The sequence below is a fragment of the Pristis pectinata genome, chromosome 6 (genome assembly GCF_009764475.1).
Source record: "Pristis pectinata isolate sPriPec2 chromosome 6, sPriPec2.1.pri, whole genome shotgun sequence".
NCBI lineage: Eukaryota > Metazoa > Chordata > Chondrichthyes > Rhinopristiformes > Pristidae > Pristis > Pristis pectinata.
In genome coordinates, this window is record NC_067410.1 from 46805176 (window position 1) to 47093533 (window position 288358).

Sequence of the window (288358 nt, forward strand, 5' to 3'; positions counted from 1 at the left end):
AGGTCGTGCAGGTTGGTTCAAGAACAGAATGGTTGGAGGGAAGTAACTGTTCTTGAACCTGGAGGTGGGGGACTTCAAGCTTCTGTACCTCCTGCCCGATGGTAGCTGCGAGAAGATGTCATGGCCCAGATAGTGGGGATCTTTGATGATAGATGTTGCCTTCTTGAGGCAGCACCTCATGTAGATACTACCGATGGTGGGGAGGGATGTGCCCGTGATGTATTGGGCTGGGTCCTCTGCTCTCTGCAGTTTCTTACATTGCTGCACATTCAAGTTGCTGTTAAAAAAGAACACATGCACAATGAACTGTGTTTGAAGTCACAGGGAAAGTGGATGTTTCAACTTACAGTTGCAATGGAGCCCATTTGAGAGACAGCAGGGCTCAGACTGGTTTCACTGAAAATTCTCAGTGCTAAAACATCAGCTCAATAATCCACGGGCGGTGCTGGTATTGCTAATTTATATTCATTAAAGCAATGTATTCAGTACTAACACAGCAGCAGTGGGAGCTGTGCACTCAGCTCCACAGGAATCCCAATTGGCCGTTTTTCGATTTGGAGTAGAGCTGATTCTTTTTCCTTTCTATAAAAAATCACTTATCATTGGTCCTCAGAGATTTGTAGGTAAATCAGCCTATGGAAGTGTTAAAATACTTTCATTTCTCAGACTATGAAACAATTCCTTGGTCCGATAATCTAGTTCTGCACAAGTGATCTTGGTACCGATAGTAGAGGAACACGTTGGATACCAATCCAGAACCTGTGCTGTGTAGACAAGTCATTTCTCAGATGTTTCAACACACAGATTTCTCTGCACAGTGCCAGTAATGTTCCCAGGATAGACTTTATCTGTAAGCACCATGTGCTGGCTTGTTGTGAACTGGAGAGAATTTTAATGGGAAGTATATTAATATTGAACTTTCATGGGGGTTGTAACTATGGGGCAGTGTCAGAATAAAACTTAATGGAATCAAGGCTATTTATAATGTCAGAGACTGTTTCATACCCGTCTACCTTGCACCGACTGCTTCTCCACCTGTTCCCCTCAGATGGTGCAGTCCAGCTTTTCTGAAGATAGCAACCCTTTCACACTGCATTACAGGATTACAGGATCTCATCTTCCAGTTTAGCAAAGCTGATTCCATGCATTTTGGAACTTTGAACGCTTGATTGACCTACCAGACAGCCTGGTTCCAGGAGGCCAACCCTTATCATCAAACTTGCATGTGTTGCTGTGTCACTGTCTGAAGTACTTGGCCAAACAATTTAGGATTGCTGAGATATAAACGGAGGATTTTAGAGATACTTAATAGACTAGGCAGCAGCTGTGGAGAGAGAAACAGAGTTAATGGCCTTTCATCAGAACCACAACTCACTTCTACAGCTAGATCTCTTTCCTGAGCAAATGTCTCTGACTCCAATTCATTCACATGGATTTGAAGTGAATTGCAACTGAAACTTCACCCTTCACAGTCTGGACCCACCCAAGGTTTAACATTTTTGAATTCTAACATACTAACATTTTTACTTTTATTTTACGTATTATCATAAGTAGTGATTAATAAAATAGTTTTTAACACTGAATCATGCTCAGTGTGTTTCTTTTGTTGCTGGTTTGTGACAAAATTGTGACAAAATTGGGGGCTCGTCTGGGATCTGAACCCGGGACCTCTCGCATCAGCTGAACTGCACGTTGGGATCTGTACTCTTCATTTTGTTTGTGCTGCTTCATCTTGTCATTGTGGCTTTCAATACAGATTTCCTTCTTGTTTCTGAGGTAGGCTTTCTTGGCTGAAATGTTATTGACCTCTGCAACGTGCGTGTTATTGACCTCTGCAACAGCATCAACTCACTCAATCACAAGGCTTGTCTTGGTCTCCAGTTCCATCCTTCGCTGTGTATGATGTTTCAACAAAAGACTTTACTCGTTTATTTCAGACATCAAAGATCAGAAACTGCAACAATTCTTGAATTCAAATATTTACATAGTTTTTACTCTCCCTTAATTTTCCTCTGACTACATCTCTCTCCCCCAAATCCCACCCCTTGCCATGTTTTCAGTATCCCTTCTGATCTTCCCCTCTCTGATCAGTCTTCAGCAGAGGCCTCAGCTTCATCCTCTACGTACCAATCATAATGAACTCCAAGCTTTGTTTCTTTCTCCATAGATGCTGTCTGACCTCCTGAGCATACCCAGCATTTTCAGATTTTATTTCAAATTTCCAGCATCTGCAGTTTTCTTGCTTTCGGATTTTAGTTGGGGTTGTCTTTGGGTAAAAATTTAAACGGAATGTTACATGACAAGAGATGAACAGGAATTTCTTCACTTAGAGAGTCATGAACCTATGGAATTCTTGACCACAGAGGGTTACAGTTGCTGAGTGAATAGACACATTTATGGAGATCACTGGGTATGCTGAGAGATTGGCAACATTGAGACTGGGAATCAGCCATGATCATAATGAATAGCACAGGTACCTCAAAGGGCTGAATGATCTACTCCTGCTCCTGTTTACCATGTTTAACCTTGGTGGACAACTAAGGGAATTTTAGAGTTACTGTAGACTTCTAAAATATCTGGACACAAATCAAAATGTGCAAACAAAAATACCAACAATATCCTTGGGGGGGGGGGGGGAGAAGGGCTCTAGAAATACTGGACCTTCAGTGCTGACCACCCATACTAATTTCTCATTATACTTTTTATACTTTTTATAAAAGTATAATTATACTTTTAGTTTTCCCCCTGTAATACAACAGCTCACTCCACAACACTCACATTCCACTGCACCACTTTTTTGCATACTGTGCAAGAGATTTTGATTTTCATACAAAAATTGGAGACTGGGGTTAAAAGATAAATATTAAACACCTACATAGAATAATATATAAAAAAGATTTGACTTATTCACACATGTTAAAGCTGCAGATTTAGTCACAGTTTTCCATTCAGGAAACACTGCTATTTATTAGTTATTTTTTGAATTCTCAGTTGTGCAGAAGAAGTTGGGTAAGGAGTGGGGAATTTTACCTGTGCTAATGCTGTCATTGATAAATCAGTCAAAGATGGTTGGGCCTAGGACACTGCCCTGAGGAACTCCTACGTTAATGTTCTAGGGCTGACATAATTAACTCCCAACAACCGCTACATCTTCCTTTGTGTTAGGTTTGACTGCAACAATTAGAGTGCTTTCCCTTCAAAGTCCATTGACTTCACTTTTACCAAGGTCTCTTAATGCTACATATGGTCAAATGCTGTCTCATTGTCAAGGGTAGTCTCTCTCAGCTCTGCAATCCACATCTATAATGAGGTCTGGAGTGGAGTAGTTCAAATGAAACCCAAACTGAACATGGGTGAGCAAGTACAAGCTGCCTGATATCACTGTTGCTAAGGCCTTACAGTAGACTGTCAGAATGGGTAATTAACTAACTTCTATTTGATCTTCTTTTGTGGATGTGACATAACTGGGTAATTTCCCATATTGATGAGTATATGCCAGTGTTGTAACTGTACTAGAACAGCTCGTCAAGAGGCGCAGCTAGATCTGAAATATGAGTCTTCAGCACCTCAACCAGATATTGTCTAGTTCCTAGCACCCAGGCTGAACTGACTGGCCTGTGGTTCCTCTTTATCCTTGCAGTGTTTTTGAACAAAAGGTGCAACATTTGCAATTTTCCGGTCCTCAGGACCACCCCTGAATCTATAGGTGTTTAGAAGATTAGGGCCTGGGCCTCTTCAAATTGAGACACCTAGGATATACCCCATCTGGACCTGCTGATTTATCCCTTTGCACAGCAAGCCTTTCTGGCACCTCCTCTCTATCACTGTTTAGTCCATCCAGGATACTGACTGTAGGTCATCCCATGTTACCAGGGGGTTGCAGTCCGAGAAAACAGTCTGTATCATGATTTGGTCCTGTCATCTGCTCATGAATCAAGAAATGCGAGTTAAAATAAAACACATTTTGTGTTTATTTATTTACTTCCTTCACATAAATGCTGTGAGATTGAATTTTATTCTGTATCACAAAGTTTTGGGTAATGATTTGTGAATTCTGTAAGGATGAATTTCTGTTACCTGAATGGCCGTACCGCGGGTGTTGCCGGTGTATCTTCCTTTACTGAGACTCCAGCAGCATCTTCTTTCTTGATGAAGGTCAATGTTCAATACCCATTTACCTCATCCTCTAGATTTACTCTTTGGTCTCTGATCAGCCCCACATCTCCTCATATAACACTTCTCTTGTTTACATTTCTGTGGAATATTTTTGGATTCCCTTTTATATTTGTTCTCATGCAGTCTCTGCCTCTGTTGCTTCTCTTTTACTTCCTCTCTGGACTTTCTGTATTTAGCCTGGTTCTCAGGTGTTAACAACATGACACCTGTCACATGCATTTTTGATGCTCTGTTTTACTTTGTGCTCATCTAAGGAACTCTGGCTTTAACTTTTCTACCCTTCTCCCTCATGGGAATGTACCTAGACCAGAGCTGAAGGATCTCTGCTTCCTTTCATCGTTCATTTACTGCTTTGCCTGCCAAGCTTCAATTCCACTCAGGAACCATCCACAAACTCAGCACTGAGTCCAAGAGGGTGCTGTTGACTTCCAGGATCTTCTATACTCGTGCACTGCAGTGTACAGGAGCCCTGAACACATTGATTGGGGCTGCTGGTTCCCTACTGAACTGGCCATTGGCACAATTCAACCCCATATTATCTCCAGTGCAATCAAAAAGCAAAAAGACGTGATGCTGGAAATTGGAATTTAAACAGGAAACACTGGAAACACTCAGCAGCTAATAGATTCATATACAGCATGGAAACAGGCCCTTTTGCCCAACTCATCCATGCCAACCAAGATTTCTATCTGCACTAATCCCATTTGCCTACATTTGGCCCATATCTCTCTAAACCTTTCTTGTCCATGTACCTGTCCAAATGTCTTTTAAATATTGTAATTGTACTCACCTCTATCACTCCTTCTGGCAGCTCATTCCATGTACCCACCACCCTCTGTGTTAAAAAAGTAGCCCCTCAGGTCCCCTTTAAATCTTGCCATCTCTCATCTTAAAGCTGTGCCCTCTAGTTTTAGACTCCCCTACCCTGGGAAAAAGGCTGTGACTATCAGTGGCCAGGCAGCATCTGTGGAGAAAGAAACAGCATTAATGTTTGGGGTCAATGACTTATCATCAGAGTTACCAAAAATTAGAAAATGTGTTCTATATTGTGGGGAAGAGTGGCGAGAACAGCAGGAATGTCTGTGATAGGGTGCAGACGAAGACACAGATGCTGTTGGTACCATTGAAATGAGGGTGATCAATGCTTGTTAATCATTCTTGAGCTGTCTGGAGGAGATATAAATAGGGGGAAATGAAGGAGGGCTGCAGAGAGAAATAAAATGGACAATGCTGGAACTCTGATATACAGAACATAGAGCAAAGCTGAAATAAAAGTGAATGATGGAAATATCTAGCAGATTGGGCAACTCCTGTGGAGAGAAAAACTGAGTTAATATCATCAGGTGGATGTTTCAAGGAATCACCAATGCTGCCACAAACAGGCCGGCCATTGAAATTGTTGAATTCAATATTGAATTCCAAAAGTTGCAAAGTGCCGAAATAAAAGATGAGGTGCTGTTCTTCATGATTATTTTATTCTTCATTGAAATAGTAGGAGGCCAAGAAAGAGACTGTCAGTATGGGAGTGAGGTAGAGAATTAAAGTGATTGGACAGAGGGTTTCTGCAAGGGGATCACCCAAGCTGAGTTTGGTTTCCCACTCATTAGGATGTCAGGCACACTGTCTTCTTCCTCCAATCTGAATACTGACACAGGGTAGTCCTTCAATATGGAGACACAAGAGAATGCAGATGTTGGAATCTAGAGCAACAGACAACATGCTGGAGGAACTCAGCAGGTCAAGCAGCATCTATGGAGGGAAATGAACAGTCATTATTTCAGGTCAATATTCTTCATCTGGACTGACGGCCCAGATGAAGGGTCTCAACCCAAAATGTTGACTGTCCATTTCCCTCCATGGATGCTGCCTGACCCACTGAGTTCCTCCAACATCTTGTGTGTTAATCCATTCACATGTTCGACATTTCCACACTTACATTCACAATATCCCCACTGCTGGTTCTAAAGGCCGATGTTGCTCCTGATCACCCTCTCTTAGTGAACTGGTAGAATTAATATAGTGATTGACTTGCATCCAACAAACACTGGGGTGGTGGATGCATGGGAGCTGGTGTGAGTTAGAATGCAAGCAGCTTAAGGAGGAGGCTGGCCCCAACACCATTGGGACAGTTGAGTATGGAGGCAGCAAAGCCCAGAAAAGCATTTCAGCAGCAGATGCACAAAAATATTAAATTAAACTGGTCTCTAATACTGTGGTCCTAATCTCCTTCTCCATTGACAAAGACAAAGGCAGGGGGTGTTATTAACACTTTGTGGCTCGCTGACCACTTTTAGCCTTCTCTTTAATTGCTTACTTTTTGCAGAACCGGAGTCACCAAGCTTCCATCATGCCTCCATCTTCCTGCTCTCCGTTTCCTTATAATAACAGGCTTCAGCTTTCACTAATGGATGTAATGGCTGCACTCATCAGGCTGATAATGAGCCTGTGGCAGTCTGCTATGTAAATGCCCCTTTAATGAAAGCTAATGGCACAAAAGGGGCCCTCCACTCGATTGCTTACTATACATAACAGCCGGACAAGGTCACCTCCACTTGTCAGTGCGGGAGCCACTGACTACTCCCTCTCGTGCTCCCTCTGTCAGAGCTTGAACTCCAAAGCTTGGTTTATTGAGCAGGGCATCATGAATCATTTCCAAACACCACGCAGGGTGAGAGCAGGGGAGAAATCACTCGACTGTCGAAGAATTCAGTCAAAACCCTTCATTCTCCTTGCTGTTTCTCCCATTTACGGGCTGAACAGAGAGACATTTAAGGTTTTAAAGATTATCCTGATAGTGTACCCAGTCCCCCACATCCAGCCTTGCCTAGACTTCCTCTCCCTGCAGCGTTTACAGGGAGAACTCATGGCAGGCTGGAAATGATCGAAGCATCCAGCCAAACCCATAGTCGGGAAGGTGCTGCCTGGCTCCATGAGACAACCTTGTTGTCCATGTTTTGTTCATCTCCCCCTTAGCAGCTGGTCAAATGGCTGCGCCAGTTGGCAGAGAGGGAGGGTATCAGAGCAGGGACTTCTCCAGAATCGGGAGGGGAGAGGGGCACAATTGGGAGGGGAGAAAGAAAGCATGGCTGTCGGATGAGGAGGGAGACCCGTGATCAGGAGCAGGAAGAAGCCTGGCACTGGAAGACGGTAACAGGGACGGGTGGAGTGAGACTGGGCACATGGAGGAAGGGGGGCAGAGTGGCCAAAACAGGAGAAGGCAGGGTGGGAGGGAGGCCTGGCACTGAGGGGGGGTGGAGTGTTGGGAAAGAAGGTGGCAGTGAGATAGAGGAGTGGGAGAGGGTGGCAGTGGGATGGGGTGGGAGAGGGTGGCAGTGAGAGAGGGGGTGGGAGAGAGTGGCTGTGGGAGGGGGGTGGGAGAGGGTGGCAGTGATGGGGATGGGAGAGGGTGGCAGTGATGGGGGTGGGAGAGAGTGGCTGTGGGAGAGGGGGTGGGAGAGGGTGGCTGTGGGAGAGGGGGTGGGAGAGGGTGGCGGTGGGATAGAGGGGGAATGGGAGAAAGACTTGCCCAGAAGATGATGGCAAGCAATGTTTAGAACTGGCGGATGAGCAGAGAGGGAGGGGGTTGCGATTAGCAGCAGGAGATGGAGAGAGGGGTAATGGAAATGGGGAAAAGATGGGTCGGTACTGGGCAAGAGCCTGGCACTGAGGAAAGGGACCATGTCCCAGGAGGGATGCATTGCCCTTGTTGTGGATCAGTTCATCCAAATTGTACTGGGGTTGAAAGGATTCAGCTATTGCCCAGAGAGCTTTGGGGTTCCAAATCAAAGCTGTTGATGGGTTAGGGAGAGAGTGAATTCTCCAAGTAATCCCCACACCCCTTCCTGACCCCCACACCCAACCATGCTTCTTCTTTTCTCCCTTTTTCTAGCTCTCTCTCTTTTCTCTATCCCCCTTTTTTTCTCTCCTTACCTTTCACCCGTGGATCTGCTTTCCCCACCTCACCCGTACCTGCCTATCACCACCCTGTGCCCACCCCACCTCCCCTCTTTTGTCCACCTATCACTGCTCTGCTTTTCCCTCCTATATATTGGGCTTCCCCTTTTCCTATCTTCAGTCCTGAAGAAGGGTCCTGACCTGAAATGCTGACCGCCTGCTTTTGTCCATAGATGCTGCCTGGCCTGCTGAGTTCCTCCAGCATCATTGTGTTTTTCTTCAGAGAGAAAAATTATATCCTCTGTTGGGGAAATTGGAGCACTGTCTGAAAATTGGAGCTGGACAATTTAAGAGTAACGTCAGAGAGGTCTTCACACAAAGCCTGATGGAAACCTGGAGCTTCTGATGAAGAAAGGGTGTCGAGACTGATGGGGAGTTGGTTTGAGTGAACTCAAGTAAAGATTGCAAAATTGTGATTGATTTTTGTTGCTGTAGGGTATTAAGTGTTACAAGTGCTAGGGTTTTAGGGTAGCACTGTGGCGCAGCTGGTAGAACTGCTGCTCCACAGCACCAGAGACCCAGGTTCAATCCTGACCTCAGCTCCTGTCTGTGTGGAGTTTGCAAGTTCTTGTTAATACCTAGTGGGCTTCCTCTGGCTGCTCTCATTTCCTCCCACATCCCAAGAACCAGTGGGTTGGTCAGTTACTTAGCCACTGTAAATTGCTCCTAGTATGTAGGTGAGTAGTAAGATAGTAATCTGGGGGCTAGTTGATGAGAGTATGAGGGAAGTAATAATGGGATTAATGTAGGATTAGTGTAAAAGGGTTCTTGATGGCCGGTGTGGATGATGGGCCAAAGGGCCTGTTTCTGTGGTGTATCTCTCTATGACTCTAAAATCAGGGAATGAGAGCTGTGGTTCAACTCTCCATCTGCATAGTGGACATGGTCTTCGAGAGGTACAGCACAGAATCAGGCCCTTCAGCCCATCGAGTTCACACCGACCATCAACCACCCGTTTGCACTAATCCCATCTTATTCTCCCCACTTTTCCATCAACTCCCCACAGGTTCTACCACTCACCTACACACTAGCAGCCAATTAACTTACCAACCCACATGCCTTTGGGATGCGGAAGGAAACCGGAGCACCCAGAGGAAACTTACACGCAGCCGGGAGAACTTGCAAACTCCACACAGGTCAGAATTGAACCCGAGCTGCTGGATCTGTGAGACAGCAGCTCTGCTAGTTGTGCCACTGTGAGGGGCAGAGTGGCCTACAGGCTGTTCCTCACTGCATCGTACGTAAGGAAAAAGCGACGATGTCGACAGCCAGGGCTGTTTTACGCTCAAATGGGATTTGTCTGCTCCAGTGCAGAAGAAGAGCTCTATTAAATGAGCTGAGAAGTACTGCGGTTTGCTAATGCGATTTCTGGCTTTTAACATTATTTTGGCACTTGAATTTAGAAGTAGTCAAATAGAATGTGGAGTGATGACTCAGTGTGAGGTGGCAAATGCTGGGGACAGACTGAGAATAGAACTGCTATTTAAAAATTAGGAACAATGGACGGACACATCAGCCAAACATCAGCGAGGAGTAGCCCTTTTGATCAGGAATGCTGTTGCATTAAAGGACAAGGCCATTTCATAGGCAAGTACTTACTTCCAACTCACCCCTAAAGTGTGTGTGTGTTTGTGTGTATTTTACTTAGCCAATACATAATGTTACCTTTCTGATGGCAACTTATCATCACAAACCTTGTTAGGTCCGCAACCAAGCAACCAGGTTCTCCTTTATTCCCCAGTTGATATAAGGTAGGCCTGAAGCTGACTCGAATTAAGGAGCAGGGGCGAGCAAACCTCAAACGTTTGTGCGTTTTCAAAACAAAACTGTGCTTTTGAATTTGGGCATTTTAGTTTATACAGGTCTTCCAAGGTGGGGAGATGGGAGCTGAAGATGAGGGGTTATGTGATGAATCTTAGCCAATCCCATTGAGCTGGTAAAAAGTGCTATAGGTTTTCTATAGAATCTCTGGGCTGGTTAATTTTTATTTTAGATGCTATTGGTATTGGTTTATTATTGTCACTTGTACCAAGGTACAGTGAAAAACTTGTCTTGCATACCGATTGTACAGGTCAATTCATTACACAGTGCAGTTACGTTGGGTTAATACAGAGTGCATTGATGTAGTACAGGTAAAAACAATAACAGTACAGAGTAAATTGTCACAGCTACAGAGAAAGTGCAGTGCAATATGGTGCAAGGTCACAACAAGGTAGATGGTGAGGTCATAGTCCATCTCATCATATAAGGGAACCATTCAATAGTCTTATCACAGTGGGGTAGAAGCTGTCCTTAAGTCTGGTGGTATATGCCCTCAGGCTCCTGTATCTTCTACCTGATGGAAGAGGAGAGAAGAGAGAATGTCCCGGGTGGGTGGGGTCTTTGATTATGCTGGCTGCTTCACAGAATCATAAAGCACTTGGTGCAACACGTCCATGCCGACCAGTGGGCACCCTTCTGTATTAACCCCAACGCTCAGCACTTGGTCCTTAGCTCTCTATGCCTAGTGCTCATCTAGACACTTTTTAAATGCTGTCAGTGACCCAGTTGCCACCACCCTCTCAGGCAGAGCATTCCAGGTACTTATCACTCTCCCCACCATCCGGGTCATGCCCTCTTCTCGTTGCTACCATCAGGCAGGAGATACAGAGCCTGAAGTCCCACACCACCAGATTCAGGAACATCTACTTTCCTGCAACTATCAGGTTCTAGAACTGACCTGCACAACTTTAATCCTACCTCAGCAACACTACAGATCACGTCTTACTCTACCATGAACTTGTCTGTTATTTTTTCACACTAATGTCTTGTTTAGCACAGTCTTTTTATTCTTTAGTCTGTTATAATTTATGTATAATTTATATTCTGTATATTGTCTGTACCTACATTCCTGTGATGCTGCTGCAAGCAAGTTTTTCATTGTACCTGTACTTCACAGCACGTGCACATGACAATAAACTTGACTGGACTTGAAGAAGTTCCCCCTCATATCCACTCTGAATCTTTCCTCCCTTACCATAAATCAATGTCCTCTAATTTTATCTACCTCTGATATGGGGAAAAGTTTCCTGCAGTCTACACTATCTATATCCCTCAAAATTGTATATACCTCAATAATCTACCCTATCTATACTTCTCTTAACCTCCTCTGCTCCAGGGAGTAAAGACCTAGCTTCTCCTCATAACTGAACAGCACCATCCCAGGCAACATCCTGGTGAATCCCTTCTGCACCCTCTCTAGCACTATCATCAGGCTTGTAGTGCCACCAGGGCAATGGTACCATCTTTCACCTTGCGTAAGATTAGATAGAATGGAATATGATTATGAAACCTTGACATTTGGTTAATCTCCCTCTATTTTATGCAGTTGTTTACACCAATCATCTTGTCACTTACACTATTCATTATCATTCTGTCTCCATCTTTTTATAGACAAACAGTATTTTGCGCCATTAAATTAAAACAAAAATACACTGGAAATAACAAAAAAATGCTGGAGGAGCTCAACAGGTCAGGCAGCATCTATGGAGGGAAATGGACAGTTGAGGTTTCAGGTCAAGAACCTTCAACTGGACTGAAAGATAGAGGGGAGATAGTATAAAGAGCTGAGGAGAAGGTTAGAGCAAGAGCTGGCAAGCAATAGGTGGATCCAAGTGAGGAGGGGTGATAGGCAGATGGAGGAGGGAAGAGTGGAAATAGCGCCAGAGGTGGGGAGGTGATAGGTGGAGGCAACAAAGGGCTGCAGATGATGGAATCTGATAGAAGGGGAAGGTGGAGCATGGAACCAACTAAGGGAGGTGCGGAGGGCAGATGGGAACAGTGGGGGAGGGACCCAGTGGGAGGAGTGAGTAGGTGATGGGCAGATGGAGTGGGTGGAGGACGGGAATGAAGCAGGGTGATGGGGGGCTGGGGGTAGGTGGGTTTAGGAGGAACTGGGTAGATTGGGAGAAGAGAGAAAAGGGACAGAGGGGGAGCAGTTTACTGGAAGTTGGAGAATTCAATGTTCATGCCGTCATGTTGTAGAATGAGGTGCTGTTACTCATTTTGCCTCATCCTGGCAACGGAGGAGGCCGAGAGCAGTCAGGTCGGTGTGGGAATGGGGAGGGGAATTAAAATGGCTGGCAGCTGGGAGCTCCAAATTGCCACGATGGATGGAACGGAAATGCTCAGCAAGTCAGACACCATCTATGGATAGAGAATCGATGCTAACACCTCAAACCATTACATTTTGGGAAAGAAACAGATTCTGTTTGGCTCTTACTAAATGCTCCTCGATTCCAGTGAGAAGGTAATGAAGGGACAGAATGTTCACCCAGAGCATAGATACGTAAAATATCCCATGGGACTGTTTGGAAGAGAGCAGGGAAGTTTCCGCTGTGATCTACCTAATATTTACTTCAGAGGAGCTGGTCTTTTTCTCAGTGTTATTTGTGGGATCATGTTGTGTGCAGTTTAATTGTCACATTTGTTCCGTGATAACAATGGCTACACTTTAGGAAGTATTTATTTGTCTGCAAAGTGCTTTGTTAATTGTGAAACATGCTATATCTCTGTAAGTAATCAAACAGCAAGTCTGGAGTCTCTTGTTGGGTAAATAGTCGCCATACTGGAATATTGCCCAGATGTTGGCAAGTTTGAGAGAGCAAGGGAACAGATGTTTTGATTAGAAGATTATATTAATGTCCTAGTTGACTTGGAACGGATGTTGTGTTAGTTTATACAGAGCTGAAAGAGGCTAGTTTGGGACATCCTAACTTAATATGTTAGAAGCACAGGGAAAATTTACTGAGAAGTAGTCCTGATGCAGGCTTTCAACCCAAAACGTCGACAATTCCTTTCCTCGCACAGATGCTGCTCGACCCGCTGAGTCCCTCCAGCAGATTGTTTGTTGCTCCAGATTCCAGCATCTGCAGTATCTTGTGTCTCCTTATTAGATTATAGCTTGGATGGGGTGGGGGATGGGCATTACCTTATGAAGAGGCATTGGACTGGCTGGTCATGTGTCTGATTGAGGTTTGAAGAATATAAGGGGACGATTGAAACATGTAAGATCATGATGGGCCTTGACAAGAGGATGATTCCTCCTGTGGGAAAATCTAGAACTAGGGATCACTGATTTGCAGTAAGGGATCGCCTATTTAAGACAGAAATGAAGCATTTTCTTTTCTCTCTTAGGGGTTCATCAGTCTTTGAACCCTTACTTACTATGACAAAGAAGGAGGCCATTCAGTCCACTGGGTATCTTGTCAACTCCCAGCAGAGTAATCCCATCAGTCCCATTCCCCTGCAAAAAGAAATTGCCAGAGAAACTCAGTGGGTTGAGCAGCATCCTTGGGGGGAAAGGAATTGTCAATATTTCAGGTTGAAACCCTGCAGCTAGACTGAGAGTTCAGAGGGAAGATAGCCGGTGTAAAGAGAGTGGAAGGGGTGAGACAAGGGCCAGGAGGTGGTTGGTGGACTGAGGAGGGTTTACAGATGATGGGCAGATGGTTCCAGATGAGGGAGGGGGAAGGCTGGAGTTGGGAGACAGAGGCAGGTGGGTGATAGGTGGAAGCAGACAAGGAATAAAAAGAGGCAGGTGGAGGGAGGTGCGGGGAGGGGTGGGTGAAGGTGGAAACAGCTAGGACAGTGAGAAGTGGGAACACAAAGCTACCAGTGCTGGAATCTGATAAGTAAGGAAGGTGATAATGGGAATCATTAGGGGAGAGGTGAAGGGCAGGTGGAACCAGATGGGTGAGAGGACCAGGTGGTGTGTGGTAGTAGCTGGATGGAACCAGGAGGGGGAGGGAGACGCAGGATGATTGGGGTGCTGGAGAGGGGTATAGCAAAGGGGACAAAAACAGGAGGACCAGAGGTGGACCGGAAGGAGAGAGTGAGGGGAACATGGGAGGTACAGCTTACGTTAAATCAGAAAAATTCAATGTTCATACCACTGGGTTGTAGACGACCCAGGTGCAATATGAGTTGCTCTTTTAGTTTGTGTTGGGCCTCACCCTGGCAGTGGAGAAGGTCAAGGAAGGACAGGTCGGTGTGGGAATGGGAAGGGGAGTTGAAAAGGCATGCAACTGGGAGTTCGGAATGGCCATTGCAGACAGAGCGCAGGTGCTCTGCAAGTCGGCCGCCGAGTCAACACTTGGTCTCACTGATGTAGAGGAAGTCCATGTGAGTCCCATTCCCCCTCTCCTTATTTCGCCGTAGCCCTGTGACTTGTTCAGTCTGATATGGCCATCAACTTCCCTTTGAACCCTTCACCAGTTGCCTTTTCCCTAAAGGGGTAATTTACAGTAGATGGAGATGAGGCAAAACTTTATTCAGTCAGAGGCCCATGGATATTTGAAACTCTCTGTCTCAAGGGGCCGTGAAAGCAGAGTCTTTGAGTATTTTTTAAGGCAGATGAACATGGATTCTTGAGGTGTAAAAGGGATAAAAGGTTACTTGGGGATGCAGGAATGTCAAATCGAGGTTACAATCAGATTAGCCATGATCTCTCTAAGATTAGGGTGACGAAGTAATGCAGCTGGTAGAGGTCTGCCTCACAGCTGCAGGGACCCAGGTTCAATCCTGACCTTGGGTGCTGTCTGTGTGGAGTTTGCACGTTCTCCCTGTGACCACATGGGTTTTCCATAGGTGCTTTCATTTCCACCCACGTCCGAAGACATGTGGGTTGGTAGATCAATTGGGCACTGTGAATTGCTCCGAGTGTGTAGGTAAGTGGTAGAATCTGGGAGGAGTTGCTGGGAATGTGGGAAGAACTAAACATTGATTAATGAGGGATCAGTGTAAATGGATGCTTGATGGTTGGCATGGATTTGATTGGCTGAAGGGCTTGTTTCCATGTTGTATCTCTATACAACTCTATAACTAAACAATGGAGCTGCATCAAGGGTCTGACTCCTAATTCATGTGTTTATATCTCACTAGATGTATTATTAGACTTTGCTGCAATCCTTCCACTCAAACTTTGTTATAACTTTGCTTTAAAGGTGAACTACTGATAGTTGGTGAGCTCAACACCGGTATGATAGGTGGCACCTCGATATTATCTCCTTAACAAATGAGATTTAAAGACTGAGAAACAAACAGAGGATGAAAATATGCAGAAGGAGAGTCTTCTTAATGTCAGATTGGACATGGAATGAGAAATGGAGAGAGATGATGAGAGAGATAAGAGATGGAAGCAGAACCAAAACAGACATTCTTAGAAGTGTTTAACTACAATCTATTACTGGAAGGAATAAGATTCCACAGTTCAATTGGTTCCATTTCTGGGTTAGAAGGATTTGCAGAGTATTCAGCAGTTATCACAGGGTTGAGAAGGAACCTGCAGCTTTAATGACTAGACTTTTGCTGGTAAGCTCAGTGGGCAGTAAATGTGCAAACCCAGCAAGCTTTTCAGATTAGCAGGGAAGCTGAGGGTAAGATGCAGTTTGTGGAACAGTCTGGCAAGCATTGGAGACCTGTAACGCGCATGTTGCATCTCTTAACTCCTTGGAGACACAGGAGACTGCAGATGCCGGAATCTGGAGTAACACAAAGAGGGCTGGAGGAACTCAGCAGGTTGAGCAGCATCTGCGGAGGGAAATCGACAGTTGACATTTCGGATCAAGACCCAAAGACTGGATCTAATGTCTGAATCCAGATGAAGGGTCTCGACTTGAAACTGCAACTGTCCATTTCCCTCCACAGGTGCTGCCTGACCTGCTGAGTTCCTCCAGCCCTTTTTGTGTTACTCCTTGAATGGGTCAGATAATTCACACATTAATGACAGACTAATACTGTTTGTCCATTTCCAGGCTATTATCATGTTGCTAGGAAGCAGCTCAGAATCGATAGTAATGACCTTACAGAAACAGGCCACGTGGCCCAGTAACTCCTGTAGGGTTTCTCTTCCACATTTTCTGACACATGTTTCTCTTCCACATGAGGTTGCTCGCCATAATATCTCCTTACAAGGCTCACTCACACCTATAGAGTTAGACAGCATGGAAACAGGCCCCTCGCCCCAAATCATCCATCCCGACCAAGATGTCTATCCGAGCTACTCCTGTTAATTCTTTGTGAATTCACTGAAGGAAGCTTCATCAGTGAACCTTCCTTCCATCATCTGGTCTGACCCTGTGAAGCTCCCTAGGTTGTTTTTATCTAAAATAAGAAGCTGCCAGAGGAGGTGGTAGAGGCAGGTATGATCACAGCATTTGAAAAGCATTCGGATCTGTACTTGGATAGGAAAGGAATAGCGGGATATGGGCCAAGTGCAGGGAAATGGGACTAGCATAGATAGACATCTCAGTCAGCATGGGCAAGTTGGGCCGAAGGGCCTGTTTCCGTGCTCTAAGACCCTGATTCAAAGCACACTGCATAAACAGAGATAGTTGTCGGGGCTCTGTGAGTTCATTCCAAATTTCCTCAAACATCTGTGTAAAAATCTTTCCCCTGCTCCTTGCAACAAATATATACAGTTAATTCTGTATCCACGTTCCTTCCTTTTATACCACTTACTCTCTTAAAGCCCATCTGTTTCATGCTAAGCACCACTGTCAAGTCTCCCTTTCAATCTCTGTTACTCCAACAAAGACCTAATTTTATATTGTTCTTCCTGTGTTGCTGCTTCACACACTCAACAGCTGGTGTTTCAGCCTTGTACCCTTAGCGAAGCATCACAGTTTTTTTTTATTCATTTGTTTTTTTTAGGATCTGGGCATTTCTGGCAAGGCCAGCATTTATTGCCCATCCCCAATTGTCCTTGAGAAGATGGTGATGAGCCACCTTCTTGTCTGCTTGGTGCTTCTGGTGAAAAGTACTTCCACAGTGCTGTTGTGGAGGGAGTTCCAGCATTTAGACCTAGTCATGATGATAGACCAGTGAAAATGTCTTGTAAAAATTGTGTATATGTTTAATTTATGTTTTTCTTGTGAATGCTGCTTATATGATGCCATGTGCCTGTGATGCTGCTGCAAGTTTTTCATTGCACCTGTGTATACATGTACTTGTGTATATGACAACAAACTCGACTTTGACTTTGGTACATTTCCAACTCAGCACAGTGTACGACTCAGAGGGGAACGGTGATGTTCCCATGCATTTGCTGCCCTTGTCTTTCTCAATGGTAAAGGTCATGGGTTTGGGACATGCGTATGAAATAGCCTTGGTAAATAACTGCAGTCCATTTTGTAAATGGTACACACTATGACCAGTGTGTGTCAGTGATGGAGGGAATCAATGGTTAGGGTACCCATCAAGCAGGCTGCTTTGTCCTGAACATTACTGAGCTTTTTAATAATTGTTGGATCTGCACTCATCCAGGCAAGTGGAGAGTACTCTGTCACACTCCTGATTTGTGCTTTGTTGACAATGGCAAGGCTTTGGGATGTCCATCAGTTGCTCTAGGATACCCAACCTGTAGTCTGCTCTTGTTGCTATGGTATTTATGTAGCAGATGTCCAACTCCAGACCAGATGATGGAAGGAAGGTTCACTGATGAAGCTTCCTTCAGTGAATTCACAAAGAATTAACAGGAGTAGCTCGGATAGACATCTTGGTCGGGATGGATGATTTGGGGCGAGGGGCCTGTTTCCATGCTGTCTAACTCTATCTCTATACCTAAAGTGCTATTTTTGGACAAGATGGTTACATTACCAGATCTGTGTTGTTTCATAGTAGAAACAATGCACATTCCAACAATACCAAGAGCTAATCACATAGTGTTAATGTTGATGGTGGTTCTCAATCAGAGTCACTGGTACGTGAGCCAGTTGAACAGACGATGAAGCTGCCTCAGTTCCTGTACTGAGGGGAACAATGGGTTGGGCTTCAGAGGGAAGCTTCTTATTCAAAATGGCACTTGGATTGTCATCTTAGTGAGAGCTGAAGAGGTCTATAGACTTTAGAGGAGACTGTAGGTTTGACCAAGGGAACAGCAGGAGAATCTTAGGGTGTCACGAAGTGAGTCACTCACTTTAGGATATCTAGTCTCTGACTTGTTCTTCTAGCCGTGGTCTTGATTTTTGAAGTTAGTGTCTTGTAGTTATTGCAGTTTTGAGTTAGTGAGTTAGGCACATGTCCAAAAGGTAAAGTCAAACATGCCATGATGCAGATGAGGTGACTGCCTCTCGACAAGCATGTCGGTTGACACAGTGGTGTAACTGGTAGAGCTGCTGCCAGCAGAGATTCAGGTTCAATCCTGAACTCTGGTATTGTCTATGTGGAGTTTACACATTCTTCCTGTGACTGCGTACTCTGATTTCCTCTCACATCCCAAAGATATGAGGGTTGGTAGCTTAATTGTAAAATTACCCCTAATGTAGGTAAGTGGCAGGACATTTAGATGGAGTTGTTGGTCATGTGAGAGATAATAGGTTACACAGATTATAAATGGGTGATGGGATTGCCATGAGATTCAATATAGACTCAGTGGGCAGAATGGCCTCCTTCTGTGCTTAATATGTGAAAATTGCATTCTGTTCACCATATGTTAGATAATCTGCTTCACAAGTGATCTCGGCTAACTGGAGAATCTCAGTACTACCAGAGCACTTTAGGACATCTCAAAAGGCTTTACAGGCAATGGAGTAGTTTCAAAGTGTAGCACCATTGTGCAAACTAGTAGGAAGTGCAGTAGTTAATTTTCATAAAGCAAGATCCCACAAACTGCAAATTAATCTGTTTTACGGATGTTGGTTGGGAGATAAATATTGATGGAGAAGCTGGGGGACCCTGCCCTGTTGTCCTTTGAAGTAGTAAGATGGGGTCTTTTAATTGGTAATTGGTTTATTATTGTCACATGTACCAAGATACAGTGAAAAGCTTTTGTTTGCATGCCATCCATACAGATCATTCCATACATAAGTACATTGAAGTAGTACGAAAGGAAAAACAAAATAGAATACAGAATATAGTGTTACACTTACAGAGAAAGTAGTTTAGATAAACAAATAAAGTTCAATGGTCATGACAAGTTAGATTGAAAGGTCGACTTCATCTTTATCGTATAAGAAGTCTGTTCAAGAGTATTATAACAGTGAGATAGAAGCTGTCCTTGAGCCTGGTAGTACATGTTCTCAGGCTTTTCTATCTTCTGCTCAATGGGAGGAGGGAGAAGAGAGAATGACGGGAGTGAGAGGGGTCCTTGATTATGCTGGCTGATTTCCTGAGGCAGCAGGAAGTGTAGACAGAGTCAACAGAGGGGAGGCTGGTTTCCATGATAGACTGGGCTATGTTCACAGCTCTGTTCAATTTCTTGCTGTCTTGGGCAGAGCAGTTACTGTACCAAGTGGTGATGCATCTGGATAGGATGCTGTCTATGGTGCATCTGTAAACATTGCTGAGGGTCATCAGGGACATGCAAATTTCCTTAGCCTTCTGAGGAAGTAGAGGTGCTGGTGTGCTTTCTTGGCCATATCATCTATGTGTCTGGACCAGGTCAAATTGTTGGTGATGTTTACATCCGAGAAGGGAAACGGCAGACTGGGTTTAACAACTCACACAGAAGGTGGCACTTCTGACAGTACAGCACTCTCCCAGTCCTGCACTGCCAACCTTAATTCCATACTCTTGTTCTCTGGAGTGTGTCCACAGCATTATGTCTCAGAATCCAGGAAATGCATTGAGGGGTTTAATAATGCTGTAACAATTATGTAAACAGGTACCAGGTTATAAAGTTGCTCTTTGAATCAAACAAGGCCTCTACTTAGAGTGTCGGGTGGTGGTGATTACGCTGGAATTTCTTGTACAGACCCAAAATTGCATTTCTTCAGAGGCATTATGGATTGGGATGCAGGCTACAGAAAGGGCTCCCAGGTTGGATGTACTGGGAATTATGCCAATGAGAGGAATCCTCCACAAGAGATGCCATTCCCAGCATTCAGCCAATGAGAGTCCTGAGTTTTGCTCCATAATTTTTAAGATCCCACCAAAGTCTGCATTAAACTGCTCATGTTCAAATTGAACAAATTGTGCTATCCAATTTCCTTTAACATCATTGGAACAAACTCTAACTTTCAGCATGTTAAGCACATCATTAATTTTGAGCAATAACAGCTTCAGCAAGCAGGTTACACTTTGTTAAGATGCCACATGACATTATTAGCTCAATAATCATGTTCCAGCGGCTTAGAATTACAGTTTGCAAACTATTGATGGTTTTTATCACAAACTATCATTTTTAAATTTGCTTTAATTATGAACCTGTATAATGAAGAAGGAGGTTTATTAAAACCGTCAAACAGTCCAAAAAAAAACAAAGTGAAAGGAGGTTCCAAATTTCTCTTATTCTGTAACAGTGTAGAGAGAGACATTTGACCCCAGCATGGATTGGTGACACTCAGAGTGTCCCATCAATCCCATTCCCCCACTTATTTCCCTGTTACCTAGCCCTTCAGCTCCCTGTGATTATCCTACCACCCATCTACAATAAGGATAATTTACAGTGGCCAATTAACCTACCAACCAGCACATCTGTGGGATGTGGGTGGAAACAGAAGGTGGAAACCCACGTGGTAACAGGGAGAAACTCCACACAGATAGCATCCAACATTATGATTGAACTGGGTAGTTGGAGCTGTGAGGCAGCAGTACTACTTGCTGTGTCATTTGCTGCCCAACTTCATCAAGGCATTCAGCACAGAAACAGGCCCTTCAGCCCATCAACTTAATGCTACACAAATCCCATTTTATTCTCCCCACACTCCCATCAACTCCCTCCAGATTCCACCACCCACCTAAACACTAGGAGTAGTTTACAGTGGCCAATTAACCTACCAACCCGCATGTCTTTGGGATGTGGGAGGAAACTCACACAGTTACAGAGAGAAGGTGCAAACTCCACACAGACAGCACCATAGGTCAGGATTGAACCTGGGTCACTAGAGCTGAGAGAGAGCAACATTAACTGCTGCAATATTGTTTTCCCCCACTTGAGGCTGGACAAAATCAATCAGATTACAATAATGGAAAGGCAGGTGACACTATGGGAAAGGGATTACACGTCCATGAAAAGCATTGAAAAGTACTGTAGCTCCTGCACAGTCCCAGTGGGCATATCATGGTGGCATCACATATTTGCATGCGATGCAAGATATTGCAGTCCCTCTTCCAGTCCTTGAGTGATTGCCCCGCAGGTTATGGTTGGACTTCAGCCAGGTGCTTCTGATTTTTTGACACCCACTGTGGTAGAGGGTGGGGCAGTAATTCAATTCTCAATTGCCGACCTGGCTCCTATTTTTAGCACTGCATCCCCTTGTTTTTGAATACCCCCACTGGAAGGAATAGTTTCTCTGCGTCTACCCTGTCAAATCTTTTTACCATTCTAAATTCTCAATTAATCTTCAGGCCCTGTTTGTGCAATCTTGCCCCTTTGAATCTGCACCCTTCCAAAGCCGCTGTAGCCTTCCTGAATGATGCTGTTCAAAATTGGAAACAGTATTCCAGATGGTAACTGATCAAGGCTTTGTACAACTGAAGCAAGTTTCCTCCCTCTCTGTATTCCAGTACCCTTGAGATAAAGTCAAAGATCAATTAGCATTTTTGATTGCACTTTGCATGTGCTTACAGGCTTTTAATGATTCATGTACTTGGATTCCATAAATTCTCTGCAGTTACTAGCTTTTCGCCATTTAGAAGGTCTTTCAATTAACTCATTTTGTTTCAAACTGAGTTAAGTTGGAAGACTGCTTGTCCATTTTAATTCTACCTACCATATGGCCCACTCACTTAATCTGTCAATGTCTCTTGGAAACTTAGTGTTATCTTCAAGCTTGGATATGCAGTTCCAACCCTTCATATGAGTCATTCATAAATATGGTGAAAAGTTCAGACCCTTGGGGAACCTAATAGGAACCTTGGGGAACTATGCACCAATCAGCACACCTGCCCTTTATTCCTTCCCAAGGCTAATAGCTCCCTCCAATTCTGTACACTTCCATTTTTGATATTATCTCCAATGCTGAACCTCATTGAATGACTTCTAAATGTCCATTAGATAAAATGAAAAGCTACTTCTCTGTTTGCCTCAATAACTACCTCCTCAGAGTTTAACTAGATCGGTCAGATGTATTGCTCCTCAGAAATCCATGTTGTTGGTAGACACAAGAGATTCAAGATCCTGAAATCTGGAGCAAAAAAAGAACAAACTGCCAGAAGAATTCAGCGGGTCAAACAGCATCAGTGGAGGCAAGGGGTTGGTCGACGTTTTGGGTTGAGACCTTGTATCAGGATCTCATGACCCTCCTGATGCAGGGTCTCGATCTGAAATGCCAGCCATCCCTTTGACTCCACACTTGCTGTTTGACTCACTTGGTTCTTCCAGCAGTTTATTTTTTGCACCATATCATGTCTCTGGCCAACTCCTTTTTAATGAGATTCTCAGTCACTCTATCCTTAACCATTGAATTTCATAGCATCAAAACCCCAAACTGGCATTAAATTTAGTTCATTTAGTGTACAAGTAAATGCAGCATGTAGAAAGACTGTGAGGAAGGATAGGCAGTTGAAAGGGCAAAATTACAGTCAGTTGGATGGGTTGAAGTGTGTCTTTAATGCGAGAAGTATCAGGAACAAGGCTGATGAACTTAGAGCATGGGTAAGTACGTGGAACTATGATGTGTTGGCCATTACAGAGACTTGGTTGTCGCAAGGGCAGGAATGGCTGCTGGATATTCCGGGGTTTAGATGTTTCAAGAGGGACAGGGACAGAGGTAAGAGAGGTGGGGGAGTGGCTTTGCTGATCAGGGACAGTGTCACAGCTGTAGAAAGGGAGGATGTCCAGGAGTAATTGTCCACTGAGTCAGTGTGGGTGGAAGTCAGAAACAGAAAGGGAGTGATCAGTTCTGTTGGGAGTATTCCAGAAACCCCAATAGCGTAGTGTAAAGGGGATAGATGGGACGGAGTTTGTTCAGTGTGTACAGGAAGGATTCCTGACACATTATGTGGACAGGCCATACTGGACCTGGTACTAGGCAATGAGCCTGATCAGGTTTCAGATCGCTCGATGGGAGAGCATTTTGGAGACAGTGGCCATAACTCCTTGATCTTTGCCATAACCTTGGAGAGGGATAGGACCAGATGATATGGGAAAGTATTTAACTGGGGGAGGGGAAATTATGATGCTATTAGGCAGGAACTTGGGAGCGTAAATTGGGAACAGTTGTTCTTGGGGAAGTGCACAGCGAAAATGTGGAGGTTGTTTAAGGAATACTTACATGGGGCTCTGGAAAGGTGTCCCATTGAGGCAGGGCAAGGATGGTAGAGCAAAGGAACCGTGGTTGACACGAAATGTAGAATATCTTGTCAAGAGGAAGAAAGAAGCTTACCTGAGGTTTAGAAAGCATGGATCAAACAGGGCTCTGGAGAGTTACAAGGTAGCCAGGAGGGAGCTTAAGAATGGACAGGAGAGCTAGAAGGGGGCATGAGAGGTCCTTGGCGAGTAGGATCAAGGAAAACCCCAAGGCATTCTACATGTATGTGAAGAATAGGAGGATGACTAGAGTGAAGGTAGGACCGATCAGGGATAAAAGAGGAAGAGGTAAGAAGAGGTAGGGGAGGTCCTTAATGAATACTTTGCTTCAGTATTCACCAGTGAGAGAGACCTTGATGTTTGTGAGGATGGCGAACGACAGACTGATATGCTAGGGCATGTCATTGTGAGGAAAGAGGATATGCTGGAACTATTGAAAAACATTAGGATAGATAAGTCACCGGGGCTGGACGGGATATATCCAGGGTGGTTACAGGAAGCTGGGGAAGAGATTGCTGCACCTTTGGCGATGATCCTTGCGTCCTCACTGGCCACAGGAGTAGTGCCAGATGATTGGAAGGTGGCAAATGTTGTTCCTTTGTTTAAGAAAGGGAGTAGGGATAACCCTGGGAATTACAGACCAGTGAGTCTTACTTCAGTGGTGGGCAAATTACTGGAGAAGATTCTTAGAGACAGGATTTATGGGCATTTAGAGAAGCATAGGCTGATTAGGGACAGTCAGCATGGCTTTGTGAGGGGCAGGTCGTGCCTCATGAGCCTGATTGAATTCTTTGAGGATGTGACAAAGCACATTGATGAAGGTAGAGCAGTGGATATGGTGTACATGGATTTTAGTAAGGTGTTTGATAAGGTTCCTCATGGACAGCTTATTCAGAAAGTCAGGAGGCATGGGATCCAGGGAAACTTGGCTGTGTGGATTCAGAATTGGCTTGCCCATAGAGGGTGATGATAGATGGAGCGTATTCTGCCTGGAGGTTAGTGACCAGTGGTGTTCCGTAGGGAGCTGTTCTGGGACCCCTGCTCTTTGTGATTTTTATAAGTGACTTGGATGAGGATGTGGAAGGGTGGGTTAGTAAGTTTGCTGATGATACAAAGGTTGGTGGTGTTGTGGATAGTGTAGAACATTGCTGTAGATTACAACAGGATATTGATGGAATGCAGCACTGGGCTTAGAAGTGGCAGATGGAGTGCAACCCAGATAAGAGTGAAGTGATACACTTCGGGAGATCGAATTTGAAGGCAGAATACAAGGTTATTGGCAGGACTCTTAGCAGTGTGGAGTAACAGAGGGATCCTGGGGTCCATATCCATAGATCCCTCAAGGTTGCCACGCGGGTTGATAGGGTTGTTAAGGAGGCGTATGGAGTGTTAGCCTTCATTGGTCTGGGTATTGAGTTCAAGAGCTGCGAGATGATGTTGCAGCCCTATAGAACTCTGGTCAGACCACACTTGGAGTATTGTGTTCAGTTCTGGTCGCCTCATTATAGGAAGGATGTGGAAGTTTTAGAGGGGGTGCAGAGGAGATTTACCAGGATGTTGCCTGGATTGGAGAGCATGTCTTATGAGGATAGGTTGAGCGAGCTAGGCTTTTCTCTTTGGAGAGAAAGAGGATGAGAGGTGACTTGATAGATGTGTACAAGATGATAAGAGGCATAGATTGAGTGGACAGTCAGAGACTTTTTCCCAGTGCAACAATGGCTAACACGAGGGGACATAATTTTAAGGTGATTGGAGAAAGGTATAAGGGAGATGTCAGGGGTAAGTTTTTTTACACAGAGAGTGGTGGGTGCGTGGAACGCACTGCCTGCAGAGGTTGTAGCGGCAGATACATTAGGGACATATAAGAGACTCTTAGATAGACACATGAATGATAGAAAAATAGGGGGCTATGTGGGAGGGAAGGGTTAGATAGATCTTAGAGCAGGATAAAATGTCGGCAAAACATTGTGGGCCAAAGGGCCTGTACTGTGCTGTAGTGTTTTATTTTCTATGGTTGTTCCTTATCAAAGGATTTCCTGACCAAGGTCTTACTTTTAATGATGGCAGATATAAACCTGTGGATCCTGTCTATGTATGACGAGCCTGCCCCCTCGCGCACCAGATTCAAAATCTTCACCACAGCTGCAGCTCTCGGTCCAACTCATGACTTTAGGAAGATGTCCTGGATGTCAATCACAATGACATAAATGGAATTGAAACAAATGAAATGGCTTCATCAGTAGAAGATGTCCAGAATGATCTGTGAGATAGGTCCCCATTCAACAACAGTAATGTCAAGCCAGCTCTTGTGGTGTACATCAGCCAGTCTTGGATTTATTGCAAGCTGTGAGCAATAGGTGATTTTAACTCTCTATGTACTATGATCATCTTTGACTGAATCCAGTGAAAAGTCCATGGTAGTCAGAGAGATGAAATGTGGGTATTGTAGTTTCCACTTCTAAGGTAGTTCCTGTGATCTCTTTTAGTAAGCATTTCTCTCTCTTTGCAATATTTTTATTAATTCCACAAAGAAAATACAGAGTACATGAATCAAAAGGAAGATAAAATACTACTAAATACATCGTGTTAAATCATACTTGAAATCACAGTACTCTATATTAGTAATCAAAAATGATAATTCATTAATAACAAATAAATTGGAATAATTTTATTATAAAAAAAATCTAAACCCACTACCAAGACTGAAGCTGTTTAGTAAAAAAAAAGGACAAGGAAAAACCCTTGACGCATAATGATATCAGCCAATATCTGTACTTTAACCACCAGATCAAAGGTTTTGAAAATAGTTCAAAAAAGGTCCCCACAGTGTTTGAAAGTCTAAGTTAGATTCAGAAATTGAACAACAGATATTCTCTAAATTTAAGTATGACATAACATCCCGTAACCATTGAGCATGAGTAGGCGGAGTAACTTCCTTCCATTTGAGCAACACAGCCCTCCTGGCTATAAGAGAAATAAAGGCCAAAATGTGTAGATCAGAAGTCTCCAAAATTATATCTTTTTCTCCAACAATCCCAAATAATGCAGTCAAAGGATTAGGTTTAAAATTTATTTTAAAAAGCACAGAAAAAGTTTGAAACACCTCTATCCTGTATTTTTTAAGACCATTTTGGCTGAGCCATTTGCCGTTTGGCTTTCACCTCATTCTTTAAGCATAAGCTTTTGCCAATCACTGCTCATTTACTGGATCTTGTACCAAACTGAGACTCCTGAGCAGAATGCTGTCATTCAAAGTGCATGAGGTGGGACAAATGTGCAGCACAGTCAGGCAGTCTGACTAGCTGTTTGGGAATGAATGAAAATGTTGCCTACACCTGCTGAGAGCTGACACCCTGCGTTACTGCTTACACTGCGTAGGTTCAGCAGTCAGGATGGGTGGTTTGCCACTGGACTCTTCGTCTGTTTGTTACTGCCATTCAAATGTTCTTCTTCAGATAACCCGGCAGTGGTGCTCAGGGGTCATTCTGGAATTGGAGATGAGGAATGAGCACTGACCAGGAAAAGGCTGATTTCTGTGCCTATAGAAGTCCAGTTGGAGAGGTTGGAACAAGGAGCTCCAGGAAAGATGGAAAGGGGTTTTGGAAATCACAGCACACTCAATGGACTTCAGAGGCCAGAAGGTTGATGGTGGAGTTTTGAGGATCTGAGTGAGGAGAACATTTTTGAAAGGAAGGTAGCCCAGTGATGCAAGTAGTAGTACAGCCGCTGCCCCACAGCTGCAGAGACCCAGGTTCAATCCTGACCTCGGGTGCTGTCTGTATGGAGCTTCTTCTGGGTGCTCCGGTTTTCTCTCACATCCAAATACATGCTGGTTGGTAGGTTAATTGGTATTGGTATTGATTTATTATTGTCACTTGTACCGAGGTACAGTGAAAAACTTTTCTTGCACACTGATCGTACAGGTCAATTCATTATACAGTGCAGTTACATTGAAATTTAGAAGTGTAGAACGATTCTAGTAAGGGTAATGAGTAGATCTGTAGTGAGCAGCTTGCAACGAATCACCACGCTCCGGCGCCATCTTGCAATTGCCCCTAGTGTGTAGGTGAACGGTCAAATCAGGAGGAGGGGGTGTGGGCAGGGATGTGGGGAGAATAAAATCAGGTGGGAATAGTGTAAAAATGGTTGCTTGATGTTTCCAGGGGTTTTGTGGGCTGAAGGGCCTGTTTCTGTGCTGTATCACTCTGTGATTGTGCAGGAGCAGAGATGTTTCTGATGTCAGTTAACATAGGACAGAAATTCCACCATTCAGTACTTTGGTGGGAGTGGGTAGGTCTCATGGTGAAGGTGAGTTTGGAGATGGCACAGTAGTCAACAGAAGATAAATTGAAGAGTAAGGATTCTGGGTTAGGGTCCCAATGTTGAGCTTGATGGGGAAGAGTGAAGCTGGAAAAGTGGCTGAGTGGATGAAGACTTTCTACACTGCTGACCAGTTTATGAGCTACTTGTATTTCTGCTTGGAGATGAAGTTGGAAGGGACTTAGAATCTGCATGTTCTTTCTGACTCTGATACAAGATGTGTCCAAATCAAAAAAAAATTGCCGATGCCAGAAATCTAAAGTAAAAACAGAAAATGCTGGAAATACTCAGCAGGTCAGGCTGCAGTTGTGGGAAGAGAAACAGAGTCAATGTTTCCGATCAAAGACATCTCATGTTGTGCCCAATTCGATGTCCTTTCCTGAGCGCAGAGCTTGGGTGAGTTAACGGCCAAACTACTGTAAGGTTTCCGTTCTAGGGTAGAAATATGAAAGTATTTCAACTAATAATAAAGGAGAAATAAAATAAGTTACATTTGCAAAAGAGGCTAGCAGAAAACTCAGTAAGATCTTACAAGCAGCAATGTGCCAGTGACTAGTCTATTGTCATGATTGGCTGACATTAATGATTGGTTAGGTCTCCTGTGGGAATCCCCCATTTTCTTTTCATGTTGACTTAGAAATACTTACACTGACTTAGCAAGGCAGACTCCAGAGATGGCTACATAGTCTGCACTGAGACTGGGTGGAGTAGTCAGGGGGTGTGGCATGCTTTTCAGATACAACATTCAGCTGGGTGGCTGCAGAGGATCCCAGTGCCGAGTTACAAAGAATAGAAGAGATCTCCCAGTGTGTTGGTTGATGTTTCTCCCACATACAGCACCAAGGGAACTGATTATCTGCTCATTATTGCATTACTTTTTGTAGGAGGAAGCTGTTTGGAAATAGTGTTTCTCTACATTGCCAGGTTTATGAAAATTGCAATAAAATGCAGTCCAATCTTGCCTCTAATTAGAAATACAAGTGATAGACTTGTCACCAACTGAGAGACCATCCATCCATTCACCCGCCTTGCCTGCTTCCCTCTTTCCCATAAAGTCAAAATAAGTTCTTTCTTCCTTGTAACCCAATCTTGAGGAGGTTGATGGAAGTGTGGGGAGATGACAGAGAAATTAGTGTGGAGAAATGGGATGGGCTTTTCCAGCCAGTACAGACTTGATGGGCAGAAGTGGCCTCTTTCTAATATAGAAGGAAATATGGGAATATAGGAACACAAAAATAATTCATTTTAGTCATCATCCAGGGCACCAAAAATAACATTTCCAGCAGATTTGATTGGTTGGTTCTTATTTTCAAGTCCAACCATAGTCTTGGCTCATCTTTTCTAAAACCTCCTCCCACCCTATTATATTGAACTATCTGCCCTCTTCAGCCCCATTATCCTCTGCAGTCATATACCTCCATCCCTATTACCCCCTGGAATCACTACCTCCGGCCCTATTACCCTCTGCAGTCACTACCTCCGGCCCTATTACCATCTGCAATCTCTGTCTCTGGCCCAGTTACCTTCTCCAATCTCTGCTTCTCAGCCCCAAAGTAAAAGGAAATACAGGTAACCCTCAGCGGGTCGGGCGGCATCTGTGGAGGGAGTTGTCGAGTTAACGTCGCAGGTCCGAGACGCCTCACCCTGCCCAGTGGGTACGCGTGGATCATTGTATTGTCTGGAGGGTAAGAGAGGCCAGAGGCAAGTCCCGGACTAGTAAAAACGAAAACACCGAGGAGCCTCCACTGTGGCTGGGATTCCAGTGCTAAGGGAAAGTGGAAAGTGTTGGCCAAGTGCCTTTGAACTAGTGACCAGGGAGAATAGAGACCCCGCCTCCTCGCCGCTGATTAACCCTTTCAACCCTCCCTCCCCGCCTTTTGCAACTGCAGCGAAGGAGGCGACTTGAAGCAGCGTTGCAGGGAGAGAAAACCTTGGAACCGACTGCAATGAAGGAGAGAGAGCAGCCACGGCGCTGCCTCTTAGTTGGGACCCACTAGGTGGAGATGAGGGTGGGGTTCGCAAGGGAGGGGTGAAGGGACCCTCTCCGTGTGTTATTTCAACCCTCCCCGTGTCATGTGGCTTCGCTGTCGGCGTGGAAGCTGCCCGGATAACGTGGGGGGGTGTGAGAGCGTACAACGCTGGCGAGGAGTCGGTCCGCCCCTGCTGTTCACTCGCTCCCAGTGCCAGGACTCAGCATGCTGTGCGGGCTGAGGAAGGAGTTGCAGGCAGACTTTGGTGAGTTCTCGCAGGGAGCCGGTCAGTATTTACCAGCAAGACTTTCTGCTCCCACCACTCGACCTTTGTATCTCATAATGTGCAGGGAATTGCAGCATGACTTAGTTCCTTGTTATACCCAGAGTAAGTGGCTTTTATCTGTAATGACCGGTGGCTGATGTACTAAAAGGCGCAGGGACCCAGAAAACCTGCAGCAGTCAGAGCTCAGAAGCATCCTCACGGTTATATTAGAAACGGGTCTGACATTACAGCCAAGTAGTGGGGTTTGATGCTGGTTGGTTAAACGGAGGGATCCCAGGGTTTGGAACTGATTGGGATAAAGAGGGAGATCCCAGAAATGTGATCTGTAATGTTAAAGAAAGTATCGCCTGCGAAGGGGATAGGTGTCAGAGTTTGGTATTGATGGGTTCTGTCACTCTGTCCTGGTATATGTGCAACTGTTAAATGTAACCACTAGCCACTGTGAGATACAGTCTGAGAATTGCAGTAGTGGTTCCAATATTTGTCAACCGTGGTTCTGGGTGTGATGCTGTGCATATGTGATTTAGTGACAACTGACTTGTATGTAAATCCCCCCTCCCCTTGTGTCTTGTGTACAGTGTTCGGATTTTTGCTGTGACTGCTTTATTTGATTGTGTGCACTTGTTCAATAAAGAAGAATGTGCTTTTATATAATGCCTTGCATGGCTTCAGGAGAACTCAAAGTCATGGGTACTTTTCTGAAATGTAGTCATCATTGCACTGTGGAAGTCGAATGTGATGTCCATCAAATCATCTATTTTAGTGATAGTGGGGTTGGTAGTGTAATGAGATCTCTCCTTTTCTTCAGATAATGCCTTGGAATTTCTTACATGAGAGGGTACATGTAGCCTTTGTGTAATTACCTCCTCTGAGTGGAGTTTGCACCTTCTTCCTGTGGACATGTGGATTTCCTCTTGGTGCTCCAGTTTCCTCCCACATCCTAAAGACATGCAAGTTGGTAGGTTAGTTTTCCACTGTAAATTGACCCTAGTGTACAGGTGGGTGGTAGAATCTGGGGGGAGAATAGATTAGAGGGGAAATTAGTGGGGGAATGGGATTCGTTGAGCCAGATGGCCACCACCTATTCCATAAGGAAATATGGAAACACCTTGACAGTGCCACCTTCAACACTGCACTGGAGAGTACATCTGGACTTTGTGCTCAAGTTCCTGGAGAACTCATAACTGCCTGACTCAGAAGTGAGAGTGCACCCACTGAGACAGGTGCTACCCACTGAGACAGGTGCTACAGTTTATGTTGTGCCTGGTGAGCCCATGGTTGTGTATGCAAACACTTGCACATGCAACTCTCACCTGCGGTGTACCTACCTATATCCAAATGTACACCACTTATTCATGTACAGACCTGTACAATTTTTAGTCTGTCAGCTCGGACGTTACGTATTGAGACATCCTGGGGCTTGACCCAGGGCTGGGAGCAAAGAACCCCATGCTTAGTGCACCATTAATTTGGAATGGTAGAAGACTCTCCCCCCCCCCCCCCCCCCCCCCCCCCCCATAATCAGCTCCCAAGCATGTTTCCTCCATCTTCTGTTTTCAGGCCAGACTGGTTCATTTTAGTTTAGAAAGCTTATCATCATCACAGCATGGTCTCGCCAGCTGTGGCCATCAACACCTGGTCCTCAGCAGCTCCAGACTTCACTGAATGTTGGCATCTCCATTATTGTTCCGCTTTTCAGTCAAAATGAAAGGAGGACTCATATTTCAAAGTGCATTTCACAAGTGTTCCCAATGTGCTTTATAGCCGATGCTTACTTTTGAAGTTTAATCCTTGTCATAACAGTGAAGAATACAGCACCCAATATGCTTACAGCAAGGTTGTACAAGCAGCAAGGTGATAATCTGCTTTAGTGATTTTTTAAAATTCAAAAATATACTTTGTTCATAATATATACAGTAAATTCAATCAGTGTACATCTTTCTCTATGTTCATTGCACCATCAATTTAATACATTCTCTTACTATGCGTCAATGCTATTAATGTTTCCTCAGACATTGTACTTGTGAAGCAATTGAGAAGCCCCTCAGTATCCAATGGTAGCAGAACCCTGGACGGTTTTAGTGATATTGGTTGAGGGGTAATTTTTGACCTGGATACTGGGAGCAACCCCTGTTCCTCTCCTACGTAGTGCCACAGAATATTTTAACTCCACTGATAGTGAAGATGGATCTGTTGTCAGGACATCATGAGCATTATTTGCTTCTGTTTCAAGGCCTATCTTCAAGGAGTTTTCCCTGTATCTGAACCAACAAACCCCTCCCTTGAGCAATGCCAATGAAAATACACTTGACCCTTATGCAATTGTTTTCTTTGAGGTTGCTCTGTATTTAAACAATCATATTTTCCCCTACTGTAAAGTTAGAGTAATTCATTCTGCGGAAATCACTTTCCAAATGTTACAGTCTTTTCCGTGCTGCATCCTAATGTGTGCAGTTTTGGGAGGAGAGAGGCAGGCAAGATGGACTGTGAGCATCACCCTTCTCCCTGTGGGAAAACAGACAGGGATAACTGTACCTCCAAGTATTTCCTTTGGGATTTTAGTGCTTTGGTTCCATGTGCTGACTTTCACACCACCCAGCTCTAAGTGGTAGTACAACCTCAGGCGATTCATTTGCCTGTAGTTCCAAAATGTCAATTGAGTGGGATCTAAGTGAATCAATAAAAGTTAATACTGTAAGTGGAATGCAAGTACTTAGTATGAATTTGCTTTAAAATCACTCTTAATTTAATGTACATTTGAGGTGAAATAGATTAAAAGGAGATTGATTTGGATTGGGCACTGTTACTATTTTCTGCTTATTCCAGGTTACCCCTGAGCCAGTGGTGGTGTGTGTAGGTTCTCCCAGCCATTTCTGGGAGTAGTTCAAGTTGTTATAAGACTGGAGTCATACGCACTTTAAGATGCCAAGTTTCCTTAAAAGTGACTAGTTCACTCTTTTTGACGTCAGTTTCTTATTCACATTTTTTTAGCTGAGTTGAAATTCTCAAATGAACTTGCATTTTCTGAATTAATTAACACAGACAACTGAATTACTGGCCCAGTAACATGCCAGCTACCCACCGATAACTAATGATTCAGTTTTAATTTTATTATGGAGAAGCTCATTTGATTTGAGTGCTCAACAGGTTTCAGTCCAACTTGTATCCCTGTGGCTCAGTTCCCCACTCCCCAAGCTGCTTGAGACCACAGAGGAATGGCTAGTTCCTACCACATATAATACCTTGGACCCTATCCACTGCAGAATATCACAGCCTTCTGCTCAGTGGGCCAGGACACGAGCTGCCACATCCCTGATATCCAGCGTGTCCTGTGCTCAATTACCATTGGCAGATGTACAAGTAGTGTAGGTGTGTTAGTGTGATATTTATTTTATTGGACAAGAAATCCAGAGAATTTGTGCCCCAATAAAATTGTGGCAGTTTGAGAATATGAATTTATGTTTTAAAACAGCATGAATCAAATGTTGATATCAGGAAAAGCGTTTGGTTCCTTTGGAGGTAGGCAGCTGATGAATCAGCCTGTGTGACCCTAGTGGTTGGCTGTCTACTCTCCCCACTGGATTCAAAAACCTGCGCTGTGATTTGGGGAAAAAAAAACACACCAACATCTTCTCAAAGCAACGGAACCAACAAATGCCAATCTTGCCAGTGATGCCCACATTCCAAGAATGTGCACGTATTCCCTGTGACCATGTGGAATTCCCCCCAGGTGCTCTGGTTTTCTCCCACATCCTGAAGACGTGTGCGTTGGTAGGTTAGTTGGTCACTGTAAATTGCCCGTAGTGTGTATGTGAGTAGTAGAATTGGGGCGTGGGGGGGGGGGGGGGGGGGAGTCGATGGGAATATGCAGCAAACAAAATGGGATAGGTCAAAGTCAAGTTTATTGTCATGCACAAGTACATGTATGCACAGGTGCAATGAAAAATTTATTTGCAGCGGCATCACAGGCACATAGCATCAGGTAGACAACATTCACAAGAAAAACATAAATTATATAAGAAAGAACACAATTAGGAGAATTAAAAAATCCACTGTGGTGCAAAGTAGTCATAGTGTTGCTAGACTGAGGTAGCGATTAGGGTTGTGCAGGTTGTTTCAAGAACCAAATGGTTGAAGGGAAGTAGCTGTTCTTGAACCTGGTGGTGTGGCTTCTGACTTCTCTATCTCTTGTCCCATGGTAGCTGTGAGAAGATGGCATGGCCTGGATGGTGGGGATCTTTGATAGATGTTGCCTTCTTGAGGCAGCGCCTCCTGTAGATACTACCAATGGTGGGGAGGGATGTGCCCGTGATGTATTGGGCTGAGTCCACTCCTCTCTGCAGTTTTTTGCATTCCTACACATTCGAGTTGCCATACCAGACCGTGATGCAACCAGTCAGAACTTTTTTAACATAGGTTTGCTGCTTGTTGGTGGACCGAAGGGCTTGTTTCCATGCTGTTTGACTCTCTGTGAGGAAGCGGCTTGCGTGCTGTGAACTCTTGCTGTGCGCTACCATTGCTACCTTATTCTCAATTCAAATAGCATATCTTATTGTTTTATAATCTACAATGAAGAAAGATTTTATTAAATGCAAACAGTTTGTTGTCACCCACCGGTACAGCAAGAGAAATAATTTCCCTCATGGCTTCTTACTGCATATCTGAGTTAACCACAAGCCTAACAGGAGTATTTTCAGAACGATCGAACTTGGATTATTGTGCTTAACACAGTCTATAATCTCTAATATATGGGTGATTTAGGAGCACAGTGGGGATTTTAACATTTCTACTTGGCCGATCCATAATATGTGCTAAGCAGTGTTGAATATTGAGAGGGTTGGTGTTGAATGATGAACAGGGAGAACGAGATGGGGTGGAAGGGGTGAAAGATAAAAGGGGAAGGTTGATCTGGGGGTGGGAGAAGAGGATGTAAATTGAGTGCGGAGGACAAGCAGATGATGTCCAAATAATAGGTGTGTGCCTGCAGGATCCAAGACACATAAATTGGGAAAGAGCAACAAACAATCTGCTGGAAGAACTCAGTAGGTTGAGCAGCATCTGTTGGAGGAAAAGACATTTTGGGTCGAAACCCTGCATTAGGACAGAGGGAAACTTCTTCAAGGTTGGCACACCTTGAAGAGATGATGCAGGGTTTCATCATGAAACGTCGACAATTCCTTTCCTCTCGCAGACACTGCTCAACCTGCTGAGTTCCTCCAGCAGATTGCAGATGCTGGAATCTGGAGCAATAAACAATCTCTTGTGTCTGAATTGGGAAAGAGACCCAATCAACAGTACGGGGCAATTGGAATACAAGAAATATCAGCAAACTAAAAGAAGGGGGGCATAATTGAAGTGGAACAGATGACAGCTTCTCTTAAGGTTACAGGCCAGTTATGGATGTGATTCTTTTTGGTGGTGACCTGGTTGTTAATTTGAAATCCCAAGTTTCCTTTCCTCTCACAGATGCTGCTCAACTGCTGAATTCGTCCAGCAGATTGCCTATTTTTTTCTGAGTTTTTTTTTGTTCCTGGTTTTAATATGTTTTGCATGTGAAGTGAAAAAACACTCAAGATTTATGTTTTTACCCCAAGTAAGATTCTAAATTTTCCTGTGAAGCTGTGCCCAGACCCTTATTAAAATGCACTACTTGTGGCCAAGTGCAACATCTGGACAGAGAATGTGCAGGTCCCCACTTGCTTCCTGTATCACCAACTGTAAGAATCTCCACGCAGAGACACCACCCAATATCTCCTCTGCATTTTGGTATAGCTTTCAAAGGAAAATTGAAATATTTTCTCCAACTGCGTAACAGATTATCTGCTGCTTCTGGGAATAAGTTCTAAAAGGTGAAGGAAAATAATTAATTCCTGAAGGTTTTGAAAGCCAGTAACAGAGAAGTTGTGCAAAATTCTCTTGCATTTTAAGAGTAAAGAAATCTACAAAAAAGTTATTGACCAACTGACTGGAAACTTCCATTGCATTCACTCCTCGTTGCTCAGGGAGCAGCAGCAACTATGACTTGCATTTATATAGCACCTTTAACAAAGTAAAACATTCCAAAAGTATGCAGTTACTAGAAAAAAGATTTGCCACCAAACTATATGTTATGGCAGGTGACCAGAAACTTGGTCAAAGAGGTGTGTTTTAAGAGTGTCTAAAAGCAGGGATAGAGATTTGGAGAGGGTATCTCAGACCTTCGAGTTTGAGGGTACAGCAACGAATGGCAGAGCAACAGGAATGGAATGTGCACAAGACTCTGGACCCAGTCATAGAGAAATATAGCATGGAAACAGGCCCTTCAGCCTTCCGAGTCCATGTTGACTATTGACCACCTATTTTCACTAATCAAGCATTAATCCCATTTTTTATCCTCTCCTCAGACTCCACCACTCACCAACACACTAGGGGATAACCTACAATGGCCAATCAACCTACTAACCTGCATGTCTTTAGGATGTGGGAGGAAACCCATGTAGTCACACAGAGAACGTATAAACTCCACACAGATGATGCCCAAGGTCAGGATTGAACCCTGCCCTCTGACACTCCAGAGAAAACAATCCAAGTTTGTTCAACCTCTCCAATCTAATTCATTCCAATCCAGGCAACATCCTGGTGAACCTCTCCTGCACCCTCTCCAAAGCCTCCACATCCTTCCTATAAGGTGGCAACCAGAAATTTGCCTAACTGGTGATCAGTGGCTGGACAGGAATCTTTAGTTTTCTGTAACAAAAGTTAATTTATTATTAATGGACCAGCAAGTAGAGGCTTGGACTATTGATTGAGAGACATGAGTTTGAATATCACCATGGCAGCTTGAAATCTAAATTCAAGTAATTAAGTAAATCTGTAAGTTAATGAAAAGCCAGTCTCAGAAATGGTAACCATGAAACTACCAGATTATCAATAAACTCCACCTATTTCACTAATGAATTGCAAGAATGGAAACCCAAAATAGAGTCATAGAGCATGGAAACTTTGGCCCACAGAGTCCATACCGGCCATCAAGCACCCATTTACCCTAATCCTATTTTATTCTCTCGACGTTCCTATCAACTCTCCTGGATACTACTTACCTACACACTAGAGGCAATGCACAGTGGCTAATTAACCTACCAACACTCACATCTTTGGGATATGGGGGGAAACCTACGCAATCACAGGGAGAACATGCAAATTCCACACTGGCAGCACCAGAGGTCAGGATTGAACCTGGGTTACAAGCTGCACCACTGTGCTGCCCATCCTTACCCAGTCTGGCCTAAGTGTGACTCCAGTCCCACTAATGTGATTGACTCTTAAATGCCTCCTCATTTCAGAGGTAATTATGCACAATAACCGTTAGCATTTTAAATGACTTCACATCATTTAGCAATGCGCTGCCTGTGCCATTAATGTCCAAGTCTCTGCCATTTTGTACGGAGGTGTGTACTATCTTTATGTATTGGACTCAACCCAGATTTATCCCCAAAGAGATGCTGAAGGTTCTCAACACAGGAGCACGACAAACAGTTCCAAGTGATCAAGAAGGAATATTAATCCACCTTCCATATGTGCAACTGCTCCTTACAGTTGCTTAGCTCCCCCCTCCGCATGGTCCTTAACCTGATCAGGTTCTGCGGGACTGCATTAATATCCATACCGAATAAATAAATGAAAGTGCAGAACATCATCCTAATAAGATGCAGCACATTCTGCCCCTGTCCACCTGATGGAAACAACCAATCCATAACCAAGCATTAGAAGTCAGAACATTTATTACAGGTGCTGGACATTCCCACAGCCTATCCCATCCCTATCCCTGTAGGTAATTCACCTGCCTAAAACATTTGCATGTTCTGTCAGGTATTGTGGTCTCTTTCTTCCAGTACTGGGTTTAAGCCCCAAGTTTGTAAGCTGCTCATTACTTGTTTTCAGGTATCAGAGGCTTATACTTGGAGTCATTTTTGGGCTGTGTTCATTTTTCCGAAGACTCTGGTCAGCTTTTGTGAATTTCCTAAACTGATGTGAATATAATAAAAGATAACAAGAATAATGGAAAGAAGTATAATTCTGAAATCCTTGTTCTTCATCGGTCTGTAACCATGGAGACTAGTGCTCTGAATAGTGCTTGCTGCAATGTTGCTGTGATTGATATCATTCAGCAAGAATATCTCGAGGATTGGAATTTGGCAAACTTTGCAACATTTCACTTATCAATACCTTCCCAAAGCTATCCCAGTGTTTAATAATTTAATTTTGCAGACTTTGCAAACTCATCGACTTTACAAACTTGTATTCTCTCTGGACTGATGTGGCTCAAAGAAGGAATTGATCATTGGCAGCTGCATTTCAGAGGTAGTGCCAGGCAAAGTCATCAAAATGACAGAGTATTTAGACTGTTAAATTCTTAGGGCAGGTTGTCTAAACTCGCTTCTTATCTATATGACTATGGGAGATTGATGGCTGTTCTGATTGAGGAGTCATAGGAAGATACAACAGAGAAACAGGCCCTTCGGCCCACTGAGTCCGTACCAACCATCATGCACCCATTTTACTCTAATACCATTTTATTCTCCCCACAATCCCATCCATTTCCCCCCAGGTTCTACCACTAACCTACACATTAGGGGCAATTCACAGAGGCCAATTAACCTCCAAACCTGGATGTCTTTGGGAAGTGGGAGGAAACTGGAGCACCCAGAGGAAACCCACGTGGCCTCAGGGAGAACATGCAAACTCCACACAGACAGAACCAGAAGCCAGGATTGAACCTGGGTTGCTGAAGCTGTGAGGCAGCAGCTCCACCAGCTACACCACTGCCTCAGCCAAGGGAATTTGCACGATAAAGCACTTTGTAATGGATATACAGCAAACCATTTCTCCTTGTGGATGATCCAGATCTAAGGGGAAAAAATTAAAGATAGACCATTTAGAAATGAAATTTGGAATAACTCCTTCAGACAAAGGTTAGTGGAAATTTCTGCCCCCAGTAAGGCTGGGGTGTTGGGTCAATGGAGCATTCAAGAGTAAGATATACCAGTGGGGGTGTCAAAGGATATGAAGTCAAAGGATATGAAGTCAAAGTAGGAATGGGGGGAATACTGATCAGTCAAAGTCAAATCAGTATGTGAAAAGGATTGAACAATTGACTCCTGGTTCTGTGTTCATACTTTGTGCTCCTCCAGTTTTGATGGATAACCCCCTTTGCTTCACTTCTATGTTGGTAGATGCCGACACTTTCCATCCCCACCCAATTAACGCTGGGATCCTCCAAACTCTGTCAAGTAATACTGCAATTCACCTTCCTATTACACTCTTGCCCGGCCTACCCAGCTATGCACCCTACTCCCGAGCTAGTTAATGCTGCCCCACTGCAGGTCAAAAGCAAAGAATGGCAGCATGAACCAGAGGTAGAAATAGGAGACTGGGTGGCCTCCTTGGAGAGTTAGGAGGTAGTAGTGTCCTCTGAAACTGGACTTGTTGAAGGAGTAGATGTGAGATTGGACTGACTTAAGCACATAAGAAAATAGGAGCAGGATTAGGCCACCTCCCCCTCAAGCCTGTCCCGCCTTTCAATAGCTGATCTGCTACAGGCATTTATTCTATTCCTTTACTGTGCCAATCCACATAGCTCTCAATTCCCTATTATTTAAAAAATGTACCTGCCTCCTCTTTAAATAACTCTGGGATAGAGAATTCTGGAGATTCACTACTCACTGCATGAAGTTTTTACACACCTCAGTTTTAAATGACCTATCCCCAATCTTGTAACTACGTCCTCTCATTCAGATGCTTCCACTAATGGCAACGTCTCAGCATTTAGCCCATCATGTACCCTTAGGATCTTATATATTTCAATAAGGCCATGCCTCAATTTCTTCTAAATTCCAAAGAATGTGAATCTAATTTCCTTAGCTGCTCATTTTTGGACAACCACCTTGTTCCACAAATAAGCCTAGCGAATCTTTTTTGGACTGCCTCCAGTGCTAGTATTTTCTTTCATAAATAAAGGGACCAAAATTGTGCACACTACCCCAGGTGTGGCCTCACCAGTACCCTGAACAATTGTAACAATGCTTCCCTATTTCTAAACTCCGACCCCCTTACTGTAAGGAGTTATGTACAACCTATGCTGATGGCTTAGATGAAGGGACTGACTGTGAAGCTTGCTGTTGATAAAGAGATAGGCAGGAAAGCAAGTTGTGAGGTCATTACAGTATGGAGATTTGATTATAAGAAAAAGCTTCTACTTTTACGTGTAAATTATACATAACACGCATTGTGTGCATGCTTTGAAGTGTGTGTGTCCATTCACAGTCCTTAGGGAGCTGGACCAGGTGCACCCTGTGATGAATTACCTGAACACAGGTGTCAATTGTTCATTGAAGCTGGCAATGTGTGGATGTCCCAATTTTGGAATTTCTTTTTTGGAGAAAATAAATCCCTAAATTGGGACATCCCATCTTTAAGAAATTATGATCATGGCTTTCTCCCCTTGTAGTGTTAGAAGTGAATTTGTTAGGGTAATCTGTTCAAAAGTGGGTGAGATCCAATCTCAAGGCTGAAGTATTGGCCAGTTTGAATGGACATAAAGATAGTAGATGGGAGTATAATGGGGGGAAATGTGAGGTTATCCACTTAGGAAAGAAAAGGAGAAGCCTTATTTTAAAGGTGTGAGACTATCAAAGGCTGGTATTTAGAGAGATCCAGGTGCTGATGTACAAGAATACAGAAAGTTAGCATTCAGGTATAATGTGTAATGGCACAGAGACATTGCAGCTAAATCACAGCTCCAGCTTGGTAGGTTAATCAACCGCTATGAATTGCCCTTAGTAGAAGGGGAAGAAGGAATTTGATGGGAATATGGGGAAAATTGATGGGAATATGGGGAAAATTGATGGGGTTATGGGATTGCTCTGTAAGCCAGTGTAACCTCGATGGACTGAATGGCCTCCTTCTATGGAAGGTAGATGGAACATTGGCCTTTATTGCAGGGGGTTACAGTAATGAAAACTTTCTGCAACTCTATAGGACTGGTGAGAGCACATCTCGACTACTGCAACAAACAAGATGCTGGAAGAACTCAGCAGGTCAGGCAGCATTTGTAGAGGGAAATGGACAGTCAACGTTTTGAGTTGAGACCCTTCATCTGAACTGAGAGTAGAGGGGTGATAGCCAGTATAAAGAGGTGGGGGGGGAGAGGTGGAGCAAGAGCTTGCAACTGATAGGTGGATCCAGCTGAGGAGGGGTCGATTGGCAGATGGAGTCAAGTGGGGGAGGGAAGGGTGGAGAGGGTGACTGAGGCTGGGAGGTGATAGGTGGAGGTGACAAAGGGGCTGCAAGTGATGGAATCTGATAGGAAAGGAAGGTGGAGCATGGAACCAAATAAGGGAGGTGAGGAAGGCAGATGGGAACAGTAGGGGTAGGAGACCCAGTGGGAGGAGTGAGTAGGTGGTGGGCAGATTGAGTAGGTCAAGGAGGGGAAAGGAACAGGGTAGTAGGGGGGCTGGGTACTACTGCATACCATTTTGTGTCCTTGTACGAGGAAGGGTCTACTTTCCTCAGAGGCAGTGCAGTGCAGGTTAACTAGACTGATTCCTGAGATTAGGAAGTCATCATGTAAGGAAAAGTCGAGCTGAATGTGCCTACGGTATCTGGAGTTTAAGAAGATGTGAGGTGATTTCATTGAAATACATGGCAGTCTGAGCAGGCTTGGTCATGTAGGAGAAATAAGGGTGTTTCCCCTGCAGAGGGAGTCCAGAACTAGGGGACAGGGATGAGCAATTTCCACTTGCAAGAGATGAACGATGTCTTTACTCGGAGGCTTGGGAACCTTTGGAATTCTCTGCCGCAGAAAGCTGTGGATGCAGAATGAAGGGGGAACGAGGGTAATGGAGCTGAGGCAACCATCGGCACAGCCATTGTTATTGAATGATTGGCAAGATGGCCTGTTAATGCTCCTCTTTCTCATTTTCTTCCATTCTTATAGATTTTCTCTGTTAATGGTGAAAATCTCCAAATTCCTACTGTCTGTCAACACACTTTCCCTGAATTAAGTCTGTCACTCTCGCTAGTTCTGAGTTTCTCCATTTATGCAGTAACTCCCCTAAATGCAAACCAAGTTAATGTTGTCACCCACCTTACTTCTCCCCTGTTCATCCTTGCCATCTTTCTCCTTGGTTCTCTCTGATTAATGCTCTTTCCTCCTCTGGAGTTTATGACATCGTTCTGCTTCCTCCCTCCCCTATTTTGTTCTGGGCCCTTTCTCTCTACACCCAGTTAATTTTCATATGGCACAGAAGAAGGCCATTCTGTCCATTGAGTCTATGCCAGCACACAGATCAACCCCATTTCCCTATTTAACTTTCTCTGTAACCTTTGCTCCCCATGTTCCCATTAACTACACCCCCCCCAATCACCCTACCACTCACCTACACACTAGGGGCAATTTACACTGGCCAATTAACCTACTTATTAGCAGGTCTTTGGGATGTGGGAAGAAACCAGAGCACCCGGAGGAAACCCACGCGGTCATAGGGAGAACGTGCAAACTCCACACATCAGCACCCAAGATCAGGATCGAACCTAAGTCCCTGGAGTTGTAAGGCAGCAGCTCTACCAGCTGTGCCACTGTGCCGCCTCAAATATTGCGACTCCCTTAACCCCCCATCTCTTTCCCTGTCTCCTTCCTCCCTCCAGCGACGTTGTCCATCTCCTGTTTTTGCTGTTTCTTTTTTACAAAAATATACTTTATTTAAAATACACAGTCAATACAATTGGGACATGCCTCTATGTTCACTGTACCATCAATCCGATACATTCTCTCTCAATGTGTCAATACCACTTGAGTTTCCTCCTTTGACAACACATCAGTGAAGCATTTGAGAGGCTGTTACACAGGGCCCAGCCCCTCACTGTCCAGTGACAACAGGACCCTAGACTGCACTCCTTCCCCACAGAATCTTTGTGGTGGCTGCATCAAGCTTTGGTGCATCCCCCAGCATGTACTCCTGCACCTTGGCATGTGCCGGTCAGCAGCATTCACTTAGGAACAACTGCCTGCGCTGGAAGACCAAGAGGTTTCCAGAGTGGTGCATGGTTTCTTCACATTCATAGTGTTGTCTGGTCTGTATGTTCATCGCGTTGTTAAATCTATACATTCATGGCGTCATCAAGTTAATACATTCTATGTACAAAGCACAAATGCTCTTCATATGGCCTCTTTGAACTAACACCCTTCAAGTGTTTGGGAGGCTGTTACCGAGCCCCTCAGTGTCTGGTGGCAGCAGGACCTTAGACTGCAGTCTTTCCCCACAAAACTTTTGCAATAGCTGCACTGAGCTTCAGTGTGTCCCTCAGAACGTGCTCCTGCAGCCTGGAATGTGTCATTCGGCAGCATTCCTTTACAGACATCTCGTTGTACTGGGAGACCAACAAGTTTTGGGCAGACCAAACTGTGTCTTTCATCTCCTCTCCTCCCCTCCCCCTTTATTCCATGGTCCACTGCCCTCTCCTACAGGATTCCTCCTTCTTTAACCCTTGGCCTCTTCTACCTATCACCTCTCAGTTTACTACATCTTCTCCCCCTCCCCCACCCACTACCTTCCCCCTCTCACCTGGACTTGCCTATCACCTGAACTCACCTATCCCCTGCCCCTGTGTGCTCCTCCCCCTCCCCCCACCTTCTTATTCTGGCTTCTGCCCTCTTTCTTTCCAGTCCTGATGAAGGGTCTCAGCCTGAAATGTCGACTGTTTATTTCCCTCTATGGATGCTGCCTGACCTGCTGAGTTCCTCCAGCACTGTATTGCTCCAAATTCCAGTATCTGCAGAATTTCTTGTGTCTGTGTCTTTCACGAAGTTGATGATCTTCCAGCAGCACTTGGTATCTGTCTCGGTATGTGACCCTGGGAACAGCCCATACATCAGAGGGTCCTCTGTTACACAGCTGCTCGGGATGAACCTCAACAAGGAACCTTGCTTCCTTCTCCAGACATTATTTCCAAATGCATTGTCCACAGAGATGGACGGCTATCTCATCCTCATCGCAGATGTCTCAAGGGCAATGGGATTTGGATGTGAGACCAACTGTGCAGGAAGAATCTGAACGGGAGGGCCCTTCTCTCTGCCAGCCAAGCAAGGCCTTGGTGCTTGTTGGTGAGTTCCAGCGAGGAGGCATTCTGCCAGATGGTTTTGACAGTCTGCTTGTGAAACTCTCAGACAGAATCCATCATGATCTTCACCCACTTGGCCTGCAGGACATTCCGTGCTGATCACTGCCTGATGGACTTGTGGTGAAAGGTGATTTTCTGAAGGGACTTTGCCACAAAGGACATGTAGTTTGGCAACGTCCAACTGAATGGAACATTGCATGGCAACAAGGCCAGGCCCGTCCTTCACAACACCGGAGACAGGTAGAACCTCAGCACTTTGTGTTTGTGTATTTCAATTCTACACACAGCTTGATGCAACCACACACAAAGGTGGTCATTGGGATGAGGACAATGTTGTGTACACTTTTCCTCCTTTCTCTGTAGACTTGTGCATCACAACCCGTTGGACACGTTCCTGGCTAAAGCTGAAGATGGCTCAGGTGACTGCCATGGCACAGGAGCAGGGTATGGGCCACACCTGCACCATGTACAGCTGCACCCAGAGTACCTGGCACCTGATGACCAGGTTCTTGCCCATCATTGAGAGGAAGCACAACTCCCACAGCCCCAATGTTTGTTGAACCTTGCCTATACACTCCAGCCAACTTTTGTTGCACACCTCGGCTCCTCTGAACCCGATCCCCAGCATCTTCAGGTAGCCAAGATCACAGAGTGTTGCAAGACCTGTTTACATTGGTAGAGCTTCTTCCCTCTGGTTTTGTTACCCCTGCACCATTCCCCCGTGCAGTTAACGTGGAGATTACAGCAACAGGAGATGTTGCCATTTTCCACAGGAATCGCAACAGTAGTCCTGTCAGCAACTCTGCAGACAAATCACTAACCACACAGCGGTCTGTCTGGGGGCCTTCTGACATGACTAATTAGCTAGCATTGTTCTCTGGTCAGCACTAGATAGGCTGACAGAGGATCTATTAGTTGCATGCAGGGACCATCAGTGCAGCATAATGTTAGATCACTGAAGAGAGGTAAAGCAACACTGTGCATGTTACTAACCCAAGATATAGCTGAAATGTAGTCTTGCTATTTAACATGTTGTCTATATTGTGCATGAGGTACTCAGTTGAGACAAAGCATGAGCTTGCCCACTTCTACCCTTTCCCTTATTTCAAAAAAAACAGATGAAGCACGCTACAATGTGCTAATAATTCATGCTGTCCTGCCCCTTTCACTTCTGACCCCTGCTCTTTGCTCAGGGGGAAAATTTATCATTTCATTTATAGCAATATTTAGAGATCATTTTGTGCATTAGTAATTGCTTCCCACAGTGGTGCTGAACTGCCTGTGGCTAACATCTTTGAGTGTTTAAATGGTTGAGCACGCATAAAGTTGTCCTGGGTGCTGTTGTGACTGAAATTATAGGGAAAGATGTGGTCCATTTGTTTTGTCTCATAAATGGTTCATCGTAATGTTCCAGAAGTAAAAGATATTACAATACCCAAATCTCAAGCCTTGATATCCTGGCTAAGTAGTTTCTTGTTGAGAAGTCCAGTGTTCCATGACAAAAAAAATCTTAATCATTAAAATCCTGCAAAGAATAAAAAGGATTTGCAATTAATAGTGTACATCATAGTGTTAGGATGTCTCTAAGTAGTTCACAGCTTATATAATAATTTTAATGTGTAGTCGATATTGTAATGAAAGAAACGCAACTAACAATGTGCGCACAGCAAGTACCCAGAAACAGGAATGTAGTAATGAGTTGATCCGTTTTTCTGCTGATGATTTGGTGACAAATGGTAAACAGGACGTCAGTGACACTCCTATACTTTTAAAAAAAAATAATGTCATGGAATCTCTTCCATCCAGCGGAGAGAGTAGGCTTAATATCTCATATGCGTTTGGCATCTTGAGCAATGCAGCACTCTCTCGATACCATACAAAAGAGTCAACCTAGTCTTTTACGCTTGGGTCCCTGGAGTGGACTCAAAAGCCCACAATCTTAACTGGGCAGAATGTTACTAACCCAAGACATAGCTGACATGTAGTCCTGCTATGTCTTACTTTTAATGTGTAGTCCATATTGTAATGCAAGAAACAGTGTGTGCACAGCAAGTTTCCAGGAACAGGAATGTGGCAATGAGTCGATCTGTTTTGATGATCGACTCAAAATGATTGAGGATTCAGATTTAGATTTTTGCCAGTTTAAATTTGTCTGTCATCAAACACTGTCAGAATCATAGAGCAATACAGCACAGAAATAGGCCCTTCGGCCCAACTGGTCCATGCTGACCAAGATGCCCACCTAAGCTAGCCCCATTTACCCACATTTGGCCCATATTCCTCTCAACCTTTCATATTCTGAAGATAAGTCGAAGAAGGGTCAGGACCACAGAGGGATTTGGAAGCTTAGAATTTTCAACCTGAATATATGTTCTCTAGCCACAGACTTCGCCCCTCTCCCTGAAGCTGAATCAGATTATTTGCATCCTCCACTGTGCTGTACTTAACCCCGTTGAGTATTGGACCTCAGTTCCCTGCCATAATCCGGGCTGACTCTTTCCAACTCTGTGACTTTGCCCAGCTCTGCCCTTGCCCCATCTCATCTGCTGTTGAAATCCATACCCTTGTTACCTTTAGCTTTGACTATTCCCACTCCTAGATGGCCTCACTCATTCTACTACCTGTAAACGTCAGGTCACAAACAATCTGTTTGTATCATGTTCTGTCCACCCATCACCCATGTCCTCATTGGTTCACACTGGCTCCTTGTCAACCAATGCCTAAGTTTTAAAATTCCCTAAGTTTTAAAATTCTAAGCTTCCAAATCCCTCTGTGGTCCTGACCCTTCTTCGACATATCTTCCAGCTCCAAAATCCTCAGCGAACTCTACACTTCTCCAGTTCTGGCCTCTCATGCACTTTTGAAGTTAATCCATCCACCCAGAAATGAAAGTGTGTTGGTATAGGCTGATACAGTGGGCCTGTATGGCATACTAGAAAGGAATTGTCCAACATTATCTGTACATGTGGGTTAAGTTGCAAAGGTAATCAATGCAGTGAATCCAGTGCATATAGTAAACAAATAAGCATGAATCAATGCTGTAAGATGCAGCTGGACGCCTTGTAAACTGGTGAGAAATTTAACTTACCCTTACCCCTGCTTCCACCATTTGTTGTCATCCCTTCAGGTTCCAAACTCAAACCCCTTGATCTCTGCACCACTTTACTCCCTGGTTTGAGATGCTTCTCTAAATCTACGTCTTTGACCAAACTTTTAGTCATCTGTCCAAATATTTTTCACCCTGTGAGGCTCAGCACCAAATGTTGGTTTGCATCTTGTGAAATACCGTTGATTGCTTTTTCTACATTAAAGGTCTTGTCTCCATAGAAGGTCTTGTTGTAACATAGTTACCACCTGAATATCTCTTCAATTAACCAGTAAATAAAAAGAACAGATTAATGGAGATGCTTCAAGAATAATAATAAAAGAAAAGCAAAGACAGGTTGATCTGCAATACCTTCTCAGTCAGGCCTATATGTGACTCCAGTCCATCACAAAGGTAATTGACTTTGGAAGCTCTCTGAAGTGTCTAAGTAAGCCACTCAATTCCAATTATACCTGTAAAATTGATTTTTTACACTTTCAATGTGCCTTTTATCATTTTCATTGTTTTCAGGATCCAAGCACCATCTGCAAAGCCGGCATTTATTGCCCATCCCTAATAGCCCTTGAGGTGGTGTTGGTGTCATTGAACTATTGTAGTCCTTCTGGTGAAGGTGCTCCCTCATTGATATTGGGTGTGGAGTTCAAGGATTGATGAAGGAATGGCGAGATATTTCCAAGTCAGGGTGTTATGTGACACAGCGGAATCTGCAGGGGTGGTGTTCCCCTGCACCTGCTGCCCTTGGCGTTGGAGGTTGTAGGCATGGGAGGTGCTGTCGGAGTAGCCTTAGCAAATAACTGCAGTGCATTTTGTAGATGCGACACACCATGTGCACTGTGTAGCCACTGTGTGCAGGTGGTCGAGGGAGTGAATTTTAGGGCATTGGATGGGCTGCCAGTCAAGTGGGCTACTTTATTCTCGTCGGTGTTGAGCTTGCTAAGTGTTGTTAGAGCTGTAATCAACCAACAGTGGACTCAACCAGAGAGTTCCACCATACTCTTGAATGGATGCCTTGTAAATGGCAGAAAGGGATTGGGGTGTCAGGAGGTGAGTCACTTGCTTCAGGATACCCAGTCTCTGACCTCGTAGCCACAATATTTATGTGACTGATACAGTTGAGTTTCTGGCCAATAGATGTTGCTAGTGGGACACAGTAATGGAACTGCTGTGGAAGGTTGAGGACAGAGGGTTAGACACTCTCTTGTTTGTGATGGTCCTTGCTTGGATCTTTTGTGGCACAAATGCTCCTTGCCCCGCTTTACAGGCAGAGGCTGCTTCATTTGCTGAGAAGTTAAAATGCAATTAAATATGAAGTAGCAAATGGAATTGAAAATTGTGCCATCATCATCGAACATTCCTACTTCTGATTGTACGATAGAAGGAAGATCATTGATAAAACAGCTGAAGATTGGACCCAGAACATTGCCCTGAGGAACTCCTGTAGTGATGTTCTGGGACTGAGATGATTGACCTCCAACAGCCACAGCCATCTTCCCCTGTGTGAGGTATGACTCCAACCATTGGAATGTTTGCCCCTTGATGCCATTAACTTCAGTTTTACCCAGGCTCCATGAATCCACACTTGATCAAATTCTGCCTTGTTGCCAAGGACAGTAACTCTCATCCCACCTCTGATATTCAACTGTTGATCTATACTTTGATCACACCTGCGATAGTCTGGAGTTGAGTATTCCTTGCAAAACCTAAACAAGTCCTCGGTGAATAGGTTATTGGAGAGTGAGTGCAGTTTGATAGCACCGTGGATGACTCATTCTGGTAGACAGTTTGGGTGGTAATTAACCCAATTGGATTTGTCCTGCTATTTTGTGAACAAAAATCATCTGAGCAATTTTTCACATGCCCAGTTCACACCTTCCCATCTCTCTAAGGCCAGGGGAGAGTTGCTGTTCCTTCAGGATTGCCTTGTATTCTTCAGGAATGAAAGATTAATGCTATTGTGAGCAACTTGGGAGAAGAGCCTTTCATGTACCGTGAATCAAAACTGAAAATCGAAAAAACTGAAGAAGCTAGAAATCTGAAATAAAACAAAACAGAATATTGCTGAAAATAGCATTTCAGGCAGCATTGTAATGTTTCAGGTTAATGGCCCTTCACCAGAACCATTCATGCATTGTGTTTACTTTCATCTTTTATTCACAAAAACAGTGAGATGAACAAAGAAGACTGAGTGATTGTCAGCAATCATCTGTTGAGGTAGCAAAAAGCTTGTTTGATTTCCATCGGTCGGGGAAGTTGGGCCAATGTGAATGGGTAGGTTTGGTGACTAACACGAGGAGAGCAGGTCCAATTTGGGCAGTCCGCAATGGCCATCCCAAGCTCCCAGTTGCGTGCCATGTCAATGGAGACACAGGAGACTGCAGATGCTGGAATCTGGAACAGCAAACAATCCGCTGTAGGAAAGGGTCACGCAGAATCTGTGGGAGGAAAGGACCCAGGGTTTTGACCTGAAATGTCAACAATTCCATTCCCCACCACAGATGCTGCTCGACCTGCTGAGTTCCTCCAGCAGATTGTTGTATGCCATGTCAATTCCTCTTTCCATTCCCACACCAATCTGTCCATCCTCGGTCTTCTCCACTGTCAGGATGAGGCCCAACGCAAACTAGAGGAACAACACCTCATATTCTGCCTAAGTAGTCTACAACCCAATGGCATGAACATTGAGTTTTCCAGTTTAAGGTAACCCTTCCCTTTGGTATGTTTTGCACCGCTGATCCTCCTCCCATTTCTGTCCCGCTTCCTGTCCCTGTTCCCCTCCTACACACACAATTCACCCACAGGCAGCCCCCTCCTCCCTCCCCCATCTGGTTCTGGTTCCAGCTGCCATTCACCTCTTCCCTGATGGTTCCCATTATCATCTCCCTTATTACCAGATCCCAGTGCTGGTAAACCTTTGTGTTCTGCTCATAACCTTCTAGCAGCTGTCTCCACCTTCACTCTCCCCCAGCCTTGCTCCATCTGCCTCTCTCTTTTTTGTCTGCCTGCATCCATCATCCTCCACCTCCACACCACTCCCTACCTATCTTGACCTGCTCATCATCCTTCACCCCTCCTCAGTCTACCAATCACCTCAGACTCCTGCCTCACCACTCCCACCTCTCTTCTTTAGACTGGCCATCTCCCCTCTCCACTTTCAGTCCTGATGCAGAGTTACAACCTGATTCTTGGACAATTCCTTTCCCCCCACAGATGCTGCTGGACCAGCTGAGTTCCTCCAGCAGATTGTTAGTTGCTCACTTGGGAAGTCATTTACAGAAATCTCCAGATGTAGGTCCAAGCCAAGGGCCTGGGGACTTGAGTTGCTTCAGTTCCAAGCCCTGGGCCACTGGAGGGAGGAACTCAGTCTGCTTCTGACATGTTGGCAGTGTTTGGTGCAGCTGACGTTGTAGGAATGCAGGATTTGATTTCCTGCAACCAAATCCCAAATAAACACAGTGAAAGTGATAATAGGCTGTCTGATTGTTCGAAAATCTCCATGTTTGGACACCTGGCTCAATGGGTGCTGATTCCCGCGCTCCCTCTACCCCAGCGGGGGTTCCCGCGCTTCCTCAACCACTCCAGGACCCCGCGCTCCCTCTCGCATACCCGGACCCCGGTTCCCGCCCACGCTTTAAACTTGCAGAGTAAAATTTATTATACTATATTGCATGATATCTTAAAAAATGCGAATTAAGAATATGTTAGAATATTAATTAACTTCCTATAGTCCAGAAAATTTGCCAGTTCGGCAACCACCCCACCCCCCACCACAATGTCCCGAGTGTGCCGGGTTTTTGCAGTTGACGTTATTGGCAATTCATTGTGTGAAGCAGAAAAAAACAGGGAAATCTCTGAGGGGAAAAAAAAAGTTTCTGAGGTGGAAAGAGCTTGGTAACTGACATCTTCAGTTAGTTTTGTAACACTAAGTAAATTGAATGCAAATGGAATGAGGAGTTCTTAATTTTACAAAAGTGAATGATTTTGACTGTATGATCCACAATTTGCACTCTCGACAGGATTGCCTACCTCATCTCGTGCAGTCCGAGTTCCTGCTCTCCACACTGAGAACATATTTGAGTCAGATTGTCCTGCATTTATGAACAAATAGCCGAAGCCAAGGTTGAGTTTAGATAAAGTGTCAGATTTTCAGCCCGTTCTAGTTGTTCGAGATAGGGAAAAAGAACGTGCTTTTGACTTGGCTGGAGAGACCATGAAATTTGTCATCCTGGAGAATGGATGCTTTCTGAGACTTTCTTACTTTCCAGATGGGGTGAAGTTGATCAGCACTATTTCAGTTCATAGAAAGTAAATGCCTCAGTGGGATAATAAATGTTACCAATTTACCATTGGTCCAGTTCACATTATGCCAAAGACTAGTTTCACCCTACCTTGTTTCCAGTCTTGAAGGCAAAGTCTAATGCAAAATATACTACTGAGCATTAAAATTCAGATATTATATTTGATGCTGTGAAATTAATCTTTGTTAAATCTCCCTTAAAAACACTCGTTGAGACTTTAACTTGGTTCAACCATTATCAGGTGTCCATAAAGGTGGCTGCATATACTGGAAGTGAAACTAGTTCATGCTGCATTGATGGAGCAGTTATGGATATTGTGGGAGTAATAGAGTTTGTGTGTTCAAATACTGTCAAAGTAACTTAGGAAATAGAGTTTAAGGAAACGTTGGTGGGACTGCACTTGGAATATTGTGTGTAGTTCTGGTCGCCTGGTTATTGGAAGGCTGTCATTAAGCTGAAAAGGGTGCAGAAAAGGTTCATAGAACATAGAACGGTACAGTGTTACCGGGATTCACAAGGATGTTACCAGGACTGCAGGGCTTGAGTTATAAGGAAAGACTGGACAGGCTGAGGCTTTTTTCCCTGGAGCAGGGAGGGCTGAGGTGGTGACCTTATAACATCATGAGGGCCATTGATATGGGAATTGGTAGGGGAGTCTAGGACAAGAGGGCTTGGGGTTAGAGGAGGAAGATTTAAAGGGAACCCAAGGGGTAGTCTTTTCCACACGTAGAGGAGGGTGGTGGGTATATGGAACAAGCTGCCGGAGGAAGTGCTAGATGTGGTTACAATTACAATGTTTAAAAGACATTTGGACAGGTAAATGGATGGGAAAGGTTTAGAGGGATATGGGCCAAATGCAGGCAAATAGAACTAGCTCAGGTAGACACCTTGGTTGGCATGGATATGTTGTGCCAAAGGGCCTGTTTCCATGCTGTATAACTCTGTGACTCTATGAATCAAACCATTTGCAGATGTACCAGAAAAAAATGATGGGGAAAGTGCTGAAATTGTTGAAAACCCAACTGCCTCATTAATATCATTCATGGAAAGAGGGGTGGTGACAAATGGGTATTTATTGCTGATCCCCAACTCACTTTGAGAAGATGCTAACGGGCATTCTTCATGAATTTTATATGATTTAACAATTCTTTGTGTGATTTAATACAACACGGAGAGTTGTCTGGCCCACTCCACATAGTGAAGAGTCGATGACCCGGTGCATCCATTTACTTGCAGGCCTTGAGTTCTGTGGTCCAGTGATGGAGATGGATTGCAGTGACAGAGTGTACCCACAACGCTTCCTGTCTCAGTTTCTTCATAATGGTACCTATTTTTAGCGGGGAATGGACTGACCAGCGATTGAAAATCTGCCTTCTCTTTCTTTGTCCAAAAGCAAAACTTTAATATTGCAAGAATGAAGCGCAGGTTGGTTATTTCCATCGGCACTTTATAGCATTGATTCTTGCTTGTTCATTCACTGAATGCTCGGTCAGTATTTATTGTACATTACAGATTACTCTTGGAAAGCTGGTGGTAAACTGGTGCTTCCTTTGTTGGTGGAATTATCCCACGGCGATGTAGAAACTTCCAGAATTTTTGATCTAGCGAAGAAAAAGAGTAATATGTTTCTGGTGTGTGAGTTGGAAGGGGGAGGTGCAGATAGCGGTATTCTCATCTCTCCTGTGGTAGCGGCCCTTGACCTTCTGGGTAGTAGATGTTGCAGTTTTGGTGAGTTGCTACCGTGAACTTGCGGTGGATGGTGCGAAGTGCAGCCACAGTGTGCTGGCGATGGAGGGCGGCAACGTTGGAGTGCATTTATCCGGCTAAGGAGAGAGCATTCAGTCACACTCTGCACTTGGGCTTTGAAGGTGGTGGAAAGATTTTGGGAGGGTCCAGAGGTGAATTACTCACCGCAGGATACTCAGCCTCTGACCTTTACCCGCGGAGGATGAGATGGTTTGAGGATTGGGCCAATGTTCTGACAGTTGGTCTCTCCTGCACTGGTGCCTCATTTTCTACCCGTGTGTTTATTGCTTGAATACAGACGACAGAGTGTGTGTGTATCCACTCCATGTCAGACACAGAATAGTCTCTCTCTCTCTCTCTGGGACAGCAGAGGAAGATTCGCTCCTCCAAGACTGGCTCAAACGTTTGATGTATCCTGTCGGAAACCCAGGACGGCTCCATATGTCAGTGCTCCCAATCCGCCCTCCGCGGGGAGGGGCGGGGAGCAGATGTTCTTGGACGGTTTGCTCCCGATGTGAACAGGTTCCCAGTCCTGGCTTGGCCGAGCGGCGGCGGGCCGGGGGTTGTGCGGAGGGTGGGTGGTGGGGTGGAGGTGTGTGGAGAACGGTTTATCAGATTTAATTAGCCCGAATTGTGAGCACGGATTGAGCGAGCCCACCATCTCTTAATGAGATCTGGGCTGCATTGTGTGCGGATACTGCAGAGCGCCGAGGGGAACGCAGTTTGCAATCATTCGCCAAGCCCCGTCAGATAAGCTGGCAGCAATCTCAAAATCACAGGAGGGAAACAAATATTATCTGGACTAGATATTGTCGGTCTGGGAGCCTGTCCAAAAAGCAATGTGCGGTGCAGCCTGGCCCGTCCGCTGTCCCGGGCCACTGAGGGCGGGGTCCCGGGCACCTCACCTCACTCTCTCCCCACCCTTCCCCCCCCCCCTCCCATTTAACGCACTCCGCTCGCTCGTATACCCCCAATAAGTTTTGTTCTCCATTGGACCGACCAGTCACATCACCAGCTCTTCTTGCTTATGTGGGAACTGGCCAGCTCTGTGGCGTGTAACACTAACTCTGTTCTCTCTCCACAGATACTGCCTGGCTTGCTGAGTATTTCCTGCCTTCTCTGTCGTTTTAGAACACAGCACTTAATGCCAGATATCCAAATCTTACATTCTAGAATTTAAAAAAAATATTCTCTTTCTATTGCCCTCATTCCTGTAGGGACAACTCACCTCTGAAAGCAGTGTGTCATCTGGACAAACCTACCATAGACATCCCCACCTCTCCCCATCTCTGCAACTTAAAACATGTTCGTTTTCACAGTTCTGATGAAGGGTCTTCGACCTGATATGTTGACTGTTTCTCTCTCCACAGATGGTGCTTCACCCTCTGAGCATTTACAGCTCATTCCCCAGTGACCATTCCCTTTGCACACCTTCAGTTCTCCAAATTCCTACTCTCTGATACCTCTGTGAGGTATCTCTGACATCTCTCTCCTTCCTCGATCTTTCCGTCTCCGTATCAGGAGATCCCTTCTCCACTGACATCTTCTACAAACCCACTGATACCCCCAGCTACCTTGATTATAGCTCCTTCCACCCTGTCTCTTGCAAGGATGCTATCCCTTTTTCTCAATTTCTCCACCTCTACTGCATCTGCTCCCATGATGAGGCTTTCCACTCCAGGACATCCGAGATATCCAACTTCTTTTCTAACCAGGGTTTCCCCCCGACTGTGGTCGAGAGAGCTCGCACCTGTACCTCTGCCATTTCCTGCACCTCTGGTCTCACCCCCACCTATCCCAGACCCAACAGGGATAGGGTCCCCCTTGTCCTCGCATTTCATCCCACCAGCCTATGTATCCAATACATCATTCTCCGCCACTTCCGCCATCTCCAACGGGACCCCACCACCAAGCATATCTTCCCTTCCCCACCCCTTTCTGCCTTTCACCGGGACTGCTCTTTCTGCAACTCCTTAGTTCACTCCTCCATCCCACTCCCACCCCAAGAACTCTTCACTGCCCCTGCCATAGGTGCAACACCAGCCCCTACATCACCTCCATCCAGGGACCCAAATATTCTTTTCAGGTGAGACAGAGATTCACCTGCGCCTCCCTTGGTATCATCTACTGCATTCAGTGCTCCAAGTGTGGCCTCCTCTACATTGGTGAGACCAAACGCAGACTAGGTGACCATTTCGCAGAACACCTGCGCTCTGTCCATAACCGCGACCTGCATCTCCCCATTGCCCGTCACCAACTCCCCCTCCAACCCCATCACTGATATGTCAGTCCTCTGCCTTCTCCGCTGCCAGGAGAATTTCATGCGCAAACTGGAGGAACAGCACCTCATTTTCCATCTTAGAACCTTGCAGCCTAATGGCATGAACATTGAATTCTCCCACTTTAAGTAATCCCTACCCCACATCCTCCTGCTGCCATGCTGTTTCTTCCCTTTCCTAGCCTATCTCTTTTTTTCTACCCCCTTATTTTTCCTTTCTCTCCTTACCTTTGACCCATCCCCCGGTGGAGCTGCTCTCCCCTCCTCCCCCGCACCTGCCTATCACCATCTCCTACCTGCATCTACCTATCATTACCTTGTGCCCACCCCACCTTCCCTCTTTTGTCCACCTATCACTGTTCTGCTTTTCCCTCCTATACATTGGGCTTCCCCTTTTCCTATCTTCAGTCCTGAAGAAGGGTCCTGACCTGAAACGTTGACCGTCTGCTTTTCTCCACGGACGCTGCCTGGCCTGCTGAGTTCCAGCATCATCGTGTTTTGCATCTAGGTTCCAGTATCTGCAGTCCTTTGTTTCTCCAAATCCTACACCCTCCCCTCCCACACCCACCTCTGCAAGTCTCCATCCCTCCCCCCTCAGAAAACATTTCTTATCTCCAAGCCCAAACATTCATCAAGCTGTTTCTAATGTTCTAATAATTTAACAATCTAATAATCCAACATCTGTCCTCTCCACCTCCCTTATTTGCTTCCATGCTCCACCTTCTCCCCCCACCAGATTCCATCATCTGCAGCCCTTTGTTGCCTCCACCTATCACCTCCCAGCCTCTGTCACTATCTCCACTCTTCCCTCCTCCATCTGCCTATCAACCCCCCACCCCCCACCCTCACCTGGATCCACTTGCCAGCTTTTGTTCTTCCCCTTCCCTCCACCCTTTTATACTAGCTATCTCCACTCTATCTTTCAGTCCAGATGAAGGGTCTCGACCCAAAACGTTGACTGTCCAGTTCCCTCCACAGGTGCAGCCTGACCCGCTGAGTCCCTGCAGCATCTTGTTTGTTGCTCCAGATTCCAGCATCCGCACTCTCCTGTGTGTCCATGTTTCTAATATCTTCTCATGGAGCACGATTTCCATTTCTTCTGATTATGGTAAAAGCATAGGAAATGAGAGTAGGCTATTTGGCCCTTTGAACCTTCGCTGCCATTCATCAAGATCATGGCTGATATTTTAACTCAGTGCCATTCCTGCAGTATCTCCACTGAATGTCCAGGATCCCACTGAGTGTCTATTAATCTCTGTTTTGAATGAATACAATAATGGAGCCTCCACAGCCCCATAGGATAGAGGATTTGAAAGGATAACCACTCTCTGAGTGAAGAAATTTTTCCTCATCTCAGTCCCAGATAGTTTACCTCCATACTTCCTGGTCCTAGACTCTTCAGCCAGGGGAAACATCAACCCTGCTTCTAACCTGCAAATCCCTTCAACTGTTTCAATGCAATCTCTTAATCTTCCAAACCTTAGAGAACATAAAGCTAATCTAAAGGTGTTATGTCAATGCCAGTTGATACAGGGTTAGGGTCAAACCGCACCCATCTGTCTTTATACAGAAACCCGATGGCAGCTGTGTCATTAATTAAAACAGTAGGACAGTCAGCAAAACTACTTTAACTCAAAGGGTACTTAATAACAGAGTGTGACTGGCAGCAATGTTTCAGTACCTGGGGGGTTGTAGTTCCTTCTGCAACCTTTGGATGACCCTTGAAGTATTGTAACGAGTGGCATCAAAAGCACATAAGACAGATAAGAAAGAACAATTACTAAAAGTAGAGAGAGAGGAAACTAGTTCTGTCATTTGTAGGAACAAATGTATGAACGTATGTTGGACTTTAGAACTTAATAATATTATGGGAGCTCTTTTGTATGTTGGGGTGTCCATAAGTCGGGTGTTCATAACCCGGGGACAGCCTGAAGATAGCAGGCTCCCACCAACAGCCATGACCATTAATGATCCAAAGGTGAGAGGTTGGGTTGATTGGAAAATGGGCAGTGATGTACCTGAACTTACCTACTCTTGGAACTGAGCTGTGGGCTTTTCCTGAGAGAGCAAACAGGACCTCCATTTAATTGAAAAGTAGAGCTTCTCAACATGCTGCTTTCTGTCGGCACTACACCTAGTGCTGGTGTAATTTATTCTCTTCAAGTCTTGAAATGGTACTTGAACTACACTTGCACCCTGTTACTAAGTACCCTTTGTGTTAAAGTAGCTTTGTTGGTTGCCCTGCTGTTTTAATAAATCCCCCATCGCCACTGGGTTTCTGTAGAAAGGCTAATATAGGTGCAGAGTGGTGTGCATTGTCGGAGCTTATAAAAACAATTGGCATTGATGTAGTGCTTTTATGTAATAAGGGGCATAATCAATAGCAGCTGACATTGTGTCACATGAGAAAATATTAGAAACAGTTCAATGAATACAGATAGTTTGTGGGGAATGCCTAACAGGAGGAGAGAGGAGGACACCTGCATAGGGAGGGAAATGCTGCTTGACCCAACTTTCGGACTCAGTACCAAAGCTGCTCTCAGAACACCACGGCTGGTACTTTGAGAAGTGGCTGTACGTGGGGGCAACAGTGGTGTTGATGTAAGGTGGGGGTATCATGGGGTGAAATCCCGGGGGTGAACGTGCAACGGGTTCTGGTGGAGTCTGAGTACATAGAAGTGAATATGGGATGGAGTCTGAGGGGAGGGGTGTGAGCTGGGGCCTGGGACAGTGAGTGGGTGTGTTAGAGTGTGGCTGAGGGTGTAGGGTCTGGGGTGACTTCAGTGCGGGAGAGGCTGTGTCAAGTTTAGATTATTGAGGGGTGAAACTGGCATTTTAATAGGGTGTGGATATGATGGGGTGTGCGATGGGTGTGGGGAAACGTGGGAGTCAGTGTAGGGTGTAGCTAGTGTGAGGTGGGTGTGGTTAGTGGATAAGGTTGGTTAGGGTGAGTGGTGCAGGGTTAGGTTAGGGGTGGTGTAGGTTGTGATGAGGTGGGTGGCTGTGCCTTGTTCCGATGAGTGGTGTGGGGTTAGGGTGAGGGTGGGTGCAAGGTGTGGTTAGGTGAGTGGGTGAGTGTGGGCGGTGGTTAGGGTGTGTGGTGAGGGTGGGGATAGGTTATGGTTAGGGTGGGGGGGTGGCCTTGGGGTTAGTGGTGTGGGGTTATTGGTGATGGAATCCCTGAGGAGTTTGAGCCAGGTGTTAGATCTGGAGATGATGTTGTCCAGAAGATTCTTCAGAAGTCAAGAATGGGGCATAAATCTTACGGTTACAGCCATTTTATTAGGTGTTCATCATGGTACAGGTCAGTCAGCGTCAACCTGTACCAGGAAGCAATGTAACAGTAATGAGAAGTAACAAAGGAACCTGAGCAAATGCTTCCCTTTTATTCTGCAAACCGTTCTGGACCAGTTTAGATAAGAAACCTGTTTAACAGGTACTGACTGAACCACACTTCAGTTTTGCAGACAAAGAAACTACAGAAGAATAGGATAGTACTACAAGCTACGAAATGTTTACAGACAAACAGGTGATTACACAAACACATAAGAGAGTAAAGAAAGCTAAAACTAAGGAAAAACACAATTTAAAAACAACAGTCTGGACTGTAATTCAATACAAGTTAGCACCATGTCTGAGCAAGGAGAGGACTGGGATTTGTGGTGGTCATGGATTGGGTTCAGGCTGTCTGTACACTGCGGGTTTGGCCAGGAATGGTAAGAGTTGGGATTGGGTCTGGGCTGGATCATGGGTGGAAGATTCTGGCTGGATGGGTGGGTGTGGGGTGTGAACAGGTCAACCTGGGTCTGGGTGTGGGGAGGATGAGGATTGGGTGTGAGGGAGGGCGAGGTTCTGGGTGTGTAAGTATTCCTGAATTTGGATGACTAGGCATGGGGTCTGTGTGAGTGTACGTGGCCAGGTATGGATTGGGGAGACGAGACTGCAGATGCTGGAATCTGGAGCCACACACAAACTGCTGGAGGAACTCAACAGGTCAGGCAGCATCTGTGGAGGGAAATGGACAGTTGACGCTTCATCTGGACTGAAAGATAGAGGAGAGATTGCCAGTATAAAAATAATTGTGGAGGGAAGAGGTGGAGCAAGAGATGGTAGATGATGGGTGGATCCAGGTGAAGAGGAGGAGAAGGGCAGAGGGGAGAGTGGAAATAGCGATAGATGTGATCAGTGGAGGTGACAAAGGGCTGAAGATGATGGAATCTAATAGGAAGTGAAGGTGGAGCATGGAACCAAATAAAGGAGGTGGGGAGGGCAGATGGGAACCGTGGGGGAGGGGACTCGGAGGAGTATGTGGGTGATGGAGTGGGTGGAGGGGGGGGATAGAAGCTGGGGGGCTGTGTAGAAGGAACTGGGTAGATGAAGAGAAAAGGGACAGAGGGGGAGCGGTTTACCTGAAATAGGAGAATTCAATGTTCATGCTGATAAGTTGTAGACTACCCAGGTGGAATATGAGGGACTGTTCCTCGAGTTCGTGTTTAGCCTCACCCTGGCAGTGGAGGAGGCCGAGGACAGACAGGTCGGTCTGGGAATGGGGAGAGGGGTTAAAAGTCTGGGTTCAACAGACTGAGTGGTGTCTAGGTGGCTTGGACTGCGATTTATAGAACGGTAGTTGACCTTTCAGCCCATCACTTTCATGCCGTGTCCATATGTGTCAGGGTGGGTGAGATCTGAGTGGCTATGGTGTGGGTTGAAGGCTGGGCCTAATCTGTGTTTGGGGGCTGGGATCGAGATGTTAGGGTGATCGTCTGATTGGGCATTGTGTAGGCACTGGCTGTGTGGGAGGTGGGTGAATTTGGATGGGTGTGGGGTGAAGACTGGACTGAGGGGTGCAGTGGTCATGGGATAGGGTATGAGGAGGTTGGGTGAGATCTAGGTGTATGTGCTGGGGTCTGAGTGTGAGACAGTGGGGGGGGTAGGGGCAAGGAAGTGATTTTGCTGCAGCATCTGTTCTAGCTCATCCATATTTGTTCATGAGAACTGGTGGATCAATCTCGTCGGTCAGAGATCCAAGCGAGTTACTTGTGGATGGAAATAAATCTGAAAGCCAAGCTTATTGAAAGATAGAAACCTGAACATCTCCAGGTGACATCAGTGTTGGGGAAGTAAAGCATATTAAATTTCCACAATAGCAGGAGAGTAATTAGAATGCTGTGGGAGGCTTCTGTGAGCTGTTAATATCCTCTGCTTCTCATTATGTGCGTAAGGACCTAATCTCCCTGTCCAAGTGCTGGGACTATCAGTCATGTCATCTGTGGACTGATGAGTTTGTTGCTATCAACAAAATGAAATTTCTGAGTGTACATTAGAAAAGGGTTGGTGCTGTGCATTTGAGTGCCAAGATGTGGGATTTTGACAGTGGGAAGGGAGTGCTTAACTCTTCATTGGCTTTGGTTTGGAGACTTGAGAAAGCCCCCATTCTCCTCCATCAGGAAAGGGTGTGCTGCTATTGGGCAATGTCTGTCATTGGTCAGGGTGTTGTTTTGCCCTTGTAATGTCACAGTGGGAAGGATTTCCTGCTGTGAATTGTCCTCTCATACCCCTGATCACCGGTGACTGTCTGCCACATACAGCCATACATGATTCCAACGGATATTGCAAGCTTGGCCTTCTGCACAAACTTTGGCACTGAGTTTGCGTTAAAATTGATGAGTATAATGCGCAACAGCAAAGTGCTCACAAGTAGTCTGCCCTAATAACAATCACTTCTTAAAATTGGTTTAACAAAGTTATTTTATTGAGCAAAATAACTTCATGCAGCCCTTTGCTTAATCCTCATACTTGCTTGGTGCTATCCTAATGAACAGGATCAGTTTCTGTATTTGCTAGTGAGGTTCAGCTCTAACTACATCATTAGTGAACAGTAGTGTCCAAGGCTGTTTAAGTGGTAATTGGTTTTTAGTGTCACGTACTGAGATGCAGTGAAAAGTTTTGTTTTGCATGCCATGCAGACAGACCATTCCAAACATAAGTACATCGAGGTAATACAAAGGGAAAAGCAATAACAGAATGCAGAATATAGTGCTACAGTTACCCAGAAAATAGAGCGCAAGTAGACAAATAAGGTGCAAGGGCCATGCTGAGGTAGACTGTGATATTTACTGTACAAGAGGTCCATTCAAGAGTCTTGTAACAGAGGGATAGAAACTGTCCTTGAGCTCAGTGGTACGTGTTTTCAAGCTTTTGTATCTTCTGCTTGATGGGAGGGGGGAGATGAGAGAATGATTGGGCTGGGAGGGGTCTTTGATTGTTTTGGCTGCTTTCCCAAGGCAGAGGGAAGAGTAGAGAGATCCAATGGAGGGGAGGCTGGTTTTTGCGATAGACTGGGCTGCGTCCACAACTCTCTTCACATCCAACGTGAACTGGAAAATGCTGGAAACACTCAGCAGGTCAGGGAGAATCAGTGCAAAGAGAAACAGTTAATGTTTCTAGGGTTGAGACCCTTTGCATTCCAATACATGGGCAATTTTCATTCATTTCAATGTCACAGAGGTGGCCAGGAATATCACACTGGACTGTCACATGGGCAGGCACAGTAGTGTAGCAGTTAGCATAATGCTATTACAGCACCAGCAGCCCAGGTTCAATTCTGGTCACTGCCTGTAAGGAGTTTGTACGTTCTCCCCATGTCTGCGTGGGTCTCCTCTGGGTGCTCCGGTTTCCTCCCACATTCCAAAGACGTACAGGTTAGGAAGTTGTGGGCATGCTATGTTGGCACTGGAAGTGTTGTGACACTTGCGGGCTGCCCCCAGAACACGCTACGCAAAAAGATGCATTTCACTGTCTGTTTTGATGTACGTGTGACTAATAAAGACATATCGACCTATGATCACATTGACCAGAGTCAGGCCACCACAAGGATCAGTACTGGAGGCATGGTCCAGTGCCAGGACAATCACATGGACAGGGTTGGTGTTGAGGCCACAATGGCTCACTTATCAGAGAATGTTTCTCCAATATGGTTGATTCCCAGATAAATTCGTATCCTGCAGAAGTCTTGGAGTCTCAACAGCAGTATTATTACAGTTGGTGGGGGCGTAGTATTACATCACGGGCAATCTCATCCACCATTCAGTCAGCAAATCATGGGAATGGGTCCCCAGCTGATGATACAAACTGCAGCTGGATAATCTTACTCATCAAAAGCATTACTGACGAAATGGGGTTCTATCCCCATAAGCAGAGCTCTCTGGAATAATCCTTTCAAAGTTGTATGAAACAGATTTAAAGCTGTTCCCTTGCTAGGAGGCTCAGTTTCGCTCATCTCTTATGGTTACAATCTCTCTTAATTTATAAAAATAAATTAATAGCTGCATCAACACATCTTTTTATTCCTCTGAGGCTATGCCATTTTGCAACAGGATGTTAATGAGAGGGAATGGAGTTTTATTAGCAATAATGACAGATCAGTTCTCTGGTAATTTACAGTCCACTGAATCCATGTCTCACTCTTTCTGTGGGGGAATTAGGATTCAGTGAATTAGGACCAGTCATTCACCAAACATTTACCAAACATTACAGTCATTTACCATTCTCTCGGGTAAACAAAATAGGGAGTTTGTCAGGATCTCTGTTGAAATTTCCCCCTGGTAGAGATGAGGAGTGGGAATGGGAGATGGAATTTCAGACTTCCATCTCAGTCTCTATTCTTGTCACTGATCTGCATTACGGGCTCATGTTTCGGACACCAGCCCTGTCCCAATTCCATTCTGGAATATCAGAACTGGCGGGGCATGTTGGATCCAAACAGTACATGCGCCCCCAACACCTCCCCAATTTGTAACAAATGTTACAGCTGCTGTAGGTAAAATATGATTGCATAATGTTAAGATATTAAAGTATACCTACATTTTGTATTGTGGTGATTTATATTACTGGCTGTACTCTGAAAGACATGTAGACAGCATGTATTGATATTGGTTTTGTTATTGTCACATGTACCAACATAGAGTGAAAACCTTTTGTGTACATGCCATCCAGTCAGATCATGCCATACACAAGTACGTCAAGGTAGTAAAAAGAAAAACAGAATGCAGAACATAATGTTAGAGTTACAGAGAAAGTGCAGTGTAGATGGACAAATAAAGTGCAAGAGCCACGATGAGGTAGATTGGGAGATCAAGAGTTCATCCTCTGGTATATGAGAGATCCATTCAAGAGTCTGATAACAGTGGGATAGAAGCTGTCCTTGAGCCTAGTGGTTCGTGCTTTCAAGCTTTTGTATCTTCTGCCTGACAGGAGATGGGAGAAGAAAGACTAACTGAGGTGAGAGGGTCCTTGGTTATGTTGGCTGGTTTCCCAAGACAGTGGGAAGTGTAGACCAAGTCAAATGGAGGGGAGGCTGGTTTGCGTGATGGACTGGGTTGTGTTCACAATGTAGTTCTGTGGGCTGTCCTTCCTCAAACAGACACTACACCACTCTAAACAATATTCCATTTCCCACTCCCCCCATCTCACTCTGCAATGATTGGGCACACACCAAGCTACCTTGCTGAAGATGGTAAATGTACAATCTTCTTATGAGCCTCTTGAGTGACTTTTCCATGCAAAGGAATGTTAATAAGCACATCCGAAGAGAATTTGACTTTCTTTTAGCATGAGATAGGATTAAAGGATCTGATAACAAACTGAGTTGATCAATGAAAACAGGGGTGGTTACTTTAGCCCAATGACCTTTTCCTAATGCAGAGTATTATTACGTGAGGTGTGTGGGGTACATGTTTGGTATAATTTTTTCAATTGCACTGTTAAAATAGGAAAATGTAGTCTGTTTAATTGAATACCTGCTTGTGGAAATTAAGCCAAACATATTTGGGCAGAATACAGAAAGGGAGAAAAGAAAGGTAGAATTTATTTTTGTTCAAACAGAACAATTCTCATGTCCATAAGATTTCACAAAGCACTTTACTGTTGATACATTACTTCCAAGTGTGGTCATTTTGGGGGAAGCATTAATGCTAATCTGCACACAGCAAAGGTCAAGGAAACATTTATTTGTTACAGACTGAGGCCATTCAGCTCATCAGGTTCATGCTAACTCTTGACTAAGCAATCCCATTCCTACATCTTAGTTCCCTTTAGTCCTGGAACTTATTATCTGTCACACATGCATCATTTAATTCTTTAATTTGATTTGACAAGGGGTAATTTACAGTCAATGATTAACCTACCCGCACATCTTTGGGATGTGAGAGGAAACTGGAGCACGTGGTCACAGGGAGAACGTGCACACTCCACACAGCACCGGAGGTTAGGATTGAACCATGGTCACTGGAGGTGTGAGGCAGCAGCAGTACCATGCCACCCAGTAAGAAACAGATGATGTGTTTTGGTAATGACTACTGAGTGATTCAGACTGGTCAGCACAACAGAGAGAACTCTGTTCACACCCCCAGAAACATGTGCCGCTCCCCACCCTTCCACTGGGGGGGCGGGGGGGGGGGGTGGCACACTGGCGCAGCAGGTAGGGCTACTGATTCAAAGCTCCAGTGATCTAGGTTCAATCCTGACCTCGGGTGCTGTCTGTGGGGAGTTTGCACATTCTCCCTGTGACTATGGATTTCCTTCGGGTGCTCCGGTTTGCTCGCAGATCCCAAACTGATCTGCATTACGGATCTGTGTATGTTACACCTTAGTATAGGTAAGTGTCAAAGGAACCAAAAGATGAGTCCTTTCAGAGAGAATAGGTTGCAAGGCTACAGGAGAGGGGGGGGGAATGGGTTGGTTCTGCTAGGAGCCAGCAGATGGGCTGAATGGCCTCATTCTGTGCTGTAATAAGTGAACATACTATTCATATTAAGCATAAAACGCTATTATTAATAATTTACTGCTGTTAATTTTGTAACTGGTACAATGTCTGGGCAGTTGCATCTGAGACCTTTAGCATTTTGTTCACTCTGAGCATGTTAGGATTTCTAGACGGTTGCATGAATGAAAGTTTTTTTTTCTCTGTGGGAGCTGCCTGTCACAGGGAATAGGGAAGGAATGATTATTGGTATCAATATATTAATGGGCAAGGAAATAGAATGGGGCACACCTTGTCGGCCTGATCCCTTGGAATGGGATGACCGTTTCCTAAACCTAAACCTAACCCTAACCCGATGCCTTTACTTGTATTGGCTGGGCCTCCACACTCGAGAGTCTAGCGCCATGATCTGGATGTTGCCTGGGCCATGGGCGATACAGTGCAGAGATATGGGTGCATGTTAAAGCATATGGGATTGGAGACAGTATACTGGTATGGACTGAGGTAGACAACAGAGATTTGGAACAAGTGGGTCACTTTTGGATCAGGGGGCTGTGACTGGTGGAGTACCACAGGAATCAGTGCTGGGGGGCCAGCTATTCACAATCTATGTCAAAGATTTCAATGAAGGTACCAAGTATAACATATCCAGATTTTCTGGATTCATGGCTGGGTGCCAGTGCAGCTCATGGGGAAGATGCAGAGAAGGCTCATAGTGACAGGGAAGAGCTAAGTAGATATGAGTGAGGTCATCCACTTTGTCACCAAAGATAGAAAACTGAGGTAAAAATATTTTATTTAAATATTAAATATGTCTTATGTAATAAAATTATTTAAAAGCACAAAAACTTAAAAGCATTAACTGAAAGCACAATAATTAAAAAGCAACTTTAAATGTAGAAAAATAAACTAAGCAAAAAATAACTACCTTCCTATATCTTTGCCCTACAACATGTAGATCAATGGCATAGCTAGCAGAGCTGCTGCCTCACAGTGCCAGAGACCTGGGTTCAATCCTGACCTCAGGTGTTGTCTCTGTGGAGTTTGCACGTTCTCCCTGTGCTTTGGTTTCCTCCCACATCCCAAAGACGTGCGGGTCGGTAGGTTAATTGACCACTGTAAATTGTCCCTGGTGCATAGGTGACAGTGAGAATCTGGGGAGAATTGACCCAACTGCGGGGGGAATAAAATTAGGATTAATGGAAATGGTTGCTTGATGGTTGGCATGGCGTTGTAGGTCGAGTGGCCTGATTCCATGATGTATGACCCTATGACTGTCTCTGGGATCTTGTGCCAGGCAGATCGCGGAGCAGGTCAATAATGACAGAGCACTTTCCCTGCAAGAGCTCCACCTGCTGGGCTTCAAGGGCAGTGATCTGAGAGACCTGACCTTCAAAATCTGTCAGTACCTCTTGGAACCCATCGAGCACTTGCAAAATGCCAGAATGGTTGCAGCAGGGAAGGAAAGCATTCAGCCAGTCGAGTCTATACCAGCTCTATATACAAGCAATCCAGCTACTGCCATATAACAACTTTTCCTCCCCAACCAAACGTTGGTGATTCTTTTTTTGCTGACTGGTCTTAAATGGTGTTAATTTATTTAGAAATTGTAGTTGCTTGTTTCAGTCTGTGTCTGAGCATCATCACTATGCATAATCAGCTGTCTATCTCCAAATGATGACTAACTTTATAACCTGTAACAACTGCACAAATTCAGCAATTTGAGGCATATTTTAACGACATTTAGCCATGCTGTTGCACACACACAATGGAAATTATTCTTTTCCGAGTATTTCCTTGTATTTGACAGCCATGTTTGTCCTTATAAGCAAAGTAAATCATCCTGACCTCCAGTGCTGTCCATGTGGAATTTGATGCTCTCCCTGTGACCGTGTGGGTTTCCCCCGGGTGCTCGTTTCCTCCCACATCCCAAAGATATGCAGGTTAATAGGTTAATTGGCCCCTGTAAATTGCCCCTAGTGTGCAGGTGGATGGTGAGGGAATCAGGAGTAGGGCATGTGAAAGAAAATAGGTGATAGGGAAATAAGAGGGGGAACATGACCAATGTGATTACTCGAGAGCTGGCAGAGACTCAAAGGGCCGAATAGCTTCCTACATTGTGAGACAATTTGCAAACATGAAAATATGGAAATTTCCCTGGTACTATTCCGTGCTGGGTTGGATTTTGTTAGCTTTCTAGTAAAGCTTCAGGGATGTCCTGAGGTAATGAAATGCCCGGTCAACAAGTAAGTCCCGTTAACAACAAACAATCTGCCAGAGGAACTCAGCAGGTCGAGCAGCATCTGTGTTTGGGGGTGGGGGGGGGGGGGTGGAATTGTAAATCCTGTTGACTGGCAGTGGCTATTTGCTCATCCTGAGGACAGTTTACAAGAGAAAACACTATTAAAGTGCGATCCTAGCCTATGTTCATCAAACCTTACTCATTCTATTAAATCTATTTGAACCACTTTCCACATTGGAATAAGGCATTTTGGGAACAGAAGGGAAACCTCAAAAGCTTGAGGAAATATCACTTACTTTCGTATCCTTTTCTATCCCATGTTGACTTTGGATAATTGAACGACCAATGAAGCTGTACAGTGACTATGAGTCAGTGTTTTGAACAGATTTTTGGGAATTTTACATGCTGTTGTTCGTAGTAGATGGAACTCATTGCTCCTGTTTCCTCATGGCTATAGTGCTGGTCTCAGCCATCCCAGGATCTCATTCAGTGGGACATACCTTGTCCAGGTGTGCAGGGAAACGTTGACAGAGCCTGAATTGCCAGGAGAAGAGATTGAGGTCTCATTGGTGGAGCGAGGGACTTACAAAGGGCCTACTTCACCAGTGAGTGGATGTTTGGAATATCGGTGGAATGTCGATCAGCCAATCCACCTGACAACAGAGTGCCAGCAGTAGGTCTGACAATCCAAGCCACAGTGTTGGATTCAGTTGGGGCCAGGCGTCAACAAAGAGAGAAACATCTGGAGACAAGAGGGACTGCAGGTGCTAGAATTTGGAGCAACAGACAATCTGCTGCAGGAACTCAGTGGGCCAAGCAGCATCTGTAGGGGTGGGGGGGGAAGGAATTGTCAATGTTTCGGGTCCAGACCCTGCAGCAGGATAACCATTTGGGCTTGGATCAGATCAGGCTAGGTTAATGCCTTATCAATTAATGTGCTAAGGCTTAAGGTCTAGCTACACAACCAAAGTCTGACATAACCCTCTGTTAGTTTCTCATCCAGTTTTAAAATAATTGTTACCTTGACAACTTTGGTCTGCATCCTATCACAAGCACAACCTCTGTTCTCTCCACCACCACCACCACCCCCTCCCCCCCCCCCCCGCAATGTAACACACTTGATTTTCTCACTTTTCCAGTTGCGTCGGACTCCCTGCTGATGCTGCCTGACCTGTTGTGTGTCTCTTTGTGTTGCGTTGGGGTGGGTTACTTGAGATGTTGTAAATCTCTGGGCTAGTGTCAGGTTGCGTCAGTTATGATCTAACTTTGTACCAGGACAGACCCCCATCCAGCTTCAATGGCCCAGTTTTGGTGGGTGAGATCGGATGTGCCACCCACAATTAGTCAGGTCTGGCCCAGTGTTTTGGAGTCTCAAGTGAAGAGGACATCAAACGAAGAGCTAAGCCCTGAAAAGCCTGAAACATGAAGTCAAAACAGAGAATGCTGGAAATACTCAGTAGGTCAGGCAGCAGCTATGAAGAGAGAAACAAGGTAAACATTTTAGGGCACGCATGAGTACCTATGAATGGTCAGTCAGGGGGCCTCAGCCTTGTACTCCATAGTTTTGCAGTCAATGGCAGTTTCACCGGAACACTTGATCCCACTCAGCAGTGAGTGAGCCTGTTTGACATAAATGTTGTTGGTGGAAATGAATGATCTACAGCTACTCAGTGCAGGCGATGATAGTCACTGTGCATTGGAGTCATGTAGATTGGTGTCATTGAGTGATATAGCATGGAATCAGGCCCTTCAGCCCAACTTGTCCATGTCAGCCATTAAGTACCTCTCTATACTAATGCTACCTCCTAGGATTTGGCCTTGATGATTCAGCTAAATAGTTCTTGAAAGTTGTGAGAGTCTCTGCCTCCACCATCACCTCAGACAGCACGTTCCAGATTCCAACCACCCTCTGAGTGAAGAATTTCTTCCCCGGATCTGCTCCTTACCTTCAACCAATGCCCTCTTGCTTTAAGGCACCTCTTCTACGGGGAAAAGTTTTCTACTACCTGCCCTATCTATATCCCTCATAATTTTGTATCTCTTTATCAGGTACCCATCTCAATCTCCTCCACTCTGAGGACGACAAATCCATCCTATCCTTGGCTGAAACTCACCATCTCAGGCAACATCCTGGTGAATCTCTTCTGTAGTGCAATCACATCCTTTCTACAGTGTGGCAACCAGAACTGCACACAGTACTCCAGCTGTGAACTAACTAAAGTTTATATTGCTATTCCTAAACTTCCCTGTTCTTATATTCTCTGTCCCGGCTAAGTATCCTGGACACCCTTCTGTAATATATCATACCGAGTTCAGTGACCTTTTAACTCATTACTCAGATTGTAATTAAACCAGTTGACACCTCGTTGATACGGATTACTATTGCTGGGCTGTTACTGACATTCCCAGAAAATGCATTACTAAAGAATTCCTGTAAAATTCCCATGGGCACATTATCCCATTCTCAGGAGTGACTGACATCCTGCTCTGAATTGTAAAGCATCATTGTAAGTTGTTGACTTTGGCCTCCCACAGACCTTGTTAGACTGCATCTTAGTTTTTCTGCCAATACATTTAAAAAAAATAATTTAAAGCTTTCCAGCCTTGAGCAGCCCTGAATGTAATTGCTGTCGTGATTTCAACAGTCTAAGCTCAGATTCCTTCCCTTATCCTCTCCTTCCTCCATTAACTTCAGAACATGGAACAGTACAGCACAGGAACAGGCTCTTCGGCCCATGGTGTCTGTGCCAACCGTAATGCCAGTCATAACCATTTCCATTTGCCTGCACGTGGTCTGTATCCCTCCATTCCCTGCCTGTTCACATGCCAGTCTAAATGCCTCTTAAACGTTGCTGTTGTATCTGCTTCCACCACCTGCCCTAGCAGTGTGTTCCAGGCACCCACCACTCTCCCTGTGTAAAACAAAACAACTTGCCTTGCAAATCCACTTTGAACTTTTCCCTTCTTCCCTTAAAATTTTGACTTCTGATATTTGACATTTCCACCCTGGGAAAAAGACTCTGACTGTCTACTCTATCTGTGCTTCTCAGAATCTTATAAACTTCTATCAGGTCACCCTCAGCTTCCCGCACTCTCCAAAGCCTTCACGTCCTTCCTGTAATGCAGCAACAGAACTGCGTACAATACTCCCAATGATGCCTGACCAAAGTTTTATGTAGCTGCAACATGAGTTGTCAACTATTATACTTGACGCTCCAGCTGATGAAGGCAAGGATGCTTCTTAAAATCTATTTTTACTGACTATGATACAGAAGGAGGACATTCAGCCCATCAGGTTCACGCAAGCTCCCAACAGCACAATCCCATTAGTTTCAACCCCCTTCTCCTTAGTTCCCTGTACTCCTGCAACTCCCTTTTGATCCTTTTGCCACTTATCCTCATTAGGGAGTAAATCACAGTAACCAATTAACCTACCAATCCCTTGAGATGCGGGAGGAAACCAGAGCACCCAGAGGAACCCCATGCAGTCACAGGGAGAACGCACAAACTCCAGGCAGATAGCAGCTGAGGTCAGGATGAAACACTTGTCTCTGGAGCTGTAAGACAGCAGCACTCACTGTTGCACCCCTGTAATACCTGCAAGCAAGGTTTTAGTCATTTATATTAATCTGGATTATTGTCAGATTTGTTTTATCATGCTCCTGCAAGGAACTAGGGGACATTTTATTGTGCTAAAGATACTGTATAAATATAATTAGGTCTGTTTTCTAATTTAGTGTGTGACTTTAGTTTTTCATACTCTATTATTGGTATTGGTTTATTATTGTCACATGTACCGAGATACAGTGAAAAACTTCTGTTTTGCGTGCCATCCAGACAGATCATTCCATACATAAGTACATCAAGGTAATAAAAAGAAAACTGAATGAAGAATATAGTGTTACAGTTACAGAGAAAGTCCGGTGCAGGTAGACAAATCAAGTACAAAGGCCACGACAAGGTAGATTGGGAGATCAAGAGTTCATCCTTAGCATATGAGAAGTCCGTTCAAGAGTCTGAGAACAGTGGGATAGAGGCTGTCCTTGAGTCTGGTGGTTCATCCTCCCAGGCTTTTGTATCTTCTTCCCGAAGGGAGAGGAGAGAAGAGAGAATGACCAGGGTGGCAGGGGTCCTTGATTTATGTTGGCTGCTTTTCCGTGGCAGCAGGAAGTGTAGACAAAGTCAATTGAGGGGAGATTGGTTTGCATGATGGTCTGGGCTGTGTTCAGAACTCTGCAATTTCTTGCGGTCTTGGGCAGAACAGCTGCCATACCAAGCTCTGATACACCCGGATAGGATGCTTTCTACAATGCATCTGTAAGAATTGGTGAGAGTCATCAGGGACATACCAAATTACTTGTGGTAATATTGGAAAGGTCTCTTTCTTTCTCCCCCACATTACAAGAGTGTTTCCTTCCCTCCGTGCTAAAATTGTCTGGAGTATTTTCCATAATACTTGCTGCAAGACTTCCTCTGCCGTCATCACCAATATGTTCAGCACAGCTCCTTGGGCCCATGATGTTTGTATTCTGATATATACAGGGATATAGGGGGGGTCTGCTGATTGAAGCCTTAAAAATGTCTAGAAAGGGTAAATATGGAGAAATTGTTTCCTCCATGGGGTTGTCCAGCACAATGCGACATAATCTTAACATCAGTTACACCAACCAGGAGTGAATCCATGAAGTAATTCTCACACATATGGCAGTCAAGACTAAGCTAGTTGCCAGTTGTAACTTTCTGGGTTATGCCCTCAAGAGGTTTGGTGGGATAAGGCTGTCATGAGATATGGACCAAAGCTATGGCTAATTGAATGGCTTCCTCCTTTCCTGGTTTCCTATGTTCCTCTCATATCACATCCTTGAAAGGTTGGAAGTCTGATGCAGTGTTCCATTTCTTCATTGCCACACTACATCCTGGTCTCAGTGTTGTCTCTGGACTGACCAGTGATCTCTTCCTGGTCATCTTGGTGTGTGGATTCAGGAACTGCATCACCAAGCAGCCAGTGAACCTTTGTGATGGAAAGCCACTGTTTCTCCTGCAATTGCCTGTTAATGGGAGTGATACTTCCTTGTGTAGAGCCTTGCCACGTTGCGTATTGGGAAGGATTTCTCTGGTTACTGTGACATTGCAGACTTAGAGGATTTCATATTTCTTAGCTGGTTTACTGTTTCATGAAAAACTATTGAGAGTTTGATATTCTTCATGAGTACATATCCCCTCCTTTCAGAGGAGTCTTTCAGCTTGGTGAGTGTGTCACTGTTACACGCTCCTCCTCCTTGGGAGGGCCAGGCAGTTTAATGAGTGAGAGGCGGTCAGAGTGTGCTGTTACCAGTGGGGTTGTGTGCTGTTCTCAGTTCTAAAATGCCAGGGTTAAGGCTATCCTTGCTAACCAGGACAGGGTGATAACATTCCCCAAGTAGTTGCCTTTACCACTGGCTTGTGGCCAGTTTCCAGTCTTGGAAATCTGGACAATAATATACACTGAGAAACTTTTACTGAGTTACTCAGGAGTCTTCAGCACAGAAAGAAGCCTTTCAGCTCAAGTTTGCACTTCCCTACCCCACCTTATTGACACTGATATACTCCTCTCTTTCTCGTGCATTTATCTAACTCCCCCTGAAATGCACAGTGTTGTGAGTTCTACATTTTCTCCAGGTAAAGGAGTTTCTTTGAACTCGTTGCTGAATTTACAACTTACCATTACTTGTGCCATCTGATGTGTGGAAACACTTTCTCCATGTCTGCCTAGTCAAGACTTAGGGAGTTCCATCAGATCACTCCTTGATGTTCTCTTTCCGAGAAAAAAGATCCCTTCAATATATCCTGATAGGTATCATTCTGCAGTGCAAGTAACTCTTGTGAGAGTGGCGTCTCTCCCACAGGTGGTATGGGTTGTGGAGTCCCTTGGTTCTGCTGGTATGAAGACAGCGATCAGGCTGAGAACCCATCCACTATTTCACACTTGGGGAAGATATGAAAAACAACAGAATATGATTCTCCTGAACTGTCAATCATTATCTGCAGTTCTAGATTTAACAAAAAAAACAGGTTGAAAACTACTCCCTAGACTAAAGTATTATCCTGTGATGATGCTTTAGAGTTGTCAGTCAATCAGGGAAGTCAATAGGGTTCATGCAGTCTAATTGCCATCTCACTCCATTAATGATGTAGTTGGTTTTAACCCTTTTTTTTTAGTACCCTTCAGGGTCAGATCAATGATGTTGCTCCATATGACACTTTGGAGATTCTGTGTGATTTCACACAGACAAATCTCCCCAGTGTCCACGATGAACTGGATTGCACATTTTACAGTTAAATTGTAGCCAGACCTGGGATCAGAACATAGAACCCTTGCTCCATCTAGTGGCTGCAAGGATATTACATTTACTTCTACAGAGGTTCTTCTCTGGTGAAGGTGAACTGAACATACTCTGTTGGGACAGGCACAACTTCATCCCAAATACCGGTGTGTTCCACATAAATTCCAGAAACGAACAGTGTGCCCGCAGTAAAAGAAATATGTTCCTCTGCATTCACTGGTTATGAAAAATAATAAAATGAAGTTGCATACCTCTCAAAGATGTAGGGGTTAAGCCATCTCAATAAAGGTAACATCATTTAACACAGGTAACATCCCTCAATACAGATATAGTACTTCAATACTTGTAACATCCTCCAACACAGGTAAAGTACTTCTGTACAAGTATCGCATCTCAGTACTGGGGACATCCTTCAATATAGGTAATGTCCCTCGAAATAGGTAACGTCTTCAATACAGGTAATGTACCTCAAAACAAGTTACATCTCTAAATACAGGTAACATCCCTAAATACAGATAACATCCCTCAATATAGGTAACGTTCTTTAATACAGATAATGTCCCTCGATACAGGTAACATCCCTCAATATAGATCATGTCCTTCAATACAGGTAATGTCCCTTAATACAGGTGATATCCTTCAATACAGGTAACTTCTCTCAATACAAGTAATGTCCCTCAACATAGGTAATGTCCCTTGATAGAGATGACATCGCTGGATACAGGTAATGTCTCTCAATAGAAGGAACATACTTCAATAGAGCTAATGCCTCTCAATACAGGTAAGGTCCTTCAGTACAGGTAACGTCCTTCAATACGGGTAATGTCCCTTGATTCAGGTAATATACTGCCATGTAAGAAGAAGACAGTGCAGTTTTTCAGAGGGGATATTAACCAAGGCCCTGTTTCTCTCTGATGTTCAAGAAAGAGCAAGAGAATTCACCCGATGTCCTGGCAAATACTGATCCCACAACCAACGTCACATTATCAAGTTTCCGCACCTTCCTGTACATGGGACCTCACTGATCACTGTGGGCAGACAGTGCCTGAGATTAACATCCCAGCCACAGTGTGTCAAAGTGAGTTTCCGAGAGCAATTTTGCTGCCTTCTGTTTTGGGGGAGTTTGAAGCTGTGACCTCTAGTGCAGAGAGCAGGAGCTGGTCTTTGAGCCGCAGCCGGGCTTCTGTCATGTAGTGCTGTGCCGTATCAGAAGCCAGCTCACTACGCAGTGTATAACCTTGAGCAGGGCTGGACAACCGTGCATGAATCTTCCTGCCGTGCCTCCGATAACATTAAAGTTGTGAGTGCTGCTTTGTGAAGTAGAAAGCACAGGTACCCTTTGGACTTCTAACACTGGCCATGTGTTTCCTTTGTAGATGATGGCCCTTACGCCAAGGGGCGGAAAGAAACAGCAGCTACAGAGACCGCAGTGTGCACAAGGAGGCAGAGCATACCAGGTGCGGCCCAGAGTTTGGTCCCTCACCCCTCCCATGTTTCTCCTTCCCCAGGCATCCACCCAACTATGTAGCAGATAGGTAATTGGTTTATTATTGTCACATGTACTGAGTGAGGTACAGTGTAAAACTTTCATCCATACAGATCATTTCATTACATCAGTATATCAAAGTAATACAAGGGAAAACCAATAACGGAATGCAAAATATAGTGGTACAGTTACAGAGAAAGTGCAGTGCAGGTAGACAGTAAGGTGAAAAGGCCGCGATGAGGTAGATTGTGAGGTCAAGAGTCCATCTTATCATACAAGAGATCTGTTCAATGGTCAGAACAGTGGGATAGAAGCTGTCTTTGAGCCTGGTGGTACGTGCCTTCAGGCTTCTGCCCAATGGAGGGGGAAGAAGAGGGAATGTCTGGGGTGGGTGGGGTCTTTGATTATATTGTCTGCTTTACCAAGGCAGCGAGAAGTGTAGACGGAGCCCATGGAGGGGAGACTGGTTTCTGTGATTCGGTAGCCAGTGAAGGAGCTCCAAGGTAGGGGGAGGTGAGGAACTGGGGATATAAGGATTAGACAGGGAGGGGAGTGAGCTGGAAACTGGGGCAAGGCCAACTGGCTTAGACCCAGTGTTGAGCCCAGGACTGGCTGGAAGCTGGTGACTGCGGTTCCTCGGAGTGAAATGGGAGGGCCTTGTCCAATCTCTGCTGGCGTTGTACCCTGTGCCTGAACTTGGTGTGTGAGGAAACAGCTGACAGGCAGCGCTGCACCAGCTTTCATTCCATTGCCCACCCTTTGTACAGGCCTTTGAAAGGAGAGGTGAGTGGTGCCCTGTACCATTGGGGTGCCATCTGTGGGCTGCCCATGTCCTTCACCCACAATGGAACTCTCCACTCTCAGAAGAAAACTGGTCAAGTGTACAATTGTCAATGACCGTCCTGCTCTCCGACTATGGGGAACACGTTCACAGAATGAAGCGAACTAAGCTCGAATCACTGCCACTTTAATTTGATTGGAACGGAAGTGGGAAAGGACTGGTTCATTGTTGGGTCACTTTAACTGTCATACCATTGAGCATTTTCTGCAATGGATCTCCTGATTTCTGCTGTAAATGCCAAATATTTCCAGATGCACAAACAGGTGATCAGCAGGAAGAGAGGAGATTTTTCTTTCAACCCAGGGTTGTTATGATCTGAAGTGCGTTGTCCAAAAGGGTTGTGCAAGCAGATCCCATTGCGACTTTCAAAAGGGATTCAATATTTACAATGTTGCAGGTTAATTGTGTTGTGCTTTCACACAGTGGGCTGAAAGGATTCCTGTGTCATAGTCAAAAGGTACAGAAACAGGCCATTCGGCCCAGAGTCCCTGTCAACCATCAAGCACCCATTTACACCAAACCATACATGGTCCCATTTTATTCTCCCATATTCCCATCAAATCCCCCCAGATTCTACCACTCACCTACACACTTGCAGCAATTTACGGTGGCCAATTAACCCACCAACCCACACGTCTTAGGGATGTGGGAAGAAACCGAAGCACCCAGGGGAGGCCTGGCCAGTCACGAAGAGGGGGCAAACTCCACTCAGGATGAACCCCGGGTCGCTGGAGCTGTGAGGCAGCAGCTCTACCAGCTGTGCCCTGTGCTGACGGTTTCCTTGATGTGTCTATCAGTGAATGGTACAGTATTTCACCGTTGTGTCTCTGTGACAGAGGAGTTGAGGGGACTTACAGTGGTGGAGCTCATCAAAAAGGAAGGCTGCACTCTGGGCCTGACGATATCTGGCGGGACCGATAAGGACGGCAAGCCGCGAGTCTCAAACCTCCGGCCTGGAGGACTGGCTGCCAGGTAAGGCGTGGGCTCTGCCATTCTCCTTTATCACCACTGACTCTGGTTTATGGCTGTTCTAATGTTGTAACAACTGCATTCCACATTGTAATATTTCCTGAGCCACAACATCTTCATTTCAAACTCTCACTCCACTGCTGACAGCTCTGGACTAGGAGAAGGGTCTCAACCCGAAATGTTGACTGTCCATTTCCCTCCACAGAAGCTGCCTGACCCACTGAGTTCCTCCAACAGTTGCATCTGCAGTCTCTTGTGTTTCCACCTAATAACTAGATAACATGCTTTGAGATGCTGGTGAGGGGCATTGTTGTCTGGGAGGAATTGGAAGGTGTGGGAATCCCTTGCTCTTCTTTGAAATAGTCCCATTTGATCATTCAAGTGGGCCTCCCTTTGATGTCTCATTCAAACATGGTGCCTCTGGCAGTGCAGCACTCCATCGGCGGTGTAAAGGTATGTCAGGCTGGATGACCTTGGTCATGTCCCTAAGACAGGGCTTGAATCCACAAGCTTCTGATTTGGGGCAAGCATACACTTCATTGACATGGCATTTGCAAATCCGATGTAGGGTCTCAGGAAGTGGGAACATAGGTAGAAGTGGACTCCTGGGAGAGTGGGCTCCAGGGCAGGGGGTATCCCAGGGAGAGTGGGTTCCTGGGAGAGGGGTATCCCAGGGAGAGTGGGTTCCTGGGAGTGGGGTATCCCAGGGAGAGTGGTTTTCTGGGAGAGGGGTATCCCAGGGAGAGTGGGTTCCTGGGAGTGGGGTATCCCAGGGAGAGTGGTTTTCTGGGAGAGGGGTATCCAGGGAGAAAGGGCTCTTGGGAGGGGCATATCCAAGGGAGAGTGGGCTCCTGAGTGAACTAGCTGACTGCACCATTCGAGTGAAATCCCGTCCTGAAGGTTCCAAGATCAAACCTGTGTCTTGGGCTCCCCCTCACCCCTGCTCTCTGGTTAAGTGCCGGGCTGTGACTGAGTGACCCCAGAGGCCGTGGATTCAAGCCCCATTCCAGAAACTTGTACCCATTATACAGGCTGACAGTACAGAGGGAGTACTGCGCCATCAGACATTCAGCCATTCGGATGAAAAGTTCTGCTGATGCCCTCTCTAAATATCACATCACATCACTGGAAAGTTGATTAGAAATCATCTTACTGGCTGAACCAATAGTCATCCTTCCACCAACACCTACATCCAATGATCTGATCACATACTTGTACCACTTGCAGTGTAAATTAGCCAACTTGTTCAGTTACATTACAACTTCCAACAAAGTTAATTATCTACAAATGAGAAGTTCTGAGGTTGTAAAGGAGTTATTACATGGAAGATTGTTCTGATCTTAGTGCTTTGACATTTTGGAAGAGCTGTAGCATGAGATTCTGCCTTTAAAGGACTTATAGTTGTCTTGCAATAAAACTTCTTGGCTCTTCCAAGAAAAGAATGTGCCTATTGAAGTATGTGGGTTACCAGACAGGTCAATTGAGTTCATAGAAAAGAACAGCTGAGTCACTTGTATTCTTGCCCTCTGTGGTTGTCTATCTGCAGTCACCTCTGGCCCACAGAGCAGACTGAAGATCTGCCCCCAGGTCTTGTTTACCTGTGGCCTACAGCACAGGCTTAATCTCTTCTCCCCGACCTCTGGTCCACAGTATTCCTCCGAGACTCAGAGTGGGCTGAAGACCTCCCTCTTATTGATGTGATGAATGATCCCAAGTACAGTCCACATGAAGTATTAATGCACAAACCCATTCCATGCATAAATGCTCCAATGTTCTACGGAGGCATGCGGTGTCAACAGAGATTTCCTGTGAGATATTGAACTTTGTCATTTTTATTTCATTTAGCTAAAATTAACAACACATTGCAAAGGTTTGCTTATGAGGCATTGGGTACTTTCTCCATAAGGAGAAACATAGAAAAACTACAGTACAATTCAGGCCCTTCAGCCCACAAAGCTGTGCCGAACATGTCCCTAACCTAGAAATTACTAGGCTTCCCCATAGCCCTCTATTTTTCTCAGCTCTATAGAAACATAGAGAACTGGCTCCAAGCAGATTGATTTAAGATTTGGATTGGTTGAAGGTGAAATCTGGCCCAGATTAAAGGCTGGCAGAGAACAACCCTTGGCAAGGTACTTAAAAAGATGGTGTTACACCAGACAAAAAAAGGCAATCACAGAAACAGGACTGAACCTTTTAATTCTTTTTAAAGCCAGCTTGATGTATCTAAGAGTGTTCGATCCACTTCCTTCATGTAGGAGTGACCAGTTAAATATCGGAGATTACATCAAGTCTGTCAATGGGATCAACCTGACCAAACTGCGGCACGATGAGATCATCAGTCTACTGAAGAATGTGGGAGAGCGAGTGGTCCTTGAGGTGGAGTATGAGCTTCCCCCTGTTGGTAAGAACCTCTCCAAACATTCTGGGCTACTGTTCTCTTGCAGGTCAGTGCTGGATATACCGTACCAGGCCATGGGTGTTTGAGGCACCCTTCTGCTTTGTTTCACTGTTTTTTAATTGTGATGATGGGTGTCATTGGGAGGAATGAAGCGTTCTCCCCCCCACCCCCCTTTCAGGCATCAGTGTCTGTCTAAACCACATATAGTACACACAGAGACTTCTAGTGGACCTCCACTCAAAGACACTTGGCAGCTGTTGCCTACTGTAGGCAAATGCCGCCATTAAATATTGACTTCTCCATGTGACAATCTTCTACTTCATAAACCAGTCTTCAATGAGAAGGCTGACCCAGCACAAATTGACATGAAATTGGCAGTTTGATAGCTTAGGTCCTGCCGGCCAGAGATTGACTGACAATGTTCACACTCACTTTCTGCAGGAACATTATGATCAGCATCGTCTCCAAACCACGGCTAAGAGATAAAATGCTGATGCCTGGCTGACTGTTTTGTTACTGTTGATGTTACTTCAGTGCTGGTAACTCATGCTCGAGCTAACCTGGGAGTGTTTGGTGGGCGTTGTGGAAGGGACTTGACATTCTGTCTTTGTTATCCACGGATTACTGCGTTTCCACGTACTCATCAGGATTGTTTCGGGAAATACTTGAGATTTACTCTGGAGGCACCAAAAGAATGGGAACATGGTACTTGTGAGGTTGGTCTGGAGAGTGGGCAGGGTCCGGAGTGTGGTCTGGGTACATCACGGGCACATCCCTCCCTGCCCTCCCCCCCCCATCAGTAGTATCTACGTGAGGCGCTGCCTCAAGAAGGCAACATCTGTCATCAAAGATCCTCACCATCCGGGCCATCCCATCTTCTCACAGCTACCATCAGGCAGGAGGTACAGAAGCCTGAAGTCCCACACCACCAAGTTCAAGAACAGCTACTTCCCTTCACCCATTTGGTTCTTGAACCAACCTGCACAACACTAATCACTACCTCAGTATAGCACCACTATGACCACTTGATCACTTTGCACTAAAATGGACTTTTTTTTTGTTCTAATTGTGCACTTCCTTGTAAAAAATTGTGTATAATTTATGTTTAATTTAAGTTTTTCTTGTGAATGTTATGTCTGTAATGCTACATACTTCTGATGCTGCTGCAAGTTAGTTTTTCATTGCACCTGTACATACATGTACTTGTGCATTATCACCATAAACTTGACTTTATGACTTCAAACAGAGTTAAGATCCCAAGTGTGGACCAGATGTGGATTCGGAGTGTGGGCTGAGCATGTGACCGGAGCTGGGGTCCAGAGGTTGGCTGGGATCCAGAGTGCTTGTATGTTTCAACTTGTTTTGATACTGTGTTCTGTATCTACTCCTTGCTTTCCCTGCTCTGCTTCCATTTGATTGACCACCCCATAATGGAACTTCCCTACATAATTAACCTACGACAGGAGATTCTAACTCAAATGTGATTTCTGACTGGGGAATGATAATATTAATCCTCCTGCTTCATCGGCCAGGACTTTGGATGCAATGTCCAAAATATGGCCGACAGGCAATATTCTCCATCTGCTGATCCTTGGAGATTCTAAGCAATTATCAGTTTTCTGCATGGGAGCTGAGAATATGCTGAAGGTTTCTGCTTTTCAAAGCTTCTAGGCTCAGAAAGAAACGAGTCCCCGATTACTGGGAAAATCCTTGCTCCCTCAGACATGGGTACAGGAGCCTCAGGATGTATTTTTGTGAAGTGTGTTTGGTCGTCATTGCTAAAGTTGTCCATCTAAGTGGCTTTTTTGGTCAGCTCTGGTGAACAACCCAAGCCAACGAAGAGTGAAGCATCTGCCACAGCCACAAGGTTTGATGTGCCACAGTATTTGTGACTTGCCTGCAAGAGGGCTAACAATATCAGCTACTCAAGAGGAATTGGTGAGTCCTTCACTGTAGCAGAACAGTGGAGAAGAATTCAGAGACACAAAAGATAAACATTCTAAATTGTGTTAATAATTACCACAGTGAAAAATAGTCCTGTAACGTGAAATGTATTGACAGGATCGGATCACATTGTGTGTATGGGGTCAACAGTTATATACAAGTTGCCATGGGTGAACCGTGCAGGAGAGACACCCATTGAGAAGATGGCTGATAAAGGAATGCTCTGCCCCTGGATGCTTTCTTTTGTAATAGGCAATGATATTAATTGCACCTTTCTCCTTGGTACTGCAGGGACACAGACCCACCAACTGCATTTTGCAACATGGAGATTTGCTAGTTGTCCTCGTCAATAGATGGGGTTTGAAAAGCCATCATCTTTAATCATGCTAGAGTCTTCAAAGCCTACCAATTTCCAAACCTGCCACTGCAAGGGCCTCCTGTCCCAAGATGATGTACAATGGCTCCATTGAAGCTCAGCAATGAAATATTTCTTTGAGTTGCATCATGAAACCTCCCTCTTTGCAGATGAAAGGTCCTGTCTGAAAGGGACATGGTTGGTGGACCTTTAATGACCACATTTTAGAAGCTTGTATTGAGCTGTCGCTTATTTTTCAAGTGCAATGTTCACTGCCAGCTCTACTGAGCAGGATTGTGGCCTCAGTTGTTTCCCAACAGTGTACCCAGTCTGGAGCATTGGATACTTTGCTGAGGATGACCTCCAGTGCAAAGCTCATCTCCACTGCATGTTGGCTGCAGTTGCTTGCTGGTGTTCTATTATCATGCGGTCAGGAACATTTAGACCTGTGGGCTGGCTATGTCCTCTGGTTCTCCCCTGAGCAGGTGCTTTTTCTGAAGAGTCTTCCTTTTGCAGGTGGACCACACCAGGGGCAAATGAGCAGGTATATTAAAAAAAGTCAATCCATATCTTGCATTGAAAAACTAACTGCACGAAGTGCGAAGGTTCCACAGTAAACCAAGAAACTCCCATTATTAATGTGAAATCCCAGTAATAAATTCAGAAACGTACACCGTAAAAGCATTGTTTGAAACTAACTCTCAATAAATGTAGGAACAAGTGAATGTGAATGAAAAATGACTACCTTGTCGGATGTAATTGGTAGAGCGTATTTTGCTTGTCCCATAAGCATTTTATATACATATGGCCCATTCACTGATTATGATACATGGGTCTGACCCATGCAAGAAAGGTTTGGACAGTTCTTGATTTATGGAATGGCAGAGCAGGAGGTAAGGATTGGATTCACAGTTCTTAATTATTCATTACACATGATAAAGGAGAGAGATTTGAGCTTGGTAGAGCGATTTATCTTTACAACATTCTAAATTCATTTGGATACTGCCTGGGAGAAGAGAATAGAAACATGAAGAATTTATTTTAAAAATTGGGTCCTTTTACATTGGATCAATGCAGGTTGTAGGGTGATCTGAGTAAAAGAATTATTGATTGGATGAATAGATAAAAGCAGCCTGTTTCTAGTTGCTAAGGGGTCTCAAAAGAGAGATTATTGATGCAAGGTCGAAGGGAAGGGACATGGAATAGAGAGTAGAGGAGGACACCACTGTGAGAGCTTTGAGGTTGTGTAGTTCATTTCCTGGGTAAGTGGTCAAACCAGAAATTATGTCTGCAAAGTAATTGATCCTCTGTCAATACCAGCAGCTGTGTGTTATTCTTTGATTCAAATTTCATTGGAAGCAAATTTAGTAAGTGGAGTAGAATGTACAGTTGCTGCTATATAGCATGTTTATTGCTTTGGCTAGAAACGAATTTCTTGGCTGTCAGCTTTCCAAATGAGATTGGGCAGATATGGTTTGAAAGGGAAAGGATTGAAAGGAGCAAAGTGGACAGAGGTGACTGGGACCATTTTTTCACATGATGGGTAACACCAAGGTTGACAGTTTGAACAGAATGGCCTTTGGTATAACATCAGTGTAATATGGAACAGCACAGTGGCACCATTAGTAGAGCTGCTACCTCACAGGTGAAAGGACCTGGGTTCGATTCCAACTTCTGGTGCTGTCTGTGTGGAGTTTGCACATTTTCCTTATGACTGCGTGGGTTTCCCCTGGATGCTCTGGTTTTCACCATTCCAAAGATGTGGGTTGGTAGTAACTGGCCACTGTAAATTGTCCTTAGCGTGTTGAATCTGTGGATCATTTGAAGGGAATGTGGGGAGAATAAGATGGCATCAGTGGAAATGGGTGCTTGATGGCCAGTGTGGATCTGGTGAGCAGAAGGACCCATTTCCGTGACTCAATAATCCTTCCAACCTCCTTGGAAGAGCTGGACTAAAAGCTGGGCACTATTCCTTGGATGTTGACCATCCTCTGGTACGTCACTCTTTATATTGTTAGCCATGACCCTGGCTAACAATATAAAGAGTGACGTACCAGACAAGTTCAAGTTTAATGTCATAGGCTTATATACACAGGGTAAATATGCCATGAAAATTAGCTCTTTGCAACAGCAGTACGTTACAAACATGACAAACATAAATTACATAAACTTAAATTAACAGAATTATACATAACTTACACAACAAATAAACATAACAACATTGTAAGTTTAGAGGGAGAAAAAAGAATATAGTCTGAGGTAGTGTTGAGGTTTTTCAGGTTGGTTCAAGAACTGGATGGCAGTGGGGAAGAAGCTGTTGTTGAACCTTGAGGTGTGGGTCTTCAGGCTTCTGTACCTCCTGCCTGATGGCAGCATCGAGAAGAGGGCATGGCCTGGATGGTGGGGGTCCCCCTGATGATGGATGTCACCTTCATGAGACATTGCCTCTTGTAGATGTCCTTGCTGGTGGAGAGAGTTGTACCTGTGGTACCAAGCGTGGCCTGGTCCTAACTTCACTCTGAGTCACTGAGTATTGATTAGTACCACCAACCATGGGCCTTGTCTGTTTTATTCCCCTTCTGTTACTCAGATATGGGGCAAATATAATATTAAAACTACTGTAGGTCAGGCAGCATCTGTGGAGAGAAATTGACAGTCAACGTTTCGGGACAAGACCCTTCATCTGGACTGATGAAGGGTCTCAAATCAAAATGTTGACTGTCTATTTCCCTCCAGAGATGCTGCCTGACCCTCTAAGTTCCTCCAGTGTTTTTTGTGTTGCTCCAGATTCCAATATCTGCAGTCTCTTGTGTATCCAAACCACTGTGATCTACGAATTCAGCATTGGCTGAGGATCAAACTTAACATCTCCCTTGGATGTGTGGTGCAGCACCTGACTGGATAAAGACTTTGCACTTGTTTCCATGCATGTATTAAACAGAATTTTATTTTTATTCTAGTTCCAGAAAACAACTTAAGAATTATTCCAAAGACCGTAGAAATCTCGCTGTACAAAGAAGGCAACAGCTTTGGCTTTGTGATGAGGGGTTAGTCATTTTGTTACCTCAATGTTTTCCTTCTTTCTTTACATTCTTCTGTTTTTGGTGATGGTCCAATCCAGGATGTCTGGGTATTTGCAAGTGCATCGTAAATCGCTGTTCACTGCAGGTCAGAATAGGACCTGCTGATTTTACAAGAACCCTCTACTAAGTGGCAGTTGTAAGGACATGCAATCGGAACAAAATGTGTTCAGCAAACATAATATGATGCAGTACTTAAAGTTATTATACAACATCTTTACTCTCCTCTGGACCTACCGAAGTGCCTTGCAGCCAATAAATTACTTTGGTAGTGTAGTTTGCTGTTGTAATATGAGAAATGCAGCAGCCAGTGGGCTGCATAGCAAGATCCCACTAACAATGAAATCCATGGCTTCTTGTAGTGATGACTGAATATTGGCAGGGCACAAGAAGGTCATAAGATATAAGAGCAGAATTAGGCCATTCAGCCCATCGCATCTGATCCACCATTCAAGCATGGCTGATTGTTTTCAACCCCATTGCCCCGCCTTCTCCCTGTAACCCTTAACCCCCTTACCAATCAAGAACCTATCAATCTCTGCCTTAAGTACACCCAACGACTTAGCCTCCATGGCACTCTGTGGCAACAAATTCCACAGATTCACTACCCTATGGCTGAAGAAATTCCTCCTCATATCAGTTTTAAAGGGGCGTCCCTTTATTCTGAGACTGTGCCCTCGGATCTTAGACTCTCCTGCTAATGGAAACATCCTCTCCACATCCACTCCATCTAGGCCTCTATTCAGATTTTCTCTGTCTTAATGGTGGCATCTTTGTAGAGTGTCCTGAGATCCCTTCCCTTTCCATGAGTATCTCCGTGACCCCTCACGCCTCTCTTCTTGGATAGAATGGTTTTATCTGGGACTTCGGAGGAGATGCCTTTCCTGTCTACCTGCTGAGGTCGTTTTCTGTGCTGCTGGCAGAGGACAGCTGAAGTGGGAGAAGGAGCCTGTCTCATTGAAGGAACAAAATGAGGAAATGGATATTGTGTTGCAGGTGGAGCCCATGAAGACTGGAACAAGTCCCGTGCTCTGGTGGTGACCCACGTGAGGCTTGGTGGACCAGCAGACAGGTAACCTAACAGATCCCCGAGTATTAGGCTTGGAAACTGCCAAATTAAAGCGCACTCATACCTCTCATATGCTGAAATATGAGCTCTTGATCTACCAAGCTACCTCGTCATGGCCTTTGCACTTTATTTGTTTACCTGCACTGCACTTTCTCTATAACTATAGCACTATATTCTGCATTCTGTTTTCCATTTTACTCACTTGATGTGCTTATGTATGGAATGAACTGTCTGGATGGCACATAAACAAAAGCTTTTTGCTAGATTTCGGTACATATGACAATAATAAACCAATACCAATATCACTTGCCCCTTATTGCTTTTGAATGCCATTTCTTCAGGCCTTTGTTCTTCTACTACATTACAGCCTCTCATTTTGAGCCATGGGCGATTGGCTGTGAAGGTTTGAGAGGTGAAAAGCTGAAGGGTGTGCTGCCATTAGCACTTCTAATAAGGACAAGGCTGCTAACTCACAAGTGAGACTGCAGTGGGGTAGGGGAGCTGACCTCAGACTTCTAAGGTAGCTCCCGATCCTGGAGCTGTAAAGCCCAATGCACCAGTGCCCCAGCCTGTGCTCTCAGTAGGAGAAGGCAGAAAGAAACAGCCAAAGGAATTAACATTTTCCTTCTGTATATGTTTGCAGGGAGGGAACGTTGAAGGTTGGGGACAGATTACTGAGTGTGGATGGGATTCCACTTCACAATGTCAGTCACGGAGAGGCTGTCAGCATCCTGCGGCAGTGCGGCCAGGAGGCTGTCTACCAGATTGAGTACGACGTCAACGTCATGGGTAAGGAGTATGGAGCCTCACTGGTGGGGTGTCTTTTTTCCCTGGGTGGGAGTTGAGAATGGTGTTATTCCCAATGGTGAAACTCCTGATCAAGGTTTGTGCAGAGAATATCGGCTGAGCAGCAAACCATATAATCCCAAAAAACTGAGAGGGTTGTCCAGCCGCTGAACATGGAGTGTTGACCGGATCGACTGCGGGGCAGGATGTGGGAGAAACAACTTTCACATGAGGATGCAGGGTCAAGGGGAGATCAGCGGCCTGTCAAAGCTCATCACTCTGTTACTCCTGTCTATCCAGTGTAGAATTGAATGGCCTTTGAGTTTGGTTATTGAAAATGAGTGTCACCCTCTGAGTAAAATATTTTTGATCTCAGATTTCTTTGGGATTTTACCCTTCAGATCTTCCCATCTGAAGGATGGTATCTTCGATAGGGTGGCACTCTCTCAGTAACTACACCAGCAATGGGCGCTCCGATCTCTGAAGGGGTGCTAGAGATACAAGTGCTTCCACAGAACCAGAACCCCAGCTGACTGCTCAAGAGAGGAAAAGAGAGCAAGCCTTATGAGTTGAGTGGGAATGGGAGGCTCAGTTTCATTCCCTGTGCATTCACAATAGTGAGAAAGAGAGAGGCAGGCTGACATCTTTCTCCAGATGTGACCACCTTCTTCCTCTCCAATTATCCCTGTTAAAAATATCCCCTTGAAAATGACAAGTTGTTATATGTTGGCTGTTACATGGTCCATGTTCCAACATTCTCTGCATATTCATGTGCCTATCTAAAAGCCTCTTAAATGCCTCTATCATATCTGCCTCCACCACCACCCCTGGCAGCGCATTCCAGGCACTCACCACTCTCTGAGTAAAAAAAAATTGCCCCACACATCACCTTTGACCTTTCGCCCTCTCATCTTAAATGCATGCCCTCTAATATTAGACATTTCAACCCTCAAAAACAGATACTGGCTGTCTACTCCATCTATGCCTCTCATAATTTTATAAACTTCTGTCATGTCTCCCCTCAGCCTCCACCAATCCAGAGAACACAACCCTAGTTCATCGAAGTCAAATTTATTGTCATATGCCAAAGTATATGTATGCACAAGTGCAATGGAAAAACTTGCGTGCAGCAGCATCACAGCACATAGCATCACGTAAACAACCTCCAACCTCTCCTTATAGCACATGCTCTCCAATCCAGGCAGCATCCTGGTAAACCTCTTCTGCGTCCTGCCCAAGGACTCCACATCCTTCCCACAATGAGGCGACCAGAGTTGATACTCCAGAAGCGGCCTAACCAGAGTTTTATAAAGCCACAACACAACTTCCTGACCCTTGAACTCAGTGCCTCAACTAATAAAGGCAAGCATGCCACATGCCTTCTTTACCACCTGTCAGCGTGTGCAGCCAAGTTACTTCTAACCCATGCATTGTGTAATATCATAGATCTATTTGTCAGTAAGAACACTCCCCACCATTAGGAACAGAAACTAAGAATTCCATAGACAACACTGGAAACTGCACAGGCCTAATAACATAATAATCCAGGCTGACAGTTCAGTTAGTAATACGTAACTTCACATTCCGGCCTCTGACTCATTTCCAGGTATCTCACTTACACACAGCTCTGTAATGAATTTCGGTTGTATATCTATTCATTTCACTAGTCTGTGTCCTCTTACACCTTGTTACCACTCAAGGAATATTTTCATACCAGCAATAAACTTTCAAACTGTGCCATATATCATCTAATCAAGGCCATTTGAACATATTAAAAAGAACAGAGGCCCTAATACAGACCACAGTACACCAGCCCACAGTGTGGGAGACACCCACTGCTCAATACTTAGTACAGAGTACAGTACACCAGCCTGCAGTGTGAGAAACAGCCATTGCCCAACATGTAATGGAGACACAAGAGACTGCAGATGCTGGAATCTGGAGCAACACACAAGATGCTGGAGGAACTCAGCGGGTCAGGTAGCATGTTTGGAGGGAAATGGACAGTTGCCATTTTGTGTCGAGACCTTTCATCTGGACTGAAAGGTGAAGGGGAGATAGCCAGCATAAAAAAGTGGAGGGAAGGGGTGGAGCAACAACTTGCAAGCTATAGGTGGATCCAGGTGAGGAGGGGAACTATCTGGGGGTTCCACCTATCACCTCTCGGCTTCTGGTACTATTTCCACACTCCCCTCCTCCGTCTGCCTATCACCCCGCGATCAGCATCTTTTGATTAGATCTGTGCCTGTAATTTACAGCTGGCTATTACTTATGCCAAATGTAAACATTCAGAATCCCTCAATTAAATTCCCACCAACAATGTGTTTGACCCACTCTGGAATATCCATATCCGTACATGGAATAAGCCCTTGTTTAAACGCTAAGACTTGCTGTTCTACAAAGGACCATTAAAACTCCTCAAATTCAACATCTGACTCACTCTCAGAAACATACCATTCTCTATACAAACCACCTGAAACCTTTGATTGGATTTGAGCTGACAATATCTTTTATTTTAAGTATAAACCACTTACACCCTTGTTTGGATTCCAGCCTGTAACTCACTCCCAGTTACCTTTTATTCAATATATAAACCATAGGAACCCCTTGTCCATAACTCACATGTTACCTCTCATTTAATATTTACATCCAAAACTTCCACCCTAAACAGATATTCATTTATGTTCGTTGTGTTTCATTTCTGGAGTCACATGATCAAGTTTGAACAGATGGGCGGCCCAGGTGGTAGAGTCACTGCCTCAGTGCCAGAGACCTGGTTCAATCCTGACCTCTGTGTGGAGTTTGCACATTCTCCCTGTGACCGTGTGGGTATCCCACCAGGTGCTCCAGTGCCCTCCCACATCCCAAAGTCGTGGGTTGGTAGGTTATTGTAAGCTGTAAGTCGCCCCTTGTGTGTCGATGAGTGGTAAGATCTGGAGGGGAGCTGATGAGAAGGTGAGGATAAACGGCACCTCATATTCCGCCTGGGCAGTCTCCAACCTGGCGGCATGAATATCGGATTCTCAAACTTCTGGTAACTGCTCCCCTTCTGTCCCTTTTCCCCTTTTTTCTCTCTCCTCCTGCTCCACCTGGCCTACGTCACCCTATCTTACCCCCTCCACCTCCCCCACCCCCACCTCCACTCTCCACCAGCCCATCGCCCACACATTCCCTCCCCACCTCCTTCCCTTTATTCCAGGATCCACCTTCCTCTCCTATCAGATTCCATCTTCTTCAGCCCTTTGTCACTTCCACCTATCACCTCGCAGCTTCTGACACCATTCCCACTCTCCTCTCTCCCTCATGTGCCTGTTACCCTTCCCCCCCCCCCCCCCCCCCCACCCCCCAACCTGGATTCTCCTATCACCCACCAGCTCTTGCTCCAACCCCTTGCCTCCACCTTTTTATACTGGCTCTTTCCCCTCTTTCTTTCAGTCCAGATGAAGGGTCTCAACCCGAAACAGTGACTGTCCATTTCCCTCCGTAGATGCTGCCTGACCTGCTGAGTTCCTCCAGCGCTTTGTGCGTTGCCCCAGATTCCAGCATCTGCAGTCCCTTGTGTCTTCTCTCTGTGGGGAGAATAAAATGGGATTAATGTAGAATTAGTGTAAATAGCTTTAACACTATGGTTTATAGATAGGCACATGAATATGCAGGGAATGGAGGGATACGGATCATGTGCAGGCAGAAGGAATTAGTTTAATTTGTCATTGTGTTCAGCACAGACATCGTGAGCTGAAGGGCCTCTTCCTGTGCTGTACTGTTCTGTGTTCTAAATGGGTGCTTGATGGTTGGCATGGACTCATGGTCTGAAGGGCCAGATTCCGTGATGTATGACCCTTTGACTCTCTATCTAACTCCACTGAAATAGATGGGATCTGGGATCCACGTTGAGTGGTACAATCTGGAGAGAGTTGATGGGAATGTGGGGAGAATGTAAATGAGATTAGGATTAGGGTAACTGAGTGTTTGATGGTCGGCATGAACTCAGTGGACTAAAGGGCCTTTTTCAGTCCTGTATCTCTATATTCTATGACTCTATGAGAATCAATTTATTATTCCACAAGAGACTGTATATTGCTTGGGAAAACCCTGCAAACGTAGGAGTTGGAAAGTAGGTGAAAGGCTTGGTTGAAAGGGTAATAAAGCACAGGATGTGGGTCAATGAGAAGAAGGTGGTGATAGGGAGTACTGACTATGAATAAAAAAAAAGCTGGAAACACTCAGTAAGTCAGGCAGTGTCTGCGGAGGGAAGAGACAGAGATGATGCTTCGAGTGTGGGACACTTTGTCAGAACTGATGTTGATTTCCAGCACTGGGAAGGAGTTGGAGAGCAGGAGAGAGGCAGCCCTATGCTTATGGCAGTGGCTGTTCTATCTTTCAGATTCCGTGATCAATGCTTCTGGTCCTTTGCTAGTGGAAATCACCAAAACTCCAGGCTGCCCACTGGGGATTTCGCTGTCCAGTGGAATGCATCGTAACAAGCATGTCATCGTCCTCGACAAGATCAAGGCGGCCAGCATTGTGGACAGGTTTGTGCTCTCTGGTTTAAGTAAGAACCTTGGCTGCAGAAACTGGGCCGAATCATTCAGGCTGCATCAGCCACGGCTCTTGGCTCTGAATCTGAGTAGGCTGCACTCAGGAATCTTGACCTCGTCACCTCCACTGACTCTCCAGTACAGTACTGAGGGAATGCTATCCACGAAAGGTGGTGTGTGTCAGATGAAGTGTGAAGCCAAGACCTTATGTATTCTAAATCTGGTGAGATTACTTTTGAGAAGTGCGGGGGCGTTTCCCCTGGAGATGATAAAACTGCAGTTTTGGAAAACTGAAATAAAAACAGAAAATGCTGGAAGGACTCAGCAGGCCAGGCAGCATCTCTGGAGAGAGAAACAGATTTAGCCTTTCAGGTTGAAGACCATCATCATAAATGGCAGGGACCTTAAAAGAGTTAATGTACAGAGAGACCTTGGAGTACAAGTCCATAGCTTCCTGAAAGTGGCAACTCAGGCAGATAAGGTAGTGAAGAAGGCATTCAGCATGCTTGCCTTCATAGGCCAGGTCAGTGTTTATAGGAGTTGCAACTATACGAAGCATTGGTTAGACTGCACTTAAGGTATTGTGTACAGTTCTGGTCGCCACACTACAGGAAGGATGTGGTAGCAATAGAGAGAGTGCAGAAGAGATTCACTAGGATGTTGCCTGAAATGGAGAACTGCAGTTATAAGGAGAGTTTGGATAGGTTGGGTTTATTCTCACTGAAATGTAGGAGGCTGAGGGGTGACTTTATAGAGGTTTACAAAATTATGAAGGGCATAGATAGAGAGGATAGTCAGAGTCTTTTTCCCAGGACAGGGGACCCTAAAACTAGAAGTGAGAGGCGAGAAGTTTAAAGGAGGTCTGAAGGGCAACTTTTTCCACACAGAGGGTGTTGAATATTTGGAACAAGCTGCCAGAGGAAGTTGTGGAGGTAGATCCAATTACAATGCTTAAAAGGTATTTGGACAGGTACTTGGAAAGGAAAGGGGTAGTAGGATACGGGCCAAATGCGGGCAAATAGGATTAGTGTAGATAGACATCATGATCGTCATGGCCAAGGTGGGCCAAAGCGCCCGTTTCTGTGCTGTGTGTTTCTATGATTCTATCCTCTAATTCTTGATGAAAAATATTTAACATGAAACAATAACTCTGTTTCTGTCTCCACAGATGCTGCCTGACCTGCTGCTGCTTCCAACATTTTCTGTTATTATTTGAATTCTCCCTGGAGTGCTGGCCAATGTTTGTGACTCAACCAACACCTAACAAATAGATTGTTTAGTCATTGTCACATTTCTCTTTCAGAACAGTGACAGCAGACTGCAATAGTGCCTCATTGCTGTTAAAGTACTTTGCAGTGTTCTGAAGCCATTAACAAGGCTCTTAAATCAAAGTCTTTTTGTGATGGTAACAATGATCCACGGGGACCTCAAGAGATTGTAGTGCTGTTCTTGGGCTTTGTAATTGGCCAAAGGATTAGTGTTTCCTCCACATTCACTTCATTTCTTCAATCTCCAGGGATGAAAGTGTGATGTTATGCTTTCATGAACCAGTTGAACAAAATTACACACTCGACTTAAAAGAAAATTAAGCTTTGATACAACTATCAGGCAACAGATGAACATAGGACTGGGTGGGAACAAGTAAATAGAGTGGGGAGAGAGTTTGTATGGGGTAGGATTGCTGCTTATAGCTGTTGAGCTGAATGGCCAATTTATGTATAGGCCTGATGCTCGTGATGGGTTGGAGTCACATTCAGGCCCCTATCTGCTAGTGGGTCCTTGCCGAAGGCTGCAGAAACACAGCTTGCTGCGGTCTATTTTCTCAGATTTAAGGTGGCACAGAGGCAGAGTGACAGAGTGACTCCCTTTCAGCACCAGAGACCTGGGTTTGATCCCGACCTCTGGTTCTGTCTGAATGGAGTATGCACGTTCTCCCTGTGACTGCGTGGGTTTCCTCTGGGTGCTCTAGTTCTTTCCCACATCCCTAAGGCATGTGGGTTGGTAAGTTAACTGGCTGCTGTGAATTAACCGCAGTGTGTAGATGAGTGGTAGAATCTGGGAGGAGTTGATGAGAATGTGGAATTAAGGTAAGATTCGTGTAAATGGGTGGTTGATGGTTGGCCTGGACTCAGTGTGTCAAAGGGCCTGTTTCTGTGCTGTATGTCTCTGTGATTTTATGATATAAACAGCAGCTCAACCAATGGCTGTTATAGGAACTCTGGAGGCTGAAGCAGAAGGGGTAAATGTTATACCCCAGATCTCCTGTTCCAACTAATTACACACTCAGTGTTAAGAACATAGAACAGTACAGCACAGAACAGGCCCTTCGGCCCACAATGCTGTGTTGACATAGCTAATCCCTCCTACCTACAGAATTTCCATATCCCTCTATTTTCCTCTCATTCATGTGCCCATCCAAGCCCCTCTTAAAAGCCCCCAATGAATTTGCCTCCACCACCCTATCAGGCAATGCATTCCAGGCATCCACCACTCTCTCAGTAAAAAAAACGTACTCCTCACATCTATTCTGACCCTACCCCCCTCACCTTAAATGCATGCCCTCTGGTATTGGATCACTCAATAATGGGAAAAAGATACTGCTTGTCCACCCTATCTATGCCCCTCATGATATTATACACTTCCAACAGATCACCCCTCAGCCTGTGCCGCTCCAGAGAAAAGAGCCCAAGTTTGTTCAGCCTCTCCTGATAGCACATGCCTTCTAATCCAGGCAGCATCCTAGTAAACCTCCTCTGCATCCTCTCTAAAGCCTCAACATCTTTCCTAAAGTGATGCGACCAGAATTGCACGCAGTACTCTAAATGTGGCCTAACCAGAGTTCTATAGCGATGCATCATAACTTCTTGACTCCTATACTCAATACCTCAATTAATAAATGCAAGAAATCTGTAAGCCGCCTTAACCACCCTATCTACCTCTGTAGCCACTTTCAATGAGTCATGGACTCTCACCCCAAGGTCTCTCTGCACTTCAACACTGTTAAGGGTCTTGTCCTTAAGAGTGTACTGCCTCTTGACATTAATCCTACCAAGGTGCAACACCTCACATTTATCCGGGTTAAACTCCATATGCCATTTCTCTGCCCACATCTGCAACTGATCTATATCATGCTGTATCTGTTGCCAGTCTTCTACACTATTCACAACTCCATCAATCTTGGTATCGTCTGCAAACTTACTAACCCATCCATTAACGTACTCATCCAGGTCATTTATGTACATCACAAACAGCAGAGGTCCCAGTACAGATCCCTGCGGAACACCACTACTCACAGGCCTCCAGCCCGAATAAGTCAGTTCAACCACCACCCTCTGTCTTCTACGGGGAAGCCAGTTCTAGATCCACACAGCCAATTCTCCACTGACCCCATGCATCCAAACTTTCTTGATCAACCGATTATGTGGAACCTTGTCAAATGCCTTACTGATGACATCCACAGCTCTACCTTCATCAATCTCTCTCGTCACCTTGTCAAAAAAACTCAACCAGGTTAGTAAGACACGACTTGCCCCACACAAAACCACGCTGGCTTTCCCTAATCAAGCCATTGGATTCCAGATGCTCGTATATCCTATCTTGAAGAATTTTTTCCAGCAATTTCCCTACAACTGACATGAGACTCACCGGTCTATAGTTCCCCAATTTTCCCTTGTTCCTTTCTTAAATAGAGGAACAACATTAGCCACTCTCCAGTCTTCCGGGACCTCACCCGTGGTCAAAGAGGACACAAAGATACTGGTCAAGGCTCCAGCAATTTCTCACCTCCCTCAGTAACCTGGGGTATATCCCATCGGGCCCTGGGGATTTATCCACCTTAATACTGTTTAGGAGACCTAACACTACCTCCTCCTTGACCTCTAAATGCCCCAACATGTTTCTGCCCTCAGTTCCAATTTCTGCATCCTGAATGTCCCTTTCCTGGGTAAATACTGAAGAGAAATATTCATTCAGAACCTCACCCACATCGTCTGCATCCAAACATAGATTCCCTTCTTTATCCTTGTGGTCCTACCCTTTCCTTCGTTATCCTCTTATTCCTGACATAGGTGTAGAATGCCTTTGGATTCTCCTTAATCCTACTTGCTAAGGACTTTTCATGGCCTCTCCTGGCTTTCCTAATTCCTTTCTTGGGTTCATTTCTAGCTTCTCTATAGTTCTCACATGCTCTATCTTATCCTAACTTCCAAAGCTCTACATACTTGTCCTTCTTCTTCTTGACTAAGTTCATCACTTCTCTGGACATCCAAGGTTCCCTTATTTTCCCATTCATGTCCTTCCTTCTAATCAGGACATACCTATCCTGTACCCTATGTATTTGATCCTCAAACACTTTCCACATGCTCGATGTGGACTTGCCAGCAAAAAGATGTTCCCAGTCTACTCTACCTAGTTCCTGCCTTATACCTTCATAATTAGCCCTGCTCCAATTTAAAACCCTCCCACTAGCCCCATACCTATCCTTACCTATAGCTATCCAGAAAGTTAATGAACTGTGGTCACTGTTCCCCAATTGCTCACCCACTGATAGGTGAGTGACCTGGCCAGGCTCATTACCCAACACCAGGTCCAGAATAGCCTCTCCCCTTGTTGGACTGTCAACATATTGATTTAGGAACCTCTCCTGGATACACCTAACAAATTCGACTCCATCTAACCCCCTTGCACTAAAAAGGGTCCCAATTTATATCAGGGAAGTTGAAGTCTCCCCTGACCACAACCCTGTAATTTCTACACATTTTCCTAATCTGTTTGCATATCTGTTCCTCAATGTCCCGGTGGCTATTGGGTAGTCTATAGTACACCCCCAAGAGACTGATTGCACCCTTCCTATTCCTGAGTTCCACCCATATAGACTCTGTATCCAAGCCCTCCATTATGTCTCCCTGGAGTGCAGCTGATATATTATCTAATTAGTATTGCAACTCCTCCCCCTCTCTCTTCCTAAAACTTCAAAACCCTGGTACATCGATCACCCATTCCTGTCCCTCCTCAATCAAGTCTCTATAATGGCCACAACGTCATAGTTCCATGTACTGATCCATGCTCTAAGTTCATCACTCTTGCCCTTAATACTCCCAGCATTAAAGTACAAACACTTCAAACCATTCGTCCCATCACATCCGTTATTAGGAATCTGCCTAATACCACATTCCCTGACGTCAGCCCTCCTGTTCGTTCCCTCACTTACTGACCTGTTGTTCTGGTTCCCATCCCCCTGCGAAGCTGGTTTAAACCTTCCCCAGTAGCATTAACAAACCTAAAGAATACATAGTGTTCCACCTCCAAAAGGCAGCACAAAAATTCCAGCCACGTGTTGGTGCTGTGATGGACAGTTGTCTTGAGCAGTTGTGAAAGGAGAGCTGGAGTATTGTGACTCATCCCACACTGTGCTCCTCAGGTAGGCTTGTGTAGGAAGGGGCCAGGAGAGATGAACCTTTTATAAACTTGCATTTATATCACACCTCTAACATGACAAAACACCCCTTGATGTTTCACAGACAACAAGAGGTACCGAGCCACATAAGGTCAAACTCTGCTAATTTTTTTTAATTTCAAAAATAAACTTTATTTATAATAAATATATACAAAAGAATAAGCAAGGCAAAACATTTTACATTCATGGTCAATACATTCAGTAGTGTTATTCTTTAAAACCATAGCACCATTACCACTCATGTGGCCCCCCTATGGTGATATATCATTTCAATGTTTGAGGGGCTTCCCCACCCAACTCAACGGTAGCAGAAGGAGCCTAGACTGTGGTCCTTCCCCACAGAGCCTTTGCATTGGCTGCAGTAAGCTTCAGTGCATCCCTCAGCGTGTGCTCCTGCAGCCTGGAATGTGCCAGTCAGCAGCAATCCCTTACAGACATCTCGCTCTGCTGGAAGACCAACAAGTTTCAGGCAGACCAAGGAATGTTCTTCACTGAGTTCATGATCTTCCAGCAGCACTCTGTTAATCTGGCATGTTCAGCACTGAAAGTGCTGGACTGGCAAATTTTCCGGACTCTTGGCTCTTACTGATACTTCAAAGTACATTTAATCTACACTTTTTTCAAATGTTACAAGTAGCTTAAAGCATTTTTCAGTGAACGTGGTAAATTTCAAGGGAGTGCGAGAAAAGCAGCCCTGGTGAGTTTAAAAGGAGCGTGGGGAACAGGGCCCCAGTGAGTTCAAGAGATTGTGGGAAATGGTGTCCTGGAGATATTGAAATGAGTGTGGGAACCAGGGCCCCAGTGAGTCTGAAAGGAGTGCAGAAAGAATGACTCCATTGAGCTTCAAGGGAGCACAGGAAGCATCACCCAGGGAGCCAGATGCCGAACATCAGATTTGGATTATCCTGTTTTTACTGTACTGACACATGACCAAAAACTTGGTCAAGAAGCAAATTTTAACGTGCATCTTAAAGGAGGAAAGAGAAGTGCAGAGCGAAGAGGTCTGATGTGGGAATTTCAGACCACCAAGCTGGACAACTGATGCCAGAATTAGGGGGTATGGAGGGACAGAGGTTTTGTTGGATTATAGGACAGGAGGAGAGCCACAGACTGGGAATAAGCCAAGGCCATGAAGGCATTTGAAAGGCAAGGAGGGAATTTTAATAAGATGGAGATGGAGATATCTCTCTGACCTGAGCCGGTGCTTCATTCAGTGGCCACTGAGTAGCACTGACAGAGAGCTAGGGGTTCTTTTAGCTGTTTGCTCTCTGACTCAAGAACAATTCTTGATACAGCAAAAGAGGGATATCTGGTGCAGTGCAGTATTAAAAAAAAGACTCAACACCTTAGTTTTCAGGTCTTAAAACTGGCTGCGATGGAATTTATTTCAAGGTTCCAGCTGTTCTGCTGCAATCATATGCATTCATGTAATTATTTTGGACAGATATAGATCACTAGCATGAAGGATTGTGTCAGCTATCTCTGTTTCTGTGGCTTCAAATGACATTTCTTTTGTCAGATGTGGGGCTTTGCAGGTCGGCGACCACATCTTGTCAATTGATGGAGTGAGCACGGAGCACTGCACCTTGTTGGAGGCCACCCAGCTCCTGACCAACACCTCAAATAATGTGAAGCTGGAGATCCTTCCTGTGCACCAGAGCCGACTATCCCTGAAGCCGATGGAGCAAGGTACACTTGTTCCCTCTACAAAGGGGTTGAGGGGAAAATATTATAGAAATTGCTCTACCTGATTGTGCACATGCAAGGGGGCACCTCGTTACTGGAAAGTCTAGACTAAGATCAAGTTCAAGTTTATTGTCATAGGCGTACATACACGGTATAAATGCCATGAAAATTAGCTTTTTGCAGCAGCAGCACAGTACATTACAGACATGACAGCATCAATTACATAAACTTCAATTAATATAAATTATGCATACACAACAGAATAAACAAAACTAAACAAAACAACATTAAGTGGAGGTTGAGGGAAATACAGCCAAAGTAGAATTAGGGTTTTTCAGGTCAGTTCAAAAACCTGATGGCAGTGGGGAAGAAGCTGTTGTTGAACTGAGGTGAGGGTCTTCAGGCTCTTGTACCTCCTGCAGCAATGGGAAGAGGGCACAGCCTGGACGGTGGGGGTCCTCAATGATGGATGTCACCTTCCTGAGACATCGCGTCTTGCAGATGTCCTTGATGGTGGGGAGAGCTGTAACCATGATGGAACTGGCTGAGATAGGACAGTAAGTTCTGGTGATGACACAATGGGATGTAGATATTATAAGTGAGTGAGCAAAGTTCAGGCAAATGAGTTTAATGTGGGAAAAATGTGTAATAGTCAATTTTGGCAGGATAAATAAAAAGGAACCATATTATCCAAATGGTGAGAGATTGCAGAGCTCTGAGGCACAGAAGGATCTGGGTGTCCTTGTGCATAATTCAGGAAGACCCCTCAAGATCTCATAAGTTTCAGTCATCTAAACTCCAGTGGATGCAAGCTCAGCCTGCCCAATCATTGTTCATAGGCAGTCTGGCTGTTTCTGCTATTAATCTGGTAAACCATCTCTAAACTGCTTCTACCACATTAACGTCCTTCCTTAAATAAGGATACCAATCCTCTATACATTGTATACCAGATGTGGTCATATCAATGCCCTGTACAAATGAATCATAACCTCTCAACATTTGATTTCACTTCCCCTGGCAATGAACAATAACATTCTGTCAGTTTTCTGAATTATTCCTATTGCCCTTTTCCAAACGATATACTCATGTCTTTAGCCCTTTGAGGATGCTTTGCCATAGCTTCACATTTCCATCTTTATTAGTCCATATGGAGACACAAGAGACTGCCGATGCTGGAATATGGAGCAAAATACAAAATGCTGGAGGAACTCAGCGGGTCAGGCAGCATCTATGGAGGGAAATGTACAGTCGATATTTCATCAACTGTCCATTTCCTCCTTAGATGCTGCCTGACCCACTGAGTTCCTCCAACGTTTTGTGTGTTGCTTGCACTAGTACATACTTATCAACAGAAGCATTTTGTGGAAATATATCAAAATCTATCTTTATTTCAGTCTTTATCAGAGCCAAGCAAAACACAATGAGTGGATGCTACAGCTACATATTATGCTACAGCTGTCCATAGCTCTGATTAGACCACAGCAGTTCTGGGCACCAAACCTTGGAGGATACACTCTTAGAGGGGATACATTTACTGGGATATCAGGACTCCAAGCATTGAATTATGAGGAGAAGTGTATTCCCTGTAATTCGTGTGGCTATGGCTGACTTGACAGAAGTTTTCAAGATACTAAAGGGAATTGTTTGTCGGGATTTGAGAGATCTACAGATTTGGAAGATGAGAGAATGCAACCGGAAAAAAAAATAGAACTCGGCTTTTCCTCTTTCCATATTCCAATGTGTGATTTAGTTCAGGGCAATGAAGTCAGGGAAATAAGCTCCAGGTCATCTGTGACTACTTATCAAACTGAAGTGTGTGGGACTGCTCTGTGCATAAACTGGTTGCTTTACTTCCAATATTACAGCAGCACTTCATCTGAAAAGTGCTTTGGGACATGATGAGGTCACGATGGCCCTATATTAATGATATTTCATTTTTCTTTTAACACCACCTCCCATTCTCCTTCCCCCTGTGCTTCAAGGTCACCCTGAAAATGGGACTGCTGCTTGATGGGTGTGGAGGTGGGGGAAGAGTCAATTTAGGGTGGGTAGGTTGGTGGTCTGGAATGTGTTGGGTTGGGCCGGGCATCTTAATCCCCACCAATGGGACAATAAGGAACGTTATAATATTAGACAAACTCGGAGAGAAATAGAACTCCGGTTTTCCAGGGTGAAATTGGAAAACATGTCTACACATAAAGGGTGATAGAGGTTTGGCATTGTCTTCCACAAATGTCAATTGTTGCTGGATAAGTCGTTAGTTATAAACTGGAATTTCATGAACCTTTGCTACCAGAGCGATATGGGATAATGCCGAGTACTGTATATGGATCAGCCCTAATCCATCTCATTGAATGGTAGAACTGTGTCAAGAGGCCTAATAGAGTCATAGCACAGAAACAGGCCCTTCAGCCCACCATGTCAATGCTGGCCTTTTTGCCGTTCTACACTAAATCCCATTTGCCCACATTAGGACTGTATCCTCTATGCCTTGTCTACTCAAATGTCTGTCTAAATACCTCTTAATGTAGTGATTGTATCTGATTCCACCACCTCCTCTGGCAGCACGTTCCAGACATCAACCATTCTCTGTGTAAAAAAAAAAACCTTTCCTTTCAGATCTCCTTTAAAATTCTTTCCTCTCACCTTAAACCTATGCCCTATTTTTGATACTCCTACCATGGGGAAAAAGATTCTGACTGTCTACCTTATCTATACCCCTTATAATTTTCTATACTTCTATCAGGTCACCCTTCAGCCTCCTTCACTCCAGGGAAAACAAGCCCATCCTATCCAATTTCTCCCCATAACTAAAGTTCCCCAATCCAGACAACATCCTGATGAATCCCTTCTGCATTCTCTCCACATCCTTCCTATAGTGTGACGACCAGAACTGCATACAGTACTCCCAAGTGTGGTCTAACCAGTGCTTTGAATGAAAGAGAAATGGGGGACTATGTGGGAGGGAAGGATTAGATAGATTTTAGACCAGGATAAAATGTTGGCACAACATTGTAGGCCGAAGGGCCAGTGCTGTTCTGTAATGTTCTATGTAAAGTTACAGCATAATGTCCCAATTCGTACATTCTATGCCCCAACCTATGAAGGCAAGCACACTCTACTACTCTTTCCATATTCCAATATGTGAATCAGAATCAGGTTTATTATCACTGACATATGTCGTGAAATTTGTTGCTTTGCGGCAGCAGTAAAGTGCAAGACATGAAGACAAAAATTATTATAAGTTACAAAAATAAATAGTGCAAAGGAGAATATAATGAGGTAGTGTTCATAGGTTCATGGACTTAATTCTGGACAATGAAGTTATGTCACCAGTTCCTCAGTAGATAAGAAAAGAAAAAAACATGTAAAGAAATAATGGGGAAATAGAACCAGAAATAGGATAAAGGCTCCTGGGGAGACTGGAGCTATTAGGTGAGGCGGCACTGGCACAGGAGTTGTGTTTTTTTTAGTTTATTCTCAGGTTGAGAGGTATCACACAAGGTTGGTATTTACTGCCCATTAGTATCTGCCCTTGGGTGGTCAGTAGCCCTTGTAGTGTGTGGCTTGCAGGGCAATTGGATACACTGGCTCCTCTTGTCCTTCTGGGTGTTGAAGGTCACAGGCTTTCACAGCGGTGCTGAAGAAAGTCACCCATCAATCCCAGTACCTGCAACACAACAACAAGGAACTCAGTGCTTGGGAAGGGTGTGGTGGCAGTGGGAAGGGTCCTGGAAGCCTCAGGTGGAGCGGTGCTGACCGAAGGTGGGGCTCCAATCTCCAAGTGTCTCCCAGAGATTGTGAGCAGTGCCACCTCCCCAAAATATCCACCAGCTGTTGACTGACGGAGGCAATGGGCAGGTGGAAATTTCGGACATAGGTCAGGACAACCTCTGCTACAGTGCCTTGGTTCTGTTGATGTCCTGGCAGTTCTATTTACACTGAGAAGTGAAATGTTGATTGGATACAGTAAGTGTTAAAAGGCCAGAAGTGGTTGTTGCATCTGGGACTGTTTAAGTTATACCTCTGTAAATAACACCAATGCTAATTGTCAGTGGTTGGCACTGTTTGGTCGCTACAGGCAGCTGTTTAGTATATGCAAAGATCTTGTTATAGTTATGTATGAACGATCATTATATTACAATCAAACAGTGAAAAACTACAAGTAAATAAAGTCTCCATTTAGTAAGTGCTCCTGGGCAGTGCAAATATTCATCAGTGCATTTGTATTGATCCTTGGTAATCTTGAGAGACATGTGGAAAATGGAAATTGAGATCAATTTTTAAATGTAATTCCTTGTATGCTTGCTGCTCTGAGGAAATTCAGTGTCAGCAATCAACATCGGGAATCTCAAAGCTTCCCCACACAACATTTAAAGCCAGTAATATGATCCGATGTTGTGGAATCCCTAGAGGCAATTTTCCTTGCTCTTATTAATAAAGAGCTAGCAAGGTGGACGGCTCCCTGATGTGTAACCCACCTTAGTGAGAGAGTTGAAAGCATTGGCCACTCAGTGGCACAAATAATAGAGCTGCTGTCTCACGGCTCCAGCAGCCCGGTTCAATCCTGACCTCAGGTACTGTCTGTGTGGAGTTTGCACATTCTCCCTGTGACTGTGTGGGTTTCCTCTGGGTGCTCTAGTTTCCTCCAGCGTGTTAGAAATTGCTCCTAGTGTGTAACTGAGTGGTAGAATCTCGGAGTTCATGAGAATGTGAGAATAAAATGAGATTTGTGTAAATGCTTGATGGTTGTTGAGGACTTGGTGGGCTGAAGGGTCTGTTTCTGTGCTGTATGACCACCCAGGGATCAGAAATATGCTAATTAACAACTAAGTTGGCTCATGATCCTCATCAATGATGTTGGCCACCATTTTAGTGGTTAGCATTGTAAGAGACCAGCTAAACAGGAGTCAAATCTTGTTGTTGGGGATAGTGAGTGCTGCTTGAAGTTGTGTCCAGCTTTCACTTGCTGATTGACTGGCTCACTTGCTTGAACCAAGCTTTCAATGCACATCAGTGGAAATCACCAAAACTATCAATGTTTATGGAAAATGTTTTGATAAAACATTTGACATAGAGGGTTAGTTCTCTGCTGCTTACCATACCTTACTTTCAGCAGTGGTGCAGTGGTAGCACTCTCGTCTCTGAGTCAGAGTTTGGTGTTCATGTGGGATTTGAACCCACAATGTCCAGGCTGCCAGTCTGAGGGTGTGCTATGTTGTTGGAAGTTCAGTTCTTTGGATGAAATAAAACTGAGTCTCTGTGTGTACTCTCCTCTGGCTTTAAAGATTCCTCTGGAAGTAAGAAATGGGGAATATTGCTCAGGGACCTGGCTGATATTTAATTCTCAACAATCACAAAAATATATAGAGGATTTTATCATTAACTGACCCTTGTTTATGGGATCTTGCTTTGTGCAAATTGTCTGCACATTTCCCACATTGCTCAAGCTTCAAGTTTAAGTTTATTGTCATAGGGCATATATACCCAGGGTATAAATGCCATGAAAGTTAGCTTTTTGCAGCAGTCTCATGGTACATCACATTGCAGTATACTTATAATGTACATCTTTAGCTGTAAAATGATTTAAAATATTCCCAACTTGTTACAGACGTAAGCTCATTTTTCTGTTGGAGCCATCTGAAAAAAGGGAGCTGTGGGTCTTGGAGATCTTTATAAGGGTCACCTTTCATGGAATGGGAGGGGGAGATGAGGTCATTCATACACATTCTGTCAGCTCCCTGGATGGCAGGTGCGGCTGCCTCACAGCTCCAGTGACCTGCGTTCAATCCTGACCTCAGGTGCTGTCTGTGTAGAGTTTGCATGTTCTGCCTGTGACTGTGTGGTTTTTCCCTTGGATACTCCGGTTTCCTCCCACATCCCAAAAACGTGCAGGTAGGTAGAGTAGGCTGCTGTATATTGCCCCTAGTTTGAGTAGTAAAATTTGTGAGGGGATTTGATGAGAATGTGGGGAGAATAAAATCGGTTAGGGGAAGACTAGTGTAAAAGTGGAGGCTTGATGGAAGGCATGAACTGAGTGGGCTGAAGGGCCTGTTTCCGTGTTTTTTCTCTATAAAACTTTACGACTGTGAGGCGCTGGCACTGATCACAGCATGCGCAGAATCCCTTTCTGTTCCTGAATGAACTTGAACAAGGGGATTTTTGAACAAGAGTGTCGTTCAGTGCATCACTGGATGACGGGGAATCTGCAGTCCTACTGAACACTGCCTCTGGGCCTCTCTGACAAGATGAGAGGTTGTACTGTTGTAGTGCATAGAGCAGCACAAACTTCTCCAATAGAGAAGTGCAGAGAAGATTTTGGCATCTGATTTATACCAGCTCTGGCAGTCTTGGAAGGATTCAGTGGCATAAATATTGTATATTGTTGTGACCTTGACGAGTACAGGCGTTGCAGCCCGACTGTGCTGTGATGTCTGACTCCTTCTTCCGTGAGACCTTGAGTCTCTGTTGTAACTTCTCTGGCAAAACGGAAATTCTACTGGAACTGTCTTTGTGTGATGGGAGTGTAGGTGCACTGACTGCAAAGACCATGGGCGGATGGAGCCTCCTTCTGACAACTCTGTGTCCTTTGGAGGTCACAATGGGGGATGTATGCGATGGGACTCCATGGAGCTTGTGAGTAAGGATGGGTTTGGAGGGTTGGGGATTGGGAGTCATTGTTGATGTGGAGTCCACCATTCCAGCCAGCATTCCCTCCTTGAGAATGATCAGGTAGTGCTCTGCCTCCTCCCTACCCACCCACATCTCCTGTTACTATTTTGTCCTGGAAGCAAGAAGTCGGTGACGGTGAATGAGCATCTTGAGAGGAGTGAGGGGGTTTGGTTGTGTGATGCCATGCAGGGCTGAAGACTGTGAAGTGTGTCTGCGGTATAAGGAGTGCCTTTGAAGAATGCCATAGTGTGGTTGGAGAGTATCTGTGTGTGTGTGTGTGTGTGAGAACACCCGTAGTTAGATGGTGGATGCAGTGTGATGCTGCTGGTGGTAAAGTGAAAGTCGAGTTTATTGTCATCTGCACAAGTATGTGTATGCACAGGTGCAATGGAAAACTTACTTGCAGCAGCATCACAGGCACTTACAATGGTGCAGAGTGTTTTTGATGTAGGTTCTTGCCTTGACTATTTATGTCAGGTCATTAAACTCCTTACTGCATTGGAGCCAAATTCTGGGGCATTGACCCTTTGGTAACTACTGTCATACCTTCCTCCTGGGACTCCTTCCCCACCTACACCCTGTGGGTTTGGGACATTCCTTCTTCATGCCATCACCTCCACCACAACCTCCTGAACTGCCTCTGAGTACTGGTGAGTCCTGTCCCGTGCTATTATCTATCAGTGTTCCACACATGGCTAACTGTACTGTTGTCAGAAGATTGCCCTGAACAGCAGGCTCTACTGTGAGTCCTACAGGCATGTTTAAATCATAGTAATCAACAGCCAGCCCCAATATTTAGGGCCAGCATTATCACCCCTTTACCAGAACAGCTTCCCTTATTTACAAACCATAGACTGATAAAACCCAAGTAGTGAGATGGCAGATGAAAATGATGCTGGAGGAACTCAGCAGGCCAGGCAGCATCCATGGTGAAAAGCAGACGGTCAACGTTTTGGGTCAGGACCCTTCTTCAGGACTGAAGATAGGAAAAGGGGAAGCCCATTAAATAGGAGGGGAAAGCAGAGCAGTGATACTTGGACAAAAGGGGGGAGGTGGGGTGGGCACAGAGTGATGATAGGTAGATGCAGGTAAGAGATAGTGATAGGCAGGTGTGGGGGAGGAGGGGAGAGCAGATCCACCAGGGGATGGGTCAAAGGTAAGGAGAGAGGAAACAAAGGCTGGGAAAGGGAAGAAGAGAAGAAACATGGGGGGGGAGGTGGTGGGGGGGGGGGGTGGTGGAAGGTTGCAGATTACCGATACTGGGAGAATTCAATATTCATGCCGTTAGGCTGCAAGGTTCCAAGACGGAAAATGAGGTCCTGCTGAGTTCCTCCAGCATCATCGTGTTTTCCCTCTGCAGTCCTTTGTTTCTCTAGTGAGATGGCAGGTCATTATTCCCAGGCACGTTCTTTCAAGATACAGGACAGCCCAAACAAACCAGTGCTACTGTTTAAAACCATCCCACCCTCATTCTGTTTGACTGGAATGGAGAGATGATCCCACATCAGCCAGACTTTAAAATGGATCATGTCTATCGATTTTATCGGCATCCTATGATTATTATAGCATGGGCAACACAGTGCTGCATCTAGTGGAGCTGCTGCCTTACAGCTTCAGAGACCTAGGTCCAATCCTAACTTCCGGTGCTGTCTGTGTGGAGTTTGCATGTTCTTCTTGTGACGGAATGGGTTTCCTCCAGGTGCTCCAGATACCTCCCACACCCCAATGACGTGGGTTAATTGGCCACTGAAAATTGCTAATAGTGTGTAGGTGGCTGGAATCTGATGGGAATATGGGGTAATAGTTAGAGGGAAATTTATTCTGTGAGCTGACATAGACTTGATGGGCTGAAATAACTTCTTCTATGCCATAAGGACCAATGGTATATGAAGGAGATCTAATGCTAGGGAGAAGCTTTGAAGAGGGCAACTCACCTCACATAGATTGAAGGGTCTCGACCTGAAACATCAACTGTCCATTTCCCTCTGCAGAATCTGCCTGACCCTCTGAGTTCCTCCATCGCTTTGTTGCTCCAGATTCCAGCATCTGCAGTCTCTTGTGTCTCCAACTCACCTCATGTGCTGCTCTGATATTTCCCACAGTGAATAACTCATACAAGTGGATGGGATCCCAAGATTTGAGCCATTTCTTACTGTTGTCATCTTGCTAAAAAGAAAGTTAACCCATGCCCTATGCTTGTGTTTCATGATGATCTGAATGTTTCCTTGAAGAAGGGACCAATGAGTAGCTGATGTTTGTCCAGTACTGAGTTTAAAAACCAGTGGCCATCTCCCATCCTCAGAATGATGACAGGCCGTTTAAGTGTTGGAGTTGTGTTTCATTCATAATCTCTTTATCTTGTCTCTCTTTACTCTCAACCCTCGATGGTCGACGGACAGTTAAGGTTCAGAAGAGTGACCACCATCACTGCTGGGACCCCTGTGTCAACTACTGCCACACCTACCATCCAGGGCATTGCAAGACACCTACCTGGAGTGCGCCAACCTCTCTGTCCAACTCCGACTATTGCAAATGTACGGTAACATCTCTGAAGCAGCACTCAACTCTAGGGATTCTTCAGCACCAGCCCTGGGAATGATCATTTCTTGGAATGAGTCTTTTCTCTAAAAGCTACTTATTTATTTTCTCATCCCATTCCATCCCGCTTGGTTTCATGGTGCCCTGCACTGCTCTCTTGTCAATTGGATGACCTTTACCCAAGGTGCCTACTGGCACCAAGCTGTAAAACCTCCTTTCTACATCATAAAACATTTTGGTGGCAGGATATGTCAAGCATGCCTCATCAAAGTGCTGGACCCTGTTACTACTGCCTGGTTTGTGGGGAAAATATGAGTGTCCCAGAGAGCCCAAAAATGCCTTGTAGTCCTTGGCTTCTCACAGGTGCTCACTGCAAGATTATAGTTAACAGATGTGTGTTAGATCGTAATAAAAGTGCAGTAATAAAATTTGATTGAGTAAAAGAATTAAAACCCTTGATCCATTCATTGTATCTAATGTCACTTTTAAAACACATAACCACGACCCCTTGCTGAGGCAATGTAGCCCAATAACTAAATTCTTTCCCTCTCCAATCCAAATTTCTTTGTCTGGAAGCTGTGACATCTCAATTAAATCTCCCAACTAAAGCACCTACCAGATTTGTGCTGAGACACCTTAACCCAATGTATTTCCTAACTTTTTTCTGACAAATCGATCCCTGCAAATTTAAACGACAGTGGGACAAATTTTCACTTGCCCCAATTAAACCTCCAAAAATACTCTTTTTCAAAAATTAAATATAAAATTTGATACTGTTCAAAGAAATAATTGGACTCAGCAGAGAGAGGGGTTTCTTATTCTTATAGGTTTCTTATTTATTCATTCACAAGACGAAGGCATCAGTAACGAGTCCAGCATTTACTTTCCATTCTGATTGTCCCCTGAATCAAATAGCTTGTCAAGCTTTTTCAGAGAGCAGTTAAGAATCAACCATTTTGCTGGGACTGGAGTCACATCTATGGTCAGAGTGAGTAAAGACAGCTGATTCTCTTCCCAAGGAAGATTTTGAACCACGTGGTTTTTAATGAGAATTGGCAGTTTATGGTCACTATTACTGAGTTAGGATTTTATTCAACTGCTTGAAGAAAATTTCCTCAACTTCTGGAGTGGGATTCAAACACTTCTTTCATATCTGGGGTCCAAGCCTGTTGGCATAGTACAAAACTTAATAACATTACTGAATTCCAAATAGAAAGGATATGACAAGAACATTTGATCGAAATGTTTCCTGAATCATTTAGAGAAATAAAAATTACTGCTTAAATCCACAAATGTCAAGAAAAGGCTGAGGTATGAGAGTGGAAACCAGACTCAAGAAGCATTATCAGGTCACCTGCACTCCACTGTCATGGAGGAGTCTTTCAGTGAACCTGACATGGGTAGGTTCAAAACATTTTGGTGCAGGCCAGGTACATTCCTCCAGGAAGGAGGAGCAGAGGAACCAAACCAAGGTTCTTGGATGGCAAGGGAGATAGAGAATATCACTGTTTAAAAATATGGGATTGCCCATTTAAGATGGAGTTAAGACTCATGGGGTATTGGGGGGGTGGGGGGGGGAGAGGAAACCAATCAAAAGGGTTGGGCTGTACTTCAACAGAACCAGGACTACAGACATTGCAGGGAAGTTCACCAGCCTGATTGGGGAAACTTTAAACTAAGTTGGGCACCTGCATTTAGTAAAAGATACCCTAAAAAGTGAGAGTGTCGGATAGAATTAGAGGAAGAAGTGGTGCTATAATAGATAAGAACAGAGTGAGATGGGCTACCAGGAAGGTTTAAAACACTTATACGTAAACAAACAGTGTGGTTAATAAGACAGTTTAAGTCCAAATAGCTGTGTAGAAATATAAGACAGTGGCAATAACAGCAGTGTTGAGAGAGGGAAAGGATATCCTTGAGCAACAGAATCCATTTGGTTAGAGTTAAGAAACCAATTGTATGATCATGCAATTGGGAGCCAGAGAAGAGGTAGAGGGTTAAACTTGCAGGGTAATTAGAGATTTTCAGGCAATATGGAGTGGTGATATTGGGGGAACATTCATCACCCAAATGTCAACTGGGAAAGCAGAGGAAAGCAAAGGAGGCAGAGTGTCAAACCTGTAGGGTATGTTGATCACCCAGATGTTAACTGGGAAAATATCAGAGGAAGGGGAAAGGAGAAGCAAAGACTTATGAATTGTGTTTAGGGAGAGCTTGCTCGACCAGCATGTCCTGGGCAGTAGGCATTGCTGAACTTAATGCTGGGGAATAATGTGGGGCAAGTGGACACCATGGGTCAACAAGTATGACAGATCGTGGTGCCATAATGTTTAGATTGGAAAGGAGAAGAGCAAGGAAAGATCTAAATTAGAGGCTCTAAATTGGAAGAGGCTTCTTAAACTGGGACTAGAGGAGATGTAGTCAGGGTAAGACGGAAGCAAAGATTGATTGGAAATTTGTCATTGGAAAAATGGGTGCTCTTTGAGGAGTAGATGTTTCAATTGTAGGTTTGGTATATACCCACAGGAGAAAGGGTAGGGAAACCAAATCTGGGATTCCAGGGTGGCAAGGGAGATGGAGAAGGTCACTGTTTAAAAATATGGGGTCACCCATTTAAGGGAAGAATGAAGCAAAATGTTTTTCTCTCAGAGCGATGAGTCCTCAGAACTCTCTTCCTCAAATGGTGATGGAAGCAGAGTCCGCATATCTTTAAGGTCGAGGCAGATAGATTCTTGATAAGTAAGGAGGTGAAAGGCTGCCATGGGTAGACAGGAATGAAGACCTGCGGTTGAAATCCGATCAGGCATGATCTTAATAAATCACAGGATAAGCTAGAGGGAGCAGGTGGCCCACTCCTGCTTCTAGTTCAAACGTACGTATGAGGAAACTAAAACAAAAACAGAGTGTGTGTGGTTTATGTCAGATGAATGCGTCAAGGGAAAACCAGGCAAGATAGAACAAGTTTAAGAGGGGAAGTGAACAGCAAAATAAGGCTGGACAAGAGATGATGACAGGGTAGAAGATTGGTTAGATGTTCTGGAGCCAGTAATTGCTAGAATGCATAGGTCACCTGGTTCAGAGGGCTTGCTAAGGGAAGTGGAGGTGGAGATAGTGGAAGGGCTGTCTAAATCTCATCTTTCCTTGATGAATGGGAGGTGCTAGTGGATTGAAAGTAGCAAATGTGGCACGTTTGTTGAAGTTTGGATGTAAAAACATTCAGGGTGATTTAGATTAAGAACAACAATCTAGGAAAAATTAACAGAAAGATACGAGTTAATTCAGCCACTTGTTTGACTTACCTAATTTTTCTGATGCAACAGAGGAGGTTGATGAAGGAAATTCAGTGGCTGCTGTCTGTATGTATTCCAGGAAAGCATTCTGCAAAGTACCACATAAAAGGCAGGTTGACAAATTTGAACAATTGTAATAGGAGGGTCAGCTTCAGCTTGGATACAACGTGTTGGTTTAAGAACGGGGAGCAGGGATTTGTGATAAGTGGTTGACTTTCAGACTGGAGGACAGTATACATTGGGCGTAACTCAAGGGTTAGCATGACTCCACAGTTTTGTTTTTAATGAATATTAATGACATGGGTATTGGAATTCAGAGTACAGTTTCAAAATTAGCAAATGATACCAAACTTGGGGCTGGGTAAGTTGTGTGTAATCCACCAATCAACTTCAACTGGACATCAATAGGCAGAATGGGTAGACAGATGGCAGCTGGAGTTTAGCACTGAGAACTGTGAGGCGAGCTCTTGAATACAAAAGTTGGGAAGTTAAAGCATTTTGTTCTTGTCACCATACCTTAGGAAAGGCGTGAAGGTCTTTGATAGGCTGCAGAGATGATTGCAGGGAAGAGGGATGTTAGATACAAGGTAAGATCAGAGAAACAGGTTGTTCTCCTTACAGCAAAGGAAGTTGAGGGGAGATTTGACAGAGACGTACAAGACTACCATAGGTTTAGATAAGACAGACAAAGTCAAACTTTTCCCATTTGCTGGTGGGACAAGGAGCAGGGGACTTATGTTTAAGGTTTTGGGCAAAAGATACAACAGGGGTGTGAGGAGAAACTATCTGAGGCACCAAGTGAGAATGACTGGGAACTTGCTGCCTTTGAGTGTGTTCAAACAGAGGCAATCAGTGATCTCAAAAGGATACTGGATCAACACCTGAGGGAAATAAACAAAACAGGTGACCTAGACTGACTGGATTGCTCTGCGGAGACTAAACAGGGTCTCAGTGGGCTGAATGACCTCTTTCGATGCCGTAATGGCTCTCTGACCTTGCTCCCTAGCTGCCTGTGGCAGTGCCCTGGAAACCAATTCCTGTAGATTCCACCTCAATCAACCCTATTCAATCCTAAACCACTATGCAGTGTGTTTAGCGATGTCTAACCATTAGTAGAGCTGTGCTTCATTACGGCGTTATTTTCAAGAGTTGATCCATGCCCTCCCTCTCCTGCTATTTCTCTCCCACAGCTCTGGTCCCAGTCAGCTGCTCTCCTCCCTCTTCTGGCACTTCAGGCTTCAGTTCCCAGAACACAAGCACCCTGTCGCGGACGGCCCATCCAATGAGCCCACGGGCAACCATGATGAGGCGGAGGGTGAAAAGGAAAGAATACAAGAGTTCACGTGAGTCTCTTGATTGTTTTTAATCATCAAATGGTAATTAAATCCAAAATAAATACATTGACATAGAACATTTACTTTTAAATTACAGCAGGGAATCATTTATAATGTTAGGGCAGATTTCCTGTAATGGTTAGTGCACACAGCATTTGGTAATAAGTGCTTTCAGAGAAATTCTGATTCTCTTCCCACAGATGGTATCTGAACTACTCTTGCCAGTTCTTTCTGTTTTTATCAAAGATTTGGTTTTTGTTTTGAAATATGTGAAGTTCACCTGACCATTGTTGTACCTGTTTTATGTTTTGCATTGTATCTTCTGATATGGAATGTGAAACAGACAAAATTATCAATAATAGCAAGCAAAAGTTTATTACCTACCACTGCAACCTTTTCCTACAGTGTGACCATCCTAGCAATGGTATCGTATTTTTCTCATTTATATCTTTGTATTCTGGAGGGATAGATGAGGAAAAACCCAATGACAATAAGCATTTCTAGAAAGATCTGGAAAATTCCTCCCAGATCCTCTCAGATAGAGTCATTAGATTAGATTAGTTTATTGCTATATACATAAGGGTGCAATGAAATTCCTTGTTTGCGTGAGGCTCACGGAGTAAACAGTATACGTAGAAATAATAAATACAACAATAAATAGAATGAATAGCGCAAAACAGCAGAATGGTGCAAAATATAGTAGTGCAATCTGAAGTAGGTCAAAAACAAATGCTAAAGTGACAATAACAGAAGAGGTAGAAATAAGGGTTTGAGAACATGGCAGTACCACCAGGCGGGGGTGTGAAAAAAGTGATTGGTTCAGAAGTCTGCTAGCATAAATCTTATATGCGACAGATGTAATTCGAAAGTGCCTTCCCTGACACACATGTTTTGGTCCTGCCCACTTTTGGAAAAATATTGGAAAGACATTTTTAACATTATTTCAACTGTATTGAATACTGATTTACAACCTCATCCTATTACTGTGATTTTTGGGTTACCAATGATGGATTCTGGCCACTTATCCGCGTCTGCTTGTCGAATGATTGCTTTTGTTACATTAATGGCCAAGAGATCCATTCTATTTAAATGGAAGGATCCTATACCTCCTACCACATTTCAATGGTTCTCTCAAACTATAACATGTTTAAACTTAGAAAAAATTAGGAGTGGTACTGTTGATCCTTCGCTTAAATTTGAGGAGGTTTGGAGTCCATTTATTCAGTATTTTCATATGATATAAGCAGCCCTTTTTCAAATCCCTTTCAATAACCTTTGAATACAGAGGAGTGGAGCTAGCAACATAATGGTTTTTTTTAACCGAAGAAATGTCAGTCCAGTTTTTTTTTGAAGTTTTTGGTTTGCTTTTGTTTATTATTATATTTTTTTTGATTTGGGGGTTCTCTTTTCATATAATTAAATCTCTTTTCAATTTTTTTGTATCATGCTCACTTAGCAAGAGAGTGGGAGGTCCAGATTATATATTTTACTCCTTGTGAGTATATTAACTGTTATTATTGTTCTGATCTCTTCGCACTATATGTATAATCACTAATGTTATGTATACTAATTTGAATTAATTTGAAATTCAATAAAAAGATTGAAAACGAAGTCTGCTAGCATTGGGGAAGAAGCTGTTCTTAAGTCTGAACATCTGTGCTGAGGCCCCTTGGTCCACCAAGAACACACCAACCAAGTACTCATTTACACTGATCCTACACTAATCCCATGTTATGCTTACCACATTCCCATCAGTTCCCTCCACTACACACTAGGGGCAACTTACAGTGACCAATTAACCTACCAACCTGCACATCTTTGAGATATGGCGATTGATCGCGCTGAACACATTGCTAAAAGCAAGCCTCAATTAAAATAATCAAGACATTACAAATTCAATGTGTTGCATTCAATTAAAATAGGAAAGCTCAAAGTTAGATGATTGAAGAAGAAAGTCAAAAAATTAAAAATATAAGGAAGAGATTGCATAAACTTAATTTAAATCCACAGAGAATTTGGGATGGTACGTGAAGGAAATTTGGGAGTATATAGAGTTTTGATGGTTGTTTTTCTAATTGAAAATAACTTAAAGAATTTTCAGGCCCTTTAATGACAACACAATATGACACATATTTGAAGTATTTGTTTTAGTTTTGGCACTAATTTTCACTGTCAAGGGAATTGGAGTTGAAAGCTGGGGGTTAGTTTAGAAGAGCTGGATTGCTGGAACTCTTCTGGAGAGTACTTCAAATGCCATAACCTACAAGGCTATGGACCAAGAGCTGGCAGGTGGGAGTGACCTCAGCGGCTCATTTTTGGCTGGCATGGCTGCAGTGGGCTGAAAAACCACTGTCTGTGGTCAGAACATCAGCAATCATTCTTGAACCAAATGTCACGTCAAATGTAGAGAGCATAAAAATGTCTAAGAACATGTGCATTGATTTTCATACACCGGCTCCACTGTCCTACCTTTTCTGCAATCCTCAGTTTGTGTCCCAGCAAGTGTGATCCCAGGCTTTATCCCACCAGGAACCCAGAATCCATACCAATCCTTCAAGTAGATCAGAAGGATGAGTGGGAGAGTCTTACTACAGCCACTCCATCCAGAAGAGGAGAATCTTCCTATCAAGAACTGATATTATATGGCACCCTTAACATGGGAGAACATCCCAAGGGACCTCAAAGGACCAGTTACAAAATAAAGAGCAGTGTTCTGCAAATTAAAGTGATGTTAATGTAGATGGGCCAAAGCTTGGTTGAGGAGCTGTGTTATAAGGAGGCTTGGAAACTGAGGGGGTTCTTGTCCTTGACCCCTGTGCAGAGAGCAGTGCAGGCAGGAATGCATGGCATAAGTATTGGTATTGGTTTATTGCATTCCTGCCTGCACTAGACATAAGCATTCCTTCCCCTCCTCCAATGATGTTCCTAAGACTGTCAGTCCTTCCTTCTGCACCTGTCCTGCAGCCCCAGCCCATGCAACACAACCAGCAGGGCCACATGGCAGAGGTCATAACTGGAATCCACCTAAGCCAGAGATGGAGCGGTGGGTTTTCCTGCCACCCTGATCTCCAGGCGATCTCCAAAGTGCAGCACACATTGCAGGAGTAAGTAAAAGAAGCAGAGCATCCACAGTGGAGGTAGGGTGTGGAGATTCCTTGTGAGCAGTCAAATCAGCTTTCAGAGCAGGGACACCTGACCTATGTGCAGGTGCAAACACTCCAAATGATGATAACTGATATCTCTCCATGTGTGTCCCATGCAACCAACATCATGTATGCATTGGTATGTACTGCATATGGAAATGTCCGGCTGCATTGGAATTGGTTTATTATTATCACATGTATCCAGTTACAGTGAAACGCTTACAATCCAGACAGATCATGCTATACGTAAGTACATTGAGGTACTAAACAGAAAACAGAATGCAGGATTTAGTGTTATGGTTACAGAAAAAGTGCAGTGCAGGTAGACAAATAAAGTGCAAGAGCCATGACAAGGTAGATTAGGAGAACAAGAGTTCATCTTTTAACGTATGAGAGGTCCATTCAAAGGTCTGATAACAATGGGATAGAAGCTGTCCTTGAGTCTGGTGGTTCATTCTCTCAGGCTTCTGTCTGATGGGAGAGGGGAGAAGAGAGAATGACCGGGTTGGGAGGGGTCCTTGATTATGTCAATGAATTGTGCTGAGTAACTGCTTTTCTGTGAGTAATGCCCAAAGACCTTGAAATTCAGTTGCACAGAGTTTTAAAAGCACCACCATCCTTACTTTTAGCTGTGACATTATGGCTATGAGAAATTAAGTTATTACTTGCGCATGAAAGTTCTTAAAAACTCTGTTCTGTTCCACTGATGCCAGGGAGTAGAAGGGTACTTGCTAAGTCCACCTGTCCAATGGCAGCAGCTCCACAGGCGCAATGGCCTGAGTACAGTTTTCCTTCCCCCTTTGGAGGGCAGTGGTGCCTCATGATAATGTTTTACCAAATGTCATTTAGAGACTGCTGTTTATAGCAATCAGCATTTAGATGCAGCAATAGTTCCTTTGTTAATTAGTAAGTTTTCTGAGCTGTGAAATCTGCTTTAATAATGCAGCATTTAACTTGGAGATCTCATCACTGTTCATGAGATGTACTCTTAATCACTGTCGCTTGCATGACTACAGCCTTTGGCTGTGACATTATGGCTGTGTGAAATTAAATTATAACTTGGACATGAAAGGTCTTAAAAACTCAGTTCTACTCCAGCTGTTACCAGAGAGAAGAAGGACACTTTCATAAGAGTCTTGAAAGCAGCACGGCCACTGTCTCACTCACTCACAGCAGACCCTCTGGTGCACGACTGAAGGAGTACTGCATGGTCAGAGATGCCATCTGTTGTTTAAATCTCCCTTCTATTTGAGATGGGCACAAAAGTTCCCACAGTACTATTTTAAGGAAAATCTGGGTCTCCCCAGTGACCTGGCCTGTGTGCACAAAATGCCTGTCACTTTTTCGACCTTGCAGCTTCACTTTCAGAGTAATTCATTGTCTGAAAGTGCTTTGGTTCACTCTGATGTTATGCAAGGTGCTATCTAAATTCAGGTAGGTTAGTTGGTGATTGCAAATCGCTCCTTATTCTCGGTAAATGGCAAAAGAATCAAAAGGTGGTTGGTGGACATGTAAGAGATAGAGAGAAACAGATCTACAGGAAGTAAGGAGTGGGGTATAAGACTAATTGAATTACTCAGCATGGACCCAATGGTCTGTCTTTCTTACTTAATAAGTCAGATTTATTCTGTAGTTCTTTTCATATCTACGAAAGCGATGCACTTCTCAAAAGTGCTTTTTTTAAGCAAAATTTATAAATTGAAAGACATTTGGCAAAGCCATGCATTGCAGGGACTTTGATGCAAAATATTCCAATGAGTGAAGAGTGATGAGCAATTCATTATAGTGGATAGATATAAGACACCCACCCCAAAGAGCCAATAATGTCACAGCAAAAATTAGTAAATGGAATGTTCATAAATCAAGGAATTACTGTAATTACATGGTTTCAATAAGGCATATGCACTTCCCGTTTAAACAACCCCCTTGCATTTAAATGACACCTGTATAGCATTTCTGCCACATGACAGATTGCTGACTTTCTGAAACTACACCTGCCTTGCAGACCCATGCAGCAGCCCATTTACACACAGTAAAAACCCACAAATAACCAGCAAATGAGGATAAGTGACTGGTTAAATTGTTTTGGCAGTGTTGGCTGAGAGGGGGATTTTGATAGAACATTAGGAGTACTCCCCAGTTCTTCCAAATGTGGAATCTTGTACATCGACCTGAACAGTTTGGTTTAATAATGTCACCTAAAGTATGGCATCTCCAACAGTGCAGCAAACCCCCAGTATTGTGCTGAATCCTTGATCCCATGTCTAGGTTTGGATTTTGCCATTTCCTGAATCAGAGTTGAGCCAGCCATGTGTCAGAGCAGTTTGCTAATTCCCTCACAGTGGTGCCATTGGTGAACATCAGCAGTATGTTAACTTAGTTAAACTGCCTGGCAAAAAAGCTAAATCCTACTTTTTTTTTTACAATGACACAGGAGGAGGCTACTTGGCCCATCAGATCCACGCCAGCTCTCAGCAGAAAAATCCAATTAGCTCCAATCCCTTCCTCTTATTTTCCTGTGTCCCGAAACTCTTTCTCTCTCACACATGCTCTTTAACTCGCTTTTGATTCATTTTGCCATTAACCTACATTAAGGGATAATTTACAGTGGCCAGTTAATCTTCCAGACTGGGATGTGAAAGGAAGCTGGAGCCCCAGATAGAAACCTACACAGTCACAAAGAGAATGTGCAAACTTTGCATGTTTATTCATGTCATAATTTCAGAGACCACTGCTCCCTTTAATAACTCATTACATTAATTCATGTATGCCAATCAAGGATAAGATGCAAATTCTGCTGTTAATGATGGCCCAGTCAAAGCTTTGGAATATAGCAATTATTGGTGAGCAAATATTAATGCAGAATGAAAGCAGGGAGATGGAGCTATTACAGTTTGCAGCTTGGGGTTCAATTCTGCAAATTTAGATGATTACTATATGAAAGCAATGTGCAATTCACTTCTGTTGAGTGGTTACATTAACTATGCTTACATAAGTGGGAAAAGATTGACGTGCTAGATAATTTAGAGCGCAGAAGAGCATAACAAGAGCACACTGCCTGTGGGGGTGGGGTTGGGGGGTGGGGAGGGGAGGGGAGGTTCAGAATCGCTGTGGAAACGATATATAGATCAATGGAACACAATCCTGGAAGAACTTGGAAATAGTTGGTAATGAGTAGACTTCTAGGGATAGTTTGGATCCAGTTAGTATGGAGCATATCCCAGGGAGAGCTTGGATATGGTTATTATGGACCAGACTGAGCATGTCCCCAGAAGAGCTTTGATACAGTTAGTATGGACCAGACTCCTGATAGTGCTTAGATACAGTAAGTTTTGATTAATTCAAATTACATGGATTTCTGTAAGGAAACAGCATTTAGGATTAGAACAAATGAATAATTTGAGATGTGAGGGGAGTGTGCATGAGTGCAATGGATGCTTTTGGCCATTTGATTCCCCAAATGTTGGTGCTTCCCTTCATGTCTATTATGGAGACATACAGCATAGAAATAGGCCCTTCAACCCATTGAGTTCATATTGACCATCAAGCACCCATTTACCCTAATCCTACACTAATCCCATTTTATTCTCCCCATATTCCTAAAAACTCCCACTAGATTCTACCACTCACCTACACACAGTGGCCAATTAACCTACTGACCCGCACGTCTTTGGGATGGGGGTGGAAGCTGGAGCAACCAGGGGAAACCCACAGGGAGAATGTTCAACCTCCACACAGAGGGCACTGGAGGTCAAAATTGAACCTGGGTCACCGGAGTTGTGAGGTAACAGTTCTATTAACTCCACCACAATGCCATTTCTGTAGATCCCTGTCCAATATCAGACCATATGACCTCCAAGATGGTAGAAGTTGATCAGGATGGACTTTGGTCCATTTTTATCCATGCTTTCAAATAATCTGGCAACATATTGTAGTAAAGCTTACCTGGCAGATATTGAAGACAAAATTCTCTCAGATGGCTTCACAAAATGAATTATGTTTGGAGTGCCATTAAAATAATTGTTAATGCATCGGCAAGTGCTCCAGTCAGTCAGATGTTGGCAAAATCCCTTGAACATTAATGAGTTAAATGGTACATCAACCCCTTTCAATGGTGTTAGTTGAAGAAGGGATGTTGGCCAGGTTACCCAATGAACTCCTGCCCTCTCTTGGTCAAGTGCCTGGAATTTATAACAATTACTTAAACCACATAAATATGAAAACTGCATTTGATTAAATTTAAAACCTATGACTCAGCAAGTCTTCGCAGTTTGAGGATGGCACATAATATAATGGTTTCTACTGAATTATGAATAATTCTAGAAACCTCTCCGTTGAACCCATGTGATTGGCAAGGCTTATTGGTGTCATTAGGATAGAGAGTGGGAAGTTGCTGAGCCCAGCACTGGCTGAGTTAGCTTAACGTCCAGAGGCAGTCATTAAGTAGGAAAAGCATCAGCCATCTTCCCTGGTAGAAAATTAAATCATGAAGAAAATAAACTAAACTCTACCCCCATTTTCTCATTTTTGAGGCCATGAATGTCAAGGTTTTGAAGGTTTTGTTCAGTGAAGGAGAGAAGATGAATTTTAAAGACTGCTATTTGAGGAGATTTATTTTCTTGCATAAATAACTCATTTAAAAATTTGGTGGGTCTAAGGAATAAAACCAAAGGGCAGATGTTCCGAGGCTATTTGTTGGAGTGGTACAGGAGGTGGGGATGTCAGCACAAAAACATTAATCCTGATCGAGGCCACTCCTTTCCCACAGCACCCTTATCCCCCAGGACCTCCCACTTTCCAGTAACCCCCCATTCCCCAGGACCCACATTTCCCAGGACCTCCCATTCCCAGAGCCTCCTCATTTCCCAAGATGTTCTACTGCCCAGGACATACCTCCATTTCCCTGGACTTCCCATTCCCCAGGAACCCCCCCTTTCTCAGGACTTCCATTCCCGAGAACCCCTGCCCACTTCACCAGAAGCCCCTTTTCCCAGGACCCCCATTGCTGCCAGATACGTTGGCCAATGGGGCCACAGTTAGTGACAGGAAGGACATTGGATCTCAGAATCAGGAGTGAGCCAAACAGGTTTTCATTGTGTGGGTGGGTGGGGGTGCACTGGTGGATCTTGGGCCTGCAGTGAGTTCAGGGTCAGGGAAATGATGTGCAGGCAAGAATATTAGTGCGTTGGGGCCACTGTGTCAGTATGTTGGGGGTAATGTGTTGGATAGTGTTTTGGGGGGGTGACTATGTTTTGGAGTGGGATCAGTGTTTTGGGGGCAGTGTTCTGGGTCAATAAGTTGGGGGAGTGCAGCCGTGTGCTGTGAGAGGGGTCTGTGTGTAGTCAGGCAGTATGGGGGTGGGAAAAGGTGTCAGCGTTTGGGGGGGGGAATGAGAGTGTTGGGGGTGAGAGTGTTGGGGGTGTCAGAGTATTGGGGCTGGTTGGCCGTTTTGGGGAGGCGGCTATATGTTGAGGTTGGGGGATGTGTTTAGCAGAGTATTCACGAAGTGTTGCATTGTATTAGGGAGGGGGATGTGGACAGCAGAGCAGTGTGTTCAGTGAGTGGGGCAGTGTGCTGGGAAGGAGTGTGTATAATAGGGCAGTATGCTCGGGAGTGGGGCAGTGTGTGGGGGAGGAAGTCAGTGTACTGAGGAGAGGGGAAGTAAAGAATTTATTCTGCACCATCAGCCTGTGCGGTTCTGAGGATGCCCAGCTACAGATGGCCCCTGCTTGACCTTGCCCACCCTCCTTGCAATGCTGCAACAGGAGTCATGCACAAGGAACAATGCTGTTCCCACACTCTTGGAGCAGCAACCATGTCGTGTCCCCAAGGGTAACTGATGGCAGGAAGTGCCCGGTCACACACCCCAAAGGTGTTTAACACTGAAAGAGATGGGGCTGTGTCTTTGGGTATCCAGCCACATGACATTCACACTGTTGAAGTGCTTTGGAGGTGTTGCAAAATAAGCAACCAGTCTGCAGAAGGTAAAGCCCCAACAATCCAAATGAGGTAATAAGACCACCTGTACTTAGTGGCGAATAAACCTTGGCCAGAATCTGTGGGAGAACCAGCTGTACTTTAAGCAGTGCCATGAGATTTATTGAGAAGACAAATGGTGTCTTGGTTTAGTTCTTCTTCTGAAAGGCAGTGCGTCCCACTGTGTGGCACCTGCTGACTGGATACAACACACACATTAGGGATGCTGAAGGTGTAATGAGCCTAGTTCCTCTTCACTGCTGGCATTCAGTAAACACTTTCATGGACATCGGTTAGCAGGCTTAGGTTATTGGAATGAGGCAGGGAGAGGCTGATCGAAAGAAGGAAGATTAAGTGGCTTATTGCTGGGTTGCTTGAGTGTGGGTTAGGCAACTACTTTGTGACTCTTTCCTCAACACAAGGTATCAATGGAGCTCTGACAATGCTGAAGACCTGTTCTTGTTGTAAGGTGAGAGTGGAAAAGATTAAAAGGGACCTGAGGGGCAACTTCTTCACACAGAGGGTGGTGTGTATATGGAACGAGCTGCCAGAGGAAGTAGTTGAGGCAGGTATAAGAACAACATTTAAAAGACATTTGGATAGGAAAGGTTTAGAGGGACACGGGCCAAATGCTGGCAAATGGGACTAGTTCAGGTGGAACCTTGGCTGGCACGGACAAATTGGGTCGAAGGGCCTGTTTCCGTGCTGTATTACTCTATGACTCTGAATGCCGCTCTCCGTGGTGCTTAATGCTGATCTTTTTGCTCTCCAGTGTCACTAGCCTCAAGCACTATCGGCCCAGGAGGACAAATCGTGCACACAGAGACCACGGAAATCTTTCTGAAGGGCGATCCTCTGAACGGATTTGGGTTGCAGCTTCAGGGAGGAATCTTTGCCACCGAACCCCTCTCTTCTCCACCGCTCGTACGGTTTATCGACCCAGACAGTCCTGCAGAAAGGTTAGGCCTCCTGATGTTATTGTCCGTCAATAACCTATGAGAAGCAAAACCAGGCCAACAACTTGCATTTACAAACCACAACCCTTGCCTGGTAACTTGTTCACAGAAGCAGGATTAGATGAGAGCTCATGCCAAGCCACATGAGATGGTATTGGGACAACTGAGCAAAGTCAGGACAAAGAGGTAGGAGGATCTTGAATTGGAATTTGAATTGACTTATTAGTGTTACATTTACCAAGATACAGTTTTGTATTGCGTGCCATCCAGACAGATCAATCCACACGTAAGTACATCAAGGTAGTAAAAAGGGAAAACAGAACGCAGAATATAAGTGTTACAGTTATAGAGATAGTGCAGTGCAGATAGGCAATAAGGTGCAAGGTCATAACGAAGTAGATTGGGAGATCAAGAGTTCACCTTCTAACATATGAGAGGTCTATTCAAGAGTCTTATAACAGCAGGATAGAAGCTGTCCTTGATGATATAGATATATGATATTTATTAGTCAGTGCAGATAGACAATAAGGTGCAAGGTCATAATGAAGTAGATTGGGAGATCAAGAGTTCACCTTTTAGCATATGAGAGGTCTATTCAAGAGTCTTATAACAGCAGGATAGAAGATGTCCTTGATATAGATATATGATATTTGTTAGTCACATATACATCGAAACACACAGTGAAATGCATCTTGTTGCGTTACTGAGAATGTGCTGGGGGGGCAGCCCGTAAGTGTCGCCACACTTCCGGTGCCAACATAGCATGCCTACAGCTCTTAACCTGTATGTCTTTTGGAATCTGGAAGCAAACCGGAGCACCCGGAGGAAACCCATGCAGACACGGGGATAACGTACAAGCTCCTTACAGACAGCGGCGGGAATTGAACCCAGGTTGCTGGCAATATAATAGCATTACGCTAACCGCTACAGTACCGTGCTGCCTTGTGGTACGTGCTTTCAAGCTTTTATATCTTCTACCCGAGGGGAGGGAAGGAGAAGAGAGAATCTCCGGGGTTGGGGGGGGGGGAGTCCTTGATTATGTTGGCTGCTTTCCCGAGGCAGTGGGAAGTGTAGACTGAGTCAATGGAAGAGAGGCTGGTTTGTGTGATGGACTCAGCTGTGTTCACAACAACGAACAGAGAGGGAATTCCAGAGGTTAGCATCTTGGCAGGGACAAGGTGATGGAAGAACTAAAACTGTGGGTGCTCCAGTGGCCAGAATCAGGCAAATCCAGAGTTCTCAGAGGGCTTTAGGGCTGGAGATGATTACAAAGATAGGAAGGAGTGAAGCCGTAGAGGGATTAGAACACAGTAACACCCCATCCCCATGGAAAGAAACTGTTGTGGAAAAAAGGAAATGTTTGTTTGAAATTAATATTCATTCATTTTCTGTTTCACCAGTGCTATTTAGCTTTGGTTCAACAACACAATGTCAGGGAAATTACACTGAAATATAACACTATTGAGTAAATAAGGTACAACATTTTCCTTAGTAATTATCTCGATGTGCTAATTATTATGGTTACAGATCTATATGTTCTTTGTTATGATCCATTCAATGGCAGAGTAAAATTACTATCTGGCATTGAAAGAACTGGGATGCACAAGCACTTTGAATTGATTTGCAGCTACATGACACACTGAAATCATTTACAAATCGATCGGACCCCAGATGCTGGTGGCAGATTGAAGAGCCGAGCACAAAATTATTGACTTGTCGTCTCTCACAGCACATCAAGAGCAACCTTTGTAATCGGTAATCAGGAATTTGACAATGTCTCGTATTAGCATGGCTGTGGTAGTACAGTGCTCATATTACAAGACATGCTCTGGGACTGAGCAAGTGCTAAGTGAGGTAGGGTGATACAGTGGCATGGCAGATAGAGGTGCTGTCTCACAGCTCCAGCAACAGAGGTTTGATTCCAACCTCAGGTCCTGTCTGTGTGGAGTTTGCACGTTCTGCCTCTGATTTTCCTCCTACATCCCAAAGACGTGTGGGTTGGTAGGTTAAAAAGTTACTGTAAATTATCCCTAGTGTAGGTGGGTGGCAGGAGAATTGGGGGCGAGGAATTGAGGGTCATTGGAGAGAGAATAGGTTACAGGGAAATAAATAGGGGAAGAGGACTGATGGGAATGTGCTGAGAGGTGGCATAGACTCAGTAGATCACATGCCTTCTAGGATGTAAGAAAATATGAGAAACAAAATATGAGGTGCTAACTTGCAGGTAAGTCTCTGGTAAGTTCCTTTATTTCTTTCTTTGATTTGGTGTTCCCTGTAGTGCAGAGTAGTGAGAATGGCTCCAGGGTCAGTGGTATGTTCAGCTTGTGAGATATGGGAGTATGGGAGACATCCAGTCTCCCTGATAACTACATCTGCATGAGGGGCATCCAGCTGCAGCTCCTTACAGACCGTGTTAGGGAACTGGAGCTGCAGCTGGTTGACCTTCGGCTCCTATGGGATACTGAGGAGTATGTAGACAAGAGCTACAGGGAGACAGTCACTCTGAAGCTGCAGGAGGCAGGTAGCTGGGTGACTGTCAGGAGAAGGACGGAGAATAGGCAGGTAGTGCAGAGTACCTCCGTGGCCATTCCCCTCAGTAACAGGTATACTGCCTTGGATACTGTTGGAGGGGCACCCTACACCAGGGGAAAGCTGCAGTGACCAGGTCTCTGGCACTGAGCCTGGTCGTGTGGAGCAGTAGGGAAGGGGGGAGAAGAGGAGAGCAGTAGTGATAGGGGATTCCATAGTAAGGGGGGCAGACAGGAGATTCTGTGGACGTGAAAGATACTCCCAGATGGTATGTTTCCTCCCTGGTGCCAGGGTCAGGGACGTCTCGGATCAGGTCCACAGCATTCTGGAGGGGAAGGGTGAACAGCCAGCGGTCATGGTACATATTGGTACCGATGACATAGGTAGGAAAAGAGATGAGGTCCTGAAGAGGGAATATAGGGAGTTAAGTAGGAAGCTGAAAAGCAGGACCTTAAGGGTAGTAATGTCTGGGTTGCTGCCTGTGCCACGTGCCAGTGAGTGTAAGAGTAGGATGATATGGCAGATGAATGTGTGGCTGAGAAATTGGTGCAGGGGCAGGGTTTCAGATTTGTTGATCATTGGGATCTCTTCTGGGGAAGGTATGACTTCTACAAGAGATGGGTTATACCCAATAAGCTTGAGACCAATATTCTTGTGGGCAGGTTTGCTAGAACTGTTGGGGAGGGTTTTAAACTAGTTTGGCAATGGGGTGGGAACCGGAGTGATAGGTCAGAGGTTGGTGCATTGAGTGTACAAGTAGATGCAGAGTGTAGAAAGACTGTGAGGAAGGATAGGCAGTTGAAAGGGCAAAATTGCAGTCAGTTGGATGGGCTAAAGTGTGTCTACTTTAATGTGAGAATTATCAGGAACAAGGGTGATGAACTTAGAGCATGGGTAAGTACGTGGAACTATGACGTGGTGGCCATTACAGAGACTTGGCTGTCACAAGGGCAGGAATGGCTGCTGGATATTCCAGGGTTTAGATGTTTCAAAAGGGATGAGGTGGAGGTAAAAAAGGGTGGGGGAGTGGCTTTGCTGATCAGGGACAGTGTCACAGCTGTAGAAAGGGAGGATGTCCTGGAGGAATCGTCCACTGAGTCAGTGTGGGTGGAAGTCAGAAACAGAAAGGGAGCGATCACTCTATTGGGAGTATTCTACAGACCCCCACAACAGCAGCAGAGATGCTGAGGGGCAGGTCATGCCTCATGAGCCTGATTGAATTGTTTGAGGATGTGACAAAGCACATTGATGAAGATAGAGCAGTGGATATGGTGTACATGGATTTTAGTAAGGCATTTGATAAGGTTCCTCATGGACGTCTTATTCAGAAAGTCAGGAGGCATGGGATCTAGGGAAACTTGGCTGTGTGGATTCAGAATTGGCTCGCCCATCGAAGACAGAGGGTCGTGGTAGATGGAGCGTGTTCTGCCTGGATGTCGGTGGCCAGTGGTGTTCTGCAGGGATCTGTTCTGGGACCCCTGCTCTTTGTGATTTTTATAAATGACTTGGATGAGGATGTGGAAGGGTGGGTTAGTAAGTTTGCTGATGATACAAAGGTTGTTTGTGTTGTGGATAGTGTAAAAGGTTGCTGTAGATTACAACAGGGTATTGATAGAATGCAGAGCTGGGCTGAGAAGTGGCAGATGGAGTTCAACCCGGATAAGTGTGGAGTGATACAATTCGGGAGATCAAGTTCGAACGCAGGATACAAGGTTAATGGCAGGACTCTTAGCAGTGTGGAGGAACAGAGGGATCTTGGGGTCCAGGTCCATAGATCCCTCAAGGTTGCCTTTGCAGGTTGATAGGGTTGTTAAGAAGGCGTATGGAGTGTTGGCTTTCATTAGTCGGGGTATCGAGTTTAAGAGCCACGAGGTGATGTTGCAGCTCTATATAACTCTGGTCAGACCACACTTGGAGTATTGTGTTCAGTTCTGTTTGCATCATTATAGAAAGGATATGGAAGCTGTGGTGAGGGTGCAGAGGAGATTTACCAGGATGTTGCCTGGATTGGAGAGCACGTCTTATGAGGATAGGTTGAGTGAGCTAGGGCTTTTCTCTTTGGAGAGAAAGAGGATGAGAGGTGACTTGATAGACGTGTACAAGATGATAAGAGGCATAGATCGAGTGGACAGTCAGAGACCTTTTCCCAGAGCGACAATGGCTAAGACAAGGGGACGTAATTTTAAGGTGATTGGAGGAAAGTATAAGGGGGATGTCAGGGGTACGTTTTTTTACACAGAGAAGTGGAATGCACTGCTTGCAGAGGTTGTGGGGGCAGATACATTAGGGACATATAAGAGACTCTTGGATAGACACATGAATGATAGAAAAATAGGGGGCTATGTGGGAGGGAAGGGTTAGATAGATCTTAGAGCAGGATGAAATGTCGGCACAACATTGTGGGCCGAAGGGCCTGTACTGTGCTGTAGTCTTCTATGTTCTATGTTCTAACTCTCTGATAAGTAATCACACTAGGGTGCAATCCACTCTCTCAGATGGATATAAAAGATTTCATGATTTTCTCTCACTATTCTGAAGAAGATGGAGGGAGTTTGTCCTGGTCCAACCAAGTGGATGCAATGGCCGAGAAAGCTCACCAGTGCCTCTACTTCCTCAGAAGGCTAAAGAAATTTGTCATGTCCCTGACGACCCTCACCAATGTTTATAGATGCACCATAGAAAGCATCCTATCCAGATGCATCACAGCTTGGTGTGGCAACTGCTCTGCCCAAGACCACAAGAAACTGCAAAGAGTTGCGAATGCAGCCCAATCCATCACATAAACCAACCTCCCCTCCATTGACTCAGTCTACACTTCCCACTGCTTCGGGAAAGCAGCCAACATAATCAAGGATCCCTCCCATCATGGTCATTCTCTCTTCTCCCCTCTCCTGTCAGGCAGAAGGTATAGAAGCTTGAGAACATGTACCACCAGGTTCAAGGACAGCTTCTATCCTGTTGTTATAAGACTCTTGAATTGACATCTTATATGATAAAGATGAACTCATGATTTCTCAATCTACCTCATCATGGCCCTTGCACTTTATTTGTCTATCTGCACTGCACTTTCTCTGTAACTGTAACACTATTTTCTGTGTTCTGTTTTTTTTCCTTTTGTACTACCTTGATGTACTTATGAATGGAATGATCTGTATGCATGACACGCAAACTAAAGCTTTTCACTGTATTTCAGTACACGTGACAATAATAAACCAATTACCAATTCTCCCAAAAAGAGATCCTTCAACACCATCCCAGAATATCTGGTCATCATGACGTTGCTGTTTATGGGATGTTACCATGCATTGTTTGATTATTTTGCTTCCTCCACTGACAACATAACTGCACATCCCTGGCTTTTCAGGATGTTGTGAGGTGGTGAAAAGGAACATTTTAAATGCAAGTCCTCCTTTCTTTTGTAATCTGCAGACAAGGACAATTGATTGGGAAAACGTCAGTTCAAATCTTACCAGTTCAGGTGGAGAATATGAGCTCAGAAATGAGCTCACAAATTTACAACCAACCTTGTAAGTAGTCATGGCTTTTCCTTAGGGAAGAACAGCTACTGCCCTTATTGTTGTGGTCCACACTAGCCTGAGTACTTTTTAAACACCCTCTGAAGTGGCAATGCAAATCATTCAATTGGGCAAGTAGGGGTGGGTAACAAATGCTATCCTTACAAAGATCCTACCAATGAATTTTAAAAATTCCAATCCTTGGTCATTAGATTGTTTGTGTAAATGATGGAGGTTCCTGGAAGCCATGGATACCCATGATATGCTCCATTCCATTCTGGTCAATAGCCATTGAGTGTGGGGCTGGCTTCACTGAAAACTCAGCATCTCCATTTTCCTCCTTTTCTTCTCTAACGACATTGACTTCTTGTTGGAACGATGTTCTGTAGTGGCTGGTGGCACTGGTCCTTCGCCCATCCATCTCCTCCTGTGTGAGCCAGTGTCGTTCACCCAGGATAGACATCGTGGATGAGCAGCACCCAAACTTGGGGGTGGTCAAGGTGATGGTGTGGAGTTGCCAGCTCTGATGGGATGGGTTCCCAGATTTTAATCAGACAGCTCTTTGCTTCCAGTTGCAGTGTTTCAATCCACACCACATACCCATCAGCTGTCCCACAACACTTTTTTCCTCATGTTTCACCAATTTCCATGGCCAGCCTCCAAGAGAACAGATGCTTTGCACTGTGATTGGGTGATTTGTGTCTCCCTACCAGGGAATCCTCCTTCTCCTTCGTTGATAATTTTATACTGACAAGGACAGTTCATAAAGACATACAATTTATTAAATCTTCTAATTTTGCAGTGCCTTGGAGATTATGCTTCGGTTCCCAGTGACAACAATCTGAGGCAGGGTTGCAAAGTGATTAAGTCACCGAACAATCCATGAGAGGCCTGGCCTATTGTTGAGGAGTTCAAGTCCCAACCTGGCAGCTGGGGAAATTGGAATAAAATGCGAACATCAATAAAAGTGATGATGAAATTGCCAGATTGTTGTATAAATCCTATTGTATTTATTAATATCCTTCAGGGGTGGGAAGTCTGCATCCCTAACCAGTCTGGAAAAATATTTTTAAGTCAGTGTGAAGTAGTGTTTAAGTTGGAAATCAGAAAGAACTTCCTCTTTCAAATAAATGTTACAAATAATCTGGGGGATGACATCAGGGAGTCAAAGATGTTTCTGGAAGTTCAAAGCACTGATTCATGATGTAAAACAGCAAAGTACTGCTGATGCTGGAAACCTGAAATAAAAACAGTGAATGATGGTCAGGAAACATCCATGGAGAGAGAAATAGGGTGACATCCAGGACGTCAGAAGCACCAGGATGTATGGGAGGTGTATCGGGAGAGGACCTACTCAAGAGTCTGAATGACCTCTTCCCTTCCCAACTCCTTAGTGGGTGATGGTCACTACAGGGATATAAAGTTACTCCACTTGTTTATCTTAGTAGACACTTTAACCTCTTTACAATAAACCAGTAACTTCTTATTGCACAAGGTTCCCTCATGCATGGCCCTGCTTTGAAGGAGACAGAGAAGTTCGTCAAATCATCCTGGTAATTTATTATTTAATAGATATCTTTAACATGTATTACCTGAGGTCATTTTTTTATTGTTGTTTGGGATTTGGAATTGGACTGTGCAGAAATTGCCTGCATAACTTCCCATATCGCTACAGTGACAACACTTCCTTGGCATAAAGAGCTTTGCTATATGATTAAAGGTACAATCTAAAGGCAGGTTCCTTAACAATGGGGACATAGGGTTTCTAAGATGCTCAATAATAGTTTATGGATTTGGATCCAATAACCTGCCTTCTTTCATTGTCCCTTTTCCTTCCCTGGAATTTTCCCATCGGGTACCTCCTCGATCCAGATGTGGGCTAGTGCAAGTGGGTGATCGCGTCCTCTCCATTAACGGCATGGCAACCGAGGATGGGACGCTAGAGGAGGCCAACCAGTTGCTACGGGATGCGGCTCTTGCAAACAAAGTTTCACTGGAGATAGAGTTCGACGTGGCAGGTATGCACGGATCAAGAGGAGTTGTTTGAAACCTGTGTGTGAGATCCATTTGGGGAAAAAAAGCAGGCCAACATAGCTAGTTTGCTGTGCCTAGCAAGTGTTTCCATCTGTACAACAGAGTATCCAGAAAGAAGGTCACAGAACATCACTAAGTTGAGGAAAGTTCAACACAAGTAACTTTGATTGAAATAAATCTGGCATGAAAACAAGTCTTGATGTCAGGGTTAAGGTAGAACCCAACTTGAGTTCACAAAGGCCAGATGACTGTGCTTGCATTTATCTGTTTAGTTGAACCTTGTGAAGGGTTTAGGAGTGGTCATTTTATCTATTGACTTATCAGTGAGATAAATCCTGACTTCAGATACTATATATCAGAAACCCAAGCTTTCTACAAATTCTGACCTCAGAGTCTCGTGATGGGGATGTGTATCAGAATTCCACGGGGTTTTAAAGGTATTCCAGCTTATGAAGGTGGAAATTTCAAACACCTCACTGGAGGTTAAGGTTCATTTCTTGAGCCTGGGCCCACCATCACTGATGGAGAGGTACCATATTCCTATATAGATTTCCATAATGAGCCCAAATTCCCACTGTTTAATGTTGGGAGGGTGAGTGCAGGCTTCACTGACGCACACTGCTGTTCACCTGATCAGGTTGTCTTGCCCCAGGGGATCTCAGTGACATCCTGGCTTGGTGGAGCAGCTATGATATTGTCAGCACCATGATACCCTCCCTCCAACAGCCCTCATCTGCTGCAGAAGCTGGTGATTCTTTCAGTGGCTAGACTGGAGTCACAGATGTCAATCACTTCTTTAACGAAAGAAATGTGAGAGTGCGTGCACATGTGTGCATGTACGTGTGTGTGTGTGTATGTATGTTTGTGTGTGCACTAGTACATGTGTATTTGTGTGTTTTCACATGTTTGTGTCTACCTCAGTGTATGTTTATGTTTGTGTGTGTATACATATGTGTGTGTCTGTGTGTATGACTATGTGCATGCATCTGTATTTGTATGAGTTTGTGTGCTTGCTTGTGCTTGTGTGTGTGTATCTTTGTGTGTATGTGCATCCATGATCCATGTATCCATGTGTGTCCGTGTGTGTGTATCTATATGTGTGCACATGCATCTGTCTGCCTTCGTATTTGTGTGTGTGTGTGTGTGTGTGTGTGTAATTGGTTTATTATTGTCACCTGTATCAAGATACAGTGGAAAAACTTTGTTTTGCATGCCATCCATACAGATCATTTGAAAGCATAAGTACATTGAGGTAGTACAAAGGGAAAAGCAATAACAGAATGCAGAATATATTGTTACAGTTACAGAGAGAGTGCAGTGCAGGCAGACAATAAGGTGCAAGGGCCATGACAAGGTAGATTGTGAGGTTGAGAGTCCATCTTATCATACAAGAGGTCTGTTCGTGTGTGTGTGTGTGTTTGTGTGAAAAGTAGCCATTTTCTTGGAGCAGTGAAGGGCAGAGGGTTACTTGCACATTCCTAGGGATGGTGGCCTCAGTTGTATGGAGATACTGGAATTGGGGCAGAGAAGGTTAAAGAGAACCTTGATGGAAAGGAAACAGTAATGGCAGTTCCAGGAGAGTTAGGCAGTGCATCCAGCAGAGGAGAAAGGTGTAAAATAATGGGTAAAGGAACCAGGGGAAAATGAGGAGGAAGTATTCAGCCAATGGGGTGTCTGATCTGGAATGCACTGGCTGACAGGATGACAGCTGCACATTTACTGGTAACTTTCTAACAGGAAGTGAATTTATATGATGAGAAATGTTGTAGGACAATGAGAAAATGGAGGAGATTGGGACCAATTGGATTGTTCTTTCAAAGAACAGACTCGGACATGGTGGACTCAATCGCCTCCTTGAGTGGTGACCTCCAAACTTCAGTTCTCCCTCTGCTAGACACATACACAATTACATAGTGGAAACACAAAGTTATTTTGGTGATGTTTGAACATGCGACAGTGCTCGACATTCCTGTGTTGCAATATTTAAGTGAAGTTAATGGAAGCTGCTTTAAAACAATGGACATGAATGTGATACAAATGCATTAAATGTCCATCAGGTTTTATCAGACATCATCATTGGACCCATTTGTGGAAAATGATCAAATACAGAAGGATACAGAATAAATGCATTACGAACACTCAACACAAGATAAAGTCCTGACGTCTAAGGCTGCATCTCCTGTCTTTGCTTCCTTTCACAGAATCTGTTATTCCCAGCAGTGGGACCTTTCACGTGAAACTCCCCAAGAAGAGAGGCGTTGAGCTTGGCATTACCATCAGCTGTGAGTACAGTCTCTTTCAGACCCTCCTCTTGCTTGATGACTTGTGTGAGCACTTTGTGGCTGTGAATTGATCTGTGCCTTAGAACTCAAGGCTTGAGGAATTTCTAAAGTCACCTCAGGGTATGCTGCACTGTTGAGGTGCCACCTTTCAGGTGAGATCTTAAAGTTAGTCCCGGGGTAGTCTACCTGTTAACCAGAAACCAATGGTCATGTTTATCTCTTTGCTACTTGTGGGAGCTTGCTGTGTACAAATGGTCACTTCACTGTTACAATGCAACAGTGATTCCACTATAAAAGTTCTTTTTAACAATGCTAAATGTATTGAATATCTTAAGGAGCTGAAAGGTGCTATATAATCACAAGTTATAGAGCCATAGAAAGATACAGCATAGAAATAGGCCCTTCGGCCCACTGAGTTCATACCGACCATCAACAACCCATGTACGCTCTTTATTTACAAAAGCGATTCAAGATCTTGGGTGTTCAGATCTAGTTGTCCACTTACAGAACCCTCAGCTGAGGAGCTGAGGTTATATCCTGGATGCTGGATGGATTCTCTACCCTGGGAGCACAGGTTCAGGCATCTGGTTCCTCCACTTCGCACCTTATAAGAGATACAAAAAATGACAAAGGAGCCAAGCTTCTCTGGAGACTTCCATTTTGGTCCCTGAGTGTGATTCTCTGCACTTTGGCAATAATCCGGAGCAAATTCTCCTCTTGTGGTTAGAGTTGCAAATGATAACCGGCCTGGGCACCGTGATTCCTTTGTACAGCATGCCAAGTAACTGAGCCCGAACTGGACATCAGACTCCCTCAGTACTGCTCCTGCTCCATCTAATGTCCTTGGTAATGGATAAATAGCATTCTGCCACTTTCTGGCTGAGTTACAACAGGGGTATGGGAAAGACCCTGAGAGAAGTCCCTGCCATAACATTGCCATTCACTCAAGCTATAACAGGGAAAATCAAAGCACCCTGGTTAACCCATGGCATCCCCTCAAACCCCAGCCGGTACCCCTATCCCACTACCTTTTGCCCCAAACCTTTATCCCACTCCCTCACTACTGCCCTTAATTTCTCCAGTGCTTCTGTTGCTCACTTCTCTCCCAACTGTTTCACAACTTGCACATAGTCCTGTACTGAGAGCTGCTCATCCTGCCCTTTACAGCTTCCTCCAGGCTAGTATCCTCTTCAACCCACCAGTTCTGTTCTCTGAGGTCCCCTCACTCTGTCCCACTGTCTCAGTACTCTCAGCTCCCTGAATGCTGTTCTCCAGGAGGACATCTCTAAGCCCTTCCACCTCTCCACTTCACCGTCATAGAGTAATACGGCATGGAAACAGGCCCTTCACCCCAGCTGGTCCATGCTGACCATAGCATCCTCCCTGCTAGTTCCAGTTGCCCGTCCTGTTCAAAGCCCGAAGCCCACCTTTTAACCTAACTTTCCCATCATGGACAAGTGAACATGACGGACAGATCGATGTTCTGTCCAACTCTGGAGCAAAAAACAAACTGCTGGAGGAACTCAGCTGGTCAGGCAGCATCTGTGGGGGGAAATGAATGGTCTTCGTTTTGGGTCGAGACCCTTCATCTGGACTGAAAGATAGAGGGGAGATAGCCAGTATAAAAAGGTGAGGGGGAAGGGTGAAGCAAAAGCTGGCAAGTGATAGGTGGATCCAGGTGAGGAGGGGTGATAGGCAGATGAAGGGTGGAAATGGTGACAGAGGCTGGGAGGTGAAAGGTGGAGGCAACAACGGGCTGCAGATGATGGCATCTGATGGGGGAGGAAGGTGGAGCATAGAACCAACAAAGGGAGGTGGGGAGGGCAGATGGGATCAGCGGGGGAGGGGACCTGGTGGGAGGAGTGAGTGGGGTGGGTGATGGGCAGATGGTGGAAGAGGTGAGAGAAACTGGGTGAGGGGGGTGGGGTGATTGTAGGAGGAAAGGGTGGATGAGGAGGGAGGAGGAAAGGGAAAAGGGACGGGGAGCAGGTGAGCTGAAATCAGAGAATTCAATGTTCATCAGCAACACACAAAACACTGGAGGAACTCGGGGTCAGGCAGCATCTGTGGAGGGAAATGGACAGTCAATGTTTCAGGTCGAGACCCTTCATCTGGACTGAAACATTGACTATCTATTTCCCCCCACAGATGCTACTTGACCCGGTGAGTTTCTCCAGCAGTTTGTGTTGCTCCAGATTCCAGCCTCTGCAGTCTCTTATGTCACCAGTTCAATGCTCGTACCTCGTTCAGAAAGCCTTGTTGCAATGGACCAGTTTCCTTCCCTGACAATGGCCTCTGTTGCATGCCTTCATATTATTTTCCCTACAATGTAGAAGGAGGCCATTCATCCCACTAAGTTGATGCCAACTCTGAGCAATCTCATCAATCACAATCCCCATTTATTTCCCCGTAATCTAACCCCCCCCCCACATGCCCATAAACTCCCCCTCATTCTTCTACCATCCACCCACACCAGGGCTAATTTATAGTGCACAATTGACCTACTGACCAGTATGTCTTTGGGAGGAGACTGAAGCACCCTGGGGAACCTACAAACTCCACACAGACAGTCCCAGAGGAAAGGATCAAACCTGGGTTGCTGGAGGTGTGAGGCAGCCGCTCTTCTAGCTGTGCTGCCTGCTGAAACTAAAAAGCCCCGCGTCTCAACCAGCAAAGGGGGAGCAGCCTCGCTGGAAAATCTAACCTAGAGACGCATCCAGGAATCCCCACTATCCAGGCCATGCCATCTTCTCGCGGCTACCATCGGGCAGGAGGTACAGAAGCCTGAAGTCCCACACCACCAGGTTCAAGAACAGCTACTTGCTTTCAACTATTTGGTCCTTGAATCAACCCGCATAACCCTAATCACTACCTCAGTACAGCAACACTACGACCACTTTGACCATATTGCACTACAATGGACTCTGGGTTTTTTTGTTCTAATTGTGTTCTTTCTTGTACAATTTATGTTTAATTTATGTTTTTTCTTGTGAATGTTGTGTCTCTAATGCTATGTGCCTGTGATATTGCTGCAAGTTTTTCATTGCACCTGTGCATACATATACTTGTGCATATGACAATAACCTCAACTTTGACTTTGACTTTGAAAAAAAATTTCCAATGGGCATTCCCTTACATAATAGCACCAGCGAGTGGTTTGTTGAGCTTACTTGCTCCCCATAATCATTGGTAAAACATATAAATTCCTCACGTGACCCAACAGGGCAGATGTGGGAATGATGACACATGACACTACAGATGCTAATCTGCTGGAGGAACTCAGTGGGTTGAGCAGCATCTGTAAGAGGAAAGGAACTTTGAGAAGAAAGGAACCCGTGAAACGTCAACAATTCCTTTCCTCTCACAGATGCTGCTCGACCTGCTGAGTTCCTCCTGCAGATTGTTTGTTGATGTGAGAATGACATTTCCCTTGACTGGGGTGTCTAGAGTTGGGAGTCACAGTCACAAGACAAGGACAGGACAGGGATGAGACAAGCATCCTTTACCAGAGAGTAGAGACTTTAGAATTCTCTACCCTGAGAGTGCTGTGGAGGCCCAGTCACTGAGTATATTAACACAGATGTCAATAGATTTTTAAATGTTAATGATAGGTAATGGGGTTACTGCAAGAAAGTAAGGTAAAAGACCAGTCACAATCTGATTGAATGGTGAAGCAGCCATGGGGACCAAATAGCCTACTCCTGCTTCAATTTCTTATATTTCAGATATTTCCGCCCATCCAGCGATGAGTCTGACAATTCAATTGTTTCTTTTATTGTTAATGGCCACAGTGAGCCAATCAATATGTGGTACTGGTAACAAGGGACTTTAAGTAGTGCTGTGAGAGGGGCATGATTGCATTCTTACAGAGAACTGCAGGCAAACAGCCTCTCTATGCCTTGGCTTTGAGGCTGGGTCTATGACTTGTGTGGAGCACAATTGAAGTGGAAATGATCTCAGGAGGGAATGGTGTTCCATTGTATATTTAACCAGCCTAACAAAAGCTCTGCATGATGGAGCAGACCTGCATTTAGCTTTGTTCTCCTCACTGTCTTTTATCACAATCAATATTTGCAGGTTTCTTTATCTCTCCCTATATAATATACTCACAATGGGTCCAAGGTATTGAATTGCAATGCACAGCCTTGGAATCTAAGGTTGCATTAACTCTTTCCCTGCTTTCACCCATTTTTCAGACTCAGCCACGCAGCTTGGAGCTGGTTGTTATTCTACCATCGTTCGACCAGCTTTATTCCTTGCTTTTATGCATCAGCTCTTTTGTTAATTGGGTCGAAAAAGAATATTGTCCAAAGTCTGGTTGTGGGGTAACAGAATTGTAACAGCAAAATGGACCAAAAGAATAGGAGAACCAGATTTTGCAGGGGTCACCATTGTAGTTTGTAGCACTCTTGCCTGATTCAAAAAGTTGTGGGTTCAGTGGATAAGGATCAAAAGGATGAGGCCAGTGGGATAAGGGAAAACAAAAGTGGGGGGGTGGGGGGGAAACAGAGGGGAGTGGTTACCAGAAGTAAGAGAAATCGGTGCTCATGCCATCAGCTTGGAGACTACCAAGACGGAATATGAGGTGTTGTTCCTCTAGTCTGCATCTAGTCTCAACTCAGCAGTGGAGGAGGCCGTGGACAGACATGTCAGTGTGGGAATGGGAAGTGGAATTAAAATGATTGGCCACTGGGAGATCCCAGCCGTTACGGAGCGAAGGTACTCGACGAAGTGGTCTCACTGATCTAGAGGAGGCCGCACTGGGAGCACCAGATGCAATAAATGACACCAATGGATTCACATGTGAAGGACTGCCCCACCTGAAAGGACTATTTAGGCCTGTTTGGAAGGCCCCATCACCTCTTCTCTTTCCCCTCCTCCGCCCTCTCAATCTGCCCATCACCCACACATTCCTCCTCCTGGTTCCCCTCCTCACCTCCTTCCCTTTATTCCATGGTCCACTGTCCTCTCCTATCAGATTCCATCTTCTTAAGCCCTTTGTCACTTCCACCTATCACTTCCCAGCTTGTGACATCATTCCCACTCTCCCCCCCACCCCTCACCTGGATTCACCCCCCTCACCTGGATTCACCTATCACCCACCAGCTCTTGCTGCAAACCCTACTTCCCCCCACCACCACTACCCTTTTATACTAACTATCTCCCCTCTTTCCAGTCCTGATGAAGGGTCTTGACTCAAAATGTTGACTGTTCATTTATCTCCATAAATGCGGCCTAACCCGCTGAGTTCCTCCAGTATTTTATATGTTGTGGTAGAGGCAGAGATTCTCACAACATTTAAAGAAGTATCTGGATGAGCACTTGAGTCACCAAGCCATAGAAGAACATGGACCAAGTGCTGCTAAATGGGATTAATATAGAAGGGTACTTGGTAGTCAACATGAACAAGATGGGCTGAAAGGTCTGTTTCTATGCTATATGACTCTATGACTCTCAACACCCAGTGTAAAAGCACCATCACAATGTGCACCTCAGTTCCAGCAGCCTTCTAGACTGGGCTTTGCATTTTCATTTCTGGTTCTCTCGCCATGAAGCAGCTATCGTGGGATAGAGCCCTTGAAGGGGAAAGCTGAGTAGTGGTGGAGGCACAACTCAACAGGTGCTGGCAGCCTCCTCTCCTTCACGTGCCCCTCCTCGTGTAGAACAGGGCAGTGAGTGTCAGTGGGGAAAGACTGTCCAGCCAAACCTGATTCGGAGTTCACCCAGAGACCACACACATGATAGCAGGACAGCTCTTGTGCTGCAGCTCACATCAGCATCTTCTGCTGTGTTAGCCCGTCCCCTCATCTCTACAATGTCAGATTCATACCCACTGCCAGAAGTTGGTTATCCATCCCCATTTGCTTCTTGGTGCCTTTAGGTCTAAGGAGAATGTTGTACAAAAACTAGTTCCACAATGACTTAATTGTTGATGTGAAATGGACCTAATAATTTTATCTGTAGGAACTTGCTGTGCATAAATTGCCTGCCCCCTTCCCTATATCATGTCAGTGGCTATACATCAAGGGTACATCACTGGCTGTAAAACTTTGAGGGTATGAAAGGTGCTAAAAAAAAATGCAAGCTTCCTCTCATTAAAAGTTTGCTTTTTTCCCACCATCTCATCTGTCCCCTTCCTCACCCAGCCTACCTTTCTAGCCCTGGGTACTGAGACCTGCACCTCATCCAAGCCCAGAGCCGAATGTAGATAAGGTTCATATTCACAGTCAGGGGAGCGAGAGAGGCATCAGGTGGCCTCCATGTGAGTGAATGAAGGAAGTGATCTCACCTCAGTCTGGGCAGCAATGTAGCAACTGGTTGAGGACGGGAGACTTCCATCTATTTATGTCCAAGATCTAAACATTGTATTGTCTGATCTGAACAGTGCAGTAATCCACTTAAAATAAGTGGTGTTAAAATTTAGCCCCGGATGTCCATTTGCCTTACGTTCTGTAGATGATAACACTGCAATTAATAGGTTACAGTTCCACAATCTGCTCCAGAGACTTGAGCTCGTAACCCAGGCAGTGTCATACTATACAGTAGGAGTGCAACATTGTGGAAGAAGCCACCTTTTGGGCTTATGGCCATTCACAGGGATTTAAAAGATCTCAGTTTGCCATCCGAAGACGGGCAGAGATGCTCTTGTTTCTCATATTTCGAAAATAAACTTTATTCCTAAAAACAGTACATGGCTTTCTTTACATTCATAGTGTTGTCCAGTCTATACATTCATAGTGTTGGCAGATCTATACATTCATAATATCTTAAAATTAATACATCCTATAGACAAGACAACCAATGCCACTCATGTTACACAGGACCCAGTCCCCTCAGTGTCCAGTGGACCTTAGGTTGCTGAACTTTCTCATAAGGCCTTTGCATTGGCTGCACTGAACTTCAGTGCGTCCCTCAGTACATACTCCTACAGCCTGGAATGCGCCAGGCAACAGCACTCCTCTTGGCCAACATTCTCCCCACAACCATCAACACAATGAACCCAATAACCAGCCATTGTTTGTGGCAAAGGCTGGCAGGTTTCTCCCACAGTGACAATGACTGGGATGGACAGTAATTCATTGTACATGAAGTGCTTTAGATTGACCATGTATTTTTCCATTCAGCAGCTGTAAGCCGGAAGCCTGGAGAGCCACTGATCATATCCGATATTAAGAAGGGGAGTGTAGCACACCGGTAGGTAGCCCTCACGAGTTCATTTATCTATCTAATGAGGTGACCACCAAGAGGAGGCAAAGCCTGGCGTTTAACACCAGGTTTTCACTGTAGTTCCAGGAATATTCACTATTCATGTATAACTGCTACTGTACAGATGTGTGACTCTCGGACTCATTACACTACTGGTCTACAGATGTCCTTCAGGGGATGAAACCCTCTCATCCTCGCCTTATGTGACTCCGTGCACATCACAAACTACAATCTTCAAAACAAAACAGTGCCAAAAATCATTGCATCTTCCTCTCATGTCATCCTCTTTCATATTCTTTTAAATCTCGGTCTTGTCTCTGCACTCTGGCCTTTGACCTCCATTTCTAATTAGGAAAAGAAAACAAGCTTCATCGATGATCCGTTACCTTCAAGGGCAAATTTTCTTAACCTCAACCATCCTCTGACGTGGGCCTAACAAACTACTCGCGCGTATCAAACCATTTCAAAGTGGATCGAGAATAGTGAAAAGGGCCAACAAAGGGAGGCCCTGAGGTAGTGAAAGGCCCTATATAAATTAAACTTCCTTTTTAAAATCCAAAGAGTAGCTTAAGTCGCCATTCCCTTAAAGATAAAACCAGACATCAGAGTGGTTCTGGAAGTCATTTCCCCATCTCTTACTAAGACCAGTTCTATGTATTTTTAGTTTTTGTTACCATAGTGATCTCATCAATTGAAACTGACAAATAAATCTGCATGCTGCACTTGTTCAACGTAGATTCATAATTTGGATGAATTTTGAAACTTTCTCTTAAAGGTAATGGCACCATCGATGAAGTTTGCGTTCTATTCCTGTTGCAAAACTGAGGAGAACGATCAAAGCCAGACTGCAGAGACAGTACAGAGATTTAAACACATATAAAAGTGGATGATAAAAAGGGAAAAGGCAATGACTGGTGGCACTGTTTGGGTTTCGAAAGGCTATAGACTGTGGCTGTAAGGGAATGTGGGTGTTTCATCATTATGAGGCATTGTTAAAGAATGAGACAGAGTAGGAAATGTTGAGATGAATTTTAATTTCAATGCAGTGGAGATATAGGGAATATAAAGCATAATTCGTGCAGAAAACACTGGAAATATTCAGCAAGTTATCCAGCTTTGTTCGTTCGAGAGAGAGAGAAACAGTTCACATTTCAGGACGATGACCTTCAATCAGAGTGAGACCAAGCATGTTTTAACAAGCAGCAGAGGGGAAAGAGTGGAGAGAAAAAAGGGAACATGATAGGGTGGAGACCAAGAAGGACTGAATGATACAAGGGATGGTGGTCCTGGCTGCTTTAGGGCAGTGAAGGCTTGTTAATTGCTGAATTGTCTGAAGAGATGTAAATGGAGTGAGACAAACAAGAACAGAAAGAAAAAACTATGGGGGCAGAACACAGCAGTTGCTGGAAACCTGAAATAAAAGAGAAAGTTGGAAATATCCAGCAGGTCAGGCAGCATCTGTGGAGAGAGAAAACCCAAGTTAATGTTCCAGGTCAATGACCTTCAATGAGAACTGGCCATCTCTGATACACGCTTGTTATCTGAGCTTGGTGAATTCAAGCCTTAAGTGCTGAGGGCTGTAATGTGCCAAGACTGAAATGAGATGCCACTTATCGAAATTATGTTGGGCTTCACTGGAGCAAGGGAGGGAGGCCAAAGTTAGAGGTTAGAGTGGGAGTGGGATGGAGCATTAAAGCAACAGACAACAGGAAGCTCAGCCCTGTAGATTCAATGTCAGCACTCTGCAGAGTGGTCACCCAATCTGCATTTGGTTTCTCCAGAAGACAATGTCAAATTCGGTACGCTAGGAAGGAAAAAGTGCAAGTGAATTGCAGCTTCCCCAGTAGAGTGTTTGGGTCCCTACGTGATGTGAGGGGATGTGGCAAAAGGGCAGATGTTGCATCTTCTGCAGTTATGTGGGAAAGTGTCATGAGAAGGGGAGTGGAGATGGGTGAGTGAACCAGAGAGTCACAGAGAGGACAGACTCTTGAAAGGGGAGGAGAGGGGAATGCGGTGGGATCCCATTGACGATGAGCAGAATTCACTTGGGAATAGAATGCCAACCATTGCTCCGCACTCTGGAAGAAGCCCTGTGGCCTGGTATTATCTGCTGTCTTCCTTCCTTCAATAGAACTGGGACTCTGGAGCCTGGGGACAAACTTTTAGCTATTGACAACATCCGGTTAGAGAACTGCTCAATGGAGGATGCTGTACAGATCTTGCAGCAGTGCGACGAGCTGGTCAAACTGAAGATCCGAAAAGATGAGGACAACTCAGGTACTCAGTAGACAAGGGAGTCCCAATCTCAAACAGGGTTCCGTTATCCATGGGTTCTCCTTACTAAAAGTGGATCCTCATTGAGAAGTCTGTCACAGTCAACTCAAGTACCAATATCTCTCCTGCACAAGAGTCAGTGGGCCCCTCTACACTGTCATTTCAAACCTTCCTTGGGCTCTTGCAGCATGGCTTAGATACAAGTACAGCTCCCTCTCCACTGATCCATCAATTAATCCCTAGGCAACACAGGTTAAACACCTAGTGTAAAGCTCCCCTGACACTGTCCCATCAATCATTCCCAGGACAGGACAGTATGGATAATATACAGAGTAAAGCTCCCTCAATACTGTTCCACCAAACACTCCCAGGTCAGGGACATTACAAGTCATATACAGAATAAAGCTCCCTCTATATTGTCCCATTAATCACTGCCAGAAGATGGACAGTAGAGTTATATACAATGTAAAGCACCCTCTGTGCTGTGCATTATTCACTTCCAGGACAGGGCAGCTTGGGTTAGATACATGATCCTCCATCCATACTGCCCACTCTTAGGACTAGTTGGTTACCCTGCTGCACCATGGCTCCAGAGATAGTTTATTTTCAAATAAAAGCTATCTGTACAATGCTTCAGACAGATCCTTGTTAGGGCCTTGGTAGCATTAGATCACAAAAATTATTCTATGCCAACAACTGCAACATTTGTCAAAAGTATTACCTGGAGTTAAGCTGAGCAACATTTAATTACTATGTCAAAGTATACATAACACAAGGACTTCCCAAGTAAGACTCAAACGTGGGCTTTCTTAGATCCTAAAATCAGAGATGGACCAGAATTTACCCCATTAGCTGAGATTCCCAGTCTAGTTTTCCTTAGAGTGATATGATCTCCTGTCTGTGGTCCAATGACAAGCATTGTTCTGTTTTGGGTAGTTTGTTTCTAACTCTTTGTCTCCATCAGATGAGCAGGAAAGGACTGGTGCCATAATATACAGTGTGGAGCTGAAGAGGTATGGAGGGCCACTGGGAATCACTATCTCTGGCACCGAGGAGCCCTTCGATCCCATTGTGATCAGTGGGCTCACCAAGAAAGGTCTGGCAGAAAGGTAGAAAATCCACACTCAACCTCTGCATGTGCTTTGTGTGGCTGGAATCTGTAATTCACTGAATGAGGAGGTGCTGAAGGCAGGTACTTTCAACAACGTTTAGAGTCAGAGAGCACGGAATTAAGCCTAACTGGTCCATGCCGACCAAGACACCCATCTAAGCTAGTCCCATTTGCCCATATTTGGCCCATATCCCTTTAAAACTTTCCTATGTTTTACCTGTCCAAGTACCTTTTAAATGTTGTTATTTTTCCTGCCTCAACAACTTTGGCAGCTCGTTCCATAAACGTACCACCCTCTGCGTGAAAAATTTGTCCCTCAGGTTCCTATTAAATCTTTCCTCTCTCACCTTAAGCCTGTGCCCTCTAGTTCTTGATTCCCCAACCCTGGGAGAAAGATCATGTGCATTCAAAAAAATACCATGTGCATTTAAGAAGCATCTAGACAAGCACTTGAATCACCAAGTAGTAGGAGGCTATGGGCCTAATGTGGGTTAATAGGATTAGTATAGATAGGTACAATGGTCAGCATGGATTTGGTGGGCCGAAGGGCCTGTTTCTGTGATGTATGGCTCTATGGCTCTACACAGGAAAGTAGCACAGAGGTACAAAATAAGCCATGTTTTTATTGAATGGGGAAGCAGGCACAAGGGGCCGAATGGCCTTCTCCTGCTTCCATTTCTTATGTTCTATTCTTAAGCAAATAGCAGTTTTCACCCACTGGCTTCTTCCCAAAGAGGATTGGTGAGGCCATACTGTAAACTTCTGATCTTCAACTTTGATCGTCTTCACTTCCCTCATAGAACAGTACAGCACAGAACAGGCCCTTTGGCCCATAATGTGCCGACATAGCTAATCCCTCTTATCTACAGAATGCCCATATCCCTTTATTTTCCTCTCATCCATGCGCCCATCCAAGCCCCTCTTAAAAGCTCCCCAAAAGAATTTGCCTCCACCACCCTTTTAGGCAACACATTCCAGGCATCCAATGCCTTGCCTATTCAAGTGTCTATCTAAAAGTCTCTTCAACAGAATTATTGTATCTGATTCCACCATCTCCTCTGAAAGTCTGTTCCAGATATCAACCACTCTCTGTGTAAAAAAAAACCTTTCCCCTCAAGTTTGCCTTTAAATTCCATCCTCTCACCTTAATCCTATGTACCCTTGTTTTTGATACCCATGCTATAGGAATAAGATTCTGACTCTTTACCCTTTCTATGTGTCTCATTTTATATACCTCTGTCAGGTCACCCCTCAGATAATTATGGGTTTGAAAATAAATCAGCTGATATTCCAAACTAGCTATTTGCAGGGAACTTTGAGGGAAGAGGATGCAAGGTATTGGGATTGGAGGTGGACGGGGCTGATTTTTAATTGTGTTTTCAGGACCGGTGCCATTCACGTAGGAGACAGAATACTGGCCATTAATAATGTGAGCCTCAAGGGCAAACCACTGAGCGAGGCCATCCACCTACTGCAGATGGCGGGAGAGACAGTAACCCTGAAAATCAAGAAGCAAGCAGACCGTGAGTATTAACCACTGGAGCACTGTGAGAAGTTATAGGGTGTTACATTATGGGGTCGTCACATAAACAAGCATTACATTCCATTGCGTGGGAGTTGGAGGGATAATATCGCCAAGGTGCTTTCAACGTTATAAGGGGTTTGATACAGGCAAAATATTTCTTCTGGTGAGCAAATCAAGGGAGCGTAATTTTAAATTACATCAGAGTGTTCAGTAGTGAACTTAGACACAGGCACAGTAGTGTAGCGGTTAGCGTAACACTATTACAGCACCAGCAACCCAGGTTCAATTCCGGCAGCTGTCTGTAAGGAGATTGTACATTATCCCCGTGACTGTGTGGGTTTCCTCCGGGTGCTCCGGTTTCCTCCCACATTCCGAAGACGTACAGGTTAGAAAATTGTGGACATGCTGTGTTGGCGCCGGAAGCATGGCGACACTTGCGGGCTGCCCCCAGAACACTCTACGCAAAAAGATGCATTTCACTGTGTGTTTCGATGTACATATGACTAATAAAGAAATCTTAATCTTATCTCCTTTCCATACCAAGAGCTTGGAGCTCTCTCTGCACATAAGGCTGTTGAAACCATGAACTGTCAAACGTTTTGCTCTTTATTAAATCAAAACACTGTGGATGCTATTTGTAGGATAAGGGGGGAATGAACTATCACTTTCTCCCTCACTTCCCTCTGTTCTGATGGGCCTGTATGCTTTGAAATTACACCCAACCAATCACCTGTAAAGACAGTGAACATCGATGGAATCACAGCAGAGTCTCATAAAGACCAAGATTGAGAGATTGTTTGGGGATGAGGGATCTAGGGGTGTGGATTGATGGGGTTAAGATGCAGATTAGCCATCTCAAGGCCTCAAGGAACTGAATACTGCCCTCCTGGTCCCTTGTTCCTGCAGCTGTAAGTCACACTGACAAAGTAGCTGCCCCAAGTGGCCCAGCAGGACTATTAAACCATCTGATATGGTACTGGCCATGCAACCTAGATTTGATCTGGTCCTAATGAATGCAGTGTCCTGAGCTGAAAGACTTCAAGACAGACTCTGCTGTGATGCCATCCACTATGATTATTCCATTGACCAGTGACTTTTGAACAGTAGAGTGTGTATCAATTTATATAGCACCTACCAGAACAGAGGATAGCGAGGGAGGAAAATGTTGGGTCATTCACTTGCTGTCCTGTAAATAAATATCCACAGTATTTTACTATTTTTTTAAGTAGGTTTTTACAATAGGAAACACCTTTACCAAGAAAACATCTTAACTGTCCAAACCAACCACGCAGAATAGCATAGGTGAGCCTGTATCCATAACTTCCTGTGTGTGGAATTAATAAGTGATGCATTTGACTTGGTTCAATTGAAACCGTCTTTTCCTTGTTCTAAGCCCAAGCAAGGCCTCAGAGCGCAAATAGGGAGCTACCTTTCACTTTGTAGATCTGTTCCTGCTGGATGCAACCTTATCCTGTGTTCAACAAGCACCTAATTGTTTCAGATAGTTTGCCAGAGGTGAAGTCCCTCATGCTTTTCACAACCAGACTGTTTCTTCCTGCTACTGCTCCTAAACAGTGGCCTTATTAGAAGCGATTCTTTAGATGTATACTCTCTTTCTATCTCCTGCTGTGATAGAAGCCTGTGTTTCAAAAGCTTTTTTATCAGCACTATGAAGCAGGGCTTTTGAGAAACGGGTTGAAACCAATCCTTCCATCACTCCTTTGGTTTTAGTAAAGACAACACTGCTGTAAAAACACTCTGATACTCCAACATTGCTAAAGTTCAAGCAATTCTAGTGAAGTTTATGTGACTGCAACTAATCACTCAACTATTCTTGAGTGGGCCCAAACCCTCAATAAGTATGAAACGCCTGCACAGTTCCAACAACACTAAAGAAGCTAAACAGTGTCCCAGACAAAGCAGCCCACTTATTTAGTACCCATTCCACCATCCTAAACACTCATTCCCTCCAGCAATAGTAGGCAGTGGCTGCGATGTGTTCCATCTACAAAATGCACTGCATTTACTTGACTCAGCTACCTTGATGCCATCTCGTAGACACTTGATCCCTACCATGAAGAAGGACAAGGGCAACAGGTACAGAGCAACACCACTGCCAACAGGTTACCCTCCAAAACACACAGCAGCCTGAGTTGGAAATATATCATTGGTTCTTCACTATCATTTGCCTTATATCCTGCAATCCCTGTCCAACAGCACTATGGGGGTACCTTTACAAGAAGGACTGCAAGAAGGTGGCTCACCACCACCTTCTCAAGGGTGACTAGGTATGGTAAACACTTCCTCATAATGAATGAGTAAAAAAATGTGTTTAATTCAGATTTCAAAATCTCTTCCAGGTTATTTTTCAAAGAAAACCAGTGACATGAGTGAGCTGAGTGACCCTGAGGATGAGCTCCCTGACTCACAGAAGACTAGTAAACTCTCCAAAATCTACTCGAACACCATTCCAAGCATGGACAGTGCCATGGAGTCCTGGGATGGCTCGGGAATGGAAGGGGCATTTGGAAGCCAAAGTGAGACCCTTGGATGTGGCCTGCGCTGTCTGGAGTGTGGTTGACTCAACGCACTGTTAACATTCAGGACAGGGGTTTGCTGAAGTACTTGGGTGCACCAGTGCATTGTACCATGGGGAGAAAGTTCACAGTTTTGTACCCTCGGAGCAAGTTTCCAATCTCAGTCAAAGCAGTGATAGATTTTACCCTCCAAACATGAAGTGAGGAGAGGGGGAGCGATGCAGAAGTCCTTTCCATTGGCTTCTACAGGGAAGCAGCTGCTCAGTTAGTGAGAACCAGTAACCAAGAGCAACTTGCTGCTAGACTGGGCCTGGATAATAACTGGCTCTGGATGCAGGGTTGATCTGAGTGGTGACTGGCTACTAGATAGGCACAGGGTTGACCTGAGTTGTGATTGGCTGCCAGACAGGCACAGGATGACCCTGAGTGGTGATTGGCTACTGCACAGCAGACTGCTTGATCAGGGTGTTGATTGGTTATTGGACAGAAACACACTTTGACCTGGGTGGTAAAAACAGAAAATGCTGGAAAATCTCAGCAGGTCAGGCCGCATCTGTGGAATGAGAAACAGTTAATTTCCAGGTAAAAGACCCTTTGTTAAAGTTTTTGAGAACTTCTCATCAGAACAGCATTTTTGGTTTTATTTCACATTTCTATTATCTGCAGTTATATTTTAATTTTCATTTTAACTTGGGTAGTAATTGGCTAATAGGGAGGGGCCTTTTTGACGGGTCATGAATGGCGAATGGCAGTATAACCAGCTTGACTAGATTTAGACTGGCTTTGCATCTTGATGTATCAAAGTTAGTGTGTTCAAGGAGAAGGAATATTTAAATATTGCCATGCTTTTGGCATGCATGGTCCAGCTGCAACTGGTAAGGCCGACAGAATTTCTGCTCGTTTTCCTGACTGAACACAGACCAGAATATTGGAACCCTAGTGATGGTGTTTGCTGCCATCCTGTGGTGGTGATTTTGTTTTGTACAAAGCCCATCTTCAGAAAAATGTAAAATTCAAAGGGTTTCTGCCTATCAATACTGATATGTTTGTGTTGGATACACAGGTGATGAGTGTGGCCAATCTTGTATATTTCTCAATATTCTAGTCAGACTTCTTTATATTCCTCAAGGGCCCTGTTTGATTTTAGCTTCCTAAACCTTACATATACTTTCTTTTTCTCCTTGACTAAATTCACCACCTCTTTCGTCATCCAAGGTTCCCTTCCCTTGCCATTCCTTGTCCTTCCCTCTTATTGGAACATACCTGTCCTGTACTCTGTACAGTTGGTTTTTAAACAACCTCCACATGTCAGATGTGGACTTGCCCAAAAAGCAGCTTTTCCCAGTTAACTCTCCCTAACTCCTGTCTAATACTCTCATAATTTGCCCTCCCCCGATTTAATACTTTCCCACAAGGTCCATACTTATCCTTATTCATAACTATCTTAAAACTTATGGAGTTGTGATCACTGTTTCCTAAATGTTCTCCCTCTGAAAGTTCAGTCACCTGGCCAGGCTCATTTCCCAACGTCAGGTCCAGTATCACCCCTCCTCTAGCTGGACTATCAACATACAGTTTTAAGAAATTCTCTTGAATGCACCTAACACATTCTACTCTGTCTAACCCTTTTGCATAAGGAGGTCCCAATCTATATTGGGGAAGTTGAAGTCATCCACTACGATAACCCTGTTGTTTTTGCAACTTTCCCTGATCTGCCTGCATATCTTTTCCTCAATGTCCTGGTGGCTATTGGGGTTCTATAGTATAATCGCATCAAAGTGATTGCACCTTTCTTATTTTTGAGTTCTACCCATATAGACTCAGTGGATGAGCCCTCCATTATGTCCCCTCTGAGTGTAGCTGTGATATTGTCCCTGATTGGTATGAGAAAGAAAAAAAACGTGTATCTGTGGTGAAGTAAAAATGTTAAAGATAGTATCAAACTTAAAGAAATCACACCATTGTAAAGACGGGTGACAGGTCAGATGACTGGGTATAACACAAGAAAAAGAAAAGCATGACCAAAAGATTAATAAGGAAGGAAAAACACTGAGTATGAGATAAAGTTAGTCAGATATAAAATGATATTGGAGTTTTTATAGATACTGATAGATACTACGGTAGTGTAGCGGTTAGCGCGACGCTATTACAGCGCCAGCAATCGGGGTTCGATTCCTGTCACTGTCTGTAAGGAGTTTGTACGTTCTCCCGTGTCTGTGTGGGTTTCCTCCGGGTGCTCCGGTTTCCTCCCACATTCGAAAGACGTACGGGTAGGTTAATTTGGGGATTTAACATGGGCGGCGCGGACTCGTTGGGCCGAAAGGGCCTGTTACCATGCTGTAAATAAAATTTAAAAAAAGATTTAAGGAAGTGAGTGTTGTCCTATGGAAAGTGTGTCCATGGAATTAATACTGGAAAGCAAGGATGAATAAAACAATAGAGGATACTAGAAGCGTCCCAGAAATAGCTCTAAATTGGGAGGCAGGAACTCAGGAAAATTACAATCACCAGGGCAGTGATACTGTTGGAGTTGCAGACTGATAAATCTCTGGGTCCTAATGGACCATCCCAGGGTCTGAAAAAAAAAGTGGCTCTTGAGATACTGGTTGTGCTGGTTTTAATTTCCCAAAGCTTCCCTAGATTTGGGAAAGTATCCACTAAATTGGAAAACAGCGAATGCCACTCCTTTATTTAAAAAGGGAGGGAGATGGAGAGCAGGAAACTATAGGTCAGTTAGCTTAACATCTGTCATAACAAAAATGTTAGAAGCCATTAATTAAGATTGCAGAGTTTCACTTGCAGAGTTGGGAGTTGGAGCGAGATTTGGAGCAGGACCTTTGAGAAGAGGTGAGTCTCTGTGCCTGAGCTCATGAGTTTCATCTTGCAAAAGTCTAATTGAGACACATTTGCAAATTGTTACCTGCTGATTGGCTTATCAACAGCAGCAAATAAAGGTAAGGCAAGTATAAGCGGAGGGGCCATTGTGTGAGTGGCTGGTGTTAGAGTGAGGAGCTGAGGCTTTGGTTCAAGAGGCATCAGTGAGAAGAGGCGAAGGTAAGTCTCTGGTAAGTTTCTTTCTTTCTTTGATTTGGTGTTCCCTGTAGTGCAGAGTAGTGAGAATGGCTTCAAGGTCAGTGGTGTGTTCAGCTTGTGAGATGTGGGAGTTCTGAGAGACATCCAGTCTTCATGATAACTACGTCTCCACGAGGTGCATCCAGCTGCAGCTCCTTACAGACTGTGTTAGGGAACTGGAGCTGCAGCTGGTTGACCTTCGGCTCGTATGGGATACTGAGGAGTACATAGACAAGAGCTACAGGGAGGCAGTCACACTGAAGCTGCAGGAGGCAGGTAGCTGGGTGACTCAGGAGAAGGATGGAGAATAGGCAGGTAGTGCAGAGTACCCCTGTGGCCATTCCCCTCAATAACAGGTATACCGTTTTGGATACTGTTGGGGGGTATGGCCTACCAGAGGAAAGCAACAGTGACCAGATCTCTGGCACTGAACCTGGTCGTGTGGTGAAGAGGAGAGTGGTAGTGATAGGGGATTCCATAGTAAGGGGGGCAGACAGGAGATTCTGTGGACGTGAAAGAGACTCCTGGATGGTATGTTTCCTCCCTGGTGCCAGGATCAGGGACATCTCGGATCGGGTCCATAGCATTCTGAAGGGGGAGGGTGAACAGCCAGCGGTCATGGTACATATTGGTACCAATGACATAGGTAGGAAAAGAGATGAGGTCCTGAAGAGGGAATATAGGGAGTTAGGTAGGAAGCTGAAAAGCAGGACCTTAAGGGTAGTAATGTCTGGGTTGCTACCTGTGCCACGTGCCAGTAAGTGTAAGAATAGGATGATATGGCAGATGAATGTGTGGCTGAGAAATTGGTGTAGGGGCAGGGTTTCAGATTTGTTGATCATTGGGATCTCTTCTGGGGAAGGTATGACTTCTACAAGAGATGGGTTACACCCAATAATCTTGAGACCAATATTCTTGTGGGCAGGTTTTCTAGAACTGTTGGGGAGGGTTTAAATTAGTTTGGCAGGGGGATGGGAACCGGAGTGATAGGTCAGAGGTTGGTGCATTGAGTGTACAAGTAGATGCAGAGTGTAGAAAGACTGTGAGGAAGGATAGGCAGTTGAAAGGGCAAAATTGCTGTCAGTTGGATGGGCTGAAGTGTGTCTACTTTAATGTGAGAAGTATCAGGAACAAGGGTGATGAACTTAGATCATGGGTAAGTACATGGAACTATGACGTGGTGGCCATTACAGAGACTTGGCTGTCACAAGGGCAGGAATGGCTGCTGGATATTCCAGGGTTTAGATGTTTCAAAAGGGATGGGGTGGAGGTAAAAAAAAGGTGGGGGAGTGGCTTTGCTGATCAGGGACAGTGTCACAGCTGTAGAAAGGGAGGACATCCTGGAGGAATCGTGAACTGAGTCAGTGTGGGTGGAAGTCAGAAACAGAAAGGGAGCGATCACTCTATTGGGAGTATTCTACAGACCCTCAATTGAGGCAGCGATGCTGAGGAGCAGATCAGGAGGCAGATTTTGGAAAGGTGCAAAAATAACAGGGTTGTTGTCATGGGGGATTTCAACTTCCCGAATATTGATTGGCACCTCCTTAGTGTAAAGGGGATAGATGGGACAGAGTTTGTTCGCTGTGTACAGGAAGGATTCCTGACACATTATGTGGACAGGCCGACGAGAGGAGAGGCCATACTGGACCTGGTACTAGGCAATGAGCCTGATCAAGTTTCAGATCTCTCGATGGGAGAGCATTTTGGAGATAGTGACCATAACTCCTTGACCTTTACCATAGCCTTGTAGACGATATGGGAAAGTATTTAACTGGGGGAGGGGGAATTATGATGCTATTAGGCAGGAACTTGGGAGTGTAAGTTGGGAACAGATGTTCTTGGGGAAGTGCACAGCAGAAATGTGGAGGTTGTTTAGGGAATACTTGCATGGTGTAAGCTTGTCCCATTGAGGCAGGGTAAGAATGGTAGAGTGAAGGAACCGTGGTTGACATGAGATGTAGAATATCTTGTCGAGAGGAAGAAAGAAGCTTACCTAAGGTTTAGAAAGCATGGATCAGACAAGACTCTGGAGGGTTACAAGGTAGCCAGGAGGGAGCTTAAGAATGGACTTGGGAGAGCTAGCAGGGGGCATGAGAAGTCCTTGGCGAGTAGGATCAAGGAAAACCCCAAGGCATTCTACACATATGTGAAGAATAAGAGGATGACTAGAGTGAGGGTAGGACCGATCAGGGATAAAAGAGGAAACATGTGCCTGGAGCTGGAAGGAGTAGGTGAGGTCCGTAATGAATACTTTGCTTCAGTATTCACCAGAGAGAGAGACCTTGAAGTTTGTGAGGATGGTGTACGACAGAATAATATGCTAGGGCATGTCATTGTGAGGAAAGAGGATGTGCTGGAACTATTGAAAAACATTAGGATAGATAAGTCACCGGGGCCGGATGGGATATATCCAAGGTTATTACAGGAACCTGGGGAAGAGATTGCTGCACCTTTGGCGATGATCTTTACATCCTAACTGGCCACAGGAGTAGTGCCAGATGATTGGAGGGTGGCAAATGTTGTTCCTTTGTTTCAGAAAGGAAGTAGGGATAACCCTGGGAATTACAGACCAATGAGTCTTACTTCAGTGGTGGGCAAATTACTGGAGAAGATTCTTAGAGATGGGATTTATGGGCATTTAGAGAAGCATAGGCTGATTAGGGACAGTCAACATGGCTTTGTGAGGGGCAGTTTGTGCCTCATGAGCCTGATTGAATTCTTTGATGATGTGACAAAGCACATTGATGAAGGTAGAGCAGTGGATGTGGTGTACATGGATTTTAGTAAGGCGTTTGATAAAGATCCTCATGGAAGGCTCATTCAGAAAGTCAGGAGGCATGGGATCCAGGGAAACTTGGCTGTGTGGATTCAGAATTGGCTCGCCCATCAAAGACAGAGGGTGGTGGTAGATGGAGCATATTCTGCCTGGAGGTGGGTGGCCAGTGGTGTTCTGCAGGGTTCTGGGACCCCTGCTCTTTGTGATTTTTATAAGTGACTTGGATGAGGATGTGGAAGGGTGGGTTAGTAAGTTTGCTGATGATACAAAGGTTGGTGGTGTTGTGGATAGTGTAGAAGGTTGCTGTAGATTACAACAGGATATTGATAGAATTCCGAGCTGGGCTGATAAGTGGCAAATAGAGTTCAACCCAGATAAGTGTGAAGTGATACACTTTGTGAGATCGAAATTTGAAGGCAGTATACAAGGTTATTGGCAGGACTCTTAGCAGTGTGAAAGAACAGAGGGATCTTGGGGTCCAGGTCCATAGATCCCTCAAGGTTGCCACGCAGGTCGATAGGGTTGTTAAGAAGGCTTATGGAGTGTTGGCTTTCATTAGTCAGTGTATTGAGTTCAAGAGCTGTGAGGTGATGTTGCAGCTCTATAGAACTCTGGTTAGACCACACTTGGAGTATTGTGTTCAGTTCTGGTCACCTCATTATAGAAAGGATGTGGACACATTATAGAGGGTGCAGAGGAGATTTACCAGGATGTTTCCTGAATTGGAGAGCATGTCTTATGAGGATAGGTTGAGCAAGCTAGGGCTTTTCTCTTTGGAGCAAAGGAGGATGAGAGGTGACTTGATAGAGGTGTACAAGATGATAAGAGGTATAGATCGAGTGGGCAGTCAGAGACTTTTTCCCAGTGCAACAATGGCTAACACGAGGGGACACAATTTTAAGGTGATTGGATGAAGGTATAAGGGGGACATCAGAGTTAAGTTTTTTTTACACAGAAAGTGGTGGGTATGTGGAACGCACTGCCGGCAGAGGGTGTGGGGGCAGATACATTGTGGACATTTAAGAGACTCTGAGATAGACACATGAATGATAGAAAAATAAGTGGCTATGTGGGAGGGAAGGGTTAGATGGATCTTAAGAGCAGGATAAAATGTCGGCACAACGAAGGGCCTGTACTGTGTTGTAGTGTTCTATGTTCTATAAGATATTATGGCAGAGCAATAGACAAATGTAGGGTAATTAAACAAAACCAACATGATATTGTGAAAGGCAAATCACGTTTTGCCAAGTTACTGGAGCTCTTTGAAGAAGTGATAGATGCTGCAGATAAAGGGGAATTGGTGGATGTATCACAGAGACACAAGAGATTCTGCAGATGCTGGAACCTGGAGCAACACACACAAAATGCTGGAGGAACTCAGCAGGTCAGGCAGCATCTATGGAGGGAAATAAACAGTCGATGTTTCGGGTCGAGATCCTTCATCGGGACTGGAAAGGAAAAGGGCAGAAGGCAGAATAAGAAGGTCAGGGAAAGGGGAGGAGCATAGGCTGGCAGGTGATAGGTGAGTCCAGGTGAGAGGGGGAAGGTAGGTGGGTTGGGGAGGGGGGATGAAAGGGATTGATGTAAGAAGCTGAGAGATAATTGATAGAAGAGGTAAAGGGCTGAAGAAGACAGAATCTGGTAGAGGAGGACAGTAGAGCATGGAATAAAGGGAAGGAAGTGGGGAATAGATGGGCAGGATCTGAGGGTGGGGGAGGGGAAAGGGAAGGGGTAAGGGGCCCACAGGAATGAGGGAAAACAAAGGGTGGGGAGGGGAAAAAAAAGAGGGGAGAGGTTACCGGAATTAGAGAAATCGATGTTGACGCTGTCAGGTTGGAGACTACCAAGGCAGAATATGAGCTGTTGTTCCTCCAACCTGTGTCTGGCCTCAATGTGGCAGTAGAGGGGGCAGTGGATAAACATGTCAGTATGGGAATGGGATATGGAATGAAGTGGGTGGCCACCGGGAGACCCTTGCTTCTGCGGTGCACGGAGCGAAGGTGCTCGACAAAGCGCAATCTGCGTCAGATCTCACCAATGTAGAGGAGGCCGCACCGGATGCAATAAGTGACACCCTTGGACTCACGAGTGAAGCGGTGCCTCACCTGGAAGGACGGTGTAGGGCCCTGAATGGTGGTGAGGGAGAAGGTGTAGGGACAGGTGTAGCACTTAGTACGGTTGCAGGGATAAGTGCCGGGAGGGTCATCAGTGGGGAGGGATGAGCAGGCAAGGGAGTTGTGGAGGTTGGTGGATGTAATATACTTGGATTCCCAGGGGCTGCATCAAATATTATTGCAGAAAGTAAAAAGTCATTGTGTTCAACATAACATATTGGTGTGGATAGAAGTTTGGCTGGCTAACAGGCATTAATAGTTCTTTTTCTGGTTGGCAAGGTGTACTCAAGGGTGTGATACAGGGGTAGGTGCTGGGGCCTCAACTTTTCTCTTTGTACAATTTGGATGAAGGCACTGAAGGTGGGTAGGTGGGTATGTAGGTAGGAAAGTAAGTAGGTAGATAGGAAAATGCATTGTGAAAAAGAAATACAAGGCTACAGGGGGATAGAGAGAGGCTGAGTGGGCAAAGATCAGGCAAATGGAGTGTAATGTGGAAATATGTAAAATAATCCAATTCGGCAGGAATTTTTTTAAATGAAACATATTATCTAAATAGTGAGCGATTGTAGAGTTCTGAGAAACAGAAGGATCCAGATATCCCAGTTCATAATCTACAAAAGATCGGTTTGCAGGTACAGTAAGTAATTAGAAAACTAGCAGAATGTTATTGTTCATTGCGAGGGAAATTGAATACAAAAATAGGGAGGTTATGCTTGAGTTTTACAAGGCAATGGTGAGACCACTTCAGGAGCACTGTGTACAATATTGGCCTTGTTACTTAAAGTAGGATCTTGAAGCAATTCAGAGGGGTCCTGTTGACCAACACCTGGAAGGGTGGGTTACCTTACGAGGAAAGGTTGGATAGGCTAAGCTTGTATCCACTGGAGTTTACAAGAGTGAGAGCGGACAATTGAACTCTGTTCCTCAACGTGCAGTGGAAGCGTATGTCTTTGAATAGTTTTAAGGTAGGGATAAATAGATTCTTGATAAGTAAAGGAGTGAAAGATAAGAGTTGAGGTTACAGTCAGATCAGCCCGGTTCTTATTCAATGATGGAACTGGCCCAGTGAGGTAAGATGCCTACTCCTGTTCCTAACTGTTTGTATGTAAGGTTTGCAAAAGGTGCCTTGGTTCACTGATGGATGAATATCAAACTGGAGGGGAAGGGGAACAAAAATAAGTGATGGAGGGGACATATGGGAAAGAGGACAAAAAGGGGAGGACTGGAGGATGATCAGAAGGGGAGGGGGGGGGGGGACAAAAATACACTGGAGGTGAGGGTTACCTGAAATTGGAAAATTCAACGTTCGTACCATTGGGTTGTAGACTATACAGGTTTGATTGTGCACCCTATGAAGCACCTTGCAAACTTACAGTACTATATAAAGGGCAAGGTTTGGGACTGTAGTGTAATGCCCACATTATTACAACACTCTTCTTTAACCTTTAGGTTCCTACCATCACCAGGCTGGAGGCACTGTGCTACAACCTCACGAGGAGCAGGATACAAGCCAAAGGAGCAGTCTGCCAGCACAAGGCAGTCGTCGGAAGAGCTACCCCTGCACAGATGGTGCCTTCACCAAGGATGAGTGGGACAAGGCAGCTGGGTAAGAGAGGGACCTCTGTCCCCAGTGTCTGTTCCAATCACTACTTTCCTTTCGACCATTGAGTGTGTTTCAATTCAACCGGGAGAGTTTATTCTTAATTTCAGCCAGGCAGATTTCTTGCTGGCCCAGAGTTGGTTCATAAATGTTGCTGAACCACACTGCTATCTTCAGTATGATCTCAGGATCTGTCTCCCACAGGAAGCTGATGCCCGACACCCTGGTCCGCTGAACCACAGGGAGGTCTCACACAGGCCCACTGGCTGTTAAAGCAACCTGTTATTGAACGTTTGCAATGTTTTTGACCTACACTAACATAGAAAATCACGTGGTGCCTGTTTTAAATAATGTTAAAGAAATTATTTAAGAAATTAAAAACTAAAACTCACACACGCACTCTTAAAAACCAATTAAACTAAATAATTAAATCAAATAGAAAGCTTTACTTCCTGGCAGCCATCCTATGCACCAACCTCCTCTTCTCCACTGAAAGACCCGTGTGTTTCCCATTCCTTCCATGAGTCATGTGAATTAGTCCCTCCTCCTTGATCACTGGAGAAAGAAATACTGATTTCTTGATAAAGGCGGGTGGGGAAAGGGGTCTCATACCACCAAGGAGTCAAGAGGGCAAGGTCATAATCCTTAGACTTCCAGAGGGAATATTGTACAACTATCTCTCTGAAAATTAAATTGTGTTTTTTCCAAAAATATACTTCATTCATATTATATACAATAAATACCATTGAGACATGTCTTTCTCTGCAGTGATTGTACCATTAATCCAGTACATTATCTTACAATACATCAACATCACTCGTATTTCCTCAAACAATGCACCTGTCAAGTGTTTGAGAGGCTGTTACACGGGGCCTAACCCCTCAGTGTCCACTAACGGTAGGACCGTAGACTATGGTCCTTCCCCCCCCCCCCCCCAGAGCCTGTGTGGTGGCTGTACCAAGCTTCAGTGCACACCCTGGAATGTGCCAATCCACAGTATTTGTGAGTGAATTAAATAGTGATTTTTTTTTTCCACACACATCCTTTTTTAAATCAAAAGGAGTTTATACATAAAAATATGTACGAGAAATATAATACAAACAGTACACATCTCTCTCTTTACAAATCAATGTATTCTACTTACAATGAATCAATGTTCCCCTTTAAACAATACATCCATGAAGCACATACAGTAATGGGACAGGCTACAAGCCCAAAGTGAAACCAAGGTACTTCACTGTGGAAGATAAAATGAACACACTAAAACAGCAACCTTATTCACACTATTTAGAACACAAAGAATTTATCATATCTGTGCTTTTAAACTTTTTTTTTCATTTCAAATACATTTTATTCAAAAAAAATATATACAATACCAAACAGTGCATGGCTTTCTTTACATTCATAATTTTGTCAAGTCAATACCTTTGTGGTGAACTCAAGTTAATACGTTCTATGTACAAAGTACCATTGCCACTCATGCAGCCTCTTTGAACAACACACCATTCAGGTGTTTGGGGGATGGTTGGACAGGACCTCAGTGTCCATTGGCGGCAGATCCTTAGATTGTAGTCTTTCCCCACAAAGCCTTTGTATCGGCTGCACTCTGTACATACCCCTGCAGCCTGGAGTGTGCCATTTTGCAGTATTCCCTTATGGGCATCTTGTTGTACTGGAAGACCATCAAGTGTCAGGCAGACAAAAAAATGTCTTTCACCAAGTTGATGATCTTCCACTGAGGTTGCCTCAGTGTGTCCCTGGGAACAGGCCGGAATGGTTCTGACTGACTTTTGCCCCTGTCTGAACCCTATATATGGCTCTGAAGGCCAGAAGATTGCTCATGGTGCATGTGTACGTGAATGTGGTAGCTCAGAGTCTCGTTCTGTCCTCATTGTGTCTCCTTCTTCTCCATGTTGTCTGTTACATTGTCTTTGTTTTTTTTTCTCTCTTCTCAGGTTGTCTGTGTCTCAACTCTGAGCTCTTTTCTCATCAACCTCCTTACTGCCTGGGATGCTTCCTGCCCCTCCCTCCCCTCCATCCTGCATCCTCTTTTTGCATCTTCTGTGTTTCACCAGTGCCGGAGTATTTCCTCACCGTGTTGTTATTATTTTTTGTTGGCCGAACTATGAGCCTTTCCTTGCTGCAATGCCACCTTTTCCCTGTCCGACATGTGCCCGCACCACCTTCCTAAGGCCACTGGAACTGTGTTCTGTCCCCTGACCTTATCATTCCCTGCTCCCAAGTAAGAACACAAGCAACTGGGAGCAGGAGGAGGCCACTCAGCCCCTCAAGCCTGCCCTGCCATTCAATACCATCATGTCTGATCTGCCCCAAGCCTCAACTCTTCCTCTGCACCAGTTCCCCATAGCCCTGAATTCCCCGATCTTTCAAATATTTACTGAATTCCTCCTTGAATACCCCGACTGGCCCAGCCTCCACAACACTCAGGAGGAGAGAATTCCAGAGATTCCCCACCAGAAGACTGGCAGAGCTGCAGTCTTCCATCCTGCCCCCATTCCCCTGGCCTTCCAGTCCCCTCCTCCCCACCTCTCTCCACGTTCAGTTCAGACAGGGAACCGTGACCTTCGCCCCACTGGTGCTGAGGGCGTAGAGTTGAAGATACTGACACTTTGGTTCGTACGTTAAACAGATACCTTAGCAATCACAACGGACCCGAGCAAGACCAGGAAGACAAATTTTGGTGTCAGGCCCTGGAAGATTTAGAAACTTGTGGACAATCGGAACTGTTGAGAGAAATTGAGGTAACTCTACGCTTGTTTTATCTTTGCTGTATTCTGTAAAGTCCCAGGCTGAGTAAGGCTGGTGCCCTCCTCTCATCCTGATTGGAGATTGGGGTGGGGTGGGTGCTTGTTGGTAATCTCTGGGCAATGCTCATGCTCAGGCCTGGATACAGTGGGCTTGAAGGGGATATTTCCATCAGTCAGAGAGTCCAGGACCTGAGGGCACAGCCTCAGAATAATGGGATGTCCCTTTAAAACTGAGGTGAGGAGGAATTTCTTCAGCCAGGTGGCGGCAAATCTATGGAAAATTCGTTGCCATGGAGGGCTGTGGAGGTCAAGTCATTAGGTACGCTTTTAAGGCAGAGATTGATTGGTTCTTGATCAGTTAATGGGTTAAGGGTTTCAGGGAGAAGGAAGGTGAATGGGGTTGAAAAAGAAATCAGTCATGAATGAATGGCGAAGCAGACTCGATGGGCCGAATGGCCTAATTCTGCACCTGTATCTTATGGTTTGTTACCCTGGACGATCAATGGGGGAGGTGGTGTGTTTCTCTTCATCTGGAGAACCTGCTGCAGATGCCCACTCTTGTGCCCACTAGATCGGTGAGGACACAAAGAACGGACATTCAAACCAGATGTCAGGATGAGACCTTTCTCCCTGCCAGGAGGCACATGCAAGCACTCCCAATAATCAGCCAAGAAATCTATATAATGTGAGGTTATGGGCAGGCATGCAAGCTACCACATTTGCCCCACAATATTATGGATGCACCTGTGTACCCCAACCTCCCAAAGTAAGCAAATTATAATCCCCACACACGACAATGCCCTTCTGGTAAAGGACAGAGGCAAAGGAGGGGCAGCAGGACTGAGGCCAGCTTACTCCAGGTAGTCTGCGAAAACTAGGAGTAACATAGTATGCCTGATTCCAGAAAGCTGGAAGCAACATTCCCCAACCTTCGTGAAGGGAAGGCAGTGAGGGGGCGAAGGGAAGAACTGGCCCTGAATTACAAGCTCAGCACATTCCCAAAGCACTTCACAGCCGATGAGGTACCCTCTGAAGTGTCACCACTGTAGGCATGTGAGGAAATGGGGCAGCTAGTTTATGCACAGCAAGATTGTAGAGCAGCAATGGAGTAACTGATAATTTGTTCCATAACTGGTGGTCAATAACTCTTGGCCTAGAAAGATGCCACCTGCTCAGTAGGAAGAGACCATCCAGTCCCTTGAACTAGCTCCACCATTCAGTAATAAAAACAGAAAATGCTGGAAACACTCAAGCTGAGGAAATACTCCAGCACTGGTGAAGCAGTCGACATTTCAGGTTCTCTGACAAAGGGTCTCTGACCTGAAACGTCTACTGTGTTTCTCTCTCCACAGATGCAGCCTGACCTGCTGAGTGTTTCCAGCATTTTTATTTCAGATTCCCAACATCTGCAGTTTTTTGATTTCTATGCACCATTCAATTGTACATTAGCTCTCTCTTTTGCACCATAGCCTTTGATGACAATGTTGCGGGAACACTGATAAGCTTTTTAGAATACTGACGCTGGGAATGGAGCATCGTCACTGCATTGGAGTGTTAACTGAGACAATGGCCAGGGTCCTAGGACAGGGGCTTCAACACACAGGCCCAGAAATATTAGTGCACCCAGATGACCCTTGAAACAGAAAATGTGCTGCCTGGTACATTTATTGGAGGCCAGATCTGGGGGATGGAGTCACCATCCACACATCCTGTCCTGACCAGTGGAAGATGTGCTGCAGTCTGGAATGTTTGCATTGGGAGGAATGGATTGGGATCATCATTTATGATGTTGTTGGGTTGAGAGGAAGGATTGGGATCAGGACAGGGACTAGCTGGTGACACTTTGAGCAGGGATCAGTGTTTGGGCATCCAGGGTTAATTGCAGACCAGTTGGGGAGAGTGGGGGTGGAGAGGTTGGAAAATCAGGGATTGGTGTTTTTATTTGGGGGGCAGGACAGGGTGCAGCACAATGTGGGTTGTGGGGAAGGGGTCCCAAGTATGAAGCTGAGCACTCCACTCACCAGGCTCGTGAGGCCATGTTGTCCAGGCAATGCCCAACCACATGCTCTTCCAAGACAATGCACTAGTAGTTCCCCAGCATTGTTCCAAAAGGAGCATTACACAGGGAATATCTGCGTGCCCTTGACATGGAAGTTGCATCAAAGAGATATGGTTGACTGATACAGGAAGTTCCGGTTGAATCTATCGAGGGGTGCAAACCAAAATGGGCGTTAATACCTTTCACTCCAGGAAAAGGATCAATTTCTGTTGCTTAATGCTGAAAAAGTAGCACAATGCAGTTGAATTTCTAGGCAGCAGTCTTCTCCAAGATTAGACTGAGCCAAGGCTGGCTATTTAAAAATTAAGCCCTCATCTTAATTGTTCTCCAGGTAGTTTCCATCAACAGTTAATGGCCATTCTCTAAGCAATGGTTAATTAATTGTCTCGGCCATTCAAGCCATCTTCAACCTTCAAAGGGTTTCTGATGCTGACTAATCCAAATCACTGAGGAGGTGTCAGGTTGGTGTAATAACTGATATCAGCAGGGCAAAGAGACCCCTGTACAGTTCAGCTCCAGTGTGCCTGGAGGTGAGTGTGGGTGACGGGAGCCTCATGCTTCATTGTGAATGGGCGCTGAGGAAGGCCTGTTTAAAAGTGAGACCAGATCTGCTGTGGGGCAACTATCCTCAACTGGCATAAGCAAGGAGTGTGGCCGATTACCATCTGTGTTGGATGGTGACTGCGGTCATGGGCTGTGATCTGTAAGGGTTGCAGGAGTGAAATAGGCAGAAGTCACAATCACTTTCTATTACCCAGCCTTCTTTTATTTCAATAATAAACTTTATTCATAAACAATACATAAGAAATACCAATCAGTGCATGACTTTCTTTACATTGTGTTGTCCAGTCTATACATTCATAGTGTTGTTTGTCAAGCCTATAGATTTGTAGTGTCATCAAGTTAAAATATTCTGTGTTCAAAGCACCAATGCCACATGTGATCACTTTGAAGTGTTTGCAGGGCTGTTATACAGAACTCAGCCCTTCAGTGTCCAGAGGCAGCAGGACCTTAAATTGCACTTCTTCCCCGCAAAGCCTTTGGTTTGGCTGCACAGAACTTCAGTGCATCCCTCAGCACGTACTCCTGCATCCAGGAATGTAGCAGGCAGCAGCAGACATTTCATTGTACCGGAAGACCAACAGGTTTGCTCAGTCTCTCTGACTTTGCTTAAAGGGAAGTGACTGTTCCTTTTTGCAGTGACTGGGAAAGGATGTATGCAGGGAAGTTACATTATGGTCACTTTGAGGCTATTGATGCAGGTAGATTGTCAATATTGGGACTTGTCCCTTATCTCAAGACATTTATTAAGGAAGTGACAATAACAAGGTCCACTTGACCTGATCTGGCATTAACATCACATGGGACTGAACTCACAGGACTGCATATCCAATTGGGTATTGGTGTAAGGAATCTACATTGCGTTTTTGAAGGAACAGTTTCGAGGAAGCTTTATTCAATATGTAACCCATGCAATGCCTATTGTACCTGCCCTGGTAGTGCTTGATGGGAAAATGCCAAGAAAATTTTACTCTGTATTTAACATATATTGTCCCTGCCCTGGGAAACTGAATGAGGAGTATAACTGGTACACTACTCTGTATTTATCCTTTGCTATTCCTGCCCTGTTGATGGGAGAGTGTAGAGAAAGCTTTGCTCTTTACCTAATCCATATTGTACCTGTCCTGGGAGTGTTTGATGGTAGAGAGTTGCAGAAACTTTATGTTTATCTATCCCATGCTGTCTTTGCCCTGGGTATATTTGATGGAAGGATGTAGAAGATTTTTCTCTGTAGCTAAACTATGTCATTCCACCCCTGAGAGTATTTGAGGGAGAAGTGCAGAGATGGCTTCATCCGTTATCTAAATGATATTGTACCTGTCTTGTATTTAATGGAACAGATCAGAAGGAGTTGTGTTCTATAACTAATCTGTGTTGCAGGGGCAGCACGGTAGGGTAGCGTATCGGTTAGCATAACACTATTACAGCGCCAACGACCCGGGTTCAATTCTGGCCACTGTCTGTAAGTTTGTACGTTCTCCCCGTGTCTGTGTAGGTTCCCTCCTGGTGCTCCAGTTTCCTCCCACGTTCCAAAGACGTACAGGTTAGGAAGTTGTGGGCATGCTATGCTCGCACCGGAAGCGTGATGACACTTGTGGACTGCCCCCAGAACATTTTACGCAAGGATGCATTTCACTGTGTGTTTTGATGTACATGAGACTAATAAAGAAATCTTAACCTTACTTCTCAAGTGAGAGGGAAGGCATGCAGGCAGAGTAAAGGGAGGGAATAGAAGAGGTCGTCAAAGAATGGATTTGGAAAATTGGAAGGGATGAAACAAGCTGAAGGTTAAGGAAGAGAACTTCTGAATGTAAAGTGAAAGAATTCCTGAGATTTCTGAAATGGGTGAGCAGATGTGGAGGTTGCAGTGACAATGTGAAGCCAGTGATAATTAGCATGGGGCAGAAAGCAGGCTGCAGAGTTTTAGAGGAGCCAGTACATTGGCTGTATCTAGGTAACTGGGCTGAAGTGAAAGGTTTGGAAAATGGCCCAAAAGTTGAAAGTGGTCCAGAGAGGGGTGGAAGCGATTTCGTTTTGTGGGAAGTTGAAGTCAACAGACAGATGGTGTTCAATCAGGGTCAACTAGATAGTTCATGGTTGAAGTCCATGAAGCGCGTTGGACTTGATTCTGAGAGATGAAATGGTGGGTTGGAAGGTGGGACCCTGGAATCGGCCAGCCATATCTCGCAGAGAATTTGCTTGCAGAGGAAGACTTGCTTGAGGTAGACAACGTGGATGGGTTAGCTGGCCTGTTGTTGCCTGGGAGATTGGAGGATGAGGTGCAGGAGCATGACCAGCTGCATCATATGAGGGAACAAGAAGCAGGAGCGCAGGAGGGTCTAGAACTGGTCGATCCCGAAAGGGTCTGCTGAAACTATTGAGCCTGGGAGAGGGGCAGATTGAGACAGGAGGTCATCTTCGGGAGAAGTGACTCTCTCCCAGGGACAGAGAGGGGGCAGTACTCTGCAGATAAAGTAATGAATCACGACATTGTTTCCACACTCTCTATCATCTCTACCCTTCTTTCTGGAAATCACCTGAACCCCTCAATTGGATTCAAGATTATACCATCAGGGTTTCCATTGCTAAGTAAACCACCAGAACCTTGTGATTAGATTCAAGGTTGTAACACACCCTGGGGTCATCACCATTCTACATATAAATTTCCTCATGAACATCTGTATTCCACAGATGTGCTGGAACCCTTGATGGCATTTTCTGATAATGCACAGGGTGTTCTTGCTCTCTATTATCTGCAGGGAATGCTGCAGCTTGATTATCGTCTCAGACCCAAGGAATGGCCACTGTTAGTCACCACACTGCAGTATCTGTGTGAGGAGTGTATGTGTGTGTGTGTGTGGGGGGGGGGGGGGGGGGGGTGGAGCGAGTGTGTGTGTATCTGTGTGTGTGTGCCTATGTGCATGAGAGTGTTCTCCATCCTTGTTTTTGTAAATCACATGAACCCCTCAATTGGTTCAAGCCTGTACCTTCAGAGTTTCCATCGCTAAATAAACCACCCAACCCCCATAAATAGAATAGAACTCATTCCCTTTAGAATTCCACAATTGGATCTGTATCCACCACACAATTAAGCTGTGAATTCCAGATCATAACTATTCACAGCACAGTGACACAGCAGGTAAAGTTTCTGCTTCACGGCTCCGGGTTCAATCCTGGCCTCGGATGCTGTCTATGTGGAGTTTTCACATTCCCTCAGGGACCGTGTGGGTTTCCTCTAGGTGCTCCAGTTTCCTCCCATATTCCAAAGATGTGCAGATCAGAAGTTTAACTGGGCACTGTAAATTGCCCCCAGTGTGTAGGTGAGGGGTAGGTTCTGGGGAGAGTTGAAGGGAATGTGGGGAGAATAAAAATGAATTAGTGCTGGATTAGTGTGAATGGGTGCTCAATAGTCAGCATGAGCTCGGTGGGCCTCAGAGCCCTGTTATGTGCTGCATAACTGTGTAAAGCAGTTTTTCTTTACATTGACCTTAGGCTTTTTGCTAATTATTTTAAATCTGTATCTTCTCGTCCATGACTCTTCTGCGAAAGGGACAGTTCTCGCTACCCTTTCTAAACCCATCATAATTTTGTCCCTCTATCAGGTTAACCTCCTCTGCTTCAAGGATAATAGCACCATTATTTCTAATTATCTTAATTGAAGTCTCCAAGGGCCTTTACATCCCCACTAACGTATGGTGAACAGCACTGGCTGATGTAAAGTTCTGAATAAATATTTAAGCCATCTGTTATGCCTCCATGCATAAATAACTTCTAAGCCCTCATTATCCCCCCCCCTTTTCCTGCCCCCACTCAATTCCTACCCCCCATCTATTTTATATTAGCTCTCAGTTTATTCTCATCTTCCCTTTCCTATTCTTGATTCCTGTTTCACCACTTCTCTTAGTTTCCAGACACAACCAAGTTCCCTTCTATCGTCAACCTGACATGAGACATCAATTAATTTCTCTGCCTCACCTCACTTCTCTCCATCACCTAAAGAGTTTCGGCATTGGTTGTCCTACTTCATCCTCTTGGATGAGAATGCATCTGGACTGTTCCCAACCCATCAAGTCCTTAAAGGCCAACCTTTGCTGCAGTGTAGATTTGTCATCCAGTCTCTGGTTCTAGTTAACCCAAACCAGATCCCCACTGAAATTAGTCCTCCTTCAATAAATCAGTTCAATTCTCAATTCCTCCATTACTGATCCATAGCTGTTGCATTATTAATTGGTTATTAATTTACAAATAATAAATAATAATTGCATTATTAATTTACAAATCCCAACATAGCAGCCTTGGGATTCAGTTCATAATCTGCCATTGTTTAAAAACAAAAGCTACAAGCCTTGTCCTGTATCACCATTACACCACATCTGTCTGAAACACCAGCCTTATTTACCACTCATTCATTCTACACCTACCGTTGACTTCCTTGTAATCTACTCCCACCCCAGTACTATTTCTTACTTCCATGATATCCACCTTCCCCAGTCCTCTGTGCTCCTTATTTTTCATTTACATTGCATCTTGCTAGTTCCCATCCCACTGCCTAATCAATTCAAAGACCTCCCCACCCACCCCAATCCCCACCATCCAGTGGGACTGTGATTCTAGTCCTATTAAGATGCAACCGTATATCTTGAACAAGTCCCTCCTGCCTCAGGACTGGCCCCAATGCCTCAAGAAGTATTCGAGTTAGGGTTAGAAAAGCTGAAGCCCTCCCTTCTGCACTTATCTTCAGCTGTGCACTAATGCCCCTGTCCTCCTTTACCCTTGACATCTGTTTGCATGTATCAACACCGATTTCAAGGCCATAACATATAGTCCGTGCAACAACCAGCTTCCAGGTAATGTGATACAGCCAGCTACAGTGAAGTCAATGAATGATGCAGTATTGACAAAAAGACCCCATTATGCTTTTATTTATGAATGATTGGCTTGTTTGTACATTAGCATTACTCACCAATGGATGCACTGATCATGACCCTGAATATCCTCCAAATGGTAAATACTGTGGATGTTACAAACCTTCCGAATAGAGACCGTTAAAAATTCCCTTGCCTCTATCTTTTTATCAATGCATATTTATCAGCTAAAAGTCATAAAGTCAGCCCAACTTGTCCATGCAAACCGATGCATATCTAAGTTAATCCCATTTGCCCATATCCTTCTAAACCTTTCTTATGCCAGTACCTGTCCAAATGTCTTTTAAATGTTGTTACTGTACCTGTCTCAACCAATTCACCTAGCAGCTCGTTCTATAAACTTTTGCGTGGAAAAAGTTGTCCCTCAGGTTCCTATTAAATCTTACCCCTCTCACTTTAAATCTATGCCCTCTAGTTCTTTATTCTTCAACCCTGGGAAAAAGACTGAGTGCATTCACCCTATCTATGCCCCTCATAACTTTATATACCTCTATAAGATCACCTCTCAGTCTCCTACACTCCAGTTAATAAAGTCCTAGCCTGCCCAACCTCTCCCTATAACCCAGTCCCTCGAGTCCTGGTGACGTCCTTTTAAATCTTTTCTGCATTCTTTCCAACCAAATGGCTTCTTTCCTATAGCAGGCTAACCAAAATTGAACACAATACTCCAAGTGTAGCCTCCCCAACATCTTGTACAACGTCTTAGATTTGGAGCAAAGTACTTCATTCTCCTCCTGTCCAAACGTGTTCCTGTCAGGCTGCTTGCCTGGGGTCCTGTCCAAATACAGATGGCCGCAATGAGAGAAAATTAGTGCACGTTGCTTGGAAGTGAAATGAGGACGTGTCATAGAATCATGGACACAGATCAGAAACATGTCAAGCATCAACCACCCATTTGGTTTTGCCAAAAACAGTGAAGATCTAGCATTACCTTCTCCAAAAATGTATTGATGTAGGTAAGCTCACGAACTAAGTCTTTAAGATGATTAAAGAGCTTGATAAGATGGTTCAAATTCAAGTTTATTGTCATGGGCGTACATACCCAGGATACAAATGCCATGAAAATGAGCTTTTTGCCTCAACCACTTCCTGAGGCAGCTCGTTCCATAAACGTACCAGCCTCAGTGTGAAAAGGTTTCCCCTCAGGTTCCTATTAAATCTTTCCCCTCTCACCTTAAGCCGATACCCTCTAGTTCCTGATTCTCCAACCCTGGGAAGAAGACTGTGTGCATTCATCCTATAATGCAACAAAAATGACAAACGTAAATCACATAAAAAATAAAATAATACATAACATACAAGAGACAATAAACAAAAATAATGTAACAACATTAGTGCAATTTGAGGGAAATATGGTCCAAGGTAGAGTTAGGGTCTTTCGGGTTGGTTCAAGAACCTGATGTCAGTAGTATACTCTACTGCTCTATGATAGATAGAGAGAAACAAGTTCTACTGATAGATGGGTGTAGAACTAAAGGATGTGAACTTAGTTGGAGCTAGGCTAGTCAGGTAATGAAAGGACCTTCATAAAATGGGCAAAGTAAACTGAGAGCTCTGTGCCTGGAAGAACACAGGGGTGAGGTGGCGGAGAGGGAACTGGATCACTAGATTTTAGACAGATTATGGCTGGTAGCAGATATGAAGCAAAGATAAATGGAGCGGGTTCCCAGACCAGCTGTGATCTGATTGAATGGGTTTGAGAGGCTCAGGGACCTGCATGTGCTGCCGTGTTTCCCATGTTGTCAAACCTGCTACAACTCTGTCTCTCTGCAGGCTTCCATAATGTCTGGAACCGAGCTGACTTTGGGAATCGAAGGGCACCTGTCACAATCCGCAGACTGCTCTGGCCTGGGGACGCTGCAGGGTGAGGGGTCTCTGAAGTGCAATGAGGGCCAGACAGAATTGCCCGGGGCACCCGCACTGGCAAAGGACAAGATATTGGAACTGAAGAAGATCAAAGAGGAGATTAAAGAAATAACGTCACCCAGTCCTGTGGAATTGCACAAGGTGAGTCTCCATCATTGGCATCGAGCAATCCCTGGAACTTCCTGCCTGATAGTATTGTGGCAGACTGAGCAAGGATTAGACTGCAGAGGGAGAGTGTGGGACGTTGGTGAAAGACTCATGAATTCACCAAGGTCATTGAACAGGTGGAGAGAATGAATCCCACCCTTGAGCAGTGAAGGGAGGAAAAACCTAAACCGTTACTTACTGGTGGAAATGCCAAGTTATTACTGGCTGCACAGGGAAGTCACCCTGAATACCTTGCTCAACAGACAGGGATTCATGAGAGGATGCCGGATACATGGAGGGATTGTATGACAAGCATGACAAACAGACGTGCACACACAGACACACATGCACACACACAAGCAGATACATGCGCTCTTGTGTAATTACAGAGGAGTCAGCATGCAGTTGCAGCCTGCAACACCAGGTGGCAGCAGAGGACAAGCATGGCAAACAGACGTGCACACACAGACACACATGCACACACACAAGCAGATACATGCACATACAGACGCACATGCATACACACAGGGATACGCACACACACAGACATCAACATGGGCACATGCACATACTCATATGTGCGCACATATAGTGCGATGGGATTTGTAGTTCCAGGGTTTAATTCAGCAACAATGCAGGAACAGGGATCCATTTCCAAGTCAGTGAGGTTTGTGACCTGCAGAAGTTGCAGGGGCTGGCATTGCCTTTATTTATCCTTCGAGGTGACAGAGGTGACAGGTTTGGGAGGGGCTGTCAAACAAATAAAATCAGAGAATGTTGGAAGTACCCAGCAGGCAGGCAGCATCTGTAGAGAAGAGAAACCAGTGCTGATGTTTCAGACTGATGACCCTGCATGGGGATGGTTGGAGATCAGGAGAAATGAATGATGCACATGGTGGTGCTGGCTGATAGAGGGTGGTGGAGCTTGTTAGTCGCAGCTGATCTGTCTGAAGGAGAGAGACAGAGGGAAGACAAAAGAGAATGCTGGAACTGTGAAATACACTGGAAGCCTACCTGGCACTTCCCCGCAGACTGCTGAGTTGTTATAATGCTCTTGGTTCAAATAATCAAAAACATTAAAGCCAATAAAAATAATTAAATATGCAACAAACCTTGCAGCCTTACAACCTCCCTTCAAGTACATAGACCTATGACTATACAGGAAACAGAACAGAGTTTCCCCAATCTAAGTACTGAGGAATTCTAGTAAGCTCCTGCTGCATGATTGGTCAAGTGGAAAAGCACAGGGGGCAACATCAGGGCTGTTAAACTTTCTAAGCACCTTTCTGGACAAATGCTGGAAGCTCCTTGCAGAAACATGGGGAAACGAATCAGCGCTCTTGTGTAATTACAGAGGAGTCAGCATGCAGTTGCAGCCTGCAACACCAGGTGGCAGCAGAGGACAGTGTAAGCGTCACCATTTAACAAGATCCGGCTGATCTCCTACCTTGGTGAAAATTTAAGGACAACCTTACAATTTGAGTGCAAAGAATGTACTTTGACAAAAAGTTATACTGAAGAGTTACCTCATTGCATCGATGATGAAAATATATCCAGACGGGCTCCTGATTATTTTCACCCAACAAAAGATACAAAAGTTTATCAATTCCTTCCAAAATGTGCAGAATGGCAGATAGAACGCATCTATGGAGTACACGATGGAAGGCCATTGAACATATTTAATCCTTCCATCCAAGGCATCCCTACACTCACCCATTGTTACAATCAGCTGTGTCAAATGAGTCCAGGGTTTATCACTGCCTCGATTCTCCCCAGAGTGTTTACCCCTCTCTCTGTGAAGTCAAACCTGACGCTAGACCTAAAACCTAGCTTCCTTCAGTCTGGGTGTGCGTTCCCTGTCCATAAACTCATCCAGCAGGGTCTTTCAGCCCACCAACTTCAAGCTGACCAACAGACACCCATTTACACTAAACCTACACTAATCCCATTTTATTCTCACCACTTTCCTAACAACTTCGCCCCAGATTCTACCACTTACCTACACACTAGGAGCAGCTTACAGCGGCCAATCAACCTACCAATCCACAAGTCTTTGGGATGTTGGAGGAAACCGGAGCACCCAGAGGAAACCCACACGGTCACAGAGAGCATGTGCAAACTCCACACACACACTGCCCAAGGACAGGATTGAACCCAGGACCCTGGGGCTGTGGAGAGTGGCTCGACCAGCTGCACCACTGTGCTGCCCATACTCCGCATTGTTTAGTGTAAAGAAATAGTTATTAGTTATAGTTACAGAAACTGTTATAAGCCATTTACTATTGTAAAGGGTTCAATAAATTTGGTTTGCTTTTAAAAAAAAATCTTCTTTAAGAAGCAACACTGTTTTCTCAGATTACAATCCATAAACAATCCGAGAATGAAGAATTTGGTTTCAGTATTTCTGATGGCCTTCTGGAGAAAGGGGTTTACGTCAACTTGATACGGCCAAGTGGTCCCGCTGATGGCAGTGGGCTCCAACCCTATGACCGGATATTACAGGTACGATAGAAGCATTTTTGTTTTAAGGGACCTGTGCATCATCTTGGGAGACTGGTATTTATTGCCCATCCCTAGTTGCCCCAGTGAAGGTGGTGGTGAGCTGCCTTCTTGTACTACAGTACTCCTGCCAGTGAAGGTGCTCCCACAGTGCTCTTGGAGAGGGAGTTCCAGGAGTTAGACTCAACAACAATGAAGTATTGGCAAATGAGGATGGTCTGCAACTTGCAGGGAATCTGCATGTGGTGGTGTTCCCTTGTACCCACTGCCCTTGTCTTTCTTGCTGGTAGAGGTTGCAGGAGTTGGAGGTGCTGTTAATTTATATTTAAGATAGCTAAGAAAATTGATGAAGGCAGTGCACTAGACATGGTATACATGGGCTTCAGCAATGTCCTTCATAGTAGGACTCTGTAGGACCCTCTTCATGCAGAGTGGTGCATTTATGGAATGAACTACCAGAGGGAGTGGTTGAGGCAGGTACAATAACAATATTTAAAATACACTTGGACAGCAATGTGGATTAGAAAGATTTAGAGGAATAAGGCCCAAACCAGGTAAGTGAGATTAGTTTAGATGGGTATCTTGTTGACATGGATACATTGGGCCAAAGGACCTGTCTTCATGCTGTATTACTCTAGTAGGCTGGTCCAGAAGATTAGGGCAAAGTGGGCTAAGGTACATTGGCAAAATGGATCCAAAATTGGCTTGGTGAAAGGAGGCAGAGGGTAGTATATGAGGGGTGTTTTTCTGACTGGAAATCTGTAACCAGTGATGTACCGCAGGGATGGATGCTGGGACTATTGCTGTTTGTCCTAAATATAAATGATTTGGATGAGATTGTAGGTGGACTGATTCGTAAATTTTCAGATTTTCAGACACCAAAATCTGGTGGATATTGAAGAAGGTTGTGAAATGGGACAGAAGGATATAGATCGGTTGATATGTTGGGCGGAGCATTTTTTCCACCATGGCTTGCTTCTTACAGGGATGGTGGAAGGGAGATGAACAATGGTTTCAGAAGGAGATTAGATTTTCTGAGGGAATAAAGCTGGGACAGGCTAGGAGAAAGAGACAGGGATGCTCCACAGAGCATTAGCATGTATTCAATGGGCCAAATAGCCTCACCTCCTGAGAAAACACCACAGCTCGGGGGCAGGAAGAGTTTATTCACCCCTTTGAGCTGGTTCCACCACTCGGTCTGATGATCACTACTCTGTACCTGGACTCTGACCATTGGTTCCATTCATATCTTTGGCAAACAAATATCCATGAGTCTCGGTCTGAAGGTTCCCAATGAGCCTAACCTCTGGGGGAGAGCTCCAGATCTCTGCTACATTTGGTGTGAAGAGTAGATTCTAACTCATCCTAAACAGCCTTTAATGCTAAAGTTGTGCTCCCTTGATATAGACTTAACTGCTGAAGGGAACAGTCTTTGATCTACATGGGTCCTCCTACACACACCCGATCACCCCCACAGCCCCCTATCACCTAGTTTATTTTCCCTCCTTCATCAACTCCGTCTGCCCATCACCCACACACTCCTCCCACTGCGTTCTCTCCCCCCTCTCCCTTAATTGGTTCCATGCTCCACCTTCCTCCCCCAGCAGATACCATCATCTGCAGCCCTTTGTTGCCTCCACCTACCTCCTCCCAGCCTCTGTCACTATCTCCACCTTTCCCTCCTCCATCTGCCAATCAACCCCTCCTCACCTGGATCCACCTACCACCTGCCAGCTCTTGCTCCACCCCTCCCCCTCACCTCTTCATACTGGCTGTCTCCCCTCTGCTCTTGCAGGCCAGATGAAGGTTCTCAACCCGAAACATCGACTGTCCATTTCCCTCCACAGCTGCTGCCTGACCTACCTTCTGGGTGGTTTGCTGCCTGTGTTGCCTTGGGTCACATTGGTTGGTAATGGTTCAGGATCAACCAGACTTCGTGGGCCACTGCACTGCACCGGAAGGAATGTTACAGTTACCACAAACCCCTCCTTCCGGGGGCTAGCAGAGAAGAGTGCGAATGAAGGAAACCATTCCTCTGGATTAGTCCAGAGGATGTGGGCAAGCTCAGGATTTATTGCTTATCCCTGGTTTTCCTTGAGAAGGTCGTGGTGAGTCTTCTCTCTGAACCACTGCAGTCTGGTAGCTCCCATGACATTATCAGATAGGGAGTCCAAGGGTCTGACGCCAGCAACAGTTGTCCAAACCTGGTTGGTGTGCAAGAGAGGATGGTGGTGTTCCCGTGGTGTTGCTGTTCTTGCCCTCCTCTGTAATAGTGCTCACAGAGCCAGGAGGTAGAGTCATAGGGTTATACAGCACGGCCACAGGCCCTTTGGCCCAACTGGTCCATGCCGACCAAGATGCCCATCCAAGCTAGTCCCATTTGCCAGTGTTTGGCCCATATCCCTCTAAACCTTTCCTATCCGTGTACCAGTCCAAATGTTGTTATTGTGCCTGCCTCATCCACTTTCTCTGGCAGTCTGTTCCATATGCTCACCACCCTCTGGGTGAAGTTGCCCCTCAGGTCCCTTTTAAATCTTTCCCTTCTCACCTTAAACCTATGTTCTCTGGTTTTTGATTCCCTTTCCCTGGGAAAAAGACTGTGTGCATTCACCCGATCTATGCCCCTCATGATTTTATAGACCTCTATAGGATCACCCCTCAGTCTCAAACACTCCAAGGAATAAAGTCTTAGCCTGCCCAACCTCCCCCTATAACTAAGGCCCAAGTCCTGGCAACATTATTGTAAATCTTCTCTACACTCTTTCTGGCTTAATGGCATCTTTCCCATGGCAGGGTGACCAGAACTGTACTCGATACTCCAGGTGCAGCCTCACCAACATCTTGTACAACTGCAACATAACATCCCAACTCCTATACTCAATGTCCTGACCAATGAAGGCCAGCGTACAAATACCTTCTACTCCACCCTGTCCAACTGTGCTGTCACAGGTAGTCTAGCAAGTGCAACCTTTTGCAACCTGATGTTAGATCCTGCAGATGTTAGGCGAACTGCATTAAGTATTTACTGCACCAGAGGGAGTGCATTGTCCTGCATGGTGCAAGAGGCTTGAGATTCTTCAAAGGATTCAGTAGACAAGCATTTGAAATGGATTGAGATACAACACTCTAGGGAGGAAGTAGGGACCTCACACAACAATGCTGGCAGTCTAAATATTGACCAGGTAACAGTTTCCTTTACTGAATATAATGTCAGCATTTATTGCTATCAGAGTTTTAGGGTTCAGAGTCTTAAACGTATACTAGATTCAGATTCAGATTAGTTTATTGTCATATACACCAGGGTGCAATGAAACTCACAGTAAACATAATAAGAATAAATACAACAATACAGTGATGAGTGCAGAACAGCAGAATGATGCAAAGATAGTAGTGCAATCTGAAGCAGTGCAAAAGGAAATGCTCGTGACAATGACGGAATAATTGAGAGAGGTAGAATTAAGAGTCTGAGAATGTGGCAGCACCACCAGGAAGGGGATGTGAAAGAGCTGAATGGTCCAGAAGTCTGAGAGCAGTGGGGAAGAAGCTGTTCTTGAGTCTGGTCGTCTGGGCTTTCAAGCTCCTGTATCTTCTCCCAGTAGGTAGAAGAGAGGAAAGGGAATAGCCAGGGTGGCAGTCATCCTTGACCATACTGTTAGCCTTCCTGAAGCAGTGCATCATGAAGATGCACTGGGTGGATGAAAGACTTGATGAGCCTGTGGTGGACTGGGCTGTGTTCACCACTCTGCAGGTTCTGTCAGTCCAGAGCTGAACAGTTTCCATACCAGGCTGAGATTATTTGTTTTAGTCAAATTGAATGGAGTTATTAAATATGAGACAGTTGGTAAACTGAATAGGAAGAAGCTGCATTTACTGGCAGGAAGGTCAACAACCAGAGGGAACTTGGCCGTAGAACTGGAAAAGAGAGCAGGGGCATTATTCTTACAGAGCATGTTCTTAGGTAAATGGATGCACTGCCTGAAAGGATGTTGGAAACAGATTCAAAGATGATTTTCAAAAGGTGATTGGATGAATGCTTGGGGAATAAAAACATTTGTAAGGATAGGGAAGGGTGAAGGAAGTGGGTCATCAACAAGCAGACTTTTCACAGAGGAGACATAAGAGACTGCAGACACTGGAATCTGGAGCAACACACAATCTGCTGGAGGAGTTCAGCAGAATCTGTGCAGCGGAAAGGAATTGAATCCTGATGGAGGGTTTCAACCCTAAATGTCGCTGCTCGACCTGCTGAGCTCCTCCAGCAGATTGTTTGTAGCTCTTTCACAGAACTGGTGTAGACATGCTGGGGCAAACTGCTTCCTTCCAGATACTGTAACCTTGTCCGCACTTCTCGCTGCCTCGGTAAAGCAGCCAACATAATCACGGACCCTTCCTGCCTTGGACATTCTCTGTTATCCCCCCTCGCATCGGGCAGAAGATACAAAAACCTGAAAGCATGTACCACCAGCCTCAAGGACAGCTTTTGTCCCGCTGTTATAAAACTTGAACGGTCCCCTTGTACAATAAGATGGAGTCTCAATCTCACAATCTACCTCGTTATGGCCTTACACCTTATTGCCTGCCTGCACTGCACTTGTAACTGTAACACATTACTCTGCGTTCTTTTATTGCTTTTCCCTTGTACTACCTCAATGCACTGATGTGATGCAATGATCCATCTGGATGACGTGCAAAACAAAGTTTTTCACTGTACCTTGGTACATGTGACAATAATAAACCTATTTACCAATTAACCTTTGCCTTGGTTTGCCCTCTTGCCAACTCCTCATAAAACCCAACCCACAGCTTTGGAAAGGTTTGACCAGGGATGGGGAGGGAGCCCAGTGATATCTTCTCTTCTTCCGCCAACAGGTGAACCAGATCCAGACAGGAGACTTCGACAGTGGCCTGATGGCACCACTCATCTCAGAGTCTGGTGGTCGACTAGACCTGGTGGTCAGCCGCAACCCCCTGGCCATGACGGTGCGCAGCAGGTCAGAAGACAGTGAGGGCTCGCGGAACGCCCGCCGTCTGCTACAGCGCAAGGAGAACAAGAACACGCGGACACTGTGAGCGGGAGCGAGAGAGCCATCCCCCCCCCCCCACCCCAGCTGTGAGATAATTTCCAATGGTGCTACCAACCTTTCCAATCACACGGTACCTGACAGCTGTCACATAGCGCTCCCTAATCCCAGTCACAGGTGAACTGCTCCGTATGGGAAGAGTGGAGCCTCTCCAACAGTGATCGCTATCCTCCCTCGGGAGGACAAACCATCCCGGGCTTAACCTCTCCAGAAGACCCAGGAGATCAGTCAGTGAGGCACTTATACAACCGTTTCCTTGTTAGCAGAATATCGGAGGTGGGGAAGAAGGCTGTTTGACTGGATGCAGTGATTGGGGCAAGAGGTCCTCTGATAGATCCTCCAAGACCCATGTCCGACTGGAGTTGGCGGAGCTCTCTCTTACCCTACAACAGGTCGGCAATAATAGAAAGGTTAAACCTTCAGTTAGATTAGTTTATTTGAAAATATCTTTTTCCCCTTAGTCTTTGAATGTTTATTTTTTAAAGAAACACTGGCTGGATATTTAAGTACATCAGCTAGAGATCGAGGCTTAGTGTGGGGCTGGGTCACCAGACTAGGGCCTGTCATCAGTTCTCAGGGAGGGTGGTAATGGAGCATTGATTTTAACTGAACCGGTTGTTAATGTTCTTAGCTTCAGAATGCTAACCATGCTGAGCCATTAGCCCCCAAGAGCCCAGCGATATCTGGAAAGGGGTCAAAGCCATATCCGACCCAGCTTCTTGTTCACAGAGGTCGGTGAGAACTCGCCCTTCTCTGATTCTGGGTTGCCTGACAGAATGGGCAGGGAATCACCAGTCAGGAGGAAGGTAGGAAAAAGGCACAAGAGACAATCTGAATGGGAACTCCCTTTAGACTGAACGAAGTTGAAGCACAATTAATGCACTCAGAGAGGCCAAGCTTCACACTGTGAGGCTGATGTGCTGAGTTCGTTTGTATGTGTTCTTACATGTTAAATCATGCATCGTTTGTGTCAGCCATTTGTTTTTAAAAAAAAGGAAATTGCACTTCTATAACTAATTGAAAGCCATTAACTACTAGAATCATCTCGACACCGTCCTTTAGTGGTGAAAGCATGGCACTAGGTGTAACTCTGATAGTCAGTGGGTGCCACCTTGGTTCACTGTGGCTGCACTGCCTTTCTCTCTCGCTCTCCCAAAGCTGCCAAGTCTTGCTGGAGACCCAGATTCCATGTTGTGGGCCCATTGCCTGGTCTGCACTTGGGAACTGTTAAATCTTCACACTTGAATGTGCTCAGTAGGAATAGTGGGTGAGGTGGGGTAAAGGGCGTGTCCACCAGATGATTATTAGAAGGGTCAAACCCTGGACAAAGCCCCTCTCCTACTCCAAACCAATTTCAACCCTTGTTCCATGAGCTATTACCAAACTAAATGATCAACATTTGGCAAGTCTATTGTGAATGGGTTGTTGAGTCGGTGACGTAGAACAATATTGATCGCCCTAGCCATAGAGCTGACCATTCACTTGCTCAAGCATCCCCTCCACTTCCCTTGAACACTCTCTGACCCCTTGGGGTGATCAAATTGGGGTGTGTAGGAATTTCTTCTGCAGATGGTGTCGAATCTGCAGAATCCTCTACCCCAGAGGATTGTGGAGGCCAAATCATTGGAGGATAGATAATTTTTTTGAAAGATCGGGGAACTGAGGGCTATGTGGAACTGATACAAAAGAGGAGTGGAGGCCTGGGGTAGATGAGCCATGATCATACTGAATGGCAGGACAGGCTGGAGGAGCCGATTGGCCTACTTCTGCTCCTATTTTCTTGTGTTCTTGCGTTCTCCATTAGAAGTATTGCTACAATTGACCTCAGCAACCTCTGCAGGGGAAATCCATTGCTTTTCACTCTCAGGCCATACTTGCAGGAGAGTGCAGGTGAGATGGGCTGTTAAACCCTCTGTAGTGTTTGTTCTTGTCACACACAGGAATCAGAAACCTTAGAAGAACGTCTGGGCAGAGAGAGAGGGAAAAGTGTCAAGATATGTGTTTTATGTTCATCAGCAAACTCACCCCACCACTTACTTACATCATAGCCTGTTCTCCTTGTTAGTCCAGTACAGATCAGCAGCCCTTTCACCACAATGTCAGAGTCTCTTTATTCAAAATGTCCTTTGGTACCATCTCTGCCCGATAACAGTGTGCCATACGATGTTGTTCAAAACCCAAATTATTACTGGGGGAGAAAAAAAACCTTCTTGATGTTAATCACCAATAATATTGACAGAAACTATATAAAAAAAATTAAAAAGGCTTTAAAATGTACCCTGCTCTGTTTAGGGCAACAGTACCTATTAATGCCTTTGGAACTGATGCATCCCTAAACTTGTATTTTTAAATGTGTAATATTGAATGGTTTATGCTGTATGCCCTCAATATTATTTTTCTATGAATTTTTCTTAATCGCTTGTTATAGCACAACGTGACAGACTTAAATCTTTTGGTCCCCAGTGGGATATATTGTTAATATATTTCTGTATGAAAGGAATTGCAATGAAGAGGTTTTTGTATTGCAATAAAAAATGATGGAGGTTGTTCAGTTTAGGATGTGGAGGTTTTTGTTCAGAGCACATTGCTCCAGTTCCTATAAACAGGGCAGACGCAGGAAAAGACAGTATGCACACAGGACAGTGATCACCGCATACAGTGTTGTGATCACCAGGGTCGTCTTCCCCATCTGACTTCAACTGCCCATCGTCCTTCCCCGCTTCATTTGCCCATCACCCGTCCCCTATCTGGTCCCACATCAGCTTCCAGCCTCTACCTCTACATTCACTCTCCCCTCCCTCCACCTGGCTCCATCTGCCCATCCTCCCCAACCTCATACGGTTCCAACTACCACCCACCAGCCGTTACCTCACCCCTCCTCACATCTTTATACTCAGCTCACTCCTTCATTGGGACATCATGTCGCAACTGTACAAGGTGCCGGTGAGTCCGCACTTGGAGTGTTGTGTGCTGCTCTGGTCACCCAGCTGTAGGAAGGATGTCATTAAGCTGAAGAGTGCGCAGAAAAGATTCACAAGGACGTTAGCAGGTCTAGAGGGTTTGAGTTATAAGGAGAGATTGGACAGGCTGGGACGTTTCCCTGGAGCGAAGGAGGCTGAGGGGTGACCTTATAGAGGTTTATGAAATCATGAAGGTCATAGATAAGGTGACTGGCTATAGTCTTTTTTTCCAGGGTAGGGATTCTAAAACCAGAGGCCATAGGTTTAAGGTGAGAGGGGAGAAATTTAAAGGGGACGTGAGGGGCAACTTTTTCACACAGAGGGTGGTGGGTATATGGCATGAGCCGCCAGAGGAAGTGGGTACAATTACATTTAAAAAAACATTTGGACAGGTTCATGAATGGGAAAGGTTCAGAGGAATATGGGCCAAACACAGGCAAATAGGACGAGCTAAGGTAGGTAACGTGGTTGGCGTGGATGAGTTGGGCTGAAGGGCCGGTTTCCGTGCTGTATAACTCCATGACCAGCTAACTTGCCTCAACACTCTCAGACCTGCTGCAGGGTTCCAACCCCAAACGTCGACCATCCCTTTGCCTCCAAGGATGCTGCTCAACCCACTGAGTTCCTCCAGCAGTTTGCTTTTTGCTTGAGATTGCAACATTTGCAGTCTCTTGTGTCACCACACAGGTTGTAGTGATTGCCAACCACAGGAACAGTCCATGTGGCAAGGACTTGCTCTTTTTATTTTACATCGTAATCTCCTAACTCTGAAGGTGGGTATGCACTTCATCCAACGAGTCCATTTAATGTCATCCATTCAATATCAGTTACTTTCCACCACTGACAGGGGCAGCATTAAGGGCAACCTATTGTTGTAATTATTGAAGCTGCTGCCTCACTTCTCCATCGACCCTGGTTTGATCCTGACCTTCACCGGTGTGGAGTCTGCACGTTCCCTCTGTAGGTTTCCTCTGGTTGCTCCGGTTTCCTCCCACATCCCAAGGATGTGCTCGTTTGTAAGACAACTGGCTGCTGTAAATTGCCCATAGTTGGATGGCAGGGGAATCAGGATGTAATTGATGGTCAGGGGAGTGTGAATGGGAAATAAGTGGAGGAATGGGATTGCTAGGATTGGTCTGAGAGCCAGCAGAGACTTAAAATGGCCTTCTTTGTCATAAGGAAATGTAAAGTAAAAAGAGCTGTTAAATCCACCAGACATGTTTTTCATTCGGTGACAAATTCCACATCCTACATGTAGTCTTCCCACCCTGGATGGTAATCCAATGGAGTGGAGTGACCAGCTGTTGTCAAACCCATTGGAATTCCATTCCAGTGATTTTAGTGGAGTGAACATCTGGAAGATCATCTGATCACTGGGCAATTCACCTCCCTGCAGGCATGATGCAGAATAAGCTCCCTGAAAGTCATTGGCCCTTTTTTTAAAAAAAACTTAAAATCCTTTTTTTAATGGCTAATTGCTCATTTCTACCTCATTTTATCTATAAAAAAAGCCTTTCAGGCCACCAGCTCCTAGGAGACCTCTATCCCATTACTCCACTCCCCTCTCCCCTGTACTTCAGCAACTTTAGCTTGCTCGCTCACTCTCCCTCTCTCTCTCTCTCTCTTCTCTTCCCCCCTCTCTTTCTCTCTTTCTTCCCCCCTCTCTCTCTCTCTTTCTTTCTCTTCCCCCCTCTCTCTTTCTTTCTCTTCCCTCTCTCTCTCTCTTTCTTTCTCTTCCCTCTCTCTCTCTCTTTCTTTCTCTTCCCCCCCTCTTTCTTTCTTTCTCTTCCCCCCCCCCTCTCTCTTTCTAACTCACATGCCCATCAACTCACCTTTAATTCCACTAACCTAACTCTGGGCAAATTACACAACCAGTTAACCTGCCAACTCTCACGAGATGTAGAAGAAACTGGAGCACCCAGAGGAAACCCACACAGTCACAGGGAGAACGTGCAAACTGCACACAACCAGCACCTGAGGTCAGGATCAAACTGGCATCACTGGAGCTGTGAGGCAGCAGCAAAAACTGCTGAGCCATGTACTACCGGCTTTGTTTTCAATAATCAATAAAAACATTATTTTAATATGCATACTGAGTTGTTACTGCTGTGATCTTTCATCATTACTTTCTTATGATTGACAGCTGCGGGGAATTTGTAAAGCAGTTTGGTGAGCTTCAAGATGGAATCAGAGTGAGAGTGGAATCAAGGATTAAAGTGACAGGCACCTGGAAGCTCAGGGCTTCCCTTATGGACTGAATGGAGGTCAGAATAAATGGGGGTGGAAAGAAATTCTGGAAATACGCAGCAGATTGGGAAGTATGTGTGGAGAGAGACGGTCATTGACCTAAAACATTATCTCCACAAATGCTGCCTCTGTATTTCCAGCATTCTGTTTTTATTTGTGAGAATGTTTTCCCAGGCTGAAAGTGTCAAATACTAGAGGGCATAAGTTTAAGGTGGGAGGGGGAAAGTTTAAAGGAGGTGTGTGGCAAATGTTTTACACAGAGACTGGTAGGTACTTGGAGCACACTACCAGGGGAGATGGTGGAAGCAGATACAATAGTAACATTTAAGATGCATTTGGACAGACACATGAACAGAGGGTAGAAAGGATATAGACCATGTGCAAGGCAGATGGGTTACTGGGGTTAGCATCATAAATAGCACAGACATGGTGGGCTGAAGGGCCTTTTCCTGTGCTGTACTATGTTCTATATTTCAGATTTGCAGCATCTGCAGTTGTCTTTTGCTTTTTATTTACTGTGGATAGCCAGCATTGACAGGATGGGCCGAATGGGGGAACATGGGTCTATGGGATCACTGGACAGCTGGGACTGAAAGGAGAGCCAAAGGTATGATGGGCCAAAGAACAGCTTCTACTCTTTACTATTCTACGATTCCATAATTTGGGAATATGAAAACAAAATTAGATTTTACACTTGTGCTTAACTCACATCTCTCAGGGGATGTAAATGATGTTGTGCGTCTTTTCAACAAGGAGCAGCTCACTTCAGAGTTCACCCCAGGATTCTGCACAACAATCATTATCCTTGTCAACATCCCCAAGGCAGGTTATTTGGCTGTTGTTGAACTAGGCTCAGTTGGTGTGAGATCTTCCCATGACCAATTTGCCTGCCTATGGTCTCCACATTACAGGAAGGATGTGGAGCCTTTGGAGAAGGTGCAGAAGAGGTTCACCAGGGGGTTGCCTGGTTTAGAGGGTATGGGCTATTATAAGAGGTTCGACAAACTAGGTATGTTTTCTCTGGAGCCTCAGAGGCTGAGGGAAGACCTGATCAAAGTTTGTAAAATTATAAGAGGCATAGATAGAGCGGACAGTCTGAATCTTTTTCCCAGGGTGGAAATGCCAAATACTAGAGGGCACGGCTTTAAAATGAGAGGGGGAAAGTTTTTTTTACAGGGTGTAGTAGGTGCCTGGAACGCATTGCCATAGGTGGTGGTGGAAGCAGATACAATAGTGGCATTTAAAAGGCTTTTAGATAAGCACATAAATATGCAGGGAATAGAGGGAAATGAATCACGTGCAGGCAGAAGGGATTCGCTTACTTTGTATCATGTTTGGCACAGACGTTGTGGGCCGAAGGGCCTGTTCCAGTGCTGTATTGTTCTATGTTCTAGATTGCAACAACTTGCAGTTCAAAAAAACCTCATCGCATGCAAATCTTTTTGACAAGTTCGGAGGACATGAGTGGTGCTTATAAAATGGAAGTGCCCAGAAATTCATCACAGCTCAGTGGCACCTCAATGTGCTAAACAGTCACATCAGTGAATGGACTTCAATGGAATGACTCTCAGAGCCAGAGTACAACTGGTGGTACACTGTACAGTGCATTCAACATCATCAGTCGGGGTGAACTTCAAGATAATGTCATTTGATTTATGATTCGCACCAAGAAATAAATCCGGCTCAGTTGTTTGACATTAAGGGCCCTTGAACAGGCTGCCACATTATAAATGAAACTTTCATCAGCAGTTCCACAGGTGCTCTTCAAATTTCACAGGATGAAACAACGTCTCCATACAGTCAGATCAAATAACTATGGGCTGGAAATCTCCTATTAATAATCTGTGCTATAAATCAACTAAATAAAGATCAGCACTGTAGTTGGTAGGGAGTAAATTATACACAAGGCAAAACTTGAAATATAAACAGAAAGTGTTGGAATTCATAGAACGTTACAAAGCAAAAGCAGGCCATTTGGCCTGTCGTGTTTGTACTGGTATGGGATCCAGTTAATCTGGGCTGTGACAAAATTCTGACAAATCGAGTAACTATGGCAATAGATAGCACATTAATGTGATTAAGGGGAGAGGGGGATAGAACGCTGGAAAGTAAATTCCAAATCAGGTACTGAGGAGCAAAAAGCAGGAGTGGTTATGAAGAAACAAGAGAGATTAAGATTAAGAGAGATTAACAAGAAAGATATGGTTATAGAATATTTGTAATCAAACTGGTACCACAAAAAATTAGAAAAAGTTTAAAAATGTCTACAGGGTGGATGAAATACAGGATCGAGCACATGTATAGGTTGAACAAAATTCAAGAGACAGTGCGACTGTAAAATGAATGTGGGACATTCTGCCTGTACATAGCTTGAACAGAATGTGGTCAGTGTGTCTGTGTGGATTGAACTGACATTGTAGACATTGTGACTGTACAGGTTGAAGTGAATGAATGTGACTGTTGGACTGAATGTTGGATAAGGTGACTGCACAGGTTGACTCGTGACTGTACAGTCTGAACTGAAAGTAGGACAGTGTGACGTGAAATGTTTTCTCTCAGAATGTTCTGGATCTTTGGAATTCATGTCCTCAAAGGGCAATGGAAACAGAGTTTTAAGGCAGAAGTAGGTGGATTCAAGGGGAGAAGGTTACTGGGAGTAAATGGGAATGTGGAGTTGAGGTTACAGAGTTATCATGATCTTACTAAGTGGCAGAACAGGCTTGAGGAGACGAGTAGCTGACTCCTGCTCCTAATCATATGTTTGTAGGTAAAAATTGTGTTCAATGTAGTCAATCTAAGTGTGCAGGTGGAACAGATTGTGAACAGGTTATTCTGAATGTGGGACAAGATGATTATACTGGTTGAATTGAATGTGTTCCAGACTGACTGCACTGGTCAAATTCAAGGTGTGACAGTGTGACTGTACCGGTTAAATCAAATATGGGACAATGTGGCTAATAAAGGAGGCTTCAGGAAGTATGAGCAAAAAGTTCCCAAATAAGTAGATTTTCAAATGGTACCAAAAGAGGGGCTCATTACCATCAAGGCAGATTGTGAAAAATACTAAACAACTTTAATAAACCTCCCAAATGGGCAATAAGTGGGAATGGACCATCGGCCTAGATCAGTACACTTTGCTGGGAGGAATATGGAGACCATGGCTCGTAGGTTCTTTAGGGTCCATTGTTGTTCAGTGAGGCAAGTAACTAGGATCATGCTTCTGAAAAACAGTCTTTACCAATGGCCAACAGTCAGCTAACAGCAGTGGCTGATGCAGTGAAGGTACACCACATATTAGCAGAGTTCTTAAAGGTATATACGCACTCAGTACATAGAGTGGTGAAAGCAGCTTAAATGTTTACATCTGCAACCATATCACCAACATCACTCACTATATCACTCACTAAAACCCACATACAGATTGTGAGCCACTTTCTAACTGCACACTGCACCAGTATACTTTCACCTCTGAATTTTACACTTTTTTTCCCTGAATAAGTAACAGAATTCATAATAATATTTGCAGATGTAAAATTATTTTATCAATAACTATATTTATACAATATTAAATAGCTAATTATTTACTTCAATCATAAAATCAGCTAAACATAATTCTACTCAATTTTGTTTCTCTTAGCCAAAATAAACTAGATGGAACAATCCAACAGTATGTGTCCCTGATACTGATACCCTGATACTGATAAACCCAGTAAATGATTTCTCCTGGTCGGAAGACACACCACTGCCAATCAAGGTTTGGCCCGGCCCGGCCCCACCCGTCAGTGCACACCTGACCATTGGTCCCTTTAAGTACCTTTGTACTTGGCCTTCAGACATTGGCCTTTGTAATCAATTAGTCCTTGCTGGCACTGAGCCATTGACCTTTGTAAATTACCTGGGCTGGACCCCCCAGCCCTCCAGCATTATAAAGGGTGCCACATGTGCTTGGCTCTTTCTCTTTGCAACCTTTGAGGGGCCACCCTGCTTCACTCCAGGCCAAGTACTGTGGAATGGCACTGGAGAAATCATTGGTGAGGTGTGCACTGCTTAAGGGTTGGGAGCATGTTAGTTAGTGTCCCTAGTAGCGTAGAGCTGTGCCTGTACTGAGTCAAGGTGTGTGTGTATTTTACCCCCATTGCGATTTTCCCGCACTCGCTATAAACTCTGTGTGTGTGTGTGTGTGTGTGTGTGTGTGTGTGTGTGTGTGTGTGTTATTCCCGTTACCATTTTCCCCCACTCGTCTTTTGTAAATAAATAATTTAATGCCAGACTGTGTTCAGAGTCCTTGCCTTTTCAGACCTGACTCTCTTTCACAACAACAACAAAATAAACAAAAACAAAATATAGAACAAAAACAAAACAAAAATATAACAACATTAGTGCAAGTTGAGGAAAATATAGTCCAAGGTAGAAATGGGGCTTTTCAGGTCGGTTCAAGAACCTGGTAGCAGTGGGGAAGAAGCTGTTGTTGAACCTTGAGGTGTGGGTCTTCAGTCTCCTGTATCTCCTGCCTGATGGCAGCAATGAGAAGAGGGCACGGCCTGGATGGTGGGGGTCCTTAATGATGGATCTCGCCTTCCTGAGACATTGTCTCTTGTAGAAGTCCTCAAAGGTGGGGAGAGCAGCCGAGGTGAGGATCGAACCTGGGTCTCTGGAGCTGTGAGGCAGCAGCTCCACCAACTGCTCCTGTCTACCACCCATTTCCCAAAATAGATAAAAATACCCAACATCAGTGGTTGAAATAACAATGCATCAAAATTCATACCACATGGTACACATGATTATTAAAGATATATATATATATATATATATATATATATATATATATATATATATATATATATATATATATGCACTCAATATATACCACAAGCTCTTAAAAAGAGTGAATCAGTTAGAGGAAGCTAGAGGTTCAGATTCCTGTTTTTTTTTATCAAAAGAACTGCCTCTCCTTGACATTCACTGGCATTACTGTTGCTAAAGCCCCAGTATCAACATACTGGCAGTTTACAGTAGAGCAGAAACCCATCTGGACAAGCCATAAGATCGTGAGCACAGGAGCAATTTGGAGGCTTGGTATCTTGCAGCCAGTGATCAGCTCCTGTGCCCCTAAAACGTTTCTTCCATGTGGAAGGTGCAGGTCAGGAGGGTGATGGAATATTCTCAGACAGCACTCAAGAACCTCAACAACACTGAGTGTAAGACAACCCAGTTGATTAACAATCCATCATCAATCTTAAATTCTCTCCCTCTCTCCATCTCTCCCTCTCCCTCTCTCTCTCCCCCCCCCCCACCCCCCCCCCCAGTGCATATCATTTACAAGCTGTGATTTTTGGCAGATTTTTACAAGCTTAGCAGGTCTACCCCACCCCCACCCACTGCAACAAGCAGATAGGAAATTGTTGCCTGCGTAGATCCTCTGCAACGCACCCCATCCTAAATTAGGCATCGATCCCTGCTCCATTATCACTGCTAAATCAAAATCATAGAACTCTCTGTATCGTGGCAGTCCCTTCACTATGCAGACATCAGTGGTTCATGACAGCGGGTCACCACCATCTCTCAGGGACAATAATGATGCCCAGATCCCATTGAGGGAACAGTAGAAATCACCATTTGTGGCGAATGGACTGTTTCAGTGCTGTTGACGGCTGAGTGAAGGCAGCCTGTGAACGCAGCACACAGCAGGGACGTGACCAGAATGCAATTGCGTTTAACACTCTGGGCATTCAAACATTGTTTGGAACAGTGTGTAGACCATGTGTGGCACTGAGGCACAGTGGCAGAGTTGCTGCTTCACAGCTCCAGCAACCCGGGTCCTCTCTGTGTGGAGTTTGTATTTTTTCCCCAAGATCAGGAAGATTTCTTCTGGATGCTCCCAACGTGCGGGTTGGTCAGTTAATTGGCCACTATAAGTTGCTTCTAATGTGAAGGGAGTTGATGAGAATGTGGAGAAAATAAAATGGGATCAGTGTAGGATTAGTGTAGATGGATGCTTGATAATCAATAGAAACTTAATGGGCCAAGGTGTCTGTGGCTGTGCACAATGAGTTTATGTCAATGAAAGTTTCTGGCAGATTCCAGCCTCTTCAGCAATATGGAGATGGGTATTGCTGGATATCTGCTGACAGGTGGAATATAACAGAGTTGGTTGGCAGTTTATAAGTCCTGCAGATTCCAGATGGCCCAGAGCTAGTGTAGAGACAACAGCCTGACTAACAAGTCACATAGTGTGAAGGCCTTATTACATTCGTCAGTTCACAAAAGTAAGCAGAAAGCCCACATTCTTTTGTTTGATGGATGCTCTTTGATTTATTCATCAACTGAAATAGTGACTAAAATTTCCGTTTGCTATTCAACAACTGTTTACAGACCAAGATGATTGATGGAAGAAGCAACACGCTTCATTAGTTTTAGATTAAAGAACTTAAAGCTTGGAGTAAATCTAATCAAACAGATATTGCCGTGTCTCCTTGGTGAAATTTTTAACACTGGTTAAATATTCATTCTGGCCGGTCATTGAGACATGATTGCAGAACAGCTCTGGAACAAAATTTTGATTGTAATGAGAAGGGATAAAATGAACCCATTTGTACCATGCGGCTGGCCTATTAGTTTATTTTGATGCTTGATGCAGTAGCATGACGTTAGGCTGCACTCGGAGTACCGTGTGCAGTTCTGGTTGCCATTCTACAGGATAGATGTGATTAAGCCAGGGAGAGTGCAGAAAAGATCCACAAAGGATGTTGTCTGGATTGGAGAGCTTGAATTATCAGGGAGATGGGATATGCTGTGTCTGTTTTCCAAAGGAAGCTGAGAGATGACATAGAGATATATAAAATTATGAAAGGTGCAGATAGGGTGGATAGCCAGAATCTGTTTCCCATAGTAGGGGAGTATAAAAGTGGAGGGCATAGGTTTAGGGTGAGAGTGAGGAGGTCTAAAGAAGATCTAAGCGGTAAATTTTTCACACAGAATAGTTGGTACCTGGAATGAGCTGCCAGAGGAGGTGGTGAAGGCAGGAACAGTGACAACATTTAAGAGGCATCTTGACAGGTACTTGAATGAGAAGGGCGTAGAGAGATATGGAATTAATGTAGGCAAGTGGAATCAGTAATGGATAGGCATAATGGTCGGCATAGACACAGCGGGTCAAAGGGCCTGTTTCTATGCTGTACAAGTCCATCACTCGAAGCACTTCTTGATCAGATTTGGGGAGCCTAAGTGATCTCTTTAACACTGCACAACAACTTGCCTTGAAGAAGTGCCTTTCATGTAGTGGAAAGGTTCTAAAGATTTTCACAGGAACATTATGAACCAGAATTATACACTAACAACATAAAGAGATATTAATTCAGATGATCAAAAAGTGGTGAATGTGAAAATCAAAGAACTGTAGATGCTGGAAATCTGAAATAAAAACAGAAAAACACTGTAAACAGTCAGCAGATCAGGCAACACCTGTGGAGAGTTAATATTTCAGGTGGATGGCCTTTCAACAGAACATCCCGACAAAGGGTCCACAACCTGAAACATACTATTTCTCTGACCAGCGGAGTGCTTCCACCATGTTCTGCTTTTTTCCTGTTCAAAGTGATGGGTTTTAGAGCATCCCAAGAGAGGAGGAAAGGTACAGGAGTAAGTCATGGCTCTTGGCACTTGGCAAGATGACAGCACAGCATCATTGGTGGACTGATGACTAGCGTTTGGTGGACTAGCGATGACTAACTGCCCCGTGTTAGAAACTGCAGCAGTTCAAGGAGGATGCTCACCATCATCTTCTCAAAGGCAGTTAGGGACAGGCAATAAATGTTGACCTTCACAGCTCCCAAATCCCAGATCCCAAAAAGTGATTAGATAAAAGAAATGAGAAGTGCAGGGGTCCTAGAGGGTGATGGGCTAGAGGAGATTACAGAAATATGGAAGCTTCAGACCATGAAAGGATTTTTAAATCAATGCATGTTATCTGAAAAGGGACAAAGGGTGGACAGAGCATGGTGCAAGTTAGGAGATAGGCAGGTAAGTCACTGAAGAAGTGGGAGACCTCCAAGCAATCAGTAGAGCAGTTAAGTCTTAGAGTAACAAAGGTGGTTCACTTATAGTTTGTTGATTTTATCATACATTCATTAAATGAGAAACGAGCCCTATAACTCACAATTCACACCACGAGTGTCTCCCAAACACCAGAGGAATGATGGATTAGGTGCAGTCACTTTTGTTCTGCAAAATAACCTAAGTTATTGGAAGTCCTATGTCCTATTGGAAGTCTACATAGATAAATAACCTAAGTTATTTTACACCTACTGTTCCTCAGGCAGCTGATAAACTATAACATAGAACATAGAACAGTACAGTACAGTATAGGCCCTTCAGCCCACAATGTTGTGCCAATCTATGTAAACCTACTCCTTGATCAATCTAACCCTTCCCTCCTAACAGCTCATAAGCAAAAGGATGGAGCAAGACATTATACTCCATCCAGCATATCCTGTTGAAGTCTACATAGATCCAGAGATGAATACTTCCTTTCTGCCTGGGATGTTGCTGCCCACCTGCCATCCCCACATCTTCAGCATGGTGCATGCACACGCTCCAGGGGTCAGTCAGTTTTCCCCAACATCCCAAGGCCCGCGTAAATCAGTGACCCTGAGCTCCCTACTGCCTGCCATTTTAATTCACCATCCCACTTTGACCTCTCTGTCTGCAGCCTCCCATGTTGTTACTATGAGGCCCCATGGAAGCTTGAGGAACAACATCTCATCTTCTATCTGGGCATGTTGCAGCCTGCAGAATTCATTGCCCATTTCTCCAACTCTCTCTCTCTCTCTCTCTCTCTCTCTCACACACACACACACACACACACACACACACACACACACACACACACACACACACACACACACACACACATCAGGATCAGCCTTTTTGCCACACATTCCCCTTTCTCTTTTTTCTTTCCTTTGTACATTATGACCAGCTGGGTCTGTCCCATTAGTCCAGAATATACAACATTACCCAGGCTTTACAACATCAGCAACACACTACGTTGGCCTTAATGGCAACGCTAATTCACCCTATTACTGACATTCCCTATGTTCCACCCATTGCCCCTCCCGACCTTCTTTGCTACCTCAACTCACTTTTTTCTCTCTTTCTCAGTTCTGATGAGGGGTCCCAGACCTGAAACGTCAACTTTGTTTCTCTTTCTGCAGACGCTGCCTGACCTGCTGAGTGTTTCCAGTATTTTCTGTTTTTATGCCCACCAAATCATTTATTTCAGCCAATGTCTCTGACTCCACCATTGTATCCTGGCTATTACTGTCCTACCAGCAGGGAAAGTCGCCAAAGTGATGCTACAGTGGTTGCAGGGATGAGGCGATGGTACTGCAAGTCCTAACATTGGCTCAAGGCCCCATCAGGTCAAACATAGGCAAGGAAACTACCTCCTGATTATCACTTACCATCCAGATGAATCTCCATGCAGAAGTGCACTTGAAGGAACCAGTGGAGGTAGCAAGGGCACATATTGCAGAGTCCTAAAGTCATTCAGCATGGAAATAGGCCATTCAGCCCAACATGCCCTTGCTGACCAGTGGGCACCATCTGTATTAATCCCATCTTCCAGCACTTGGCCCTTAGCCTTCTATGCCTCGGCAATTCAAGTGATCATCCAGACACTACTTAAATGCTGTTGGTGACGCTGTTTCCATCAGTCTCTCAGACAGTGTATTCCAAGTACTCATCACCCTCTGGGTAAAAAGGTCCTGCTCAGATCCTCTCTGAATCTCTTCCCCCTTACCCTAAATCTATAGAATATAGAACATAGAACGTAAGATAAGATATCTTTATTAGTAACATGTACATCAAACCACACAGTGAAATGCATCTTTTTGTGTCAAGTGTTCTGGGGGCAGCCCGCAAGTGTCGCCACACTTCTGGCGCCAACATAGCATGCCCACAACTTCCTAATCTGTACGTTTTTGGAATGTGGGAGGAAACTGGAGCACCAGAGGAAACCCACGCAGACATGGGGAGAACGTACAAACTCCTTACAGACAGCAGCCGGAATTGAACCTGGGCCACTGGCACTATAAAGTGTTACGCTAACCGCTACACTACCGTGCCTGCCATTACAGCACAGTATAGGCCCTTCAGCCCACGATGTTGTGCCAACACTTTATCCTACTCTAAGATCTATCTAACCCTTCCCTCCCACATATCCCTCTATTTTTCTATCATTCATGTGGCTCTTGTTTTATCTACCTCTGATATGGGGAAAAGTTCCCTATCTATATCCCTCATAATTTTATTTTTCTCAATCATATCTCCTCCAAACCTCCTCCACTCCAGGGAGAAAAGACCCAGTCTCTCCTCATAAATGAAATGCCAGGCAACATCCTGGTATACTCAGATTGGGGACCATCATCCATCACCAAGAATGGCTTGGTCACACTAAAACAGTGGCTAAAGGGCCTGTTTCCATGCTGTTTGACATCACTGCAGGAGTTCCCCGGGACAGTGTCCTGGGCCCAACTGTCTTCAAGTGCTTCATCAATGACCTTCCTTCCACCGTGAGGGAAGAAGTAGGGATGTTCCCTACAATGTTTAGTTTCATTCACAACGCCTCAGCAATTGAAGCAACACATGCCTGCACGCAGCAAGACCCAGAAAACATTTAGGCATGGGCTGATAAGTGGGGCAAGTAATTGTGGCAGCTGGGTGCCAGGCAATGTCCATCTCCAGCAAGTTACCTACCCTAGACTTACAATGGATTTACCATGACATCCTGGGATGGAGTCACCATTTTGTAGAAACTTAACCAGACCAGTCACGTAGAGTACTATGGCTGCAGGAGGAGCTCAGTGCCTGAGTTTCCTGGGGATGCCTGAGAATGTCACCAACCCGCATGTTTCTTTCCAAGCCACTGATGTGGAAATAAAATCGCCCTTCTTTCATCATTACTGGATTTAACTCCTGATGACCATCATAGAACATAGAACACTACAACACAGTACAGGCCCTTCAGCCCATAATGTTGTGCTGGCATTTTATCCCACGCTTATCTATCTAACCTTTCCCTCCCAAATGTTGACCCTTCCCTCCCATTTCTCTATCATTCACCATCAGATTGGTTGCAACAGCTCAGGGTCAACATTCACCAGCAGGTTCACAAGAATGGGTTCCCTAGTGCCACCCACAGCTCAAATGAAATAAAGAATGCAATCACAGCAACCAGGGCACTAATTGTTTCAGTGATTGTGTTTTTAGGATAAAGGTGACAAAAGAGAAGAGGACCACAATGGGAAGTTGGATGGTCAATGTTTATGTGGGAATGAGGCTGAAGGATAAGAGCAGAGATTTGAGGATGTGCTGTGAGATACAAGAATGTGCTTCATTTGTTCAACAGATTAGCATCCTATTCCTGATGGTGGATAGTTAAAGAAGTATTAGTGCTTCATTTTTATTACACTTCTTATGGCATGGATTAGGAGATGTGGTTCGACACAATCATGTGACAAACACATTCACAACCTGCCAGCCATGGTTAACGGAATGTTCACCTGTATAAAGGAGCAGGTCACTGGATGCCCTGAATTAGATCCTTATGATTGTACCTCACGTCTACTTTCCTGCCTTTGCACCAAAATCCACAAAACCCTATCCGCCTGTCTTCAGAGTTTCTTTTGACTCACAGACCCATAAACCTCAGAGGAGATAATTCCAGATTCTCAGTTTCCTGATTTCCTTCCAAATTCACTTTAGGATGCACTGCTGCAATTCTGAGTCCCCATCAGAGGAAGTAGTTTCTCTACAATCTACCCTATCAAACTCTTCTAATATTTTTAACATCACAATCAAATCATCCCTCACTATTTTAAACTCAATGGAATAAAAAACAAGTTTATGTGAACAATTTAACTTTCTAGGCCCTGGTGTACTGTTCTGGTGGATCTGTGTGGTTCCTCCTCCAAAGCCAATACATTCTTCCTGAGATATAGGATCGCAAACCAAACCTCAGATAAGTACCTGTTGTTAACCAACATGAGTAGCTAAGTGGGGAAGATTTTCATCACTTGGACTGTTACTGAACACGACTGTAATTATTTGAAAAAAGCTGCTTCCGAAAATGTAGACTATTTTGGAGATTTTCCTGAACTCACCACAACCTCATTGTGCTGCTTGTTAACTGGAAAAATCCCACCAAGTAAACATAAGCTTTATGAAGGTGGCTGCATTTGTGGCATTATTAAATGATCCATCTCTTCTCAGAGTTTCCCTGTCATGGATTATGGCCAGAGAACCTGCTCCCTCTCTTTCCCAGTTTTAATGAAGTATCTTTGACCCGAAACGTTAACTGTTTTTTTTTCTCTCCACAGCTGCCACCTGACCTGCTAAGTGTTTCTAACATTTTCTGTTTTTATTTCAGATTTCTAGCATCTGCATTTTTTTTGATTTATCATTGGTTTTGTTCCACATTATATCAGCCTGGGGGTCATAGAGCAGATATCACAATGAGCTTTGATGCTGTTCTGTCTCTCTATAACATGTTGGTTCCTCAGTTCCCTCTGTTAAGGCTTTCTTGATTTTATTATAAATAAACCTCTTCCTTCACAGCTCATGTCCCTTAATTTCCCACCCAGTCCAATTCCACCCACACCCCCCAACAATCCCTCTGACCCTCAGGCGACACTTCTGCTGGTACCCCACTCCCACTCCTACTTTCATGGGACTCTGGGCAGACCAATTGCAAATGGAGTTCAATCCTGATAAATGTGAGGCCTTGAATTTTGGAAGGACTAATAAGGCTACCATATAGACAATGAATGCTAGGCTTCAGGGAGTATCGAGGAACAGAAGGACCTGAGAGAGTGGTTGCTGACAGCATTTAAGAAGTGTCAAGATGAGCACTTGAATTGCCTAGACGTAAAAAGCTGTGGGCCAAGTGCTGGAAGATGGGATTGATTACTGGTTAGCATAGATGTGGTGGGCCAAATGGCCTATTTCCTTGCTGCGTAACTCTATGACTCTATGACATTGGTGTACAAATCCAAGAACCCCTGAAGATGGAACCATAAGTAGGTAAGGTGGTGAAGTAGACATATGGGACACTTGCTTTCATTAACTGAGGCATAGAATATAAGAGCAGGGAGGTCATGGTACAACTTTACAGAACATTACTTAGGCTGCAGCTGGTGTACTGTGTGCATTTCTGGTTACCACACTATCGGAAGGATGCATTGGAGAGGGTGTTACCTGGGATGGACATTTCAGTTCTGTAGAGAAACTGGATAGGCCGGGCTTGATTTTCTTGGAGCAAAGGAGGCTGAAGGGGGACCAGATTGAGGTATGCAGAATTGCAAGCGTAGATAGAAGGAAACTCTTCCCGATAGCAAAGGTGTCTAAAACCAGCAGGAGTGGGTTGAAGGTACAGAGCAGATCTGAGGAAGACTTTTTTCACCCAGAGAAGGTTTGGAATCTGCAAAGCATGGCCTGAGGGGGTGGTGGAGGTTGGTACTCTCGCAACGTTTAAGATGTATCCAGACAAGCACTTGAATTGCCCAAGACACTGAAGGTTACAGAGCAAGTGCTGGAAAATGGAATTGGTACAAATGGGTGCTTGATAGTTGGCAGGGACGTAGGGGCTGAAGGACCTGTTTCTGTGCTCTATGACTTTATGACTCTATAACTCCAAGGCAGCATTTCCTTCCTTAGATACAGAAACCTAATCTGTAGAAAGTACACTAAGTAACATCTCACCCAAGCTTTGTAAATCTCAGCAAGACTTTCTTCTTTTGGCACCCCAGTCCCATTGCACTGAAGGCCAACATACTATTTGCCTCCTTTCTGCCTCTTGTACCTTCATGTTTACTTCACACGCCAAATGAACCAGCTCACCAGCCTTGGAGCAGGTTAGTCAACCTTCAGCTCCATCTAGAGCCTGTGCCGCAAGCTCAAGCAAAATCATTTTGCCCTTGACTAGCAGGTTGTACCTTTAATGTTACATCTCAGAACGTATCAGATGGATCTGAGACATCTGATGCATTGAAGATCGAGATCAATTGATTTTTGTTAAGTAAAATTAACATGGAATGAATGAGGAAATGGAAGTACAGATCAATCCCGATGTAACAGAATGGAAGAATGGGATGGAGATGATGGATAGTTTGTCGGTGAATAGCTGAATGTAGCAGGTGAGGCACCTCAAATGAGACAAATCTGTGGGCAGGGTAATCAATTGGTATGTGTTTTGACAGAAGCAAATGCAAAACTGAACGATAATTTAGTGAGTCACGGTTTAAGTTGAATTATAGGCTCTGGTGCGCTCTTCTCTCCTAATCGTTGGGTGAGTGAGTCACACTGTGAAATTGCAAATCAGTTCCAAGTCCATGTCACATACATCTCACTAATTGATACTTTTATTCCATCAGAAGGTTCCTTGTAGAAATGACAGAAACTGGGAGAGATTTCTTAATGCGTGACTAACAGTTGGTGTTTTTAAGAATGCTACTTGTAAAGGAAAGTAATAATTAAGTAAGCAAAGAACTTATGACTCTCCCGCCCATTCCATGCTTAAGGTGAGGGGTACCAATGAGGGAGGAAGGAACCCTTTTCATTACAGATAAACTGAGGTCAGAAGGGTATATGTTCAACAGCACTCCCTCTAGAATCCGTGCTCAGAACTCCACAAGCTGCAAGGAACTGGTGTCCACTTTCCATTCCTCAGCTTGATCTGTCCTGTGCATTCTGTGAAGGAAAGTATTTCATTATTGAATGGAAGCAACATAGATCTTTTTATCCTAAAGAGGCTGCCATCCTTCAATCCAAATCCATGTGAGACAAAAAGTGCCAGAGACCAAGTGTCAGTATCAAACATTATGTGTGTCTTAGTGTGGCAGAAAGTAATAACCTCAGGTTATGAAGTGCGGGGGCGAGTTATAGTAAACACCATCATGATGGTCATTATTTGATTTTTGATTCTAATAATTCTCCCTCGTCCTGTTTGCCTATCGAACTATGTGAAGAGGATAATCAAGCAGGGTATCTGAAACCATGCAGTGTCACACATACCCATTTCAGCAGGTCTGTACTGGGCTGTCACTGTACTGGACTGGTTACAGGAGCTCAGCTAAGGTTTACTGCTCCAATCCCAACCTGAATGCTGCTTATGGGCATGAAGCTCAAGTAGACCAGATTGCCCTGGAACCTGCCTAACCTCCATCACCAGTGTGCCAAATCCTACTCTGTGTCTGCTTTCAAACCCAAACCCCATAACCTCCAATTTGCTGTGTACAAAACTTGATTAATCTCACCCATAAATATATTGAATGACTGAGCATCCATAGATCTCCGAGATACACCAATTCACCATACACCAAAATTTACCCATTCTCTCTCCACCAAAGTTACCAGTTTTCCCTTCATCAACATTTACCAATCCTCTTTCCACCAACATTTACCGATGTGCCCAGCAACATTTACCAGTTTCACGCTTGTAAACAAAAATGTTTCCCATCACTATGTTGAGATTGTCAAGCGTGTTATGGAGGAATGTTTTCTCTGGTGACATTTCTCAAGTGGCCACTCCCATTTATCCAAGCCACCTGAATTTGCCTAGAGCCAAGGATGTAAAGACATCCAGAGGAGCCCCGATGAAAATCAGATCAAGTGTTAGTGAGTGGCTATCAATAAAGTGACATGGCAAAGAGAAAGCTTTGACGGCCAGGTTAGCGTGTCAGAGAGATTATCTTTAATGGAGTGTTAGGCCTCCTTCACAGAGTGTTATAATGTTAAACTTTAACAAGAGATCTAAGGTCCGCTTCTCTTTCACATTGGTGCTTTGGTGGAAGAGACAATGGCACTCTGTTGATATTCTGGAGTGAACTGCTTTCCTGTCTACGTTGTGGTCATACTCCAAGTCTTCTCCAAAGGCTTACCTTCTACACTTCGTTAACTCTTCAAGGATTTTACACAATATTTTAACTTATTAAAATAAGTGAAGTAAATACCTTATTTTTGACACATTGGATTGGCAGTATTTCAAAAAGAGTTATCCATAATTGAATGGTGCTGTTGTTTTCTCTTGATCATCAATATTTATGCAAATAACAATTTTCAGGTTGAAGGATTGTGACCCTTAGACTTCTTCAAAACAACAACTGGTATTTATATTGCACTTTTACACATCAAGCCATTTCTCCAGACCCATACCAACCAAAATTTACACAAACACCGAAAAATTGGATTGCATCTTGATGTCATTATGTTGAGCGTGAATGTCAAATTGGATCCCCTGCAAAATATCACAAGATTGGCAAAAATCCATTGTGAAACAGAGCTTACATCCAGGAAATAAAACACAGAATGGAACTTGCGAGGTTCATGATGGGACTTCACTTAGTTTGGCACGGCTCCTAACTTCGTTGTGTAGCACCCAAAGAGGAATGTCAGCCCTTAAAGGCACACCCTTCCTGGCAGCCAGATACAGGAACACACAGGATGCCTGACATGATGGCATTTCATGGTTGCAGGCCAGAGGGAAAGAGTTCCCGTATACACTGAAAGAGATAGGCAAGTCCTTGTTAATGAGGTATATGGCAGGTCTTGTGCAGCTGAGGGTGACTGGGGGAGCCTCCCAGCCCACTAAAAGAGATGGGTACAGTGGTCCCTTCCAGGGATGATAATCCTTGCATAACAGAGGAGTGCAGAAAGGACTCCCATGTCCTCGCAAGACGCGTCAGGGTGATTGTTGATCCTCACTGGGAAGTGTTGTCTGCGGAGGAATTTTTAAGTGCCACTCACAGGGAGATATTGTAACAAGTAATTCTAACACAGAATACCTTTCAGTTCACTGAGTCCATACTGGCTCTGTGTAAGAACAATCCAGCTAGCTCCATTCCTCCGCCCTCTCCCCAACCCCCAGCAAATTCTTTCCTTCCAAATACTTGTCCAGCTCCCTCTTGAAAACCACAATTAAACCCACCTCCACTACCAGTGTATTCCAGACCCTAACCACACTCTGTGTAAAATATTCTTCCTCGCATCAATTGGAGCAAGGATTCATTCAGTCATGCATTATATTTAGTGCAGGTGAGACTGCAGAATGGGATGTGAGAGAAAGTTATGTGCCATCAGGCTTCTTTGACTGACTATTGGTGCACCATGTCCATGCTAACAATGTAGAATGTGAAGAAGATCGAGTTCAAGTTCAAGTTTGTTATCATAGGCATACATACGTACAGACATAGAGTATAAATGCCATGAAAATTAGCTTTTCTCAGCAACAGCAAAGTACATTACCAATATGACAAACATAAATTAACATAAACTTAAATTAACATAGGTTATACATAAATTACATGACAAAATAAACGCAACAACACTAAAGGAAGGTGAGAGAGAAAAAGAAAAATAGTCCGAAGTAGTGTTAGGGTTTTTCAGGTCAGTTCGAAAACCTGGTGGGCAGTGGGGAAGAGGCTGTTGTTGAACCTTGAGGTGTGGGTCTTCAGGGTCCTGCACCTTCTGTCTGATGGCGACATGAGGAGAGGCACGGCCCAGATGGTGGGGTTCCCTGACAATTGATGACACCTTCCTGAGACATCGCCTCTTGTAGATGTCCTCACTGGTGGGGAGAGCTGTACTCACGATGGAACTGGCTGAGTCCACCACTCTCTGTAGCCTCTTGCATTCCTGTGCATTAGAGTTTCCATACCAAGCTGTGATGCAACCAGCCAGAATACTTTCCACTGTACATCTGTAGAAGTTTGTCAGAATTTCAATGACATGCAAAATTTCCTTAAATTTCTAAGAAAACAGAGACTCTGACATGCCTTCTTCATGGTTGCATCTATGTGCTGGGCCCAGTATAGATTGAGGTGTTGAAACCCAGGAACTTGAAGCTGCTCGCCCTTTCCACTCCAGACCCTTCAATGAGGACTGGATTTGCACTGGCGATCACAATTTTGCAGGCTCCTTAGGAAAAGTGTCTCTCCATCAGGGAGCCTTTGATAGCCTAATGCCTGCTCGTCCACTCAGCTGGGAGATGAGGCTGTGGATTTGACAAAATAGAATTGAGTGCAATACTCCAGATGCGGCCTAACCAGAGTTTTATAAAGCTGCAACATAACTTCCTGACTCTTGAACTCAATGCCTCAACTAATAAAGGCAAGCATGCCATAAGCCTTCTTTACCATCCTATCACTCTGTGCAGCATCTTTCAGGAGCTATGGACTTGGACCCCAAGATCCCTCTGTACATCATCGCTGTTAAGGGTCCTGCCATTAACTGTGTACTTTCCCTTTTCACTTGATCTCCCAAAGTGCAAGATCTCACACTTGCCCAAATTAAACACCATCTGCCATTTCTCTGTCCATATCTGCAACTGATCTTTTTCTCACTGTGTCCTTTGGCAGTCTTCTACACTATCCACAATACCATCAATCTTTGTCTCACCTGCAAATTTGCTAACCCACCCATCCACGTTATAATATTGTTGCTCAATGGGGAACTATTAGCCAGGACACAAAAGGGAAGACCCCAGGTGTTCTTTGAACAGAGTCTTGGGATCTTACACATCTGCCTGAGAGAAGGGACTGGGCTTTGGTTTAAAGCTGACACCTGTGACAGTATTGAACTTCCTCAGTACTACACCCAGATCACAATGCTCGAGTACCTGGAATGGGACTTGAACCCACAACTTTATGATTCATGGATACATTTGGTAATGTTTGGATTCAGCTGGTGCACAGAACCTCTCACTGACCCATACAGTTGCCAGCCATGGAGGCTTTCCAGGCACATTCCTTCTCTCATTACTCTCCACCTCTCTTCACCCCAATCCCCTGGGCCTTTGCTTAATATTAACACAGGGAATCAAGGCAGCAAGTGTGTACTGAAGTGGTCCAACAGTTTTCCAGTGGTGGGTGAGGAGTTCAAAGTCAAGGTGATGTTCTCCCCGCGTCTGTGTGGGTTTCCTCCGGGTGCTCCAGTTTCCTCCCACATTCCAAAGACGTAAAGGCTAGGAGCTGTGGGCGTGCTATGTTGGCACCGGAAGAGTGGCGACACTTGTGGGCTGCCCCCAGCATATTCTCAGTAACATAAAAAGCCGCATTTCACTGTGTGTTTCAATGTACATGTGACTAATAAATAAATATCTTCTTATGAGGCAGGACAAATGTGGCCAGCAGCTGTTACTGTCGACCCTTTTGGGGTTGAAGCCCACAGTGGAAGCTCAGGTAACTGATACCACTGCCCCCAATAGCAGAGGACTTTAAATTGGAGATGCCCAAGAGGTTGGAACTGGAGAAGCACAGAAAGTTGTGGAGATTAGAGATAAGAAGGAGCATATCATTGGAGGCATTAGAATTCTTCACAGCCTTTGTTTTGTCGGAATATCATTGTTTTGCCAAACAGGAGCAAAGGAGCAGCTTCAATTGTGACAGCAAACAGCAGCCTTTAATATTCAGATGTTCTTGATAGTAACAAGACAGAAAATGGAATATCTTGTGAATAATTCACTCCCAAGCAAGAGCATATAAAAGCAATATAATAACACTTTTGCAGCTTTAAAAAACACTGGTTAGACCTCATCTGGAGTATTGCATTCAATGGTGGTTGTCCCATTATAGGAAAGATGTGGAAGCTTCAGAAAGGGTGCAGAAGAGGTTTACCAGGGTGCTGCCCAGACTAGAGGGCATGTGCTGAAAGGAGAGGTTGTTTTCCCTGGAGTGTCAGAGGCTGAGGGGAGACCTGATAGCTTATAAGATTGTGAAAGGCATAGATAGACAGCCATTATCTTTCTCCCAGGGTCAAAATGTCTAATTCTACAGGGCATGCATTTAAGGTGAGGGGGGGTAAGTTCAAAGGAGATGTGCAGGGTAAGTTTATTACACAGAGAGTGATGGGTGCCTGGAAAGCACTGCCAGGGGTGGTAGTGGAGGCGAGTACAACAGAGGTGCTTAAGAGGCTCTTTGATGGACATATGAATGTACAGAGAATGGAGGGATATGGACATTGTGTAAGCAGAAAGGACTAGTTTAGTTTGGCATTTAATTACTAGTTTAATTAGCTCTGCACAACATCGTGGGCCGAAGAACCTGTTCCTGTGCTGTACTGTTCTATGTTCTATGTGTTCATTCTGGTGCAGACTTAGGCAGTATACCATGACACAATTGAACCCCTCCAACCACCACTATCTCTGAATGGTGATCAGATTCCAAGCACAATCTGGTTGAAATGGAAATTTATTTCTTTGACGTGCTGTGAATCTGCAGATTGTGAGGGATTAATTGCATTCTGGTTCTCACTTACAGTTCAGCTTCAGGCTGTGTTCTAGGTAACGTTATTCAATGTATCGTGCACAAGAGCGGAAGGTTTGACCCCCCCCCCCCCCCCCCCCCCCCCCCCCCCCCCACTGGCTGCGTGAAATGATCAGTTTCACAGGCCAGCAAGTGTGACAACATGACTTAAGCAGTGACGGCATAAATCTCACACTTTAAATGACAGAACAGTGTTCACTCTTTGTAGATCACCCAATGTGTGGCATTTCCCTAGTTTGCATCTTCATTGTCCCCCTCTCAGTCCCCTGTCCAGCACAATGTGCAATGACTTCAGCTTGGTGGGTGTCCTTGCAAATTGCCTTCGCAACAGGGTCCACTGAATCCATCCTATAAATGAAGGAGGAGTGCTTGTTCTTATTAAACTGCCTGTCAATACAATAGGATCTCAGAGTACCACCTTAGTTCATGAAAAATGGAACAATTGATAAAAAAGAATGAGTTCCAACAGAGGCTGAATTATTCAAGACTGATAGGATTTGGTTCAGTTGGCCAAAGGGATGTAACCAAAGATTAAGGAAATCCATCCATGGATGTGGACAACATTTTGTCAATAACTCTGGATCTTTGCAAGAATTAACTGGGAAAAAAATTAAATTAGAACATACCTGTTATGGAAGAAGCAAATTCTGCAGGAAAATTGTCATTCGATTAGATCCAGAAAGGAAGCAGGAAGGTATAGATACATTCTTCACAAAGCCTAAGATCAAAAAGAATAGAAGATGCAGAAGAAGAAAAAAGTAATTAAAAGTTATTTTGATTTTGCAAACCGGTGCAAAATATATGATAGCAAATTAACAGCTACTTTTACATTACTGTCCATTTTTGTTTTAATTGAAGCTGTTGACTGGTCTACACCACCATCATCTGTTTTACATGATTAGACAAGGTTGTTGGAAGGTATTCGTAAGTTGTGGAGCAAGGCAACAAAGATTACAAGACATAATTTGAAACAAAAAAGAATACCCGAGCTGACACAAGAAAAGGGAAAATATTGCAATTGCAAATTTTAAAAACAAAATCTAAAGAAAATAAGGTGGAAAGAGAAAACAAGAAACAGGTAAAATTGGGTTTCGAAAGTATGACCCAAATTAATTCAGATTATCACTTTAAACTAGTCCATTCAATAAATGAGCAGGTGCTCCATGGAACATTTGAAAAATAGATTTGTGTTTGATGTGAGCTTCCTTTCTGCTAAAGGGTTTATTACTGTTTTGTACCATTTATCTAAAAAGTTCTTGATACACATTCTCTTATTTTCACCTCTCAATGCAAATAATTGGGGATTAAACAATAACAATCTGAAATGTATATTTATACAATTGTGCTGGAGAAACAAATACACTAATTTCATAACTTGGTACTCAATGATCCAGTGGGTCATTGACTGACTGGATGGGCTCAGCAGATAGCTTCATATCCATTGCTTCCCATTCACTGTCCATTGTCTCCATTTCTTTCCAGCAAACATCTGAAAGTGAGCAAGATTATCTGGTATCTGACCATCTGACCACATCTCTGTTCCATTCATCAAGATTTGACACCCAAATCTACTTTGCCCCACCCACACTACTGCTGAAACCCTCAATCATGCATTTGTCATTACTAGTCTTGACTAAACCAATCAATTCCCAGCCAGCCTTCCACTCTTCACTCATCCTTAACCATAATCTTATTCAAATCTCTGTTTCATATCTCCTAGTTTGCACTAGGTTCTGTTCACCTGCAGTGGCTCCTGATTAAGCAATATTTTGATTTAAATTATCATTTATGTTTTCAAATCCAACTGTGACCTTGCCCTTCCCCATCTCCATACTCTGCTCCTCCCCTATGCCCTCCAATATCTCGATATCCTTCTTTGGTACGGCAGCCTCATGGAATAACCATTTTGTTATCAAAATTCCATCCGGTACATCAGTGCCTTTGAGGAAGGAATTCTGCCATCCTAACCCAGCCTGGCTTGTAGGTAACTCCAAGCTCACCAGAATGGTTGGCTCTTCACAAGATCACACAAGATCACAAGACAAAGGAGCAGAAGTAGGCCATTCGGCCCATCGAGTCTGCTCCGTGAACTAAACTAGTACTATTCCTATCTAGCCCCAATTTCCGGCCTTATCCCCATATCCCTTGATACCTTGACTAATTAGATACCTATCAATCTCCTCCTTAAACGCCCCCAATTATTGGGCCTCCACAGCTGTATGTGGCAAAGAATTCCATAATTTCACTACCTTCTGGCTAAAGAAATTTCTCCTCATTTCTGTTTTAAACTGGTACCCTCTAATTCTAAGATTGTGCCCTCTAGTCCTGGACTCACCCACCAGGGGAAACAACTTAACCACATCTACTCTGTTCAGTCCTTTCAACATTCTAAATGTTTTTATGAGGTCCCTTCTCATTCTTCCGTGCTCCAGTGAGGACAGTCCAAGAGCCAACAAACGCTCATCATAAGTAAGCCCTTTCATTCCAGGAATTATCCTCGTAAATGTTTTCTGAACCCTCTCCAACATCAGTACATCCTTCCTAAGATAAGGGGCCCAAAACTGCGCACAGTACTCCAAATGAGGTCTCACTAGTGCCCCACAGAGCCTCATCAACACTTCCTTACTTTTATACTTTATGCCTATCGAAATGAATGCTAACATAGCATTCGCTTTCTTTACCGCCGATCCGACCTGGTGGTTAACCTTTAGGGTATCCTGCACAAGTACCCCCAAGTCCCTTTGCACTTCTGTACTTTGAATTTTCTCCCCATCTAGATAATAATCTGCCCCCTTATTTCTTTTTCCAAAGTGTACAACTGCATATTTCTCAACATTGAATCTCATCTGCCATTTCTTTGCTCATTCTCCTAAACTATCTAAGTCTCTCTGCAACCTTCCTACTTCTTAACTATCTCTGGACTTCAGGAGTGATTGAAGATGGACAAGAAATGATATTGTCCTCAACGTCCACAACTTGTGAACAAATAATAAAGAAATTGCTGGTCTCTTAAGTAAATTTAATTGCCGCACATTGACAATTGTGCCTTCAGTGGCAAGACTCTAAGGACTGGAATTCCTCCCACTGAACTTCTCTGCATCTCTTTTCTCCTATAAGACACAGCTTAACCCCTACCTCTTTGATCCTGCTTTGGATTCTCTAGCTTAATATCTCCCGATGTGGCTCAGGGCCACATTTTGCTTGTCAGCATTACAGCAAAGCATGGGACATGTTTACTATATTCAGAGGTTTTACACAGATCCAAGTTGTTGTTGGTGAGGCCAATGGCAACTTGCATTGATACAGCATGCTCATTATAACAAACCAACAAAAAATGATTTTGTTTCATTTTCATACCAAATCAGGGACAGTGTAAAGTTACGCCAATCAAATCAGCTTCCTGAAGACTAAGTCACAATCACAACCCCCCACCCCAATCTTCATGCACTTAGAGTTTGTAGAAATACAAAGGACAGCAAAGGTGGTAATATGGTTAATCAGCTAATAATTCCCACATTCTTTATTGCATTTCCTGAGGGTTGCCTTTTGACCTGCAAGACTACAAGACTACTTTACTTGCACAGTGATAGACCACATCTGGGGTGGTGTTACTTAAGGTAGACAGCAGAGGATCATTTCAGCATTTCTATGAAATAACCAATAAAGCCAGCCTCTAGGTTCTGTAATCTCATCCGACTCTCCACCTTTCTTCCTTTAAGACTTTACTTTAAGGGGCAGAGGGAGATAAAGGAATTCCAGAGCTCAGAAAATTAGCAACTGAAGAACCAAGAATTAAACTTAGGGATGTTCAAAGGCCCAGGACTGGAGGAATAAAGAGATCTCAGAGATTTGTAGAGCTGGAAGAAGTTACAACTAGTTACAACTATGCAAACACAGCTTTGGATTCCTCCCAAAAACTGAAAAGCAGATATTTAAAATGTGTACAGAACTTTGGTTAGACAACAATGTAGAAAATGGTGAATATTCCTTGCCTGCATGATATGGATGGTATATGGAGGCACAAGAAAAGATGCCAAAGAGATTTACCAGAGCAATGTCAGAACTGAAAGGTTATAACTGTCAAGAAAGATTAAAGAAACTGGAGCTTTTTATGAAAGAGGAGACTGAGGGCAGGCTGATAGAGGACTTTGAGATTATGAGGTGCATTGATAAAGAAGACTATGTTTCTGCTTGAGGATTAGTCCAAAACAAAGTCATACATTCAAGAATAGTCACTATTCAGTCACTATGAACTCCAGTAGGGAGATCAGGAGAAACTTTCCTGTCTGTGAATTATTAAAGTATGAAGGTCATGAGAGGCTTTCAGGGAGAAGCTCAGTTAACAAACAAGTGTAGATCTGTCAAGCCAAATGACCAGATTTGGTGCTGTAAGTACTTTGTGACTTTATAATACTTTGTAATGTTGTTTCCATTCTTTATATGTGCAAATTCTGGTCTGGTTATTTTAGCATTGAGCTGACGCTGACAGACCTGAGAGAATGTATTGTGTATCGGAGATCATTGGCCTCTTTATCTTACTGTTCACAAGCGGGCCACCAAACCTTGTCCAAAATAGAGGACAAATTCCACTGTGCTCATTGTTAATACAGTTAATGCAAATTGCATGCAGACACACCTAAGCTCTCTCCCCTTCCTCCCACCCCCTCCTCCTTCTGTTCCTGTCCCCTCCCTCCCACTCCCAGCCTCTCCCCTTCCCCACATTCCCTCACTCCCCCACTATCTCTTTGTCTCCATCTCCTCTTCCCCTCTTCCTTCCCATCCCTTCTCCCTGTTCCCTCTCTCCCATTCCTATCCTCCCCCACATCCCATCACTCCCCAAGCTGCTTTTCCCCATCTCCAGATCCTATCCCCATCCTTTCCCCTCTTTCCTCTATCATCCCTCCCCTCCCTTTCCTACTTCCAGCAGTGGCTTACTTCCCTTGTCTCCTCCTCCAGTTGTGCACCTTCCAGCCAATGACACGGCAATTCTTCCTGACTATGTCCATTCTCCATGGGGAGGGTCAATGGGAGTGTTAATGAACAACCTTCCGTACTGAACCCACTTACACTTAATCAACCCAGTGGGATCGAGATACCTCGTCTGGAATCTGGGTGTGACATAGTGTGTGCAACCAATTCATATCCAAATTTTAACCAGATTCAGTAGGAATCTTATCTTTCATCAGAACTAGATCAACCCAAAATGCCAATCCTGTTTCTCTCTCCACAGATGCTGCCTGACCTGCTGAAGTTTTCTATTTTCATTTCACATTTTCAGAACCTGCAGATTTTTGTGCTTCAATTAAAGTTTTGGTCGTGTGAATTCGGCAAGCCAGAAAATTATGCTCTTAAAATGGAGCATTATAGCTGACTGTAACTGTGACACCATTGCATTAATGTTATCATTTCTTTCTGGGTAAAACCCGACACTTGATAATGCTCTTTCAATGTTTGTCACCAGTGCTGACATGAACACAATTTGCTCCAGCTAATGCAATCTGAATCAAGGCGGTGAAACTTACTGCTTGTGTTAACTGAAGAGGAGATAAATTTGCTTGTGTTTTGTTTTTCTAGTTGTGCAGGTCCCACAGTGGGTGTCACTCAATCTGTGTCAAAAGGTACTCACCCCTCTCCTAGACTAGATTACACTTAGGCTAGCATTTTGAGTTTGGGACATTTTATAACAATACTGTTTTACTTGTTATTCTATATATTCATCAGATTGATTCCTGGGATGGAGTCTAATATGAGGAACGGTTAAGTCAAGTGGAGTTTATTGTCATATGCTGAAGTAAATGTATGGACAGGTGCAATGAAAAACTTACTTGCATCAGCATCACAGCATTAGAGACACAACATTCACAAGAAAAACATAAATTAACCATAAGTTATAGATATATTATGTGAATTTATACAAGGAAGTGCTATTATACTCAGGTAGTGATTAGGATTGTGCAGGTTGGTTTAGCAGTACATCTGCAGGAGTTTGTTAGAGTGTTCAATGACATGCTGAATCTCCTTAACCTTCTAAGAAAGTAGAGATGCTGGTGCACCTTCCCAGTGTTTGCATCTATGTGCTCGGCCCAGGATATCTGATATGTTACTGCCCAGGAACTTAAAGCTGCTGACCCTCTTCACTGCCGATCCCCCATTGTAGTCTGACACATGTTCATCCTCCTTCCCTTTCCTGGTCAATGAGCAGTTCTTCAGTTTTACTGATGTTGAGTGAGAGGTTGTTGTTGCAGCACCACTCAACCAGCAGACTAAGTCTTGAATTTAAAAGAATTAAGGGTGGTCACGGAGTATATACGAGATTCACATTAATAGATTTTTAATATCTAAGGGAATCAAGGTCTATGGCGTCAGAGGAGGAAATGGGTGCTGAGATAAAAGATGGTGGAATGGGTCACATGGCCTACTCCTGCTTCTATTGCTCACGTTCTAAGTTCTTGTGTGACTTCTCACAGCTCTTGCGTCATGTTGAACGGTGAGAGGTTCTGTTCGTTACTCACCGAGTTCATTGGACTCTCACTGGGAGCTCAGGAAATCTGTGTTTCATGGTGAGAACCCATAATGGGGACTACTGAAATATTAAAATGTGAGTTGAGCTACAAACTGAACTTGGCTGCTTACCTTGAATCGAATGGGCGACTTGAGTTGATCATTGGGCTCAAGCTGATGACTGGTCACTGAACTGACATCTGGGCACTGAGATGATGACTGGGCACTGCGTTAGAAACTGTGCCCAGCCAATAATTTATTTTTGCACTGCATGAGATTGTGATGCATTTTGTGCAGATCAAATGCCAGTTGAGAATAAGTTTTGTTTAAGGAAGAAATGTTAGTCTTGACTATAACTGAGATTGTGCTCCAGTAAGTGGGGACCATGTCATAGAATCACAGCATGGAAACAGGCCCTTTGGTCCACCACATCTGCACTGACCATCAAACACCCTGGACACTAAACTACAATAATGCCATTTTTTATCCTCCCCACATTGTCATCAAATCTCCACATTTTCATCCAGGTAGCAAGGGCCATGACTTGGAGCGAAAAGTGGGACTCTTGGCGTGAGAAGTGGGAGCCATATAAAGAGGTGAGTGTTGGGGCCCACTTCTTTTCCAGGTAATTTCCAGACAATACAAGAGACACAGCTGCAAATTGTTAGGTGACAATTGAATGGGAAATTAACCAATTGACAACAACCAATAAAAGGAAGGTAGGACCAGGGAGGAAGGATTCTTTGTCTGTCTATTAGTGCTTAGCTAAAGTAGTAACAATGGATCCAGGGTCAGTGGTTTGTTCTTCCTACCAGATGTGGGAGATCGCCAGTCTCCCTGATAACTACATCTGTGGGATGTGCATCCAGCTGCAGCTTCTTACAGACTGTGTTAGAAAATTGGAGCTGTAGCTAGATGACCATTGGCTCATATGGGAGAATGAGGAGGTGATAGATAAAAGCTACAGGGAGGTAGCGACACCTAAGCTGCAGGAGGCAGATAGCTGGGTGACTGTCAGGAGAGAAGGAAATAGGCAGATAGTGCAGAGTACCCCTGTGGCTGTTCCCTTCAATAACAGGTATACTGCTTTGGACACTGGTGGTGGTGGTGGGGGGAACCTACCAGGGGAAAGCTGCAGTGGTCAGGTTGCTGGCACTTGAGTCTGGCTCTGTGGCTCAAAAGGGAAGGGGGAGAAGAAGAGAGCAATAGTGATAGGGGACTCTATAGTAAGGGGGGGCAGACAGAAGATTCTGTGGATGTGAAAGAGACTCCTGGATGATATGTTGGCTCCCAGGTGTCAGTGGCAGGAACATCTCAGATCAGTTCCACAGCATTCTGAAGGGGGAGGGTGATCAGCCAGAAGTCATGTTACACATTGGTACCAATGACATAGGTAGGAAGAAAGAAGAGGTCCGGAAAAGTGAATATAGGGAACTAGGTGGGAAGCTGAAAAGCAGGACCTCAAGGGTAGTAATCTCTGGATTGCTGCCTGTGCCATGTGCCAGTGAGGGTAAGAATAGGTTGATTTGGCAGATGAATGTGTGGCTGAGGAGTTGGGGCAAGGTTTCAGATTTGTGGATCATTGGGATCTCTTCTGGGGAAGGTACAACCTGTACAAAAGGGATAGGTTACACCTGAACTGGAGGGGGACCAATATACTTGTGGGCAGGTTTGCTAGAACTGTTGCAGAGGGTTCAAACTAGTTTGGTGGGGGATGGGAACCTGAGTGATTGGTTGGGGGATGGGCAGTTGGTGTACAGGTTGATGCAGTGTGTGGAGAGACTGTGAGGAAGGATAGGCAGTTGATAGGGCAAAATTGCAGTCAGTTAGATGGGTTGAAGTGTGTCTATTTTAATGCAAGAAGTATCAGGAAGAAGGGTGATGAACTTAGAACATGGGTAAGTACATGGAACTATGATGTTGTGGCCATTACAGAGACTTGGCTGTCACAAGGCCAGGAATGGCTGCTGGGTATTCCAGAGTATAGATCTTTCAAAAGGGACAGGGAGGGAGGTAAAAGAGGTGGGGCAGTGGCTTTGCTGATTAGGGATAGTATCACAGCTGCAGAAAGGGAAGACCTCCTGGAGGGATTGTCTACTAAGTCAGTGTGGGTGGAGGCCAGAAACAGGAAGGGAGCAATCACTTCGTTGGGAGTATTCTACAGACCTTCTTTTCCCCCCCCCCCCCCACCACCACAGCCCCCCGCCACCCCCAATAGCAGCAGAGACACTGAGGAGCTGATCGGGAGGCAGAATCTGGAAAAGTGCTAAATAACAGGGTTGTTATCATGGGTGATTTCAACTTCCCTAATATTGATTGGCACCTCCTTAGTGCAAGAGGTTTGGATGGGGTGGAATTTGTTCGGTGTGTCCAGGAAGGATTCCTGACACAATGTGTAGACAGGCAGACTAGAGGAGAGGCCATTCTGGATCTGCTACTTGGCAATGAACCTGGTCAGGTGTTGGATCTCTCACTGGGTGAGCATTTTGGAGACAGTGACCACAACTCCCTGACCTTTACCATAGCCTTGGAGAGGGATAGGAGCAGATGATATGGGGAAAGTATTTAATTGTGGGGGTGGAGGGAATTATGATGCCACTAGGCAGTAACTTGGGAGTGTAAATTGGCAGCAAATGTACTTGGGGAAATGCACAATGGAAATGTAGAGGTTGTTTAGAGATCACTTGCATGGGGTTCTGGATGGGTTTGTCCCACAGGCAGGAAAAGGATGGTAGGGTGAAGGAACCATGGTTGACAAGAAATGTGGCATATCTAGTGAAGAGGAAGAAAGAAGCTTAAGATTTAGGAAGCAAAGATCAGACAGGGCTCTAAAAGTTGCAAGGTAGCCAGTAAAGAGCTTAAGAATAGACTTGGAAGAGCAAGAAGGGGGCATGAGAAGGCCTTGGCGAGTAGGATCAAGGAAAACCCCAAGGCGTTCTACTCGTATGTGAAGAACAGGAGGATGACTAGAATGAAGGTAGAACTGATTAGGGATAGAGGAGGAAATGTGTGCCTGGAGTTGGAAGAGGTAGGGGAGGTCCTTAACGATTACTTTGTTTCAGTATTCTCCTGCGAGAGACCTTGACGTTTGTGAGGACAGCGTAAAACAGGCTGATAAACTTGAACGTGTCCATGTTAAGAAGAAGGATGTGCTGGAACTTTTGCAAAAACATTAGATAAATCCCCAGGGCCAGACATGATATATCCCAGGATATTACAGGACATGAGGGAAGAGATTTCTCAGCCTTTGGCGATGATCTTTGCATCCTCACTGGCCACAGGAGAAGTACCAGATGATTGGAGGGTGGAAAATGTTATTCTTTCCTTCAAGAAAGGAAGTAGGGATAACCCTGGGAATTATAGACCAGTGAGTCTTACTCAGTGGTGGGCAAACTATTGGAAAAGATTCTTAGGGACAGGATTTATGAGCATTTGGAGAAGCATAGTCTGATTAGGGACAGTCAGCATAGCTTTTTGAGGGGCAGCTCATTGCCTCATGAGCCTGATTGAATTCTTTGAGGATGTGACGAAACACACTGAGGGTATAGCAGTGGATGTGGTGTATATGGACTTGAGTAAGACATTTGATAATGATCCCTATGATAGCTCATTCAGAAGGTCAGGAGACATGGGGTCCAGGGAAACTTGACTGTATGGATTTGGAATCGGCTTGCCCATAGAAGGCAGAGGGTGGTTATAGATCGAGCACATTCTCCCTGGAGGTTGGTGAACAGTGGTGTTCTGCAGAGATCTGTTCTGGGACCCCTGCTCTTTGTGATTTTAATGAATAAGTTGGATGAGGAAGTGGAAGGGTGGATTAGTAAATTTGCAGATGACATGCAGGTTGGTGAGTTGTGGACAGTGTAGAACATTGTTGAGGGTTACAATGGGACATTGATAAGATGCAAAGCTGGGCTGAGAAGTAGCAGATGGAGTTCAACCCAGAAAAGTGCCAGGTGATTCACTTCAGAAGGTCGAATTTGAAGGCAGAATACAGGGTTAATGGCAGGATTCTTAGTGTGGAGGAACAGAGGGATCTTGGGGTATAAGTCCATAGATCCCTCAAAATTGTCATGCAAGTTGATAGGATTGTTAAGGTGTATGGCATGTTGGCCTTCATTAGTCAAGGGATTGAGATCAAGAGCTGCCAGGTAATGTTGCAGCTCTATAAAACACTGGTTAGACCACACTTGGCATATTGTGTTCAGTTCTGGTCACCTCACAATAGGAAGGATGTGGAAGCTTTAGAGAGGGTGCAGAGGAGATTTACCAGGATGCTACCTGGATTGGAGAGCATGTCTTAGGAGGATGGGTTGAGCAAGCTAGGGCTTTTCTCTTTAGAGCAAAGGAGGATGAGAGGTGACTTGTTAGAGGTGTACAAGATGATGAGGCATAGATTGAGTGGAGGGTCAGACTTTACCCAGGGTGGAATTGGTTAACATGAAGAGGCATAATTTTAAGGTGATTGGAGGAAAGTACAGGGGGAATATTGGAGGTAGGTTTTTACAGAGTGGTGGATTCTTGGAATGCGCTGCCAGGGGTGCTGGGGGAGGCAGATGCATTAGGAACATTTAAGAGCTCTTGGAAAGGCACATGATAGAAAAATGGAGGGGTATGTGGGAGGGAATGGTTAGATTGATCTTAGAGTAGGCTAAAATGTCAGCACAACATCATGGGCTGAAAGCCTGTACTGTGCTGTAATGTTCTATGTTCTAACTCCTCCCCGATTCCACCACTCACCTGGGGACAATTCACACAAAGGACAATTTAGTGTTCAGTTCTTTGGGATGTGGGAGGAAACTGGAGCACCTGGAGAAAACCCATTCAGTCATGTGGCAAAATCCACACAGACAGCACCAGAGGTCAGGATCGAACCCGGTTCTCTGGCACTCGAGGCAGCGGCTCTACTGGCTGCACCACTCTTCTGCCAATATTTGTTCATTCAAAGAATTTGGAAGACGTTAGTAAGGGCAACCAGAAATAATGGCTTCCCTGGCCATTTATGGAAACAGGTAATTATTATTGAAGGTGGCACATCCTAGATTTCCTTCTGGGTGTTTTGAGCATGTAAATACTTCCTTTATTCCAAATGTATTTAATTGATTGTTGGAAGTAAAATTCACCTGTTACCATGGTGGTATTTTAAACCACAGCTCTGAATTGTTAGTCATGGCTCTGGGTTACTTGTTCAGTGGCACAGCCTACGACTGCAACTGTGAAGAGAGCCATGTGCTGTGTTGTTGACTCAACAGCAGCCTGATAGAGGTATTAAGCTGGCATCTGGATATCTAAATGATGAGGCTGCTGGGGATCTGGTTGGGGATTGAACTGGGTGTGCAGAGGCTTCTGGGCTTTATTGGTCAAGGGTGCTAGGGGTTGGGTAAGTTTATTAGTTTGATATTCCTATAAAACCAATTAAAGTCCAATTGGGTCTGTTCCTTCTGATGATATGAAGGTTAGATTCCTAGTTAGGACTTTCTCCTCTGGTTTTGTAAGTATGAAGAGTTGAGAAATGATGATGGACTGGCATCTGGGGACTGGCTTGAGGATGGGTACTGAGATGCCAACTGTTTTGAGGAGTTAACTGAGACAAAACAAATCATCTCCTCCAGCATGTCTTTCTGTATTCCTTGGAAGCCTTGTAGTCCACTGGGATAATGGAGGTATCCCAGTGGGGTAGCCTTACCTCTGGCTTCTGAGGAATACAGATGGTGGATCTCTGAAGAAGGATCATGAAGCCTGCCTTCAACAGATCATTGAACTAATCTTCCTCTGTTAGTCTCTGGCCAAACAATTTACAATCTGGCTTTTGTAGGTGGGAACCCTTCAGCTGAGTGTGAGTGATCATCTCATTGTGTTTTAGGAGTTTTGTCATTCACTTTATTAAAAAGAACTTTTAAATGATTCTTCAGTATTTCCCCAGCCCCACCACCACTGCTGATCACAGGAGACTTCTTCAATTCATCGGATCCAGTCCAGCAGGGATTCGCCTCGATTCTACTCCAGAAGTTCTTCTGCTGTAATTGAGACCATTTCGTGAACTTGGAGCAATTGAATAAGGAGGTGGAAGCGTGGGGACAGAGCGGTCCACTCAGCCCCTCGGGATAGGAGGAGGAGATGGCCAATCAGTCCCATTCAGAGACTCTTCCCCAGGACTTGCCATCTGTTTAGTTCTAACACATCTTCATGTCACAACCTACCACAGACAGGGAAAGGCGGGTCAGAAAGGGAGGGCACTTTCTAAAATGTAAAAAGTGCGTCAGGCCAACGATCTTTGCCCCTTCCCTTCCCCGCGGGGGCACGGAGTCAGCAACTATCTATTCCGTTCACCAGTGTGACACTTGAGCTTTCGCGTAGAAAAATAATTTCGACATGCGTTTTATTAGAGCTCAGGAGCAGGATGGTATTTTACAGGGTTTAGGCTCCGCGATTTCCACCAATGTACAGTCAGTAACCCGCACCTGGAGCCGGCGAGGAGATACGCGACTTCCAGGCAAAAACGTGATAACAGAAGTAAACTCAGCAACTCTCCTACCTCCACCCTTCAGCCATATACGAACCCCCCCCCCCCCATCCTCTCCTCTCTCGTCTCCCCTTCCCTCATCCTTCTCTCTGTCCCTCTCTTGTCTCCCGTCTGCTCGCTTCTCTCGTCTCGCTTCTCCCACTCCCCCTCTCTCCTGTCCCATGTTCTCTCTCCTCTCCCCTCATTTCCTCTTTCTCCTTTCCCCTTCTCTCCCCATCTGTCCTCCCCCTTTCCTTCCCGCCACTCCCATGTCTCCTTTCTGCTCTCCTCTTCCCCCTCTCTCTTCCTTCTCTCCCCCCCCCCCAATCCCTTTTTTCCTCTCTTCTCCCTCCTCTCTCTGCTCTTCCCGCTGGCCCCTGTCTCTTCCCCTTCTTCTATCCCCCCCCCACTTTTCTCTCCTCTACTCTCCACCTTCGACAACTCCCTCTCCTCTCCTCCCACACACCTTCCCCTCTCCCGCTCCTTCCCCTCTCTCCACGACTTTCTTCGCCCTCCCCGCCCTCCTCCGCACACGCCTCTCCTTTTTCCTTCTCTCTCTCTCTCTCTCTCTCTCTCTCTCTCTGTCTCTCTGCCTGTTCCTTGGATTTCCGTTGGATAGTGGGACATGCTGGGGAATGTGATGATAAAGCCATGAACCTACACTTCAAACAAATTCTTGCCCGGGACACAAGAGGTTTATAAGATTTTAGGGCGCATTCCACGTGAATGAAAAAAAATACTTTACAACATTTAAACATCTCAATCTCGTCCTCCTTATTCCTCATCTGAAACAAATCTCTTCCCGGGGTGTTGCCTCTTCACCTCCGTCTTACCACCTAACAGCTCTAACAGGTAGCTAGCTTTACTGCAAGTCACAGGGTCTTGAAGGTCACAGGGGAAGGAGAGCTCGCTGCCGGTGCTGGCTGTCTCCTGGTGCCGTCTGACTGGCAACAACGCTTCGTTCTCCCCGGAGTCGGTCTGCGCCTCCCATCCGCCGCGGACGGGCTGCTGGCTCTGGTCGTACAACAGGAATCTCTTGCCCGGGTGCTGCCGCTTCGATAGAGCCGCATTCTCCTCGGAGTACCACCCGTCCACGCCTCTCCTTCCTGGGTGCTGTCTTTTCTCCTCTGCCCGATAACCGTCCTCCTCCTCCTCCTCCCGTTTTCCTGGATGCTGCCGTTTCTCGAATTCATCCAACCGTTTCCCCGGGTGTTGTCGTTTGAAGATCCGTTCGGCTGGCGGCGAGTCCGCGTCTGAAACAAGTAAAGTTTTAGAGCAATAAAAAAATCTACTGGAGGAACTCATCGTGGGTCGAGCAGCATCTTTGGGGGGAGGAGGAATTGTCGGCGTTTCGGATCGAGACTCTGCATCAGGACCCTGCAAAGTTTTGGAGCGACCTTGGGTCAAAGGGCCTGTTCTTGTGCTGTACTGTTCTATGTTATAATTAAATGCATCTCAGTTCCCAAACTGACCCAGCAAGAGAAGTCAAACACATTACACATTAAGCAACATGAAAGATGCTGGAGCAACTGAGCGGGTCGGGGGGCATCTGTGGAGGGAAATGACATTTCGGGTCGAGACTCTTCAGACACGGGAGACTGCAGACGCTGGAATGTGGAGCAACAAACAAGATGCTGGAGGAACTGAGCGGGTCAGGAAACATTGGAAGGTTTGGATCCGAAACGTCGACTGTCCTTTTCCTTCCACAGATACTGCCTGGCCCGCTGAGTTCCTCCAGCATCTTGTTTCTTGCTCCGGATTCCAGCATCCGCAGTCTTTTGTGTCTCCACGTTACACATTAAATCGTAATTGATCGTAAGGCGGTTTTCACTTGGTTTATCAAACTAGGAAACCTGCCTTGAAACTTTAACTACCAACTAATAAGCGCAGGTACTCGGTGGGAGTTGTGCCCCGTGTATAACCGCTCCTACACTGACCGAACCAGATCGGTGGGATGAGGGCTACCGACAGGAATTTTCATACTCTTAACGCCCCACAGAGACAGACGCCCGCTGGAATGATGAGAGTTCCCAAGCAAAATAAATGATAAATGGTGATCTTGAACGTAGAGCATAGAACAGTACAGCACAGGAACAGGCCCTTCAGCCCATGATGTCTGCGCCGACCACAAAGGCAAATTAAACCAAATCTCTTCTGCCTGCACACGATCCATATCCCTCCATTTCCTGCATATTCATGCGTCTAACTAAAAGTCTCTTTAAAGCCACTAGGGTATCTGCTTCCACCACTACCCCTGGGAGCAAGTTCCAAGCACCCACCACTCTCTGTATAAAAAAACTTGTCTCGCACATCTCCTTTAAACTCCCCTCACCCCACCTTGAATGCATGTCCTCTAGTATTTGACATTTCTACTCTGGGGGAAAAAGATTCTGACTGTCCACCCTATCCACGCCTCTCATAATTTTATAAACTTCTATCAGGTCTCCCCTCAGCTTCCGAAGCTCCAGAGAAGACAACCCAAGTTTGTCCAACCTCTCCTTCTAGCTCATACCCTCTAATCCAGGCAGCATCCTGGTAAACCTCTTCTTTATCCTTTCCAAAGCTCCACATCCTTCCCGTAACGAGGCGGCCAGAATCGCACACAAAATGCAGGAGGCTAACAATTAACGTTATAATAAATAATGTCAAAAATGCTGGAAATACCCAGCTGGCCAGGTGGCACCTGTGGAGAGAGAAATAGTTAATATTTCAGCTGAGACCCTTCATCAAAACTGAGAGAGAGAGAGAGTGTCAAGGACGCGGAGAAGGATGGGGGAATGGGTGGAACAAACGAACTGAAATGGAGAAATGGGGTTTGAAAGGGGTGTGATGAGTGAGATGAAGATTTGTACCACAGGGGTAGAAAGGTAAGGGTAAACCAAGGCTGAGTAGCTAAACGGTAGTCGTTTCGAAGAGCCGGCTCAAAGGCAATGGGCCTAGTGGTCTGCTTCTATGCCACACGATTTGAGAATCTGTGACCCGGTCAGGAGCAAATAGAGGATACAAACTCTTCTAACTCTAACGTCAGCTTTAACAACCCTTTCACCAGGACTCTCCATGTCTCCCACTCCTGGGAAAGGCCAGGGTAACTCGTGGGCCATTCAGTCCGAATATACTTGAAAATAGAAGGACGCCCTGTGTCCGAGTGCCGCTTGCACGCTAATTCCTGTACCGCCTAACCCCCACTCTCGTCTGTGGCCATACAAATTATAATTATTCATTTACAATCATTCACTCCTTCCTAGTGTGGCGTCTCTTCCCCTGTTTTCGAACATCCGTGTCTCAGAACCGGTAACACAGAATAAACCCTGAAGTTCGATTCTAACTCTCAAAACTGTGCGCTACCTGAATTCAAGTGAATCCCGGAAACCTAAGAAAGGTACTAGAAGTTCTTAAGAATTTACAGTTCCTTAAATTGCAAGCCGTTTTATTACGGAGGGAACTAATTTCAGGAGGATTAGCTCTATGATCTGTGTGTACCGTTGGCGATTCCCTCTTGTCCCATCTCCATCAGCATGGAGCGAATCAGGGCAGCCTCAGCTCTCTGAAGCTGTTCGCTCAGCGGGTCTGCCGCTCCTTCCGGCCGCTCCTCCGCCGCCGTGCGCTGGCCCTCTACCAACGACGTGTCGTGGAGGGTGAGGGCGACCAACAGCAGCAACCACATCGACCTCATGACGGTACAAACGAAAAGCTGGGGCCGCGCTGTGTGAGAGGCAAGAATTGGAGAGTTTGCTTAGTAGTGCTTCGGAGCCGGGGAGGGCGGCGCGCTATCCATGGTGCTGAAAGAGAGGAACTTCAGAAACAGCGAGTTGAGGACTGGAAGAGGTCCCCCCCCCGCCCCCCCCCCCCCCCCCCCCCACACACACACACACACACACTCACGCACAAAGTCACACGCACTCACAGACACACGTTCACACACATTTAGCACATTCACACACACACACACACACATACTTTCACACACGCACATTCACACAAACTCACTTTTACATGTAAGCATATTCACACAACTCTCACCCATAGATACACACACACTCACATATATAGATGCAGACACGCTCACACACACACACACACACACAGCGATACACAGACACATAGTCTCGCAATTTAAGTACAAATAAAGATCTATCATTTACCTACACATACACACACGCATTTTCTCTCTCACGCGCTAACGTGATATTTTAAATTGGAATGAGCCCCATTCTGGTGCTTATTGTTACCTGTCCCGTTTCCGCCTGCCCTCGGGTACTCTCTCTGTACCAGACTACACTCAGTCCTGCTGTGAAAGACCTTCGTTCGGACTGAGCCTCTGTGCTCCCGATTTTGCTCTTGAACCAGTTTGCCTCTGATGATCGAAGACTCCCATTTATAGCAGTTCTGTATCTCCCCCTCCCCCTCTCCACCATCAGTCCCACCTCCAGCCCCCAGCTATGCAAAGAAATCAGCCGTGGGTTGAACGGTTGCCTCTTTTCAATGAGCAGAAGAAAAAGTTGAGCCCCTTCTAATGGGCATGTTTGGACAGAGCTACTGACACACGTCTATAGCGAGAGATGGCATATATGAGATGCATACGCAACAGAAAGGTGCACTCGTATATTTTATAAAGAAATATACACAGACATAAATAGGAAGGGAAACATACATGTACATAAAACGAACATTCGGAAAGAAGCGCGTGTACAAAGGCGCTTACCTAAATAAGTGCACGCATATTCAGTGAGATTTGCACATACATTAAGACCTAAACAAAGTATGTAAAACGCGCGTTTTAACACGCAACAAGAGCAATCACTCATATTAATGCATTGATTCAAAGATAGATAAAACACACATGCAGATATATGAACATGTATACATACAAACACCCCCCCCCATACACACACACACACACACACACACACACACACACACACATATACGCACATTTACATGCACATTCATAGACATAAATATATGGTCATTAATGGTTTTCAATTTCCTGTACAATTTTCTTGTGTGTCACACTTAATTAAAGCTCTAGTGAGTTAAAAGGCATTTGGATACTAGTTTTCAGAAGAAAAAAAAATCAAGTTAGATTTGTTCTGTCCTTGTTGGCCTGCTGACAGACCTGGTGATTTCTCTGTGACAACAACTAAAAAGATGTAGAGGAATTAAACAAAGAACTCCCATTTATATATCACCTTTCACTACATCAGAACGTTCTGTAATGGTTCACATCTAAAAGCATACTTTGAAAGTGTAATTTGTCTTATAAATCAGGATATACGGCAGTCAATTATCCATAAAATCCCACAAATAGCAATAGGTATGAATGATCAGATTGCCTATGTAAACGATGCTTGCTGAAGGATGGATGTTGAAGGAAACTCTACTGCTCTTTTTTCAGGTAGTGCATGTGATAATATTTTACATCCACCAGAGAAGAGGAGACATTGATTAATATCCAGTCATGCACCTTCCTCAGCAACACACCAGAGTGACTGCCTGGATTGTATCTTGAAGGCTCTGGCAAAAAGCTTAAAACTACAGTCTTCATCCAAGGTGGGAATGTTGTCCTTTGACACCTTGAATGAGCAATGTGAAATGGAATGTTTAACAGTTAAATAGTGAGTAACTTTCCACCTAATAGGAGCACTATGTGGCTGTTGCTACACTTCTATGACTCTGATATTTTGGTTGTTGATTTTGGCTTATAAGCCAGTCTTTAAGCATCATGCACATTCAGAAATCTAATTAGCTCATTCATTTAAGTGACTGGACTTAAGCCCAGAAAAAAAATAATGACTCCTACAGCGTGATTCAAAGATAGAGAGCAGCAATCGAGAATACAAGGCTTGAATCCACTGATGGTGAGTCTGAAAACACTCAATCCACTTTGATGACAATCAAATTCCCATTATTTTAATCATGCTGTTAGCCCATGTTAGTTCCAGTCAATCACTGGCATTGCTTCTACTGTTTGATAGTGGAGGAAACATTAAATGGAATACAAAAATAATTTGTTTGGCTTACTTAAGTAACCATCTTTGCTTGCATACAAAGAATGCCATTATTTTGGTATTATTGTTACTCATTTTCGGGATGAGAGCAACATTATCGATGAGCATTTCTGCTTAACCTTAGTTGTCTTTGAGAAGGTGGTGGTGAGCTGCCTCCTTGAATTGATGCAGTCTTTTGGGGAAGGTACACTCATAGTGCTGTTGAATAAAGAGCTACAGGATTTTGAACTATTAGTGATGAAGGGACAGTGATATATTTCCAGTCTGGATGGTGTGTGGCCTGAGGCAGAGCCTGTGGATTGTGGTGCTCCCGTGCACCTTCTGCCCTTGTCCCTCTTGGTGGCTGAGATTCTTTGAATCTGGCCCATTACATTTGCGAATCAAATTAGCTTTGTGCTAAGCCACCCTTTAAAAATTATTCACCTGGTGAAACCTGGTCAAATAAGAATGGGTGTAAATATCGTAATCTAACTTCAGTGACGGGTGCAGGAAGTCTGATGAATAGGTTAGTTGAGTAATCATGTACATTGCCTTATGTTCTTTTGTAACCTAAAGTCATGGGAGTGAATGCAGGCACTGTGACAATTCCCTTAACAAAGAGTATCACCACCATGCCAGTTCCAGAATTGGGTCCAGGCCAACATTTAGCCAACCCCTGGGCTATTCTTTCCATGAGGATGTAGGGATATTTTCCCCTTATAAGGTACTCTGACATCCACAATTGGTCTTGAAAAATCTATTTTCATTCTATTTATCCCTTGGGGGCACATCACCATAAGGGGATTTCAGCCAATTTCCATAGCCCAAAAGATGTACATGTTTTATGCCTGGACCTAGGACTCAACACCTCTCTCTGTAACTGGATCCTTGACTTTCTAACCAACAGGCAACAATCAGTGAGGATAGGCAGCAATATCTCCGGCACGATTATTCTCAACACTGGTGCCCCACAAAGCTGCAACCTCAGCCCTCTGTTTTACTCCCTATACACTCATGACTGTGTGGCCAGATTCTGCTCTAGTTCCATCTACAAGTTTGCAGATGATACCACCGTTGTAGGATGTATCTCAAACAGCTATGAGTTGGAGTACAGGAAGGAGATAGAGAACTTAGTGGAATGGTGTCATGACAACAACCTTTCCCTCAATGTCAACAAAACAAAAGAGCTGGTCATTGACTTCAGGAAAGGGGGTGGTGTACATGCACCTGTCTACATCAATGGTGCTGAGGTCGAGAGGGTTGAGAGCTTCAAGTTACTGGGAGTGAAAATCACCAACAGCCTGTCCTAGTCAAGTCACGTAGATGCCACAGCCAAGAAAGCTCATCAGTGCCTCTACTTCCTCAGGAGGCTAAAGAAATTTGGTTTGTCCCCTTTGACTCTCACCAACTTTTACCAATGCACCAAAGAAAGTATCCTATCTGGATGTATCACAGCTTGGTATGGCAACTGCTCTGCCCAGGACTGCAAGAAACTGCAGAGAGTTGTGGACACAGCCCAGCGCATCACAGACACCAGCCTCCCCTCCTTGGACTCTGTCTTTACCTCTCATTGTCTTGGTGTAGCAGCCAGCATAATCAAAGACCCCACCCACCTGGGACATCTCTCTTCTCTCCTCTTCCATCGGGTAGAAGATACAGGAGCCTGAGGGCACATACCACCAGACTTAAGGACAGCTTCTACCCCACTGTGATAAGACTATTGAAGTGATCCCTTATACAATGAGATGGACTATGACCTCATGATCTACCTTGTTGTGACCTTGACCCTATTGCACCGCACTTTCTCTGTAGCTGTGACACTTTACTCTGTACTGTTACTGTTTTTACCTGTGCTACATCAATGCACTCTGTATTAACTCAATGTAACTGCACTGTGTAATGAATTGACCTGTATGATTAGTTTGTAAGACAAGCTTTTCATTGTACCTCGGTACAAGTGACAATAATAAACCAATACCAATACAAGGTTTGTGGACTTGTGGAGTTATTTTTATCAAAAATGGGTACTTAAACTTTTGATTATACTTCTTCTCTTAACTAGTGATCTTGGTCATCACTCAGTCTCCAACTTCGTAAGCACCTGGAGCAGCTAGCTGAAAGCCAAGACTCCCTATTCTAGCTGTGCATTAAATATGGGCTGAAACCAGATGCACCTGCTTCAAGTCATTGTGGAGCTATTGCATTCTTTGACAAACAGGACTCAAAGTCAAACAGCTTCTGGCAGCCACATCCTCCTCCCTGTTATAATCTCATAAATGTTAAGCCTGTACTCCTGCAGGGATTACTGTCCATTAGAAGGAGTGGTAGCAGGCAGTCTCACTCATCTTTGAATCAGTGAGGGAATTCACTAAAGAGCTATTTAGGATTCAGTTTATTTTCTTCTATGCTCCCTGCTACATGAGGTTATACAGGAAGTGAAGGCATGGGTTAATTCCCACTAATTTAACTGTTTCTGTCAATGCCTGAACTGTAGAATGGAAACTAAGGTCAGGTTTGATATTTGCTGGAAAATCCCACTGAACAAAACATGTTTAGTGGTCTGAGCTGCATAATCCTTGGTAACTTCTATCCACTTTGAAAAAAAACATTCTATTACCACCGTCAACTTCTTTGGCTCCAGAGATGCCAGGAAGGAATACAATAATATCAAGCTGAAGGGTACTCCATGGAGACACAAGAGACTGCAGAAGGTGTAATCAGGAGTAAAAAAAAACATACTACTGTAAAAACTCAGCAGGCCAGGCAGCATCTATGGAGGAAAAGGGACAGACGACATTTCAGTTTGAGACCTTGCATCAGGACAGAAGGGTATTCCATGGGGCATTTGTTGTTTTTACTTGTGAGAGTGTGACTTTGGTTTATGGATCTGTAGCATGCTGACACAGTCAATGCACTGGACCACTACTTGGTCAAGTGTATCTCTTACATTTGCCACGGTTTTCTTGAAGTAAACATTGTACTTGACTCCATCTCGCCTGATGCTCCCTGGACCCATGTGTCTATTGGAGAATTTCACCCTGTAGAATGTCCAGAATATGATTTGAAATTGGGACCATGGTAAATAGCTTGATTCCCACAAAACCATCTGTTTTTGGGACCCTGCATGTCCTGGCTCTGGATTTCCATTAATGTTGGACTGTTGTGGTGGGTGGACTGCATTGGAGCCACACGAGCTTTGGCCACAGTTGGGACTGTCTCTTGCTCCCCACTTTCTGAGAGGCCTCTGCATAATTCATCAACCTTTCAGTTCTCAGATGCCCATTGAGCACTTTTACGATGTGGCTTAATCCTCACTATGGCCAGAACATGTCACTCAGGACATGCTGGAATAATCCAGTCTTAGTGAATTCTCTGCCATTAGTAGAAGCAAGACCTGCTTTCCCAGAAAGGTAGATAATTATTCACAGATAGGCAGATGAAGTTACTTTAAAAGAAGACAGTTGAAGTCTTTTCCTCTACTGGCTATGAAGGATGCATACTCTTCTTGGACTTGCTTTGCCGATTGCCCTCTCAAAATGTTAACCAATTTTCCTATATCTTCCTTGGGCATATAAACACCACATCCTACACTAATCATCTCTGGTGCAGGGATGCTGGGTCAGTCCACAAAGACTCACAGTAACCCAAGTATAGGCCGGGTGCCAAATGGTGCTTCACCCAGCTCTGCCCTATGCTAATATACTTTTCCAGGTATCAGAAGACCAGTTGCTATATACAAGGGGTGAAAATATGCTTGAATATCAGGTTACCTTTCTGCAAATCTAATATCTATTGTACAATCCTATTGCCAGTCATTGTTCCATCCTGTAATACCAGCAGCACAGTGGTGCAGAGGGTAGAGCTGCTACCTCACAGCGCCAGAGACCTGGGTTTGATCCTGACCTCAGGTGCTGGCTGCGCAGAGCTTGCACATTCTCCCTGTAACCTCATGGGTTTCCTTCCACACCTCAAAGATGTGCAGGCCAGCAGGTTAATTGGCCAATCTAAGTTGTCTCTGTTGTGTAGGTGAGTGGTAGAATCTCAGGTGGATTGATGGGAATGTGGGAGAATAGAAAAAAGGGATTAATGTAGGATTAGTGTCAGCACAGACTCGATGGGATGAAGGACCTGCTTCCATGTTGTATATCTCTCTCTATAACTATGATTCTAATCTAAACAGTAGCAGTTCAATGGGAATATGAGTCATGAGGAGCACCATCTCTTACCAAACAGTGATTTACTCAAAGAGTGATCTCATGGATCAGGGAATGAGTAATCTCAGGGATCAGAGAGGGACTGATCTCATGGATTAGAGGAGTAATCTCAGGGATCAGAGAGGGAATGATCTTAGGGATCAGAGAAGTAGTGATCTCAGGGATAAGAGAGGGAGTGATCCCAGGAATCAGAGACAAAGTGATCTCAGGCCATTTTCTCTTTCCTGATCTGTTTGCTTTATTTCTACCTCTCCGTCATCTTTCTGTTTGATCTCCATGTGCCCTTGTTGATGCCCAGGATTGGAAAAACAATTAGCTGCGCCCCGCCGCCCCCAGTCTTTCCTGGATTCCCTTTCCTGATTACTATTCCAAGTAATGTGTGGCTTCATTTTCATGAATTCAGTTATAAATGGGACCACTGATGCAAAACTTTGAAGGAATTGTACTTCAGAAGTACATCACTCAGACAGAAATAGATGATTAACACACAGGCCCCCGTGAGTGATGTCTGCACACCCGGTTTACTGTCATATTGACAGGAGTGTAAATTAGAGATGACAGGCTGTTTGTGATGTTTCAACCATTTCATTATACAGCTTTCAGAGTTTTGTATCCAGGACGCACACAGTGGTAATTGGACAAATTTTTTTATGTATGAGATGTCGGTGCTTTCTGAATTTGAAGCTGTCTTCTGTTTATTTAATGCATTTATACAGTAAAAGAATGAAAAATGCAAAGTAAGTAAAAAATTAGGAGCCATGTAGGATGGTTTGGGGAAAGGGCTTGTGCTGAACATAAGAATCAGAATGAGAGGGAGTACACACCAGTTTTGAAGTTAATGAATCAACACTAACCTTCACTCAACATATATAATCTAAGAACATGAGAACCAGAAGTACGAGTAGGGCTTGTGGCTATCCCACCATACAGTAGGGTCACAACTGAACATTTACCTCTGTATCATTTTCCTGTGTTATCCCCATATTCTTAGATCTCCCGCAATATCCTGAAAACAATTGATATCTGTCTTGAATATACTCAGCGACTGAGTCTCCACTGCCTTCTTGGGTAGAGAATTCCTAAGGTGTACCACATTCTAATGAAAAAATTCCTACTCTTCTCTGTTCTAAATGACTAACACTTTTTGTGGGGGGCTGGGGGAACTGTGACAGTTCGTTCTAGACTCCCCAGCCAGGGGAAATATCAACTCTGAACCTATTCTGGTCAAGGCCCAAGAGAATCACATGTTCTTTTAAACTCCAGAGAGTATCTGCTGAGTGTTTCCAGAACTTTCTGTTTTTTATTCCAGGGAGTACTGTCCCAAACTAAGGATGTGGTTGTGTTGGAGAAAGTACAAAGGAGATTCACCAGAACGTTGCCTGGATTAGAGGAATTTAGTTATAGTTACAGATTGGATAAGATGGGCTTGATTTCCCTGGAGCAAAGGAGGCTGGGGTGATCTGATAGAAGTATATAAGATTATGAGAGGCATGGAAAGGGTAGATAGTCAAAATCTTTTCCCCATAGTAGGGGAATAAAAAGAAGGGGGCATAGGTTTAAAGTGAGAGGAAAGAGTTTTAAAGAGGATTTGAGGGATAAGTTTTTAACACAGAGTAGTTGATATCTGGAACGTGCTCCCAGAGGAGATGGTGGAATCAGATGCAATCATTGCATTTAAGAGGAATTTAGACAGACACTTAAATAGACTAGGCATAGGAAGATACGGTCCTAATGCGGGCAAGTGGGATTAGTATAGATGGGCAAAAAAGTTGGTATCTAGGTGGTGGGTTGAAGGGCCTGTTTCTGTGCTGTATGACTCTATGACTACTTAATCAGTCATTTTAGAGCAAGCCCTCCATTACAGGAATCAGTCTGGTGGACCTTTAGTGCATGTCCTTTGTTAGGTCAGGAGACTAGACCTGTACACAATATTCCACATGCAGACTCATCAGTGCTCTATATCATAAGAGTTGGATGTCCTTACTTTTGTACTCAAATCTTCTTGCATAAAGGTCAGCATGCAATTTGCCTTCTGATTTCCTTGATATATCTGCATATTAATTCTTAGTGATTCAAATACAAGGATATAAACATCAAAACTGAGAATTTCTCACCACTTCAAAAATACCATTCAATTTTTTTCTACCAAAGTAGATAACCTCACATTTTTCCACATTATATTCCATCTGCCCAGTCCTCACCCATTTACATAGTCTGTCTATTTCCCTCAAAGCCTCTCTGCGTCCTCCTCACAACTCACACTTCCACCAAGCGTTACATCCTCAGCAAACTTTGATGCATTACACTCAGCCCTCTCGTCCAAATCACTGATATAGTCTGTGAACAGCTAGGGTCTCAGCAACAACCCCTGTAACATCCCACTAGTCACAGCTTCCCAACCAGAATCCCAAACCTATTAATTCCTTCTCCATTAAGCAGTGCATAATCCATGCCCCAATAAGTTTGCCCAATTCCAAATGCTCTAATTTTGTTTAATAACCTTGTGATGCACCTTACTGAGGGCCTGAATATCCCAAGTGCACCAATTTCATTGTCCCCCCTTAACTATGTTACCAGCTTCAATCTCAAAAGACCATAACAGACATATTTGTCAAAAACGTTCTCCGTAATAAATTCATGTCGTCTCTACCCAGTCCTGAAATTATTCTATAATTGTCCTTTACTTCTTTAGTAATAAATCCCAACATTTCACTCTGACTGATGTCGCCTAAAACTGGTCCCCTATTTTCTCTCTCCCACCTTTCTTAAATAGTTGTGTAATATTTGCTACCTTCCAATCTTTAGGAAGAGTTCTAGAGTGTATGGAATTTTGGAGGAAGACAATGAGTGCATCCATTATCTCAACAGCCACCTCTTTCAAGACCTGAGAGTATGCATTACAGGATCCTGGGGATTTTTTGGCTTTTGTTCTCATTAATTTCTCCAATTTTTTCTAACATGTTAATTCCCTTTAGCCCTATGGTTCTCCACTATTTCCAAGAAGTTCTCCACATGTTTTCCTTTGCGAAAACAGACACAAAATGTCTAATTTCTCTGCCATTTCCTTATTCCTCACAAGGAGTCTCTCACCATTTCAAAAATACTCTACCATTTTATTCCCTATTTGTCTGTGTTTATGTGAGACTGGATGGGCTGGGACTGTTTTTCCTGGAGGGTAGGAGGCTGAGAGGTGACCTCATGGAGGTTTATATAAATCAGGGCATTGATAAATTGAATGGTCACAATCTTTTTTCCAGGGTGGGGGAGTCTGAAACTAGATGGCATAGATTTAAGGTGAGAGGGGAAAGGTTTAAAGGGGACCTGAGGGGCAAGTTTTTCACACAGAGGGTGGTGTGTATATAGAACGAGCTGCCAGAAGAAGTGATAAAGGCAGGTAAAATTAATGTTTAAAAGGCATTTAGACAGGTCCATGGATAGGAAATGTTTGCAGGGATATGGGCCAAACACAGGAAAATGGGACTAGCTCAGGGGTGCACCTTGGTCAGCATGAACGAGTTGGGCTGAAGGGCCTGTTTCCGTTCTGTATAATTCTATATAATTTCCCCTGTTTCAGTCTGTGAGACCCACATTAACTTTTGCTAATCTTTTTCTTGTTATATATCTGTAGAAGATTTTATGCTCTGTTTTAATGTTTCTCATTAGCACTCTCTCCCTTTCTTTATCAATGCTTTTTGCCTCATTTGTTGAATTCTGAATTTTCCCCAATCGTTGGCATTACTGTTCTTCTTGTCCACATTACAATACAATCTTTAATTTCTGTTGATACCCGTGGATGGACCACTTTTCCTTTTTTTTGTTCAAGAAAGCGTTCTATATTTGCTGCATGCTAAGTGTTAATTCTTTAAATATTAGCCATTGTGTGTCTACGGTCATTCTTTGCAAGGTAGCTTTCCAATCCACAACACACCTCAAACCTTTGTAGTTTGCTTTGTTTAAATGTAGGACCCTGGTTTTAGAATGAATTAAATCATCTTCAATCTTCATGTAAAAATCTATTATTGTATGAATACTATTCATTAAAGGCCTTTAACTACCAGATTCTTAATTAAGCCTTTCTCATTGTGTGATACGGGATCTAAAATAGCCTGGAATCCTAAAATAAGGTTCCTCAGCATATTGATCTGGAAAATCGCCTCTTACATATGCTATGAATTCATCCTCCATACCATCACTGCTACTTTGGTTTGCCAGACTATGAAGATTAAAGATTCTATTGTAGCAGCTGCTACCGCGATGCGAAAGTAAGACACTAGTCGATGAGTTGCAGAACAAAACTGATTTATTTTCCCGCCTTGTGTGGGCCTTTCAAGAGGAACGTTTCCCGCCCACCGAAAACGGAAATGACGTATGCGCTACGTCATCAAACTTTTCCCACGTGTGGGTTCTCCCCGTCGCTTGGGAAAGGCGAAGGCCCAGTGCCATCTTGGGCCTCGCCGCTCTGACGACATGCAACCCGACCGCCGAGCCGGTTTGCTTGCTCGGATGGTGAGTTGCTACACAACACCAACCACCCCCCCCCCCCCCCCCCCCCCCCCCCGGAACCGGCGATACGGTCCCCAAGGTTCTGGGCTGTGCTAGCCGTTGCTCAGGAGGTCAGCCTCTGCGTCGTGGTGTTGGGACCTTGACTGGTTGTTGTAGATCTAAGTGGGCTGGTTTGAGGCAGTCCATTGTGAAGACTTCTTCCTTGCCCCAATGTCCAAAATAAAGGTGGACCCATTATTCCTGATGACCCGGAACGGCCCCTTGTATGGTCATTGCAATGGTGCCCAGGGTGTGCCCATGCAAACGAAAATGAACTTACAGTCTCATAGTTCCTTGGGCTCACAGGATGGGGCTTGACCACGCCGCGAAGTGGGAATTGGTGCCAAGCTGCCGTGCCTCTCGCGCAGTCTTTCCAGGACTGCCGTGGGTTGTTCCTCTTGCCCACGAAGGTACGGACGACCAGGGGCGCACCGTACACGAGTTCAGCTGATGAAGCGTGGAGATCTTCCTTGGGGGCAGTGCATATGCTGAGCAGGACCCAAGGCAGTTCGTCGACCCAGTTAGGACCTTTCAGGCGGGCCATCAGGGCTGATTTCAGATGGCGGTGGAAGCGTTCTACCAACCCGTTTGATTGAGGGTGGTAGGCCATGGTGGTGCGCAGCTGCATCCCTAGCATGTTTGCTAATGCAGACCATAGGCCTAGTCTGAAGTGATGTGGGCCGGAACACCAAAACGCAAGATCCAAGTTGTGAGCAGCGCCCAGGTGCAGGAATCAGCCGTAATGTCGGATAGAGGGGTTGCCTCTGGCCACCTCATGAACCAGTCCACGATGGTAAGGAGGTACTGGGCTCCTCTAAAAACTGGCAAGGGACCAACGAGGTCGATGTGGATGTGGTTGAACCTTCTACGGGTAGGCTCGAACTGCTGTGGTGGGACTTTGGTGTGCCATTGGATTTTTGATGTCTGGCAGAGCGGACAAGTTCTGGCCCACTCACTGACCTGTTTGCGCAGGCCATGCCAGACGAACTTGCTGGCGACCAGTCGGACAGTTGATCTGATGGACGGGTGCACCAACCCGTGTACCAAGTCGAAAACACGTTTCCGCCAGGCTGCAGGAACTTTAGGGCGGGGCTGACCTGTTGCGACGTCACAAAAGAGGGTCTGCTGACCTGGACCGACTAAGAAATCTTGGAGCTGCAGGCCCAAGACTGTGGTTCTGTAGCTCGGCAGCTCGTCGTCGGCTTGCTGTGCGTCAGCCAGGGCCGCGTAGTCTACACCCAGGGATAGGCTGTGGATGGTCGGTCTGGAAAGCGCGTCAGCAATAACATTGTCCTTTCGGAGACATGTTGGATATCCATTGTAAATTCGGAAATGTAGGACAAATGTCGCTGCTGACGAGCTGACCAGGGATCAGAGACCTTGGAGAAGGCGAAAGACAAAGGCTTATGGTCAGTGAAAGCAGTAAAAGGCCTGCCTTCTAAAAAGTACCAGAAATGCCGGACTGCCAGGTACAGCGCTATAAGTTCCTGATCGAAAGCGCTGTATTTCAGTTCGGGTGGTCTAAGGTGCCTGCTGAAAAATGCCACGGGTTGCCAACGGCCTTCAATTAGCTGTTCCAGTACCCCACTGACCATGGTGTTGGATGCGTCCACCGTGAGGGTGGTTGGGATGTCTGTCCTAGAGTGTACCAGCATCGCGGCGTCTGCCAGGGCATCCTTGGCCTTAATGAAGGCAGCTGCGTCCTTGTCGTTCCAGACGATGTCCTTGCCCTTGCCAGACATCAGCGAGAACAAAGGGCGCACGATAGGGGCTGCAGCAGGGATGAACCGATGGTAAAAGTTGACCATCCCCAGGAATTCTTGCAGGTCTTTGACCGTGTTGGGGCAGGCAAAATGGCGGATAGCATCTACCTTGGCAGGTAGGGGTGTTGCTCCTTCGCTGGTGATTCTGTGGCTGAGGAAATCGATAGAGTCAAGTCCGAATTGGCACTTGGCCGGGTTGATAGTGGGGTCGAAATCACTGAGACGAGAGTACAGTTGGCGGAGGTGGGAAAGGTGTTCTTGGCGGTCACGGCTGGCGATTAGTACGTCATCTAAATAAATGAACAAGAAGTCCAGATCGCGGCCTACTGCATCCATCAGCCACTGGAAGGTCTGCGCGGCGCTCTTAAGGCCGAACGGCATTCGAAGGAATTCCAAGAGGCCGAATGGAGTGATGACCGCAGTTTTGGGGATGTCATCAGGGTGGACTGGGATTTGGTGGTATCCCCGGATGAAGTCCACCTTGGAGAAGATGTGGGCCCCGTGTAGGTTTGCTGTGAAGTCCTGGATGTGAGGGACAGGGTAGCAGTCTGGGGTGGTGGCGTCATTTAGCTTGCGGTAGTCGCTGCAGCGCCTCCACCCGCCGGTGGCTTTGGGGGCCATGTGCAGGAGGGAGGCCCAGGGGCTGTCTGACCTACGAACGATCCCCAGCTCCTCCATGTGGCGGAACTCTTCCTTTGCCAGGCGGAGCTTGTCTGGAGGTAGTCATCATGCTCGGGCATGAAGGGGTGGCCCTGTGGTAATAATGTGATGCCGCACCCCGTATTTGGACATTGAATTTGTAAACTGAGGTGCCAAAACCGATGGGAACTGTGCTAGGAGCTTGGTGAACTCATTGCCAGACAGGGAAACAGAGTCCAGGTGCGGGGCTGGTAGGCTGGCTTCTCCCAGGGAGTAGGTTTGGAAGTTCTGGAGTGCACTAGCCGCTTCCCTCGCAGGTCGACTAACAGGCTGTGGGCCCGAAGGAAATTGGCTCCCAGAAGTGGCTGGGCGACGGCGGCAAGGGTAAAGTTCCAGGTAAAACGGCTGTCGCCAAATTGTAATTGAACTGTACAGGTACCGAAAGTTCGTATCGTTGTGCCGTTTGCGGCTTTGAGTGTGGGACCCTGTTGCCTGCTACGAGTGTCGCTGCCAGTCGGGGGCAAACCACTGACCTCTGCTCCAGTATCGATGAGGAAATGACGCCCGGACTGCTTGTCCCAAACGAATAGGAGGCTGTGTTAGTGGCCAGCTGCCGTAGCCATCAGCGGCGGCTGGCCCTGGCGTTTCCCTGAAACTTGCAGGGTGGGTGGCATTGACGGGCCTCCACGCCCCACCTCTGACGGTAGAAACACAGCTGGTCACCAGTGTCGTCGCCTGTGTTTCTGGGGTGTGGTCGCTCGGTTGCTGGGACTGGTTTAGGTAGGCGTTGGGTCCGCAGTCTGGCGATTTGGCCGACGGACGACCCGCTCTCGCGTTTGGCCTTCCACAGGACATCTGCCCAGGCAGCTACCTCACATGGGTTGCCGAAATCGGCGTCAGCCAACAGCAGGTGAATGTCGTCGGGTAGTTGTTCGAGGAAGGCCTGTTCAAACATCAGGCAGGGCTTGTGTCCCTCAGCCAAGGCCAGCATCTCGTTCATCAGGGCCGATGGGGATCTGTCCCCCAGGCCGTCGAGATGAAGCAGGCAGGCGGCGCGCTCGTGACAGGAGAGGTTGAAGGTCCGAATAAGAAGGTCTTTGAAAGCCGGGTACTTGCCTTCCTCCAGAGGAGACTAGATGAAGTCTCTGACCTGGGCGGCTGTCTCCTGGTCCAGGGAGCTGATCACGTGGTAGTGACATGTGGAGTCGGAGGTGATCTGCCAAAGTTGGAATTGTGCTTTGGCCTGGTCGAACCAGACATGGGGCCGAAGCGTCCAAAAGGTAGGCAGCTTGAGTGTCACTGCGTTGGCTGCTGCGTTGTCGTCCATTGTGTGGGTCCAAAATCCATTTGGACCGTCGGGGTCACCAATGTAGCGGCTGCTGCCACAATGTGAAAGTAAGACATTAGTCGATGAGTTGCAGAACAAAACTAATTTATTTTTCTGCCTTGCGTGGGCCTTTTAAGAGGAACGGTTCCCGCCCACCAAAAACAGAAATGACGTATGCACTACGTCATCAAGCTTTCCCCTCGCGCGGGTTCTTCCCATCGTTTGGGGAAGACGAAGGCCCAGAGCCATCTTGGGCCTCACTGCTCCGACGATGTGCAACCCGACCGCCGAGCCGGTTCGCTTGCTCGGATGGTGAGTCGCTACACTATTGATTTTTGTATTACCCTTGTTACATATGCTGGCAGATTTGAACCCGGGTCACTGGAGCTGTGAGGCAGCAGCACTAACTGCTGCACTACAGTGCTGCCCTGAATGAGAAGAAGCACAATGCACATGCACTGAATGAAGCACTGATGTTCTCCCAGTGCAGCCCAAAACAGCTTGAGCTAGGCTAAGATAAAGAATGAGGCAATGCACAATAAATCCTTTTTCTGTCCTTATTTTCACCAGACATTTTAAACAGCTTCTGTCTTGATGAAAAATGTGTCTGCTAAATATACTCCAATGCCTGAAGACAATGGCGGAATCTGCAACAAAAAACAAAAGCTGGAAGAAGTCAGCAAGTCAAGTAGAACTTGTGGAGCCAGAGGGGATGGCCAATGTTTCAGGGCGAGACGCTGCAACAGTACTGAGAAAGGAGATTAAAAGTGGCCAGTGTACAGAAGTATGGGTGGGGCGGTGTGAGAAATAGAGTCTGGTTGGTGGCAGGTGGAACCATAGGGGGAGGGGTTGAAGGGCAGGTGGGGGCAGGGTGAGACAAGGGCTGATAGGTGATAGGTGGAACTAGATAGGAAGGGGATGATGTGTAGATGGAACCAGGTGAGGGACAGGGAGGTAGGAAGGGATGGGAAAGGAGAACAAAGGGAGAAGAACACTAGGTGGACAGGTGAGTGTGTGTAGGAGGAGACCATTGGAGATGTAGTTTACCTGAAATTGGAAAATTCAATATTCATACCATTGGGGTGCAAACTACCCATGCAGAATACAAGAGGTTGTTCTTCCAGTTTGTATTTAGCCTCTCTGCAGCAATGGAGAAGGCTGAGGACAGACAGTTCAGGGCGGGAGTGGGAGGGCTGGTTACAATGACATGCAACCAGAAGCTCAAGATGGCCATTGTGGACAGAGCGCAGGTGCTCTGCAAAACGGTCACCTAGTCAACTCTTGGTTTCACTGGTGTAAAGGAGACCACATCATGAGTACCAAATGCAATAGTCCATGTTGGAAGAGATGAAATTGAACCTCTGCCTCACCTGGAAGGGATGTTTAGGTCCCTGGCTGGTGGTGAGAGGGGATGTGAAGGGACAGGTGTTATCACACTATATCTACTATATGAACCATATAGGATTGCATAGTGTAGGGCACAGAAATAGCCTGCCTGGGCCAAGCCATTTATACTGCACTTGAACCTCCTCTCACCTTCTCCACTCACACCTGTCAACACATCCTTCAATTCCTTTCTCCTTAATCCATCTTCCTCTTCAACTGCTCCATGTGGCAGCAAGATACATACTCTGAAAACATTCTCCAAATTCCCTTCAGATTTATTGGTATCTATATTACATTTGTGATCCCCAGTTTTGGATCTCCCACAGACGAATGCATCTTCTCAACATTCAACCCTGTCAAACCCCTCCATAATTTTAACAACCTTATAGATCACCACTCTGTCTTCACCCTTATGGACCAATGGGGTCAAGCCTTTCAGAAGTTCCTAATAGTTCCAACAGTTCTAGTATTGTTTTTTAAAAACTAGTGCTGCACACTTTTTAATGCCTCCATATCCTTTCCATAACTTAGAGACTAGAACTGTTCACAGTTTCCTAAGTCGGTCTTCTTTCTCTCCAGATAGAAAGAATAGGTAATTATTTTTAGCAAGAGACAGACACACATTGAAGATGGTGAAAGGAAGACTGGAGACCCAGTGCTGAGTAAACTATAATTTTGCATAATTACAACCCTACGCTTACACTGCCATCTATATTTGTATGTCCCCAACAGTATGAAGCCTACAGTATTCATAGCTATAACATACTGAAGTACTAGAAGGCTACTGAGCCTCATAGGGAAAGTAGAATAGATTTACCAGCTGGGCAGGAGAGTACAAGTATGTGTGAGCCAGGCATGGGAATGCAGAAAGTAACATTAGAAGAGTCTCAGCCCTTGTACTTACCCCACAGCTTTGTGGCTCTTTCAGGCTGTGTGGATGAGTGGATGTTGGGGGATGGATGGGCAAACTGACCACAACTGCACGGTGATAATGTGTGTTTCGATGTACATGTGACTAATAAAGATATCTTATCTTATCTTACGGGCGTGGGGGAGGGGGCATTCAATTTAGGAGATAGTAAAGCAGCGATAAAGAACAGTATACTTAGTGGGATAGATGCTGTGGAAAACAAGAACACAAGCAAATAGGAGCAGGAAAATAGGCCACTCAGCCCCTCAACCTTTCCCCACCCTTGAATATGATCATGGCTGATCTAAACCAGCCTCAGGTTCTCTTTGGTGCCTGTGCCCCATAATCCTTAATTCCTCGATCTTTCAAATATTTATCTATCTCCATCTTAAATATATCTAATGATCTGACTTCCACCAATCTCAGGGGCAGAGAATTCCAGAGATTCACTACCCTCCAAGACAAAAAATTTCGACACAGCTCAATCTTAAATGACCAGCCCCTTATCTTGCAGCCAAGCCCCCTTGTTCGTGACTCTCTCGCCAGTGGAAACATCTCAACACCTACCCTGCTAAGCCCCCTTAGGATCTTATATTTGGAATAAGGTCACCCCTCATTCATCTAAACTCCAAGGAATACAAACCAAAACTAAATAGCCTCTCTTGATAGGACAACAAGTAATACTTCAGATGCTGGAATCTGAAAGTAAAACAGGGATGCTGGAAGAAAGCCAGTCAAGCAGCACCTGTGGAATGAGAAACCAGTCAATATTTCAGGTCAAAGACCCTTCATTAGGGATAGACATGCTCTCTGCCAGCATGAAGGCTGTGTTGCCAGGCTTGAGGACACCTCCTCAGGGCTGGAGAAGAACTCAGAATGAGAAGAGAAAGATCCTGTCACTGTGGTCCATGTGGGAACCAACAAGATATACAGGAGTGAGATGAAGGATCTGCTGATGGCTTGTAAACGGATAGAATACAAATTAAACAGCAGAAGCACATAGCTAACTCCCTGAGCCCTGTGCAGACTGGCATAGGATCAAAAGGATAAGAAAACTACAGGCCGGTGAGCCTTACGTCAGTGGTAAGGAAATTATTGGAGAACGTTCTAAGGAATAAGATTTATGTACATTTGGAAAGGCAAGGGTCGATCAGGCATAATCAACATGGTTTTGTGCGGGGGAAGTCCTTCCTCGCTAATTTGATGAAGGTAAGGCAGTAGATGTTGCCTATGTGGACTTTAGTAAGGCATTTGACAAGGTCCCACATGGTAGGTTGGTTCAGAAGGTTAAAGCACATGGGATCCAAGGTGAGCTGGCTAATTGGATCCCAAATTGGCTTGTTGATAGGAGGCAGCATGTGGTGGTGGACGAAGCTTTTCTGATTGGAAGTTTGTGACCAGTGGTGTATCGCAGGGGCCTCCTTTGTTCCCAATATATATTAACAACTTAAGTGAAAATATAGGAGGTATGATAGTAAGTTTGTGGATAATATGAAAATTGGTGGTATTATGGATAGCAAGGAAAGTTGCATAAGGTTAGAACAGGATAGAGATCAGGACGGAAAGTTGGGCAGAGCATTGGCAGATGGATTTAATCCCAACAAGTGCTGGGTGATGCATTTTGGGAAATCAAGTAAAGGTAGTACATACACAGTAAATGGTAGGGCACTAAGGAATGTTGATGAACAGAGGGCCCCTGGGTCTCAAGTTCATAGTTCTCTGAAAGTGGCAATAGAGACAGATAGGGTGATAAAGGAGGCATATGGCATGCTTGCCTTCACAGATTGCAGCAACTTCACAAAACATTGGTTAAACCGTACTTGGAATATTGTGGACAGTTCTGGTTGCCACATTATAGGAAGGATGTGATTGAGCTGGAGAGAGTGCAGAGGAGATTCACCAGGATGTTGGCTTGATTGGAAGTCTTTAGTGACAGATCGGATAGGCTGGGCTTGTTTTCCCTGGAGTGGAGGAGGCTTGGGGGGGGTGACCGATAGAGGGATATAAAATTATAAAAGGCATAGATAGGGTAGATAATTAGAATACATTTCCCATAGTAGGTGTATCAAAACCAAGAAGGCATAAGTTTAAGATGAGAAGGAGTTTTAAAAGGGGTCTGAGTGATAAGTTTTTACATATCTGAAACTCATTGCCAGAGGAGGTGGTGAAATCAGATACAGTCACTATGTTTAAGAGACATTTAGACAGGCACATAAATAGGCAAGGCTTAAAGGACAGACCTAGGGCGGGCAAATGGGATTAGTGTAAATGGGCAAAAAGGTCAGCATGAACATAATGAACCAAAGGGCCTATTTCTGTGCAGTGCAACTGTGTGTCTCTATGACTCTCAAACAAATGTGTAGAAGTAGGTTTTAATTCATAGGCACTATCAACGGTAGTGGACAATCTGTTCCACTGGGATGAGTATCACTTGAATTGGGACCAGTATCATAGCAAACCAAATAACAACGAATAAGGCTATAAATTAGCTATCGGGAGAGGGTTCAGGTGAAGAGAAATTTAGGATGTTAAAAAGAAAGAAGAAGGTGATTTTGCAGGTAAGGAATTGATAACCAGAACCTGTCATGAAGGGACATACCATACAGACATACAAGTTATACCTCCAATTAGAGTCACAGCAGAGGTAAAAAGACTAATTGCGATCTCTTTGCATGGATGCAGGCAGCATTTATAATAAGACAGGAGGATTAATGGCTCAAATAGAAATAAATTGGTACAATTGAATAGTCATTAAGGCGATGTGTTTGCAAGGCAACTGAGGTTGGGAATTAAATATTCCAGGGTACTTAACTTTTCGAGCAGATCGGCAAAATAGAAGGCAAGGAGGGACTGATAATAAGGAATGGGATGTCAAGCTGCAACAACAATGGGACTTTTTTTGCTTCACTTGAAACATTCTGTCTCTGATATCATGAGCAGACTCACTTTGGACATCGAGTTCTTGCAACAGGTGCCTCGGTGTGCATTAAACATCACTCTGTTCTCCTGCTCAACATGTCAAGTACTTCCCACTTCACAAGAGAATCATGTTCACAAATAGCTGCATTATTTTCATAGTTTGACAGAGAGCAAGAGAAAATAAGGTGAGGTCAGTAAAGAGAAGGGGGGGTTCTTGCATTAATATTTTCACTCTTCCTTTAATAGACATCTCAAATCTTCTTTGTTTTGCTCCTGTGTCATTCCCGACCACACAATGAAATAGATTTCAATCATGTCATTCATTCAACGAGGACATGGGAAATGGTTGTTTACAACCTCGGTCATAAAACACACAGTGATTGTGCAGATAAACCAAATGACACATCCTGCATTGAGACACAATCCAATTCTTGAGCCCATTTTCTCCCCTTATGCATAGTTTTCAGATGGAGTCTCTCTGGTGCTAAACAGTCGCACTGTGGTCTCAAGGTCTACATTTGTTTTCTGTCACATGACAGATCAATAAGTGAGAAATTATTGATCTAAGCAGGCTGTTGGTCACCCTCTGAAAGCCTCACTTGAAAGAAATAGTCTGTCGATCAGCAGTGGTTTGTTTTGCAAAGTGATAAATGGGCTCCTCACATTGCTAGTGGAGATATCTGCACACAACAGGCACAAATGTTTTCAGTCCGAGGTGCAGAGCCAGTCTAGACTCACAGCAACTGTCCAACGTGCCATCCACTGACCCAGGTGTGGGAGCTGCTGGCACCTAATCAGCAGCATGAGTAAAAAGTTAGATTGGATGTCATTCTTCTTTGAAGTTTATGTTTTATTTTCATCCACACACTTTATTTGGGGCACTCGTCAAATAAAGATGCTCCGAAATTGTGGAGGGAATGAACCCAGGAGACGTCAAAGGAATGGCAGATGTAATTTAACTCAGACAAGTGTGAAGTGATACACTTTGGGAAGTTAAACCAGGGCAGGACTTGCACAGTGAATGGCATGGCCCTGGGGAGTGTTGTAGAACAGAGAGACCTAGGGGTACGAGTACATAGTTCCCTGAAAGAGGTGACACAGATAGACAGAGTGGTGAAGAAGGTGTATGACTTCCTTGCCTCCATCAGTCGTGACACTGAGTGCAGGAGTTGGGACATCATGTTACACCTATACAAGTCATTTGTGAGACCACACTTGGAGTATTGAGTGCCGTCTTGGTCATCATGATTTAGGAGGATATGTTTAAGCTAGAGGGGGTGCAGAAAAGATTCATGAGGATGTTGCCGGGACTTGAGTTATGAGGAGAGGCTGGAAGGATTGGGACTGTTTTTCCTGGAGCGAAGGAGACTGAGGGGTGACCTTATGGAGGTTTATAAAATCATGAGGGGCATAGATAAGGTGGATGGTCACAGTCTTTTTCCCAGGGTAGAGGAGTCTAAAATTAGAGGGGATAGGATTAAGGTGAGAGGGGAAAGATTTAAAGGGGACTGGAGGAGCAAGTTTTTCACATAGAGGGTGGTGAGTATATGGAACGAGCTGCCAGAGGAAGTGGTAGAGCTGGGTACAATTACAATATTTAAAAGACATTTGGACAGGTACACGGACAAGAAAGGTTTAGAGGGACATTGGCTAAATGCAAGCAAATGGGACAGGCACATTGGTTGGCATGGACGAGTTGGGTCAAACGGTCTGTGTCCATGCTGTATGACTCTATGACATCAGAAGGAAAAAGTTCTTCTGTGATCAGACATGACTACAGCTCAGCACCTCTCACAGACTCCCCAGAGGGGCCCCGGAGTTTTGAGCGTTAGATCCATGTGGCAGCACTGCCAGTATTTCCCAGCTCAGCTGACCATTAAGGCCAATCCTTACACTCTGAGCATTCCTGGACAGATTGTACAATCAGCTTGCAGCACTGGAGAGATGCCACTGGCCCCACCACTGGAGCCATTTCACTGGACCCACAACTGGAGAGGGTTCTCTGGTTCCTGGACTGGAGATAGTTCTCTGGCCCCATACTGAAGGGAGTCTCTAGTTGTAATAAAGGAGATACTTCAGGCGTCCTTGTACTGAAAGAAATCCCTGGAAATCTATTGCCTCTAGACTGGAGAAAGTCAAATGGTTCCTGTTCTTACTATGATTCACTGACTCCAGTAAGTCTACTGGCCTTGTACAATCTATAGACTCCTCTATTGCTGCTTACAAAGATAAATAAGAGGTAGAGCTACCAATTTTTCTAGAAGGCAGTGAAATCTCAACAAACAGCAGTGTCTGGAGCAATAATGCATCAAAAGTTGTAGTTCTTAAACATAGGCTTACATTTGTATACACTACACTGCCTCCTTTAGAAAAACAGAAAATCATACAAACCATTCCCCACTTATATACATCCAAACAGTCAATCCTTCATATCAACTCACATTTGTAAATTCAGCTCAGTATAAATTGACATAAACTCTTTGTTCACAGAGCACTTCATTGCAAGCTGTACTTGAAATTTCTGGAAAATGCACTCCAGGTAATGATAATTTCAGTGGATCACTTCTCTGAATAGGCCTCATGGAGTTCTGGTCTCACATCCTGCAATTGTTGCTTCAACGTAAATGCCTTCATAACTGTGAATACACTGTATTACATATTCCTAAACACTACCTTCCAGCTGACACTTGTAATCACCAAAGGCTTCATGAAAGGACTAATAACTCTGATCAATTGCACCAGTAATTACAGTATACATTATGTTTAGCACATAACAGATGCCATGAATTCACCCTCCCTACAATCTCTACTTTGGTCACTTCTTAAGACTCTTTACCTTCCACTTTTGCACTGTCTTGACCATTGTGCCTCCCACTCTGATTCCTTGTAGGCGCCAAACATTACCTCTTTTTTGTTCCTTTTGAAGACACTAAATTGTCTTGCCTGACTTTCCCCTGTTTCCAAGGCTTTCAAACCTGCTGTAGTTTCAGTCTGTCTTCCCACTCCCAGCTGACTTTAAGAAGTCCATGCCTGTGTGACAGGATTCTCTGTGCTTTTGAACTGCCTTCATGTTGCATCCAATCGAATCTGTGCTTGATTTAGGCCACTCAGCCATTCTGTAAGCAGAAGTCTTGTAGACACTGAGCTCTTCCCCAGAACCAGTATACTCGTCTTCCAGACTTTTCACCCATGCTTGTTGGTCTCCTGTGATGGCCCAGTCACTGACCTGAACCTCCTGCAAACTGAGTCTCCCTGATTCTTCCTCGGAACCACCTTTCATCAAGGTTGGTGAATAGTCCCTCTGTTCTGCAAATGCTAAACCATGATGCCTTCGAGTAGTGGCTACTCATAATGGACTGAGTTCTAGACTCAGGAAGACTTTCTTTCTGGAAGACCTCACTCTGGTCTAATTCTCTGATTAACTTATTACTTTGCTTAAAAAGTCAGATTGCCAACCTCCTGCCAGTCTCTTTGAGTGATTCTGTATAATCAACGCCTTCTGCCTCAGTGACTGCCATGATGACACAACACCTGTTCCATTACTGTCCCACAGTGAGATACAAGCAACTATACAGACAACTGAACCCATCCATTGGTAACCCAACACCTCCCCTCCCTCAGACTCAAAGGATCCCTCCTGCATATGTATCCAATGCTGTTTTGCTCTGTCTCAACCAAGTGTTGCCCTGGTATTTCAGATGCATACTCTGGCCTACAACAGACCAACTTGCCACAGTATCCTTGTGGATACCATTAGTTGCTTCCTCAATCAAAAGCATTGGTCAAGACAAAATGAGCAGCAGCCGCCAGTCATTTGGTAACTGGGAATTGGTTTATTATTGTCACATGTACCGAGATGCAGTGAAAAGCTTTTCTTTGCATGCCATCCAGACAGATCAGGCCATAAAGAAGTACATCAAAAAACACACTTCATTTGTGTATAGGATCAAGAGTTTATTAAGTACAAAATTCTGCAGTTAACAGTAAGTGAAGGTTGATGCATAGCTCGGAGCCCTGGGACACACGAGATATTATCTTTCTTCTGCTCTCCACTTTCCTGTCTTCCTACCCAATGCTTACACTTGTGTGAATCTTTCTTCCAGATGCTCAATTTTATCCCTCAGGCAAAGGCTGCTCAATCAATGTCTATATATGGTATTTCTTAGCTTGATTTTATCAGCTCTAGTGCTCAAAAACATCACAGCCCTTTGAATACCCCAGGTGACCTATAGTGTTCATGCAAGTAAAGGCAAAACCTCGTGGCAGTTGGACTATTCTTTACCAGATTATTCACACCCATTCCCAGTCCATTCTTCTTGCAGACCTCCAAACCCAACAGCTTTATAACTGTGCAGTTTGGTCTGGCTCTGTTTTGTAATCTTGCTGCAGACAAACTCAGCAACATCTCAGATAGTTACAAGACAAAAGAACCTTATCACAGCAGCACACCAATGTTTTACATTTTAGCCACATAATTCTTTAATCCTTAAATTACTTTGCTAAGCTTTCCATTATCCCTTATGATTACCATTTTACAACTATTTGCTCATGAAGGATCAAGAAAGGGCTTATTCAATACTACAGTACAGTGTCCTCAGCCCTCTACTCTACTCCCTGTACACTCATTCTGTTCTAACTCAATCTACAAGTTTGCAGGTGATATCACCGTTGTAGGCCGTATCTCAAACAGCGATGAGTCGGAGTACAGGAAGGAATCAGAAAGCTTAGTGGAATGGTGTCATGACAACAACCTTTCCCTTAATGTCAACAAAACAAAAGAGCTGGTCATTGACTTCAGGAAAGGGGGCGGTGTACATTCACCAGTCTACATCAATGGTGCTGAGGTCGAGAGGGTTGACAGCTTCAAGTTCCTGGGAGTGAACTTCACCAACAGCCTGTCTTGGTCAAATCACATAGATGCCATGGCCAAGAAAGCTCTCCAGCACCTCTACTTCCTCAGGAGGCTAAAGAAATTTGGTTTGTCCCCTTTGACTCTCACCAACTTTTACCGATGCACCATAGAAAGCATCCTATCTGGATGTATCACAGCTTGGTACGGATACTGCTCTGCCCAGGACCGCAAGAAACTGCAGAGAGTTGTAGACACAGCCCAGCGCATCACGGACACCAGCCTTCCCTCCTTGGACTCTGTCTTTACCTCTCGTTGTCTTGGTGAAGCAGCCAGCATAATCAAAGACCCCACCCACCCAGGACATTCTCTCTTCTCTCCTCTTCCATCGGGTAGAAGATACAGGAGCCTGAGGGCACGTACCACCAGACTTAAGGACAGCTTCTACCCCACTGTGATAAGACTATTGAACTGTTCCCTTATATGATGAGATGGACTATGACCTCACCATCTACCTTGTTGTGACGTTCCACCTTATTGCACTGCACTTTCTCTGTAGCTGTGACACTTTACTCTGTACTGTTATTGTTTTTACCTGTACTACATTAATGCACTCTGTTCTAACTCAATGTAACTGCATTGTGTAATGAATTGACCTGTACGATTGGTTTGTAAGACAAGCTTTTTCACTGTACCTCGGTACAAATGACAATAATAAACCAATACCAATACCAATATCAAAGATACTGCCCTTATCACCCTCTTTGGGTGTGAAATAAAAACTATCTGGTGTTGCCATTTCCTCCCCTTCAATGCCTGAGACTGTTCTGTACCCTTAACCCCTTGAGTGTGAGACAAACAGGGACCAGCAGTTTCTTTATTCAGGGATCTGTTTCCTATGTGATATGTCCAGCCCTGCATAAATGTAGCACTGAGCCACCTTGCAGAGCAATGCTGAGGCTGGATGGCTCCCATGACTACCTGAGCCAGTCATTTACACCCACATGACGTGCAGTCTTCGTGCACTTGGCACTCATGTGACCTGCTGGTCTCCTGCCGATCCCCTTAAATCCATGAGACTTTGACTGTGGAGAAGACCACACGGCCAATACCATTTCTGTGGGCTTGTTCCTTGCTTTCAACTTGGAATCATGCCTCACGAGTGAGGAGTGAGGGGCGTGAAGGTGAGGGGTGTGAGAGTGAGGGTGTGAGGGTGAGAACATGATAGTGAGGAGTGTAGAAGTGGAGGCTGAAGGGTGAGGGTGAGAGGTGTGAAAGTGAGGGGCCCGAGAATGTGTGAGGGTGAGGGGTGTGTGATTGAGAGTGAGGGTGTGAGAGTGAGGGTGTGAGAGTGAGAGTGAGGGGTGTGAGAGTGAGTGAGGGTGTGAGAGTGAGAGTGAGGGGTGTGAGAGTGAGTGAGGGTGTGAGAGTGAGAGTGAGGAGTGCGAGAGTGAGGGGTGTGAGAGTGAGAGTGAGGGTGTGAGAGTGAGGTGTGTTAGAGTGAGGGGTGTGAAGATGAGGGGTGTAAGTGTGGAGGCTGTGAGAGTGGGATGGGTGAGAGTAAGGGGTGTGAGTGAGTTGTACATCACTGAGCTGTATGTGTGAGGGTTCACTTTGTGGAGCAGTGGGAGTTATCAGTGGGGGGGTGGATACCCGTGGTATGAGGTGAAGCTGCTTGAGAGATCAGTGAAGTTAGTGGGTCTAAGAATGTGGGATATGACAGCGTGAGCAATGTGGTTTGGGGTTGGAGGGAGAGGTTTGACATCGAGGTTCATGACAGGGAGCTGTATGACTGCAAGGTACAGAGCAGAAAGGTATGTGACCCTACTGCTCTTATCTCTTGTTGTTGTGCTTGTGCAGTGTCTTCTCCTGAAACATACTGGTGATGTTTTCTGCACTGATCTGTCTGCATATACAATAAACCATGGACGTCAGCTTGCAAGCATTGATACAGAACAAATTGTTCAAAGGTTTACTTTATCAAGAGCTGAATGATGGGTAGTGTTTGAATTAACCACTCTGTAACAACAATTTATTTTCATATTATTTTCACAGAAAACATTGCATTCTTTTTATTCATTTCAGTGAGTGGCTTGGCACAGTGCAGATTAACACTTGAAAGAACACAGATACTCTCTTAATTAGCCAGGTTATTGGCTGTCATATGTCTAAAAAAATGGCCTAATTCTTTCAAAAAGCCAGCGCTATACTATCATACCTGATGTTTACTGTGACTCATTGGTGTTCACTTTTAGTTCTGTGGATAAATACCCATTAAGTTCAGTCATATTTAATAGCTGTGTAATTATAACACTTATGGTATGCAGGAAGGAGGGACCATCATGTCTGGTGTGTCATTTTATACAATGCTGTTTCAGAGCTCTTTCCCTTGGTTAGAAGGTGCTGCTATTTTTTTCCTGCTGTATTCATAGTCCTGAACTTGTGTTTTCATTCACTGCCCTGTAAGAAATAATAACAATGCCATCAACTGCAAATTATCGTTTGATGATGTGTTGTGGTGAATTTATAATTTCTCATCTGTTTTTGGTGATTTTATTGTGTATGGACACCTATCAATCTGTCCTTATCTGTTGTGGAAACAGAACTGAATGGTGATGTGCATTCTCTCCACTCGATTTCACAGTGACTGGAATTGGCTTGAGTTGGTTTCAGGATACCCTGATTTAATAATTCCAGTAGCATGACCACATTTGCACTTTCAATGGGAGAGCAGTGGCTCGAGAGGCAGCTGGCCAATCCAGGGGGAGGTGCTGGTGTTGTGGGGATTGTTGTGGGCGCAGAGTGCTGAGTGGATGGGTGAGGCATCAGCAAGATTAACCAACCCTGGCGAGGATGTGGAGGACCCCTGTGTGGAGGTGGTTAAGTAGAAGGGCATGAACTGCAGTCCATAGCAACCCCTGGATTTACTGTAATTGGTAATTAGAATTGGTTTACTATTGTCACATGTACTGAGGCACAGTGAAAAACTTTGTTTTGCATGCCATCCATACAGATCATTTCAAAACATCAGTACATCAAGCTAGTACAAAGGGAAAAACAATAACAGAATGCAGAATATAGTGTAACAGTTAGTCACAGAGAAAGTGCAGTGCAGGTAGAAAATAAGGTGCAAGGGCCATGACGAGGTAGATTGTGAGGTCAAGGGTTTGTCTTTATCATACAAGAGGTCCATTCTAGAGTCTTATTACTGCAAGATAAAAGCTGTCCTTGAGCCTGGCGGTACGTGTTCTCAAGCTTTTGTACCTTCTGCCTGAAAGAAGAGGGGAGAAGAGGGAATGTCTGGCCAGGAGAGAGCTTCCTGCCACTCCTCCCCCAACGTTTGTCAATATTTCAGGTCAGGACCCTTCTTCAGGGCTCATCTAGATTCCAGCACCTGCATTTCCCCACATTCTCAGGGATGCTGGCCATTGAACTTGTTACCATGGAGAAATTCCCGGTTGGGGGGAACTGTACAGCTAAACTAAGAGGGTCACTGCAGCTTACATCACCTCCAACAGGGTGAAGCTGTGAGCCCCATAGCCCAGTGCAGAATGACCACACTGCTCCCTCTGGCCCAACCAACACCAGCCCTTACAGACAGCCCCTCCACACCAGGCTGTGAGGTGATTCACTGCTGCAGGGGTGTCAGTGGAGGGCAGGAGCAGCAGCGTGCACTCTGAGTAGATGTCTTGTTTCAAGTACAAGGGGGGGGATACATTCCTGTGAGTGTTCAGACTCAGGGACCAAGAGTGCTATCAACAAATCAGTGCTCTGTGGGGTAGGGCTAAGCAGGGTTCCAGTATATTGCCTCTCATTATTCTTTCTGCCAAAGTGCATCACTTCACCCTTCCTTGCATTGTTTCATCCGTCCCTTCAGCCACTCTATCTACATGTTCTTTGCAATCTGACACCATCTCCTCAATGTTTACCACACTCTAAAGATTTACAATATCTGCAGACTTGGAAATTTGACCCTGCACAGCCAGGTCCAAGCGGAAGTGAGAGTGTGCTAATACAGGCCGTTACAGGCCAATATGGGCCAGACCAGTCGGGAAGTCCAGGACCAAATGAGTTAAATGTTAGTGTCACCACAAAAAATTTAAATTGCTTTCACTCCTGTGTCCAAAACTTTTGTACATAAAAACAGTGTCCCTGCACTAAGTCCTGGGGAACCCACTGTCCATAAATATCTAATGCGAAAAGCAACCATTTACCATTCTTCCTGACTTTAAGTTCCTGTCATGCTGCTAATGCTTCTTTAATTCAATGAGTCTTCCCCTGCATTAATTTCTTCCACAGTACAATCTGCCAAATTAGCTTCACCTGTCCTTTACTCAGCCAGTTATATACTCCCTTTAACACAGAACAAGCACAAGAAAACATACCCCTGGCACTGCCCAATGCATCTCATGAGTTTCAGAAGCTATGGTACACCCTTACTCTTCAATTCAAATCCCAAATCTCCGCCTGCATTCCATTCCCCTTCTGCAGCCAGTTCCTACTTCACCGCTCCTGCCCACCAGTCTTCTCATCCCCTTTAAAGGACCCAACCTTCGTCCTTACTCTCTTGCATGAAAGCACAAGGATCATTTGGCCTTGATGGTAGCACAGTGGCTACTGCCTCACATCTCCAGAGACCCGTGTTAAATCCTGACCTTGGATGCTATCTGTGTGGAATTTGCATGTTCCACCTGTGACCATGTGGGTTTCCTCTCAGTGCTCCCAAAGACATCCGGGTTGGTAAGTAAGAGTCACAGAACCTTAAGAGCTATACAGCACAGAAACAGGCCCAATTCAGGCATGGCCCAACTCGTCCCTGCCAACCAAGTTGTCTGGGTGAGCTAGTCCCACTTGCCTGCACTCACTAACCAAACCCACTCTTACAGATCTTCCTGCAGCTTGTTGGTCACAGAATGATGGTCCTGGTACAGCAATTCCAATTCACAGGAACACAAGGTTGCAGAGCGTTGTGGACACAGCTCTCCTCAACACTGACAACATCTACAGGAGGCACTGCCACAAGAAGGCAGCATCTATCATCAAGGATCCCCACCATCTGAATCATGCCCTCTTCTCACTGCTACCGTCAGGCAGGAGGTACAGAAGCCTGCAGTCCCACACCACCGGTTCAGGAACAGCTACTTTCTGAAAACCATCAGGACCTTGAACCAACCTGCACAACACCAAACCTACCTCAGCAATAGAGCACTACAGACCACTCTTGCGCTACCATGGACTTGTCTGATTATGTCTTTTTTTCTACACCATCTTGTTTTTGCACAGTCTTTTTCCTCTCTCTTCACTGCTTTGCCTAAATTATGTATAACTTATGTATAACATGTTCTGTGTTTTGTTGTCTGTACCTAAGTGCCTGTGATGCCACTGCAAACAAACTTTTCATTGTACCTGTACCTCACTGTACTTGGGCACATGACAATAAACTCAACTTGAATTGACAGAAGCCAGCTCTGAGCTGATAGGGAATGTCCAGTGAGGGCAGGGACACCCCATCACAAAGCCAACAGAAATGCTTTTGAAGCTGGTTAAGCCATGCTTCAGGCTGATCTGGCTGTTAAAATTTCTGAATAACTTAAATGTTTTTCACAAACATTAAAGATTCGACATGCTATCACAAGTTTTTAATATCATTAAACATACCAAAACTTTATTTATTCATTTTCAAGATTGGTGCATCATTGACAAGACCAGCATTTTTTTGGCCATTCCTTATTGTTCTTGAATTTATGTCAATACTTCTAAGTTAAATAATTAAAAAATGTGAATCACCTGAAATGAGACCCAACTGAAATGAATGGAGTTACTGAGTCCGTGCCAGGTCTAAACTGGTGCAGGTTCAGTGGGAAGATTTTCAAGGAAGTTTGTCATCAGCCACTGAATCCTTTGAGGAGTTCCACATCAGAACGCAGTGGAATTGGCAGTGGCAATCATCAGTGGGTAAGTTCAGGATTTCTGCCTTTGCAAACACTTGTGGGGAAGCCCTCAACTTTCTTACAGTTATGGAGACAAGTGTCAGCTTTTTTTGTTGTAGGAATTGGAAGAAAAGACAAACTAATGGATCAGGTCGAAACTCTGCATTCCTGACAGGCCCAGTTCTGAATGGAGGAGAAAGCTCAAAGAATATCCTCATCTTCATAGAGTCACAGAGCACAGAAACAGGCTCTTCGGCTCAGCTCATCCATGCCCACCAAGTTGCCTACCTGAGCTAGTCCCACTTACTTGCATTTGGACCATATCCCTCTAAACCTTTCCTATGCATGTAACTGTCCAAATGTCTTTTAAATGTCATAATTGTATCCGCCTCTACCACTTCCTCTGGCAGCTCGTTCCATATGCCCATCACCCTCTGTTTGAAAAACTTGCTCCTCGGGTCCCTTTTAAATCTTTCCCCTCTCACCTTAATCCTATGCCCTCTCATTTTAGTCTCCTCTACCATAGGGAAAAGACTGTGACCATCTGCCTTGTCTATTCCCCTCATGATTTTATAAACCTCTGTAAGGTCAGCTCTTAGACCCCTACACTTCAGGGGACAAAGCCCCAGCCTATCCAGTCTCTTCTTGTAACTCAAGCCCTCCAGTCCTGGCTACATCCTTGTGAATCTTTTCTGCTCCCTCTCTAGCTTAATAACATACTTCCTTAAACTGGAAAGCCTTTTCCTTAAGTTGAAAGTGTCCTAAATGATGAAAATCCAAGACATGGGTGCAACCATCTTCAGTCAGAGATGTTTGTGGATAATCCATCTGGGTTTCCTCTTGAGGATCTTAGCAGAACAGATGTCAGTCTTCAACCAATGCAATTCCCTCCAATTGATTCCAAGGAACAGCTGAGATGACACAAAGATCAGTGGTGTTGTGGATAGTGTGGAGGGCTGTCGAAGCTTACAGAGAGATATTGATAGGATGCAGAGCTGGGCTGACAAGTGGAAGGTGGAGTTCAATCCAAAGAAGTGTGAGGTAGTACACTTTGGAAGGACAAACACCAAGGTGGAGCACAAGGTAAATGGTAGGATTCTGGGCAGTGTAGAGGAGCAGAGGGATCTGGGGGTTCATATCCACAGATCACTGAAAGTTGCCACACAGGTGGATAGGGTAGTTAAGAAAGCTTATGGGATGTTAGCTTTCATAAGTCATGGGATCGAGTTTAAGAGCAGCAAAGTAATGATGCAGCTTTACAAAACTCTGGTTAGGCCACACTTAGAGTACTATGTCCAGTTCTGGTTATAGGAAGGATGTGGAGGTGTTGGAAAGGGTGCAGAGGAGATTTACCAGGATGCTGCCTGGATGAGAGAGTATGGATTATGAGGAGAGACTAAAGGAGCTAGGGCTGTTCTCATTGGAAAGAAGGAGGATGAGGGGAGACATGATAGAGGTATACAAGATATTAAGAGGAATAGATAGAGTGGACAGCCAGCGCCTCTTTCCCAGGGCACCAATGCTCAAAACAAGAGGACATGGCTTTAAGGTAATGGGTAGGAAGTTCAAGGGAGACGTCAGAGGGAGGTTTTTCACCCAGAGAGTGGTTGGTGCATGGAATGCGCTGCCTGGGATAGTGGTGGAGGCTGATACGTTGGTCAAGTTCAAGACATTGTTAGATAAGCATATGGAGGAATTTAAGATAGAGGGATATGTGGGAGGAAGGGGTTAGGTAGTCTTAGGTGTGGTTTGAAGGGTGGCACAACATGGTAGGCCGAAGGGCCTGTATTGTGCTGTATTGTTCTATGGTTCTATGGACTGGATATAGCAAAGGGTACAGGGCCAAGCAACATGCTGTCTATAGTGCTGAAGAGTTGTGCTACTGAAGCACCTGAGCTTGTTGCCAATCTGTTCCATTACAATTACAATGTTGGCATCTGCTCAGCAAAGCTAATAATTGCTCAGTTTTGTCATGTCCACAACAAGCTTAATTAAGCAGATGACCAGCCCCATCAGTCTATTCTCAATCATTAAAGTGATGGAAGGTGTCATCAACAGTGCTATTAAGCAGTACTTACTCATTAATGACCTGCTCTCCAATGGTCAATTTGGGATTCAATTCCGAACTGGATGTCAGTTCAACCATGATAAAAGAGCCAGATTCCAGAGGTGAGCTGAGATTGACTGCCCTGGACATCAAGGCACCATTAGACTGTATGCACGTCATGGACATCAAAGGGAACATATGCCAATGGTTGGAGTCATACCTTGCACAAAGGAAGGGGACTGTGTTGTTCACAGTGAATCATCCCAGCTCCAGGACATCACTACAGGAGTTCCTGTGTTCACTGTCCTAGCACCAGCCATCTTCAGCTGCTTCATTAATGATCTTCCTTCTATTATAAGGTCAGAATTTGCTGATGATAGCACAATGTTTAATTATATTTGTAACTCCTCAGAAAATGAAATACGCAGTGAAATGAAATAAAACATTATTCAGACAAGGGGTGATATGTGGCAAATGACATTTGCATCATACAATTATCATCTCCAACAATACAAAATCTAACAGCCTCCAGTTAAAATTAATATTGCCAAATTCACCACCATCAATATCCTGGACTCGGCATTGACCAGATGATTAAATGGGCCATCTTTATGAATACTGGCAATGAAGGAGCAGATCAAAGGCTGGGCATGATGTGAATGTCTCACCTCCTGACAGCCAGAGCCCTTCCACCATTGATAAGTCACAAGTCAGGAGTATGATGGGGTATTCTACACTTGCCTGGATGAGTGCAGCTCCAACAGCAGCCAAGAAACTCAACACCATGCAGGACAAAGCAGCCCATTGGACCAGCATCAAACTATCACCGTAAACATTAATTCATTTCACCACTGTTGCACTGTGACTGTAGTGTGTACCATTCACAAATTGGACTGCTGTTATTTACCTATTGACATCTAAGAGACTCTTAGATAGACACATAATTGATAGAGAAATGGGGGGGCGATGTGGGAGGGAAGGGTTAGATAGATCTTAGAGCAGGATAAAATGACGGCACAACATCGTGGGCCGAAGGACCTGTACTGTGCTGTAGTGTTCTAGGTTCTATTGACTGTACATTTTCCTCCACTGAGTTCCTCCAGCATCTTGTGTATTGATTCCAGCATCTGCAGTCTTTTGTGGCTCATTCTTTGAATGTCTTGGAAGATTCCACAAATGGCAACAATAAACAGTTTATCTGTTTTAGTGAGATTGTCTAGGTCATTGTTCTTATCCCAAGTAGTGCTTTTCAATCCTTTACTTCCATCCTAGAAGGCAGAGAGGACTAATTTAACATCTTGTCCAAAATATAATGCCTCTGACTTTGGATTACATATCATTATTGTGGTTAAGCTTCTGGAGCGGGATTTGAATCCATGATATTTGGAGGTATAAGTTTTATCCATGGTCCATTGCTGACACCTAAGTTACAGCAAATACCCCCAGTGGAGATTACTAAACAACAGTCAAAGCCAGTTTTCATTCTGGCACAAAACAATATTAATGCAATTTCTGCCTTCTTGCTCACTTGATTTCATTTATTCTTTGCTGAAAAGAATGTATTCAAGGTGCACCCAACAAGGAATAATTGATCAAGGATGAAATGTTTTGTCATCCAACTTGACTTTGGATTTATGGGGTGCTGTGCATTAAAGATGTGAGATGCAATTGGTATTCCAGAAATTGGCTTAAGGTTAAAGGAACCAAATTAGCCAAACAACAGACCAGATTAACCTTCTCAAAGCAGATAGTCATGACTGGAATCCACCATATCATTAAAAATGTGAGCTAACATACACAACAGGCAAAGTAACACTAAGTTAAAGGAAAATTCAACAAGATGAAACACTCATATGCTTCGATTAAACATTAAAAAACACTTTTGCTTCTCAGTCTATGAGAGACAAAGTGGAGAGAAATGTAAGGTTGGATCTCATCCTGGGTTTTTTATGTGACTGTGACAGGGGACAAGGTACATGAGCACCCACCCATTCTGGTGACATAAAAAAAACACTGAGCTCAGGAAGCATTCTCCACGCAAAGCAATTATTTAAGTTGGATAGCGCCATTAAAGAATTGGTATGAGCAAACTATATGGCTTCCTGCTGCAGTGTAAAATGGTAGAATTGAAATGGAGATGCAATAAAGCAGCGATAGTAGCCATCATCCTGGCTTAGTCCAGCTGTGGTCTTGCGTCCATCCTCTATTCCACCATTGGTACAATGTCTTCAGCTGCTCAAACACTAAGCCAGTCTGATATTGAACAGGAGCAAACAATTTGATCTACCATACCTGAGCCAGTTCTTAGGTACATCCTACCCAAGGCCCAATGAACATCTGCGCTTCAAGTATTCATTTTTGAATGTGACTATTGAATGTCCTCAAGCACTGTGCAATAAAACAGGATGAATTAATAATCTCAGTCAAGGACCCCCTGGGAAAGGGTGACCTTACCAAGGGAGAATTTCAAATTCATTTTGAGAGTGAGAAACTTGGGTCTGAAACCTGTGTGCTCAATGTAATTTTAATGGAATGAGGGGATAGCTGGCTAAGGTGCAGTAGGAAAATAGATGAAAGTGTAGATCAGCAGTGACAGATGTTTTAGGAGATAGGTCATATATCTTAGCAACAGCAGATCACAGTGAGAAAGGCTCTACAAGCAGGATGGTATCAAGTTGAATGAAAGGACATTTTTTAATAAACAAGTGTTATATCTCAGATACCGGAATATTTTACAAAGCCGATTGCAGGAGTTTTGTTCTTTCAAAAATAAACTTTATTCATAAAATACATACACAAGTACAAGAGAAAAACACAGTGTATGGCTCTTTACATTCATAATGTCATTCAGTCTATACATTCACAGTGTTATTGGTTCTATACATTAGTTGTGTTTGCATATTTTGTGTACAGAGCACTATTGCCACTCATGTCGCCTCCTGGCGTGATACAAACCAGTTGTTTGAGGGGCTTCCACACCAGACCTAGACCCTCAATGTCCAGTGGCAGAAGGACCCCAGACTGCAGTCCTTCCCCACAGACCCATTGCATTGGCTGCATCGAGCTTCAGTGCATCCCTCAGCACGTACTCCTGCAGCCTGGAATGTCCCAGTAGGCAGCATTCCCTTACAGACAGCTCGCTGTACTGGGAGACCAACAAGGTTTGGGCGGACCAAAGAGTGTCTTTCACTGAACTGATGATCTTCCAGCAGCACTTGATGTCTGTCTCAGTGTGTGCCCCTGGGAACAGCCTGTAGATTAGACAGTTCTCTGTTATGCAACTGCTCGGGATGAACGGTGACAAGGACCCTTGCATCCTTCTCCACACTCTCTTAGCAAATCCACAGTCTGCAAAAAGGTGGGTGACCGCCTAACTGATCTCTCCACCCCACTCTCCAGAGTCACCTCTCCCACATAATCATTAGATTTAAGGTGACTTCAGATGAGTAATTTCACCTAATGACACTTCAGTGTAATTAAGCCTCTATGTGAAGAATGCACTCTTTGGGTGAGGTACATGATGTTGTGTACCTCAGCAGTCTCCACATCTCCAGGACACCAGGGAGAGAAGAATGGGAGACATAGATAAATCCAATCTATAGGGACACAAAATGCTGATGGTTTACTCCTGGCGTAATGAATTTAATATGATCTAATCCATTTCTCCTAATTGCCCCCTCTAATCCCAGCCAGTTTTACTCTCCCTGATTACACCCAATCCCAGCCATCGCTGCCTCCTATGATTAACCCTTTGATCCCAACCAGCCAATCTCCTGAATTTGAACTCTTTTAGAAGCTGGTTTCAATCTTGTCCGCATGCATTCACCCTCCAGTGCAGCCAACATTCAAGAGCATAGGCCATCCTTGGTTTAGCTCCTCTCCAAACCACGGGACAGAGTGGCTGACTGTAGCCTAGGCAGAAACAACTCTTCAGCTGAGTTTGCCCAACTCAGCAGAGGTCGAGGGCCCTTATTCACGGAGATACAGGACAGATTTAATGGAGGGTCCCAAACCTAAAATGTTAACTGTTCCTCTTTCCACAGGTACTGCCTGACCTGCTGAGTGTTTCCATCATTTTCTGTTTTTACGGGCAGATTTTCTGATTGTCAGTGTAACTTTATCTGTGTGGTTCTTATGTCGACTTACATCAGATAAAGTCCACACAGGGAATCAGATCAATCAGAGGCAGAAAGCTTCTGGGCCAAAGTCAAGCTTCTTTGCTTCATTTGAAGACATCAATTGTCGCTCAAGAGCACAGAAGCTGTTCCCAGTTTGCAGTGAGAGAAATGTGGAGGATGTGAAATGTGGGCGGCACAGTGGCCCATCAAGGCAATTTGATTTTACCTTAAAAACATCTGGAAATTAAATAGTCAGTATTGATAAAAATGTCCATGAAGCTGTTTGATTGTTATGAAACCAAGCTGATGATCTTCCAGCAGCGCACGATGACCATCTCTGCGTGTGTCCCTGTAAACATCTCATAGTTCAGAGACTCCTCTGTTATGCACCTGCTTGGGATGAGCCGTGACAAGAACCCTTGCACCCTTCTCCACACCCATTTAGCAAAGAAAGACTGATGCTGAGCCACAGAAGGAGGTATCAGGTTCAATGACTAAAGGTTTGACCAAAGAAGAAGGGTTTAAACAATGGGAGGAGAGATTAATGCAAGGAATTCCAAAGCTTAGAGTCTTGGCAGCTGGTGGGGCAATAAACTTCAGGAGTGCTTGAATGGTTAGAAATAGGAGAGTGTATATATTTTGGAGGATCATAGGACTGGGGGAGATTACAGAGTGGGAAGGCAAGAGAATGCAAAGAGATTTGATAAGAGTTTGAATATCAAGCCATTTATTTGATCAGTTCAGGAAGTAAAGAGCTTGCCCTGAGTTGGGACACAGGTTGACCAGGGGTTATTTGTGACAGTGAAGTCTTGGGGTAACAACATGGGTGGACAAGGATTTCATTGACAGATGAGCTGAGGCCATTACAGAGTTGGGTGACATTACAGAGATGATATAGTTGTAACTGTCTGAAGCTCAAGTTGGGATTCATTGTGACACCAAGCTTGCAAATCTTCTGGCTCAGTTTTGAGACAGATGCCAGTGAGAGTTATGTATTGGTGGCTAGGGAACAGAGTTTATGACAGGGACCAATTTTCTCCACACTTAGCTGGGAGAAATTTACACTTGCTCAGCCAAATTAACATGGAACAGAAGGAGAAAGAAAAAGACTTTGGGGCAAAACACAGATGCCCATTGAGGAGAAAACACCTAATGAGGGAAACTATTGAACAAGAAAGAGGGACGGAGTGTGGAGAAAATTTAAATATTTATAATAACTTGACATAACTAAAAAAATAGAAGGATCCTTCCTCTTTACTAAACTTTTAAATGGAATAAAATCATTGCATCTGCAGGAAGAAAGTCGGAAAACTAATCATATTTTGACTGAAACTAGTCCCTTTGATTTATGGGTGGATTGTAATGTTTAATGTTATGGATGTTAACACGGGAATCTGAGACCTGATCAAACAGATTATCCTCAAGTTAGCATTCCATGGAATCACCTTATTGTATCCAGCTTTGACTGTAAGTGATTGATAGAACTGTGGTCAAAGAGTCACAGAGTCACACAGAACAGAAACAGGCCCTTCTACTCACTGAGACTAGACTGAGTGTCCATCTATGCTAATCCTACACAAATCCCATTTTAGTCTCCCCACATTCCCATTAATTTACCCCAGATTCTACCACTCACCTACACGGTGGGGGGCAGTTTCAAGCGGCCAAGTAACCTACCAACCTGCGCCACCTTCGGATGTGGGAGGGAACTGGAGCACCCGGAAGAAACCCATATGGCCACAGAGAGAAGGTGCAAACTCCACACAAACAGTACCAGAAGTCCCTGAGAACCCAGGTCCCTGGCGTTATAAGGCACCGACTCTACTAGCATTGTACCTCCTGTCATTGAATTAAACTGTTTAAGGAAAATTTTCCATGATCTTCATTTCTGAAGAATCCACCCAGCCTGTGAACAGTTGGCTTTTCAATATTGGTGTATGCCATCTTATGGTAAAAGGCAAAGGTACCAGAAGTTAAAGCCTAACCTTTGTCCAATTAATGGCAAGCCTCTATAAAGGGCAGCCTCCTGAAGTGGTAGCTTGACCACTTCCCCAATCCATTTCCATATTTTTTCTGTTTCATTCTTGTTTAGATATGTTGCAAGTAATTCAACCAGAATAGTAGTTTAAACCTGCACACTTCACCCTTTTGAGATTTGATTGTAAAATTTAGACCAAAACAGCAGTGAAATATTATGGCAGTCTTACACTGCTGGGAAGTGCCAATTTTTAAATCAAGACCTTATCTGCCCTCTCAGGCAGATGTAAAAGATTCCATTGCATCAGAGTAGTAATTGCGATCAACAATTATCTCTCAACTAACGCCATTAATACAAATTAACTCTTCATTACCACATTTGTGAGACTTTGGCGTGCATAGATTTGATTGCTACCCTTCTTAAGTTACAACAGTAACAAAACTTCAGTGAAGAAATTCATTGGAAGTGAAGTTCTGGTTGAAATCTTGAGGCTGTGGAAGATGCTGTGTAGATGCAAAGTTCGCTATCTTTCTTGTAAATAAACTCGAGCAATAGTTTTAGCCTGCATCCAGTGGAATCACCATGTTCTGTTGATTGAAGTGATGGGAGACAATGGTGGGCACTCCATGTGCTCATCAGCAATCAACATACTGCATTTCAGGGTTAGGTGTTGGATCCTGGGTCAGTCCAACACAAACTGTAAAGCGTACTGCAGCTTTCAATTTATGTAAGACCCAGTACAGGTTGACCCCAGGCTACGAACGCCCAGCTAATGGACAACCCCTAAGTACAAACAAGCTCCTATAATACTGTTAAATTCGAAAGTCTAACCAACATACATACTTTCAATCCTACAAACAACAGAACTAGTTTCCCCTCTCTCCCTCTCTCCACTTTTAGTAATTCTTCTTTCTTATCAGTTTTACGTGCTTTTGATGCCATTCGCTGCAATACTGTGGACGTGTGGTTACAGGATCAAGTGATTTCTGTGTATTTTCCGACTTATGGACAAAATCAACTGATGTATGTCTATAAAAATGGAACCCTTTGGTTAACCAGGGATGGTCTGTATCAACGGCGTATCAACCACATCTGTTGCTGCGCAAGTGGGGGTGGGGAAGAGACAGAATTGCAGCAGCTCGTTATTGGGTATGAGAGATATTTGGCTCTGCTGGGTCAGCTTCCCTGGCTCACGTTGTAAAACAATCCAAACTTGCAAGATGCCATGAGTAACACATTGGGAGGACCACTCTGTCTCAACACAATAAATCTCACGCTTAATGTTGCTGATTAGCTGAAATGATGTGACACCTCTGTGTGTAAATAGATCAACAAAGAGAAAACAATTACTGTTAGCAAGACAAGAGGCTCGACACAGTTGTGTGGTTTAATCTACACTTCATTTGCAGAGTTACGCTCATGAAATTAAATAGCAGTGTAGAAAATATTGTTGCTTTGCCCCAAGGCTCATCTCCATGGAGACAGTATAGACTGAAGGTTTGATTAGAACGCAAACTATGAATGGAGCATAGTGCACAGCAAATAGCGCAAGCTCATGGCATGGATCCAGCTTGTCGCTCATCTGGCTCTGCTATTTCAGAGTCGCCCCCGAGGTTTAGCATTCTTTAACCAAAGACAATCGGGAAGGAGCTCTCAAACAGAGTCCAAAGTTTGTTCTCGGAACTCATTGGCACCTCTTCTGAATATACCTGTTGCAGTAGGGATACCGATGTCTGGGTTTACTGTGTTTCCCTTTTTGAAGGGAATGAGCAGGACTCAGAGCAACCTGGGATATTTGGGTTCCCTTCCTAGAGAGTCTTGGTGGTTCAGTTGGGTCTGCTGTTGCAGTGGAGATGGAGAGTGGGGGAAGGCAAAATAATACAACACCATCCCATTTGTAGAAGAGTACGATTTCTCCCTCAACAGCATACAAAATGCTGGGGGAGCTCAGCAGATCAGGTAGCACCTATGGAGGGAAATGGACAGTTGACACTTTGGATTGACACACTTCATGTGGACCATTTTTCTCCATAGACGCTGCCTAACCCATTGAGTTCCTCCAACATTTTGTGTGTTGCTCCAGATTCCAGCATCTGCAGTCTCTTGTGTCTACAATTTCCCCCTGTATGTAAATGCCATCAATTCTAATCTGCATCCAGGCTAATTTCCCATCACAGATTATGAGGAGCAAAACATTCGCTCTGTTTGGTCTGTCTTCATAGATTACACCAGATCTGTACTTTAACATGTCTTGGTTGTGAAACCCTTAATGTACTTGCCTAACAACTCAGTCATCGAGTTGTACAACACAGCCCTTCGGCCCACCACGCCCATGCCGACCGTTTTGCCCATCTACACCAATCCCATCTGCCTGCATTAAGGCTGTATCCTTCTAATCTCTGTCTAAATGTTTCTAAAACATAATAATTGCATCTGATTCCACCACCTCCTCTGGCAGCACATTCCAGATATCAACTACTCTCTGGGTAAAAAATTTTCCCCTCTAATCCCCTTTAAAACTCCTTCCTCACCTTAAATCTCTGCCCTTTTGCTTTTGATACCCATATTATGGAAAAAAGATACGGACCATCTCCCTGTTTAGGGGTTTCTTAATTTTCTATACCACTATCATGTCACTTTCGCTCCAGGAAACACAAACCCAGCCTCTTCTAGCAGCAAACAAACTGCTAGAGGAATTCAGTGGGTCCAGCAGGATCTGTGTAGGGAAAGGAATTGTCGTCATTTCGGGTCAAGACTCTGCGTCAGGGCTAATTCCTTTTCCCCCATAGATGCTGCTCAACCCATTGAGTTGCCCCAGCAGATTATTTGTTGCTCCAGATTCCGGCATCTTCAGTCTCCAGCATTTCCAATCTCTCATAACTAAAGATCTCCAATCCAGGCCCACATCCTGGTCAATGCTATTAATTTCAGTTTTGAACCATCCAGTTGAATCTCTCCCCCACAATGCCTACAGCCTCGTAGCCCCCACTCCCTCACTGCCCATTGTGCCCCCCATAACTGACCTCAACTTCAAGTTGGAACCAACCCACCCAGGAGTAATGTCACAAGGCATCCTTCCCACAAGTGGCAGTGGATTTCTGGGAACTTCTGCCCCCAAAGGCTCCAGACTTCCGATACTCTTTGTGTGAAGAAATGCTTGGTGACATTTCCATGAAGGGCATAAGTCTAACGAAGTTCATTCATGCAATCATGTTCTCAACTTCACCGTCAGAGGCAATACTGGTTACAAAACTTGGCTCAATAGTGCCCATTGTTTGGGCATCATGGGTTCCAATTCATTTCCAATAGGGATTTGGAAATACACCTGCACCTTTGTGGTGATGTGTATTAGTGTCTGTGCTGCCAGTGCCGTCCATTATATGAAGTGTATGACATTGGAGGTCAACATTCCACCTAACCTTGCACACCCTTCAATAGCAGGAAGAAGCCCCACCAGCTCTACTTTAAGGGATCCAACTATTTGCAAGTTAGGTGCTGACTGGATAGTGAGGAAGGTTATCAAAGGATACAGCACAATATAGATCAGTTGGAAACTTAGGCAGAGAAATGGCAGATGGAGATTAATCCAGACAAGTGTGAGGTGTTGCAATTTGGGAGGTCAGATGTAAGAGGAACGTATACAGTGAATGGCAGGACACTTAAGGGCATTGGAGTCAAAGTCAAGTTTATTGTCATATGCACAAGTACATGTATGCACAGGTGCAATGAAAAACTTACTTGCAGCAGCATCACAGGGGTATTGCATTATATAAGCAGCATTCACAAGAAAAACATAAATTAAACATAAATTATACACAAGTTTTACAAGAAAGAACACAATTAGAACAAAAAAAAGTCAATTTTAGTGCAAAGTGATCAAAGTGTTGCTAAACTGTGGTGATTAAGGTTTTGCTGGTTGGTTCAAGAACCGAATAGTTGAAAGGAAGAACCTGGTGGCATGGGATTTCAGGCTTCTGTATCTGCTGTGCAATGGTAGCTGTGAGAAGATGCCATGGCCCAGATGGTGGGGATCCTTGATGGTAGATGTTGCCTTCTTAAGGCAGCGCCTCCTATTGCTTCTGCTGATGGTGGGGAGGGATGTACCCGTGATGTGTTGGGCAGAGTTCACTACTCTCTGCAGCTTCTTACATTCCTGTGCATTCGAATTGCCGTACCAGACCATGATGCAACCAATTGGGATATTTTCAACAGTACATCTGTAAAAGTTTGTCAGAGTGTTCAGTGACAAGCCGAACCTCCTTAACCTCCGAAGAAAGTAAAAACGCTGGCACGCTTTCCTTATGATTGCATCTGTGTGCTGGGCCCAGGACAGGTCATCCGATATGTTAACGCCCAGGAATTTAAAGCTGCTGACTCTCTCCACCACTGATCCCCCAATGTAGACTGGCTCATGTTCACCCTCCTTCCCCTTCCTGAAGTTAACAATCAGCTCTTTAGTTTTGCTGACGTTGAGTGAGAGGTTGTTGTTGCTGCACACCACTCAAGCAGGTCTCCTATCTCGGTCCAGTAAGCTGACGCATTGCCGCCTGTGATTCGTCCAACAACAGTAGTGTCATCAGCAAATTTGAAGATGGCATTGGAGTTGTGCTTAGCCACTCAGTCATGTGTGTATAGGGAGTAGAGCAGGGGGCTAAGCATGCAGCCTTGAGGTGCACCTGTGTTGACGATCAGCGAGGAGGAGATGCTGTTACCAATCCTCACGTAGGGATCTTGGGGTGCAGGACCATAGCTCCCTGAAAGTGGCAACACAAGTGGATAGGGTGGTAAAGAAGGCATACTCCATACCTGCCTTCATCAGTTGGGGCACCAAATATAAAATGTGACAAGTCATGTAGCAGCTGTCTAAAACTTTGGTCAGGCCACACTTGGGTATCATGTCCACTTCTGGTTGTCGCATTACAGAAAGAGTGTGGAGGCTTGGGAGAGGATCCAGAAGAGGTTCACCAAGACGTTGCCTGGATTAGAGTGGAGTGGGACTTTAATCCACAACCTTCTGACTGAAGTGAAGGAACACAAACAGCAAAGGCCACCCAGCCTCTCAAACCTACCCTGCCATTCATTGATCTGTGCTCTAATATGGCTTTAGCTCCAATTGAGCTCATATTTAAACTATGAATTAGACTGCCACTATTGCTTTTTGTGAGGGAATGATCTACACTTCTCTCATGCCTCGTATGAAGAGGTGTTCCTAATTTCTACCCTAAGTGGCTTGGTTTTGATTTTAACCTCCTGTTCTCTAGACATAGACATGCTTGCCAGTGGGGAAAAAAATTCACCTTGTCAATTTCTTTCAAATTATTGCCTCTTGCATCAACTCCCCTTTGATTACTCTGTCAGTTTCCAACACTAAGGGGTAATTTTCTGCAGCTAGTTAATCTACCAGGATGTCTCTGATACGTGGGACAAAAACAGAAGCACTGGGGCAACCCCAGTCAGGGGGGAAGTAAAAACGCCACACAAGGAGTACCCGAGAACACAGGTCACTGGAGCTGTGAGGCAGCAGCACCATCTGCTGTGTTACTGTAATGCCCCAAACTGCCACAGCTGGGAGATGAAACATGAACCTGGACCACTCCTGTATCCCTTTTTGGCCCAAACTGCATGACCTCCCATATCTTTGTGTGGAAGTCATTTTGCATTTTGACCACTCACTTAACCACTTACAGTTTTATCTCCCATGTACAGCACTTCACCAATCTTTGAATCATCATCAAGCTTGTATAGATAGCAACATCTTGCCCTCTCAAAGCCATGAATAAATATACAGTGAATATTCGTGATTCCTGCACAGATTCATATGAGACACCACTATTCACTTCCAATGTGTGCATGAATCAACAAACCTTACTCTGCCTTGCAATGCCTAACCAATTTCTTCACTAGCTCAATAATTTCTCTTTAATTCTACAAATAATTTTAACCAACAGTGTCTGGTGTGAAACCTATTTGAATACTTCCTCGACTCCTTGTAATCCAAATTCATGGATATTTCTCCATCTATTACTTAAGCTTTTACTCCGAAATTTGAATTTCTATTAATATTCATGCTAGTTCTTTCTAATGAGCTCAAATTTCTCTCAGTGCAACTCTGTCCTCAAAGACAGGTTCTAAAAGCTTCCTGCCATTGTCCTTCTACCGGTAGAGGTTCCAGACGGTGTAGATGACACGGCCCATTGGTGTTGGGCAGGCTGGACATTATGTCCAGGGGCAGGAACTCCAGTCAAATAAATTATCTTTTGTTCTCTGTCTCAGCTGGTGGTGAACTTTCAAGCACCCTCCTGAAATGAGCTCTGTGTTTGGTAAAGTAGCTTTACAAAATCAGGAGATTACATACTTAACTTTTGTTTGCTCCACTGGCCATGGTGAGACATGGCTGGTCCAGTTTAACTTTTCATCATGGGTGAACCTCCAAGGTAGTGATGATAGTGCCACTCAAGGTTGAGGAAGAGGGCAAGTACCTTGCCTAGAGGGCCACTGGCCAATTCTCCACCCAAGTCTGAACGTTACCCAAACCACAGCTCAGGTATACAGGTTAGTGGATTATCAGGGAATGGGACTAAACTTCATGACATCACCAGCAAACCCTGGAAACATGCACTAAATCCCAACTGAATCACCAATGCATCTCTACAGCTTAGAAACAGGTCAGTGAAGAGCTACATATGGGTTGAAACGAGGGTCAAGAAAACAGCAGCTTCAAGGACGAGACAGGACACCATTGGATTTGAACTTGAGTGCAATGACAATTGTCCTGTTTCACAGCTGAGAACTATTTATTCCCAAGGCACAAATCAGAGGTGTGTAGACCCATTATACTAGATCCCTACCGCCTTGTGTTACCAAGGTATTTCTCCAGTGTTTTCCTTGGGGTGGGATGTTCTTGAGTTGTTGAGGAGTTGGGAGGTACACAAGGAGTCCTTCCACCGAGCATGCTAAATTATATGCACAGGAGGCAGGAGAGGTAAAGTCACCTCCAACTTCATTTCCTGGGTGAGAGCCCATGGGAAAGATGGCTTTTAATCATGTAGCCTGTCCTTTAAACTGGAGGCTACATTGGTGCCGGAAGCGTGGAAACACTTGCGGGCTGCCTCCAGAACACTCTATGCAAAAGATGCATTTCACTGTACTGTGTGTTTCGATGTACATGTGACTAATAAGGATATCTTATCTTATCTTATCTTATCTTATTTTATCTTATCTTATCTTAGGAGCTGCAAGGTGTAGGTACATGACCATGGTGGACTAAGGAAGGTAAGTGTCCTTTCTCTCGCTGCCATTGGACACAGGGCTAGGACCTCTCGTCTGCTCTGTTTTTAGGCAGGGGCTGTTACTTTCCACTAAGGCTCTCGGGCCAGCAGCTGGAATTATTTCCAGCTCTCAGTTTAGATAGAGGGCTTTCCTAAGGGGCAGGAAGTGTTGGACTGGGTTCAGAGGCTAGTAGTTAGCTGGAGCTGCAACATGTTTAATCTCTCACTCTCTCCATATTTGTAGTGGAAATGTTAACCAATATATTTTAATCTTGTTTTTTTTATTAAATTAAATTAAATTTAATTTAACAGAGAGAAATGTTTTCATGAATCACATCACATGTATTATCTATCATTCAGAATCCACAATTATCACAGTCATATGGTCATAGAGAGATACAGCACGGAAACAGGCCCTTCATCCCACTGAGTCTGCACCGACCATCAACCACCCATTTACACTAATCATACAGAATCCCATTCTCCCTACAGTCTATCATCTTCCCCCAGATACTCCTATTCAGCTGCCGTCTGTTGACATTGTTTCCAACTGATTACATTAAAGTTGTTCACTTTTACTAATTATTTGTACCTGGTGCTTGGAACAAAAGGAGATGAATTTAACATTTCATATATATAAGCTCCATTTGATCCCATGCTCTGGTCTTGATAACCTAGGAGAACGGAGGGAAAAGTCCTGGAGTATTTTTCCCCATGTGATCCATGTTCTTGCCTCCCCCAGGAAATTATTTACCTGCCAAGGCAATAAGAAACCATGATCCACTATGCTTTGGCAAAATGAGATCAGACAGGAGGGAGTAGCTGTTTATTTTCTAGGCCACTGTCAAGGTTAAAGTCTTCCCAGCACAGCACACCTTCAGTACTGTGCTGGCATTGACTCAAGTCTCAGGAGCTCCACTCCAGCAGAGAGAGCGCAATCAGCTGAGCCATTGCCGAACTCCTTAATTTTAATTCTTACTCTGGTCCTTCTTGTCCACACATCAAAAATTGCAAATCTCTTTCCTCCTCCTGTCCTCATTTCATTCTACTCATTTTAGGCTTTTAATCCCAAGGTTAGTGTCCCTAATCTCTTAATTTACCACCCCTGCCCTCTCCTTGTTCAGGGCCTTTATCCATCCACTCAGTCCCTTGATCATGCAAAAATTATTGTAAGTTCTCAGAGCACTAAAAGTTCCTGATCATTTCTGATGATACATTGACCAGCTTTTCCAAATACCATAGCATGCCTGTCAGCAGCAATCAGCTTCAATTAACTGCAATGGAATAAACAGGTTGCTTGTGATTTACTTGTCTCTCTTTTTTAATAAACACACATATCCCAAAGCCTGTCCAATGAAAGGATCCTGTCCAACTTCATATAAACACTGACAGATTCATCGAGACAATATCCAATTTTATTCAGATTGAGTTCTTTTTAAGTTCAATTTAATTTTCTTTAAAGAATTTAATTTTACTGTAATTTTCATTGGATTAAAAGGCCCATTTTATCTCGATGTTCTCTGCAAAAGAGCTGGAAGGTCAAATCACATCAGTGAGAATCTCAATTGCGGCAAATAGTATTACTCAAGTAAAATGCAAAGAATTATCATAGCTGCTTATATGCACTTCATTTTATTTAATAATACATTTCATGAAGTTATATTAAGGAAGGATGATGTGCCGGAGAGAAATGTTATTTGGCTTTCAATTCTGTTCTCTGTCAGTGGTGATCTCCAGGAGACGTTTAAACCTCAGTCTAATGTGTATGCAAGTAGTTGTTCATAGAAGATGCATTTTGCATTATCCACATTTGGATTATTCAGCATTCTTTACTATTATGTACTTAGAAGTTCCAATAACCAGTCAATGTATTCTGAATCAGTATCGGAACAACTTTGGCCATTAAATATGCTCGTCTACTTATTTCCCTTGTGGCTAGAAATATTGGAATGGCAATTTAAAAATGTAAGATGGATACAAATGACATTTTGCAGCCATGTGACATTTTCTAATTTGTTAATGAATGAAGTGGATCAAAAATCCAACATATTTCATGCATCGAACCAAGTCACAAGGAATAGAAGGAGGCACAAATTTTGCGAGGTCTTTAAGATCATGAGAGGCTTGGATAGGGTACATGTAGAGAAGACATTTCCACGTGAAGAAGACACCAAAATCTGGAGCCAGAAACATAAGGTAGCAGCTAGTATGTTATCAGGGAAATCTTTACCCAGAGGAAATGAAGAAATGTAACTTGGTACCACAGGAAGCTGTTGTGACAAATACTTGAAAGCATTTCAAAGGGAGGTAGATAAATATATGGGGAATTATGGAATAGAAGGATAGGTGGATGGGGTTGCATGAAAAGGACAGAGAGAAACTTACACAAAGCATAAACATTGACCAAGGCTAGATGGGCTAAATGGCCTGTTTCAGAGGAATATGTTCTCTGCAACAAGGTGGAAGAACTTTGGATTCTATTTGAACCACAATCAATAGATCTGAATGAGAGCCAGTTGCCTATAAGTGTGAGGAAAAAAAATGACCTATAGAAGTGTGATGCCAGAGTGTGATGTCTGACGTACAATGGGCAGATGTCTGTCAAAGCCCTGTTGCAATTCTTTAGGATAGTACATAGCACCCAGGAGAATTTAGGCCCATCCACTCTGCAACTGTGCTCCTACAAAGCTGTGTGAATGTAGCCTTATGTAGCCTGTGAATTCTTCCCTGTTGCTGCTTCCAAGGGCAAATAGTAGAGGTCACCTGTAGAACAGCCCTACTGAAGGCTGACAGCACCCAAATATTGGAAGTGTATGGTTCAATAGTATATCAAACAACATACCATACGAGACACCACGTTCTTAAAAGTACACGACTCTGCTTCCCCTTCATAAAAGTAATGAACCTATATAAACCATTGGGTATCTGCAAACATAAATTTATACCATTTGCTAACAACTGACAAATATGAAATTATACAACTTACATTATTTACAGACATATAATCAGAAAAAGCTACCAATAAACACCCTTTATTGAAGGCAGTCAACTCTCAACTAATGGCAGTGTGTAGTACAACAATATGTCAAGAGTCATACCACAGGGTACATTCACACCACATGGTACACTACAGTGAACAACGCTATCCTGCTTTGGAGAGACAGACCAGGTTCTAACTGAGTCAGCAAGTGTCAAAGTATAACACAGATAGTCATCAGTATTGCCGTATGGCTAGTTTTCTCTTGAACTTTGTTTAGTTAATATTGGGTAGATATTTTAGAAGGTTCTTCAAATAAGGCCTTATGGGTAGAATTTAAGAACAAAAAGGTGGGGGGAGGGATCGATTGGCTGAGTTTATACTACAGGCTTCCTAACTGTTAGCATGAGATAGAGGAGCTATGTGTAGATAAATCAGAGGGATAGAAGGGTAATAGGGTGGAGACACAAGAGTCCGCAAATGCTGGAAATCTGGACCAACACACAAAGGCACTGGAGGAACTCAGCGGGTCAGGCAGCATCTCCCAGATGAAGGGTCTTGACCCGAAACATTGACTGTCCACTTCCCTCCATAGATACTGCCTGACCTGCTGAGTTCCTCTAGCACCTTTGTGTGAAGCTAAGGTTTGAAAAGCCAATGGCAGAGCATTTTGGAGATAATGGCCTCTGTAAGTTTCAAGATATTGGTGTTGGTATTGGTTTATTATTGTCACTCTGCTTGTACTGAGGTACAGTAATAAACTTGTCTTGCATCTTGATCATACAGGTCAATTCATTACACAGTGCAGTTACATTGAGTTAGTACAGAGTGCATTGAGGTAGAACAGGTAAAAACAATAAGCTACAGGGAAAGTGCAGTGCAGGTAGACAATAAGGTGCAAGGTCACAGCAAGATAGATTGTGAGGTCAGAATCCATCTCATCATATAAGGGAACCGTTCAATAGTCTTATCACAGTGGGATATAAGCTGTCCTTGAGCCTGGTGGTATGTGCCCTCAGGCTCCTGTATCTTTTACCTGATGGAAGAGGAGAGAAGAGAGAACGACTCAGGTGGGTGGGGTCTTTGATTATGCTGGCTGATTCATCAAGGCACGAGAGGTAAAGACAGAGTCCAAGGAGGGGAGGCTGGTTTCCATGATGCGCTGGGCTGTGTCCACAACTCTCTGCAGTTTCTTGTGGTCCTGGGCGGAGCAGTTGCCAAACCAAGCCGTGATGCATCCAGATAGGATGCTTTCTATGGTGTATTGATAAAAGTTGGTGAGTGTCAAAGGGGACATACCAAATTTCTTTAGCCTCCTGAGGAAGTAGAGGCGCTGGTGAGCTTTCTTGGCCGTGGCATCTATGTGATTTGACCAGGACAGGCTATTGATGAACTTGAAGTTCTCAGTCCTCTTGACCTCAGCACCGTTGATGTAGACAGGTGCATGTACACCACCCAGTTTGAGCTCCTGCTCACCCAGCCTGGAATATCTGATGGTGAAGTGTTAACCATTCTACCTGCCAATGGAGTTCACTTCAGCTATCCTGATGGCAGTCTACATCCCACCACAGATGGACACGAAGCCTGCACTCAATGAGCTGTACTCCGTGGTCAACAACCTTGAGACAGGATACCCTGAGGCCATCTTCATCATTGCAGGTGACTTCAACCGAGCCACCCTCAAGAGTATGTTACCAACATACTACCAGCACATCTCCTGCTCTACAAGGGGTGCTAACACCCTTGACCACTGCTATACAACCATCAAAGGTGCCTTCCAAGCAACCCCTCGTCCTCACTTTGGGAAATCGGACCACCAGGCTGTGCTCCTTCTCCCTGCATACAAACAGAAACTGAAACGGGAGGATCCAGTACAGAGAGTTGAGCAGTGCTAGTCTGAGGAAACAGATGAGCTCCTACGCAACCGCTTTGAGACAGTGGACTGGTCCATGTTCAAAGACTCAGCTGCCAGCCTAGATGAGTATGCCACCACCATCACAGATTTTATCAGCAAGTGTGTGGAGGACTGTCTACCAAAGAGGACAATTCAGGTGTTGCCAGACCGGAAACCATGGACGAACCAGGAGATCCACTCCCTACTGAAGTCAAGGACTGCTGCACACAAATCCGGTGATCCTGACCTGTACAAGAAATTGAGATATGATCTTCAGAAAGCTATCAGGGATGCCAAGAGGCAATACCAACTCAAAATAGAGTTCCTGACCAGCCATCAGTTATGGCAGGGCTTACATGACTACAAGACGAAGATGGGCTGCATAGTCAACACCAGCACATCCCTTCCTGATAAACTTAATGCATTCTACGCACGTTTTGAACAGAAGGGAAGTGGATTGTCAGCACCCACCCTGACAGCCTCCAATGCAACTGAACCCATGGTCACCATTGAGGATGTAAGATCAGTCTTCTGGAGAGTGAACCCAAGGAAAGCATCTGGCCCAGATGGTGTCCCTGTCTGTGTGCTCAGATCTTGTGTTTATCAGCTGGCAGAAATATTTGCGGACATATTTAACCTCTCCCTGCTTCAATCTCAGGTTCCCACCTGTTTTAAGAAGACCACTATCATCCCAGTACCAAAGAAAAGCAAGGTAACATGCCTCAATGACTACCGACCAGTGGCTCTGACATCCACCATCATGAAGTGTTTTAAGAGGCTGGTCATGCCACACATCAACTCCAGCCTCTCAGACAACCTGGACCCACTGCAATTCACCTATCACCGAAACAGGTCTACAGCGGACATCATCTCCCTGGCCCTACACTCAGCTCTGGAGTATCTGGACAGTAAAGACACCTACGTTAGATGATTGTTTATTGACTACAGCTCTGCCTTCAATACTATAATTCCAAGCAAATTCATCATCAAACTCCGAGACCTGGGATTCAACACCTCCCTCTGTAACTGGATGCCCCACAAGGCTGCGTCCTCAGCCCTCTACTCTATTCCCTATACACTCATGACTGTGTGGCCAGATTCTGCTCTAACTCCATCAACAAGTTTGCAGATGATACCACCATGGTAGGCCGTATTTTAAACAATGATGAGTCAGGGTACAGGAAGGAGATAGAGAGCTTAGTGGCATGGTGTCATGACATCAACCTTTCCCTTAATGTCAACAAAACAAAAGAGCTGGAGAGAAATGGATAAGGATTCTCACAAAATTAAGACCTGGATTGTGGGAAGGCTAATCTCAATATTATAAAACAGGAGCTGGCAAAAACAGGCTGGGAGCAGCTACCAACAAGTGGGAAGTATTTAGTGGGAAGTATAAATAAGGTTTCTTCACACCTTATTTACCTATCCCTGAAGGCAGCAGCATAGTGTGAAGAAAGCATATGGAATACTAGCCTGCATTCAGTAGGACATATGAGCAGGAAGATTATGGTACATCTAGATTAAATACTAGAGGGCATAGCTTTAAATCAAATACTAGAGGATGAAGCTTTAAGCTGAGAGGGAGAAAGTTTAAGGGAGATTTACATTACAAGTTTTTTTCCACAGAGTGGTAGGTGCCTGGAATGCACTGCCAGGGGAAGAGATAGAAACAAATACAATAGCAACACTTAAGTGGCAATTAGACTGGCAAATGAATAGAGGGGGAACTGAGGGATATAGGCCACATGCAGGCAGATGTGCAGTTTAAATTGGCACTGACATTGTGGGCCAAAGGGCCTATTACTGTGTTCTATGTTCTAAAATGTTGGCTGGGCCACAGCTGGGTTACAGTGGACACTTCTGGTCACCACACTACAGGAAAGACAAGATTGCTTTAGAAAGGGCACAGAGGAGGTTTACCAGGCTGTTGCCTTGGATAGAGTGTTTCAGATATGAGGAGAGTCTGGATAGGTTGGATTTATTTTCCTCGAAGTGGAGGAGGCTGAGGAGACTTGGCAGAGGTATATAAAATTTTGAGGGGTGTAGATAGAATCGATAGTAAGAAACAATTCCCCATAACAAAGGTGCCAAAAACCAGAGAACATAGGTTTAGAGTAAGGGGGTAGAAGTGTAGAAGGAATGTGAGGAAGAATTCTTTTTACACAGAGTGTGGTCGGAATCTGGAACACTGCTTGAGGGGGTGGTGGAGGCAGAGACTCTTGCAACATTTATGAAGTATCTAGACAAGCAAGCACTTGAATCAACAAGGCATAGAAAGCTATGGACCAAATTCTGGTAAAGCAGTGCAAAGGACCAAATAAGACAAACAATAATGGTTGCCTCGGGAAACATCAGGCTATACACAGTTGAAGTAAATGCCACATTGGAAAGAGAAAAGGTACAGGTAGCAGGTTGAAGGAAGTGCTTCAGTTTAATTCCCCTTGGGGAAAGGATGCTTGAAGAAAATTATCTAAATATAAGGCATCAATCAATGCCATTTGTGATCAGTAATCTGCAAAGCTCAACAGTGCAGCAGATCCAAGCACGATTACTAACTTGAAGGTCTGACTTCATCTGCTGAGCTTGCTGATGGAAGCTTCTTAAGTGCTAACAATATTCTGTGCTAATTTCATAGTCTTCCCCTCCTCTCCCTGACATTGGGCTGCAATGCCACAATGGTTCAGAGACTCCTCGCTGTTAGACTACATGTTGTCAAGACCAAAAGTGACCATGGAAAGGCAAGGTGACCAAGCTCTTGTTTTGCCCTGTCCCAGTTTCCTGGTTGGTTCTCTGGATAAGTAAACCAGATCAGAATTACTTGTTGGCTCAGCCACTACCTCTATTCCTTTGTCCAGGAAAACTGATACCTAGAGTAGATGATATCCTGGTTGATACAGCTCAGACCAGCACTAGACTGAGAGGAGCCATGGCCACATGACATTTTTTTTAACCAAATATATGAAGTGTGGATACATGGATTAGGTTGAAGATTAGCAATCAAAGTCAAAGGACTAAGCCCTGCTCTACTGATCATGTTTCTATGTTCCTTTGGTTTGATCATTGTGTTTCTTTAGTTTGACTGGAAAATCTCAAGACTGACTGATTCATTGCCCTCACTGAGTCATTTTTGCTGCCGTCAAAGAAAAGCAATTTGCCTTCAAATTTATTGATAGTTGAGTGGGAACAGCCTGTGCCCAGTATGAAACTAAATTCCCTCCACTGTACATTGCTGAGCATTCCAAAAACAATCTAGAGACTGATCTCTGGATATTCACTTTTGCTTAGTATCCTTGTAAGTGAACCTGGAATCATCATTATATCATTATAATCACTAACACTCCAACAAACTTCTACAGATGCCCTATTGAAAGTATCCTGACTGGTTGCATCATGGTCTGGTACATTCGAATGTGCAGGAACGTAAGAAGCTGCAGAGAGTGGTGGACTCAGCCCAATACATCACGGGCACATCCCTCCCCACCATCGGTAGTATCTACATGAGGCGCTGCCTCAAGAAGGCAACATCCATCATCAAAGATCCCCACCATCCAGGCCATGCCATCTTCTACCATCGGGCAGGAGGTACAAAAGCCTCTAGTCCCACACCACCAGGTTCAAGAGCAGCTACTGGCCTTCAACCAACCTGCGGAAACCTAATCACTACCCCAGAATAGCAACATTATGACCACTTTGAGCAATTTGTTTCTTTTTGTTCTAATTGTGTTTGCTCTTGTAAACACTGTGTATAATTTATGTTATTTTCTATTTTTCCTGTGAATGCTGCTTATCTGATGCTGTGTGCCTGTGATGCTGCTGCAAGTGAGTTTTTCATTGCACCTGTGCATACATGTACTTGTGCATATGACAATAAACTCGACTTTCATGGTAATTATAGGAAGCCCTGATTAGTGTGTATATTATACTGTGAGGACCATAGTGCTCACACACGATATAATTGATACTTCTGAATTCTTAATGTGACCAGACAATGAAACAGTAATAAATGTAATTGGTAATTGGTTTATTATTGTCACATGTACAGAGATTCAGTAAAAAACTTTATTTTGCATGCCATCCATACAGGTCATTCCAAAACATAAGTACATCAAGGTAGTACAACAGGAAAGGCAATAACAGAATGCAGAATATAGTGTTACAGAGGAAGTGTGGTGCATGTAGACCAATAAGGTGCAAGGGTCCCGATGAGGTAGATCAGTCACTCCAAGAGATCACCAAATCTGTCAGCAGATGTAAAAGAACATTGTTAGTGATTCTTAAAGTCAAATAAGTTAAATTATAATAGATGTAATGAATAGTTCTGCTGAGAGCAGATTGCAAAGAGTTGCCATGCTCCGGTGCTGTAAGTACAAACTTTATTAACTTCTGCAGAAGCTGAAATAACAAAGACATTTCTCCTGCCCCAACAGTCAAAACAAAGCCCATCCATGAAACATGTACCCTTAAATCTGACGTAAGTGTGCGCCACTATGAGGTCTCTGACCTGCCGCATAATTCTCACATTTAGAATGATTATCCTCAGGAAACTATTCACAATAAATTGAAACACACTGAAACAAAAGCTGTTAAAGAGTATCTATTGTTACATTACATGTTTTGTTACTCAGAGGTTTCATTACTCTATTTTGCTTGATCTCTCTCAGCATCATCCCATTGAACATTCCAAGGTCAAAGAGCAGACTAATGCCTGGATATTTCTTCTTACTTACCTTCTCAGATCATCCCTGTAAGTGATTACATACTCCTTCTGACCTGGAATGTGCTTTGACATGCTGTACAGTAAATATCACTCCATTACTATGAAGATTCCAAGGCATTGCTCAGTTAGACTGTCAATAACGATGCCAAACTGACCAAACACAAGCTCAACGATTCCAAGAAATATATGCGCTTATAGTTCTGGTGTTTTTTTGTTTTATATTTTTTCATTTCTCGGGATGTTGATAACAGTGGCAAGGCCAGGATTTATTGCCCATGCTCAATTGTCTTCTTGAACCACTTGCAGTCCTTTTTGGGAAGATGTTCCCACTGCACTGTTGAGAAGGGAATCCCAGGATTGAGACACAGTGATGACCAAAGGGCTGGTGATATGTTTCCAAGTAAGGATGCTGTGCATCTGGGAGGGGAAACCTGCAGGTGGTGGTGTCTGAATCTATCTCATTTAGCATCTGAATCTATCTCATTTAGCACAATGGAAGTGTCACAAAAAATAACGGAGAGTATCCTTGGTATGAAAACAGAACTTTATCTTCACGTGACTGTTTGGTTGTCACCACTACCAATGCTATTCTGGACAGATGCATCTGCCACAGGTAGATCGATGAGGGTGATTAGGTAGTGTCCTCCTCATGTGGGTTCACTCACTACCTGCCACAGACCCATCTGGCAGCCATATCCTTCAGAACTTGGCCAATTTGGTCAGTAATAGTGTCACTAACTCCTTTTGGTGACAGACACGGAAGTCTCCATGCAGTGAACATTCTGTGCCCTTGCAACTTTCACTTCTTCTCCCCATTGCTGTTCAACATGACGGAGCACTGATTCAGCAGCTGAGGAAGGACAGTAGGAGTGGTCAGGAGGAGGTTTCCTTAGTGGCTGCATCATGCCTGGTATGGTAATTCCAACACACAGGAATGCAAGAGGCTGCAGAGAGCAGTGGACACAGCCCAGTCCATCACAAGAATAGCCCTCCCCGTGATTGAAAGTATCTACATGAGATGCTAACTCAAAAAGGTGGCATCTATCATCAAGGCCTTCCACCATCTGGGTCATGCCCTCTTCTTGCTGCTACCATTGAGCAGGAGGTACAGAAGCCTGAAGTCCCACACCACCAGGTTCAGGAACAGCTACTTCCCTACAACAATCAGGTTGTTGAACTGACCTGCACAACCGTAATCCTACCTCAGCAAAGGAACACTATCAACCACCTCTTGAGCTACCATGGACTTGCTTCTGATTGTGCCTTTTGCACTAATGTCTGTTTTGCAGTCTTTTTTTTCACTGTTTTGTATAATTTATGCCCTGTGTGTTATCTGAATCTACATGCCTGTGACGCTGCTGCAAACAAATTTTTCATTGTACCCGTACGTCACCGTACTTGTGCATATGACAATAAACTCGACAACTTGATTTACTCATGTTTGACATACTATGAGACTACATGGCATCTTGGGTCTATAATGATTCACAGGGTGATACTCTCCTGCATGTATGCCATTGACATGCCATCTCTGTTGGCTTTGTCCTGCTGGTGAGACAAGCTGTACCCAGGGATTGTGATGAAGGAGTCTGGCACACTTTATTCAAGTTATGAATCTGTGAGTATGACTACATCAGGCATTGCTCAACCAGTCCATGAGAGCTCTCAAATTTTCATGAGGAGGACTTTGCAAAGTGTACCCAGTGGAGAAGGTTGAATTTTATGCCTAGGTGGTCCATCTGGTTTTATCCTTAATTCAATAGTGATAAATTGGATAGCTTGTTAGCTGTTCTCAGAGGGCAGTTGAAGGATCAAATGCATTCTGTGGGTCTGGAGATAGACAAAACCAGATAAGATTCCTCTGCTGAAATATATTAGCAAACCAGATTTTTTTTGTGTGTCAATCAGGTTGTTTCATGGTCATCCTTATTAAGAGTAGCATTTTCAAAGTTCCAGATTATTTAACCAAGTGAATTTAAATTCCACAGTTGCCTTGCTGAGATTAGAACAACCTCTGGAGTGTTGTATAGCCTCTGAGCTACTAGTCCAGTAACTTAACCACTGTATCAGCAGCAATCTATTGGACTGTCAATTGTAGTGCAGACATGGTGATGTTGTCTCTGAGTGTGAAGGTTTGGGCAGGTAATCGAGACTGATCCTCATCCTGTGATTAAGGATCACTGCATTATTGGCAGTCTAGCCAGTCACTTGAAATCTTGAACTTAAACGAAATGGATGAATAAATATTAAACGTTCACTAGCAGATCAAAATAAAATTAGAAGAATCTCATATTTATATGGAATCTGTGGCCACATGTTTAAAGGAGATTTCTCGATCCAGTTGAAGAGAGGCTTGATGCAGCCAAGGAACACCAGGAGATGATGGTAAAGAGTAAATAATATTAAAAACAGAAAATAGAGAGAAATAGCTTTAATGCCAACATTGGGACTGGAAGATATTAGAGACATTACAGAAGTAGCTCCTGGATTGCACTGACCTCCAACTTCCCAATCACTCTGGTCCCCAGATGCCTAATTGCCCCTCCCCTTTGATGCTCTGTCCATTCCTGACCCCCAACTCCCCAATCATCCCATTCCTGACTCCCCCATCACCCCTGACTCAAACTCCTCAATTACTCCACCCCTCACTCCTCAATCACACCCCAGCTCAACTCACTAATAGCCCTTCCTGTGATTCCCCCAATGCCCCCATAACCAACTTCCCAATTGGCCCCTGGCTTTGACTCCCCAACTATCCTGCCCCTGATCCACAATTGCCCCCAGCAACAACTATCCAATTGCAGCCTGGCTCTGACTGCCCAATCATTCAAGCCCCAAGTCCTCAATTCCCCCACTTCTCTGATCTCCCCCGTGTCTGTATTACCTGGAACTTAGAAAGTTAGTGGGTGGTTTGTTGAGTATTTAGACATTAAGGGGAACTGAAAAATGGATAGAGAGGTTTATCTGCAGGCTGGGGAGTGTAGAACTAGTATTCAAGGTTCCAGCTGAACTCAGTCACTGTAATGGTTTTCCTGAATTCCTGCTCCTGAACCCCAGCTTTAACACAGCATTCTGGAAAAGAAGCTACCTAACCCTTTAAAACTATGGCACTAGCTAACTGCTACCGCATCCAATCATCAAAGAGGCTGTAACAGTTGGATGGAGTACTAGATGATGGGGGGATTTAAACATGTTATTTATCACACTAGTTCATTAGTCTTGGAGTCATACAGCACAGAAACAGGCCCAAAGGCCAACCAAGTCCATGCCAACTATCTGCACTAAACCTATTTTATTCTCCTCACATTCCTATCAAAACCATCCAGATTCTACCACTCACCTACACACTAAAGGCAATTTACAGCAGCCACTTAATCTACTAATCTGCCCATGTTTGGGACATGGGAGAAATTTGGAGTACTTGGGGAAACGCATGCTGTCAGAAGGAGGAGCTGTGCTGCCTTCAGACTATGTATCTGCATTTATAAGGCAAGGATTGATTAGGGATAGTCATCTTGGTTTTGTTCATGGAAATTAATGTCTCATGAATTTGACTGAGCTTTTTGAAGAGGTGACCAAGGGGAGTGATGAGGCAAAGCAGTAGACATTGTCTACATGGACTTTAGCAAGGCTTTTGACAAGGTCCTGAATGGTCCAGAAGGTGAGATTACATGGGATCCAAGGTGATCTAGCCCAGTAGATACACAATTGACTTGGTGGAAGGAGTCAGAGGCTGGTAGGGGAGGGTTGGTTTTCAGACAGGAGGGGGGTAATCAGTGGTGTGCCACAGGGACTGGTGCTGGGTCCTGTGCTGTTTGTCAACAATTTGGATGAGAGTGTAGGTGGCATAATTAGTAAGTTTGCAGATGACACCAAAACTGGTGGTGTGGAGGTTGTCTATGGTTACAACGGGATCTAGATCAACTGGGAAAGCGGGCAAAGGGTGGCACATGGAATTGAACTCAGACATGCGAAAAGTGATGCATTTTGGGAAGTTAAACTAGGGCAGGACATACACAGTGAACAACAGGACCTTGGGGAGTGTTGTAGAACAGAGAGACCTAGTTCCCTGAAAGTAGTGACTCAAGTAGACAAGGTGGTGAAGAAAGCATATGGAACGCTTGCCTTCATCAGACAATGCATTGAGTAGAAGAATTGGGACGTCATGTTACAACATGTTGCATGTCATGTTGCAGCTATATAGGACCCTGGTCAGACCCCACTTGGAGTACTGTGCTCAATTCTGGTCGCCTCACTACAGGAAGGATGTGGAAGCCATAGAGAGGGTGCAGAGGACATTCACAAGGATGCTGCCTGGATTGCGGAGCATGCCTTATGAAAGCAGGTTGAGGGAACTCGGCCTTTTCTCCTTGGAGCGACGGAGGATGAGGGGGGACCTGATAGAGCTATATAAGATGATGAGAGGCATTGATCGGGTGGATAGTCAGAGGCTTTTACCCAGGGCTGAAATGGTTGCCACAAGAGGACACCAATTTAAGGTGCTGGGAAGTAGGTATAGAGGAGAAGTCAGGGGTAAGTTTTTTACTCAGAGAGTGGTGAGTGCGTGGAATGGGCTGCCAGCAACGGTGGTGGAGGCAGATACGATAGGGTCTTTTAAGATACTTTTGGATAGGTACATGGAGCTGAGCAAAATAGAGGGCTATGGGCAAGCCTAGTAATTTCTAAGGTGGGGACATGTTCGGCATAGCTTTGTGGGCCGAAGGGCCTGAATTGTGCTGTAGGTTTTCTATGTTCTGTTTTCTAACTGTACAAGATGTTGGTGAGACTACACTTGGTGTATTGTGTGCAATTCTCATCATCATTCTACAGGAAGGATGTGATTAAGTAGGGGAGGATGCAGAAAAGATTCACAAGGATGTTGCCAGGACTAGAGAGCTGGAGTTATGAGGAGAGATTAGATAGGCTGACACTGTCTTCCTCGGAGTGAAGGAGGCTCATGGGTGACCTTATAGAAGCATATAAGGTCACCTCTCAAAGCGGGTAAAAAAAAACTTCGGAGGTTTTGTGGGTTTCGCTTCGGCAGACGTCGGGACTTCGGAGCAGATAAGTTTTTCTTTTCTTTATAATAGGGTTTTTATTATAAGGTTTAGTTTTTATAAGGTTCTTTTTTATAAGTTGTTATATAAGTTTTAATAGGGAATAGTGGGGGCTGGACTGCGCAGGCGCATGACATCAGCAGGTAAGGCACAGGCAGTTTAAAAAGCAAACCGCCATATCCAGTGGGCAGCGTCAGAGCGGGCAGCTGAGTGAGAGGGAGCAGAGTGGTTGGGCTTTGGCTTAAGGGGCTTAGGCGTGAAGGGGCAAGGCGGGTGAGTCGCTGGTAAGTAGGTAAAGGTAAGGTTTTACCTGTTATCTGTTTATAAATTTTTAAGTAGGAAAACCTAGGGGGAAAAATAAAGAATTAGTTCAGATGGAGGACATGGTGGTGTGCTGCAGCTGCTTGATGTGGGAGCCCATGGACCTTGCTGTGGTCCACGATGGCCACATCTGCAGTAAGTGCTTGAGGCTGGAGGAACTTCGGCTCAAACTTGATGAGCTGGAGTTGCAGCTTCAAACACTGCACAGCATCAGGGAGGGGGAGAGTTATGTAGATACTGTACATCAGGAGACAGTCACCCCCCCTTAGAGCAGGTACTTCTGGAGTCCAGGAAGTAGATGGAAGGGTGACAGTCAGGGGAGGGAAAAGGAAAAAGAAAACGAACAGGCAGACAGAGCAGAGGACCCCAGAGGCTGTTCCCCTCAATAACAGGTTTTCCGCTTTGGAAGCTGTTGAGGGGGATGACCTGCTGGGGCCTAGCAGCAGTAGCCAGGTCTGTGGCACTGGGACCAGTCCTGCTGCTCAGAAAGGAAGGGAGGAGAAGAGGAAGGCAGTAGTGATAGGGGACTCGATAGTCAGGGAAACAGATAGGAGGTTCTGTGGCAGTGAGCATGAATCCCGGATGGTATGTTGCCTCCCAGGTGCCAGGGTCCGGGATGTCATTGATCAGGTCCACAGGATTCTTGAGCGGGAAGGAGAACAGCCAGAAGTCGTGGTTCATGTTGGTACCAACGACATAGGTAAGAAGAGGGATGAGGTCCTGAAAAGTGAGTTTAGCGAGCTAGGCAGAAGGCTGAAGAACAGGACCTCAAGGGTAGCAATCTCAGGATTGCTGCCAGTGCCACATGATAGTGAAGGTAGGAATAGGAGGAGATGGCAAATAAATGCGTGGCTGAGAAGCTGGTGCAGGAGGGAGGGTTTTAGATTTTTGGATCATTGGGATCTCTTCTGGGGAAGGTGGGACCTGTACAGAGAGGACAGGTTACACCCGAACTTGAGGGAGGAGCCAATATCCTTGCGGCCAGGTTTGCTAGGGTGGTTCAGGAGGGTTTAAACTAGATTGCGAGGGGGAAGGGAACCGGAGGAGTAGGTCAGAGGAAGGGGATGGGGAAAAGTCAGATCTGACAGGTAGCGAGGCTTTGAAGAAGGAGAAGCAGAGTACAGGCTATAGTAGTAAGGTGGATGGGCTAAAGTGCATTTACTTAAATGCAAGAAGCATCAGGAATAAGGGAGATGAACTGAGAGCTTGGATAAGTACATGGGACTACGATATTGTGGCTATTACAGAGACATGGCTGACATCGGGGCAGGAATGGATATTGAATATTCCTGGTTTCCAGTGTTTTAAAAGGGATAGGGAGGGGGGGGAGAAGAGGAGGAGGGGTAGCGATACTGGTCAGGGACACAGTTACAGCTGCAGAAAGGGTAGATAATGTAGAAGGATCCTCTCTAGAGTCAATATGGGTGGAAGTTAGGAATAAGAAAGGAGCAGTTACCCTCCTGGGAGTATTCTATAGGCCCCCCAGTAGCAGTAGGGATACTGAGGAGCAGATTGGGAGGCAGTTTTTGGAAAGATGCGAAAATAACAGGGTTATTATAACAGGAGACTTCAACTACTTAGTACCAAAGGTTTAGATGGGGCGGAGTTTGTTAAGTGTGTCCAGGATGGATTCCTGACACAGTATGTTGACAGGCCGACTAGAGGGAATGCCATATTAGATCTAGTTTTAGGCAATGAACCGGCACAGGTGACAGATCTATCGGTGGGTGAGCATTTAGGGGACAGTGACCACTGCTCCATAACCATTAGAATTGTCATAAACAGGAATAGGAGCAAAGAGGATGGGAAGATATTTAATTGGGGAAAGGTGAATTATGAGGCTATAAGACGAGAACTTGGGAGTGTAAATTGGGATGACATTTTTTAAGGGAAATGTACTATGGAGATGTGGTCGATGTTCAGGGATCTTTTGCAGGATGTTAGGGATAAACTTGTCCTGGTGAGGCAGAGAAGGAATGGCAGGGTGAAGGAACTGTGGGTGACAAGAAGTGGAACAACTAGTTGGGAGGAAGAAGGCAGCATACATAAGGTGTAAGCAGCAAGGATCAGACAGGGCTCGTGAGGAATATAGAGTAGCAAGGAAGGAACTTAAGAAAGGGCTGAGGAGAGCGAGAAGGGGATATGAAAAGGCTTTGGCGAGTAGACTTAAGGAGAATCCCAAGGCTTTTTACTCGTACGTGAAGGGCAGAAGGATGGCTCGAGTAAAGGTAGGTCTGATTAAAGACAAAGGTGGGAGGATGTGCCTGGAAACTGTGAAAGTTGGTGAGGTTCTCAATGAATACTTCTCTTCAGTATTCACCAAGGAGAGGGGTCTTGATGATGCTGAGGACAGTGTTGGTAAGGGTAATGTTCTAAAGTATGTAGATGTCAAGAGACAGGATGTGTTGGAGTTGTTAGAAAATATTAGGACAGCTAAGTCCCTGGAGCCTGACGGAATATTCCCCAGGCTGCTTCATGAGGCGAGGGAGGAGATTGCTGAACCGCTGGTTAGGATCTTTGAGTCCTCGTTGTCCACGAGGATGGTACCAGAGGATTGGAGGGTGGCGAATGTTGTCCCCTCATTCAAAAAAGGTAGTTGGGATAGTCCAGGGAATTACAGACCAGTGAGTCTTACGTCTGTGATGGGTAAGCTGTTAGAAAGGATTCTAAGAGAGAGGACCTATGAGCATTTAGAGAATCATGGACTGATTAGGGACAGCCAGCATGGCTTTGTGAAGGGAAGATCTTGCCTCACAAGCCTGATAGGGTTATTTGAGGAGGTGACCAGGAAGATTGATGAGGGTAGTGCAGTGTATGTGGTCTACATTGATCTTAGTAAGGCGTTTGATAAGGTTCCACATGGTAGGCTTCTTCAGAAGGTCAGAGGCCAAGGGATCCAGGGAGGCTTGGCAGTGTGGATTCAGAATTGGCTTGCCTGTAGAAAGCAGAGGGTTGTGGTGGAGGGAGTGCATTCAGATTGGAGGGCTGTGACTAGTGTTGTCCCACAGGGATCGGTTCTGGGACCTCTACTTTTTGTGATATTTATTAATGACTTAGATGAGGGGGTGGAAGGGTGGGTTAGCAAGTTTGCAGATGACACAAAGATCAGTGGTGTTGTGGATAGTGTGGAGGGCTGTCGAAGATTACAGATAGGATGCAGAGCTGGGCTGACAAGTGGAAGATGGAGTTCAATCCCGAGAAGTGTGAGGTAGTACACTTTGGAAGGACAAACTCTAAGGCGGAGTACAAGGTTAATGGCAGGATTCTGGGGAGTGTGGAGGAGCAGAAGGATCTGGGAGTTCATATCCACTGATCATTGAAGGTTGCCTTGCAGGTGGATAGGGTAGTTAAGAAAGTTTATGAGATGTTAGCTTTCATAAGTCGTGGGATCGAGTTTAAGAGCCGCGAAGTAATGATGCAGCTTTACAAAACTCTGGTCAGGCCACACTTATAGAGTACTATGTCCAGTTCTGGTCGCCTCATTATAGGAAGGATGTGGAGGCATTGGAAAGGGTGCAGAGGAGATTTACCAGGATGCTGCCTGGATTAGAGAGTATGGATTATGAGGAGAGACTAAAGGAGCTAAGGCTTTACTCATTGGAGGGAAGGAGGATGAGGGGAGACATATAGAGGTATACAAGATATTAAGAGGAATAGATAGAGTGGACAGCCAGCGCCTCTTTCCCAGGGCACCAATGCTCAAAACAAGAGGACATGGCTTTAAGATAATGGGTGGGAAGTTCAAGGAAGATGTCAGAGGGAGGTTTTTCACCCAGAGAGTGATTGGTGCATGGAATGCGCTGCCTGGGGGGGTGGTGGAGGCTGATACGTTGGTCAGGTTCAAGAGGTTGTTAGATAAGCATATGGAGGAATATGTGGGAGATGTGGATATAGAGGGATATGTGGGAGGAAGGGGTTAGGTAGTCTTAGGTGTGGTTTGAAGGGTGGCACAACATGGTGGGCCGAAGGGCCTGTATTGTGCTGTATTGTTCTATGGTTCTATAAAATCATGAGGGGCATAGATAAGGTGGATGGTCATAGTCTATTTCCCAAGGTAGGGGGGTCTAAAACGAGAGGGCATAGGATTAGGGTGAGAGGGGAGAAATTGAAGGAGGATCTGAGGGGCAAGTTTTTCACACAGAGGCTGGTGGGTATATGGAATGAGCTGCCAGAGGAAATGGTAGGGGCGGGTACAATTATAATGTTTAAAGGACATTTGGACAGGTACATGGATAGGAAAGGTTTATAGGGATATGGGCCAAATGAGGGCAAATGGGACTTACTCAGGAAGGCACCTTGGTTGGCATGGATGAGTTGGGCCGAAGGGGCTGTTTCTGTGCTGTATATCTCTGAGACTCTATGACTCTGTTGAAGAGAGATTTCAGAAATTTGAGCTATCGTTACACAGGCACGTACTAGTCAGGCAGGTGGCATGAGACCAGATAAGTGAATGTTGCAATTGCAGCATGATGCTGGAAGACAGGAACACACCTGGAGAAGCAGGACATTGATTACACATTGTGCAGACGCATGGAGTGAGTAATAAACTCACTGCAAAGTGGAGCTTTTAATGGAAAAAGTCCTTCAACAACTTCTGAACAAGTGGAACTGACGCACCTTGCTGACGCCCAAACCCACTAATTAGGTTCCAGCTTGCTAATCAGGTCCAAGCATTTGTCCTTCTACACACAAAATATCCGAACACCTCAATTAGATTCTAGGCTGAAACCCAATATTAAGTATTTGATCTTCTAGATATAAACCTCCCCTCAGATTCCAGGCTGTAATACAGGGAAATATAGGACAAAATAATAGCGTTATTGATAGTGGACAGTGAATGCCACAAGGTTAGAGGGGATAAATCAGAGAGTCGGGCTTTAGGGCAAGAGTTCTTCATGCCCTATAGTTGTTGCTGTTAGATTTTACTGCCATCTATTTCTTTAATTTTAAGTGTGTTGATTTGCCCACCGTTGTGTCTCTACACTGAAAAAAAACAAAGCTTGCCATTGCAATTATAAATAAACATCATTAGATAATCAGGTTAATTTTTACCAGATTTTTCAGTTGACACTTAGGTTCCTGTAATGTACAAAGCAGAGACTAGGAGAGAGAATAATATGGAGACTGTGACCTGCCGTTTGCTCTATCTATTTAGGTATCTCAGTGTGATGAAGCCTTCATTCAGAACCACAGGCAGCTTGACTGTGACCGTGACTAGCAAGCTTGCCAGCTTATTATCTCAGAGAGGTTGTGATTGGGCCAATGGGGATTATAGCACTCGGCTTGCATGGATATAGACTTGTCACATTAGCCAATGTTTCAGCAAACTGTCACCAGTTAGGCTTCATGGAAGCTGACTGGGACTAAGTGGCACTAGGTGGTTACCTGATACTCAGGAACAGAGTTAGAGATAGGTGTAAACACGTCTGAAGGACGGTGTTTTTTAAACACGGTGCTATCATGGGGAAGAAGGATCAGAGCATCCACCCATGATAACTGCTAGCAGCTCTTGCAACAGGCAAATCATGATGTGAATCTGGGTGCAACATTCATTTGACTTAGAGAGTGGTAAACCTTATCCTGGGTGGCTGTGACTGATAGATTTCTGGATGTTAAGGGAGTCATGGGATAGTGCAAGAAAATGGTGCTGAGGTAGCTCATTGCCAGGTTCCGTCCTGACCTCCGGCGCAATCTGTGTGGAGTTTACATGTTCTCCCTGTGACCACGTGGGTTTCCCCTGGCTGCTCCAATTTCCTCCCATGTTCCAAAGACGTCCTGGTTACCAAGTTAATTGGCAGCTGTAAATTGTCCTTGGTGTGTAAGTGAGTGATAGGATCTTGGGGTGGGGGGGGGTGGTTCATGGGAATGTGGCAATAAAATGGTTTATGGTAGGATTAGGTCAAAAATGGGTGCTCAATGGTCAGCGCGGAGTTAGTGGGCCTGTCTCCATGCTGTATCCCTCTGTGACTCTATGATTATTGTGATGAAGGGTGGAACAGGCTTGATAGGTCCACTCTTACTGCTTATGTTCTTATTTTGTTTTGTTTGACATCAGTGCTGCCATTTTCCATTTGCAATTTCCAACCAATGCCCTGAATTAACCTCACTCATCTCTACACAAGGTTAAATGGGGTACAGGACCATCCCACCCACTAATGCCCTGAATTAACCTCACTCAGTTCTATACAAGGTTCAATTAAGTGCAGGACTGTCCCAGCCACTAATGTTATACTGTAACAATAAAATAATACAAGGTTAGGTGAAGCATCATTTCTTCCAGCTGAACCAAAGGTCACAATAACTTAGCGCTCTCCTTTACCAATAATGGTCGAACCAATGTAAGTTAACACCTCTTCAGGTAGAGTAGAGAGTGTTTCCTGTTATTCACATCCTGGAGCCCGTCAGAGAGTAATTATTAACAAAAACGGAGATTGCTGGAAGCAGTCAGTAGGCCAGGCAGCATCCGTAGGGAGAGAGACAGAGTCCATGTTTCAGGTCAAGGATCTTCACCAGAACTAGAAAAATGAGAAGACAAGTGTGTTGAGTTGTAGAGAGCGGGAGGGGTGGAGAGAGCAGAGGATATGCCTGTGATAGGGTGCAGACCAAAGTTGTCAAGTTAACAATTACTTTTAAAACCAGTAGTTGGAGAAGGAAGAGTAAAGTGAAACAAACTGAAACAGAGAGGTACAACCATATCCTTGGAGGAAAAGGGGTTACCTGAAATTGTTGAATTCAATATTCGGACACGATGGCTATCTCGTACCCAGAAGGAAGATGAGGCACAGCTCCTTATGCTAGGCATCATTGGAGCAATGTAGGAGGCTGAAGACAGAGATGTAAGAGTGTGAGTGGGATGGAGAATTGAAGTGAGAGGCAACCGGAAGCTCAGGTTGTGGACTGATTGGAGGTGCTCTGTAAAATGATCACCCAATCTGCATTTGGTTTCTCCAATGTAGAGGAGGCCATGGTGTCAACACCAAATGCAGTACACTAGATTGGAAAAGGCTGTTTGTGTCCCTGGATGGTGGGAAGGGAAGAGGTGAAAGGACAAGTGTTGCACCTTCTGCTGTTGAGTGGGAAAGTGTCATGAAAAGGGTAGTGGTTGATGGAGATTGGAAGAGTGGACCAAGGAGTCACAGAGAGAATCATCCATTCAGAAGGCTAAGAGAGGAGAGGAAGGAAAGATGTGTCTGGTGGTGGAATCCCATTGGAGGTGGTGGAAATTACGGAGGGTGATCCATTGAACGTGGAGAGATGAGAGTCTGCAGATGCTGGAATCTGGAGCAGCACACAAAACGCTAGTGGAACTCAGTGGGTCAGGCAGCATCTACGGAGGGAAATGGACAGTCAACTTTTCGGGCCAAGACCCTTCATCTGAACTGATGAATTCCAGATGAAGGGTCTCGGCCTGAAACGCCGACTAACCATTTCCCTCCATAGATGCTGCCTGACCCGCTGAGTTCCTCCAGTGTTTTTTGTGTTGCACTGAATGTGGAGACAAGTAGGGTGGAAAGTGAAGACAAAGAGAACCCTTTCTGGCTGGGAGGAGAGAAGTGCAGGAAATGGAGGAGACATGGTTGAGAGCCCTGTCAACTATGGTAGAGGTTAATGAAGAAGGAAGACATCTTAAAGGCACCGGTATGGGAAGTCACTTCATCAGAGTAAACAGAGCATAGACGGAGACACTGGGAGAATGGAATAGGGTCCTTACACAAAGCAGGGTGGGAGGAGTGTTGTTGAGATGCCTGTGGGAGTCTGCAGGGTTACCGTAAATAATGGTGGCTAACCTGTCCCCTGAGATGAAGATATAGGTGTCAAGAAAGGGAAGGGAAGAGTCAGATGTGGACAATGTGAAAATGAGAGCTGGATGGAAGTTGGCAGCAAAGGTGATGACATCTTCAAGTTCTGTACAAGTGCAGGAAGCAGCACCAATGCAGCCGTTAATGTAACAGAAAAGCGCTGAGGGTGGGGCTCTAAATCAGATGAAATGAGGTTAGTTTGATATATCAAGTAGAGAGACAAACCCATCTGTGAGTTCCTGTAGCTCCCCTTCTGATCTACAGGAAGTGAGTGAGCTGAAGGTGAAAGAAAGATTTCGGCCAGGTGCCTCAGTAGTGGTGGAAGGAAACTGGTTTGTTTTTGTTCAAG

At 44.6% G+C, this 288358-nt stretch overlaps 2 protein-coding genes across 2 annotated transcripts; one reads left to right on the forward strand and one right to left on the reverse strand.

Moving 5' to 3' along the window:
* Window positions 1–29798: 29798 nt before the first annotated feature.
* Window positions 29799–176831, forward strand: grip2b (glutamate receptor interacting protein 2b). Its single transcript, XM_052017682.1, has 24 exons — window positions 29799–29914; window positions 75219–75299; window positions 77006–77141; window positions 79397–79542; window positions 84799–84885; window positions 85915–85990; window positions 86631–86776; window positions 91158–91305; window positions 98286–98455; window positions 107524–107658; window positions 112143–112295; window positions 122178–122364; window positions 130278–130423; window positions 132641–132725; window positions 139856–139915; window positions 142059–142204; window positions 143166–143310; window positions 144696–144835; window positions 147198–147374; window positions 156786–156942; window positions 159587–159698; window positions 169023–169256; window positions 171618–171764; window positions 176631–176831. The coding sequence occupies exons 1-24, from the start codon at window positions 29875–29877 to the stop codon at window positions 176829–176831; spliced, it is 3255 nt and encodes a 1084-aa protein (XP_051873642.1). The 5' UTR covers window positions 29799–29874.
* Window positions 176832–177536: 705 nt separating this feature from the next.
* Window positions 177537–219040, reverse strand: trh (thyrotropin-releasing hormone). Its single transcript, XM_052017683.1, has 4 exons — window positions 218848–219040; window positions 216146–216620; window positions 213989–213999; window positions 177537–177610 (listed from the first exon to the last, which is right to left on the reverse strand). Exons 1-4 carry the CDS (start codon window positions 219038–219040, stop codon window positions 177537–177539), a joined length of 753 nt encoding a protein of 250 aa, XP_051873643.1.
* Window positions 219041–288358: the final 69318 nt, after the last annotated feature.

Excerpts from the sequence above, each read along its gene's own strand:
- grip2b (XM_052017682.1), top strand. The coding sequence starts at position 29,875 with ATGCTGTGCGGGCTGAGGAAGGAGTTGCAGGCAGACTTTG. Across the intron at positions 112,296-122,177 it reads GAAAGAATACAAGAGTTCAC|TGTCACTAGCCTCAAGCACT; the intron begins GTGAGTCTCTTG and ends TTTGCTCTCCAG. Across the intron at positions 139,916-142,058 it reads AAGGGGAGTGTAGCACACCG|AACTGGGACTCTGGAGCCTG; the intron begins GTAGGTAGCCCT and ends TTCCTTCAATAG.
- trh (XM_052017683.1), bottom strand. The coding sequence starts at position 219,040 with ATGAGGTCGATGTGGTTGCTGCTGTTGGTCGCCCTCACCCTCCACGAC. Across the intron at positions 216,621-218,847 it reads ACAAGAGGGAATCGCCAACG|ACGCGGACTCGCCGCCAGCC; the intron begins GTACACACAGAT and ends TACTTGTTTCAG.